The following is a 228,412-nucleotide window of genomic DNA, read 5'->3' as shown; positions in this document are numbered from 1 at the left end:
CTGTAAGAATTAATAAATGTTGAAGCTGGATATGGTTACATATGAGGTCCTGACAATTCACTCTAATTAATATGTATATGTAGAATACTTTTATGACCAAGAGTTTAAAAGATTCCTCTACTGGAGCCGAGTCTATTGCCATTAGGTAAGTATAATTAGCATCTTTTTATATGGCAAATCTGCAGAGACTGAGATAGGAACTTGGCCTGTGATAATTTCCCTCTAATTGGATAAAATGCCCTTCACTGAAAGAAAGCAAACCTGAAGAGTAGCTTTCTCTGAAGTAGCAATGAGTCTTTACCATGTGTAATTAAAATTCAGATACAACAAGCTCTCCCCACTGCTGCCCATCTGCCAGCCAGCACATTGTATTTGGGGCTATGCGATACAGCACTTGGGGGTATTTGGAGGAAACCAGAACAGTCTGCTTCCCTCTCTCCAATCCCGCCACTGAAGGAAGGGGGAACACACACCCACGCCAAAGGGGAGAGAGCAGTGAGGACATTCCAGAGAGGCTCGCGTTCCCTCAGGGGCACTGGAACGAAATGAAAGTGTTTCAAAGGGAAGCCGGACAGCTTCCCTCCCACAGGCAGCACTTTATCTCATCTTAAGCACTGGAGTTCTGAAAGCTACTCTCAGGGCACCTGGAAGACAAGTTGGGAAAAACAAGCCCAGAGAATAAATAATGAAAAATGACTGCCACCGCCCTAAAGACTTCCAAAGACTTCGAAGGGAAAGGAAAAGAGCAGTACTGAGTACTGGTGGCTGCAGAGTGGAGAGGGGCTCCTTCTCTCCTAAGTGTCTTATTTTTCAGTTAACTTCTGTTCGCTGAAAAAAGGACCTTTTTTGCCAGGACTTCATATCACTTCATGGGTTGCATCATTTAAATCTTCTCAAACTAATGACTTTCTCATTCAATTTTATTTTGTTTCTCTTACACTTTAAATAGATGTGTCATTCCCAATAATAATGTACACATGGCTTTAATTCCATGCCAGTTTGGAAAACTTTCTATAGCATTTACTGTGGGACAGGAACTAAGCGCTGGAGGTCAGGCCTTTTTAGGACTTCAAGAGACAGATGCGTGAACAGATTATTAACACAAAGCTTAGACTGTGTTGAGAGCTAGAACAGAAGTATAAAGAAAAAGTATCATAATAGCTTTAAGGAGTAAAAAAAGTAATTCCGCTTAGAGGCCTGACAGATGTTTGAATTAGAAACTGAAGGATAAGCAGACTAGAGTGTAAAAGAAAAAAGACATTCCAGCATAGGAAATAATATGATCAAAGCCATGGAGGCATGAAATTACACAGTAGGATCAAAAATGAAAAGGTATAGCTTTGGAGGAAGGTTCAGTTCATGAGTCACGAGAAGTGGCAAATGAAGAGTTCAGTAATTGTGGAGAGTGAGGAGAAGAAATTAGAATGTTGATTTACAGATAAAAGAGAGAAACTGAATATTTTTGAATCAGGTTGCAATGTGATAAAAATCTGTGCTGCAGGGATGCAGATCCTTTAGATGGCAGAGACATAGGAGTTAGAAGGCTTGAAGGTCTGTACTAAAACAGCTACAGAACAGACGAGAGAAGGGGGTACCATGAGAGGGGATTTGAAGTATAGTGGATAGAACTTACTAAACTTACCAAACCATCAGATTATAGGGAAAGGAATAGAAAGCATTGAAAATGCATCAATTTATTTAATTGAGAAATATTTGTTGACCACTGGTATAAGAATTATGCTTAGTATTAGAATAGGACTAAAATTTTAAATTTAGATGATTACATAGACAGTAAGACTATTGAGGGATGGATTTAAGGGGGGCATTAGGCTTGATGGGTAGATAATTTGTTTAATTTTAGATTTGCTGAGGTAACTCAGAGAAATTCCTTAGAATGTGTTTGAAGTTAAAAATTTAGAATAATATTGGCATATTTGAAGGTCATCAGTAAATAAGTGGTAAATGAATCCCTGGAAGTAGAAGAGCTCAATGGAGAATTTACCAAGCACATTTTAAGTACTGAATAAAACTGATAATGAAATAATGCTGAATCACTTGACTAATCTACATTTATTTCTAGTTACGTGGGAAAATTATTTCTCAGGGAGAAAAAAAAACCCAAACATTCTCCTCCATTTCATTGACATTTGCTCTCCTCAAGTTTAAACTTGTTCTCTGTTTGGCTTCTTAAGAACATGTAATATTTGCAAAGTGAGACCTACCACAGGCCACGCCGCATTTACTTGTTAAAACACGCATCTGCATGTTCCTGCACCTTGTTTTCCATTAATTGATGTCACTAACCACAGAAAGAACAGACAATCGCAGTCAAGACACCCACAAAAGTTAACTGCAGAAATTCATCTGGATGGCTTTAACATTTGATTCACATCTTCATTGTTGCTACAAGTTATTATGACTCCTTTTACTCTTTTACTTTCTTATTGAGAATTCAGTGCTTCCATTGACGTTTGTATGCAGTCTTGAATTCATACCATTATGTGATCAAGAAGACAACAGTTTTTCTTAACATTAAAAATATCTAAGTGGATTGGAGATAAAATTCAAATAGTAGGATAGTTCCTTGTTTACTACCTAAAAAAATAAAATATGCAATAGATTGGACAGGCTATAATGCCAAACAGGATGTCAAGACCATAAAGTTTTGAAGTGTAACGAAGAGTGCTATTTTTCATGGCATTTATACTGGGTAGTGGTGGGTAGGTCAGATGTAAGCAAAAGAGTTATGTATGCCTGAAGTATTATGAGTCAATGTTATTAGTTCTATCATGTGATTTTATTTTCATTGAATTTCTGTAGTTGCCTAAGTCAGAGACTTTGGCACATATAGTCCAGAGTAATTTTCCCCTTTTGAAAATTCATATTGAAGGTCTGGTCATCTTTTATCTGTTTAAGATAACCTCATACATTTAGATGATGAGTGGAAGGAGAAGGAAAATAAATTGTTTTTTTTAGTAACTTATTGCACTAGAAAACTATAAATTATACATTAGAATTTTTAATGTGCTTATCAATTTAAAAATGTTTTCAAAGAGCAAGTGGTCAAAATCAAAGCTAGCACTTCTGATTAAACAAAGTAGATTAGATATATATTCCATCTGTGATTTCTACTGAAAAGGATAAAATACGGAGGCCGAGGTGGGCAGATCATGAGGTCAGGAGATCGAGACTAACATCCTGGCTAACATGGTGAAACCATGGAAGGCAGAGGTTGCAGTGAGCTAAGATTGCGCCACTGCACTCCAGCCTGGACAACAGAGTGAGACTTGGTCTTAAAAAAAAAAAAAAGGATAAAAGTGTAAAACAATATATAAATCCCAAAAGTCAAAGAGAATTCATGATAAGATGATAGACAAATGATGTCAACAAACTTCTGGAAGGCTAAAAGCAGATGGACAAGTAGTAAATAATCGAAGAGAGCTGAAGCCTAAGCACTCAGACAGTGGAAAATAGGTGAGTTCCTGCCACAGAATCTCAGAAATTCCCAGAATTAGAGACACTTAGGACCTCTGAAAGTAAAAGTAAACTTAGGGTTGTAAATAAATGTTTTTGTTGAAACTGTTTGGAGCACAGGTAGATTCCTAGATTCCTCTCTTCTGCCCCAAAGAGCCAAAGAGCGAGGCAACAATCTCACTCCCACCCATCAGAAGCTAGAGACTTTCTCTGAATAAATGGTGGCAGCAAAGCTGAGCAGAACAGAGAACTGGAGGGATGCCATGCTGACCATGAGGGTTAAGTGAATTTCTACAAGGTTAAATTATGAGGTGCTACTCTATTCTTCTGCTCAACTCCGAGAACATGGGCTGGGAAGCATAACCTCCCAGGCAGAAAATGAGAAGTTTCCTCCGTGGAGTAACTGAACACTCCATCAGAAAACCTACTGATAGGTTTTCAGTGCCCCCTCCCTATTTCCTACCCCCAAAGCCTGCTCTGTCCCCCCAGATCATCCACAGTGAAGCCCTGCATCATATAAAGCTTCCAAACTAGCTCTTCGGACTTCACTTTAAGTGGAATAAGAACCAAGCAAGTTGGGATTTGAAAAAGCCTCTAATATAAAGCCAGAGAATAAAGTAAACAAACGCAAATAAAGAACTTGGAAAAAAAAAAAAACAGAACAAACACAGGGAAGAGAAAATATCAGATGAATCTATAATTAGCATGTCCAGAGTCTAGGATAAGAAAAAATAATGCACTCATAAGACAAGAAAATATTTTCTTTCAAAGGGCAGCAATGAGAAAACTCACTGAAATTAAATTATGATAATAGAATTTTCTTAATATGGGAAAGAAAAAGCAGTTGAATAAATTCCCCAAAACATCAAACAAAAGACAAAGAGATGGACAATAGGGAGAAAACGGAGGTTAAGAAAATTAAAGGTTAAATCCAAGTGGTCCCACTAATATGAGTTCCAGAAAGAGAATACAGAATGAATGAAATTATCAAAAAAATATGGAAATCTTTCTCAGAATTAAGGCATGTGATATTCTAGACAGAAAGAGCCCAGAACAATATATGCAAAAAATTATCATAACCAGTCATATCAAATTCACACCAAGGACAAACATTTCAATTGCCTCCAAAGAGGGGAAAAACTGTCACATTTATATCAAAAGGCATTGAACTTCTCAACAGCAACACTAAGACCTAGCAATTAATAAGCTGTGATTTCACTATTCTGAGGGAAACCTCTTTCCAATTCAGGATTCTATTTCTGCCAAAGTATCATTCAAGTGTGCAGAGAAAGAAAGGGCATGTTCGGGTATACAAATGTCAAACTATTTATCTCCTGTGTACACATTTTTGGGAAGCTACTCACAGATGAACTCGATCACAAGCAACAGAATGACACAAGAAAAAAGATTCTGGCATCAGAAAATGGAAAATCCAGCAAAAGAGAGAGAGCTAAATCAAGTGCTTTAAGTGAAGTCCCAGGGCGACGGCAATGCTGTGACCCTAGAACACTCCCATTCCAGACTGCAGCCGTCATCTGAGTAGTTCAGAAGTCTGTCTACAAGCAGAAAAAAAATGGAATTGAAAAATTATCTGATGTTTTAAACATTTTAAGAGAAGTTTTACAATTCTATTAGAGACTTGAGGAAAAGAATTGTTGATAATTTAGCAACAGAAATAAAAGAGAAATATTAAAACCTGGAAAAACTAAATTTGAAAGAAAAGAATATATAATTATAGTGTATTATATAGTTCTGTTACAAATAATATTTACATAGCTACAATAATAAATGTCTATAATTACTTTAAAATAAAAATTGTGATATAAGTGAATTATTAAGATGGGTATAGGAGTAATGTATACAGAGAATGTATATAGTAGGGTGGATACAAGAGAGAAAAATGTGTTATTTCTATAGCAGGAAGTCAAATATTTAAAAATAAATCATATATTTAAAAACAAAGAAAAACTGTTAGGAGTCTAGAAGTAAGTGCCAGAAGAAACTGCTAAAAAGTTTAATGTGATTGCCTTTGGGGAAAGACACAGGCAAGAACAAAGCAACCTCTGACTTCCAGGAGCTAACCTGGCACTACCAGCAAAGCCTGGGATTGCTACCAGCTGTCCTGGCACTCATACCTAGGTGTTGGCATTCTGTTAAACATTAAAAAAAAATCACAGGCCATCATCACTATGATGGATCAAAACAAACTGAAGATCACACTAGAATCATATCTAAACACATGAGCATTGTTCAAGCCACAAAATACTAAACATTCACCTCTCTCAGCTAATATGAGTGAGCATTGTTTCCTAACAATTTCATCTTTAGCATTTCTCTAGTCCGCCCTCTCTAGAGATAAGACTTATTGAGATACCCAATCACAGATCATATCCACTTTTAGACTGCATCCAATTCAGAGCAGGAGACTTCCCTCGAGTCACCAACTCAAAGCCCAAATCCTTTTATAAGTCCCTTTTAACATACTTTACCTGAGACACCCCAGGGTTCTCTGTGGTGTGAGTTTTCCCTCACTGAAATGGGTAATGAGTCCTGCTTATTCAGTGACAGGTGTGCTCCTGATGGTCTTATGCTGGGGGCCAAGACAGATGCTCTGGTACTTGAGGTGGAAGAGGGGCAAGGTGCCAGGATCTGTTGCTTTTTTTCCAAGTTGTCATACTATATGATTTTTTTAAACTATGTGTATTATATTGCTTTGATATAAATTAAATATGCATGTTAAAATGAAATAAGCCCAATGTTGCACTCTCTAGGGATCCTTTAATAATGGTATTAGAGTTGACCTAATGCATCACTTCAAGTGAGTTACTTCAGATCAGCTAACATATACTCCATTGAGTTTTTAAGGAGTAATTCATCATTTAAAAATGCTTGGAATTTGGTGGCACGTGCTCAAGAATGACCTCAAATTTAAATCAATCAAAGGGGCCAGATGTGAACTTCAAACAGAGGTAGCCTAACTACCACCTGGTAATGGCCTAATATTGAATCCATCACCTGGATCACAGAGAACTAGATACAGCAGAAGGTCAACAGATATTTGATGATTAAGACAATGTTGAAATTTATTAAGCAATTCACACATTCTTTTAAGAAAATCATCATGCCATTCTCCCATCTAGAAAATACTTAACAAAATTCCATAATATCATAAAGTATGTAGTCAGGTTCAAATTTCCAATTGTCTCTTAAAAACCATAATTATTTTTAGATAATTTTTAAAAAGTGGGCTCCAAATAAGGTCATCAAAGGCAACTAACTCTCTTTTAATAATTCTCATATGAATTATGACAACTGAAAAATGAATTTTTTTTAAAAAAATTATATACCAACAATGGAGCAATTTAATTATAGGTTTGAAACGTATCTTTCATTTTTGTCATTTTTATGTGGATGAGGAACAGAGGTAAAGGAATTAATTAGAAAGAAGTCCCCAAATTTGAAAAGTTAATAGACATGTTTGCAGAGATACTTTCCTTTCTTTGTGTTTAAATTCTTTATTATTCCATTAAAGTAGTTACTGATTTTGAGATGTTTTGTTTTACATAGAAGTTTAGTATTGGAAGGTCTTATTGGCAAGTTCTGCATTCACTATGTAAAGAAAATGGTCCCTTTTGGTGTCAAGAACTGAATTAGAACTGAAAAGTAACTATGAGTGTTCAATTATTTGGTTAAAAAAAGCTCCTTCTTAACACCATTAATGGCCTCTGAAATTAACATCAGTGTTTTGGATTATAGCTTTGCAACATGTCTCTGTGAGTCACTGTTGTGTTTGTAAAGATTATGACTCTTTATACAGTCATGGGCCTGTGACATGAAACCAATGAAATAAATTTTCATGTGAAATTAAAATGAGACCGCTTTCCCTTCTGTCAAAATCTTCTGAGACAGATGTTCAAACGAGGGTGTGCCAGACGCACTGCTACAGTATACTTTATGGAATCATAGTATTTGGAATGTGTTTCTATGCCATCTTCATTGCTTGACTTCTACCAGAATGTGACTAGATTTGAGAAGTAGTTCTGAAAAAGACAAAAAAGAAACACATGAATGAAAAAGAGTTTTTTAAAAAAGAAGACAAAGAAAAGGTCTCATATGTTTTGACATCAACATATTCCTCCCAAGTCACTTTAAGTTTTCTATTTTACTTATAGACCATCATAACAAGATTCACCAATTAAATACGACTGTCCTATTCTAGATCCTACCTCCATAAAAAGTCCCTTCTACCTGTACTTTATGATACCTCTTGGAGATGTCATACACTCATCCTTTGAATGTTGAATTGTCAGCAGACAATTGTCCTCTCACTGTAAAAATAAATTTGCAAGAATCAAATTCTTCAGCATAAACTCAACCCTCAACATCAAGAAAACTCTGTCTTCAAGTAGGGAAATGATGCAAAGGAATGCCTAATATGTTGTTTTTTAGAAATATTTTAGCTCTCCCAACTAAATTTTCGTGAGCTGAGAATACCTCAGGACCCCATAGTGTTCATCATTACTAGGAGGATGACATGTACACAATGAGCTTCAAGAGTTTTTATCAGAAAAAAAAATTATATATAAATAAAATATAATAAAAATATTATAGTTTATATATATATATTTATATAAAATACATGGACAATATTAAACTCTTTAGAAGTATAACTCTTTCCCTCTTAGAGTGTTGCGATCTTGACACACTTGATCTTATGCTATCAACTATCTTACATTATTTATATCCACTATAGATATTAACCATGTCCAATATCAGAAGAGAAAATGTGATCAATTTTCTTTTTTGCTTTACTTTCCCTCATCATTGTTCTTATCACCAGGTTTAGGGACATTCTAGAACCTCGGTGAGTGGCAATAGGTGGGAGGAATAGCCATGTCTGGCCTTAGCTAGCATGTTCATTATGAAATTATCACTGGCATCTCCTTTCTGGCCATGTTTCCCATCCATCTACCCCTTTCAGCATACCTTCCAAGTTACTCTTTATCTCTTGCTACCCTGCATCATCTGTCAAAATCACCTGAATAAACCCACTTGCACTAGAGTCTTGGCAGGTGCTGAGTCACCTCATCAGAATTATTTGATTTGTGTGTGTGTGTGTTTGTGTGTGTGTGTGTGTGTGTGTGAGACAGAGTCTTACTCTGTTGCCTGGGTTGGAGTGCAGTGGCACAATTCTTAGCTCACTGCAACTTCCGCCTCCTGGGTTCAAGCAATTCTCATGCCTCAGCCACCATAGTAGCCGGGACTACAGGTGTGCACCACCACAGATAGCTAATTTTTGTATCTTTAGTTAAAAGGGGGTTTCATCATGTTGGCCAGGCCGATCTGAACTCCTGGCCTCAAATTATCCAACTGCCTCGGCATCCCAAAATGCTGGGTTAACAGGTGAGAGCCACTGTGCCAGGCCCTATCTGAATTTTTAAAGAATGAATCTGTAATGATAAAATCTGAAGTTTCTATGGGATGCCTTTCCAGTTGTATCTCAGCCTATGTGTTAGGTCTGTATGTGAAATGATATCATTAGGAGCATGTTGTTGTTTTCAGTGCTGTCAGAAATACATAACTACTAACTGGTTCATTTCTTAATTCAGCATTAGCTGCAACATTCCACGGAAGCTGCATTTCATATTTAAAAATTTGTTTTTAATTCCTTGTCATAAAAATGAGAACAAGGATGAATTAATTTCTATCCTGGTGGAGAAGTCATTTTTGTTAGGACAGGGACTATCCAAGATTGTGCTACTGTTTAAAGATGTTATTGCAATTGCTGATAGACCCAGATAACAGCGCCGATGTAATCCCAGATTCCCATATTGAATTAAATCTGATTTGGGTTATTTAGGTCACATACTGAAGAAATGCCCTCTCTGTGTCATTTCTCTGTAAATAGTGGGTGCCCTTTGATTTTCTTTATAATATACATTTATTTTTGGAGCTCATTAAACAGGTTAGGCAATTTAAATAGGTCTAGTCAGTAGATGGGAGTTAAAGCTGAGGATAGAGAAACTCTCTGTGGTATTATCTAACACACAAGATGAGGGTTGTTCTTAATTCTTGGCTCTTACCTACAAAAGCACTGAGAGAGCCATTTGAAAATAAGGTCTTAAAATCAGATCCATACTGAAATGGAAAAAAAAAAACTTATCAACTTTTATATTTGCATTTTTCAGGAATATTAATTTTGTTTTAAAAGCAAAAACTCTAATAGATAGTGGATGTTATAAGAACCAGTTTGTCCAGGTATGGGTGAGAATAAGGAAATTCTAGCTTAAATAGTACAGTACAATTTGTTTTACACACCTTTCCTCTCATAACTACTTTTGCTGCAAATACATCATTGCAATCGCTTCTAAATCTTAAATCAGTCTGTATTTTTTGAAAGTCTAAAATAAACTAGGTGCTTAGGAGTTAATTATTTCATTGTACTTCAGTAACGGTGTCATATGAATTCATGTGGATTATACAGGATAGTACAATAAAGTCAGAACCTCTGTATGCAAAGTGGTTTCCTTGTGTCTTGAAGGAGTTAATTTCTCAGCGTCTCATTTATGTCCTAAGAGGGACCCATGGTACTAGGAAATGTATGCCAGAATGTTCAGTACTAGAGGACTTCTCTTATTTCAAATGTACAAGAGTAATAATGTATTCGCTCATGGGAGAAACTGGTGCCTCTGTTTGAGTTCTTTTAAAAAACACAATTTCATTCATTAAATTTTCAAAATGTTAAAGATAGCTTAGAACAGTAAAAATGAGTAATTTCTAAAGAATTGATGATTACTAATTCAATATCTGGAAGTACAAGAAGCCCTCAGATTGTATTTGATGAAATAAGCTGTAAGACCTTAAGATAAGCAATGTTAACACATTCAACATAATCTTATTTTAAAAATCTAGACATTTTTTTAAAAAACAGACTTTCAAATATTTTACTGTACTTCACTTCGTCTCATTTCAGCAATAAGATCTAAAGTCAATACCTGGAGAATAATCTCAACATACTTAAGGACCCAGAAAGTAGAGTAATTCAAAGATAGCAGGGTACATGCCTTAAATTAAACAAACCAACCAACCACTCATGAAAATATCTTCAGTATGCTCTTTGAGAAGAGGTCATTCATATGAGGACTATTTATGAGTAAATAAGGGTGTTATGATGTTTTTTTAAGTGAAAGTTGGAATTCTTGTTCTGGCCCAAAGAGATAGTCGTGTATTTGAATGACCTTGAAGATTGTTATTTTGAGCCATTACGTAATCCAGCAGCTGCGGCAATGCCCTTTTCTAAGATACACAAACAAAAACACAAAATAGAATAGACAAGTGGATTCTTAAGAAACTTTGCACATTGCCATGTAGCTAATATGTGTAGAGCTTCAGCCTCCTTACAATGTTAACTCTTTCCAAGTGATTGTGGTGATGCCCAGCCACAGTTTAGCTGTGAGGTTTAGGCCAGTAATTGATGTTTCAGCCTATCTAGGGATGACTTTAATTATCACCTGTGAGCCATGAATAGGGTAAACAGTAAGTCAAGATAAACAGTCATCTGCTACAGGGAAACCAAATGTATTACCAAATCTCTGCTGGCTAAAAATGAGGACTACTGACCTGTATAACTATACATTACAGATAATAAGAGCCCTGAAGTGTGTCATTCTTCCATCAGCTAGTATTTATTGTGTTTATTGTATACTAAGCATTGTTCTAATCTTGTAGGTGGCTTAAATAATTATATCTTTTCTCTGTGGATCTTAAAAATCTATCTGGAGTAACTACACTTGCATTTGATAAAGATCAAAGAAAACTAAAAATGTATATTCAAAATAGCAAATTTGCAAGTTTTTTGAAGAATGCAAAAAATAGACTAGAAAGCAATAGAAAGAAACACAACAAATAGATGTCAATATTAAAAACTTCAGACATCTTCAAATGCAAATTCAAACTGTTGCATAGTCCTTGATTTGCGGAAAGAACAAGGGAATCACAGATGAACTAAGAGTGCAGCAGTCAGGAGAACTTCACAGCGAAAGCAACCCCAGGGAGGTAGCCACAACCACCAAGCTGTTTCCCTCTGTCATCTGGTTATACCAAGCACATCCTGTTTCCATGGGGACAAGAACTGGGAAGGAGCCATAAAAGAAAGAAAGAAGAGTCTTCTGGATTATATACCAACTTATTATTAACAATGACATTCTTCTGCTCAGTCCTTGAATTTCTCATGCTGGTGGATTTAGTTTAATTTGGCTAACCCAGAGAAGACGTTGTGGATGTGAGTTTGAACGAAAATGTAAGTATTTTTTTTTCTGGCCTACAATGTGTAAGACATGAAAGAAGCAGTTTTACTCATGCCTGCTCCTTCTCTAGGGGTTCCTGGGATTTCAACCTCTGCTGTATGTTACTTGCTAATGCAAATTTTTCACTATGTTTATTCTCAAATTACTTTCTGGGATACAAAAGGAGAAAACAATGGAAGTATATCTTATCAGATAATTACTTCTAGCCCCTGTCAGCCAAATCTTGAGATTTGAAGTTTGGATCCCTTACAAGTCTTCAGAAAAGTGTTTTATGCTGTGACTGATTGCATTATCTACACAAAATACAGTTTCCTTTGAGGTTTTGAGGGATACATCTTTTGGAGAGCCTCAATACCAAGATAAAATATAGCTTATAGCACTTCATAAGGTCAGACTCAAAGGACTTTTTACAAGTAGACAGTTCTATTTAAATATTTCTGAAGAAAACAACACCAACCACCATAAACGGCTAAAAAAACCCAGAAATATAACTAATGTCAGGGAATCTATATATACACATAGAGTTACACATACGTTCTATCATAAATTCCATGTGTTATGGAGAAATAAAATTCATCCATTCTGGTGAATGCTAATAACTCCTACTTTAGACACTAAACTCATCACGATAACATAAAAATATGTTTATTTAACAAATGTTTACTAAGCATCTACTATGTGCTTTTATCTCTGTGTGCCTCACTTTGTAGACAATGAGAAGAAAAGTTTCGTTTCTCAGGTAGCTGAAATTAAAGTATTCATCTTATATCCTGTTTGCGTAGGTTAGCTTATGTGGAGCAGCTAACTAACTATGTAAGTTGGACTTAAATAAACACATTTCTAATGCTATGTTATCTGCTCATATCATATAATTTTGTTTGGAGATCAAATTAATGCTACAGGTAAATAAGTTCTCAACCTGTTGCGGCATGTAAAGACTATCTGACATTTCACAACAAAGTTAATGCCAAGGTCTTTCAGATAGTATTGTTTTATCGTGACTGCTAGAATAAGGTAATCGGTAACAGTTATGCTTGAAACAAAGCAAAGTGCTGTATTTCTAAATAGTTCCGAGTCTATTCTTTGTTGTTGTCAAGCTTAGAATTCTTTTGCACAATAGATACCAAAACAGTATGTTTTTAAGCTGGTTATATAATAGTTTCACAGAGCTACCATAATGACTAAGAAATTGTGGATGCTTTTGTTTCATTTTTTTCCCCAAAATGAATTAGCTCTTTTGACTAAAGATCCATTTTCATGATGTCAGACCATGGAATGGAATCTGAGTTCTTAGAACTTCAAAAGCTTCATTATCTGATGTAACATTCAAATCAAATTTGAAAGCAAATGCTTCCTTGCAGTCTATGTCCTGAGCATGTCTTTGTACAGAGAAAAGAGTTAGGAAACTTCCTCTTGCATAGTCACCTCTTATTATCATTCTTGAACGTGTTCTCCTATGATAATTAAATGTTTAAATGTTGAACTAGAATAAGTTTAAACTTAGAAGAAATCATGCAATTCCAGAGCTGAAAATGATCCCTTAGGTCTTCTTAGTTCAACCCTCATATTTTATGAATGGAGATACCAGGGGAAGAGCTAGCTGACTCTCATGAGATCTTACTACAGAGCTGGGTCTGTATCCAATCAGCTTTATGTTCCAGTTCTAGTACCTGACACAGGTTAAATTAAAAGATTCGTTCCTTTAAATAAAAAGTTATGAGATGTAAATTCACATGCTTGCTTGAAATGAAACTATTAAATTTTTCACAGCTCTCTTCAGTATTCTTTCTTTTCTTTTTTATTTTTTTTAGAAATGAGGGTCTTGCTTTCTTGCCCAGGCTGGAGTGCAGTGACATAATCATAGCTCACTGCTGCCTCAAATTCCTAGGCTTCAGTGATCTATCCACCTCTGTCTCTTAAAATTCTGTGATTACATTCTTGAGCCAATGTCCCAGGCCCGTTTATTTCTAAAACTTTGTCAGTGATTTGTAATCATGGTTTGTGCATAGTAAACATTGAAATATATGTACATGTGTAATTTATTTAAAATTTTGTAGCCTACTTATTTCCATCCCCTCTAAAAATCCAACTATTTAAGCTTACCTAAAATAAACTCACAAACAATATGAGTACTACGAATAAAATTTTAAAAATCAGAAATTATACAGGGAAAAGAGAAAAAGAATGACTAGGAAAGACGAAATATCATTCTTAAGCATTGAACTGCACACTGAGTTTCCTGGCCATCAGGGCAATGGCAGAATAAAGTCTTAGTCCCACTTTTAGATGAAAGGAGGTTTAAAACATTTCTGCCAGGGAGAGAAAAGGGGAAGTAGCTGGGAAAGGCTTGGTCTGACCTTGGTTGAAGAAGAAAAAGAGGGAAGGAAGAAATGAAGAAAAAGGAAAGAAGGAAGGAAGGAAGAAAGGAAGGAAATTTGAATGAAAATATTTTAGACGGGCCCTGCTGTTTTAAAGAATGATCAACATAGCCATCCAGGAGGTCTAAGGTACTGAATTACAGATGATCTTAGCATCTAGATCTTTATGTAAAGGAAATTAATACAACAAAAAGTGTCCAAAAGAGACTTTAAAAAATATCAAAATTTCTTAATGATTCTTGTGTTGAATCCAGTGAATGCATTTAAACATTAAACTGTCTTCCTGGGAGATAAGTTTCTTTTAGGCAATAGAGTACTAACTTAGCATATACTTGATCATCTCAATGGAAGCTGAAATAGAAGATAAAGTAATGAAAGAAACGAAGATTGACTTATCCTTTATAGTCTTATTCAAATATTAGATCAACTATGCTTTGGGCCAGAATAAGTGTCAGTCCAATCAATGTTGCATTACATACAGTGAGGTGAAGTGTATCTTCACCTACTTGGATTTCCTGGTACTTGGGAGAGGTTAACTTCATTCTAAACAAAAGACTAGTGGAAGAGGTGGTACTTGGGAGACAATAACTTCACTCTAAACAAAAGACTAGTGGAAGTGAGCAAGAAGGTAGACATGGAACAGGAAAATTTCCGTGGATGTTCATCCGTGTGGTCTCAGGACAACTTCATTCTTCCATTCTGAGTACAGAACTTTCCAGACATCACCTGGCTTCTGTTAGGGAAAGCAGGGTATGTGAACTATGAGTGTAAACTCTATATAAATAAACTCTTATCTTGAAACTCTATGTAGCGAAAAAAAGTCTAGAATTAACACCCAGGCAATTTTTGTTGATCGTAGTCTAATCAAATTATAGAGGTCAATTTTTCTAAATAAACTATTTGTTTATTAACCTTCCCTTTTTCTCCTCTTTGGTGCTGGATCTTATTTTCTTTGTATGCTAACATTTTTCTTTCACAGTTGTGTTCATTCACGTCATCCAAGAAGCAAATAGCTGTTCATATTAAACGTGTGGGAAATTTATTAAGGGAACTGCCAAGGAGAGAAAAGGAGAAGGAGCTAGGAAAGGCTTGGTATGACCTTCTTTGAAGAAGAAAAAGAGGAAAGGAAGGAATAAAGGAAAGAAGGAAGGAAGTTAATTTGGGTGGAATCATTTTATATGGGCCTTGCAGTTTTAAGGAAAGATCAACATAGCCATCTGGGAGGTCTCAAGCCAAAATCTCTGCTCTCAAAGGACTTCTAGGTTTCCCCAGCAACACACCTGCCTTAGCGTCACTGCCACACCCAGACATTGGCTGACAGCCAAGGAGAAAGTGTGGTCCTAAAGCAACTGAGGAAATGAGTTCCAGAGCTTAGCAGCCAGAGCCATTTGTTAGTTACACTCTCAGCAATTACGAGTCCAAGATGCACATTCTCATGGCAACCACAGCAATCACACATTATGGCTTTAATTCACCTTGAGCAAGTTAATCATATTACTTCCCACTTTTGTCTATTGGTTTAATACATAGTAATTAAAAGCATTTTTTGAATATGCACCAAGTGACAGACAATGTTAAAAGCTTTTCATGCATTATGTGATTTCATCTTCTCAAATACCCTGTTATGATTCCCATTTTACAGATTACTTAGTTCATTTTCTTACATGAGCAGGCTATGATACATTATTACATTAACTTGGTAAAACTAAGAACTATGTTTCCCAGAATCCCCTCACCTGTATAATCCCTTACCAATATAGAGTTAGCGAACAGAAAAACTTGCAAAAGATTTGAAAATTGGAAGTGATGCAGCAGACACAGCTGTTTTACAGTCTGAGGAGGTAACAGACAGATTAGTGTTGCTCAGTAGGGTCCCATATGTCTTCATTCTCTGCTCTGCTACTCGGTCTTCCTCCAGCCTACTGGCCCTAAAGATCAATGCTGGCCTCAAGACATACTTCCAGACATTTGGCTGTAGACCATTAGAGTTGTAGAGTTGGTCTCTGCAGAGAGCACTTCCCATGGGCTCCTTTTTGTGGCTCAAATTTAGCAACTGAATATACTTGGCTTCCCAGATTAGCTCCTTGCTAACTTCTTTTCTGATTCTTTAACCCCTCCTTCCACACCTTCTAGTTCCTTCCACACCTTCTAGTTCCTTCCACCATTGTATAAAGTCTAATTCCTATAGTAAGTCATTTTTCCTAGAACACATAGGGACTTTTCTCCTCTGCCTGAACCTTGATTGATAGAGCACCAGTGCAATAAACATCTGTTGAAGGAAAAGGCAATTTAGGCCTAGGCCAGGGATTGAGCTTTATCCAGTTTGGATTCAGAGTCTAACACACTCTATTTTGGATTAGAGCAAGCAGAATTCATGTGTTTCAAATACCAAATGTGAGGATGAAATTTGACCAGAAGTTACTGAAATTGAAGTGCCTCACTTGTAATATGAAATACTTCATTTGTAGTTTCTCAATATAATAATTCATTCTACTGTTTCACAATGTGTGATGTTTAGAGCCAAAATTTTGCTAAACAATTAAAAGAGCATGAGCACCTCCAAATGTGCCTGGTTGAGACTTGTGACTTTTGCATCATAGAAAGCAGAGGACAGAAACAGGGATTATCAGTCAAGATGCTTATATTAAATAATGTCTACTCTGTCTAAAATTGCCTGTAAAACATATCTTCAAGATGCTCAATTAAATTATTCAATATTATTATGTAATTTAAAGAAATCCACCCCATTCCTGCTCTACTTCAACCAGATCTATATCCATTTCATCTGTTTTATTTTATTTTCATTTCCTCTGAAGATTTAATTTGAACATAGGAGTCTTCTTTTTTCTTTTCATTTTTTTAAAAGATGGGATCTCACTCTATTGCCCAGGCTGGAGTGCAGTGGCATGATCTTGGCTCATTGCAACTTCTACCTCCTGGGTTCAAGTGATTCTCCCACCTCAGTCTCTCGTGTAGCAGGAATTACAGGTGTTAGCTACCATTCCTGGCTAATTTTTGCATTTTTTTTTTTTTTTTTAGTAGAGATGGTGTTTCACCATGTTAGCCAGGCTGATCTCAAACTCGTGACCTCACATGATCCACCCGCCTTGGCCTCCCAAAGTGCTGGGATTACAGTCATGAGCCACCAGGACTGTCTGAACAAAGGAGTCTTCTAATATGAAATATTTTCAAAACCACTAGAATTGATCCTCCAGATGTGCTCAGATTTATCTATGTCCAAAAATGAAAATACCTAAATTTCTAGCCAAGACCACCACTACAAATGTAAAATATACTCATGTAGCCCATAATGCTTACAATTCTGTATAAAAATTCCTGTATTAAAATTGTCTAAAAATCCAAGTTTTTATAACATTTAGAAAAGAACAAATTTCCTATTTATTTGTTGAAGAGTGTCAATGTGTTTACATGATCTCCTAAGACATCTAAACCTACATTTTTGAAATTGTATTGCTAGGTCCAGTGAATTTGTTAGTTACATTCAGTGCTTCTCAACGTCTCCAGAATGCAGGAGAATGCTCCTCAATTAAAAATATTATAAATCAGAACTTCTGGACTTTATAAAACAGGAGAAAATTAAGAAACATTGAACTTCGGAGATTCTAAAACATTGTATTTTATATTAATAAGCATTAGTAAGTAAATCAAAGTTCCTAATACAAGAAGTAAATGAAAATTACATACAAAGGGATTTGAAAACTCTGCAGTATTAAACAAGAGAGCTGTGGCTATTTACAGTGCTCTTTCCAAAGTGAATGCATGGAAAAGTATTTGACAAGGTAAAAAAAATAATAATAAAAGAAAGAGAGATGAAAATACAGAAAATGAAATTAGAACTCTATATATGTGGAAGCCATATAAAGGGGCTCTTTTTAATTGACTCATTTCTCTCTTAAAGTGGTAAATTCCCTATAAGTTAGTGTTTATTGCTTAAAGCAAAATGTGGAAAAACATTAGTTATCAACACTGGGCCATTTGCTTTTAGTATTACAATTTTGCATGTATATCTTGAAAAGAAAATGACTTTTGGAGAGAGATCCAAGATGGCTGATCACTAGCAGTTCGGGATTGTAGCTCCCAGTGAAAGCGCAGAGAACGAGAGGATGCCACACTTTCAGACGAATTTTTGTTGCTCAATGACCAAGAGATTCCCAGCGAAGGAGCCCCACGGGTTGCCAGGGTGACTCTTGTGGCCGGTGTGGCGGTTTTGCTGGCACCTCGGTGCGGCAGTTCTTGGTGCAGAGTGAGCGGGACTGGGTCCCCTTTTGGCCAATGTTGTTTGGAGCTCTGGGAAGGCAGAGTCACCTATTTAGCTGATTGAAGGACGGACTCAAGAAGGGAGCCAGACCAGAGATTCTCAGGCAGAAAAGCACCATCAATCTTAACACTGCTGTTTTGGCCGGCACAGTGGATTGCTCAGATTTCAGCACTGGAAATCAACAAGTTGGATGTCCACTCAGAGACCTAATTAGAAAGTCGGTAATTACAAAGACAACAGATGGATAAATATATAATGAAGGGAAGAAACCAGCCTAAAAAGACAGAGAATACTCAAAATCAGAACGCCTCTCCCTCTACAAGGGATCACAGTTCCTCATCAGCAATGGAACAAGGCATGATGGAGAATGAGTGCATTCCATTAACAGAAGTAGGTTTCAAAAGGTGGATGATAAGAAACTTCTGTGAATTAAAAGAACTTGTTCTAACCCAATGCAAAGAAACTAAGAACTTTGAAAAAAGGCTTGACAAAATGCTAACGAGAATAGACAATTTAGAGAAGAATATAAGTGAATTAATGGAGCTGAAAAACACAACACAAGAACTTCGCAAAGTATGCACAAGTTTTAACAGTCGAATTGATCAAGCAGAAGAAAGGATATCAGAGGTTGAAGACCAACTTAATGAAATGAAACGAGAAGACAAGATTAGAGAAAAAAGGATACAAAGGAATGAGCAAAGTCTCCAAGAAATATGGGACTATGTCAAAAGACCTAATCTACGTTTGATAGGTGTACCTGAATGTGACGAAGAGAATGAATCCAAGTTGTAAAATGCTCTTCAGGATATCATTCAGGAAAACTTTCCCAACCTGGTAAGGCAGAGTAATATTCAACTCCAGGTAATACAGAGAACACCACAAAGATATTCCTCAAGAAGACCAACTCCAAGGCACATAATCATCAGATATATTAGGGTTGAAATGAAGGAGAAAATACTAAGGGCAGCCAGAGAGAAAGGTCAGGTTACCCACAAAGGGAAGCCTATTAGACTTACAGCAGATCTCTCAGCAGAAACCCTACAAGCCAGAAAAGAGTGGGGGCCAATATTCAACATCCTTGAAGAAAAGGACTTTCAACCCAGCATTTCATATCCAGCCAAACTAAGCTTTACAAGTGAAGGAAAAATTAAATCTTTTGCAAACAAGCAAGTACTTAGAGATTTCACCACCACCAGGCCTGCTTTACAAGAGCTTCTGAAAGAAGCACTACACATATAAAGGAACAACCAGTATCAGCCTTTCCAAAAATATATCAAAAAATAAAGAGCATCAACATAATGAAAAATTTACACCAACTAATGGGCAAAACAGCCAGCTAGCATCAAATGGCAGTATTAAACTCATATATATTATTATTTAAATTGGATAAAAAGCCAAAACCCATCAGTATGCTGCATCCAGACCCATCTCACATGCAACGATACACAAAGACTCAAAACAAAGGGATGGAGGAAGATTTACCAACCAAACAGAGAGCAAAAATAAACAAATAACTAGAAAGCAGGAGTCGCAATTCTCGCCTCTGATAAAATAGACTTCAAAGCAACAAAGATCAAAAGAGGCAAAGAAGGACATTACATAATGGTAAAAGGATCAATGCAACAAGAAGAGCTAACGATTCTAAATATACACACACCCAATACAGGAGCACCCAGATACATAAGACAAGTTACTTATAAAGAGACTTAGACTCCCACACAATAATAGTGGGAGACTGTAACATCACATTGTCAACATTAGACAGATCAATGAGACAGAAAATTAACAAGGACATCCAGGACTTGAACTCAGACCCGGAACAAGTAAACTTAATAAACATTTATAGAACTCTCCACTTCAAATACACAAAACATACATTCTTATCAGTACCACATCACACCTATTCCAAAAGTGACTACATAATTGGAAGTAAATAACTCCTTAGTAATTGCATAGCATTTCATAGGTTTAAATGAAATATTTGTTGGCTGCTTGTTTGTTATTTTCTTCCCTTATTCCTTCCTGTCTCCATCATTAAGCATAATTATTGGCATAAAAGAGGTTTTCAATACCCATTTCCAGACTGCATTCTAGCCTGGGCAATAAAGCAATACTCCCATTCTCTCTCCCTCTTTCTCTTCCTTTTTCTTTCTCTCCTTCATTCTTTTTTTTTTCTTTCTCTCTTTCTTTCTTCCAAAAAAAAAAAAAAAAAAAAAAAAGAAATAGAGCATCTGTTTTCCAGTAGGACAAATGGCACTCCTCATCCATAGTATAAAAACTATACTTTCCAGAAAAAAAAAAAATGACTTTTAATAGAAATTTCTATAGAATGTTTTGATGTATTCTATCTTCACGGATTTTGGAATGGGTTGTTCTTATGTTGATTTTTCTCTCACATGTAGTCCATGTTAATCTCATAGATAATCTCATAGTTTGATGGTTTTCACATGTGCATTTATATATTCAGTTAGAATAACTATATTGCCTGCAATGTGACTGCTTTAAATTAGTGAATGACATATTATTTATATTGTTTTATTTTTGATTCATTTAATTCATTAATTCATTGATTGTCAACAGTGATCATGACTACTCCTTGACCCTTGTAGACATATTCATCAACTCATCTGCATGGGCTCAGTGTAGATCTTTTAGGCTCTAACACAATCTACATTTTTAAAAATTATTGTTATTTTTATTTTTTTGTTTTCTACATTTTATTTTTTCTCTTTGCAACACAACACGTTTTTTTAAAATTTAACAAGTTAATTTTAAGTTCTGGGATATATGTGCAGGATGTGGAGGTTTGTTACATAGGTAAACATGGGACATGGTGGTTTGCTGCCCCTATCAACCCGTCACCTAGGTATTAAGCTCCACATGCATTAGCTATTTATCCTGATGCTCTCCCTCCCCCTGGTCCCCTGCAGGCCCTAGTAACCACAATCTATATCATGATAGCACCAGAGAGATATGATGGGTATTTGTTAGCTCTAGATGGAATGGACTAGTTTCCAATGACTTTATAATACTTTTGAAAAAGTTGGATACACTTTCCATCATGATTACAGAAAAATCAACACTCTCTTATTCTTGTTAAAAAATAATTTTTTATTGGCTCAAGCTTTGTGCCATCCCAGGCAAAAGGCCTTACTATTCAATTTTTAGCAGTAAGGATGGCCTAGTATTAACTTCTTTAAAGCTAAATCAAAATATTTGATAGAATATTCATGTTTAGCATAGAAATGGATGGTTCTATGACAAAAACTACTGGTTGGGATTCTGTATAAAAAAAGAAAATTCCCAAATAGATATCCTTCTTTTATTCTGTTAGTAATGGAACCCTGGAATTTAACAGAGCACATGAACGCCCAGAATAAGGATTTCATTTTTCTGCCTCCTTTGAAGTTGGATGTAGCCATTTGATTAACTTGTAGTCTTTAGAACATGTGTAATAGTAATTGACAACTCCTAGTTCTGGTCTATATAAGTGTATACTGTGTCCTTTCTTCTTTCCTTCCCACCTACTGAAAAGTGGATGTAATGGTAAGAACTCGAGTTGACGTCTTTGGCCATGGGATGTATGCTGCACGTTGATAGGCTTGGTGGCCAGCTGGCAAGTGGGCTGACTTAGAGTCTGTCCAGCAGGTAGGCTGAGAGGCTGGCAAGAAGGCAGGTTGAGAGGCTGCATGGCTGGCTGAGATTCTGTCTGGATTGCTGGCAGGCCAAAAGTTTGGCTGGGAGGCAGGCAGAGAAGCAGGGTAGCAAACTGGCTGAGAGGCAGGATGGCAAGCTGGCTGAGAAGCAGGATGGCAAGCTGGCTGAGAGGCTGTCTGGGAGGCTGGCCTAGGGACTGGATGTGAGGCCAGCAAAGAGGCTGGCTTGGTAGTGGCCACCAAGTTAGCTAGCTTAGAGGCTGTCTGGCAGGTAGGCCGAGAAGTTGGCCTGGAGGCAGGCTGAGAGGATGGCTGGCAGGCTGAGAGTCTGCCTGGATGGCTGGCAGAGCAAAAGGCTGATTAGGAGTCTGGCTGAGAGCATGGATGTTAGGCTGGTGGAGAGGCTGGCTGGGTGGCTATGTTGTCAGCCTGCTAAAACAAAGTACCATAGACTGGGTAGCTTAAACAACAAAGATTTATGTCTCACAGTTCTGGAGGCTGGAAGTCTAGAATCAGGATGCCAGCATGATTGGGTATTGGTGAGGGCCATCTTCCTGGCTGCAGACTGCTGATTTCACCTTTTGTCCTCATATGGAAGAAAGAGGGCCTAAGAGTTCTCTGGGCTCTCTTTTATAGGGGCACTAATCTCATTCATGAAGGCTCTATCTCATGGCCTAATCACCTCCCTATACCTAATATCATAACATTGGGTATAAGGACTCCAACTTTGAATTGCGGGAAACACATTCAGTCCCAAACAGATAGAAAGAGCTGGATCTAGTCCTAGACTACTTATACGAACTAAGAGAGCAATAAACTTCTATCTTATTTAGGTGACTGTTGTATTGACCTTTGTTGCTGCATCCAAACAAATTTTTCAACTTATAAAACCCATATGTATAAAAATCCTATACTGGACTATTGAATAGAGTGGTTAATTCTGGCCTAACTACCTACTCGCCTTTTGAATTTGAGCAAATTACTTAAGGTCTTTTAGCCTAAGGTTCCTAACCCTTCTATAAAATGTGGGTTGCAGCTGGGCATGGTAGCTCATGCCTATAATCCCATCACTTTGGGAGGCCTAGGCGTGAGGTCAGGAGTTCAAGGGTGTGGAGGCTGCAATGAACTGAGATTGTACCATTGCACTCCAGCCTGGGAAACAGAGTGAGACCCTGTCTGACATAAAAAGGAATTAAGAAAAAGCCGAGTTTCAGTTTTAAATTAAGAAAAAGTTTGGCTTTTTTCAGAAAAAGCCAAATTACAAATTTCAGTTTCAGATACAATAAAATAATTTTTTTAAAAATGGAAAAAATGTGGGATTTCTATGATGGTTAAGACAGTTAATCCACTTAAGTGTGTGACTCTATGCTTGACACAAAATGAACCTTCTCAAATAAGAAGTATTATTATTAAAGCAGTATTTAAACCCATTGAGTTATACAGATTATTTTTGACAAATAACTATCTCAAAAGTTTCTTTGGAAGTTATGTTTTTCAAGACTGCGTGTCCTAAGGATACTTACAGTGGTATCTTTGAGGACTTGTTTGACATTTGATACCATCCACTGACAAATTTTCTAGGTTAAATTTTTCCATAGAATAAAACTTCGTGATTGTAATCACTAACTGGCTGTGAGTAGATTGCATTCAGAATTTAACTTTTATGTAAATATTTTAGCTTTATCCTTAGGGACTTTCTTGTTTAATTTCTGTGAAGAGTTGGATTGACCAATAGAAGTCCATATCCTAGGGGCTCTATAATTTTCAAATGAGCTTGTTAGCCCTACTTCCAGCTTGAAGTCTATGGACCTTGAACAGACAGAATATCTGCCTGATGGCAACATTTTAAAGATCATTTACTTTTAATTCATGCCCAGCAGATAATTCACAATAGTTTTGCTACAAGAAGTAATATTCAATAATCTTCTATGAGTGCTACCTGTAGCATATGAGATTCTCTAACTACACTGGACCAGATTTTTTCAAAATGTGTTTCAGTAAACTAAATGCATTGTACAAAAAGATGGTTTCCTGATCATATACATTTAGGAAATGCTAAACTAAAAAAGATTAAACAGGTTTCTTTCCAGTAGGAATCCTTTGAAGACTTTAATATAGTAAAGATAAGCCACAGATCTCCAGAAGAGAGTATTAATTGAAGGATTTTCTAGGATTACATGATCAAATAGCTCTTGTTTTTCCTAAAGCATTACGTAGACCTAATATAAAATCATAGTTTGCAAATGCTTATTGTTTGATTAGCTTAAGGAAGGTCATTGGAAAGCCTCATGGGTCTCTGCTGATATAACTGTCCCAACAGATTAACCATTAGTCAAATGTTTTCTAGGATCTATTTCTTGCTCCTTAATCCCCTTAGACACTATGCATTAAAATAATGATCATTGCAAGGGCCTGCCCTCAGGCCCAATTCTGGCTTTTTTCCTTTGAACCTTGCAACTGAGGTCCCTATAGTCCTAATAGCCAAGAACCTTAACTTTTTCAAGGCTTTGACATGTTATCCTGCCTAGCAAGCAAATCCATTTGCTTTGAATTCTGCATGATATTATTGTGGTTTGCAGATGACCTGCCTGGTAATGTTACTGACTGAACCCGTTTTTGTTCTCATGAGCAGTTATGAGTCACAAAATTATTTTCAATGCTCAGTGATGCTACAAGGAACCCAGCTGGAAATTAGAATTCAAAATGCATAGCTAGACTCTGAGAAATCATAACTAAATTACAAATTCGACAGCAGAAATTTGAATCAGGACATTATTGACTGTATTATTGATACGTGAGAAGATATGTCAGGGAGTGGATAGAATACTTTGAAGACTTGGCTCTTGTTATTGTTTCACATTGTTTATTAAGAAAATTATGGTCATATGAAGCCTACACCCAGGACACACCTTACTCAGTGAAAGATTTCTATCAATAACACAGATGAAAGCTGCTATTGAAGTCTATTATCTGGGCTAACTTTTGGCTATGGATGCAAGAAGTCATTTTAATAGCCTAGCTCCATTCACTACTTAAACTATTAACACTCCAGTCCCATAGGGAAGTGGTCTGATATAGTAATTACAGAGAGCTAAGCTATGCATCTGACAGTGATACTAAGCTTGAGTTCCAGCTCTTCTATTTACGAAGTAGGTGACCTTGGGCAAGTTACCTAAACTCTTAAACCGCCTAAATACCCTTATCTATAAAATGAAGCTAGTAATAGAATCTAATTTATGGAGTTACTGTGAGAATTGAAAAAGATAGTTTATGTACTGGGCTCCCATATGGGTAGTATTCAATAAATATAACCCTAGTATTAGTTATTGATTAGTATTAGTTAATAATAATAACAAAGAGATTATGTACTGGACTTGAATATGGGTAGTATTTAATAAATATAACCTGGCTGGGTACAGTGGCTCATGCCTGTAATCCCAGCACTCTGGGAGGCTGAGGTGGGCAGATCGCAAGGTAGAGACGGAGACCATCTTGGCCAACATGTAGCAGTCCCAGCTACTCAAGAGACTGATGCAGGAGAATCCACTTGAACCCAGGAAGCACAGGTTGCAGTGAGATGAAATCACATCACTGACTGCACTTCAGCAGGGTGACAGAGTGAGACTGCATCTCAAAATAAATAAATAAAACCCTACTATGTGCTATTAATTAGAATTAATATTAATTTTTATTGATAATAATAAAGAGATTGTTTATGTAATGGGCTTGCATATGGGTAGCATTTAATAAATATGTCCACCCACACATACATGCATGCACACACCCCTTTAATGATAAAAGACTCCAGCCTTGTTGATGTAGTGGCTTTTCTTTTTTTTTTGAGATGGAGTCTCACCCCGTTGCCAAGCTGGGACCACAGGCGTGCACCACCACACCCAGCTAATTTTTTAATATTTTTAGTAGAGACAGGGTTTCACCATGTTGACCAGGATGGTCTCAATCTCCTGACCTCATGATCCACCCACCTCGGGCCTCCCAAAGAGCTGGGACTACAGGCGTGAGCCACCTCGCTCTTTACTACGGAATGATGTACTTGGCCAAAGGCTCTTACCTCTTATTCTTAGTTTATGTCAGATATAATGTGTAAAGCACGTCTTAAGTTCAGCACTGAAGAAGGTAGGATATCAGTTCATACATCAGAAGCAAATGCCAGCAGTGTATTTTGAACTTTGCTACAGGCTGTAGGGAGTATTAGAGAAGTTTGAAGTAGGCCTCTGGGGACACTTAATTTATTAAATAAACTTCATGTACCAAAAAGAAACCCAAGAGGGATGTCAAAAGCTGCTGCTTGAGAGGAAATATTCACAGCATCTTAGGAGCAGCTGGCAGACTCCAGACACTAGCAGTGGTTGGCTGGTGGGTGGTGAGTAGGGGATGGAGTAGAAAAGAGAACTAGGAAAGAAAGAGCCAGAAAATTACAATTGCACTCACCAATTCACAGACTGCCCTTCCTTTCAATTTCCTTTTCCCCCTGACTTGACTCTTAAGGGGTCAGAGGCAGCAACTAGCTAACAAGTGAGGAGGTGAGCAGGTAGGAAGAAAAAGTTTAGCTTTCTCCATTTCACTCACCATTCCGAGACAGGTGAGACAGTCTTTCAGATTTAAAGCAGGCTTGTGAGAGAGGGGTGATATCTGAGCACAGTAGGCTTTATAATGAATTAACTATACTAGAATTATACTTCATAATAAATGAACTATACTATAGTCTTGCATACTAGATTATACCAGACACCTTTCTGATATAAATTACTATTCTTGTCATTGACACAGATGAGAATATCTAGAAGACCCACCCTATGTTTCATTTGGGGGCAGGAGAATTATAAGTTCAAAAACACGGCTTGGAAGGGGCAACGAAAGAAAAACTTCAATTCTTTACATTTCATTGTTCCCTGCTGAATTCTGCTGTTTCAATAAAACATTTACCCATCTAATAATTATTCAAATGTTTTGCTTTTCATTTAGAAGTTCGCTCTGTAGGTTATAAAGATAATCTAATAAATTAAGTTGCTTTCTTTTACAAAAAAAATTTACTTTGTAAAATCTGTCTTCACCCAGAGCATAAAAGGAGTATTTACAGTGCTGTTTCATTTTCTTTTCTTTTCTTTTCTTTTTTTTTTGGAGATGAATAAAAAACAAAAACAAAAATCTCCTTTTTTTAGTGTCCTAGAAACTGTTTTGAAAAAGCCAAGCATTCATGGTTGAATGAAGGCATGAGCAGTAGTTCCTTTATAAGTGAAAGAAAGAACAGTTCAATCAAGCATGACTACCACGGTTTCCTTAAAACGTTTGCAAAATGTACTGAGCAGACACCATGTTTTCTGATTGCTAAACTAGATTGAAGTATTGTGGGTATGAGAGTTTCCACAGGAAAGAATACAAAACATTACACAGGATGCCACAGAAGCCGTGTGGAGTGAAGGAAATGCAAACCTGTGAGTTAGGTCTTTGAAGGTCTGTGCACCTGCTGTTCAGCATAACTGAGATGGTATGTCATATTTCACATAAAGAAAAATGATCAAATGGCAGATAGCTATCTTTTCTAAAAAAAAATGTGTTTTAGAGAAACTGAGAAACTACCTTTTCAGAAACTACCTTTTCAGACAGAAAAACAGAATATACTGATTTTCGTTTTCTAAAGTAAGAACAACAGATTTCATTGGCATACAAGTTACTCGTAACTGATTTACACACTGTATATTAAGTCAACGGTTAATGTCTTTTTAAATCATGCATCAATTTCTGGAACTTCTAGCTACAGGGAAAGTAATTAGGTTAGCATCTTTACTGTCCAATCTACCAAAAACTTTTCATGAAGCACTGACACATTCGTATCCTCTGTTCCCCTTCCTCCAATCTATTTTTAGTTACTTGGTTTAGGGACGATTATTGAATTTGTTTATATAATACAAAAGGGGCATCTCACATTAACACAAATTAAATCTTCCCTAATTGCTTAGAATTCCACCGTTGAAAGGAAGGATGAATTTACTGGATGTCCCTTTTAGTTCTCTAAACACAGAAGTATTGAATTATAAATACAAAATAATTTTATAAAGACCTCAAGAAGATTAATTATTCCTATGTATTATTTGTACTTCATGATCAATAAATGCTCATATGCCATGACAAAATATAGATTAGACTGTGGACCTCTTTACACACATGGCATAGTAAAGTGGGTAAAAAGATGGCCCTGATATCATATATAAGCTACCAAATGCTGTATTTGAAATTTAGTCTCTCCGTATCTCCATTTGTTCAGCTGAAATATAGGCATAATAATAATATCTTTCATTAAAGGTTATTTTGAGGATTATGTAAGGTAAGAAAATAAAGTAAATTATGTTCTCCCCTATTAAACACATTCAGTGAATTTCTATTGCCCTTTTGATAAAATCTCCACCCCTGAACATGGCCTTGAAGGCCCTACATGATGTAGCTACCTGTACATCCAACTTCACCTTATCTACTCTATTCACATCTAGCTGAAAGTCTTTTTTTCTTTTTCAGTTCCTCCAAAGTTCCTGCTTTTTGCTGCCTCCAAGGTTTCACAAATTCTCTTCTTTGCCTGGAACGCATCTCCACCCTCCTCACATGCACAGCACACGTAGCTCCCTCCCACCAGCCTTCACATCTCAGTTTAAATGTCACTTGCTCTAAAAGGACTTTTCAGATTTACCAATCAAAAATCATTCCTTCTCCTTATTTTTCTGTAGCATAGAATGTTGTTTTTAATATTTACCATAAATGTTTGTGGTACCTGGTTTGAAGTGAATGGACAGACAGACAAGAATCACGCAGAAGAATAGTTCAATGCTGCTTTTGTTAATTTTAGATGTGTCAGGCTCTGGAAGCTATGGTTAGATCCAGACTTCCCATGGTCTTAGAGCTTGGAAGAGCAACACAGAATTCTGGCTTTCTGAGGGCAGTCCACACAAAAAGAAAGAGGAGATGAAGGAGAAGGGATCATTGGGTCAGTGCCTCCTTCCAAACACACCAAAAAATAAGTTACTCGACTATCACAGGCTGAAGGTGTGGAGTGGAATGCAGAGAGAGCAGAAAAGGTTAGGAGGGTTAGAAACTCCCTCCACCTGAACTAAAGACTGAGAGTAAGAAAAAAGTATTTCCTCCATCTCAACTAAAATTTATGAACTTGAACCACATGCACTGACAGTTTTTGAGGTTAAATATAGATAAATATAAACACATTCACATGGTTTAAGCATAATTATACATGGAAATGTTGTATACACATGGAAATACATATGTATGCATGCATAACTATCCTATGGAGTCTATGTAACATATATTTATATATCTATACTATACATATAGCATGTGATATCTAGTATTTGTTTGTGTTCATAATACATGTATATGCCATACACACACATATATATACATTTGTGTGATTGTTTGGGTAATATCTGCTCTGCAATCATACTGTAAGCTCTAAAATGAGAGTGAGGTAGTTCTACTTTGCTTACCCCTGTATCTTTGTGCTTCACCGCAGAATGTCTATAAAAATTAGTTGAATAATAGCTGTAAAGCACTTAACATGTAATTTGACTTATTTTAAGAACTCAGTAGATGGTACCTATTATGATTGCACTGATGCTGCTTGTGCTATTAAAATAGTCTTAATATGTTGGGTATCAAATTTTGATCTGGATTGTATATTTGTAAGACTTCCATTTCAGAAATTCATAAGCTTGCCTCAAAGGTTGCTCATACAGTTTGTCTTTAACTGATTATAATTTCAGGTAACATCTCATCAACCTCGACAGCTCTGGAGTCATAACCTCAAGGAGAAATAGGATGAGGAGGGACTATAGCAAACTAAACAATGTATGTACTGCCCAAAAAGGCCAGCCAGTTTTCCAATTCTTTTTTTTTTTTTTTTTTTTTTTTTTGAGATGGAGTCTCATCTATTGTCCAGGCTGGAGTGCAATGGCACAATTTTGGCTCACTGCAAGACTTTAACTGCCTCCAGGGTTCAAGCGATTCTCCTACCTCAGCCTCTCAAGTAGCTGGGATTAGAGGCATGCACCACCACACCAGACTATTTTTGTATTTTTTGTAGAGACAAGGTTTCACCTTGTTGGTCAGGCTGGTCTCAAACTCCTGACCTCAGGTGATCCACCAGCCTCGGCCTCCCGAAGTGCTGAGATAACAGGCATCAGCCTCCAATCCATTTAGACTTGCTTTCACAAGTATAAATGCAGTACTATCAGGCCTTCAGACTTTTCTTCAAGAGAAGCTAAAATTAATATTTTGAAATAAAAATATAAAATTTGAAAACTAATTAAAAATGTCTGGACTCTGTGGTCTGTATCATACTGTGAACTTTTTGCGTTCCTGCTACTTACAAGCAGTTAGTTTGTGAGCTTTGCTTTTAGGAAAGTTGTCTTGTGGTCTGAGGTTTTATTAATACTTTTCTTGTATTTCACTTGCCTTTTACGTTGATATTGTTCTGTGGTTTTCAAATAAGTGTTAACAGCTTAATTTCATTGCTTTATAAGAAATCTATTTCTAGTTGTTGCTTTTGTATTTCTACCTCTCTATTTTTTGTTTCTCCAAATCCCTCTCCCATTTTTTTCTTGATGTCAGAAGAGATTTTAAAGCTAATTATCTATTATAAGTCTAGGATTTTTCACAAATAGGAAAAAAACATGGAACTACACAGTATTTTCAAGCAACAACACAATAAATCATTTAAAAAATCTGTTTAGTAAACTCAACTACAGAGAAGAACTGACACATTAAAGTGGAAGCGATGAATTTATATGCAGTGAATGTATCTGGTCTATAAACACACTAGGCAAAAGTTAGCTTTTCTTTAATATCTTTTAGTAATAATTTTTCTTTTTCTTTTTTTTTTTTTTACCATTTCAACTTTTCTTTCAGATTCAAGTGGTATATGTGCACGTCTGTTACATGGGTATATTGCTTGACTCTGAAGCCTGGGGTATGAATGATTCTATCACCAAGTGGTGAGTATAATACCCAATAAGTCATTTTGTAGCCCTTCCCCCCTACTCCTTTCTTCCTGCCTAGAAGTCTCCAGTGACTACTGCTGTCATCTCTCTGTCCTGTGAGTACCCAATGTTTAGCTTCCACTTGGGAGAACATGCAATATTTGGTTTTCTGTTTCTGAGTTAATTCTCTTAGAGTAACGGCCTCTAACAGTATCCATGCTGCTGCAAAAGACATAATTTTGTTCTTTTTTATTGTGGCATAGTATTCCATATTGCACATGTGCCACATTTTCTTTATCCAGTCCACTCTTGATGAGCATCTAAGTCGATACCACATCTTTGCTATTGTGAATAGTGCTGAGATGAATACACAAGTGTGTGCATCTTTTTGGTAGAATAATATATTTTCCTTTGGGTATATACCCATTAAAGGGATTGGTGGTTTGAATGGTAGTTCAACTTAGTTCTTTGTGAAACTTCCAAACTGCTCTCCACAGTGGCCGAATGAATTTATGCTCCCACTAACATATCACTGCATATAAATTCACTGTTGCCACTTTAATGTGTCAGTTCTTCTCATGTATGTCTGTAGTTGAGTTTACTAAACAGATAAAAAAATTGATTTGTGCTGTTGCTTGAAAACACTGTGTAGTTCCATTTTTTTTCCTTTTTGTCAAAAATGCTATACTTATATAATTAGCTTTAAAAGTTCTTCTGACATCAATAACCATTCCCTTTTCTCTCAGCCTCATCAACATAGTCTGTATTTTGACATATTAATAATAGCCACTCTGACTTGTGTGAGGTAGTATCTCATGGTTTTCATTTGCATTTCTGGTTTTCATTTGCATTTCATTTTTGATGATTAGTGATGTTGAGCATGTTTTTTCTTTTATTTTTTATTTATTTTTTTACATATATATTTTATTGTACTTTAGGTTCTGGGGTACATGTGTAGAACATGCAGGATTGTTGCATACATACATACATGGCAATGTGGTTTGCTGCCTCCATCCCCTCATCACCTATATCTGGCATTTCTCCCTATGTTATCCCTCACTGACCTCCTTATTCCCTGCTGTCCATCCCCCACTCCCCCCAACAGACCTCAGTGTGTGATGTTCCCTTCCCTGTGTCCATGTGTTCTCATTGTTCAACACCCGCCTATGAGTGAGAACATGCAGTGTTTGATTTTCTGTTCTTGTGTCAGTTTGCTGAGAATAGTGGTTTCCAGATTCATCCATGTCCCTACAAAGGACGCGAACTCATCGTTTTTCATGGCTGCATAGTATTCTATGGTGTATATGTGCCACATTTTCCCTGTCCAGTCTATCGTCATTTTGTAGTCCTTGCCCCCTACTCCTTTCTTCCTGCCTAGAAGTCTCCAGTGACTACTGCTGTCATCTCTCTGTCCCATGGGTACCCAATGTTTAGCATCCACTTGGGAGAACATGCAATATTTGGTTTTCAGGTTGGTTCCAGGTCTTTGCTATTGTAAACAGTGTCCCAATAAACACATGTGTGCATGTGTCTTTATAACAGAATGATTTATGATTCTTTGGATATATACCCAGTAATGGGATTGCTGGGTCAAATTGAATTTCTATTTCTAGGTCCTTGAGGAATCACGACATTGTCTTCCACAATGGTTGAACTAATTTACACTCCCACCAAGAGTGTAAAAGTGTTCCTATTTCTCCACATCCTCTCCAGCATCTGTCTCCAGATTTTTTAATGATTGTCATTCTAACAGGCGTGAGATGGTATCTAAATGTGGTTTTGATTGTTTTTTCATATTTTTGTTAGCTACTTGTATGTCTTCTTTTGAGAAGTGTATATTCATGTCCTTTGCCCACTTTTTAACAGTGTTATTTTTTGCTTGTTAAATTGTTTAAGTTCTTTATAGATTCTGGATATGAGACCTTTGTCAGATACATAATTTGCAAATATTTTTTCCCATGCAATGATTTTTCTTAGGAAACATTTTTCCATAGAAAAATAAAACTAGATTTTTATGTTAGCAGTGGCAGAAACTACTGGATGTCAACAAATTTAAAATGCAAAATTTAAAATCAATATTAAAATAATTACTTAGAATTTTTATGTACTGTATATCTACAAAAATGTTGAGTTTTTTAGATACAGACTTTTTATCAACTATCACACGAAATCACATTGCTCTGTTTCCTTGCCTTTCTGCAGAAACCCAGTGTGATTTTGTGAAGATATTTTGAATCATGGACACAACATATGCAGTACTGTCAATGCAAGTAACTCAAATGAAGTGATGACAATATAAAACACTGTGATCAAGTTCAGGAGTGTGTAGGCAGTGACAATTATGTTGTGACTGTCACCTGGCCAACAGTAATTCATTTTAAGTTGAATCTCTGTTTCAGAAGTAGCCAAGTATAAAAATATGCATATTACTATTAATGAAATACTTTCAACTATAGTGCTTAAATGAGTTTCTGAAATATTAATTTTATAGGAAAACATGTTTTTCTTTAAACCTTAAAAATTTTAAAAACCATATATTTAAAAATAAATTACTTTCACAATAGAATCAATCTGTGGTCAATGATTGAATTGACTGAGTGTTTTATGCTCCTTTTTTGCCTAGGGTAACCTACAGTGCCATCCACTAAACTGCTGCTCTCTTGCTTCCAGAAAGAATGAATAAAACTTTCAAAGTAACTCAAAACTTTTTACAAAGAACTGAAAGAAGTCAACATAATGAATATAAATATTTCAAACTTGATAAAAACAAACATTTAATTACCTAAAGCTCTAGGTTGGGTACTTCAGGGAATACAAACAGTAATAAGAATATTCCAGGCTGGGAAAAAAAAATATTCCAGGCTGGGCACGGTGGCTCACTCCTGTAATCCCAGCACTTTGGGAGGCCGAGGCAGGCAGATCACTTGAGGCCAGGAGTTTCAGACCATCCTTGCCAACATGGTGAAAGATTTGGAAAGTCTTGAGAAGGAGGTGGGATTTGAATAAAGTCTGGAAGAATAATTTGAGAGTATATACTAGAAATAAATGCATCGAGGGTTTACTATTTTAGGTGCTACAGATACATAATCACATTAAATTCTAATAGGTATTATTATTCTCAGTTTACATATGGGGAAACTGAGGCCAGATAAGTTAATGAATTTGCTCAAAATGCCACAACCTATGCTGGTTCCATTTTCAGTGCAGCCTTTTCCAAGCCTTCTGCTTTCCCCAAGAGACAATAAAGTGCAGAATGGATCCTGGACAAGACTGCGTTGGAATTCTCCCTCCCTTACAGTCCTGATTTGTGTAAAGCACTCAACTTCTCCGTTTCTTAAGTTTTCTTATCAAGGAAATAACAACACTATTTTTCCAAGGAACTGTTGAGATACTTAAATGAGCTCTTGCAAGTAAAACGCCTGGAATAGCAATTGGCACACAGCGCTCAATGGGTATTAGCCATTATGTTGTAAGAAAAAGGAAGTAGGGAAGAGGGAGAGAGTAGAGAGTGAGGAGGAGGAGGAGATGAGGAAGATTTTCACCCACTCAAATTGTCTCCTTGACAAGTAGAGTGCATTCCGGAACAAGGGATCAGAATAGCAAATACGTAGATAGGCAAAGACACATCTTTATCTGCTTTCTTACTAAAAATCTAGGAAATATGGGCAGGAGCTGGTCATGCTGGTATCATTCCAGCCTAGATGAAAATTACTGGGAATATATGTTCCAATGGTCTTGACAGTAAACAGATTTTCATACTTTTAACTTTTCTTTAGTTTTTTTTTTTTTTTTTTTTTTTTTTTTGAGACGGAGGTTTGATCCTCTCCCCCAGGCTGGAGTGCAGTGGCACGGTCTCAGCTCACTGCAACTTCCACCTCCTGGGTTCAAGGGATTCTCTGGCCTCAGCCTCCCGAGTAGCTGGGATTATAGACGCCCACCACCACGCCTGGATAATTTTTTGTATTTTTAGTAGAGACCTGGTTTTTCCATGTTGGCCAGACTAGTCCTGAACTCCTGACCCCAGGTGATCTGCCTGCCTCTGCCTCCCAAAGTGCTCGGATCCTCCCAAAGGTACTGGATATTTGATATCTCTAGCAAGACAGAGCTGCTTCAGAGTCTCCCCAGGGAAGGATGGTGCTTTTGGGCAGGTAGTTAGTTTGGTGAAGGTGATGACTGAAGAATCCTAAGGGGCCAGGCTCCTGGGAAGCCTCCCTCTTTCCGCACTTTACCAATTATCTCACTTTCATAATAAGGTCTGTGCTTTCCCTAATTGCTTCACTTCCACCAACAGGTGCAGGGGAAAGATAAATACATTTCACCTTTTAATGAAGAGATTGTCAGGTAGTCTGTGGGAGACGTTTATATATTAAAATAATAATTTTTAAAAGCTGGTAGGGGGCGGTGTCTCACACCCGTAATTCCAGCACTTTGGGAGGCCAAGGCAAGTGGATCGCTTGAGGTCAGGAGTTTGAGACCAGCCTGGGCAACATGGCGAAATCCAGTGTACACCAAAAATACAAAAATTAGCCTGGCTGATAGTGCGCGCCTGTAATCCCAGCTACTTGGTAGGCTGATGTGGGAGGACAGCTTGGACCCAGAGGCGGAGGTCTCAATGAGCTGGGATCGCGCCACTGCACTCCAGCCTGACAAAAAAAAAAAAAAAAAAAAAAAAGTAGCTGGTCTGTGAACTCACTTGCAAACAACTGGATTTTACGGACGCTTAGATATTTGGAGGTCCACGAGGTTTCTTTAGATCACCTATTTTCCTTCGCTGCCTCCTTTGTCAGAGTCCAGCTCAAAGGGGAAATGCCCCTCCGGGATCTAACCACCACAGGTGCAAGAAGGAGCACATTTACATAGAAGCAGCCTGGGGAAATTAGTGCCCTAGATGAGTCTTCAGTTTGGGAAACGCTGAGCTAACACTGAAAGTACTTGGAAGAGTAACAGTAATAACCAGTCGGGGCGAGGTTCCGCCCATTTGACATTTAACCCTCATGAGCGCGCACAGACAAACCCACTGGCCAGGAGGAGCCAAGACAGGGTCCCAGGCATCTCCGCCCCGGGAAGGTGGGTAATGCCCTTGTCGCTCTGGGCTCCAGGGCGCGCCCTCGCAGCTTCCCCGGCGGGGCCCGGCATCTCCGGGCCGAGGTGCGCCAGGTGGCGAGGGTGCCAGGCGCGGCCAACTCGAGGCGGACTGAGTCAGTCGCCCAACTATGCTGCGGAACCAGGACGGCCGGCTGGGCCGCCCCCGCTGTTGAGCTCCGGCTGCCCCCGCGTGGGTTGCCGGCTCCCCGCCCCCGCGGGCTGAGAGGAAGCGGCGGCCCAGGCGAGGCGCGGGAGCACCTGAGTAAGGCGCGGGCGCCGGCTCGGCGTTTCCGGAGCTGCGCGCGGGTTCGCGGCCCGCGCTCTCCGCGCTCCCCGCCTCCAGGTGCGGCGGTCGCGGAGCGCCGGCCCCACTAACAGCGCCGCCCGCAGCAGAGGCGGCCGTGGGCAGCCGGCGGGGACCGGGAAAGAGGAGGCCTGGCGCCTCGGGGAGAGGGGCGAGGACGGAGCGCCCAGGGCCGGGAGAGACGCCGGCGCTGGGCTTTCCAGCCCCGCCTCACCTCGCTTTTCGAACTCCGCGGCCCGCGCGCAAGGCGAGTACCCCGGGTCTCGGGAGGGCTGGGCCAGGGTGGGAGGACCCTGTCTGTCGGGGCTGGGGCTTTTCGCCACTTCACAGGGTAAATTTCCAGAGCGCAAAGTGCTCAGCTCTGGTGTCCGCCCCTTGGATTTCGCTCCCGCGTGTGGGCGTCTGAAAGGAAACCAGAAGCCGGTAAGTGATACAGGAACTCCACTTCTGGGATTTGACCCGGGAGGATGACGATCCGGATAGACAGCTAGACACTCCCTCCATTCCTCTCCCCCACCTTCCAATAAGAAGGGACTGTAGTGAGTTTCAGGCACCAAGTTATTTACTCTATAGAGATCGTGACTTTGCCTGGTTCTCTGTGCTGCTCCGCACCCTGCTTGCTATCCACGTTAAGACTACTGGCCTGTTAATTAACTTTAATTAACGATCATTTGGCCTCCACCTGCCTGAACCCGATACCTTACAGGGGAACCTATCGGCAGTGAATTTACCAGATCTTGTTTTCTTTTGGAGACAGTTCTCTTGGGAGAAATGGTGTCCATCCTATTTGATAAAGTAAGTTTTATTTTATCTAATTCTGGCTTGTTTTCTTAAACACTTCTCCCACCTTGAGGTGATCTGGAGTTATTTTGATTTGGGGAAAGCCTTCGCGAAATGATATAACCTTTGATAGAGAAAAAAAATACAAGAAAATAAGCTAGTTTGTGTGGAATAATGACATCTTAGGCTTTTGTAAATTAGATATCCTGATAGCAAATTCTTCTTTCTTTTTTTTTTTTTTTTTTTGGCTTGTCCTCTACTCAGTGGGATACAGCCTTCGGTTAAAAAAAAAAAGTACAAGTGTATTGGAAATAAGCTATTTTTAAAATTACATTTAATAGGATGTCATTACCCATATGTTATTACCCATAATAGTGTTGTACTTACAAGCTCAGTATTGATTTCTCTGCACTTAAGCACTCTACACCCCCACGGGCTTATGGAACCTTGCCCATAAGTAATTGGAAGATGAAGTTATGGGTGTTTTTAAAAGGAAGCTAACTTTTTTTAAGCAAAAAAAAAAAAAGAGAGAGAGAGAAATGCCTTTAAACTCCTATTCGTGATTTCCATACTCTTACAGGAAAAATATTTAGAGAAAATAATCATGACATTGTCCAACAAAGTTTAAAGAAGGAAAAAAAGAAAAAGTAGGTCATGGAACTAGGCTAGGGTCTAAAGTACAAATATCTTCCTGGCGTCGTTCCAAACATATTTAACACGTACACATTTAAGGTGGTTCCTAACATTAAGAGGATTTTATATAGATTTGTCATTACTCAAAGATTTATTTAAACTATAATGTACCTAGAGGGTTAAGTGAGAGAGCTTGTTAAAACTTACATGGGTGTGCATGGGTTTGTATTTTTGCCTTCCTCTGTAAACTTGTCAGATTTTATGTGGCTTGTCTGTAAAAGGAGAAGCGGATGGTACATTAAAAACAAATTATTGTTTTTCTCATATCACAGCAAGCTCCTTGCAGTGTATGGCTCATGGGCATTCGATAGTAATTATCAGATCTAACTCTTCTTAGATACTGTGGATAAGTATAGAACTCAGATTATAATGAATTACAGTGTTCTTAAGAACTTTTACATTAATGCATTGAAACTATGAAGTTTTTAAAGCCTACTTAGGATTCTGGGTTATAGATGTCATGATATATGAGTTTGTTTGTTTGTTTGTTTGTTTTGTTTAGTTTCTTTCTAACCCATCTCCCTGCAACTATGAGAAAGTTTGGTGAAAGTGACTATAAAAATGTTGAGTATAAATGATAGTCATTGTTTTAATAGTTTTCTTTTAGCACGCAATTCCACCTGCCCCATTTATTTATTGACACATTTCTTGGATACATCTTTGCATATGCTACACTGTAAGACTTTTGGGAATTATTTGTGAAACATTAATTAGGTAGCGAGCTTCTTAATAATCTGGGAAATACGTCATAGCTTTGACCAAATATGGTGGATATAAGAGTAGAAGCTATGAGACACTGTCATAATCTTTTCTGTAAAGTTCTGGACCTTGTAATTTATCATTTTAGCTTTTATTTCTAAAGTATTGGCCAGATTAAATATATAATGGGAGTTAGACCATTTTGCTCATTTGTTTCTGTCTTGAACTGAGACAGTACTCAGTGGTATTCTCTTCATGTGATCCTTTCTAGTTAGAAAGTTGTCCTGTGAAATTTTGTTTCAGTTTCTATTCAGCACAAGCTTACTTATTTACCCATGTTGCAGAGAAAACAAAGGAGGCCTGATTTGGTTGAAGTAGTCATTTTGGGGAGCAGATTTGAGATTTTTTTTTAAGAGTTCCTGAGAACTCATGAAGGATGATGCGGCCACTTCTCTATATAATTAAAAATAAAACTGTACTAAAATATAAAACAATGTGAAAATTAGGCAATGAAATTGAGTTTTTCTCACCATTACAATTTAAGTGCTTTTTTTTGGAATATATGAAATTCTTTGCAAAAAGTTGCTATTGTTTGTGTTTTTTTGGTATTCTTTATTGGCAGTTACTGAGTAATAAGCTGATTGTTCATATTCATGCCATTTTCCTTTTCTTACAGTCATGTCTAATGTACCCTTTTAGATTTTAAAGTCTTGGAGGGAAGACTGTATCTTCACTTTCTTTCTAGTCCTTAGCACTCTTGTCAAATGAGATAGTAGGTACTGTTATCTTGAACTCCAAATATCTCCCTCTCTTATCTTGGAGCTAGTAGTGTTGCTTAAATATTTATTAAATGAATACATGTAAAAACAATGGACCAATAAATTGGATGTTTTCTGAAATATCCTCTTTTTATAAGAAAAAGAAACTTTGACAGTTACTAAACCCATAGGAATAAACCCTGAAATTCAGTTGGAAAAGAGGTCAGAGTACTATTTATAAATGCAGAGAGAGGAAACACTGACAGTAGGCTATCTGAAACATCTGGTTGCTAGTTTAAAAATATGATTTACAGGCCGAGCATGGTGGCTCACGCCTGTGATCCCAGCACTTTGGGAGGCCAAGGCAGGCGAATCACGAGGACAGGAGATCGAGACCATCCTGGCCAACATGGTGAAACCCTATCTCTACTAAAAATACAAAAATTAGCCGGGTGTGGTGGCGCATGCCTATAATCTCGGCTACTTGGGAGGCTGAGGCAGGAGAATCACTTGAACCCGGGAGGCGGAGATTGCAGTGAATGGGATGGTGCCACTGCACTCCAGCCTGGTGACAGAATGAAACTCCGTCTCAAAAAAAAAAACAAAAACAAAAACAAATATGATTTACATTCAGATAAATGGTGGAGTATAAATTTGTACAAAAGTTTTTAAATTCTGCTTTTGTAGAAACTCTAAAAGAATACATCACTCTCTGGTATCCCTAGAATTACAGCTCTACCTTAGGGATCCATTAGAATTTTTAAAAATTCTCAAATCTTACTGAATTAAAGTCTGGACAGACAGCTTTAAAGAAAAAATACTTAGAGAAGCTAAGGAGATTATCAAGCATTTAACTATTTTTGTGATATTATCCAGAACACCGAAACCTAGGTATCTCCTATGCTACTAATAAGTTCTTATACTAAGTAAAGGAATCAGCACTTGTGGCCTTCACTGGATGGAAATTGACATTAAGTTCTAGCTTTTTTAATTGTGTTTTTCAGATTGCACTATAAATAAAATAATCAAAACATAGCTTAGACAATCCCAACTCCTTGATCCAAGCTATGAAATGATTTTGCCCAGAGCCTACTTGTTTTCAGCTAAAATTTCCATTATTCTGCATCTAGAAGACACTAATTAAATGGTTGTTGCTTAACAGCCACTGTTCTAAGATCTTAATGCATATGCACTCATTTCATCCTCAAAATAACCCCGTGAGGTGGGCACTAGTATCGTCCCTGCTTACAAATGACAACAGTGAAGGCTCAGGAGAAGAGAGGAATTCTCTCAAGGCCATGCAGGTAGCACATGGCAGAGTTGGAATCCCTGGTAAATCACTGTGCTTTGTGTCTCTGGTATTAAGTCTTCAGGTGAAATTGTCATCATGCTAAAAACCTCTAACTACATCTGTACATTACTACATTAATAAAACTATGTTAACTGCTGTTAGGTGGGTTGCAGGTTTATTAGAAGAATGATTTACAGTGATAATTTAAAATAATGTTATATTACTATGGAGACAGAAGAATTCCACTCAAACCAAGTGCAATATAGTGGTATGAATATGATTAAAGGCAATATTGTATACAATCCATAACATTTATGGTACAGTTGTAACTCATGTCAGGTATTCTTACATATCTTAAATATTTTTACTTAATTCTGATAGAAATGCTACACGATATAGGTTATATTGCCCTCCTTTTACAAATGAGATAAACAAGACTCAGGGAGGTTAAATAACTTATGAAATTACAGAGTTAAAAAATGGGGAAGCCTGGATTGGATTTCAGGCATTGTGCTATCTATACTACTGCCTGAGTGGAACTAATAAGGGATTGAGGAGGAATGGGTTAGGCAGGGAAGCCTCATGAATGTGGGGTTACTGTACTTGTAAGACTAGAATTGGCTCCCAAAGGAGAGAAAATAGTCCAGGTATGTACACGGAGATCAGTTTGAATAAGAGCTGAGAGGCTGGCCCCAATCTTCTAGTCTGTCTTCTGATCTCCTGTTTTACTGGGTTAAAAAAAAAAAAAAAAAAAACACCATAAAATTTACCATCTTAATCATTTATAAGTGTATAGTTCAGTAATGCTAAGTATATTTACATTACTGTGAAACAGATCTCCAGACTATTTCCAGCTGGTAGAACTGAGACTCTATGCTCCTTAAACAACTCCTTATCTCTTTTCCCCTCTCGGATAACCACAGTTCTATTTTCTATGAATTTGACAACGGTAGATACCTTATGTAAGTAGAATCATGTATTTGTCTGTTTTATGGCTAATTTGTCACTTAGCATAATGACCCTCAAGGTTCATCTGTATTGTTACATGTGACAGGATTTCATTTCTTTTTAAGACTTCTTAGTATTTCATTTTGTGTATATATCATACTTTCTTTATCCATTCATAGACATCTGGGTTGCTTCCACTCGTTATCTACTTTTGTACTACATTTAAAGTTAAACCTTTAAGACCATAGCCAGATATCTTATTTTGTATTAATACTTTCTTTCTGTCTCTTTCTGTTTTTTTTTTTTTTTTTTTTTTTTTTTTTTTTTTTTTTGAGACAGCATCTTGCCCTGTCCCTGCAGTGGTGTGATATTTGCTTGCTGCGACCTGTGCCTCCTGGGTTCAAGAGATTCTCATGCCTCAGCCTCCTATGTAGCTGGGATTACAGGCGTGTGCCACCATGCCCCGCTGATTTTTATATTTTTAGTAGAAACTGGATTTTACCTAGTTGGCCAGGTTGGTCTTGAACTCCCGACCTCAGGTGATCCACCGGCCTTGGCCTCCTAAAGTGTGCTGGGACTACAGGCGTGTGCCATTATGCCTGGCCTTAATACTTTATTATATCAGCAAGCAGGTGTTTGTTTGTTTGTTTGTTTGTTTTTGTTTTCTTACCATAACTATTGACTTCATGTGGGCAGTGAATACTTATTTTGGTCATATTTGATTATTTGATTTTGGCTTCATGTTGTTGCATTATATCAGTTGTATTATAGTCCTGCATTAGCTGTCTTTCTGTGGAGATAGTTGCAAAATAAATTTAAATAGACTAAATTCTACATTACCATTGCTTTATATAGCAATTACAAAGATGTTCTCCCTTAATTTGTCATTGGCTCTCAACTCTCAGGCAATTAAATGTAGCTGAATGTAGGCTTCCAGGTTTAGCCATATACATGGACACATATCAAACTTAAATGGTGTATAAAACTTGAATTTGCAAGATATGGTATATTTAAACAGCATTTTTCTAGTGCGAATATAAGTGCTTATGCACAGCTAGGCAAAGGAGAGGGAGACTATTAAGTTTTTGATACCTCTTCAGTATTAAATCAATTTTATATCTATTATCAGACATTACAGTTTACAGCACAGGTTGTGAAGTCTGCCTTGCAGAATTCTGTTTCTACTGTTTATCTATTGCGTGACATGGGGCATGGGATTTTCCTCCCCTGAAGCTGTGAGGAGTAAATGAGATCCTACACAAATGGTTTGCAAACACTCCACAACTATTAGCTATTATTATTAGCAACGTAATTCTGAGGGAGAATGAAAGAAGATGGATGTGTTTGGGTGGGTGGGAAAGGAATAGTGGTTAAGGTAGAGAACACGGGGCAGAGGAGGTCAGAGCCAATAGGTGACCACAATTAAAAGAGATGACCATGTTGAGGGACTGGGCTTCCTTTGTAAGGGGTTTAATGGGGCTGATGTTGCCACACATTAAGGTAGGTGAATGGATGGTGGAGGAGAGAGATGCCAAAGGACCAAATTAATACTTTTCTGGGGGTAAGCACTCAGACTAGAAAAATAAGTTAGTAGGTCTGACCTTCATCCTTTTGCAGTCTGCTCTATACTGTGGGATGGAGGAATACAACCACGAGCATATTTTCTCTAGAACAGTTCCTCTTGTACATGGCTGTGGGGAGGAGTCAAGTTGAATGTATCTTTATCAATACTTCTAGTTAACATCTTGATATTACTTTGCTCACTGTGCAATTAACATGGTATCTGTTTCTGTATTTTATACTGAAGCGTAAAGGTGGTTCTTTGCTATAAAGGAATACCTGAGACTGGGTAATTTATAAAGAAAACTGATTTATTTGGCTCATAGTCCTGCAGGCTATATAAGCATGGTACTGGCATCCGCTCAGCTTCTGATGAGGCCTCAGGAAGCTTACAATCTTCACAGAAGGCAAAGGGGAAGCTAGCATATCACGTGGCAGGAAGGAGCAAGAGAGGGAGGAGGCACCAGGCTCTTTTGAACAAGCAGATCTTGCATGAACTCATAGAGAACTCATTCCCACAAGGACAGCACAAACCATTTATCAGGGATCCACCCCCATGACCTCCCACGAGGAGGTGCCCTCGTACTAGACCCACCTCCAACATCAGAGGTCACATTTCTACATAAAATCTGGAGGGAAAAAACATCCATATCATATCAGGTGGACTTCTATAAGACCTGTACCCTGAACTAGTTATAGTTAGTTCAGCGTGTTGTCCATATGGAGACCTCCAGTTTTCCGAGGAATTAGTGATTTCTCCACAATAAGTGTATTAGCAAATAATATTTGGTTATTTGATTTTGGCTTTATGTTGTTGAATTATATCAGCTGTACTGTAGTCCTGCATGAGCTGTCTTTCTGCAATGATAGATAAACAATGAATTTTAATAAACTAAATTCTATATTACCAGTGGTTTATATAGCAATTACAAGGATGTTCTCCCTTAATTTATCATTGCCTCTTAACACTTGGGCAGTAAAATACAAATGTATGTAGACTTCTGGGTTTAGCCACGTTCATGGACACACATCAAACTGAAGTGGTGTATTGCAGGGACACTTGAAGGTGGGGACACTTTTCTCTTTTATCATCTATAGTGTTGGGTACCATATGGGAAGCTGATGAATTGTAGAGAGTTGAAGAAGTAAAAATCGTACCTGAATTTTCTACCTGGGTACTACTGCAGAATGTCATAGTCGCTTTTTCTGTCTGCTGGTGTCAGTTATTAAGACCAGCAAAAGCATTTTCTCATATATCTCTGAATCTAATCAAGGGATATATTTCCAGTCCATTGGGAACCACTGTTGTGGAATACAGCCAGCTCTCATTGTTGTTGGAATCTGTAAGGCTTGTATTGATAATGTTGCAAAGTTTCATTATTCATTTAGCAACCTAATTTATAAATCTGTATTTTTAAGCTTTTTTCTTTCAGTTGTGTGATTCTCTGTGACTACTATTAAGCCTATTTTCTCACAAAGTTTCTGATTGTGCTAAGAATATGTTTCTGAGTTTTTAGTGGTATGTTCTCTTTTTGTTTTAATGAATTGATCATAGGACTGATTTGATTGTACTATGCTGTTTTCCCTCCTGTAACATATAGCCAGGCGAAGGTGGTTCTAGGAGTTGTCAGTACTGAATATTGAATGACATCGTGGTTTAATGAAGTAACCCATGGTTTTCAGTTGTTTGCTTTCCTTGTTTAACTAGGGGAATGATGACAAAGCTCCACTAGTAATGGGAGGTGGTGAGGGGGTCTGAGGGGCTTACTGTAGTGGTTTTCCTTATTCGAGACATTAGGAGGGAGAAGCTTGTCCAACCTATGAGGTTGTTTTTGTTTCATTTTGTTTTTGAGACAGAATCTGGCTCTGTCTGTTGCCCAGACTGGAATTCAGTGGTGCAATCTCAGCTCACTGAAACCTCCTCCTGAGCCCAAACCATCCTCTAAATTCAGCATTCTGAGTAGCTGGGACTACAGGTGTGCACCACCACACCCAGGTAATTTTTGTATTTTTTTTTTGTTAGAGACAGGGTTTCATAATGTCACCCAGGCTTTTCTGGAAATCCTGGGCTCAAGCAGTCCATCCACCTTGGCCTCCCAAAGTGCTGCAATTACAGGCATGAGCCACTGCACCCAGCCTGGCCCAACCCATGCATTTTTAAAAGTCCCACAGATGGTTTAGAATGTTTTAGCTGATACCTCCTGCCTCACTCCTCACACTCACCTCCTGATTTGAGGACCTCCATTAGTGATTAGATGAATTGGAGAAATCTGTGCTTGAAATCAATCTGCTCCATGCTAGCTTGGTAACTTAAATAGACAAAATTTTAAAATAATGTGTACTTTTTACTTCTTGTCACAAAGCCAGGAAGAAGTTATTCAGCAAACATTTATTGGGCTGAGCAGTGAACAGTTGACAAGATCCCTGCCCTCTTGGAGCAGTCAACAGATATCAGCAGTAGTAGATGCCATGGAGACAGATTAAGCAAGGAAAAGGGATGCTGAGTCGTAAGGCATGCTTCTATAGCGTAGATTAGGAATCACCTCTCTGAAGAGGACGCATTTGAGCAGAGACATACCAAAGTGATGGAGTGAGCATTGAGACATGGGTATACATTGAAGAAGAAGGTTGGAAAGATACAAGATCAAGAGGTAAGGTCTGAGGAAGGAACAGAAAGGAGACTGGCCCTGAGGTTGTCAAGTGATAGAAGGGGAAAGTCAGGGAAGATTACATTTGGAAGTCATAGGGAGTGATATGGTGTGACTTTTCTTATGACATTAATTATTCTAGCCCCTGTAGTGAGACTCTACTGTGTGGGGGAGAGGGGGCCAGGACAGAATCAGGAGTATCAGTCTAGAAGGCTATTGCAGTGGTCTAAGAGAGATATGTTGGTGGCTTAGACTAGCATGTAAGCAGGGGAGATAGATAGTGAGAGTTATTGAATTCAGGATATAGTTTAAAGGCATAGCACAATAAAGTAACAAGGTAGTGTTTATTGAGTGATACAGCAAGCTGGGCATGAAGCAGATGTTCCTAAAATAACATTTAAAAACTGATTTATTTGGCTCATAGTCCTGCAGGCTATATAAGCATGGTACTGGCATCTGCTCAGCTTCTGATGAGGCCTCAGGAAGCTTACAATCATCACAGAAGGCAAAGGAGAAGCTAGCATATCACGTGGCAGGAAGGAGCAAGAGAGGGAGGAGGCACCAGGCTCTTTTGAACAAGCAGATCTTGCATGAACTCATAGAGAACTCATTCCCACAAGGACAGCACAAACCATTTATCAGGGATCCACCCCCATGACCTCCCACGAGGAGGTGCCCTCGTACTAGACCCACCTCCAACATCAGAGGTCACATTTCTACATAAAATCTGGAGGGAAAAAACATCCAAATCATATCAGGTGGACTTCTGTAAGACCTGTACCCTGAACTAGTTATAGTTAGTTGTTGCCTCACAGAAATAGGTCAGGATATCATGGGCAAATGCACAGCCATGCTGTAACTCCAACTGTCTACACATTCTCTAAATATGTACTGCATATACATGATGTACCATGTTAATAAGCAAGTAATTGGCATTTATTGTACAGCTTCCCTGGGTTTATCCTTTTGGCAGAGATTATGATAAAATAATAGTGATAGTAGCAATACTTACTTAGAATTTGTAATGTCCGGTTGTTGTTATAAGTGCGGTGCATGTATTAACTCATATAATTCTCACAGTAGCCCTATGAGGTAGGTACTAATATTACTCCCATTATTTTTGACTAAGAAACTAAAGCCTAGAGAAGTTAAATACTCACATGAGATAATAAAGCTAGTAAGTGGAGGAATTGGAATTCAACACAAGTTGTCTGGATTCAGAGTCTTGGCATTTATATTACACTATCTGTGGAGCAGCAGAACATAGTTAAACACTTGCTGTGATCTGAATGTATGTGTCCCCTGACTCCCTATTTGTATGTTGAAAACTGACTGCCCAAGGGAATGGTATTAAGAGGTGGGTTTTGGGAGAGGTTATTAGGTCATGAGAGCAGAGCTCTTGTGAATGGAATTAGTCTTCTCATAAAAGAGGCCTGAGGGAGCTGGTTTGTTTGCCCCTTGCCCTTCTTTCACATGAGGAAACATAGAAGGCATTATCTGTGGTGTCTGCAGGTGCCTTGACCTTGGACATTTCATCCTTCAGAACTGTGAGCAGTGTATTTCTGTTGTTTATTAATTGTCCAGTCTAAGGTACAGATGATCCTCAACTTATGATGGTTTGACTTGTGACTTTTCGACGTTATGACGGAGTGAATGTGATATGCATTTGGGAGAAACCACACTTCTCTAGTGATGCTGGATGGTGACAGCAAGTCCTGGCTCCCAGTCAGACACATGTTTTCAGTTTATAATATTTGCAGTATACAGTGGGTTTATTGCGACATGACTTCATTGTAAGTCTAAGAGCCTTCATATTTTGTTAAATCAGTCTGAACGGACTAGGACAACTCTCTATGAAATAAATAGTGTAGGAATACAGAGAAGAGAGTGCATTTCTTGTTCACTAGAGCTCTTGTGAAGGAATGTGTTTCAGACCTCGAAGAATAAAAAATTTAACTGTGGGAACATAATAACTATAGTAGTAAAAATAATTATAGTGACGGAAGTCAATGTTTACTAAGCATCAGTATGTGCTAGGTGCTATGTGCAAGTCACTTATGATGGATTATCTCATTTAATCTTCACCAGTGCTAGGTACCGTGGAGTGTTTCCATTTTATGGGAAAGGAAATGGAGACATTGACATGGATACGGGTCTATGCTTACACTGCTGGAAAGTAGAGGAAGTGGGATTTTAATTTAGTCTGACTACAAACTTGTGTGCAACGTGTTAGGTGGGGGATTTTATCCAAGAGGAGAACAGTGATGAACTTAGGCTCGGGGGGCTGGTATAAAGCATGTTTGGGAAGCCTCAAGACCTTAGAACTTTATCACTTTTTGTCACATTTCCCAGTTATATTTGGAGGGCGTTGCAAGTGTAGACTGCTAGGACCTACAGCAGTTGTTGCTGTACAGAAAATCCACAGATCAGTATCTGGAGGGTCACTGACCTAGAGTGTGGCATACCTGCCATAGACTACAATTGAAGGTCAAAACATGGAGGGCTTCAATTTCATATTAAAGAGCTTTCACATGCTGGAATTTTATAGTTAGGTGTGCTCATCTCCATGTATCTGATGATGTTCTTGGGGCTAGAATGTCTAAGGAAAGAACTGGATCTGTGTACGGTCTTGGGTGTTCAGACAATTAAAATGTCAGGTAATTGGAGGACAGAGTTGACATTAAAGTGCAGGGAGGATTGTAGGGCTGTGGGAGGGAGGCTTTTCCATGGCATGAGAGGGAAAGAGGTTCATTAACCATATTTGTCATGTTGAGTGATAGCAGAGATAAGATGGTTTTGGGTAGAGCTTTTGGTATATCTTTCTTTGATTTGACCACCTAGGAAGTATATATGCATATGCCAAAGGAAGGAAAGGGCTATGTGTATGAAAACAAATGTACATACACACATACCAAAAAACTAATACAATGAGCCTCTCAGTCACTTCTGCCATTTTTATCAGCCTCTCTCTCATCTCTTAAACATGTTCCAAGTGTTTTGCAAAGCTCTAGTATAGTAGTTATAGATGTATGTAGAGAAAGGAGTGATTCATTCATTCTATTTTGAGGAGTTGATAGAAAGTCTTCACAGAGGAGGTAATACCTGCCTATTGATAATTTTAAATGGTGCTTAGGAAAGCAGATAGACCATATGCAAAAATATATGGAGCTGTTAAACAGCTTGTTGGCTCAGGGAAATAATTGACAAGAATGGACTAAAGTGAATGAAGGATTTTGGTAGAAGGTTTGGCAAGGGTTGAATATGAGCTTGTAGTTGGTACATAGGAATGCCTGCATCATAGGAAATATGAGTATGGTGTATGACACATAATTGCTGTTTACATCAGTAGCACCTGCTGCTATTCTTGTTAGAGACAAAAATGTGATTCGGCACTATAAACAATATTAGCATAAACTTTATCTTGTTGAGCATGTGGAGTGATACGCCAAATTTGTATATTTGATAGTTCACTGGTTGACCACATGGAGTCTGGGCTGAGAGATTTGTTCAGAGACCATTGCAGTAATCCAGGCAAAAGATGTCATGAGATTTGGAACTATGGCAAAAGCAGTGCAGATGGAGAATAGTATTAACTGAGCTGCTATGACGAAATACCCCAGGCCATCTAGCTTAAACCACAAAAATTTATTTTCTCACAGTTCTAGACGTTTGGAAGTCCAAGATCCATTTGCCAGCTGATAAAGTTCCTAGTGAGAGTCCTCTTCCTAGCTTGCAGATGGCTGACTTTTCCCTATGTCCTTATGCAGAGGGCTCTGGGGGTTGGGGGAAAGAAATCTTTCTCGTGTCTCTTGTAAGAAACTGATCTTGTCTTGTCAGGGTCCATCCTGATGACCTCATTTGACCTTAATTACCTCCTTGGAGGCCTAGTCTCGAAATACAGTCACATTAAAGGTTAGGGTTTCAAGATACAAATTTTGGGAGGACATAATTCCGTTAGTAGCAAGGAGTAAATACGGTAGCTCACCTGCTTCCTTGAATGTGGTGGATTATACAAGGGTGTACTTGGGAGTGCATTCTAGGCTTTAGATTTGGGGTAGGGAAAGATCAGGAGGTTTCTTGGTTTGTGTGTGTATATATATTTTATTAAAATTGTTTTTGTTCTATTAAGGTTTTTGTGGAGAATGGTAGGCAAAACTATGACTTTTATAGTTTTCTCTACTCCAGAAGGAAAGTGTTTCTAATCCTCTTAAGTTATTGGCCAACTTACCATGTTTATAAATTTTAAAGTGGGTGAATACATTGTGTCCACCTATTGCTCCATTGGCAGTAATTATTTCCATCCTGTGATAATGCTAGAAAAAATAGACAGTACCTTTGTTTGCAAATAATTGTGTAGAATAAGAGTGGATTATCTGAGAACTGAGTTTGTATGTGGTGTTGAGGTGTAACTTTTCCTTATGTGTGACATTTTAGCATTTTAGATGTCACCCTGGGATGCCTTATTGACAAAGACATTTCCTGCCTTCTATCATTTCTTTGTAATTTCATTTCTCTGCTTCTGCAATGTGTTCTGAAGAAGATGCACACTTTCCCTCTTATCCTATACCTGATTGTTACTGCTTGCTGATATTTTAAAATAGTTGAAGCAGTAGCTTATGGGCAGTTGGCATGTAGCATATGCAGAGTCCAAGTAGTGCCTTTTGTAGAGCTAGCTCAAGGAGGTTTTTCAGCACTGCATCAAAGCTTGCTCAGGGAAATTTTCCTTGTTTGGGTGTGTCTCATTTTATTACTTCAGTATATATGTGTCATGCCTATTCTGTACTTTTTTATTGAAGCACAATGTACAGAAATTTGCACATATGCATTTTCATAAACTGAACACACCTGTATAATTGGCATCTGGGAAAATGGACTTTTTAAAAAAGTTTAATTATGTAGTTTGGGAGAAGAATAAACCTTTATGAATCTGCTGTGTACATTGGAGGACATGTGATCTTTAAACCTTTACCTTGTCCTTTTATATTAGCACATTTTCTGTTATCTAATGTATTTAAGACTTAGCTGATTATTCAGTGTTGTATCTTGTATATCACTGTTGTTTACTTATAATTCTTCCTGCTTTTATGAAAAGAAAATTATTGGACTGAGAAATATATTCTAACTGCTTTATAAGAAAGTGCAGTGAAAGGGAAAGTTGTTTATATTCAGCTACTGTTAAGAAAATTGCGTAAAACTTCAATGTCAAAAGAGCATTCTTTCAGTACCTTTGTGGGAATATTGTTTAACAGGACCACTGTAGAGATATTTTAATCCCCATTTTAATTCTTGTGCTTGACTTGGCTATTTATTATTCGAGTAGCACGTAGACACTGAGAAGTTACCTTATGCTTACAGATTTTTGTCCAGTAGAAAAGGTAACCCCAAATATTATGGCTTATTGTCCTGTAGGACATTAAACAGTTTTCAATCTAACCTAGCTGTCCTTTTCTAATATTTTAACAAAAGCCTTTTCTGATCGACTATATAAATCTCTTCCACATATGCTCTTGGATCCAATCTTACTGACTTACTGGCTCCCCTATTTTTAATTAAGAAGTTGAATAAAATTTTTGATATATGTTCATTCTGTATGTATCTCAGCATCATTTTTTTTTACCTTTTTGAAAGTCATAGTTTGATACTGCTGTAGCATTTCTGTCTTGTACCTTCACATACTGAGAAACTGGTTTTCTAGGGCATGCAAAGCAATGCACAAATATTCCAAATGCAGAGTGAAAGTTAGTGTCCTAATTTCTGTTGTTTCTTCAGAGAAAGTATGTAATATGAAAGTAGATTTTAATAATTAAAATATCTTAATTATTTTTTATTTTTTTCTAGGCTTAATCACATTAAGCAGTCACTGTGAAGAAAATAACATTTTAAGAAACTTTTCTGTCACAATTGTCAAAGGAAAAGGCCGTAGAGAAGTGCATCTTCTTGTGTGTATATCTCATTGTGCCACATTTTATAACTCAACTTAGTAATGAAGCCACCATTATGTCCTCAGTCAGTGAAGTAAATGTTGATATAAAAGATTTCCTAATGAGCATTAATTTGGAGCAGTATCTCTTATGTTTCCATGAGTCTGGTTTTACTACTGTGAAGGACTGTGCAGCGATAAATGACAGCCTGCTACAGAAAATTGGAATATCACCTACAGGTCACCGTAGGAGGATACTTAAACAGTTACAGATACTCTTGTCAAAAATGCAAGATATTCCAATATATGCAAATGTTCATAAAACAAAGAAAAATAATGACCCTTCAAAGGATCACCATGTTCCATCTTCTGATCAGAATATCTGCATTGAAATTTCTGATTCTAGTAGTGTTCAGACACCTAGCCCATCACAGTTGGGGACTGTTACAAAAAATCTTGAAGAAAATGATGCAAATGTGGAAAGAAGCCAGTATCCTCCATCAGATGATAAGCTATCTCTTCCTAAACATGACTTCCCCACTTCAGAAGAACCACACCTGAATTTGGGTTCTTTGAATGATTATTTATTTGGTAGTGAAAATATTAAAATAGAATCTTTGATTACAAAGAAGACTGTGGATCACACAAATGAAGAACAACGAACAGAAAAAGTTAATTTAATCTCAGAAAATCTCAGTAAGCTCCCTAATGCAGACTCTGAATGCCTCTCTTCTGTTGGCTGTTCAACATCAGAAACAAATTCTGGAAATGGAACAAATGGATTATTAGGAGGATCACCACCATCCCCATTCTTTCAGTTTCAAGGTGAAATGATTGTAAATGACTTGTATGTTCCATCATCACCAATCCTAGCACCTATGAGAAGTCGTAGCAAGTTGGTTTCAAGACCCTCTCGATCTTTTCTGCTAAGACATCGGCCTGTACCAGAGATTCCAGGGTCAACAAAAGGAATTTCTGGGAGGTAAGAATCTTTACAGTAAGCTATAAGTATTCAATCTGAGGGAATTTAGTGATTTTTAACAATTATATTTTCAGTGTTCCTTTTTAAATTTGATTATATTCATTTACCTATTCGACCTACCCTTTTGCTAAAACATTTTCCTCATTCCATTGTACGTAATATCCCAGAGTCTGCAGCTTATAATGCCTGGGACTATTTACCTTTTCCCTGTTTAATTGGTGGAACATCCCTTCCCTTAATTCTACCTGGATATTCCTTTCCATACCAATTCTCCACACCTAGTATTGTAGTCTTTCTATTATTGCAGTTCTCATATTTGAAATGTTGACTCTGTCTCCCCATTAGATGATTTGTTCTTTGACAAGGAACATATTCTTAATGTTTGTATCTCTGCTGCCTGGTACAATGCTTGGCACCAAGTTATAATTCAACATATGTCTGTTGAACTTGGTACTGGTCACTGTGCTCAGTGGGAAGGATGCAAAGAGGAATACGGTGACTCATGTAGAAGTCACATGTGAAAAGATGGTGACAGACAGCTCAGTATGAAGCTAGGCTCACTAGAGACCAGCTCTCTGGGACCCGAAAGAGGGGCTCTACCAGTATAGGTTCTTATACCAAGTTAAAAAGTCATTGGTATCCCGAGGTAACAGGATGATTACCTGAACAGTTAGGGAGGAGGTAATTCATAGCAAAAGAGGTCATCAGCTTTAACTTTCAGAATTTATGAATCTCAAAGTTACACCTAAAATAGTTGTGGTTTTCTCCAGGGTTGGAATAGGATATTGCTTTTCCCATTAAAAGTTAACACTTGTCTTTCTGCTGAGAGACACGAGGCTGTTCAAGTTTGACTGTCACTGTAGTGGCACTAAATGCTTTACACACTTTCTGCACAGGCTCCAGGCTGGAGTTCAGCAGGATTCCTTTTCCCCACGCCCCATATGGCTGCTGTTCCCCCTCCTCCCTTTGAATCTGTGCTTTGGCCTTAGGTACCTTTGGTAATTGTAGTGCAAATAGTGTCTGCCAGAGAAAAGGTGGCAATTTAGTGTTTGTGAGAGAAAACTTGACCATTTACAAGGCTCTGTTAATATATGTATCTCCTATCAGAGCATAAACTTTTGATGGCAGAGGTGCTAATTAATTTGTCTTTATCTTGACATCCCTAGTACCAATAGCAAAGTCTGGTGTTTACTAGGAAATCAATAGTTACAGTGTCAGGTATTAAACACATTTATTAAACAACTAATACCATCTATTAAATGATAGTTTGGTTTATAATTTTACAGGGGTTATCTAATGTTCTAATTAGTGACCCTATTAGGTCACTAATCTAATTATTCTTATGAGGTAAATGAGCCTTGAGTTAATTTCCCTAAGATCACATGGGTAGTGAACTAGGATTTCCTACCAGTGCATCTGACTCGAGATCCCACTTTCTTAACCACTCATTGAGTAAATATTGTCAAAAATGTTAATTGCCTATATAAGAATTAGATTATTTATTGGGATTGTAAAAAAACACTCATTTTTGTATGACACTTTAGCTTTAAAATAGTTTGCTAATTTTGAATAATTAAAAGAAAGTGAATGAAAAATGACAAATCAAGATGGCAGACTCTTTTGACATGCCAGACTCATTTTTCCATGTGTACAGGTTAAAACTGCATCTTTGCCAGGACTGAATCCCTTTGGGAGCTAGAAAGGATCACCTCACATCAGAAGGATTTGGTTTAAGTTTCAAACAGTCTGTGCTAATTTTCATGAATTTTACAGAGAATCTTTTGATACTCATTTAGTTGTATAGGTGCAGCAAAATTCCACCTCTTTCTTCCAGCTGGGTCTAAAAATTAAATTAATATAAATTGATCACTAACATATTAACAGGAGAAAAGCATACAAATTTATTTCATACAAGTCATATGAGTTTTATGTGGCAGGAGAATCCTCATAACCTGATAAAGACCCAAATAAGCAGTTAAAGTGAAGCAATTAAATAATGAATTGCAAAAAGAGTAGTAAGTTGTGAAAAACCAGCTCAATTATGTGGGGAGGCTAAAAAGATAAGTTATTTTAACAAGGCCTGTTCAGAATTCTTTGGCTTCAACATCTTGTCCTTGAGGACAAGATGTTAATTTCTTTTAGGGAAATTTCATCTTCTGCTTTTAAGGAGGTTAGAAGATCAGCTCTTTTTATACTTGTTGTTTTCCAACATTTGAATGAAATGCCTTTTATTCAAAATAGTCAATATGCCAGAGTGGTATATTTTCTACTCCTTTATTATAAATGTAAGCTTTGTATTATATGAAAAGCTTGTTATTCAGTTTGTAACTGGGTCTTTGAGAGTGGAAACATTAAAATTAGTAGCAAATAATTTAGTGCTAGTTATATCATAGCACTGTTTTTTTGTATGTGACTTTTAGGCCAGATTACCTATTCTAATCTTTCTTTTCTTTGATTATGGTAGTTAATAGCAACAGTGCTTTTGTGGTGCTCAGATCCTAACATGAGCAAATAAATTATTTTCAGACTTCACTGTCTGTTTTTCCTTGTGCTCCTTCCCTATGTTGCAAATAGTAATTGCATGATTTTAAAGTGTTTTAATATGACTTTTTAAATAAAATTGTGGGTTACGTAATGTGAGTTTCTCTTTGGTCAAGTAATAACACCTATAGATGATATTTAGTGCATTCCTTCATATACCAAATAAAAATATTTCTTTATGGCCTGTGTTTTAATGTAATTACTAAAGATTTCATAGTTATACAAAGGAATATGGATGCTGACTTTGAAGTGTTTTCCTGACATAGGGCTCTTTGTTTTTCTCTCCTGGACATGTGTCCTCCCTGCCTCCTTCCTCTCAACAAAATTGATAGAATTGATGTTCTATCAAATTTATTCTTTGTTGTAGACTTGGTTCTTCCCTGAATTCCTGCCTGCTCCTTTTCTCTGGAGGGCTGTCCTGGACAATAACTTCAGGTTATCTTTTGAACTCTCTTAAGAGCCAGATCAGGACTAGACTGCAAGCACCAGCTCCTTCCTTATTACCTTCACTTGGAGGCTCTGCTAGTCCCTGGGAGCCCTCCGAGCAGAAAGCAGATCCCACACTGCCATGGGAGTTGTAGGTGGGTCCTGTGATCCTATGCAGAGTCATCTTAGTACCCCAGGCAGGAAGGAATCTCACAGCTACTGAAAGAAGTACCTTTTTCCTCCTCGGTTTAATGATTTTTATGCATCTTTCATGCAACTGTGTTATCCTTGGGAGAGGTCTCAAAGCCTTCTTTTTAAGGTGCAGTGCCTCTGAATGTTTTGGGGGAAGGGCAAATGAAGAAGCAGAAGTAGTGGGAAAGGGATGATGTGCAAAGCTGCACTATTGTGGAGGTACAACTGTTAGAAAACTGAGGTGCTGTGTTGACTCCTTGAGGGCTTTTCAAAAGTTGGAAATCTACACCTGAAGTCTCCAGTGTTCTTCGAAATTTTTATTAAAGATAAAAATCTTGGATTTTTTCCCTCTGTGTATACATAGACATTCAAAGTGGATGACACTGTTTTATAGATTGTAATGCCAAAAATATATATGGGCAAAAAGTACAGAAAAGTAATAAGCAATTGTTTACTGCACTGAATAAGAAATATACAGAAGGATATCACGTCTTTTTCATCTCCAAGAAAATTTTACATTTCACATTACAGTAGAAAAATACTTAGCAATCCTAACATTTTGATTTCTTTCTCTTAAAGTGCTTTTTAAATTCTATGAGAACAGGCTTAATATTTGCTAAATTTTGACTTGAATATCTGAATAATTAAATGTAAAGAGTAGTTAGATTTATTGGTAGATTTCAATAATCTCTCTAAGTTAAAAAGTCATTACATTTATATTTTATTTTTGTAAATAAAATCCATCTTGTTTGAAAAAAGTATAAAATTGAATTTTTTTCTAGTAGATTAAAAAAATTGATGGTGTTGTAAACTTATGTGTTGCAATAGTTCTGTAATGATCATTTATTCGTATCCTAAGGATGCTTTTTAAAACTTCTCAGACTGAGGCTTAATTATTTGTATTGTAAGTTTCACATTATTGGTCTATGCTGTAATTAACCCACTTTCATGCTTTCTGAATTCAAATTTGTCTGTTTTAGTTAGAGATTATAACCTCAGGGCAGTGTTAAATTGCTGACTAATGATTGTGTGTTAAATTCCACTCTAGAATGACCTATAGTCTGTTATCAATTGTGAGAACTGCATTTTTTCTTTTTTAATATTTTGTGAAATGATGGTCCACATATGCCATGTAATTATTTTTTGGTTTGGCTGCCTTGTCTAAGTATAGTTCATAAAGGGATACCTTTGATATTAACCTTTATGTCACTGCTTTTCTGGGCAACTTTAGTGATTAAAAATATTTTTAAAAATAAAACCTGTAGGTATGCAGAACATTCTCTTTGATAATCAGAATTACTCATTACTTTCTCTTCTTTTATATTCAGGTTCTTTAAACAAACCATTTTAACTCTGATACCAGGGATAATTGTCTTTGTCTCTCCACCTACCATGACGAAATACCGTAGACTGGACAGCTTAACCAACAGAAATTTTTCTTACAGTTCTGGATGCTAAAAGTCTGAAATCAAAGTGTTAGCATCCTTTGGTTTTGGTGAGGGCTCTCTACTATCATATGGTGGCCTTATTGATGTCTGTTTATGTGGTCTTTCCTCAGTTCCTGGAATGAGAGAGAGAGCCATCTCTGGTTTCTGTTTTTAGAAGGCTACCAGTTCTATTGGAGTAGGGCCTCACCCTTATGATTGTATTTAACTTAAATTACTTACCTAATTTAAATACAGTCATGTTGTGGGTTAGAGTTTCAACACATGAATTTTATGGGATGGGGACACAATTTTATTCACAACGATAGTTTTTCTTTACTTGCATAGAAATTTGTTAATACTGTATATAAGTAATAGAATGTAGGTATTTTCAAAGGCCTTACAAACACATTACCATACTACAGGCAAAGACTGTTTATAGTGGGTCAGCCCATCAGAATTGAACATCTGCAGAAAATCCCCTCTATTTTCAAAGGAAATAGATTTAGGGTTTCAAAAATAATATAATCGACATGGAGAAAATAATAACGAAGCATTTACGAAGTTAACATGAATCAGAATCATTGATATTTTTGATTTGCATTTTATTTTTTAGATTTTATTATTTGGGGTTTTAAAACATTATTTCTACTCAAACATAAGTTTTAACTTACTAAAATAAAGCTTTATTTTAAAATTTTCCTTTTTTGAAACTCCACAAATCAAGCTGCATATATACATGCTTTATTTCCCAAGCTCATTTACATATGAGATGATTTCTGAACTCATCAACAATGACATATGTACCTGGATATGTTTATGATGCTTGGGGCATTTTTTCAATAAGGGTTAGTTTGTTGGTCCAAAGCACTGAGGGGAAGGGAAAAAGGGGTGCAATGCAAAGATGAAGGCGAGGTTATGACTGTCAGGGAATTTAGGAGTAAGAAGGAGGTACCTTGTCAGTGTTTGGAGTTAAGCCAGTAATTCTGGCTTCCCGGTCAGAAATTACAGTATGAGTCATATTTAAAAAATTGTTTGAATACCACAACACAAATATTAAGACAAAATTATTTATAATTTGGAAAATTTCAAACATACATAAGAATATGCAAAATATCCTGGGCGTGGTGGCTCATGCCTGTAATTCCAGCACTTTGGAAGGCCAAGGCAATTTTGGATCACATGGTTAGGAGTTCAATACCAGCCTGGCCAAGATGGTGAAACCTCCTCTCTACTACAAATACAAAATTAGCCAGGCGTGGTCCCGGGTGCTTGCAATCCCAGCTATTTGGGAGGCCGAGGCAGAGAATTGCTTAAACCTTGGAGGTAGAAGTTGCAGTGAGCCGAGATCGCGCCACTGCACTCCAGCCTGGGCAACAGAGTGAGACGCTGTCTCAAAAAAACTAAAACAGAGTATGGAAAATAACATGTTACCATGTAATCCCATCTAGATTAAAAAATGAAAATAAAAAACTTGCCATAGTGGACCCAGACTTTAGTTTATTGAGAAATAATAAATTCACCTAACTTTTCTGCCTCCTTCCTTTGTGCCCAGAAGTAACCAATGTTCTGAAATTGGTGTTTATCCTTCTCATGCATGCTTTTGTCCATTTACTACAGATGCAATAGCATTGTTGTAGATGTTTTTGATTAATGGAAATGATATTCTATTGTAGTTTGGTGTTTCACTGAATATTATTTTTGTGATGTGTTCACATCAATATATGTATTTTATATAATAACTGCTGTATTTTATTTTAAAAAAATTATTCTTGGCTGTTGACAGTTTTCACTATTACAAATATAGAGTGTTTATTTTGAGGACTTGAAGAAACAAATGCACACATTAGGTTTACCAAGCGGACCAACAATTTTTTTCTGTAATAAAAGTAACATTGTTTGCTAAGTTTTTATTACTATGTAGGTCACTGCCTTATGCTCTGTAAAAGCATCATCTCATTAATCATAATATTCCTAGGCAGCAGGCCCTGGGGTTTTTCTCTTTTAATAAATGTGGAAAGCAAGTTCAGAGCTTTTAGGTAATTTGGCTAACATCATAAAAGTATAACAACAAGAGAGAATGATGATTACTGGTCGGTTTTTAATACGTCTTATCAACATGCTTTAGATTTCAACTTTAAAAGCAGTTTTCAGGATAACTGGTGGTAAAATAGTAAAAGAGAAAGACAAAACTAATCTTGAATCCTGGCTTTCCTCTTCTTAGCTGTGGGACTTGGGCTGGGAGAACTTCCTGCCTTTATTGGTAGGATTAGGACACCAAGTCCTACCTCATAGGGCTGATACAAGGAATTAATATGAGCTGTTAGGTATATTTGCTTTTTGCTTTGGGTGTTAGGAATAAGAAATATAATAGATATTAGGATATAAGAAAGTTGGGATAATTTATTAGTAGATAAATAAAAAATGTAAGTTGCTATTTAAGAATTTTCAAAACAACTTGCTGCCTATATTTGTGCTAATTTTTCATCCACAGCAGTTCAACTGAACTTGGGTTGATAGATTTGGTAATCCCTTGTAGGTAGATATTAAACAAGGAAATCAATGCAAATTATCACAAACTTTTTTCTTCATGTTTTTTTAATTGGTAAAACCCACAAAATATTGCTTAAAAATACCACTAATGGGTATACTTAAAATATTCAAAATCTTTTTTTTTTTTTTTTTTTTAAGTTAAGCATTGTAGCTTAGGTCATGGGTAAGGAACAAGACTGCCTGAGTGTAGATCTCAGATTAGTTACTTAGGAGCTGTTTGAACTTGAGTAAGTGATCTAACCCTTTTCTATGCCAATTTTACCTTTTTTCAAAATTGCAGATAATAATCTTATTTCTTGTTAGTATTTTTTAACATATATACTATATGTGTGTGTATACACATGCATGAGTCCTTTGACGATGGCTACACATTCTGAGAAATATGCCATTAGGTGATTTTGTCCTTAGTCGGACATCACAGGATGTACTTACACAAACCCAGATGGTATAATTACACACCTAGGCTATATGATATTTCCTATTGTTCCTAAGCTACAAACCTGTACAGCATGTTACTGTACTGCATACTGTAGGAAGTTGTAAAGCAGTAGTAGATATTTGTGAATTTAAATAAATCTAAACATAGAAAAGGTACAGTAAAAATATGGTGTAAAGATAAAAATATTACACTTGTATAGGGCACTTACTGTGGGTAAGTGAGTGGTGAGTGAAGGTGAAGGCCTAGGACATTACACCACTGTAGACTTTATAGATACTATACACTTAGGCTACACTCTATTTATAAAAATATTTTTATTTCAATAATAAATTAACCTTAGCTTATTATAGCTTTTTAATTTTATTTAATTTTTTAAGCTTTCTACTCTCTTTTAATGACACTTTGCTAAAACACACATTATACAGTTGTATAAAAATATTCTTCATATCCTTATTCTCTAAGCATTTTTCTATTTTAATTTTTTAATTAATTTTTAAAAACTTACAAATTTTCAACTCTTCCATGTTCTCATCTTCTGGAAGGTCTTCCGCATGGAACTGTCATTTATGATAACAGTGCCTTCTCCTGGAATACCACTTGAAAGACCTGACTGAGTCTATTTTACAGTTACCTTTAAAAAAAAAATGTGGAAGGAGTACACTCTAAAATAAGGTAAAAAGTATAGTAAATATGTGAACCAGAAAAATGGTCATTTATCATTATCAAGTATTATGTTCTCTACATAATTGTATGCACTATTCTGTACTGGCAGTGCAGTAGGTTTGCTTGCAACAGGATCACCGTAAACATGAATAACCTGTTGTACTGTGATGTTGCAATGGCTACAACGTCACTAGGCAATAGGAATTTTTCATTCTCATTCTGATCTTACTGGATCACTGTCATATGTGCAGTCTGTCATTGATCAAAACATTGCGTAGGGGATGACTATGAGTATTTGTATACATATATATGTATGTATGTATATATAGAGAGTCATTTATATATATACACATATATATGTGTGTGTGTATATATATAGAGTTATATATATACACATGTGCCTATATGTAAAAGAAATTAATGTGAGCTGTAGATATATAAAGCCATTTGCTTTTTGCTTTGGGCATAATAGGTGTTAGAATATAAGAAAGATTGTGATAATTTATTAGTACATAAATGAAAATGTAAGTTGCTACTCAAGAATTTTCAAAACAACTTGCTGCCTGTATTTGTGCTAATTTTTCATCTGCAGCAGTTCAACTGAACTTAGTTGATAGATTGATAGATTTGGCAATCCCTTGTTGTAGATATATATACACAGAGAGAGAGAGAGAGAGAGACTTTATATATACACACGTGTGCCTATATGTAAAAATCTGAGCCCTATCTGGCATATTGTAAATGCTCACCAAGAATTAGCAATATAAATTACTAATTCAAGTTACCAAAGATGTGCAAAATTTGATTACTGTTCCACTCAAGGGTTCAAATCAGTAGTATGTACTTGTGTTAGTAGTATACAAATGTAAGGAAACAATTACAATTTTATAAAATATCAAGAATCTGGAGATAATGAACAAATAAAGGATGGCTTATTTTTTAACCCTTTGGTAAAATTCTGTGCCTCTCCTTGTCAAAGAGAACTTCTGTCCTGACTTTTAGTGGTAATCATTTTCTTGCTTTTAAAAAAGGTTTTACCTTTTAGGTATGGACCCAAACAGTATAGGTTTGTCCATTTTGTGATCTTAAAAAAATTGCAGTCTTATAGTGAGTATATTTTTAGTCGAGTTCATTTTGCTTAACCTTGAGGATCATTCGTGTTTGTGCCTGTGGTTATAGTTTGTTCATTTTTACTGCTGTATAGTATTTAATTGTATGAATATGTCATAATATCCATTCTTAATTTCATATTTTCTATATTATCTAATATTTTATGTATATATTTGTGTGTATATATATACACATGCTTATGATATAGATATATGTTTATATACATATAAATCAACTTTGACATAATTTACATGTAAAATAGGCTAATTTTCAGTATATATACATGCTTATGTGACCACCATAACAATCAAGATTTAGAACATTACCATCACTTATCCCCTTTTCCCAAAATTCTTTTGTGACCATTTGCAGTAAATTCCCCTACTTCCTGCATCAGGCAACTGTTGATTTCACTATGAGTTGGTTTTGCCTATAGAGAATTTTGTATAAATGGAATTACACAGCAGTTAATCCTTTGCATCTGACATCTTTATTCAGTATGATGTTTTTTAGATGTATCTGTGTTGTTGCATGTCAGATTGTTCTTACTGTTGAATAGTGTTTCTTTGTGTGAATCTCCAATTTGTTTATCCATTTGCCCATTGACATACATTTGGGTGGTTATTCTTGAGGCATGTTTGTATGCATGTCTGTTGAGTACAGACCTAGGAGCAGGATTGCTGTGTCATAAGGTGTGTATATTTTCCATTTTTGTAGATAATGCAAAATGGTTCTTAAGAAGTAGTTGTATGAATTTGCATTACCATCAACAGTGTATGTGCATTGCTCTTGTTTCGTATCCTCAACATCTGTGTGTGTGAGTGTGTTTAGCCATGTAGATACATGTGTAGTGTTACTGTAGTTTACGTTTGCATTCTGTGATAACTAGTGAGGTCGAATACCTTATGTGCTTGTTTATTGACCTTTTGCTACATTTATATCTTCTTTGGTGTGGTACCTTTTCAGATTTTTCACCCATTTTGGTTTTGGTTGTTTTAAATTGCATTTTTTTGGTGTGTTTCTTAAGTGTTATTCGTTCTTAAGAGTTACTGATAAACTATGGGTATAAACCCCTTGTAAATAAATAAATAAATAAATAAACCCCTTGTACAATATATCTTCTTCCTCTGCATGTTGCTCTTATGTTCCTTAATTGTGACTTTTTAATGAATAAGAGTTCTTCATTTTAATTTAGTCAAATTTACCAGTAATTTCCTTTAGAGTTAAAACTTTTATGTCTTAGGACACATGAAAATCTTCTATTTTTATCTTCTAGCTTTATTGTTTGGCCTGTTACACTGGGATTTATGATCCACCCTGAACTAATTGTGTATTGTCTCAGTAGTAAATCGTTATTTTCTTCAGTGTAGATGTACAGATGATCTAGTCTTTAAAATGACCATACTTTCCTCATTGCTATAGATTGTCTTTGGTTGAAATGACAATTGAATCTCCCTTTTAAAAAAAATCATTTTAGGTTTGGGGTACATGTTCAGGGTTGTTATATAAGTAAACTTGTGTCACAGGTGTTAAGCCTAGTATCTAAAGGTTACTTTTCTCTGATCCTCTCCTCCTTCCCACCTTCCCCCTTCTAGTAGGCCACAGTGTCTGTTCCCTCTTTTGCTCTCATTTATGTTCTCATCACTTAGCTCTTACTTACCAGGGAGAACATGTGGTATTTGGTTTTCTGTTCCTGCATTAGTTTGCTAAGGAAAATGACCTCCAGCTCCATCCATATAACTGTGTCTTTTTAAGTGGGTTCTCAATTCTAGTTCAATAGTCTGTTACCCTTTTTATCAGTAATATAGTGTCTTAATTACCATAGCTATATGATAACTCATGAAACCTGGTAGCATGTGTCTTCTCACTGTATTCTTAAAAAATTTGTCATTATTGGTCCTTTGTTTTTCACATGTATTTTAGAATCAGTTTGTTAAATTTCACACACACACCCTTCCCAGTAACTCTTTTGATTAGGGTTGCATTGACTCTACAAATTAATATAGAGGGTATTGTCCTCTTTGCAATATCTTGTTTTTCATATATTTTTTAATTTAATTAGATTTTTCTATATTTTTTTCAGTAATGTTTTCTAATTGAGTTCTTGCAGATCTTTTGCTAGATTTAATTCTAGGCTTTGGTAGTTTTTTTATTTTTCGCACTATATGGCACCATTTTAATGTTTTGTTTTGTTTACTGATATTTGGGGATGGAGTTGATATTTATATGTCAACTCTGTTAATAGTAAGTTTGCTAAATTCATTTTTATTTTTGTATTTTATTTATTTATTTATTTATGAGATGGTGTCTCACTCTGCCACCCAGGCTGGAGTGAAGAGGCATGATCTTGGCTCACTGCAACCTCTGCCTCCTAGGTTCAAGCGATTCTCCTGCCTCGGTCACCAAAGTAGCTGGGATTATAGGCATGCACCACCACACTTGGCTAATTTTTGTATTTTTAGTAGAGATGGAGTTTCTCCATGTTGACCAGGCTGGTCTTACTGGGATTACAGGTGTGAGCCACTGTACCCAGCCCTGAATTCATTCTTAAACAACTCCTTTTGAGGTAACATATATATGTAATAAATTACAATCCTTTAAAGCATATAATTTGGTAAGTTGTGAAAGATGTGTAAACCTATGAAATTTTTACCACAATCAAGAAACAGAGAAATTCTGTTACTTCTAAGAGTTTCTTAGTTTCCTTATACAGTCCATCCCTCTTTCACATGCTCATGTAGAATCTGGTAGAATGTGCAGTCATGTACCAGGCAATGATGTTTTTGTCAGTGATAGACCACATATATGACATTGGTCCCTTAAGAATATAATGGCTACACCATATAACCTATGTGTGAAGTAGTTTGTACCATCTGGGTTTGTGTAAGTACACTCTATGATGTTTGCAAAATGATGAAATTGCCTAACAACCCATTTCTTAGAATATATCCCTGTCATGAAACCATACATGATGGTATTTCTTATTTCTTGTTTCTTTTACTCAGCATGATGATTTTTGAGATTTATTTAGATTATTAGGTTTTTTTTAGTAGTCTTTTTCTTTAAGCTGGGTACCAGTCTCTTGGATCCATATGCCACTATTTGTTATCATTTACTTCTTAATGTCTATTTGAGTTTTTTCAAGGTTTTGGTTATTGAGAATAAAGCTGCAGTGACCATATGTATACAGGTCCTTCTGTGAATGTCTGTTTTCAGTATTTTTGATAGAATTGGAATAGCTGGGCTTTGAAGTTTGGTGAATGTTTATTTTTATAAGAAAATGTAAGCAATTTTCCAAAGCGGATGTACCCTTTTATATTCCTTCCAGCAGTATTTATTTATTATTTATTTATTTGCTGCCAGCAGTATTTAAATATTCTAATTATTCCACATATTCTCTAACAGTTGATACCGACAGCCTTAATTTTAGCCATTCTAATATGTGTTTGGTGGTATCACATTCATATATTTTGTGATGTATATATTTACATTTAAAAATTATTTTTTTTAATTTAATTTTTTGAGACAGGGTCTCACTTAGTTGACCAGGCCAGAGTGCAGTGGTGCAACATGAATCACTGCAGTCTCAACCTCCTGGTTTGAAGTAATCATCCCACCTCAGCCTCCCATGTAGCTGGGTCTACAGGCATGCACCACCACACCCAGCTAATTTTTGCTTTTTTTTTTTTTTAATAGAGATGAGGTTTCATTATGTTGCCCAACTGGTCTCAAACTCCTGAGCTTGAGAAATCTGCCTTCATTGGCATCCCAAAATGTGATAATAGGTATGAACCACTGTGCCCAGGCTTTAAAAAAAATTATTATTATTTATTTTTCGTAGAGGCAGAGTCACTCTATGTTACCCATGCTGGTTCTTCTTTGTTGTTGTTGTTTTGTGTGTGTGTTTGAGACAAGGTCTTGTGCTGTTGCCATGGCTGGAATGCATGGCATGATCATTACTCACAGCAGCCTCAACTTCCTGGGCTCAAGCAGTCCTCCCCTTTCAGCCTCCTGAGTTGCTGAGACCAGAGGTGAATACCACCATGGCAGGTTAATCCATTTTAAAATTGAATTGTATTTCTTAATACTGGATTGTAAGAGTTTTTTTGGTTTGGACAAATCATTTGTCACTAGTATGTGCCATTGTAAGTTTTAACTTTTGGTAAAGAGTAATTTTCAATGTTTTTTAGGGTTTCAGTTTTTCTATTTAGAAAATCTTTGCCCACTCACATGTTGCAGTGATTTTTCTCTCATATTTTTCAGGATTTCTAGAGTTGTAGAATTAACATTTGGGTCTCAATTCCACTTTGAGTTAATTTTTGTGCATAATATGAAGTAAAAGTTGACATTCAATTCTTTTAATCACTGAGACATCCAGTTCCATCAGCATTTGTTGAAAGGGCTATTCTTTTTCCACTGCGTTTCTTCAGAACCTTTTTCTTAAATCAATGGACCAAAGATGTGTAGAACTGTATATGTGGACTTTCTATTCAAGTCCATTGATTGATATGTCTGTACTTTCAGCAGTGGCATGCTGATTTGATTACCATAGTTTTATATAAAATATTGTAATTGTATAAGTCTGCCAGTTTTGTTCTTCTTTTTAAAAGTTATTTTTACCACTTTAGGTCATTTGTATTTGTATGTAAATTTTAGTGTCAGCTAGTTAATTTCTATTTTAAAAGTTGACTGTAATCTTATTTGGGATATATGGGGATAATTGACAACAATAATGTGCCTTTCAATCCATGAACATGGTATATATATGGTATATATGTCCATTTATTTATAGTTTCTCAGTAATTCTTTATAGTTTTCACATCTTGTTCGTATTTTGATAAATTTACCACTTAGTGCTTTATGTCTTTGTATGCCATTGTAAAAATAATTGTATTTTCAAATTATTTTTTGCCAGTTGGTCATTGCTAGTATATAGAAGTACTATAGAATTTATTCATGTTTACTCTTTATCCTGGGACCTTGACAGATTTGCTTATTAGTTTAAGGATTTTGGTAAATTCTTTAGGATGTTCTACTTGCAACATACTTTAGGCTTCCAAGGTACCTTTCTCTATAAACTGCTAGCCTTTTGTTTCTTTCACTTGTTTTATTGCCTAGGCTAGGATGTCTGAAATAATGTGAACATGAGTGGTGAGAGCAGATCTTGCTTTGCTCCCAATCTTAGTGAAATTATTAAATATTTAATTATTAATTGTAATGTAGATTTTTCATGAATGCCTTTTACTAGATTAGAGAAGATTCCTTCATTCTTAGTTTGCTTAGAATCTTTGTTGTGAATGGATGTAGAAATTTGTTCATTGGCTTTTTTTGGGATCTGTTGTCATGAGCATGTTATTTTTCTCCTTTATTTTGTTAATATGATGAATTATGTTGATTTTTCCAATGTTAAACCAACTTTCACTTTCCTGGGGTGTATCTCACCTGGTAATAATTTATTATCCTTTTTACATATTATTGGATTACATATGCAAAATAAAATTTTGATTTTATTTGTTAGATTTAATATTTTGTTAATGATTTTTACATCTGTGTCATAAGGAATATTTAACTGTAGTAATTGCTGTCAGTCAATTAGCCCTATAGAATGAATTGGGAAATATTCCCTCCTCCCATTTTCCGAAAACATTTGTATAAGATTGATAGTATTTCTTTAAATCTTTGTGAAGTATCTGGGCCTGGAGTTTTTTGTAGATAGATGACTACTAAATTTAATTTGTCTAACAGATAATAAGGCTATTAAGATTTTCTATTTAATCTTGTCAGTTTTGACCATTTGTGACTCTTAAAGGATTGTTCCATTTCATTTAAGTTGTTGAATTTATGGGCATAACTTTTTTTTAATAATCTGTAATTATTCCTTTAGTACTGTTAGAATTTGTAGTGATGTCCTCTCATTTCTGATATTGGTAATTTGTGTCTTCTCTCTTTTTATTTAACTAAATTGATGTTTGCCAGTTTTATTGATCTTTTCAAATAACAAGCTTCTAGTTAGGATTATTTTTAAATTTTGTTCATATCTTATTTTGTTGATTTCTCCTCTTTATTTTATTGCTTCTAGTAACTTGGACAGATGCGTATCTAAGAGGAATTAAGAGTGTCTTTATCCTTAAGTTTAGATGGAAAATATAACTCTTTCAGATGATAGAAGGCCTTCATCACCCTCTGCTTCTACAATGTTTACCTCTGTCATTGCTGTTACCATGTTGTATTCTAAGTAATTACCCCATATATCCTCCTCCTGAGACTTTGGATATTTGAAAGAAGACCTTGTGTGTATATTCATATTGTGTCTACAGAGACAGACACATTTTTGATTCTATATTATAAAGCTAAAGACAAGAAGCTACACAAATACTGACATCTAGTTAGTAAACCTGTTTCTCTCAGATATATGACTTGCAGTTTTGAAATTACTTTATGTGCATGCTAGCATTGGACAAAAATGTTTATTTACTTTTGTAAATTTTAGATGTGAGTAGCAAACACTTGTAAAAAATTTCCTTTGCAGAGAAAATCTCTTCCTTTAAGGCTAGATAGAAAAATACATTTGTGGAATGTATTGTGGAATTTGACCTCATCGTTTTTCAAGTCAGAATTAATTTTTGGATGTTGGCTTTTCTACCCAAAAGAATATATATCTCTCTAATAAATCCTTCACTTAAGATAGTAACTCATAAATATTTTCTTTTTAAGCTATTTCCGTGAAAGAAGAAATGTTGCTACGTCAACTGAAAAATCTGCGGCATGGCAAAGTGAGTCTATGTGTTTAAAGTCTCCTTAAATTAGCACTCATTTTAGTCTTAAATGTGTTAAAATCATGATTGAGAAGGCAGCCCACCTGTAGTATAGGGAATAATGGGAGTAACTGTTGGCCAGTGTTCTTAGTACTTCAGACGCTTTTAAAGTGGGCTAAATAAAAGGCAATAACATATACTCTGACTCCTGGAAATTTGTACATGCTAATATAAAAAGTTTTCTTTTTATACAAGCCTCATTTCTCATTAGCCACAGTTGAAGGCATTTAACTAAATTAAATGGCTTCTGGCAGTCTGAGCTACAGAACAAAGATACATATATATGGAAAGTGATTTTGCCATGGTAACTGAAAAGGGCTGTCATTGTTGCTCTGGCAAATTGAACAGTGACAGAGGCTTTTCTTTCTTTTTGAAAATTCTGCTTATACAAGTTTGGGAACATTCTTTTTGACAATAAGATGTCAAACACTTGACTACTGAATCTTTAAAAAAATTTCCATAGTAGAAATGCAAATATTGAAAATTCTCTTTTTGTAGATTAGTATAATTCAAGGATGTTGGAACTTCTCTTGAAATAATTTATTTACAGATGTGTTAGTAACTATGATATTAGAGGAATTACGTTAAATGCATTCTGAGATTTTAAGTGATATCTAGCTGTTATGTTAGTGACCTTTTTATAATTATTTTTTGTAACTTAGAATGAAGCTTAAATTTTCTGCCATTTAGAATATTTCCTTATTTAGGAATTAGCATTATAAATGGCACCATGACAATTTCTTTTCTATGTGGGCAATGTATTTGGTTATACTAATGTGGATCCTAGAGGTTGGCAAGAACATATGTGACAGGTTGCACTTTAAGGAATAGTAAGTTGTGCTATGTTTGTGAAGTGAGAGGTAGATACAGTGTGTTATATCAAGAAGACGATGGCGAGAATTGATTTGGGGCTAACACTTGGCATAATTTGGACTCTTAGAGAATAAAGCTTACATCATGATAGTGCTATAAAAACTCATGCTTTTAATCTTTTTTTAAAAAACAGCATTTCACATTATTCACATCTTTTCATTCTCATCCTATAATCCCCCTAAAAGATTCAAATGAGGAGAATTCATCTTCCATCTTTCCTTATGGAGAGACCTTTCTCTTCCAGAGACTAGAAAATTCCAAGGTTAGTCCCATAAATTTTAATTGTTTTCCATAATCAGTTATTTGCTTTTCTGCATATAAGTACTTCTTCATTTTCCTCTAAGCTATTTGAAGAATGGCATTACATTGAAGATTGAAATTGCCTTTCAGCAAAATTTTTATTCAGTAAAATTATGGTAAAATCTGTATCTTTCAATATGTATTATAGAAACACACTTTTATTTTGACTCCAGGAATCCAGCATAGTGAGTTTTGGAAATTTGCCACAGATAGGGTTAATTAAATAAAACAAAAGACAAACTCTATAAAACATAAAAACTCTCTAGATTTTTGCTTTGCCTTGTAGCCAAGTGCAGATTTCCAATGCGTATAGACTTCCAATTATGTATATATTTTAATTATTTAGTTTATTACTCATTCTTTTCTCTCTATTGCTTGTGCTCTTTTGCTGTATTATTTGTTGGTCTTGATAAAAGAGAAGTTGAAAGACAAAAACGAATCAAGAAGTAAAAGTACATAAACTTTAGTTTTGGTTACCATCTTTTATTCTTCCTTGAATTGATGAGTTAATGATTTGAATAAAATAGTGAAAAAACATCAAAAGTCTGTTAATGTAGTCTCTCTAATTATCCTTTTTTCTGAAAATTGATTTAAGCAATTAGGCTTATTTAAAAAAATAAACTCAGTTATTATGGATCTTTGTAGAATATTGCTACACACACAAACAGATTTCCAAACCAAAAAGCAAAAACAGTTTGTGATTTTTGTTTGTTTGCTTTTTTAATAGAAGCGATCTATAGAGAATGAATTTTGGACCCAGAAAGAAAGACTCAAAGGGGAAGCAACTACTGCAACAAACTCTTTTATTATCAAGTCAAGGTAGGAGATCACAATTAATGATGATTAGACAATGTTGACTTCTCCTTCATAGTATAATATTGTGTGTCTAAGAAAATAGTTTATGTTGGTTAAGTTCAAATTTTTCCTCTTTAAATACAAGCCTAACATCACACATTTTATTAATTCAATTGTGCTCTGTAAATCAAGTAAATAGTTGCATTCTGTGGCAGATTATTTTTGACTTTTTCTAGTGGAAACCACACCCTTCCCTAAAGTAGCAAATACAGGTGACTGTGATTGCACATTAAAGATGAGAGGTTATGTTAATGAAAAGGAGAAAAGGGCAGTGCAGAACATCACTCTGCAAGCTGCAGACTTTTACAAGTGTAATGTATTCTTTTTATTGGAGTTTTAGCACTGGCAAGAAGCATGGCAGCTATCCAGTTATTTGGATCACACATGGATTTAGAATTTGTAGACACCAACTTCAATTCTGTTTTTCTCTCAGCTTTATGGAACTTGGCATACTGGATCATTATCTGACATTTCATTTTCTTTTTCTGAATTTTTAATTTTTGAGATAACATAGTAGATGTATATATTTCTGGGGTACGTGACATATTTTGATACAAGCATAATAATCATATCATGGAAAGTGGAGTATTCATCCCCTCAAGCATTTCTCTTTTGTCTTACCAGCAGTTCAATTATGCTCTTTTGGTGGGACATTCATTTTTGGTTTGTCTTTCATTTTCTAAGGCTAACACTGTTATAGGATTCCCTCAGTTAAAGCTAAATAATTAAACATCTTCAGTAAACATTTGATATAATCTAATATAATGCAAAATATGAAAGGGCCAGGCAAAATTATTCTTTAAGGCAGTAATGATTTTAGAATGCTATCTCCAGAAAGATGTAATTTGAGCCCAGGCGTATCTGTTTCATTGATTAGCAAAAAAAGTCCTTTTGCATTAATGAATGAGTGAATCTATTGTGTCCTTCCTTAAATCTATAGGACTATGCTTAGTTATTATGAGTGCATTCCAATAAATATTATGCATTACATAGCTTTTACTTCTGAATGTACACTGACCCTTTCTTGTTTTCCAGCTATAAATGTGCTGCAGTATTTTTCCTCATCAGCATTGCAAAATAATACTGATGCTCTCTGCAGTCAGACATACTCTGTTTTATTGCATTATGGTGAAACATGGGGTCCTTGGAATTGATTAGAGCATAGTAGAGAGGGGTAAACAAGTTGGAAATAAGATCTCCACATGAATGAGTTAATGGTACATGATGTTGCACAGAGATATTGGGCTGATGACTTAATTGGGCTATTAAAGATATTCAAATTGTGATGCAAAGAATACCAATCTCTATCCGTATCGCCTGCACCTAATTGTCCACAATAAAAGGGATAAAATTAAATTAGACCTAAGAAAAAACTTGCAGTAGTATTCAAATATGTTATAGATTAATGAAATAATTCACTTAGTTTTTCTGGAAGAGTTTTACATATTACCAATAGGGTTAATTGAAACTCTAGGATTTTCCTGGCCTAATGTGTCTGTTATTCATTATTTATAAATTTTCAAAACGTCACTGATGTCTTAAATCACATATAGTACTTTGAAATGTTAATGTCATTTTTTCCTTTAGCATATATGATAACAGAAAGGAGAAAATAAGCGAGGACAAGGTGGAAGATATTTGGATACCTCGTGAGGACAAAAACAATTTCTTGATAGACACTCCTTCTGAATCAGAATACTCAACAGTAGAAGAATGCTTTCAGAGTTTAAGAAGAAAAAATTCAAAGGCATCTAAATCTAGACCTCAAAAAGCATTGACTTTGGACTCTGTTAATAGGCACAGTTATCCATTAAGTTCAACAAGTGGAAATGCTGATTCATCAGCCATTTCTTCACAGGCAATATCTCCCTACGCCTGCTTTTATGGAGCATCTGCAAAGAAGGTTAAATCGGGATGGCTGGACAAACTCTCTCCTCAAGGGTATGTACGTATTCATTTATTTCATAAGTGACATATTTTTAAAATTTCAAGTTTATTCATTTCTAGACCTCCTGGGTTGCTGCTTCCCCACTCCACCTCCACATGCACACATACACAGGAATACCATTTTTAGGGACGTTCAGTATACTTTTGCCAGTGCTACTCTTTAGACATAAGGAGAATTATGTGCAATGCAGTGCTACATTAATGTCCAGAATCGCAAATTAAAATAGAAAGTTATGACCTCACATCTAATCTCTGAATGTTCTAATTTCACATCAAAATGGGCTAATCTGTGCCCCAGTATGTAGCAAAGAAAAACAAGGCAGACTGAGTTAGTATTACTCAGCCTACACTGTTTGGCTTTTGCTCATATCATAACAGTGTTCTGTTTGAGAATACAAGGCTTATTGTAGTCAGGGAAAAGTACATCATTGTTAGGTTTAGGTCTTCACTGTTATTGATATATTGTTTTGATTTTTGTATGTTACACAGAAGGTCAGAGTTCCATGAATATTATACTTTTCAATAGATTTATCCACAGATGGTTACAAAGAAACTTTTGTCCCTTAAGCATTTTACAATACTGAGAAATCTTTGGGGAGGGATTATGTTTAATTAGAATTGTTTTCTGGCATCCTGATTTTTGGATGTCTTTTTGAAATATTTACTTGAAATGTTTCTCATGAAATATTTAATTATTTTGAGATGAAAGCTTTCATGTTTGAGTAGCTAATGTGGTGAGTTCCTACAGTGTGCTGGTTTTCTCTACTATTCTCCTGAAGTGTGTGTCATTTCTAGAAAGGCTTGATTTGATCTAAAATAATTTTAATTGCTAAAAAATCTACCAGAAGCGGCATCAGATGACCAGTAGAAGCAGGAATTACATTCCTAAAGAAAGCAAAAGCACCCCAGAATTACGTGGTTAGTAATTACATGTTAATACCTTATATATTTTCATCCTTTTAGGAAATTTGATTTCGAATAAACCAAAGCAGAGTACTTCTTACTGTCAGCTATTTTGTGTCACTTCTTTCTGGTTACATTATGATGACAAAACCATCTGCTGTGTTGTTTTTTTAGTCCTAAGTGTTATTAGTAAATGCATATTCAGATGTCAAAGGTGTGAATCAGTGCTCAGGTCTACACACTAGTGGAATGAATCAGTGAGCTTGAATATTCTTGAATCTTTCATTTCTGTACAATCCAAGTATTTAGAGAGATCTAAGTGCTCTCTTAAAGTATCACGGGAAGAAAGAACAGACTTCGAGTACAGAGCCCCCAGCGGCTGTACTTTCCTGCGTGTCCTGGGTGAGATATTGCCCTTTGCAGGGTTGGCTGTTTATGCTCCAGGCACATTGAGAAAGCTTCTCCATTGTTGGCCACCTCTGGGACAGTCAGGGCATATTCCAACTCTCTTTTTCAGAACTTTGACTTTCCATTCTTTCTATTCTGAACCTGCCTCAGGTTAGACGCTGTAAGTTTTCTGGATTTATATTTTTCCATTTTAGGGGAAATAATTGCATTTTGTGTCCTCAAGTTCCCCCCAACCCCAAATAACAGGATGAATGGATATAGGAAAGTAAACCAAGGAGCTCATTATATCACCAAGAAATTTTAAAATGCTTCTACATAATTATATTTCTATGACTTGAAAGAAATATGTGTGGCTGGCCAAAAGACAAGCATTCATTAAATCAGAAGTAGAATTCAGAATTTTTCCTTTCCTAATTAGTCTCTGTAGGCTATTGTGAGGGTGTTTAAGATGTTCATTAAGGTAGACAAAGTGATGCCTACTCCTTCCTTATGCAGTGGTTGCTGAGCTTTGTTTAACTTAAGATCACATGTCTCTTTGGTGCAGATACACTGATTGAAATGGCATTCTGAACTCCACATAGCAGGTGTCAGCAAACTTTTTCTGCAAAGGGTCATGTAGTAAATATTTTAAACTTTATATCCAATGGTCTTTGTTGAATTATTTAACTCAGCATTTATAGCATGAAAGCAGACGTAGCCAATACGTAAACCAATGAATTAAGCTGTGGTCCAATAAACTACAAAGGTAATAAAAAACAGGGGTCCTCCTTAAGGGCCTCTGCATTCATCACTTCTATCTGCCTGAAATGCTCTTCCCCCAAGAGTAACGTGGCTTGAACCTCTCTCATGTTTATGTTATAATGTCTCCTATGCATTTAGGTCCTGGCCACTAAATTTAAAACTACAACTATTGCTCTCCCCTGCCACCCATCATTCCCTTAATTACTTTCGTCTACAGGGCTTGCAGGCCAGATGGTTTATTTATCTCATATAAGCTCTGTGGGAACAGTTATCTCCATTGCTTTTCTTGTGCTGTGATAGCCTTAGTAGAACATTGCCTAGCACTTGGTAGATGCTTAATATAGTATTTGTTGTAGAAAGAATCTGTGAAAAACCTAGCATTAGACGTATTTCTTTTAATTTTTCTAAAACAGCAGTTTATAAGAACTTTGTAATACAAATTGCTGAACTCAGCAACATATCAGTAGATGAAAATCTTCAGGTACCATTGATAATACTGGTCTGCATTAACAGGGTAGTGAACTCTTGGTGGTTTTTTTTCACAATTGTTTCCCCCTTAAAGACATGCACACAAATTACCAAAATACAATTGTCGAAATATAATTTAAAAACTAACAGACACATTCTAGTTTATATTTTTTCAAATAGTGTTTGAAACTGTCTTTTGTTTAATAAGTGACATTAAAATAATCATATTCACAATCAGAACTTATTTTCATGGTTGTCTATTTACCTTTGAAATGGAAATGCCAATTCTGAATCAATGCCTAATATGTGAACATTGCCCAATATTTGGTTAAAAATATAATTGTGTAACACAATACAACAAAAGAAATACTGAAACATTTCCAGTTTAAAATATGAAAAGTTGTTTAAATATTTGAATGACCTAAATATAACCTGCCTAAAACTAGTGGTTTAAAAATTGTATGAAAGAAACAATAAAATGTTGAATTTGGGGGCTATATTTCGAACAGGTCAAAGCAGATGAAAAACGTAATAAGTGATACTTGCTTTTAAAAACATCTCACTGGGTTTTGAGGATTAAAATAAATCTTCTTCACTTTTTCTCAGCTGTAAATAATAAACTTAAGCTTTTCAGCAGATTTGTATAGATGGAAATATGAAAGACTGAATATAATTTATTTCAGCATTTCCCAAATATGCATCTCAGAAGAGAAACGTTTGAAGCTGTTGTAAAGAAAAGAAACATGGTTGGATGTTCTGTGCCTCTTCTAGGAGATGCATAAATTAACATCTCCAAGAATATTTGCAATAAGAAAACCCTTTTGAATTTTTACATTACTATTTTCTCAAGATGTTTGTGTATTCAGCATAACACACAGAACATCTTTGTAAAAACTGCAGTGTATATTAAAGAATTCCTCTTTTACTTGAAATGTTTTAGGACTTTATTTCTTGCTTGGGGAAATCCTTCTTTTTAAAATTTAACCTTTTTTTGACCATGTGGAGGCCTGATGTGGCAATGTGAGCCTGAGACAGCTAAAGTTGATCATGTGAGGTGAAGTCAGCACTCTGAGGGGGAGGAGGACACAGATGAGCAAGATGTGTTCCTTGTCTTTTTGTAGCTCCCATTTAGGGCAGAAAAGAAATATATACGGGAATAGCAATAAAACCCAAAGACGAAAGTACAATAATTGGTACAGAAAGATCTACAGAGTAGAGTCCTGAGGTTACCAAGGGTTGAGAAAGCATTTCTTCAAAGACCTTCCAGGAAAGAGAGGGTAGCAGTTGGTACTTTGGAAAATGAATAAAATTTTAACTGGCATTTTTAGGTAAAATGCTTTTCTGTCTAGAGGGAAAAGCACTGATAGAGGTGATACTAGATGTACCTGAGGCATGAGATAGTGAGCAGGGGCTAAGATCAAGGTGGAGGTTGGAGTTATTTTATTGAAGATGGAGAGTTGGGCTCTAGGACCAGGAGAGAGAAACTGCTGGTGAAAAGCATATTCAGATAACAGGTAACTAGGAAAGTGAAAAAGCCAATGGTCAAATGCCAAGAAAAGGTCAAATCTCAGGCAATGACTGGGAGTCAGAGCTCCAAGAAACCAATAGCCCAAAACTTGGGAGGAGTTCAGAGATTATGCTGTTTGTGCCTTTGTCAGTGACTGGTTTCCCTGTCATCATCCGGTCTCCAAGGCTCCATTACTGGAACAGTCCCCCACCTGGCTACACAAGTGTTTGAGCGCCTCGGGTCTCTTGGTAGTGCTTTCTTGTGGCTTCAGTGAAAGGCAGATGTTGTGGAAAGTTGGCAAGTCTGTCTGACTAGGGTGTTATGTATCAGTCACCTTGGTGAACTTAAAAGTGAATCTGAAATCCTTGATAAAAAATTATGTTTTCTTTTTTAACCTGCAAATTAGTTGGCCATTTCTCAAAGCACTTGCTACTTGTAAACATTTTGTCAAGGAAATAAAAAGCTTTCATATTTTTGTAGTTTGAGGGGAAAAAAAGTTAGTTTCAGTCTCCATAAAATTCCTGGTTAATTCCTTTCAGCCAGTCTAGCTGTAGATAAATAAATAGGATTTGGAATCAGACAGACATCATTCATTTGCTGTGTTACTCAGTTTCTTAGAATCTCCATATTTCACATAAATGTGTAAGGTCAAAACTACCTCTGTGTAATCATTTCTAAAAGTAGGTACCTTTGGGCCTCCCTCTTAATTGATGCTCATTAAACCTTGATTTTCTTTCTTTTCAGAACACCATTTTATTGCAGAGGACCTTAAATAATGTTACTGTGAGTCCTAGTCAGTTCGCACTTTGATAAATATAAGATAAAAAAATCGTGTGTTCACATTGAACTTTTAGAATTTAGTTTTTTGATTGTTATGAAAGGGCATAGTTTAAGTGTCAGAAAGTAGTACATAGCTTATTTAAAAAAAACAGTGAAATTTCTTCCCTCCAACCTCTTCATAAGAGGCAACCCCTTTTCAACTCTGTGATAGTTACTTTTAGCATTTGTTTTGTATGTCTTATTACTTTTATACTGATTTTTATTTATTTTTATGTTTTTACTTTTCAGTATTAGGGATTAACTATTGATGAACCACCATGGAAGATCGTATTTATTCATTTTCACCATTGTTTCCTCCTCCTCTTCTAGACACAATTCCTATTATCCTTTTAAAATAGTTAGATAAAATATTTACATATATGTATTTTTTTAATATTATAACTGAAAAGCCTACTCATTTTTGAGCAATGTAGCATAGTATGATTAATTTTTTCATTTACAATGTTTAGTTTTTGTGTAATTAATAATTGTTGATTTTTTTGTTTGCTTAATTTTTAATAGGCATATTCATTTATCTGGAAATTCTTCCTCAAAATACAAATCTCTGAAGTAACCAGAGTAAATAGACCTATCAGTTTCATCATCCTACAGTCCACTAAGCAAATGTTAGTTTGAGCTGGTTGTTCCCCAGGCTGAGTGCACAGTAATATCTCAGGGTCCCCTTGTTATCATCTTTGGGATTCTCTATGCCTCTCTCTAGTGTTTTGGTGCTTCCATCTTTTCTTTGGATAAAGCACAACTCTTTGAAGCTTCCTGAGAAAAGGTGGATAGGGAGTCAATATTTTGAGACTTTCCATGTTTGAAAATCTCTCCCCCCCCCGCCTGAAACATTGTTATTGATGATTTATTATGTTTTGGAAATGTTAATTGGAAGTAGTACTTCTCCAGATCAGTAATTTGTATTCTTCTAGATTCCTAGTATTCTAGAGCTAGTATTAAGAAATCTGATTTTTGATTCTTTATACATAGCCTATTTTTCAGTTCTTGGAGGTTTTATTGTTTTATTCTTCAATAACTGTTCTATTTTTTCTTTCTAGAATTCCTAGTAGTTTTGGTGTTGGACTTCTTTCCTTGAAACACTGTTACAAATGTAGCTTTTCTGTTTTTCCTTTCTGCTAACTAGGAAGTTTCTTTAGTTGTGTTTCTTAACCCACTTTTGTTTTTTTGTTATACTGTATTTAACATACAAAGCATTTTCTTTTGAGTATTCTTTTTATGGCATAGTGTTACTTTTTCACAAATAAATCCTTTTACTTCTCTGAAGAGATTAAAAAAAATTATTTTTTTTGAAGCTTTCCAGTAGAGTCTATGTCTTTTAACTTTTTGGAGGGGTGGTTATGTATCTATCAATCATTTACCTTAGTGGTATTTTTCTCAAATGTTATGTTAATCTTGAGCTGTCACTTTAGAGTGAAATACTGCAAAACTGATTGGAAGCACTGTAGGCTCTGTTAGGCCATGCTATTAGTTTCTTGTAAGATGATCATGGTAGGTTTTTAGTAAAGTATTTCCATACAGATGCCTCATGCTAGTACCTTTTAAATGAATCTTCTTCCTGAGGGTTATAAGTCTGATAACCAGCTTTTTTTTCTTTTCTTTTTTTTGAGACAGAATATTGGTCTGTTGCCCAGAATGGAGTGCAGTGGTATGATCTCGGCTCACTGCAACCTCCACCTCCCAGGTTCAAGCAATTCTCCTGCCTCAGCCTCCCAACTAGCTGGGATTACAGGCATATACCACCATCCCCAGCTGTTTTGTATTTTTAGTAGAGATGGGGTTTCTCCATGTTGGCCAAACTGGTCTCAAACTCCTGACCTCAGGTAATCCACCTACCTCGGCCTCCCAAAATGCTGGGATTACAGGCATGAGCCACTGCACCTGGCCTGGTAACCAGTGTTGGTGGCTCATTAGGGAAAGTGGACTTTGAGTATTGATAGTTATGATTTAGACTTTTGATTCTGCTGCTTTAATACAGCCATGCCTGAGTCTCCCAGTCCCCAAACCTCCTGTTTTATTCTCTCCACTGAATAAAACTAGACTATTATGTTAAGTGGAGGTGGAGGGACAGTTTTCCAGCAGTGTGAAGTAGGGAAGAAGGATTCTGTGATGTTGGAGTGCAAGTCTACATCTTAAACTGCCTTTCAGTATATCTGTTATTAGCACCTCACCCTCACCTTCATGGTCACTTCCAGAGTTACCTGGTACCTCTATTTCCTGAAATGTTCAGAGATTTGCAAGAGTAAATGTGTTTTTCTCTTAATTTAATCTAATACTGGCTTAGCAATCAGTTCTTATCTCTCCTTCTGCTTTTTGGATTTCTAGATATTGTTACTGTCCTCAACTTCTCTAGTAAATGTTGGCTTGCAGGTATTTATTTATTTTTATTTATTTCTTAATCCTTTGATGTCTTTTAGTGAGGTTTGGGGAAGAGTAGAAGTAAATGCAAGCTTTTAACTGATATTTTAACTGGAAGCTGGTTCATGTTGGATTTTGTATGATATGATTCCATAAAATAAAGAAGTGTGTGTCTTTTAACATAGCTTTTTATACACCACTTCATGAAAGCACTAAGCTCTTTGTAGATATTTTTAAAATTGGTAGTTGTACAATAAAATTCAGGCTTTATCATTGACTTCCAAGAGTCTTTTTAGCCCCTGGAATTTTGTGTCGAGTACCTGTTTTTTTTCTTCTCATTTTAAGATGTAGATATAACAGAGTGTAGCAGAGATGGAAGCTGAGATTGAAGATGCTTTTTTTTGTTTGTTTTATTTTTGTTTTTTGGCCCCAGCTCATTTGGTTCATGTAATCTTGGAAATTGTTAGTTCGGTTTGCTTAAAAGTGAGAAAATGCTCTTTAGAATAGAGAAGTGCTGGCATTTTGTAGAGATATTTTAGTAATTCTTTGCATCTCTCTCTCTAAAATACTTCGTTACTGCATCATTTAAAAGTTTCCTGCTTAAAAGAGCTATTGGATAAATAAATAGCTAAATAAAAATGAACAATTAGGTAAATAAAAATATATACTTTTGGAGATTGTGGGTTCTAGAAAATATTGGGTCTCATTAGGGTTAGAGGAGGGAGTAACATAAATTATGCTGTGATACTTTAGTGCTGTGTAAGCAAGGCAGATGAATCTGGAACAGCATGGTGGTAATATTTTTTTCCTTTGCAATGTTGAGAATACTTGAGAAGTGTGTTTTTCATTACCTTAAATGTCAGGATTAATAAAAGCCATAAATTTGACTTAATGCCTTTGATGTTCTTTCCAATTGTGTGATTTTTAAAGGTGACAATTTGGTAGCCTCTCACACCTTAGATTGGTATCATTGGTTAGTTAGCATGCTTGTTAGATATCAGGATTTATTTTTTAAGTTTAAAGATGTAATGTTGAAAAAAAACTGCTGACACTTAGGAATGAAATTAAACAGGAGTGCCTCTGTGTGAGTACTTTATAAATAGAGACTTAATTGTGTCTGTATACAGTGTTGTTAAAAAATAATTCTTAAGAAACACATTTTGAGACAACAAAAACTGACACCAGATGGTGAAGCTGTTTTTATGAAAGCAGTTGAAACTTTACACCACCTGCCTTAACCAGAGCTCAAGGGAAGAGTTTATAGAAATCTGTTCAATAATACTGCGCAAGCCTTATAAATTATTCGAAAAAAGCTTCTTAAGGAAATGTTTCCCTTCAGAACCCTAAAAACGAAATAAGATAAAACTCAGGCTAATGTGTTTCATGTCTGCTTTGCCTTTTTTCCTGAAGGAATTCTGAAGCATTTTGCAAGATTGAACTTACATATAAAATACAGAGGTTAAATGTTACTGCTACCTTAAGGGATGTCCTGGGTACTTTGCTAATAAAATGTATTAATGTCTGTTTTGTGTAGTGGTTAAGAGCACTCTTGGAGAAGACGCTCCCAGATAGTATTTTTTATTAGTTGAATGAGTTGGACAAATTATTTAACTAACCACTGTCCCTGTGCCTTCATCTCTAAAATGGGTATAATAATGTTACACATGGTTGCCTGGAGGATTAAATGAGTTAATATTTGTATGTGGCTCTACACAGTGCCTGGAACAAACGACTATATGTTTGCTATTTTTATTGCCAAATATAGTACCAAATAACTTCTCTGTTCTTTAAATCTATTTTCTGTGCAATAATGCATTATTATTTCAGATTTAATTTATATTGTGTGGTAGTCAGAACACAGGCTAAGATGGCATTGTCTTGTATACATTTTCTTTTTTGGTTTTTTAAAATTTATGAAGCAAATTGAGCTAGTGATATTTAAATATATAACTTCAGAGAAAACTTTGAAAGTACTTTAGCAACTTTTTATCTTGTGTATATAAAGTATATGTAATTACAATGGAATTACTTGCTGGATAGAGAGTATATGTTTAGAAACACATAAGAAGTATTGAACTCTTGCACAGAAATGATAATTCTTAAACATTTAGTAATCTTTGATATTTATTAATCTAACTTTACATTGGCAGAAGCACAGGATTTCTCAAGCTAAATTTTAATTAATTTGTAGGGTTTATCAATATGTATTAATCTGTTTATATTTGCTAGAAAAGGGAACAGCACTGAGAAAAGATCTAATTGTAAGGTTTCATCTTTAAATAATTAATTATTAGAAGTCAGTATTGAAGTTTGTATGTGGAAAACAGCTAATTGATGTTGATACTTTTAATGAGGAAAATAGAGGATTCAATGTTTATATGAAGTTAGTTTTAAAAATGAATTAGTTATTTTACATTTTTTAAATAGGAAAGTATCAAATGCATACATTTGAATAAATTTTTCTTCTCGTTTCCAGCTTTTTTAAGATTTAATTGACAATGGTCATATATATTAAGGTGTACAATGTGATGATTTGATATCCCTGTATATTGTGAAATGATTAACACAAACGAGCTAATAACATAACTGTCACCTAACAGAGTTTTGTGTGTGTGTGTGTTTATGTGTGTGTGTGGTGAGAACACTTAAGATATATTCTCTTAGCAAATTTTAAGTGTGCAATACATTATTATTAGCTATATTCACCATGCTACCTATTAGATTTCCAGAATTTATTCTTCTTATAACTGAAAGTTTGTACCCTTTATGTGGGACATAGGTATATGTGGAATCTAAAAAAAATAAATAAACATAGAAATAGAGTAGAATGGTGATTAACAGGGACTGGGAGGTAGGGATAATGATTAGATGTTGGTTAAAAAAGTTTTAATTTGGCTGGATGTGGTGGCTCATGCCTATAATCCCAGCACTTTGGGAGGCTGAGGTGGGCGGATTACAATGTCAGGAGTTCGAGAGCAGCCTGGCCAATATGGTGAAACCACATCTCTACTAAAAATACAAAAACTGGCTGTGCATGTTGGCAGGCACCTGTAGTCCCAGGTACTTGGGAGGCTGAAGCAGAAGACTCACTTGAACCCGGTAGGCAGAGGTTGCAGTGAGCCAAGATTGTGCCACTGCCCTCCAGCTTGGGCAACAGTGTGAGACTTTGTTTAAAAAAAATATATATTTTGAAAATTACATGGAAATTAATGGTGAACCTTTCAAGCTTTCTGTAGGCTCTTATTTTTTTTTTAATAGCAAGGTAGTGATGGCAGCAGCGACCCATCTGGAGCTGCAGCAGCAACCCATCTGGAGCTGCAGCAGCAACCCATCTGGAGCTGCAGCTGCCATCACACTGGCTGCCGCCAGGGCTGCATACTCCACAGAGATGGCGTGAGTCAAGGACAAATGGGAGCCCCACCCCTTCCAAGTTGGTAGGGTGGAGCTCCTTGGGTGCTGCTGCAGCTGCCAAGTTATGGCTGTGCGACCCAGGCCTCCCTGTGCTCTTGGTAGGGCTGGGAGCAGGCAGGAGCCCTGAGTTCCCAGGTGCAGCAGCCTCTGCCCAAGCCAGGGCTGCAGAGTCAGGCATCTCTGCACTCTTGGGGACCAGAAGGCCCCCCTCTACCCCTGCAAGTTCAGAAGTGTCTGCTCCTGTTACTGACTTCTTCCCTGCTCCCGGCATCTACTCCAATCTCAAAGCGAGGTTGGGGCTGAGTCCAGGTGCTGTCACAGCTCATCTAGATGTGTGAATGCTTGGGGCAGTGCTGATGTGCCAGCTCCCTGCTGCCTTTGCCCCCCGCTAGACTTTGGGTCCTGATGAGCATGGGAGGGAGAAAAGCCAAAAGAGTGCTGAGGGCAACTCAGCACTGGCCTGCAGACACCTCTTGGCATGAACGGCCTAGGTGCCATGAACAGCAGCCGGAGGTGAGGCTGGGCCATGGGCAGAAGGGGACAGGTCCTTCATGAGGCCCCACTTTAAGGACAGGGAAGGCCTGAAGGGTGGGGGCTGGGCTGCCAGTCCTGCCAACCACAGTAGCAATTTGTGGTGCCCTTTCTGGGCCTGCCCATGGCCACCCATGGACCAATTGGTGGACACTTCCTCTCCTGAGGTTTATAAAAGCCCCGTGATCAGTCAGAGCTAAACAGACATCAGGATGACCAGCTGCAGAGAGGAGCTACCCACTCCAGGGCCTACTCTCTGCTATAGCTGCAGACATCAGATGAGCTGCCTGCAGAGAGGAGCTACCCACCCCAGGATCTCCTCTGAGCTATTCTGTCACTCAATAAAGCTCCTCTTCACCTTGCTCATCCTCCACTTGTCTGTGTACCTTATTCTTCCTGGACACAGGACAAGAAGTTGGAACCTGTCGGATGCCAGGGCTGAAAGAGCTGTAACAAACAGGGCTGAAACACCTCCCTTTCTCACCATGTTGAAAAGAATGAGAAAAGATCTGTAGCCCTTTGGGGAGCCGAGACCTAGGAGCTCCCTAAGGCAGGGCTGTGACCCCCTCTTTGGACCTCTGAGGTTCCTGGAGTCTCAAGCTTCCAGGTGCCATCATATTTCCTGGTGGCAGCTGTGGAAGCTGCTTGTGGTGTACCTGGTCCAGATGCAGCCTCACAGAGAGCTGGCACCTGTGCCGACACCTGGTGCTGCCTCCCCCGCTGCAGCAGCTGGCATGCCTCACTGTGTGCAGTGGCCGGACCCCAGGCTCTCCTGCTCACACAAACCCTCACTGCTCCACACCTGGCTTGCTGTCAGCAGTCATAGGATCCAGGTCAGTAGTGTGAGCTGAGCACAGCCTGCCAGACTGAGTGGGCAGAACAAGCCCAATGGACCCCCCAAAACTCAGGCAAAGATGCCACCAGCCACAGAGGCTTCTGGCCACAAAAGCAACACCCCAAGGATCCTGCAACAATAGTTTTACAAAATGTTTATTTTGTCACATAAAAATCTGATTTTTAATACTTGAAAAATAAAATTAAGGATGAAGTTTTTCAGTAGTGTTTATATATTTATACAGTGCAAATTCAAGTAAACGTCTTTCTGTGAAAAATATATCCCTTTTTTTCTTCACTAAATATTAGGTATATTTTACATGTGAGGAACTATGATAGTCACTGGTTTTATATTGATGAACAAAACAAATAGATTCTGTACTCAAGGATCTCAAAATCTGTTTGATGTGATAGATATCATATTTACCCTGATTGATCATTACACATTGTATGCATATATCAAAATATCACATTTACCCCCTAAATATGTACAATTAATATGTATCAATAAAATGCATATTTTACAAAAAGATAAGGAAAGGAAGGCTCAGGAAAAAGAAATCTAGTATGGGTGTTATGTGAAGCAAAACAAATACATGATTACACATTCTGCTTAGTGTCATTTCAAGAAATGGAGCAAGAGAACAAACAGACCTGAACGATCTATGTATAGTCAGGAATGGTCTCTGGGTGGGAATGACATTAAAGCTGAAATCTCAAAAATAAGAAGGAGCCAGCCATGTCAGGAGTAGGGAGGCAGCATTCCAAGTAGAAACAATGGCATATAGGAAGGCCATGAGGCAAGAAAGAGTGGAGAAAAGAGGCAGTGTGGCCAGAGACTGGTGTCCACAGAGTAGGTACCCACCAATTTTGACAGCTGCTGGATGAATGGATGACTGCAGAAGCCAACTTTCGGTGATAAGAGTGCTGAATAGCTTTCTCCACCTGCGGGGCAGTTGTTCTTTCATCGGCTACACCCTGTGGCTTCTCACTCCATTTCACTGTGGGCCAGGATTTGTCTTATTTACCTGTCCCTTCATAGAATGTTAAAGGGATTTAATAACCTTTAAAAATATTAAGTTAAAATAGATGAACACATCAAATAGTCCCCTGGCAGTTGAGAAAAATTAAAATAATTGGTAGAATGTCTTAGGAGCTTATTCTCTCAGAGGCTGAGATTTTTGTGGATTTTCCTCAGAGATCCAGGGGTAGAGAGTGTCCTTTGCATTATGAGTGCCTGAGAGGGGAGGTGTAGCTAGTCAGATGGTAAATCTTCGACAGATCCTGAAGCCTAACAAATGCTAAGCTATCTGCCCTCCTTCCCCTCCTCCTTTTTCTGTGGACACAAATATTAAGTTCCTGGATGTTGCCTCAGGTCACAAACTGTCTATCAAGATGGTGATGGAATTCTAAGAAAGTTTTATGAGTTGGAGTGGCTGCAGTTAATCTTAAGTAAGACATGTTAAAATAGGTTGTACCCCTTTTTTTCACTTGATGTTTTGGCAGGTTTTGAAACTTTGAATTTAATTCTGAGTGTTCTAAAATTTTCTTGCATGTTTCTTTTAAAGATGCTGATTATATGACTGCTGATTATTTGAGTTTTTACTTGTCATCCCGCCCATGGTGCCAGAAGGATTGTGCTTTTAATCACATCACTCATTCCTTCAGCAAATTAGTTTTCCGTGCCATATTCCTCCCTGTGTTACTTGCTGATCATAGACAAGGAAATATTCTTAAACATTGTCCTTGTAAAGCATAAGAGCTGGTGTGGGAGAAAAACATTAAGCAAATAAACAAATATATAAAATTAGAGGTTGTGTTAAGTGCTATGAGGAAAAGTAGAGGGTGCTGTGAGAGAGAGTAACTTTGTTATCTGCTTTGGATCTGGTCATCAGGGAAGGGATTTCTTTGTAGTATGTTTAGGTGTAACTGAAAGATAAGGAGTCAGCAAAGGGAATAGAGGGGTAATGGAAGGCCCTAAGGCCTCTGTCTCTCACAGATGTTAATTATTTTTATCTTAAAATGGAAGATTATATGCACTATTGAGCTCTAGCTCATCATTCACAATGTGAAGTGGGTTGTGCCCCAATACAAAATCTTGATTTACCAAATTACTGTTTGGATTGTGCGGGAAAGTATGTGTTTCCTTGCCTTTAAGTGTGGAAAAGATAAACCTGAAATAAGTGAACAATTACTAATTTATTCAGTGTATAATTACTGTGTGTTTGTTTAATATTTGTTTACCTTTTAACTTTTAATGCTGAAAATTTAAGGAACCCTGTGTTGCCGGAAAAAGTAAAATCCAGATGGCTCTAACACTGTTGGATGTGGCAAAGTGAGGAAAACCCGTGGCAGACAGGCCAAGAAAAGTTAAAAAGAAGCTGGAAAGATGAGAAATAAGATGGAAAGAGGGCTGGGTGGTCAGTTGTGGTAATATGCTTTTAAAGCAATTTTTTTGAGACGGGAGTCTCACTGGGTAGCCCAGGCTGGAGTACAGTGGTGCAGTCATAACTCACTCATAACTCACTGCAGCCTCAACCTCCTGGGCTCAACTGATCCTTTCACCTCAGCCTCCCAAATAGCTTGGACTACAGGTGTGTGCCACTATGCCTGGCTATTTTTTTTTTTTTGGTATATTTTGTAGAGACAGGATTTTGCCATGTTGCCCAGTGATCCACCCACCTCAGCTTCTCAAAGTGTTAGGATTATAAGCATGAGCCACCATGCCTGGCCAAAATTAAAAAAAAAAAAATTTCTATAATCAGTTAAATATGAAATGGTTATATGCTTTTAAGATCTTTTTACTTGTTCTTATTACTTCATAATTCAGTGCTTATATGTGAAAATGTTGTCTGCACTGAAGAATCTCCAAATTTTTTTAGATTTGATCAGATTTTGGTATAATTTTATCTTACGCAGAACGTATTTGCTAACGATTAATTTGGGAGGCTTGCTGTGTTTCACTTGCATAATAGATGTGTGACTGGGGAACCAGCCCAGAGACAAGCTCTCCACACTTCCTGAAGTTCTTTTTCTATTAAGTCTTCTAGAGCCAAGGAAAGTTATGCCAACTACTTGTTTTAAACATTTTAGAAAATTGCAAAAGCACAAGGTAGATAGAGATGATGTTTGTTCAGAAATAATATTTTTTAAGAATAGGAAGTTTTTGTACATTATCTGTGTTAAAGACTAAAAGTACCTACGATTGTTTGACTCCAGGGAAGGAGAATATAAAATAAAAACTGAAAGCAAGCCTCAGTGAAAGCAGTTCTTCCCTTCTTCCTTATATAGTCAGAAAAATAGTTTCTTTTTTCTTTTAAGCCTAAGTAGAAACATGTGATTATATTATTTTGCTTTTGTTTTTCATGTCAGTAGCCATTTTAAACTGCATTTGCCTTTCATATATGATCATTTAAAAATATATATTAATATTTCACTGAGTTTTGAATGCTTATAAATGATTCTGTGTATTTGTTCAGGTCTTTTTCAGCTTATTTAGTCAAAATTAAATATTTTTTCCATGTAAATCCAATTGACTAAGCCTTGTTATTTAATTAAGATATTTGTACCCTAAAACAAAAATTAAAAAAAAATAAAATAGATATATAAGCTTAATGAAGGATGGAAGCTTATATTATCTTCATTAAAAGATTGTCTTTATTATTATAAATGGGTTGAATGATAGTGTTTCTGACCACATTTTGTTTTGGACTAAGCCTTACAAATGTGTGTGTCAATACTGTTAATAATGTCATTTTAAAAATGTCCTAGGTCAACTGATTAGAAAGTACTATTATGCTGTTTTTTTCTATGTGCCATGACCAAAACTGTGTATATTATCATAGCCTATTGTTTTCTACACTGTTTAACAATAAATGAGAATATATTTACATGGTTACATTACAAATGGATTTAACAATCAAAGTTCATGGTACTTGAACGTAAAATAACAATTTCACATGTTTTGCAGAAAACGAATGTTTCAGAAGAGATGGGTGAAATTTGATGGACTTAGCATTTCTTACTACAATAATGAGAAGGTAAATACATTTTACGGTTTTCAAAAATTGCTTTATGCATACTCTGTACTTAAGTAAACTGAGCAAGCTGTTTGGTTTTTAAGAATAGGAGGTGGATTCTCAACATGAAAGAATTTAAAGTTGGAACTAATAAATATAATACCATATGCTTAGTTAATTAAATACAGATGATTTTTGTCTTAAGCATGTACTTTCTGTTAACACACTAATTTTAAGATTTAACCACATGCTCTTATTTGTAGCTCATAATCTAACATTATTTTTTCATTATTTAGAGATTTCTATCCCCTAATATTGGCAATACCTGTGGCTCTAATAGAGATTTAGGTGGCTTCTTGTATATTGCTTCTTTAATGCTGCAGGATGGAAGAATATATGCTTTTAGACAGATAGTAACACATACTGCAACATAACACACACTGTATGCTCTATTGCTGAGAATAATGGAAGGTTTAGAGAGGTGTTAATTGTTTGGTTTCACTTTGCAGTAACCCACATAGAACATCAAATGGGAATAAACGCACTTCTTTGAGGTTTGCAAGATGGTTGGATGAATATTTTTGAAAAGCAGTTTTTTTGTTTGTTTGTTTGAGACAGAGTCTTACTCTATTGTACAGACTGTGGCACGATCCTGACTCACTGCAGCTTCTGCCTCCTGGGTTCCAGCAATTCTTCTGCCTTAGCTTCCTGAGTAGCTGGGATTACAGGCGCATACCACTATGCCTGTCTAATTTTGTAATTTTACTAGAGACAGGGTTTCACCGTGTTGGCCAGGCTGGTCTCGAACTTCTGATCTCAGGTGATCTGCTGCCTTGGCCTCCCAAAGTGCTGGGATTGCAGGTGTGAGCCACCACGACTGGCCTTAAAAGCCGTTTTCTGTTTTAGTTTTTTTTTTTTTTCCTAGTTCACTTGTACATTTGAATGTTAAGACAATTCTATGCCTAGGATGAGTACAAAGTAGTCTGTATATCTGTTGGAATCTCACTGCTGGTTTTCTTCAGCACCTGTAATCTTTTCTGGTTTGATAGAAATGAGGAGGAAATCTACTCAGGAGTGAGACAGGCTTATATGCTCTAAGATTCGGTTGCTGGTGGTACCATTATTTTCATTTGAGATAATTTCTAGTAACTGTGTCAAAGTGGACTGTTTATCTCTCTTTCTGTCTGTTTGTTCTTTTAAAGCTCATCTCAACTTCAGTGAAGAGATGAGGACCTCTCATGCTGTTAGTTATTGATGCAATGAAAATGGTGCAGCTTGGTTTGAAATTGAGATTTAAAAGTTTATATACAAATGAGATATTGCAAATCATTTAGCTTAATATTAAAAATTTTTAAATTGTTATTTCCTATGACATTTCATCCCTTTATTGTCTAGATTGTTAGTTTCATTATGGCAAAAATAGAAACACTGGAGTGGGTGTTTCCTAAAAGGAGGCATAGTTTCTGTTGTGACTCTTCTAGCTAAAGGGATGCACAGGTGTGGCCATAGCTACTATCTTGACTGGGTGACCCAGTGTTAACAGCTATGCAGTTGGGCCTTTTAATGTTTAAATGTGCACTTGAGGAGCATGTGCTTGGGCATTTGGGAGGCAGTGTGCAGAGTTGCATATTCCCTAGGTTTCTTCCACTTTCCTCGAGGTCTCCCAATCATGTCTCTGTAAGGACTTCTTCATTGTGTCACAGCAAATGGCATGATCCACACAGCCCTGATATTTTATCCCCTGCTAAGAAATCTAACTCACCCCCACTTTCACTCAGTTGTGGGCAGAATTGCTCTGTGATTGTTTCATTGTCTCAAAGTGGTAGATAGATGACAAACTTGACCTAGATATCTGTGTGTTACAGACTCTAGAGATGCTTTAAAATTTCTTTCCTTAAGGAAAATTTTATACTCTGAAAAACACAGGCATTTGAGCATATTGTCATTTGAGCATTTTTTTTCTGTATTGTCTGTATCTTGTACTGTTGCGAGACAAATATAAGATCAGCTCTACAGTGTTAAAAATTACAAGGTTTTTCTTGGGATCTCATAATAGATGATAAATGAGCCGTTAGATAAACTACAACTTTCTGAGGTTATAGTGACATAGTCTTTTGCTTGTTAAGTATATTTTGATCACCTCTGGGGATTTTTTTTCTATTATTCTACCAGAAATATTTACTTGTTAAATGTATATCATTGTTATAGGTGTATAGATTATTTTTTTAAGGAATTGTTTTCTCTTTAAAGGAACTATTGGAAAGATAATCTTTTATTAATCCCTTTTTATTTCAGTACAGTGCTACTTGACTTATTTCTACTGACAAAATGAGTTAATGGTAACATTTCACTCAACAAATAGTTAATTGTCTCACTAGAGGGGTATTGTTACAAGCTCCTTTAATTCTTATACAAACTAAAATTCGGGAACAGATCACCCAGATCACCTAGTGGAGAAACTAAATGTTTTTAGGCATTCTAAATTTCCTGCTGTCTGGTCTTAGCCACTGCAGACTTAGAGGAGAGGGGCCTTTACACTGTCCTCAAAGATGCTGTGCCCTTTCCCACCTCCTTAGGTTGCCTGACAATAGAAAGATATTATCTTTGTCTGAATTTCTAGAGCACTTATTGGTCTAGTTTTGGCCTTGTCTTTCCATTTTAACCTACTTGCATTTATAGGGTTTTCTTTGTTAAGCCAGTCATGTCATGTGTTTCTTCATAGTGATCTTTATAAACTATGACTGAGTATACACTGTGGGAAACTTGAGCGTGTCTTTTCCTACATGTTCCCCTTGTGTTTTTGTTCTTCCTTCTGAACCTCCCTAGCCATTGCCATCCATCAAAATTCTGTGCAAACATCAAGACCCATCTTTTTATTCACCTGCATGTGCCTCTTCTTTATTTTCTCCAACTGTATGACATTTGAAAAATAATATGCAGAAAAATTCAGAAGGAAAACAAACTGGAAGTAGGGAGGCAAATCACGAGACTGTTGCCCTAAGCCAGGCGTTAATTTATTAGCATGTAGACTAATGTATAGGCTCAGTGGAGGCTCAGTGGAAGTGATAAGAAATAAATTTCAAGAAATATTAAAAATGAGCCATCAGAGTTTATTATAATTGTGATTGATTAGACATAGGATTCATTCATTCAGAAAATATTTCTATAGTTTTAACTACGTGAAAGGTGGTAAGGAACACAGATAAATGACCTGAAGCCTATTTGGAGAGACCATATTAATCAAATGATCACACAGGTAAATATAAAGTCACCATTGAAATTCCAATGAAGAATTGCCATAAAGGAAAAATCCAGGTTCTTGTTAGCTTGAATTAGGGTTATCTGTGAGGATGAAGAGCCTGAGAGAAGGTGCTGGTCAGAAAGTCTTTCTTCAGGAGGATATATTTATGCTTAAATATGAAGCATGAGAAGGCAGGTAGGTTTGTGCAGATGGATGTGAAGACAATTCCTTGCAGAGCAAACAGTGTATGAAAAGGCACTGGTTTGGGTAGAAATGTGATATATTCAGGAAACCTCAAGAAAACCCACGTGACTGTAATTCAGAGTTGGTGAGTGGTGGGGAGGAAGTTGATTCTAGATGTGGGTAGAAGGCAAGTTATGTGGGTACAAAGGAATCAGCAAAGGTCAAAGATGATTTCATCCTATTTCAGGTTCAGGTGAACTAGACGAGTTGATATGTTAATGAACAGGCATACAGGGAGAGTAAGTCTTCAGGGGAAAATAAATTCAGTTTTAAAGTTTGTGGTGCTTAAGAGACAGTTACATAGACTATTGATGACTTGAAATATGGCAGTGAAATTGAGTGAAATGGACAGATAAGAAAGGAAGAAAGAAATTTCAGGTTACTCTGTATAAAGTTGGTGGTACTGGAGGACATTATATTAAGTGAACTAAGCCAGGAACAGAAAGTTAAGCAGTGCATATCCTCACTCATGAGGAAGCTTTTCTCAAAGTGAATCTCACCAAAGTAAAAAGTAGTACAGAGGACACTAGAGGCTGTGAAAGGTAGGGAGAAGGGATGGCATAGGGAGAGATTTGTTAAAGGGCACGAACTTAAAGCTAGAGAGGAAGAATAAGCCCTAGTGTTCTATAACACTGTAGGATGACAATAGTTAACACTAATTTCATATAGTTTCAAATAGCCGGAAGGAGGATATTGAATGTTCCCAACACAGAGAAATGATAAATATTTGAGATGATGGATATGCTCATTACCTATCTGATCATTATACTTTATATGTATCACAACATCACTATGTATTCCATAAATATGAACAATTATGTGTTAATTTTAAAAATTAAGTGGTGGAAAGGGATTTTTATAGGGAGAGAAGATAAAGTAAAAAGGAGAAGACGTAAGTTGTTTACTAAGTGCTTATTCCTTGACATCCTTCTCTTCTTTTCTGTATAAAGTTGCCCATTCATCTTCCTGAATCACAGTTCAGTTTTGGCTGCATGAGAGGACGTAGGAGAGCCTTCAAGGCGTTGATATTTCAGATTACATTGAAGAATGGATAGGATTTCGATGGATACATAAAGTCAGGGATGGGAGATTGGAACAGAGCTAGTGAAGAAGAAGAAACTTAAAAAAATACTCAGAGATAATGCCATGATGATATAGTGTATCTCCTTAAATAGCAGAAGAGAATATCCTTCTGGGAGAATGCCATGACACCACCGATGACTGTCCCTTACCAATTGCGAAGGCAGGAGTTTATGGCTAGGAGAAATATAAACTCAGTACTTGCTCCCTGTATGGAATGGTTTAGTGCCTTTTTTCCTAATCAGTTATTTCAGGTGTCTGGGACCTGCTCAAAAGTATGGGTTCCCAGGATAATGCTGTAGAAGGGAAGAGAATAAGAAATCCCTTAAGGATGTATCCAAATTCTTCTAATATTTCAGACCTTCTGTAACGTGGCCTTGGTATGCGTTATCAGCCTCCTGTCTTTTGACTTTACATTGTTGTCCTCTTATTTCTTTGTTTTACACATCCATTATTCAGTCTTTGTGACCAGAATGCCCACCCCCCCAACACACCGCCCCCACACACACTTGTCTATCTGGTTAAAATTAAGGTTTTTTAAAAGTCAGGTTCAAATACCACCATGTTTGTAAAAATACCCACACGGCCTCTAAGAAGAATTGAGATTTTCCATCTTTGTACTCCTATATCCCTTAGTTTTTATTCAGTTTTAAACTCGTCTCTCATTGCATTAGCTGGTTTTTCATTTTGAGGCTGCTTGAAAGTATAAGCACTCTGAATTTTCTTTCCAATACGGGGCCCAGAAAATATTACACCTTTAGTAAAGAGTTGAAATCGTGCAGTAGTATCATGACATGAATTGAGAGAGTCCAAGAAGATGAAGATGGATAAAAAGTTATCAAAGTCCTAAGAATGACCTTTCTTTATACAAAATTGTAATATTTATATGTTATTTGGAAACAGATCTTTTTCATTCTTTATTTGTTGGAGAGTAGAAGTTAAAATGACAGTGTGAGGTTGGAATGTTCATCATCAGTACATTGAGTATCGTGGTTAATTTAGAAAACCCAACATAGTTTTTAAGGTACATTTTGGTTCCGAATATGTAACAGACTTGTTTTAAGATGGTTCAGTTACAGTACCTGTTGTGGCCAGCAGATGCCTGCAAACACCATAAAATCATTTAGAGCAGATAGTTTTAAGGAACATGCTGCTGGTTTTTGGAATTCTGTATTGCTAGTCTAGTAGGACTGTTTGTATTTGATTCTTTCCCTTTTAATTCCAGATGAAGAGAAAGTTGAAAAGACATCTTACTTCAAAGAAGGGGACATTTAATAGTTTCTTTTCTAGGGTATTACATTAGCATGTGAGTGGACATATTACTTGTATCTCATTTAAAAAAATTGGACTGAAATTATAAAAGAGAAGGTGTTATAAATACTGTGCCATTCCTTTTTGATAAGATCAAGAGAATTTCATTTTCATGTGTCTTCTCTTTTTTTTCTAACCAATACAGGAGATGTATTCGAAAGGAATAATTCCCCTTTCTGCTGTATCAACAGTACGAGTTCAAGGAGACAACAAATTTGAAGTTGTTACAACACAAAGAACTTTTGTTTTTAGAGTAGAAAAAGAAGGTAAGATTATTTCTTTATCCCTATGAAATACAGACTAATCATATCAATAAACTGGTTATACTAAGAATGTCAAGAAACCTTTAATATATTACTTTTTAATAATTTACATTTTAAAATTAATTTTTCAAATGCATAATGTTAAAACATAAATAAGTTGACAAGTTATTTGTTTATTCTTTCATGCAACAAATATTTAGGGAGAAGCTATTGTGTGCTAAGGACTCGTAAATTCTGGGTATTCAGTTGTGAAAAGAAGTGGACAAAATTCTCTGCTTTCATGGAGCTAACCTTTGAGATGTTGTTTTGATAGTGCAAATTAGTTATTTAATATGAAAAAACAATTTTTCTAACTATTAAGTTAGTTTTATGGACATTTATGGCAGACTTTAGCTCACTGGTTCCCAATCTTTTTTGCATCAGGGACTGGTTTCGTGGAAGACAATTTTTCCATGAACTGGTGGTAAGGAGATGGTTTCTGGATGATTGAAACACATTACATTTATTATGTGCTTTAGTTCTATTGTTATTACGTTGTAATACATAATGAAATAATTATACAACTCACCATAATGTAGAATCACTGGGATTTCTGAGCTTATTTTCTTGCAACTAGTTGGCCCCATCTGGGAATGATGAGAGACAGTGATAGATCATCAGGCATTAGAGTTTCATAAGAAGCATGCAACCTAGACTCCTCGCATGCACATTCTACAGTAGAGTTTGTGCACCTGTGAGAATCTAATGCCACCTGTGATCCTACAGGAGATGGAGCTCAGGCAATAGTGCCAGTGATGGGGAATGGGTGTAGATACAGATGAAGCTTCGCTGCTGCTTACCTCCTTCTGAATGGCCTTGTTTCTAATAGACCATGTAATGGTACCAGTCCATGGCCTGGGGTCCTGGGGTTTGCGGACCCCAGCTTTAGCTGACTGCACAGGCACAATACTCATTCTATTGCATATTTTGGAGTGTCTTTTTATATTTCTTGAATTCTTTTCACCTACATCATCTATGGGACACTTGATAGCAAAAGTTGATCCAAAGATGTCACATGTTTTCTGGATTGAGTTTAAATGTGTACAGAAAAATCTTTTCTGAATTTTGTTTGAATAAGGGTGGGGAGGAGCCAGAGAAGTTAAAAGTTACCTGTTGTGTATTTTATTTGACTATCATAATATGTCATTACTGTAAATTTACTGGTTTTAGTAATTTAGGTAATAGTATCTCATTAAGATTAGTATTTTAACTTATTTTGTGGACAGCTTTTATTTAAGAATAGATACATAATTCAATTTGATTTTTAGAAGTACTTCTTGGTGCTTTAATTATTTGATTAATAATAGTATGAAAAATTGACTGAATACCTGATATGTGCCAGACACTTTGCTAATTCTTCATTTCACAACAGTCTTATAAGGTAGGTAGTATTAAAATTATTAACCTATTTTTACTGATAAGAATGTTGACCACCATTTTACCAAGTGGAAATACAGTGTTAACTATTATGGGGCAGTATTTTCTCTTTTTTAAACTGCTAGATTCCTGGCACATATGTCTTTGCATAGCACATAAAAATCAGTCAATAAATATTGTATACTATTAAAACGTTTCCATTGTTTCTTGGGGTAATCAACAAATGGAATCATTCCAGCAGGCCTTCACACTGGTGCAGCTTTGTTCAAACTATGGATTACTGAGATCAACTTTGTAGTTTATGATGTCACCAAAAACATCCTCCCTCGATTAAAAACAGACTCCAAACATAAAATAATAAATATCAAAGTGCATTTCTTACAGTGGGTGTTATATTGTAAAACATATTTATATACACAGTGTATAGATGTAACTATAAAAGAGTTTCTTACTTGGTATTTAGAAATAATGTTGAACGAAAGCTAGAGTCCCGGAGCAGGAGTCAGCAAACTGATCTGCAGCCTAAATCTGACCCAGTGCCTGTTTTTGAAAATAAAGTCTTGTTAGGCAACAGCCACTGTCATTCATTCATTTCTCATTCATTCTCATTCAGTGGTATCACTGAGTAGTTGTGGTAGAGACTGTGGCCAGTAAACCTAAACTGTTTACTATCTGATTTTTCAAAGAAAAAATTTACAAACCCTTGCCCTTGAGCATTTTACCTAGAATTACCTATGTGAGGAGCCACTTTTTGTGAATTGTTGCCTGAAACTCAGAAAATTGTCCACAGTTGTGATACTTGATATAAGACTTCTATTTGAAATCACAGTTTTTCTCTTACTGTATTTCTTTTTTTTCTTTATATATATATTTTATTGCACTTTAGGTTCTGGGTTACATGTGCAGAACATGCAGGATTGTTGCATAGGTACTTATATGGCAATGTGGTTTGCTGCCTCCATCCCCCTGTCACCTATATATGGAATTTCTCCCTATGTTATCCCTCCCCAACCTCCCTACCCCTGCTGTCCCTCCCCTATTCCCCGCAACAGACCCCAGTGTGTGATGCTCCCCTCCCTGTGTCCATGTGTCTGAAGCACATGGCATTGCTTCTCTTGACTATCATGGCAGTCTTTCCTTATGCTTTGGTTTCCACCACCCTGAAAGGTGACTGCCTGTTTCTTTGAGGTGCTTGTCACCTTCCTCTTGGCCTTTCCAAGTGAATTTCACATTGCTACATAGCCTGCATTTTAAGATAGACATACTAAATAAAGCTTCCAACTTGTATGAAAATCTGTTTAGCCATATTTACTTGGCACATTAAAAGTTAAACAGACACATTTTATTTAAGTAGGCTGTGCCAACCCACACATGTTTAAAAGTTGCATGTTCACAATTGACAGATAAATCCTTCTGTGGTGTATAGTTCATCTTTGTGATATAAACTTAGGACAGTATAAAAATTTCAATAACTTCAATGTAAATGTATTGTTTTTAAAATAAGTTGTAGGTCATTAATTTTTGAAACCATAGACATATTGCTTCAGTAAAAATGGACGGTATACCCATGGAATTACTGGATTAGTTATTTCGAGTATACATATGGAATTATTTACACAATAGCTATTCTTTGTCTTTCCTGACCAATGTCATTATTTCTAAACTGCTGCATCACCCACTGATGTTACTAAGACAGAATTACAGTTTGGCATCTTTTCCTCACAGGTTTTCTAAGGCTTCTATTTCCTCAAATTTCCTAATGAAATATTGTTTTTCTCTTAGTTGCAAGTGAATTTTATACACTTGGAATACACATGGAGTTATTTCATGTATATACATAGAATCACTAATGAGTTATTACTATTTACATAGTAACAACTAATGATTTTAAAGATAACTGTGTGTAGAGGTGTGTGTACGTGTGTGTGTGTGTGCACACGTGCTTGTGTATTTATATGTTTAGTATGGAACTTTCAACAGGATACTAAATATGTTTTATTGAGTGATCTTTTTTCTTTCCATGTATACAAATGGATGATTGTCTTTTATTTTGTGGGAACTGGTAGATGAACTATAGTGGCTTAAAGACTTTGACTTAATGAACTTTAAGCTAAATTAAAGTCTATTTTGATTAAGTGAAGAAGCAAAATCAAAGTTCAGAACAAAAAGGGGAAAGTTTTGGCATCTTAGCAGATACAAATTTTTTATTATTTTTGGTGAAAAGGCTTTGAGTGACTTATATACAATGGCTATTCTTTGTCTTTCCTGACCAATGTCATTATTTCTAAACTGCTGCATCACCCACTGGTGTTAGTTACTAAGACAGAATTATAGTTTGGCATCTATCCTCACAAGTTTTCTAAGGCTTCTGTTTCCCCAAATTTCCTAATGAAATACTGTTCTTCTCTTAGTTGCAGGTTAATTTTATTAAAATAATAACATTTAAAAAATGTACTTCCCCAATTAAAAAATTTGGTCTGACTCCTGTTCTCAAGCAGAGTCACTGGAATTGGTATGTGGGTCATAACAGCTATTGATCTTTCCAGTCAGTCTGTATTCCTTTGTACCTGTGATCACACATGGAGATGTGATACTTCAAAACACTGGTGATGTTCTGAGTGGGGAGTTCTCATGGTTAGAAGAGAGGTTAAGAATTCTGAGTGGGCATTCCCTTTCCAAGGCCATTGTCAGAACTGGTGCTCATCTGCAGGTCCTGTGTTTCTGTCCACCTTAACAGATGCTAGACTCCGTGAGAAACATGCATGTGTGTTATTCTCTCAATTCTGTTTTTAGACAACATATAGCCATTCAGTGGCAACTCTGATACTGACATGGAAAAGTGTTTTTTTAAATTAAAAAATGTTTTTAAAAGAACATATAAATGTCCCTTGGTTGTTTTGGGCAATCAGACTCTTACCTCTTTTGAAACTTTCAATGTTTTTAGAAGCAAGGCATGAAACATTTACTATCCCTTTACTTACTCACCCTCCTTAATCTCATTAATGATGATTTGCTAAGCGTTTCCTTTGAAGACTTCATCATGATATTCTGGAAGTTTCTGACATAATGTATTTTAGGAACTTGCCAGGACTCCAAATTCTATTTAAAATATTCGATTGTGGGGCCCCAAGTCTGGTTTTGAAGGAGATCTCTTGGTTTTAGGGTGACTGATCCCAAATGTGTGTCTCCATCTCTGTCCTCTTCCTGTACTCTACAGTCATATATTCAGCGGCCTACTTGACATCTCAACATGGGTGCCTAGTAGCACCTCACGCTTAATGTATCAAAATTCCCATTTGTACCCTCTCCACCAAATTTTGTCCCTTGTAATCTTCCTCATCTTAGCAAATAGAAGTCTCAGGTACTTAGGCCCCAAAGTGTGGTGTTATTCTTGAATATTTTTCTTCTCTCACCCCACATCTAGTCCATCAGCAAATCTTGTTAGTTTGACTTTGAAAATATGTTTAGATGCTGACCAATTCTCAATAATTCCACTGCCATCAGGATTATGTTAATCATATCTCATGATTGACTGCCGTCATATTTTTCCTATACTTGTCAAAGCAGTTATTCAATAAGAAGTCAAATCATGTCAGTTCACTTTACATGCTCCATGGCATCTGCATCTTACTGAGAGTAAAATGTACTTGTGATGTCCAAAAGCCCCTGCATGATCTGGTCTTGGTCTTTCTGTCCTTATCTTTTTCTGTTACCTTTCTTCTATACTATGGTTGGTTTACCTACAGGGACCTTTTGTTCCTTGAATATACCAAATCTGCATGTTCGTTCACCTTATCCTGGAATGCTCTTCCTCCAGCCTGCTCCTCAGCTTGGACCTGCTTCTTTACTTCCTCTTCCTTCAGGCTTGGTTAACCATCCCCTTCCTCTGAGGCTTTTTATGTATCCCGTACAAAATAACACTTCCTGGGCCCCTCATCTTGTATTTATGTTACCCAATTGCTCTTGCCACTGCATAATGTAAGTTTTTATGGCCTTCCTCCTTTCACTAGAGTGTAAACTCAGGAGAGTAGGGTCACTGTCAGCCTTGTTCACTGCTCCATTCCTGCTATTCAGAATAGGTTTTGGAACATAGTAGGCTTAGTAAAGATTTGTATGAGTGAGTGGTTATCAGTTTGAAGAACAACCCTTATGTGCACTACTTCCTTCTCTGATATTGATCATGAATTACACTGAGGGAATTTTAGTTAGATCATATTATCATATTAAAAGTAAAGTCCAGCTAAACTTTGTTAGATAAGGTTGTTGATGTTTTGCGTGGCCCTTCTGTAGTAATCTCTAGTATAACCAATCCCTTGTTACTACTAAGTATGCCTGCTGCTAAACCCAGTATATAGTTCAGAGAATATTGTCTTGATTTTTCTTAAACCTCCTTTATTTTTTATTTTTTTATTCTTATACTCTAAGCTAGCATTCCTGAAAACATCAAGAACTAGTTTGAGATTTTAGGAATTTGCTATTCTTTTCTTTACATTCTAGCATAATCATAAGAAAATGGCAATTTCAACACTTATTCTTTGTTTTACCCACTCCCTTTCTTTTTGTCCTGCCTGGAATGCTATTCTTAGAGCCAAGCCGTAACTATATCAGAGCTTGTTACAAGAAGAAACTGTGTTTAGTACAGTGCTAAGATGAAGATAGACACTCAATAGATATTTGTTATCAGAAAGAATAAAAAGTATCTTGGTTTGAAAAACAGGCAAATGCTAGCACAGTATCTGTCTAACTTTGCCCTAGACTCTTGTCCAACAGGAAATCATTATTTGGTTTGGAATATTGTGAGTTATCAAAGCATATTCCCCCATATCTCAGGATGCACACATTGCGTGGCCAAATACGGATGACACTTGTAATCTATTTTTTTTGTGTTTGGATTATCTGTTCCATTGTTTCTTTCCATTGGCATGAGTAATTCAGAATAAACTGAATGTTACTGTTAATTCCTTTTCTTCAGACTGTTTGCTTCCTATTAGTAACTGAGGCCCTCAGGAGCTAGATAATTCTTCTAGGCTATGTGTTGAGATGCAGCCAAAGTAAGCTTAATTCCAACAGATGCAATTGCCAGTTTTAAATTAATTCCTGAGAAACTGAAATATATGCTAGCAGTAATCTAAAAGCCATAGCCACTTAGGCCCAACTCATTAAATTATGACCTATATTTCAAACACAGTGATTTATATGGATTAGCACAAATAAACAAAAACCATTATGTACTATTTACTTGGCAGGAATATCTTGTGTGAAACTAATGATCACAAGTAATAACCAAGTTAAGTGGAAGGTCTGTTGCTATAACTGAAAATGTAATAAATTATTGTAGTGCAGTCTGGATCTGTTTATGTAGATGCAAAAATGTAGAATAGCTGCTGCATATTGACGTTGACTTCACTACCTGAATATTTGAATGTCTTTTAGTTTATGATGTATAACAATGCTGGGGACATTTGATAAATATTTCATCCTGATATATTGCAACAAGCACCAATTCTTCTTCTTTTTTTTTCTTTCCTTTTCTTTTTTTTTTTTTTTTTGAGATGAAGTTTCACTCTTTTTGCCCAGGCTGGAGTGCTGTGGTGTGGTCTTGGCTCACTGCAACCTTAGCCTCCCAGGTTCAAGCGATTCTAATGCCTCAGTCTCCTGAGTAGCTCGGTTACAGGCACTTCCCACCATGCCCAGCTAATTTTTGTGTGTGTGTGTGTTTTTAGTATAGACAGGGTTTCACCATGTTGGCCAGGCTGATCTTGATCTCCTATTCCTGACCTCAAATGATCCTCCCATTTTGGCCTCTCAGGGTGCTGGGATTACAGGTGTGGGATACCACACCCCGCCAACAAACATCAATTCCTGGAAGATTATGTAACACCTGCAATAAAGCACTAATGAATGAGGTTTTTTGTTTTTGTTTTTGTTTTTGTTTTTTTGAGACAGAGTCTCTCTCTGTCACTCAGGCTGGAGTGCAATGGCACAACAATCTGGGCTCACTGCAACCTCTGCCTCCCAGGTTCAAGTGATTCTTCTGCCTCAGCCTCCTGAGTATCTGGGACTACAGTCATGTGCCACCACACCTGGCTAACTTTTTGTATTTTTAGTAGAGATGGGGTTTCACTATATTGGCCAGGTTTGTCTCAAACTCCTGAGCTTGTGATCTGCCCACCTTCGCCTTCTAAAGTGCTGGGATTACAGGCGTGAGCCACCACGCCTGGCCTTGAAGGAGTTTCTAATAAACTTTTGACTTTGGTCATTAAAGGCACTATCAACTTCTTTTAGTAGTTTTGAAGGAGAACAACAGCAATGATAATTGAAAAAGTAAGACTCGTTATGAAATAACTTTGGATTCATGTTTTTGAATATGAGTAAATTTACTATGGAGACTTACTTCAATCCACAATGAAGTCATTGGGCACACCTCTCTGAGAAGGATCTGAGAAACTGTCCCTTTTCTCCAACTGGGCTGTTTTCTCTTCTCCCTTCATTCTGTGAAAGTTTTTACTACCTGTGATTCAGTATGTTTTGTTTTGTTTCCTTTTGCTTTGACAACTACTTCTCCGTATGTTCTGATAGCCCATTTTGCAGCCTTATAGATAGAGTTGTACTTTAAGGTTTACCTGTTTCTCCTCCTTTTACACTTCACATTTATCCACTTCCATGTGCCTTCTCATGTACAGGCCACTGTTACTCACATACTGCTGTCAGTCTGCCTGGATGCTCATGCCAGGGCACTGAAAACCTGAAGTGGTTCTGTTAATTAATTGGATTCTCCTTCTTTGCCTGGCCAATTTCTGATGCCATGTTAACTTTTATTCTGAGTAATTTGTTTTTCTTATCAATACCCATCATAATATATTCAACTATATTTTTTTACTATCTTAAATGCCTTAACTCCTCATGTATTATTTTGCTTCCATTTTCACAGTATTTTAAGTCTTCTGTTGCCTTGTTCTTGATCTTCAGGCTTCCAGTGTGGTCTACCTGTCATTGTCTGTATTATCATAATCATGTCTTTTTATTGCTAAGAATACCAAGATGGTTTTCTTTTGCTTCAGTAATAAAGACAACATTCCTAAACAGGGAGCATGAATTCTCTGGTCCTATTTCCCAATATTTCCATGTGAGTTCAGAATTATACTTTTATTCATTGATAAGTTAGTCCCTGAATGGATGTTGGTTCTTCTGCCTTTGTTCTTAAGTTATCCTCTGCTCAGAATCCTGTTCTGCTCTTCCCTCTTCCAAATTCCAGTTTTGTCTTTTGAATTGCTCTTCATCCTCAAGATCTATCACATATACCTCTTTTTCCCTCATGGTTCCAAGAAAAGTTGTTGGAGAGTTGAAACATTTGATTCTCCTCATTTTAATGCTAACTTGCTATATGACCTTCAGCAAATCACTTATCTCAAGTGACGCATATATTATTTGATACCATTTATGTGACATTTATACTACTGTGTTCCATTATGTGTTCAAATCTTGCTTAACTTATAGCTTTAATTGCTCGTTGGGGACTAGATCGAATTCCTATGCCTGTAACACAATGCATTGTTCATAATTGAAGGTCAGTTAGATTTTGTGGAAGGAGTAGGAGAACCAAATTTTAATTTTCCAGGTGAAATGCTATTGTTAATTGCTGTGGTGAGAGTGGAATGGAAAGTGACATTGAAGCAGGCATACTCCAGAGTAGAGTAGGTTCCAAGTCATTATTGAAAGTAGGGTTTCCGGGGTCTTTGAGTAACTGACTTGCCACATAAAATCTGTTAATTGTTGGGTATCAATATCACATTCTTCTGTTAAAAGAGAAAATCTATTCTTATGAATCTAAAAGAGGGCTTCTCAGATATTAACAGGGATACAGAGCATCTGTAGTTCTTTTTAAAATATAGCCTATGATTCCTCAGGTCTGGAGTAGGGCCTGAGATTTTACACTTCTGATAAACTCAGGAGAAGCCAATGAAACTGATTTCAGGACAACTGCATAGTGTCACTCCTTTTTCCTCAAAGAATTGGGTCATTGGCCCTGTGTACAGTAGCATTTAGGTTGTAGTTGTGGGAAAGAATCTGTCATTTATGTGTTGCAAAGAGCATAGATTTCTTGTTGATATTTCTGTATCTATGTAACTTATATATGGATTTATGTATTTTCTCCTGTCTTTATTTTTCAGAGGAGAGAAATGACTGGATCAGCATACTGTTAAATGCATTGAAATCACAATCCCTTACCTCGCAGTCTCAAGCAGTTGTTACACCTGAGAAATGTGGATATCTTGAATTGAGAGGGTATAAGGCCAAAATTTTTACTGTGTTAAGTGGAAACAGTGTGTGGCTTTGCAAAAACGAACAGGTAAGCTCTGTTACAGCCATTGCAAATTGTTGCTATTTTATTATAGTAACAACTGTGTTTTGTTTGGAAGAATTATTAGTGACTTTACTTACAGAGTCTTATTTTGGCATTGAGGACTTGTAAAGTCTTGTTTTTTGCATTGAAAATAATTTTTGAAAAGTATTTAGTTGAAACATTATACAACTACATGAGAGAACAATTAAGGACCAATGAACATTACAGCTGCTCATGAAATAGGCCCAGTTCTGCACCTGCTGTGTTTCTTTTATTTTTGCAATAGAAAATTACAGAGCAAGCACAAGTAACATATTTGCTTGAGTTTACAGATATTATTCGTCTGTTTTATTTTGAGCATATGTATGTGAGGTATATATGTGTTTATACATGTCTATACAGGTACAAATCCAAGTGTACATCCATACACACATCTACCTATACACAGATCACTCTACATAAATAAAATCGATTTGAATCATTGGTTTACTAAATTTGATTAATATCAAAGGACTCAATAGAGAATTTAAATGTTTTGAGGAGTCTGATGGTAAACTAAAATTTTAACAAATCCTGTTAGCTTCATTTGATTCTTTAGACTTTGGTTTTTCTAACATTCTAGTTTTTAATATTTATAAGAAAATTCTGTACCCCTTTTTTTTGGAAGAACTCCTTTTAAAAATTTTCAGCCTAGAATATATTAGATGCTTAATAATTGTGGAATTGAATTGTGCGCTTTCATTTTATGAAATGATACATTATTATGGAATATGGTAAGGTAAAATATAAATGCTGACTTTTTTAATAACAAAAATAGGAATATCAACTCAAAACAAATAGTAGTTTCATAACAATTAACGATACGCATCCTCTGAACTTTAGTGTGAACTTATACATTACATATTTTTGAGGTTAAGATTTCTTAGCCAATTAACTGTTGAAGGCATCATCGAGCACTCTTGGGCTATTAGTAATGTGGGTAGTTAGCATATTCCTCAAGAAGAATACTGATTTACAACTTAATAATGTTTACAAGTTGAATATGAACATTTCAGTTTTCAAAATATGATGATTACAACTTTTCTTATTAGAATAGAGGTCAAAAATGCATAGGATGAATGTAACAGTATGGAAGTTACTCAAATTAATTGAGGTATTCAGTTTGTATTTGCATAGACCTGATGGCAAGACTTGATAGACTTGCATAGACTTCAAATGATTAGTTTGATTGCTCAGATTAAACTGTCTGAGTTTCTGTTATTCTCTAGGAATAACAAAGATATTTTAAAAGTTTTGTTAGCACTTTCTGACTAGTGAAAATGTACATGAAATTATTGCTTTAGTATTAGTAATTGAGTGTGAAAAGCATAATTACCATTTGCTGAGTACCAGGTGCAATGGTAATTAATTTGTAAACTTTTCCTTTTAATCTTCCCCACAAATATAGGAGGAAGACATTTTTGTCTATGTTTTGTAGATGAGGAAAAGAGGTAATAGATCTAAGAATTAGTTTATAATGCAGAGTTTAATTTAAAACCAGAACTGTATAACTCTAAGTCTAGCTTCTTAACCACTCTACAAACTGTCTTTTTAAAGTCTAGGCTGAAAAGAAATGTTCTGACTTGTGAACTCTTTGAAATAGCCTAAGGATTCTTTCGTTGAATAATTTAGTTGTCTAGGTTTCAGGGTATTCATTCAATAAACATTGTATACCATGTCAGACATGCTGAAAATGTTGAGTTTAAGTTTACTGAGAAGAAGGACACAAGTCTTGTCTTCCAAGAGGAAAAGTCAAACGAGACCAGAATATATGATGGATGGTGAGGTCAGTGCAATAATAGATTGTACAGGAGTTACAGAGAGTGCAAAAAAAGGGCATCTGATGAAGTCAGTGAATTAGAAACACTTCCATGTACATGAGTAATGAGTATATTCTCCTTAAAAATTAAAACATTAAGGCTGAACCCCCTCCATCTTTTGATAAGTAAACATATTTTTGTGCATGTATACAAGTTCTTTTTCTATGAATTAACATGCCTATGTATGTACCTTTAAAATGTATACTATTGTCTGTGTATATGTGTGTGTGTTTTTAAATTGCATTATGTCATATGGATTCAGGTCTTAAGGGATTTGGTTTTTAGTCAGTCTTAAAGAACTAGTTGGTTCAACAATGAGCTGATAAGGAAGACCGTCCATGTTCAGGCCCTGGCATACCATTCTAGTTTCATCTATTTCCACATCCTGGTATATGTCTTTTTCTCCAGAGGAAAGTTGCCCATTGGTTTTCTCCCATGATGGAGCACATATGAAAAACCTGGTGACATGCTGAGTATAGGGTCTTCCTCCTCAATGCAGAGGGCTTTGGGCCAGTGGGTGCATCAACCTGTGTTTTGGGGAAAGCACTAAACAACAGTAAGATGGTTTGATGCAACTTTGAAGAGGTTTATACAAACATACGTAAACACACACAATAATCTTGTGTATTTTTTTAAAGTTGATAAAAACACCAATCAAAAATGTAAGCAATATTAGATTTGAACCTCTGTATCTTAATTTGTGTTGGATTTAATTTAGTGACGTGCAACAAGGCTTAATTATTTTTATTTTAAAATGGGATTTATTGCCCACATATCTTAATAGCATGAATAGAATAAAAAATAACGAAATTGACCTATACCACTCTAACATAGGAACTATTTTTATTTTTCTTGCCTCTAATTTATATATAGTTTTACTAATTTACTTTGTCAGCTACTCCAGAGAGAGTAAACAGTGGATAGAGGTGGAAGGGTAGCTATTACAGCAAATGTTGAAGAGTTATTAAAGAGGAATCTCATTTATGTCAAAGAAGATTGGACTGGGAGGTTGCAGTTATAGGTTTTTATTCTTGTTCTACTATTAATTGGCTCAGGTAATTAAGTTAGTCTCTTTAGGTTTAAATGACATGTGAAGAAAGGAGATGGATTACTATCTCTAAGGCCATTACTTAAGTTGCATGTTAAAATTTCAGATTTCTGAGCTTGTTTCAGATTTGTCAATTCAGAATTTCTGGCAATGGGTTATAGACTCTGAATTCACAAAAACACACCCCAGGTGATTCTGTGATGGATGAGCCAAAAAATGCACATGATAAAACACTGCTCCAAGTTGTTTTCTTCCTCAAAAATGATGAACATCTACGTAAAGGAGCAAGATATTTCTGGAGTTGGAAAATATGTAAAAATAATCTTCAATATTAATTATATCAATGCTTCTTTAGTTAATCTCTCAACTTGGGGTTACTATACTTATTTTTGTTATTTAATTTGAAACTACATATTTTTTCTGATTTGAAACATTTACGGGCAAACATACATGTAAGTGGAAAGTCAAGGAAATAATTATTTTTAGTAATACATTTTTAATATTTGAAGAACTATTACTAGAAAATTGTGTATAATTATTAACCTATAGCTTTTGAAATTTTTTGTTGCTGAAAGTCTCGATATTTTTATGTAAGATTTAAAATTTTAAATTCTGTCTTCACTAGTTTTTCTCTTAAAATAGACTTTTATTACCAGAGTAAACCCTATTAAAGGAATCTTTAAAAAGTTCCTTTGCAAACTCAGTATAAAGGCAAAAGGTGTAACATCCAGTAGAGATTTTTTTTCTTGTTATCTCCCATTGGTTCCTTGAACTGTATATGTTTGTAGCTTAAAATTTACTGTAATTTTGCAGGTTATTGTTTATTTTTTCTAGAGCTTTTTTTCTACTTTCAATAGATGTCCTTCAGATTCGATGTCAAAAATCCGTATACATATATTTTCAGTAATTGTTTTCCTTTTTTTTCTTGACTCTCTCTTCTACCAAATTAGGAAATTAGATTTTATAAATTAAAATAGCTATTAAAACACTATTATAATGAATGCCTTTACTCTTTTTGAAATACCATCTTCTTTTTTAAGAACAGTGTCATGACGCCAAGGGCTCACCAGTCTACACGTTCTCATTGGCAGTCACAGGTCTCAACTCCATGAGTAATAGCCTTCAACATGGAATTCACATAGACTTGTTTTTCCCAATTGCTTAGTTCAGAGATTGATTGTTTTCCTCTCTTTCTGAACCTTTTATTTGTTAGCAGATTGTGGGAACTAAAACTTGAAGTAGCTTTTGACTATATTAGGAAAGACCTTAGGGAATGGCAGGTTATTTTTATTTTTATTTTTCCAGATAAGCTTTAAGAAGTAGATAAAACTATGAAAATATATGTAAAAACATTTGTTAGAGTGGAAAATGACATAGCAGAAACTGACACCCAGATTCTTTACCTAATTGCCATGCTGCAAAACAGTGGGGTGCTAATATCACATAAATTACATGTCATCCCTTAAATGGTGAGCACCATTTTACAACTGCATCCTGCTTTAATTTTTGCACATTTTCTCCCATTCCTTATCTTGGCTTATGTTTCAGATGCCTGTGATGTGTTATAATATGACAGTTTTTTCATGTTATTACTTGAGGATTGTATAAAATGAGCTGTGTAATTGGGTTTGTATAGGTAACACTCTAGTGTCCATGTTTCTGGATTCATTCATCCAGGTGACACATGTAGGGGGCATCTTCTTATTTCTGGGCACTGCTCTAGACACCCACAAGATCTCTGCTTTTTGAGACCTTACTGATGGGGTAACATATAGTGTTAGATAAATAAATGAGGTTTCTGGTAACCTTCTATATGTAGCCTTGCCTTCCTTTCTGATGCTGCTGATGATGATTATTGGAAAGCATTCCTTTGACCCCTTTCTCAAGAGTAGTTTACATTTAAAATGCTACCAGCTATGTGACATATATTCAGTTACATTATAACTTTAAAAGTGTTAGATTTATCATTTTTATATTCCCAAATTGACAGTGTGAATATTTACTTTATTCACTCCTATGTCCTTAGGCAATAAGCTAGTACTCAGTAAACATAGGTAGGGTGAACTTGTTGCATTAATGATCATTTATAGCTGTTTCTTTTGACAGGACGGTTTATCTTTTTTTCCTCCAATTCTCTTTTAAAATTATTTTTTCTCAAATTGTCTCTTCATCTTCTTTGTCCATTTACTTATTGAAATTTTATTGGCTTTCTTGCTAATGACTTTATACTCGTTATATAAAAAACACATGAATCTTCTTATTTTCTACGTTTTTTTCTGAACTATTTGTTGCTTTCATTTTTCAGTTACTTTTTGTTTTGTAAAAATTTTGTTTGTGGAAGTAAACTGTTTTTTAATCAGCTCAAAGCTGATAAAGTTTCTGTATTCTTGAACAAAAATTATTTTGTAACTTATTTATCTTGAAATGATATGGGTATTGTGTGTGAGTCAGAATTTTTAAAAGTTTAAGGTAATCAAATATGGACATATATAGGTGAATTGTTATATAAGTGGTATTGCTAGTTGAAAGGAATTTCTGCAAGTGGAGATGAGGAAGATTTAAGAAAATTGCTATTGGTTTCCATTTGTTCTATTGTCCTGACAGTCAGTCTCCCACCTTCTCTTGATATTTTTAATATCGTGTTAATATTAATGAATTTGTCACAGCCAGATATCTTGCTTGGTGAGTTTGGATATCCATTTGATGATAATTGTGGCATTGAGGTTTAACTATATCAACTCACATGATTGAATGTTCTTGAATCAGGGTATAACAAGAGACTCATTTCTCCTCATTCCCCCCAGCATAATGTTCCCTGGTGTTCTGGCATGGGAGTGCAATTCTAATAGAATTTAAATAGACCTTATAGGGCGATGGGTTGTGTAGCACAGAAAGGAGCAGCAGGATGGAGGTGGTGGCCTCAAATTCTCTGGGTTCTGTATCTGGCCAAACTCTGCATCTGGTGTTTCCCAGGAAATCTGGTGCCAATGTCATACAATGCCACATCTGTTTTCAACAAATGTTTAAGCACCGAGTTCTTAAATTCCTGGCATGGAAACCTGGCATCCAGTAATTCCAAAAATAAGTTTGAGATTTCAGCAGATTTGGGGTTAACAAACCCTTCCTTATTTTTTTCCGTTTAGGAGTCAGACCTGTATTTTGCTCTTTCACTGTGTAGTTTTAAAATGTAGTTTTCGCCAGGTTCTGTTGCTGCACATTCATATGAATAACCCATTTCAGTATCTTGGTAAATATTTATTATTAATTTTACCTGAATGTTTCATATGGAATCATTGGTATGAATACTTTCTGTAATTATTAAAAAATGGAAATATTTAAATTCTGCTTTTAGAACCCTCAAATGAAAGAATTATGTAGATGTATCAGGCCCTTAATTTATATTGCTTTATTTAATCTTTATAATAATACCATGTAAGGCAGACTTGACTATTTTCATGAATAAGGAAACTGAGGTCTACATAAACTAACTAGCCAATGATGAAACAGTCAGTAAGTGGCTCAGCTTCGACTCTCCCCCATATCTGACCTGCAGTGCCCACATGGTCATTGTACCACCCTTGCAGTAGCCAAATCTGCTAAGCCAAGCATAGGCACTATTATTTTAGTATTAGTGGTTCTTATTTAGTATTTAGTATTTAGGATTATTTAGTATTATAGGATTTAGTATATTTATATATATACACACACACACACACACACACACACACACACACAAAATACACTGTTATTTAGTATTTAGGATTCATGATTCTTGACATCCTACATTCTATCACAGAAAATTAAATTTAAAATATTGCTTACTTCAGAATCTATTTTCAGCTTTTTACTTTCTATAATACTATAACTCTACCCACTGAATTTTTCTGCTGCTGCTTTTTTCAATCCAGTGTATAGCATTTTAAAGGTTGACAGTTCAGCTTGTCCCTGGCTCATGCCTATTTTTCATTATAAGAATAAAGCTCACAATGAGATTGTAGTTAATGGGTAATTGATTTTTAATTTAGTTGAACATTTAACATTCACATTGCATTCTATTTTAAAACATTTATGCCTGCTAGTTATTTTTGGACAGGACATGTATTTTTTTTTTGTAATTAAGTTTTAAATAGATACTATGTTCAGTTGGCTTCAAATTCAAAAGGTATAAAATAAAAATAATAGTAACAAGAGTTAGCTAGTCCTGTGTAGCACTTACTGTGTGCCAGGCATTCTTTTAAGCATTTTTATTCCATTAATTGCATCACAAAAGTGATGCTGTAGGTACTACTATTATTCCTACTTTGCAAATAGGTGAACAAGCGAGAGAGGGATACCTGAATATGAAACTGGTCTGGGTTCGTCCTTTGGCCAGTCAAGCATCACAACCTTTGGAAAGCCTGTTAGGAACACAAGTCTCTCTTGTGGGATCGATTCAGTACCCCTACCACCAGGCCTTTTTTTTTTTTTTTTTCATTACACTACTGCATTTTTCTGTTACCTTTTTTAGACCAAAAGCTTCCCCAAGGCAGATACCCAGTGTTATGCTTTTGTGTAGCCCAAGGACTTAGCAAAATTTCTGGCACAACTAGGTACTTACTAAGCACTGCTTTGCTTTGCCAGGACTAATTTTCCCATTAAAAATGGCCGTATCTGTTCTGCTTACTTCAAAGAACTATTTAGAAAATCAAACGAGAGTTCATAGCTGTTTGTAAACTTCATAGCGTGACACAAATAGATATTAAACCAATTACAGAATACACTCTATATGCGTAATGAAGACAGATGCTTTTAGCACCTCTGGACATTAACACAGGAATTGGCACCCAGGACAAATAGGATCTCAACAATCCAATGTGTCGCCCTGTTCTGGTCTGCTTATTTGAAATCGATAGTCTTAATTATTTCACGTGGTTTTTATATATTCTGATTGCATGCATTCTACAGAAGCAGATAAAGTTGAGTCTTTTTGGTTTTTGTTTGTAGAGACAGGATCTGACTATGTTGCTCAGGCTGGTCTTGAACTCCTGGCCTCAAGCAATCCTCCCACCTTGGCCTCCCAAAGTATTGGATTATAGGCCACAGTGCCTGGTTAAAGAGAGAAGTATTTATGTCTTGATAGTTAAATATTACATACTTATACCATCTAAATGATGCAACTGGTTCTGCTATCTAAATCAGCGATTCTGGCATTGACCACATATGAAAGCCATGAGATTTTACTTTTGTTTTTGGAAATTAGCAATTCTTAGGTTCTGCCCCCAGATTCATGGACTCAGAGTCTCTGGGTGGGCGGGAGAGATCACCATAAATAATTTTTATTAGTATCTAGGGATGATAAATATTCTAAAGATGTTCTAAATACTGTCTAAATACTGTGAAAATGATGGCTTACTGTCCACAACTTTTTAGTAGAAAATGCAGTTGTTTCATATATGATAGCTCTCAAGAATACCGACATTTATTTTGTTACTTTGATGTGTATTTTACAGTTAATTTATGCTGGCCAGTTCTGTAGATACTCAAATTACTTAAAACCATATGGCCATGGTAAGCGGCTGATAAGTGGGTTACAATTTTCCAGACTAAAAAAAATCATCTTTGCCTTGCTTGGGAGAAATTTGGGGTGTTAACCAGCACTCACTTATTTTAACAGAAATTACAGTTTTACATGTAGACATTTTATGACTTACTGTGGAGATGAACAGCCATCTATTCATGCCGGAGCCTTGATGAGGCTCATCAGTTTCCATAAAAGGTTGTCATTCTTACCATCTGCTAGTATGATGGTCAGAGTATTATGTGTGCCCTCAGTAATATACAGGACTTGCAGGCCAGGCCCCCATCAGAGAATATAACCTGGAGTGATCTGATATCTAGCTTTTGTCAAATGTCTCATTATGGAGAATTGTTTGAAGGACATGCAGTCCAAGTATATAGTCTAGAGTTTATTTATTTGTTTTTTCTAGAGTTTATTTCTGTATCAAGGTGAGCCATCAAAAAGCTGTTTAAAAAATATCTTATCTTGCTACTCCTACCTTACTTCCTCACTTGTGAAAGAGAACTTGAGTTCCCAATCACATGCATTGGGAGTTTATCTATCAGGTATGTGATCTAGCAGGAGCATAGCTATGGATAATTGGGGAATTTAAAACATTAATAACCAAGTATAACTCTGTGCCAATAGGCTGAAACTTAATAAAGTGTGGTAGATTGGAAAAGCTTGATTTTCTTCCTTCGGTAGAGATCATGTTAAGTACTACTTTTCATTAAGTGGGCTTACTATGCAAACTGGAAGTATGGCACTCCCTTACAGCACTCGGCATTTCTCTGCACCTTTTCTGTCACAGATTCTCAGTTTCTGGCTAGTTTCTCCTAGTAAAGTGAGCTATTAGTTCTTTCTTTCTTCTTTTTTTTTCTTTTCCTTCTTTTTTTTCCTTTTTTTTTTTTCAGGTCGTTATGGGTAATGTGCCGATGTTGTGACAAGTTTCAAGGGTGGCACATCTCACACAAGCATGTGAACACCCGACCATCGTGCTCGTCAACTACAAAAGGATCTTCTTTCATCAGAAAAAAAAATTCAATTGATGATTTGTTTTCTAAATGAATCATTTCCTTATTCTAACTAAAAATCTTATATATTAAAAAAGTAATAGAGGCTTTTCCACAATTTGGCTCTGGAAACTCTGGATACTCTTACAAGTTGGGGGACATTTGTTATAAAATAATTTTTTTCCCGCTTATTTATCAGTCGGAACACATAGTACTAAATGACAAAAACCTGAAGAACAGCTTAACTAGATGGAGATTTGTTTTTAACAGATCCTTTGGTGTAGGCAGGAAGATTTGGTACTACCAGGGAGCAGGGTTTTCGCTATTTTTGTCCTCACTTTGGTATCATTAGAACCTAAGAATTTGTCCTCAGACTTCCCTTTTCTAGGATTGTAAAGTTCTAAAATGGCTTCTGTGCTTCCAGCAGTTACTGCCCCAGAAGATGGAAAGGCAAGGGGTAAAAGGCTTTCTTCTTCTAAGGCTTTCCAGCCCCTCCCCCTCCATCCTCCCAGGAGTTGTTTATATTTTACTGATGGAAACTACAACACATGGCCACTTCTAAGTATAGGGTAGAGGAGAATATACTACTTTTACTTTTGGCCTAGATAGCAGGAGAGACAAAGAAGAGGCATATGAATGGCTTCTTTCACAGTCTCTAACTAGTGTCCTTACTGAAAATGGGCCAATATATTTTTTTTTATTTATATTTTGCCTTTACTGTTGCTACTTTTCTTTAGTCATAATTTAGAAATTCAGAGCACTTTTAATCTGAATTTATTCACATAGGCCATTCATTTTTTGATGTACGTATTCTCTTTTGTAAAGTGTAGAGATTATTTGATAAGTCAGATTCTGAAATCCATATGGGTAGATGATACATTGCAAACCTTAATGCTTTTAGAATGCAGTCTGTTGTAGCCTTTTAAACAATTTTGAATTTTCATGAGACAAGCTGAGCATAGTAACTATAGATTTTGAACAAATGGCAGTTTCTATACCAAAATAGCATTAGAGGAGTTTTTAGGAATCTGATTGAAGGGTGATGAAAGCAATAAAATACTGGAAATGAGGTAAAACTGTATACCTCGTAAAACAAGTAATGCTTTTGTTTGAGAGTAGATGCGGAGAAAAATAATGTTACACAGCAGAAAGAATCTGAGATGGTAAAATAAGGAAAGAGCAATCAAACAGATTGGGCTCCAGATCTTTTCTACCACGTACAACTGGCTGCACTTTCCATGCAACCTTATTTCTTTGTGCCTCAGTTTCCCCATCTTTTTACATAAATAGTAATAATGCTCACCTCCTAGTGTCATTTGGTTCTTCCACCTAGGAAACTGCTTGACACATAAGAGGTAGTTAATATTTAGCTTCCTTTAATGAATGGATAAAGGTGATGGATGTCATGCCCACTTTCAAAAGCAAAGCATGTATAGTTTAGTGTCTGTGGCCTTGTCAGTGTATCTTTCACGTGGAAGAAACCCACATGCTATCAACAGTCTGACTGTCAAGCTTAAGATGGCCCAGTGCTGTTATGCATTGAGAGTGGCTACCTAAAGTAAGACAGATTTTGTAGTAAAATCTGGTAGAATTTATTGGAATTTAGAAAATATCATTATACTTTCAAAATCTGTTTTGTTGTTTCTTTATAGTTTTTTTATGTTTTTCTCCAAACTAGGATTTTAAGAGTGGACTTGGTATTACCGTAATTCCTATGAATGTAGCAAATGTAAAGCAAGTGGACCGAACTGCGAAACAATCTTTTGAAATAATCACTCCCTATAGGAGTTTCAGGTAAGCTATTTTTAAACATTTTGTGTTCATACTATTATAGGAAAGCTTGAGTGATCCACCTTTATGTTGGTGGTGATTTTATCTCTTGTAGGCCACTTAAAATTATCTTCCTACTTTTCCATATCATCTAATTTATTAGCCACTATATAAAAACACCTTGTGAAAGTGACCTGAATAATCACAAAACTTGCAAAAATATTTATTTCATGAAATTTGAGTAATTTTTTAATACTTATTTTTGTTACTAGGCATAGTGCATGTTAATTTTTTGAAAACAAATATGATAAATTCCTTCTCAGAAGGAATAAAAGAAAAACATATTACATTATCTTTAAGTTGTATTGTTATTTATCTTCTTTTAGCCTGATCAAATACAATCCCTCATTTAAAATCAATTCCTAATTACATTTGCCCCGTATTATTTTCTCCAGGGACTCCAGCTTAAAAATGATACTGAATTTAATGAATCTCATAGCACCTATTGATCAAAATATTTTAGCATTTTCATATATCTTATATTATGTTATTCTGTTAGTTGCATCATTATGACAATGAAACAGATAATTTAAAGTACTTAATGTGGTTTAATAAACTAAAATGACTCCATAGCTTTAGTATAGAGAATAGGCATAAGTCAACATCTTTTGAGTTCATCCATATTAATTTGTTTGTCATAAATAATCAACACATCACAGGGTAGTATAGAAGTCAGAGGCAATTGCTCTAGGCCTTTAAAGGACTAACGATTAGGAATTTCAAAGTTACTGTCAAGTGTGGTTACTCATTTTGCCTGTTAAAATATATTCATTGGCTCAAATTTTGAGAAAGAAATGATGACATAAAATAACAAGCTTTATTTTTACTTTTGCAGATTCTAGCCAAAACTAAAAATGTAGATTTTAATAAATTAGCTGCGACAAATTTCTAGTAGAACCAGAGACCACTAAGAATGTTATCAACATTAGAGTGATGGAATCCCAAAGAACTTCAAAAAGTATAATTCATGTAGGCCATTTATTTTTGTAAATTATTTAGAATATGTTAGCTGTGATTTTCATTATATTTCAAAGCATTTTCTTCTTTACAACAGAAAATTTTAATATGAATCACTTTTCTGGGTCATTCACCAAGTACGTAGCACTGTAGCACGTTCCTTGGCACATGTAGGGACTCAGTAAATACTTCTTGAAGGAATGAACTGCTGTTTAATGTTTGTATTCATTCCCTCGAGCACCCGGTAAACATTAAGATTCAGAATAAATCAGAACGTGGCTAAAAATGTGTTAGAAAACTGTTAGAATAGTAACCACTTAAAACTTTTTTTGATTTCCCAGTTACTTAGAACCATCTGGACATTCTTCTAATTAAAAAAAAAAGAATCTATTCTTAAGTCTGAAAAAAAGTCACAATTTCTGGTGGGTGTTTTTGATAATGTGGCTTCAGACTATCATGGCATACTTGCTTGGCAAAATATTCCAGTAGCTCTGAAACTCTGCCAGTAATCTCTTATTGATGATTATATAACCATTGCTTGGGGAAACATGGCCTCTTGTTTAGGCTTGTGACCTAACAAGGCAGATTTTATGTTTTCCTTAGAAAAGGTGTATGTTAATTTTGGTTCAAGATACATAAACAAAGACATAAGCAATGTGGATAATTAAAAGGAAAAAGTATGATTTGTTAAGTTAAATGATTTTTAACAGAAAAGACAACCCAGAACTGCCTAGCAGGCATATTTTTCAGCTGTTTGATTTGTGAGTGAAATGAATATGCAAACTGAACATACTGCTTAATTGGCCTTTACAAGGGAGATCGATAACACAGGAACATTCATTGTTTCAGCTTTACAGCTGAGACTGAAAAAGAGAAACAAGACTGGATTGAAGCTGTGCAGCAATCAATAGCAGAAACTCTCTCTGATTATGAAGTAGCTGAGAAGATTTGGTTCAATGAATCCAACAGGAGCTGTGCAGATTGTAAAGCCCCGGATCCTGACTGGGCATCCATCAATCTCTGTGTTGTCATCTGTAAGAAGTGTGCAGGTAATTAGTAATAAATTATGTTCATCACTGCTTTGTGGCAGATTGGCACTGAATGCTTTTCATTGTTGTATATTATATATCTCAGTTAATGGTTATGAAAAGTAAAACCAGAGAAAGCTTACTACATTTAAATCAAATTAAGAAATGTCTTATGAGTCTAAACTTCTCTTATGTATGACTCAGACATAAAAATTGATTTTTAAGCATGTAATCATATTTTGTGCCTAGTGGTCTATGTATATATTTTAAAAAGGCAATGTTGAAATGTCTAGATTTTAGATGAGTATGTTTTCGTATGCATCCAGAACAAGCTTGCATCTTTAACTTGAAGATTTGTCCACCTTTCCCCAGTCATTTTTTGTAAGACATATGTTTCATCCCAATGTTGTTTTGAGCACTAAACTTCATATACCAGATCCGGTATCTCTTATAATAAGAATTTTATGTAGAAGCATTTCACAAGAGTATTGATATTTATGAAAATACACTGGTATTGTGACTGGGTTTTTTCTTGTGACCTCACACCTAACTACCTGACATCACACTGTATTTGAGAGCTCAGAGAGTTTACCAAGTGAATGGAAGGAAGTGGACACCAGCTTAGGTGTGTATTTATGGAAGTTTTGGAGAAAATTAACCACAGTCTAAATCTCAGTTCTCCAGGACTACCTGTCTCCCACCACCTTCTTCCCCACTGTGTGCGCGCACACACATACTCTCACACATACACAAACAGAATTCAACTCAAATACTACTCAAATACTAGCTACTGTGCAGGTCTAGGAAATTAAAAAGGGTGCAAAACACGACATTTCCTCCACAATAATGAGACAAATGCAAGACTACAGTTGAGTACAGGTTTCAATGAGAACGCTGGAGAGGAGCATCAAACTCAGCTAGAGTGCAGATGGTGAGTAGTGCAGCCACAGGAGTTGCTTCAATTCCTGCATGCTTTCCTAGAGCACTCTGCTACTGCATTTCTCATCAAACCAAGATAGATTTTCTCACCATCTAATTAATAATATCAATCACAACAAAAAACACCAATGAATCACCTTCTACTTTGTATTTTATCCCATCATTTTCTTCTTTCCAGTTTCCCTGGAAGAGATGGCCTTTGTGCTGTTCACAACTGTTTTTTCTACCTTTGCTTGCTTTCTTTCCTTCCTCCTTAGGATACCCCTTCATCACTTACTCACTTTCTTATGTAAGTATTCAGCCATGGTTTCTTTTGTTTCATTGAATAAACTTGCGCAAGTTTGTCTCATTAACACCATCAGGATTTCTGAAAGCTATCTATTTCCTCCTCTGTGTCATTCTCTGTCCCCTTTTTCTTTCATAGACAAGATGTTATTAAGAGTCGTAGTCTGCATAGGTTTTCTTCATTCCTTTAACTTCCTAAGTTTTCTTCTGCATTCTGTAATCAGCTACCTTTTCTCTCAACTGCAACAAAAATCTTTTCACCACATTTACCAATGTATTTTACCTCTCAATTTCCGTGTAGTCACTTACTATCTTTATTATTGTCTCTTTATTTGAGACTCTTGACATCTTGTCTCATGACATCCATCCTCACTCAGCTTCCAAGATACCATTCTCTTTGTTTGTTTTTATTGCCAGCCTTTTTTTTTCCTGGTTACTTTTCATGCTTTTGAAATACATGTGTTTCCTTGGGTTACATTCTTCCTTCTCTTTTACTGCATTGCTTCTGACTGATGTTATTTATCACTTTAATTCCACCCTCATTTTTAAGCAGATGATTCTCACACTGTTGGACACCAAACTCTTACGATAATATGCCTACCAGAATCTCTACTTAGATTTGCCAAATACACCTCAAATATAACATGTCAAAAATGTAGCCATCCTTGTTCCCCTCAGCCCATTTCATAAAACTACACATTTTCATGTATTCTCAATCTTGGTCAGAAGCAATAGTGTCTGTGCTGCCTTCAAAGCCAAAAATCTAAGACACCTTCCTGACCCTTCCTCTTTCCTTCAAACCCACCAAGTTTCATTCATTTTATCTTATCAGCATCTCTCAATCTGTCTGCTCCATTTTGTTCTCCTGCTGCCTCAACTCAGATTCTGTCATGCCTAGGTTGCTCCAGCAGTCCCTTTCATCTGTTCCTACAGGCTTGTAAGTTTTTGCTGTCTGGATACTGTATTGCCTGTATAGGTAGTCTTTATAAGTGCAAACCTTTGCAGATTTCTTTCTTCCATGGGAATTTAGGGCTTTGTGCTTTGAGCAGTTTCTACATTAAAAAAAAAAAAAAAAAAAGAACCTCTTACTTATTGTAGGGAAAGTAATGAACTTTCACTGGTCATTAGGCAAAGAATCCTTAAGATCAAGGACAGTGGCCTGTTTACTTTGTTTCCTTCTCAGTTTATAAATCATTTGAAGTAGCCTGGTTGCTCAGTGATGACTGAATGATGATTTATACAGCATAATTGAATTGACGGTAATAGAATTCTGAGCTCTTACTCTCTTCCAGACATACTTGTTGAATAAAGTATTCATGTCAGATTTTTAAGCACATACTTACTAGACATGTAACTAGTTTCACAATAGTAGTCTAGTTTTTGTAACAGTAAAGAAATATCTGTATTTTTATACATGGAGTTTTAACAAGCCTTACAAAAGGTTTTCAGTGGCCTACTATTTCTAGCTGATTACCAAATGTAGATATATTTACACATATGTTTGTACATATGCACACGTGCACATACATGCACATATATATATTTTTTTAAGTGTAGTTTTTTTTTTTAATCAGTGCAGATGCTGATGGTGATTGTTGCTGTTTTCACTGTAGTCAGCTGTGGTTTCTAATTCCCACCACTACTGTTAGTGTGCTTGTCATCTTGTCATCCAGAAAAGCAGGAATTGACGTGTTTTCAGTTGAGAAGATACGCAAAATCATACACAGACTTATACACTTTTAGTCAAAAAAGGTAAATTTATATACAAATTAAAATAGAATGCAATTTTATTCTGACTCTAGGACAGCATAGATCTTTGGGACCAAAGGATTCCAAGGTTAGAAGTCTAAAAATGGATGCTAGCATTTGGAGCAATGAACTCATTGAGGTGAGTCCTATTTAACCGGGATGGGGTTGGGATAGGGCTCAGTTTGCAGAGACTGGGAGGAGGTATGCTGCGGGGTCAGGTGGCAGGAATTTTTCTCATGGTTCTTTGATAAACTCCTCACCGCATTATGAAAATGGCGTATAGTCTTTTTGTTAGTAGTAACTCTTTGAGAATGCTTATTAAATGAGATCGTTTTTTAAAAAATCAAAGTATAAAAGAGTCTTAATAGTAATAAGTACTTAGAAAGGCTTGTCAGCTCTTTTTTTGTTTATTTTTTAATGCTAGAACTCTGTGTGTGTCTGTGTGCTTGTGTGTGTGTGTCTGTGCGTTTAAACCCAGCATGGGTAAAATAATAGGAGAGTGAATGAAAACATTTGGAAAAATGTAATGTTCTTTACTTTGGCCATACTCTGTCATTAACTGTGACCGAGGCTACTTTGCGGTGTCCTGTCTCCATTTTCAGCTCCTGTCCCACCACTGAGCACTTTAGACAGCATTAGCCCACCTACTCTGCCATTTAAAGTGAATCTGTCTCAATATGAGTGTCAAAGAATGAAAATACTTTTGCTACAATTACTGTTGTTTGCAATTCTTCCCAAGCTAATTTCTGTCCATTATTTAGAGTGGCTAGGCTATATTAAAAACTGATAATAGTGTCTGCTTTCATACTTCCTTTTTCTGGAATAGTTGAGTTTTTCATGTGTTTTCCTGTATTTCATACTAAGTTATGCTTTAAGTTGTAGTATAATTCAGTTTCCTACAGATTCAAATACATTTTATAAATTGATATATTTTGGCATTTTTTGACAATTCAGCTTTTTATTGTCATTGGAAACAAAAGAGCAAATGACTTTTGGGCTGGTAATCTTCAAAAGGATGAAGAATTACATATGGACTCACCAGTAGAAAAGAGAAAAAACTTCATTACTCAGAAATATAAAGAAGGAAAATTCAGAAAAACACTTTTGGCATCTCTCACCAAAGAAGAATTAAATAAGGTATTCAGTTAAACATAACAACAGACATGCATTTTAATGCCTTTTTAATCATGTACCAAGATTCTTGAGAAAAAGTAAAAAATCTTATACTATCTGACAAAATTATTAATTTTATTTTATTTCTTTTTGTGAGATTATTTCAATGGTTTCCCGCTTGTTTCACTTAAGGATTTATTGTCAAAACAGCATAAATTCTTCCTCCATAACCAAAGTTCCTGCTAACTCAGGGTGCCACAATCTGAGGATTTGGAAGTACATGGGGATCCAGCAGAGTGAAGTCTTAGGACTGATATAATGTGGGAAGAAAGGATGAGAAGTGATGGCGAGGCAGCTTATTATTCCAAAGCAAACGAAAAAAAAAGAATCTAGCAGTTCCTATTGTGTGCACAAAAATGATATATAGCATAAGTCAATAATATTTTTTTATTGTCTGTCTCTCACTGTTCTTCCTCCACTCGGTCCCTGAGGGAAAGATCCTGAATTTGCTTTGCACTCATCTTTCAATTTCCCATAGCACTTAATAATTCAAATATTCTGCAGCTCCTGATTAGATTGGAAAAATATATTAACATTCATATGAAAAACACTTAATGGGTACTTCATTATTATATTGAAATGTTTTGATTCTTTGAGTATCAGCCATCATCATAGTATGTAAGCATAAAAATGTCTTCCAAAGCAAGCATGATGGATTTGGTTTAGAAGGAACATCATAGCAACCAAACAAGGAATTGAGACCTGGAGGTCTTGGGTTGTAATTAAAATTCACATAAACCGAGCCTTTTGTGCCTATTGCCTAATTCATGGCATAATTACTATTAGTCTGCCTTAGGAAAAAAGGAATACAGACTTTATCCCATACATGAATTGTCAGACTTTTACTCATTTAAATAGCTACAATCTTATTTTCTTTCCTTAAAATGTATATTTTCTCTTAATGACCAGGCTCTGTGTGCTGCTGTAGTAAAACCGGATGTTCTAGAAACAATGGCTTTGCTATTCAGTGGAGCAGATGTCATGTGTGCCACTGGAGACCCTGTCCATAGCACCCCCTATCTGCTAGCCAAGAAGGCTGGGCAAAGTCTGCAAATGGAATTTCTCTACCATAACAAATTTTCAGGTTTGTCACTGTCTCTTCATTAGCCTGGTCTCTTCTGATATATTTGTTAAAGGACTGAAGCATAAATCTAGTTATTTCTCAAATAAGAGAAACCATCAGAATGAAGAAAAATGTAATTACCAAAAATATGGAAGATGCCTAAGACTATTTTTTGTATGATTTCAATAAAAGTTTAGGAAATGAATCTTTTATATTCCCTTAATCTTATAAATGGAAGATTAAAATAGCTAATCCCACATAATCATTTCCACCAACAGTAAATCCGATTTTCATATATGAATAATAAACATGATTTAAGTGCTTATTTGCAAATTTTATGCAAAGTAAAATAAATATCTCTCTCTAATTATTCTTTGGTAAATTTGAAGTAGTTTTTCTTCTAGCCCAAAACTTATGTACATATTCATAAACAAAAGGAAAATGTTTACATTTTAGATTTCATGTGCCTTATTTTTTTTTATTTTTCTAGATTTCCCTAAACATGATATTCATTCCGAGGGTGTATTAAGTCAAGAGTCTTCCCAGTCCACATTCCTTTGTGACTTTTTGTATCAAGCTGCTTCTGCTGCTTCTAAACTCTCTTCAGAGAAAAAACTGCTTGAAGGTATCTTTTCTGTTCCTTTTAGATATGCTCTGACAAAAACTTTATTCCATTATGAAAACAATTAGGTTTAAACTTTGATTTTTTTAAGATGATAGATGTGATCTCCAAGTAGAGATATTTTTGAGAATTTATAAATGCTTCTAGGCACAAATACTATTTCATGAACTGCAGCAGGGATTTACACTGGGTTGGAATGCTGAGTGAATTCTCAACAGAATTCACTGATGTCTACCTTAAGGCTAACCAATTCTGTTTCAGGGTCAATTCTTATAAGGGTTATTCTGGAAAAAAAAAAAAAAAAAAAAAGTTTAACTCAGCCCCTTTCCTTAGGGATAGACACTCCTACTGGTGAGATAATATAGATAAATGTGAACACATGGGAAGACATCACAAGTTTTTAGTACATATTCAATTAGAGTACTAAGTGGTATCAAATAGTTCAGTTTTTTTCTGATGGGAAGTATATGTGTGTATGTATTTAAAAAAATAAAACCTAAGCTTGGTTTAAAAAATGATGGGAATCTGATTTAACAACGTATTCTAGGTTTGGGGAATTATCTGAGCAGAGTGACAATGGGGTATTTATTCATTTATCTTTCCAACTCTTTGTGTCAGGCTGGTGTTAGGCATTGAGATTTAATTTAAAAGTGATTAAGACACAGTCCTTATGTTCATGTATATACATTTGAACAAATCTGAGAAATATAGGCAGGAAAATATAATGTGATCTGCCTTACTGGAACAAAGGGTGTGAAGGGAGAGATTAAGCTGTTCATGCCAATTGATGATGGGCATTGATCAACTCAGGAGCCTAGCATTAATTCACTGGATCATATAATTCAGCTGTATTCAATCAAAAGAACAATAGGATGATAAACTCACTGTAGAGTGTTAATCCTCATATATGAGCATTTGAAGTTCTTGTTTCAATATAAAAGCTTTATTTCCAAATATATGTATATTATTTATATATAATTTGTGTATTATATAAATATAATAATCCAAAGTAGAATTATATTGGGATTAACTATGCATTATTAGATTTTCCTAGAACAAATAGCTGTCCTGTAGTGAGCATGTACTATGTGTAAGGCATGGCTTTAGATACTTTACATACATTAATTGTAATCCTTACGAAAGTCTACAAAATCGTTGATGTTATGTCGATTTTCACATGAATAGTGAAGCTTAGCATGAAGCAGAACTTTACACCTGATTTGTGTTATCTTTGTTACAGTGGCACCTTGGCCTTGGTCAAAGTGAGGTGACAGCCAGATGACAGTAGAATGGGAGAGCATTTTTGTCCTTTGAATTAGATGTTTTTGATTCTTTCGACAATTGGTTTTTGTCATCCTTTAGTCAGCCTATCCAATAATAAATGTCAGATTTTACTCAGTTTTTTTTTTTTTTTTTTGTCTTCTATTCCTACTGTCAGTATTAACCCTACGTAGTCAAAAGATAAGTGATAAGAAGATAAAAGTTCTTGGACAGTCTGTGAGTTGAGTATATAAATTGTCAAAATAATTAAGATACTTAAAAATAAGTTTACTAGAATGTTTCTTCTAAATACTCGAATATCACAGACTCACTCTTCAAACCACGTAACTTTTATAAACATCAAATGGGGATTGAAACACAAGATTTTCTTCCGAAGGCTTTTCAATATATTGTAAGAATTCTGCAGGTTAAAAATAAGCTTTTTTGGCTGAGCGCGGTGGCTCACGCCTGTAATCCCAGCACTTTGGGAGGCCGAGGCGGGTGGATCACAAGGTCAGGAGATCGAGACCATTCTGGTCAACATGGTGAAACCCCGTCTCTACTAAAAATACAAAAAATTAGCAGGGCATAGTGGCGCGTGCCTGTAATCCCAGCTACTCGGGAGGCTGAGGCAGGAGAATTGCCTGAACCCAGGAGGCGGAGGTTGCAGTGAGCCGAGATTACGCCATTGCACTCCAGCCTGGGTAACAAGAGCGAAACTGTCTCAAAAAAAAAAAAAAAAAGCTTTTTTTTTTTATTTTTGACAATTTTGGTTATATTGTTTGTGGACTTAACAGCCTTCTTTAATATTATCTTGAAACTGATTGATTTTAAAATTTACTTGAGTACTGCAGTGATGTAATAAAAAATTGTAACTAAATGATTCCTTTTATGTATTAACTATGGATTTTTGGTTAAAATTTATTTTAAAGAAAGGCTTTATCTGTATATATAATTTAACTAGGGGTATTTTTCGATTTTTAAAACATTGCATTTTAGGTAATGTGAAAGTGAGCTTTTATATTTTGTCTATATAGTATAATAGCAGTGATTTTAGTGAAAATAATCTGGCAGGGTATTATTTGATTGTCTTAGTATCTTCCATCCAATTTACCAGCAAGTTCTGTCATTTTAAACTCAAAATAGATCTTGAAGCAGTTGGCTGTTTTTCATCTGCACTGACCTCCTCCCAGCCAGGATCACGGTCATGTCCTGCCTACGTTACGGTTCCTTCCTTAATTGTCTGTCTTTCTAGCTTGGCTTCAAAACTGCCTCCAAAAGAGAGACTTATCTTCTTTCTTTCTTTCTCTTTCTCTGTCTCTGTCTCTCTCTCTCTCTCTTTCTCTCCCTCCCTCCCCCCTCCCTCCCCTTTCCTTCCTTCCTTCCTTCCTTCCTTCAGATGGAGTCTTGCTCTGTCACTCATGATGGAGTGCAGTAGCACAGTCTTGGCTCACTGCAACCTTTACCTCCTGGGTTCAAGTGATTCTCCTGTCTCAGCATCCTGAGTAGCTGGGATTACAGGCACCTGCCACCACACCCAGCTAACTTTTGCATTTTTAGTAGAGACGAGGTTTCACCATGTTAGCCAGGCTGATCTCGAACTCCTGACTTCAATTAATCCACCTGTCTCAGCCTCCCAGTGTGCTAGAATTACAGGTATGAGCCACTGCTCCCAGCCAGTTATCTTTAAAAATGGAAATCACCTAGGTAGTAGGGAGGCAGAGATGGGGAGATTGCTTGAACACAGCTTGGGCTACATAGGAAGACCATTTCTTCTAAAGGAAAACAACAACAACAAGCAGACAGGAAAACTGATCATGTAATTCCATTGCTCAAGTACCTTTAGTGGCTCCTTATTCCACAATATAACCCTATTCTTTATTGTGACCTAAAAGACCTTCTTGTACCTCCTTCCCTTCATCTCCTGTCATTCCTCTCCATGGTCACATGGTCCTCTCCCTGGTTACCTGCCTGGCTGCACTGGTTTCCTCCTTATGTCTGGAACATGCCGAGTTCTTTTCTGCCACCTCTGGACCGTTGCAACTGCTGTTTCATCTGCAAAGAGGGCACTTCCCCCAGTCTGGTTTCTCCTTATTTGGGAATCGATTCAGTACTCCCTGGTTAGTGAGGCCTTTCTGGCACCCTACTAATGTGTGAGCCCACTGCCAGCCTTTCTCTTTCATAGAGTGCTGTGTATATCTGCCCTACCACTGATCACATGGAGATGATCCTGTTTCCATTTATTTGTTTCTCTTTACCCCTGAAGTGAAAGCTCAATGAGGCATCAGTGTTTTCTGGCTCGTCAAGGATTATCAAATCTTTGATACCTAAAACAGTGTCAGCATATGGTAGCACATGATAAATATTTGTGGAATGGATGATCATTTTTTTTTAGGCAAGTTACTACTAGTGTAAATGGGTGACTCATGTCAGTATCTTGATTTTGATCTGTGGATAAAAAGATATAATTGCTGGCACAAAGCATATTTAGGGCAGAAAGACCCTACTTACAAATGAACAGGAAAAGTTGAACTATCCAGAAAAACTTCTGAATTTGTTTCTTTTTCCCCCTTGAAGATTGTGCAATACTGTTGTTTCTACTGAACATCAGATTTATGAAAAAAATGAATTATTTGGAAAGACTTAGAGATTAAAGTGTGGTTGTCACCTTTGCCTCTGAAAGCAAGCACCTGGATGCCACCACTCCATCAGCACTTGTCAGGGCAGCCACAGAGCAAAATGATTAAAAACAAAGACAAAAGTGTGGGAATGAAATGCATGCAGTCCTTCAGAGTTGCAGAGGCTTCACATTGTCAGTTCAGGCTTTCAAGATTTAAAGTTTTTTAGCCTCTGGTTATGAAGACTGATCTGTATTTTTCTTTTTTTTTTTTCTTTTCAATTTAATGTTCATGAAAAGAAAGATGGATTGCTCTTGTTGAACCTAAGTACAGAGTTGAATAATAGCATCCTGGTTTTGTTTTCCTTTTTCCCACCTCAACCATATTTTTTCCCTTGATATCTTACCTTGATTTGTTTACACAGTATTCGATTTTTAAAAAGCCAGTGGTTGATTTGGATTACTTGAAATTCTATTTCTGTCTGTTTATATTTAAGTTTGTAGATTAACATTGAGGAATTTTAAAGATCTTTTATTCTGTGAAAGCCTAGATTGTATAGATTAAACATGTTTTTCCAAGGCTAAAACACATGTGTTTTAAATAAAAAGGATTGCTAACCTATATTACCATTTTTAGTGGATGCGGAATACTATCAATTTAGGAAATTCTTCATGAGGAAACAAATTCATAGTTTCAAAAAATGATAGTTTTACCTTAACTACCTCAGACATGTTGTACACATATGTATTAGATGGTATGCCTTCTTTACCCTAGTACATTTTTGAGATGAACGTAGGTAGTTCAAGCATATAACAGATATAGTGAGTTACTATGTGCCAGTATTAAGAGGGCAGCTTCCAGAACCCTCCTTCCTGTTAGATTAGAACAGCAACTTTTGAACGCAACTGCATGGGGTTTCATCCCCAGATCTGATGCCAGCACTTAGTGTGACCTCAGGAATGTTGATTAACTGTTATATGCCTGTGAAAAGGGTACAAGTAAGGTGCATGATATAACTGACATAATTGCGTTGTCCTGAGGATTCAATGAGTTAAAGCATATAAAATGTGTAGAACAGTACATGGCACGTAAATCCGATGATGATGAGGAGGGGGAGCAGTGAAGGGCTTATGTTTAAACACAGTTGCCCCTGGCTTCCAGTCAGCTTTTGAGTTTAGGTATGTAGCTGACAACCAAGGTATCCAACTATATCATGTGTTTCATTCCATAGTAGCATTTCAGTGGGTTGCCTCTGAGGAGTTCTTTACCTGTGCTTGGGTAAATCGTGTAGTAATGTTTTTCTTCACTGATCTCAACATGACTAACTTTACTGACATCTTACACACAAGCTCCTGTCTATGGAACAGCTGAGGCCTGAAAGTCACTTATTCCATGACCCCAATTTTTTCTTGGTAGACATCTTCCTTTAACAATTAAAGTGACTTGTGTAGCAGAGAGGTTTTCATGGAGGGCACCGACATTTCTCAAAGTCAAATTTAGGAATGAATACCTAAATTGGCCCAAGCAGACCCATATCATACGACTTAATCTTGCTAAACCTTTTTATTTCTTCCTATATCAATGAGAACGTCACAATTTCCTATCACAGCTTTGTTGTTATAAATCCTCAAAGACGACATGTGCACCTGTCTTGTGTGACTTCTGGCCCGTTTTACTTACAAAAATAAAGCTAAGAAATGGCTATATAAATGAGAATGCCACAGGACTAATTCTCCTCGAGCTTATAATTCTAACTTAAAATGAGTCTCTACCTACCCTTTTAAAGAGATCTGTCATTTGTTTCCCATTAGAATTTACATAATGAGATTCTGCAGTCACATTTATGTTATGCTTAATTCGTTTGGCACTGTTTGTTTAAGACTTTCAAATGAGTCCCACTTGTCTAAGTGAGAGAGGCACAAACTTCTGAACACCTGTCAAGTGAGACTCTTGGGGTCTGGCCTCTGCCATGAACCTGCAGTCTTGTTTCCCATTTCCCAGCTTCACGTATAATCTGATTCTCTGGCCAAATAGGGTTTCTTCATTTCACCTTTCTATGACTTTCCTCATACTGTTCTTTCCTGATATTATGGAAAGATTGTAGCTCTGAATGCAGTTTTTGCTACTTTAGAAACATGCCTCCTAACTCATAAAGGATTATTTTATAGAAACTTTTTTCTTTGCAGTTTATTTTTTTGTCATTTCAGTATGAAGGGCAGCTTACTGTAGGGTCCAGCCCTACAAGGTTCTGTGAGCCCCTCCCAGCTGGTGCAGAGATGAGAAATTGTAGAAATAAAAGGCAGAATTGTAGGGAAAAAAAACAAGACACAGAGATAGAGAAAAGAGAGTTTGAACCCAGGGGTTCACTGCTACCCAAATCGCGGAGACCAGCAGTGGCCCCAATGCCGGGACTCTCTCACTTTTATTGAGTTGCAAATCTGGGGGCAGGGTAGGTAGGGCATGGTCTTGGTGATTGGAGACTGGAGGCAGGGTAGATAGGGCATGGCAGTGATAAGGTCAAGTACATCACATGTCATTCAGGTAGGGGCTCAGGAATTTCTGGCACCCGAATTAAGGTAAGGAGCATAATGCATCAGCACTTTTTCCATACTTACCAAGAAAGAACTAAAACATTAAGATTTATATTACTATTACTGATTATCTTTTCTAAGATAAAAGGAACCAGGTGCAGAAGCAGAACATGAGAGTAGACATGGAATGCGACCACTGAAGCACAGCATCACATAGAGACAGTTAAGCCCCTGGATGTCTGCTGGTCTCCCTGACAGCCATCAGGCCTTACCACAAGAGCTTGGAGAAGCAGAGTTTTCTCCAAACTTCGCCAGGAAGGAGATGTCTCGGCCACTTTGGACATCTCCTTCCCTAGCTGGCTAAACAGCGGGCGCTTTCATAGCGCTGGCGCTGCCGCACAGCTGAGGCGCCCTCCAGCAGCCCTTATGCGGGCGTGACAGAGGGCTTACACTATCTTACCTTAGTGTGATTCATTTCACAGTGTCACCCCAGGTTCACACTTCTGACCTGAGAGGCATTAGTAAAAGAATTAAGATCGCCTATGAATAACTAAGATCACATATGAATAACTAATAACTACTACGGTTATATTTTTAATTACTTTCTTCTTCATTATTTATATGGAAATAGGCGGAGGCCTTTTGCTCCTGCCTGGGCGCTTACGGGATCTCCCCCTACAGCTTACCTCCTTGAATGCTTCTAATCCACGAAAGAGACAACCTGATAGTTATCATATTGAACACATCTCCCCTTTCACTGGATTGCAAGCTGCCTGGAAACGGTTGGAACTCCTAATCTGTACCATTGATTATCTGTGTACTGAATAATTGTACATTTTTTTCTTTATTCTCTTATGAAGATTATTCTAGTTGTCTGAGTGCATTGTTTTGAAATTACTTCCGAACTTCCTTTGATTAATATTTTGACTTTGCCTTTCTTATATTTTAGAAACTTGCGATGAATGTTCATTTAAAAATTGTGGCTTTTCGTGACTTTTATCTAACTGTGCAGGACATACCCTGTGACTCAGGATTTGAAGGCCCTGGAATAATATATCACTTTTCACAAGAAATTGCTTTGGTCTCTGCTAACTTTCTTTTCCAGTGCCCATAGGATTTGTTTATGCTATTTGCTTTTGCCGGTTATGATTGGACTTCTCATTTGGTAATTTGTTTTCAGAATACTTTGGTCCTATGGCTCCCTAGACATCACCCTTTTGATTGTTACTCCTCATGATTGTTTTCTGAAGCCAAATACATTGTCTTGTTTTCTTTCATCTCACCCCCACACCCACCTAAGATTCTAATGATATGATAAAGGAAAAATTAGAAAGTAGTTTAATATATTCTTAAACTTTTAAATTATTTGACTAATAATACGAGACTTACAGAAATGTTCTAAGAATCATGCAAATAATTCCCATATGGAATTTACCAAGGTTTAATTGATAAACCTTTTATCAAGATTTATCAATTAACATTTTTACATTTACTTTATTTTTATTCTATGTATGCATATATATATGCATATGTATAATACACAGACATAGGTATCATGTATGTATGTATATATGGGTATATATTTCTTTCTCTCTCTCTCATTCTTTATATGCACACTTAAAAGTAAATTGTAGACATAATACCTCTTTACCTCTAGTACTTCAGTATGTATTTCTTAAAAAGAAGGGCGTTTATAAATAATGCTCTAAAATAACCACAGAACAGTAATCCAGCTTTAGAAATTATCTATAGACTTTATTATATCTAGTATATAGACCTTATTAGTCTTGATTTCTGTAGCTCTAATCTGTATTTTAGATGATGATCTGATTTAGCCTGCAGGTGGTAGTTTGCTGACTTCAGTATAAGATGAATTTGAAATCTTCTGAATAAGTGTTAAGGGCCCTGCAGATTCTGACCCTACCTTCCTTTTTATACCTACCATAAGCTGCAGTCTCACTTTTCATCCTACATTTTTTTCCTTTTACTACTCTATGCATACATATGATTCTTTGCAGCTTCAGAGTTGTTTCTCAGCAACCTCTTTATGGCTCTGCCTTCTCTGGTCATCAATGTCACAGTCACTTTTGTTTTATACATTCCTTGCTACTAGAGTATAAATTCTTTTGAGAGTGGAAAATGTGACAGCTTTATATCCCACACAGCAATAACATATACTTTATGTGAAATAGGAAATTCATAATTTTATTTATTTAGACCCAGTCATTATTTAAAGGCATGCATGTATTTGTTTTTAAAATTAGATTTGTGATTAGCTCAATTTGTTATTTGTTTTGTTTTAAATTCTTAGAGACAAATAAAAAATGGTGTGTTTTGGAAGGAGGCTTCTTGAGTTACTATGAAAATGATAAGTCTACCACACCTAATGGCACCATTAGTATCAATGAAGTTATCTGCCTGGCTATACACAAAGAGGACTTCTATTTAAATACGGGGTAGGTCTATCATTACACAATTAGGAGGTAAAGGATATTTTCAGATAAATACACCAGGTAATGAGAGTTTTGTTATTTTGTTTCTTTATTTGCTTCTAATAGAAGGATTTGATGGTTTTTTGAAGACTACTTACCTTGTACCTTCTGAAACTTCTTTTGGGAATTCACTACAAAGTAGGAAAACTAAAGTATTTATAATAGATAATATGAAGTACTAGAGTGTTCAAATCAAATCTGATGTAAATTTTTTTTTTTTTTTTGAGATGGAGTCTCGTTCTGTCACCCAGACTGGAGTGTAGTAGCGTGATCTCAGCTCACTGCAGCTTCCACTTCCTGGGTTCAAGTGATTCTCCTGCCTCAGCCTCCCAAGTAGTTGGGATTACAGGCACATGCACCAGCTAATTTTTGTGTTTTTTAGTAGAGATGGGAGTTCACCATGTTGGCCAGGCTGGTCTCGAACTCCTGACTTCAAGTGATCCACCCTCCTTGACCTCCCAAAGTGCTGGGATTACAGGCATGAGCCATTGTGCCTGGCCAAATCTTATGTAAATTTATAGTATGTCATTTATGACCATTGTAGTCATTTAATTTTTGTTACTTATTATTTAAAATAGTGGACTAGTGGTAAAATTTATTTATTCATTTAGTATCATAATTAAAACAGGTAATAAAGGAGAATCTTCTATAATTATCTGTTCACATTAAAATAAACAGAATATTTAATAGCATATTAAAATTCTAAATTTCCTAAAGATCTATTTGTTATTTTAATGGTCAGAAAAAAGTCACAATGAATAGATTAAGCATTACTTATGTAATATATTTGACTCACATATACTATAGTTTAAATAAATCTGCATGAGGATTTTAAAAGCAGGCCACCTAAGATCTTTGGTGTGAAAGTGTCTTAATCATGTTTTTTGATGTAATTAATGAAAAATATTGATACTAAAATCTGAAAAAAATCAGTTTTGTAGGAGCATAGATTTTACGTAAGATTTTTATATGAGAAAGGGAAGAGATTTGCAAAGCTGTTATTTATATAAAACTATATTGACCATATTACCTTTATTATATAATGACTAGTTGAGATGACTTCTTTTCTAGTAAATCTGATTTGAGTTTTGATGTGAACAGTCCTGATTATTAGTTGACTTGTTTTTGTTTTAATCTTAATGGTGCCTTTACTCTAAATGACTATTCTATGTAATATGACTTATGGAATGTTAAAATAAGTGGATTCTGTATATTAAGTTACTAACTAGTAAATGAAATATAACTCAAAATTAACACTAGTTTATGTCAGTATGTCAATATGTTAAAAATAAAATATTCTTGACAAAATATTACTGATACAAGTGGATATGCAAAGAGAAAGTGTCTACAATGAGATGATGTTGAAAAAAAATTTTGCCATAAAATTCTTGCTGAATTGCCTCAAATAGCACTTTGGAGAGCATGAACTCAATAATGTAGGCACTGAAGAGTTATGCAGGCTTTTATTTTAGTAAGGGAGCTGGAAAAAGTGGTAAGGAGGAGACGAGGAGGAGAGACTGTAATTGTTGAGACTTTAACTAGAGGAAGAGAGTGAGCTGATAATACTAACAGACTGACTGGACGAAGAGTTGGTGTTAAGGGGAAGAATTAGTTACATTCCAGGGTTTTGAGCTTGTTGATGAGGTTGATTGTGATGCTTATAATTAGGACAAAAAGGGGATACAACAGGATTGGGACATAAAAGGGGAAAAAGGAAGATGACTTTGGCATAAGGTATTTTGAGATTTTTAGGTAACAGTAGCACACATACATAGTGTGTTCTAAGAATAATTGGAGTTGTGAGTGAGGAACTCAGGAAAGAATTCAGAGCATGGGATGTTCCTCTAATTTTATCTATAGTAAGGATAAGAAATTTGGGGGTAAGTTGAGATGATGAAAGGAAAATTTGTTTTTCTTAGGGAGACTGTAACAGAGTGTTATGCTTGATGTGTTTGTGTTTTGCAAGGAACCTGCTGTGTGACAGGGACCATTTGAAGTTAGGAAGAGGGTTAAAAATTGTTTGTACAATGTTTGAATGTTGGTCAGGGTAAATCGAGAAGCAGTGGTCAGAGAGGGAAGAGGAAACTGATGAGAGCCCTTTGCTACATCAGTCAACTGGTGAGTGTCCAGGCATAAACAAAGTTATACAATAGAATGATCAAGTGAGTATACAAAATATTTCTTTTGTCTTATCCAGTGTGTTCCATTTACCTCATTTGAATAATTGCAAGCCATTAACGAAACAATCTGATAGGTTGATTTCACAGCATTATTTCATTTTAAAAGGAATTTAATTAAAAATTTGACCTATGTGTTATTTGTTTTCTTAAGAGCCAGACGTAACTGGTAGTATCTTTTTATTTGTGCATTTTGTAGGCCCATCTTTATCTTTGAGATCTACTTACCTTCAGAACGTGTGTTTTTATTTGGAGCTGAAACATGTCAAGCTCAAAGGAAATGGACAGAGGCAATAGCCAAGGTATTTAAATATTACATTATTGCCCTAAATCCAGAGAAGATTCTGAACCGGTAGTCCGTGTTTGAACTTCAGGGGTCCATGAATGTTTTATATAAGATTATAGAAATAAAGTTCATACTTCATTAGGTTTTCAAAGATAGTAGTCAAAAGAGGTAAAGAGCTACCTTCCAGAAGCCTTAAGCCGGGAAGAAATTAAAGTAAGACTTGGAGAATCATTCTTCAAATTAAGGCCATGTTTTTGGTGGTTAGAATATTCTCAATCTTGTAAAGTCATTTCTGTGTATTTCTTTTTATAGGTAGATGTTTTATTCAAGGTGTACACAAAGGAGAAAGGGACAGATTCAGTAAAATATGTAAATGGAGAAAAATACTGAAGGTTGACATTTTGAAAAGTTCCACAAATCAATTAAGAGAATGTCTTGCCATTTCAACTCTATATATAGCAAGGAAAGTGGTTTCAGATGCTGCCCTTTGAAAACGCATTATAGTTGTTGTTTTAAGACTGATAGCAAGTTTAATTGTTTTGAATTTTGTGTTATGTTTGAATCTTTAAAATAGAAAAAACTAAGATAATTTGTCTACCTTCTCTCATATCTGTAGATAGGAAAGGATTTCTTATTTTCACTGTCTTTATTACTTTTTTGTATTTGTTTTAACAGCATTTTGTTCCCTTATTTGCTGAAAACTTGACAGAAGCTGACTATGATTTGATTGGTCAACTCTTCTACAAAGACTGCCATGCCCTGGATCAGTGGAGAAAAGGCTGGTTTGCTATGGACAAATCCAGTTTGCATTTTTGCCTTCAAATGCAAGAAGCTCAGGAAGATAGAATGCACTTAAGAAGACTGCAAGAGCTAAGTAAGAATTTTCCCTTCCCTTATCTTTGGAACACATTTCTTTATTGCATCCAATAATGGTAGCCTTTAGTAAAATGTTGATGGTTCACTCTCAAACTTATGACTAAGTAGTATTAATATTTGTGTCTTCATAGGTATTTAGTGTAGTGTATTTATTAAAAAATAAGTTTACGCTTTTCTTTCTCCCTTCAGCAATCAGCACAATGGTTCAAAATGGGGAAAAATTGGATGTCTTACTCTTGGTAGAAAAAGGGAGGTAAGTGCCTTTTTGCTTTTTATTCTTTATCTTGACAACTCTGGGGAGTGATTTTGTTGTTGTTGTTGTTATTCTCTTGAGGGAGAAAACAATATCTTAAAACCTGTTGAAAATTTTCTGAATCATATATATAGTATATGCTTTCTTTTAACAGAGTATACCAATGAAATTTACATGTTTTTATATTATTTATGATGACCATATTGTGATTAATTATTATAGTTTTCTGTAGACCTAGATTTCTCTGTGACATTTACATGTATTTCAAAAGCAGTTTGATAATTATAAATATATCTTTGTTGTAAAACTATTATGACTATAAATTATATTCTGAATTATCTGTGCATGTGGTCATGCATAGCTAAAACTTGATTTCTTGAATTTAGTTTTTCAGTAACTGTTTATTAAGCATCTACTGTGCATCAGGAACTATTAAAAGTATTGGTGATATCATGATGAATAAACAAAGTCCCTACCATCATGCAACATATACATTATTAGGGAAAACAGTGTTAGCAGACAAAATTATATGCTTTTCTGCCCATCAATGTTAAATTTTACACAGAAAAATAAGCAATATAAATATAGTCTGATGGAATAGTATCTGTGTTTACTAGCTAAGAGAAGACATCTTGGATGAAAGATCTTCATAAAGTGAAAAAGTAAACTTTGCAATAATCCAGATAGAGTATTTCAGGTGTAGGGTCGAGGATACTGAAGACCCTAAGAGCGTGTTGTACTTGGCATGTCCAAATTCGGCAAGGAAGCTGTGGTGGCTGGGAATATTTGAATGAAAGAGAGAGTGGGAAGAAATGATTTCAGAGATACGCACAAACTGATCATGTAGGGCCATATTGGTCATGATGTGTGAAGATTTGAAATGAAATGGGAATATGGTGAGAAGCTACTCAGTTTGAGAGCTGGGAAGTGGAATAGTCTGATTTATGTTTTTACATGATTACGCTGACTCCAGATGAATAAGCTTCTGTGGGACAAAAGCGAAAGCAGGTGTCTAGTTAGGATGTGGCTGCAAAGGCCAGGCAAGTAATGGCTTACCTGAGAATAGGAGTGGTTGGATATATCATGAAGGTAGAGGTGTTAGGATCTATTGATGGATCAGATTACTGTAAGAGTGAAAGATGATCCAGAATTTTTGACCTGATCAGTTACTGAATTATGGTGCTGTGTTTTGAGAGAACAAATACTTGGAGAATAGAAGTAGGATGTTAGTAAGTTTAGGACAGTAGATCAAGAATTTGGTTTTGGGAATGGTAACTCGGAGATGTCTCTTTGGTGGCAAAGTGGAGCTGATGAGTAGGCAGTTGGATATGCAAGTCTGGAATTAATTGAAGAGGTTATATCTGGAGATATAAATTTGGGAGTCATCACTATATTGATGCTATTTTGCCTAGGAACTGGACAGGTTCACCTAGTAGAGAGTGTAGATAGAAAGGAGAGTTGAAGACCTAGCCCGAGGTCCCCCAGTGTGTAAAGGTCTAGAAAAGGCAGATGATCAAGCAAAGAAGCCTGGGAAGAAGCAACCAGGGACATATCAGAACAATTAGGAAGACATTTTCTTTTACTTTTAATTTTGGATTCAAGGGGTCCATACCTATATATGTGCAGGTTTGTTACAGGGTTATATCATGTAGTGCTAGGGTTTGGGCTTCTATTGAGCTCATTACTCAAATAGTGAACATAGTACCCAATGGGTAGTTTTCAGCCCTTGCCCCCTTCTGTCCCTGCTTTTGGAGTCTTCACTGTCTTATTTCCATCTCTATTTCTATTTATACACATTGTTTAGCCCCCACTTATAAGTGAGTACATGCAGTATTTGATTTTCTGTTTCTGTATTAATTCACTTAGGATAAGGACCTTCAGCTGTGTTCGTGTTGCTGCAAAGGACATGACTTCATTGTTTTTTTATGGCTGTGTAGTATTCCATAGTATATATGACCACACTTTGCTCATTCAGTCAACCACTGAGGGGCACTTGAGTTGATTACATGTCTTTACTATTGTAAATAGTGCTGTGATAAACATATGAGTTCAGGTGTCTTTTTGGTGGAACCATTTCTTTTCCTTTGGATAGAATGAAGTAGTGGGATTGCTGGATCGAATGGTAGTTCTATCCAGAGTTCTTTGGGAAATCTTCAAACTGCTTTTCTTCTTCAACAAATTGGTTTGTTTTCCTTGGCTTCTTGTAATTTACTTAAAAATACTCTGAATTACACTGGTTCAGTATGGTTTGCTCTATAATAGTGCAAGATTATTTGCACAACATACGTATACACACACACATATGTAAATACAGTTAACCTTTCAACAATGCAGGGGTTAGAGGCACTGACACCCATACACTCAAAAAATCTACATGAAACTTCTTTTTAACTTTTATTTTAAGTTCAGGGGTACGTGTGCAGGTTTGTTACATCAGTAGACTTGGGTCATTGGGGTTGGTTGTACAGATTACTTCATCACCCAAGTATTAAGCCTAGTACCCATTAGTTATTTTCCCTTATCCTCTCTGTCCTACCAGTCTCCACCCTCTGAACGGCCCCATGAGTCTTGTTCTCCTCTATGTGTACATGTGTTCTCATCATTTACTTCCAAATTACGAGAACATGCAGAATTTGTTTTTTTGCTCCTGTGTTAGTTTGCTAAGGATAATGGCCTTCAGCTCTATCCATGTCCCTGCAAAGGACATAATCTCATACTTTTTATGACTGCCTAGTATTCCATTGTGTTGAATCCTCCAAAATTTAATAATAGCCTACTGATGACCGGAAGCCTTATTGATAACATAAGTAATCACTTAGCACATATTTTGTACATTATGTATATTATATACTGTATTCTTACAACAAAGTAAGTAAAGAAAATGCTATTAAAATCGTAAGAGAAAACATATTTACTATTCATTAAGTGGAAGTAGACCATCATCAAGGTCTTCATCTGCATTGTCTTTATATGTGTAGGCTGAAGAGGGAGAGGGATTGATCATACTGTCTTGGGGGTGCCAGAGGCAAAAGAAAAATTGTGTGAAGGGATCTGTGCAGTTCAATCTTATGTTGTTCAAAGGTCAACTGCAATATAAAAATATAGCTAAATAATTCTTCATTTGGCTATTTTATTGCTGTGACAAGGATAATACTTTCAATGGTTATATGAACCTGCTTTTCCTTCAACCTCATGGGATGACATCAAGAGCTTTATACAGCAAGCATATTGCTGATTAGATATTTATGCCAGATTGTGTTTTTTAACTTCTAGGCATAATCAGGACTTTGCATTTTTACTTACTTATTTCTTTGAATATTATGGTTAATGATACTTTAGATTCTTATTTTTGGTACCAGATGATGATTTCACTATACTGTGGGAGTATTGTTAATTATATGTCCAGAAATAATGAGGAATTATTAGGTATAGATAGAATTTGGCATTAAAGTCCTAGCATAAATACAGTTTTACAGTTGTTAATATATGCCCACTGACTGCTAATTCCATGGCAGGAAGATATAAAAGGTAAACAATATAGACATGGTGTCTGACCTCTCAGAGCTTATGGTCTTAAACAAATAGACAAGCATCAGCTTAACACATGTGTTCATCCTTTTTATTTTTCAGGTTATTATAGCTAAGATATTTTTGTACTCTTTTGTTTAATCTATGAAGAATTTGATGAGTGGTATATAGGTTTTAATTAAAATGGAGCAAACATGGATTAGAATGATTCAGTTTGATAAAATTCTATTTAGTGCTTACTGCATGCAGTCCACCCCCTCATGAATGCAAGATATGGAAGCCAGAACACCAAATATTTTGGTATTTTGTATGTTTTGATTTTACTCCTGGACTCCAGAAATCAGGAGATGAAATCTATTTGTAATATTATGTTTTGTGTTCATGGATAAGTAGAAAACTAATGAAATTCCAAAGTAATGGTCACAGACACTTAATAACATTTTTAGTAACTGAAAGTTTTTTTCTATATGTTACTAACAAGTTACGTTGAAAGTATTTTTATGAAAGTGAAGAATAATAATAGGAGTTGGAGAAATGTGAGGATAAATATAACCAAGTTATTTTCCTTAAATCTCTTTGCATAGCTAATGTACCATATCCACCATTTAAAAGCAACTATATTATCACATGCTTTTATCTTTGGTTTACTTGCTTTTTCTTTTTCCTCCAAATCAACAATCATCTGATAATAACAATGATACGGTGATGACAATGGGGCAGTTACCGCCAAGCCCCATTTTACACACCTAAACGGTTTTCTCGTGCTTATATGATATTGAAGAGAATAATTCATTTTGAAGTTAAAGTAAGGTTAATTTATAAATTAAATATTTTTTTAAAATGTTCAGTATTTACCAATATCTTTGAAGAGATCTTTCTCAGGATTTAAGTCGACAAATGTACCAGGAGTCTGGATAGACACTGTAAGTTACTAGACTTCAAAATTTAAGCATTTATTAGAAAATAAAAATGTTTATTAGAGAACATTTTTATAAAAGTATTAGAAAACAACATATCCATATAATTCCTACCTAATTAAAAATGGAGTAGAGAGAAGGGAGGTCAACAGTGTCCATAAGAGTATAGAATCTTCCCAGCAGATAACGAGAACATGAGGTTATGAACGCTGACAGAACAAAGACGATACATAATGGCAGACACAGCACCCTATATGCTGCAAAATATTTACGTATCTGCTTATTTTCATGCACATATACACATATATGTGTGTATTCTGTGACTACACAGACATCATATAGGGAATAGTGGGAAAAGCAGCAGGTTTGGGAGAGAGCCTGGGAGATAATGAGTTTAAGACATGTTGAGCATGAAGTTCTTAGAAGACTTCTGAGAAGAAATTGATGGGAGAAAGTTATTTTTATTAGATACTCATGAAAAGATTAACAGGTTGGAGATACAGATTTTGGACTTACTAGTGTAAAGAAGGAAGAAGATGAAGTTACTTAGGGTGATTATATGGAAGGAGAAAGGAAGAAGTACTATGTTGGAGCTTTGATGACTGTACATCATTTTAGGGTTAGGGGAATTTGTCAGGGAGAAGTAGCTGCTTGTTCACTCAAGAGAGTGAGCCCAAAAACTAAGAGAGATTACAAAGTGTTACAAAGCTTAGGAAGAGAGTGTCTCAAAAAGGAAGGATCAGTTAAAAATGTCAAGTGCTGACACAAGGACATGCCCAGTGAGATAAGTGGTTTGGAGTCCTTCTGGTGGCTTAGGGGAGAGCAGAAGTGAACAGGCAGGTACTAGATCAGATTAAGAATGGGAACTGAATAAATCGAGACAGGTGGTGAGGTCACTTTTTCAAAGATATCTGGAGGTTCATAGGATTAACTAGGTAAGGGATTTGACCCGGAAGGGCATATATGTGCAGTTTGTTTTTGGATGGCTTAAACTTGCAAGTTTAAATTTTGATGGAAAAGAAACATGAAACGGGAGAGATTGAAGGTCTAAGAGAGAGTACAAGCAAGAGAGCAAGGTCCCTCAACTGCAACAGTAAGAAAAGAAGAATTGGTGGGTGTTTTTGTATGTCGATAGTTTTCTCCATGTGGTAGTGGGATGTTGAGAGAGATACCAGTCAATTTTCAATTGCTTTGTGAACTGGGAGATAAGAGTGATGGCCCCTGAGCTTCTGGCCTGGGTGATGCTATGAATGATAGTATCATTTGCCAAGATAGAAAATATGCACTTCTCTCCCAGTACTCAAACCTATCTAGTTAATTATAGCTGTGATTATCAAAGCTGTTTGAGTATCATGCCAAAACGAGAAAATTTCATTGTATCACCCTTGTTTTCATCTCCCTTTTGATCTGTTAGCCCTTTGGGAAATAATGACTGTCAGCAAAAGTAGATTCTGTTAGACTTGTCAGTGACAGATAAAATTGTGGCTTTTGGAAATAAAACAACTTCCAATTATTTATATTGATGGCCTACAGCGGTAGTATGAATAACTGAAAGAGAGAGAAACTGACCAGCTATAAGCTTGAACCTTTAATTTTTGCTAGTAACAGCTTGAGCCAGAAATGTAAATTATACATAAATTTAATGAATTAATTTCACATATATTTTCCTGTTTTTATCTACCTTTGATTAAAATGCTAAAATATATCAATGTTTCTTAAAGGCAAGGAGGAGAAAGAACCCCCTGAACTGGAAATGTTCATAAATTGATAATTATCCCCGGTTTATAGTCACTATTTAGTTTAATATTTTAATCTTCATGGTCATTTTCTCTATATGCATAGCATGAGTGTCTTTAGACAGAAAAATATTGCAGTAATATTTTCTACACACATTTTTGCTCTAAAACGCTCTAAACAGAAGGTGTTCCAGATGGTGTCTTTTGAATGTGTATTCTTTGTATACTTTAAAATTATTTTGGAAAATAAAGCTTTCTTGATTACACTTAAGGGTTTCTGGCATGGTATTTGATGCTGTTATTGGGACTTAGATTCTGTGCTTTTCTTTTAGGCTTTAGTACTGTTTGTGCAAAAAAAAAAAATCTTGTTGTCAAATATCTCTTGTTAGTGAATATTCTAGGTCAGGAAGGCAGAAGGCATTTTCCTGGACAATAAGAAATTGCATATTAACTTTGACTGAAATGTTCAAAAAAATTACATCTTTTTCTCGAAATCTGAGAACTATTTTTGCACTTTAACCCACATCATCTGCACATTTTTTTAAAAGAAACAAGTTACTGTGTTTACCACTTTCACATTCCATAGCTGCATGCCCATTGCCAGAGACACTTATCATTATGCTTTTGCTGAAAGGTTGTTGATTATAATAAACACAGTGTGAATAAGTAAACTCTGTTATCAGAAACAGAAAAGACGGGTGTGTTTTTTTGTTTTAGATTCCTTGGTTGACATATAGTAAAGCACAATGCACTTGATGGCTCCCAAGCCTGACTGCATTTCAGTTTTAATTGCAAATTCTTCACGTAAAGAAGCTAACACTGGGGAATAAACACTTTATCAATGTTTCACACTTATGGAACAGATTACTTTTCTCAGTTTGGGAGATTAACATCCTAAGTTTAATATTCCTTATTTCCTGTCACCTTATTCCATATGATCTTTTCTTCCCCCCTTGCATGTGTTTTATAGCAACTAATATGTTAGCAATACTCTGGAGGCTGAATTATCTTAAAGTGGTTTCTAAATTGTGCATGTAATTGCAAATTAAACAGTAGCCTATTGCCCACAATATAGGCTTGACTGCTTTTGTAACTTTATGATGATTTAATTCTTAGAGATGGCTTAATGTCACTATTGCCAAGGCAAACAAGAGATTCTCTTCTCTCACCACCCCCACAGGTTTTAAAAAAAGAAAGGGACTCTTTAAGCCAACATTAAGTGATTTTATGTTAAAGAAAATTGTAGTAAAGAGAATGTATGGCTATTAACAAAAGGTAGATTTTAAAGCATATATTATTTGCTTCAGAAATTTTGTTTCATTTAGTTCAAATTACCTCTGTGTACCAGGAGATAAGCTTATGAAGAAATAAGTATGATATGATGGAGAAATAGTGGACAAAAGAATGAGCAGATCCCTCCAAGATGTGTGTGTGTGTGTGTGTGTGTGTGTGTGTGTATTTGTTTTTGTTTTTGTTTTTTTTTTTAAAGAAAAGTATGTTTAACTGGATCTATAATCCTATGAGAGACTTCAGTAGGAAATAATGAAGGGGGCCAAAGACACTGTGGTATTCCAAGAGGTGGAAATGATAGGTTCAGAGAAATAGGATGGGCTAGAAACAACTTCAGTGTAGGTTGGCCTTAGCCTTGAGTGCTTGAGGAGGAAGCATGAGACGTTGGTCCTGAAAAGATAGATTGATACTCTATTAGTAATTTCAATTAAATTTAATTCATAACTTGTCTTATTCTGGAAAGGATTAAAGGCCCTTTACAAGGATACAAGAGACATTTTTAAACATATATCTATTTATAAAATTGTTAAAAGTGAGGCTTTTGATTGATTCTGTAGTCAGTGGAACACCATTAAAGGCTTGAGCAGACTGGTAACAGGACCGTCTCTCACATTTCACCTACTGGTGGTGGTTGTGTAGAGATGAGATTCAAAAATTAGAGGCCTTGCCTTTCTTGGGGTATCCAGTTTCTTAAGTCTGTTCACTGAACTGTTGGCTTCAAAAGAAACAAGCTAAAATAATATTTCCTACTGCATTATTCTTGTGACACAGTTTCTGCATCTGAATATTTTCTCAATAATTGGTATTTGCCTGTTTCTAACTAAAATACTGTCTCTATGCTCCAGTTTCTTATTTGAAGGCATGCAAAAGTATTTTCCATTCCTCAAAACCAAAATGAAGATAATTTATGGGAATAATAGCTAAATAAATTGTGCCAGACTCCTCTTTCTGACCAAGGAAGAATAACTTGCATGGAACATGCCTTTCTACCTTAAACAACTGTAAAACTGGATAACACATATGAAACAGCTTTTTTCAGACCTTGGAACAATAAGCATTTCAGGACTATGGTTACAGAGAAAAGAGAAAAAATATGAAGTAAACCTTAAAATCACTCTGACTTTCTTTTCTATCTGCAGACAATCTGAACCCATGTTACAGAGAAGGGAGAAACCCAGGCAGAATGTGACAGTATTGTAGGACTAGGAATTCAGTGTCTGCAGTAGCTAGAATTTGCATTGGAGAGTACAGAGCAGAGGGAGATACATAAAGAGTTTCAGAAATCTTCATACGTGTTCCTTTGTATCTTTGGCTCAGTATTATCTGTATATTTGTAGGGTGAAACTCCAAGAGGCTACAGAGAAACAATTCCCGGAGTACTAAGGGTTAAAAATTCCCACAGCTTAGACAGCATAGGGATTTGATTAACTTCCATCCAGCCAAGTTAGACCTCATTAAAAACTTGGGGTATTTAGTACAGACCCAAGAAAAATAACAGTATAAACGTTACATCAGATCAGGCTTAGAGTAAAGGTTGCTCTATTTTTATCTTACTATGCTTAAAAACAGATTTTCAAAGGATCTGCTGCTCTGCAAGTAATTTAGCTGTCTTGGGTCAAACAGGCAAATGATGTGAAAACAGTCATCAATAATCTCTCTAAAGAAGACAACACAATCCTGACACTCAACACCTTAACATTCATGATGTTTAGGAGATCCTTAAAATTACTAGTAATGCCGGGCGCGGTGGCTCAAGCCTGTAATCCCAGCACTTTGGGAGGCCGAGGCGGGTGGATCACGAGGTCGAGAGATCGAGACCATCCTGGTCAACATTGTGAAACCCTGTCTCTACTAATACAAAAAAATTAGCTGGGCACTGTGGTGCGTGCCTGTAATCCCAGCTACTCAGGAGGCTGAGGCAGGAGAATTGCCTGAACCCAGGAGGCGGAGGTTGCGGTGAGCCGAGATCGCGCCATTGCACTCCAGCCTGGGTAACGAGAGCAAAACTCCGTCTAAAAAAAAAAAAAAAAAAAAATTACTAGTAATGTGAAAAAAACACAAACCAGATAGGCACAGATCCAGAAATGAGAAAGGTAATGGAATTAGCAAAGACTTTAAAATGTAGTTTTAAATATTATAAATATATTCAAAGATCTAAAGGAAAATATAAGCATAATGAGAAAAAATATAATTTTTAAAATATGAAATATAACTTTTAAAGCTGAAAAATATAATATCTGAAAAGGAAATTTCACTAGATAGGCTTAATGTCAGAGTAGATTCTAAAGAATAGAAATCATTGAACTTGAAGGCATGACAATAGAAACTATCAAAACGTAAGCACAGCGGAAAAGAGACTAAGTAAAATCAGCAGAACTCAGTGTCTTACAAGATTATGTCAAGCAATTTCATGTAAATGTGATTAAAATCACAAAATGAGATAAAAGAAAGATGGAAACAGAAAAAAAATCTTTGAAGAAACGTGGCTATTTTCTGAATTAGATGAAAACTATAAATCTATACATCTGCTAATATTGACGTACCTTCAAAATTCCTAAAAACCAGTGTGAGAAAAAATAAAATATTAGAGGATAAAAATACATTCAATATCACGGACAAAGAAGAGGATATTTAATCAGAAACAGTGCAAGCCGAAAGACATTGTAATCTATAAAGTGCTTGCGGGGAAATACTACACACACAAACACACACACACACACAAAAGCAGTTGTCAATTTAAATTCCCTATTTAGCAAAAATATCTACCAGAATTGAGAGCAAAATAAAGTATATCTTGACTGAACTAATGTGAGAGAATTCTGATGTATGCCATGAGAAACATTAAAATTTTCCTAGTTGAAAGAAAATAATACCTGTTGTAATCCTAGATCTGTAAGGAAGAATTAGGAACACAGGAAAGCACATGTAGCACACTCAGTAACACATATGGAGTTAGGATACATTGTAAACGCCAAGAAGGGAAAACTTTAAACACATTTTAAGACTATTATATATAAACTAGTATAATATTCTCTAAAAGTAGGTTCTGCAAATACATGTTAAAACTCTGGAGCAACCACTAAAAAATAGATTGAGGCATAGCTATTAAGCCAGTAGCAGAGGTGAAATAGATTCAGAAAAAATAATTCAAAAGAAGTCAAAAAAAGAAAGAGATGGACAATAGAAAACAAATGGTGGGAGAGTAGGCTTACTTACTTACATGAAAGTTAGTGGTCTAAAGCTGTAGTCAAAAGGTAGAGATTGCCTGAATAGATTTTTAAAAAGTAAGACACAGCATATACCTGCTATAGGAAACACACTTTAAATATAAAGACAAATTTGTTAACAGTAGAAATAGAAAGCTATACCATGTAAATCATACATGGGAAAGCTGGAGCAACCATGTTAATATCAGAGTGGATTCCAGGACAAGGAATGTTATCAGGGAAAACGAGACATCTTCCAGTGATTAAAGTGGCAATTTATCAAAAAGCCATACCATTCTTAAGTATGTAGGTACCTGATAACTGAGCTTCAGATTACAGAAATTAAAAAGTAACAACAAAAGGAGCAATAAGTAAGCCCATGATTATGCATAGATATTTCAGCTTTTGGCTATTACTAACTGATGGGACAAGAAGACAGCAAGTGAGTAAACTGTCCATAGAAGACTCAGAACTACTTGAGCTAATTGATATGTGCATGTTTGTGCATATGTATGTATGTATTTATAACACTATACCCACAACTGTGGGATACGTGTTATTTTCCAAGTGCATATGGAACATTCACAAAGATAAACTAAATGATAGGCCATTAAATAAGTTTCTGTAAATTTAAGAGAGTAACATTAGAGTATTTTCTCTAACCAAAAAGCAATTAAATTTAATTCGGTAATAAAATTTGGAAGTTAAACATGTTTCCAAATAACCCATACTTCACAGTAGAGATCACAGGAAAAATTAAGAAATATTTGATCAATAATAATAAAATTATAACAGCAAAATTGTGTGATGGAGCTATTACGCTATTTAGAAGGAAGGTTAAAGCTTTAAATGCTTACATTAAATCAAAAGATATCAAATCCGTCCTCTAAACTTTTACCTTAAAAATCCAAAAACGAGCAAAGTAGACCCAAAGTGGTTCAGTGAATGAATTGATACAGACAGTAGAAAGAATCAATGAATGGAATATATTTTTTAAAAAAAGAAAATTGCAATCACCAATAGCTCTTTTTAATAATTAAGTTAGTAAATTTCTGATGTTTTTTGGAAAAGTTAAGAAAATTGATAAAACTCTTAACTAGAAGAAAGGATAGAAGATACAAATTACCAGTGTCAGAAATGAAAAGGGAAACTTTATTGGGAATCCTTTTAATATTTAAAATAGAAAATATTATGACCAATATAATCAAACAAATTATTGCAAATACAGGAATTAGGCAAATATATTTATTCCCACCACTTCTATTTAACAATTTATTGCTGGTTCAGTGTGATAAAGCAAGGAGATTATAGAAAATCACAAATACTGGAACTGTAAGTGAAAAACTCAACTGTAATTTGTTCTTCAAGCAACATGTTTAATAAAATGAAAAGAAATCATACACTGATACTATTCAAATGTGACTCATATCCAGAATATGGACAGAATATATATAACTCAATTAGAAGACAAAAACCCAGTAAAATAGCAAAAAATAATGAATAGAGATGTCTAAAAGAGTATATATCAATAACAAGCACATGTAAAGTTAAGTATCAGAGAAATACAAATGAAAACCACAATAATATCACACTGAGAAAACTAAATTTTTAAAAATGTGACAGTACAAAGTGTTGGCAAGTATGGTGGGATTGTAAAATAGTACACTCATTTTGGGAAGCAGTTTAGCAGGTTTTTGTTTTTTTAAAAAAAGCCAGTTTACAAATAACTGTACATCCCAACAAATGAGCTCCTAAGTATTTACCAAAAACAAATCACAATATATGTCCACAAAATGACTCCTATACAAATATTCAAATCAGCTTTATTTATAATAAAGAGTGAGTGAGGAGACCCCAAATGTTTTTCAGTCAGTGAATTGTAAACAGAGTACAGTATATTCATATAAAAAATACTGATTATCGTTATAAATGGATCTATATTAACAAGAACGTGAATGTATCTTTAAAACATTGTGCTGAGTAAAAGAAGCCAGGCATAAAATAGTAATACTGTGTAATTCCATTACTATGAAGTCTTAGACTGGTAAACTAACGAATGGTGACAGAAAGCAGATCAGTTCTTGCCTAAGATTGTGGGTGGGGTTCAGATGCAATGCAGAGTTATGAGGGAACGTCGTGAGTGATGGAAATGGTCTACTTGTTAATCCTGGTGGTGGTTACACAAGTGTAAACATTTGTAAAAATGTTTCAAACCATACACTTAAAATAAGTGCTTTAAAAGTTCTAATGACCACACATCACTCAGCAATAACAAAATTCATACTTTTCCAGAAGAAAACAAAACCAAAAGCCTACTTGGATGAGAAGCAGGTCCTGCTTTGAGAGTTTGCTTAGGAAGTACAAATGCTCATCATTGGTCATTTAGAGAAATTCAAATCAAAACCACATTGAGGTACCTACCATCAGTTAGAATGACGATCATTAAAAAATCTGGGGGCCGGGCGCGGTGGCTCACGCCTATAATCCTAGCACTTTGGGAGGCCTAGGTGGGTGGATCACTAGGTCAAGAGATGAAGACCATCCTGGTCAACATGGTGAAACCCCGTCTCTACTAAAAATACAAAAAAATTAGCTGGACATGGTGCTGCAGCCTGTAGTCCCAGCTACTCAGGAGGCTGAGGTAGGAGAATTGCTTGAACCCAGGAGGCGGAGGTTGCAGTGAGCTGAGATTGCGCTATTGCACTCCAGCCTGGGTAATAAGAGCAAAACTCTTTCTAAAAAAAAAAAAAAAAAAAAAAAAAAATCTGGAGACAACAGATGCTGGAGAAGATGGGGAGACATAGGAAAACTTTTACACTGTTGGTAGGAGTGTAAATTAGTTAAACCATTGTGGAAGACAGTGTGGTGATTCCTCAGGGATCTAGAAATAGAAATACCATTTGACCCAGCAATTCCATTACTGGGTATATATCCAAATAATTATAAATCAATCTGTTATAAAGACACATGCACATGTATGTTCATTGTGGCACTGTTTACATTAGCAAAGACTTAGAACCAACCCAAACGCCCATCCAGGATAGACTGGATAAAGAAAATGTGTCACATATACACCACGGAATTTTTATGCAGCCATAAAAAAGGATGAGTTCATGTCCTTTGCAGGGATGTGGATGAAACTGGAAACCATCATCCTCAGCAAACTGACACAAGAACAGAAAACCAAACACTGCGTGTTCTCACTCATAAGTAGGTGTTGAACAATGAGAACACATAGACACAAGGAGGGGAACATCACACACTGAGGTCTGTCTGGGGGTGGGGGTCTAGGGGAGGGATAGCAGGGGGTGGGGAGATTGGGGAGGGACATTAGGAGAAATACCTAATGTAGGTGACGGGGGGATGGATGCAGCAAACCACCATGGCATGTGTATACCTATGTAACAAGCCTGCAAGATCTGAACACGTACCCCATAACATAAAATAAAAATATATATAATAATAATAATACATTATTGAAAACCCTTTTAAAAAAACGAAAAAATGCACAGCACATGCTTCTGAAGCTATACTCCAAAGTTCTATCTATTCCGTTTCCAACATGCCTAGGATGCTTTTCAAGGCAGAATGTAAGAGTGCAGTCTTGAAGAAGGGAAATAGATCTTCTGTTAGGAGTGGCTTTAGTAGATCATCTTTCATGTCCATTTTAATAGTGTGACTGTGTAATAAGTTGTTCAGGAAATTCCGTCTTGTGAATCTTAGGTGTGATAGGACTAAGAAGAAAGGCCACAAAAAGACGCATATCAGCATTTCACTTCTTGAGCATTTTTGGACCTGAGGACCAGAGTTTTAAATTATAAAGATCTAATTCCTCAGGTAAAGGAAGGCTCATGAACTAGATTAGTACTGAGTAGCTCAAATTTCCAGTTCCTACCTAGTTCTAAGGCCTCAGACGCATTCTTTCTGGCTCTTAGTTTCCTAGTCATATATGGAAAAAAAGCTTGACAGAGATATTTCCAGTTATCTGGCTCAAAAGCTCAATGACAGTCTAAGATGGCATGGTTTAAAGGCTTTAAATATCTTTTCCTTCAAGGGATCAGTCAAAACTTCGACTTACGTGATTTGTTTCTAATTGCATTTTTAAAAACATGGGCATGTATAAAGAAGGAAACAAAATGTCCATGAGTTTTCTACCAGAGTTAATTTAACATTTTAGGAAATGCAATTGAATTTATACATATGTGCAATTATGTATTTTCTGCTCATTATACTAAGTTTGTCATATGTATCTCTGGATGTAGTTAAACCACTTACCGTTTATCATATATATCTCTGGATGTAGTTAAATCACTAACCCTTTCCCTAGTTTTTGGGATTTCAATTTATTTCCATTTTTAAATGCTTGGCTAAATGCATGTGTTGGTGTGCATGTGCACATGTGCATGAGAAAGGAACAGAAATATATTAGAAGAAACAGATATTGTGTCTTCATTTAAAATCATACACTTATGAAAGAGTCCTATGGTTGGAATTGTCAAAAGTAATGCATACATATTTTAAGATTCTTAGAACATATTTTCAAATCTCTTTTTAGAGTATCTAGTCAATTTTTAAAATACTGCGTTCATCTTGTTATACTTTAGTAATGAACATTATATGTTAGGTCTTTGATAAATCCCCTTTGACACATCATTGATTTTACATATATATGTGTACATGTGTGTAGGGGTGTGTGTGTGTGTGTCTCGAATAGTGTGACTTTTTCAAATTTCATTTTTAAAAACAAGACTTTGTAATAAGTTGTTCAGGAAATTCTGTTTTATGAATCTTAGATGTGATATGACTAATATATAGATAGATATCACACATATATCCACAAAAGGATTCACCCTTTGACAAGATATATATAGATAGATAGATATATAAAGCTATAGATATATCGATATATATGTATCTGTATACATATAGATATATTTGATCATCAGACTGGTTTGTGGTTACATTGGTTAATTCTTTCTGTGACTTATCTTTCCATAGCTGATGACCATATTTCTGTGGAGTACTTACTATTTTATTTTTGTGTAAATAGTTAGGGTATTATCTTTTCCAGCCATCTATGTGGAGTCTTTTATTTGCTTTTCACTTTTGTTTAAAATGTTGTTTATATGAGCAAATTTATTTTTTTTTGTGGTCCAATTATTGATCTATTATTTGTGAAGACACTTCTAGTTCTTGTCATAGACTAGGCTCAAATATGACTGTTTATGCTTTATGGTTATTATATTGCAATTTTAAGATAATTATATTTGTTCGTCCTAGGACTTGGTTTCTAGGTCTTATTGAACTGCCTTGATTCATTATAGCAAATAAGAATATTTCTTTATATGGCTTTGAAGTGCCCTTTGAAATTTATGTTTAGAAAATGGACAATTAGATTAACTAAGTTCTCTGTAATTAGAGTTCATCAACATTACTTTTCAGATTGTCAGGATGTAAATAAATGTTTCCTTGGAATTCTTATCCAGAAATGTGAAAATTATTGTTTGATAACACTTGAAATCACTAAGTCGACCAGCATTTGTGTTGAAAATATCTTTTGATGCTTTATTCAGTGTGCACAAAGTTTAGATAAGCGTTAGAGAGGAAAGTTAGTACACTGATGCTGTTAAATGTCAAACCTCTATTGCACTACATATATATTTTGGGATTTGCCCTTTGACAAGTTGACTCAGGAGTTCTACTCTTCACTAATTCACAAGGAGACAGCTAAACTCATCATCTTAGGATATTTTTTCTGACTAGAAAGAAAATTTGAAATTCGAAAATGTCACAGTTTATGGCAGAATTATACTCATACTGTAGGAGGGCCATTGCATTTTGGATTTCTTTCACTGCTTGCTGAAACACCCATTGTAGTTACTTATAAGCAAATAGTTACAAAGATTTTATATCATACTTAAAGCCCAATTATTAGATAAATTATGTAAAAAGTTTTTCTCTTTACCTAAACTTGTGAATATAGCAAGACGTAATTTTGACTACGTTCACATAATCTAGAGGCTTGATATTTCTCAAAAAAATTACCTGAGTTATATAATACCATTTAGACAAACACACCCAGCAATAATGCTTTTGAGCTAAAAATGATATAAAATAAATGAAAAGGCTATAGCATATCAGGAGTATTAGAGCAAGTTTCAGGATTCTTCAAAAAGAAAATTACAAAACCTAGAGGTCAGGACTGCTGTGGTGTTGTGGAAAATAAAAGCAATAGATAGAGATGTCAAAAAGCAAGAGATGAGGATTACAAGCACCAGTATTAGTAAAATAGTGGTAGTTGTAGCAAGTTCAGATGTTAGAAATGAGTGTGATAAGGAGCAGGTATCTGTGTCTTCTTACAGGAGCATTTCAAGAAAGAAAACCAAGGAAAGTTTTTTGTTTCTTTTTTAAATTAGGTACAGTGATTATCAGAAATGTAAAAGATTGCATACCTTATTACCCACCCCTGGCCCCCAAAGCCCCAGAATTCATGAAGTTTATTCATGTCTCTTTGGGTTGAATATAAACTAGCCCTATCACAGTCTGTGATCAACATTATATAGTTTACTTTGGTGTAAATATACTTAAAATACATCAATAATTAGTTTAAGTTTCAAAGCAAACTTTGTATCTAGTGATAGGTCTTTAAAACTGTTATGTATCCACTAAATGCCAGACACTTTGATAATGACTGGAGATACTGAAATACTTTCTTTGCTTGCTTGTGCAAATGTTGGGGTTTAGTGGCTAAAAATTTCACATAGCTACAGCAGGTGACACGATGCAGGGCAAAGCCACCATCGAGAGATTGAGAAGGAGTATCTGTGACATGCTAAGCATAAGAGGAAGATCAAGAACATTCTCAAGGAGTCTTACCTGGAGTATAATTTAGGGAGAAGATTTGGAGTAGCCAGCCAAAGAACAGGCAATATGTACTACAAAATCCATGAAGGGGTGTGTGTGTGTGCGCGCGCGCACGCACGCGCGCATGTGTGTGTGGTTTCCTGAGTGTCCTAAGGGGTGTGTATGTGTGTTTATGTTTATTGAGTGTCCTAAAGGGTATATGTGTGTGTGTGCATTTGTGTGTGTGTTTGTGTTTCCTGAGTGTCTTAAGTATAAGAGAATAGGAGATAAAGTTGCAGGCAAAAATATAGGCTAGATAATGAAGATTTTTTCATCTTGAAAACTCAAGAACAGTAAGACAGTGATCTGGAAGTGATGTCATTAGTTTTGCATTTTAGAAAGATCATTCTGGCAGTAGTGAGGAGTAGAGATTACAGGTGTTGAGAATTGGGAAAGGAATTCTGTAAGGAGGGTCTGCAGGGACTTCAAGGAACAACATGAAGATCTGAAATAAGGCAGTCTTGGAAAAGAGAGGAGACAGAGTGAATATGCTGGAAAACTGTAGTCAGCAGAATTTGGTTACTGGTGGGGTACATGGACAATTTTTGGTGCCAGAGCTTGGTATGGGCGAGCAAAAGCATTGATATGCTTATTGCACATTAAGGTGAAGGTGCCCAAATATAAATATTCTTTAGTATTATGGCCTATACATTAGTCATTAATGTTATGTCTGTTGAGTGTTGTCCTAGGTGCTATTATTATCTTTATTTTGCCAGTGATGAAACTGAAGCAAAAATAAGGTTGACTTGTCTAAAGTTACAAAGGAAATAAATGGCAGAGATAAAATTGAAGTTCAGAAAGTCTGATTGTCATTCCCACTCTCAGATGCTCTATTCTCCTGCTATGCAGTCTCATGGAGATCTGATTTGTGAAAGTTATAGCCTGGAAATAGGGATTTGGAAGTAAACTAATTTATATGGAGTGATGAAACCACTGGCCTGAATGATATGCCCCTGGAGAGTCCATGGAGCTTTTGTGTGTGCTGAGGTTATGACTTTGTCATTCAGAAAGAGGAAGTGAGATTGGGAAAGACTGACCAGAATGATAGGAGGAAAATCCAGAAAGAATTGTGCTATAAAATTCAAATTGAATGCTAGTTTTTCTCTTTTGAAGGGATAAAATCAGCAATTCTAAAGCCTTGAAAAACATACCCAGAAATTTCCATTAGAAGTCACAGGTGCACAATGGTTTTAGTTTAGTTATTCAGAAACAGAATAAAAGAGGCTGGGAAATGAAAAAAGTGAGACCATAAATTTAGAGAGTTTCCTCAATGCTATGGAGTGGTGTAACTATACAGGCAAAAAAGGGATTGAGTGGAAGCTCATGGTGGATGGAGGTAAAAGAAAAGCTTCCATTACAATAGGTAAGACAGGATCACGATTGTGTGGATTTTAGGATAATCTATCTTAAAGTAAGATTAAAAAAAAAAACAAAATTATAATTTGAAATGCTTTTTAAACTTTACAGAACATTGTACATCCATGGGCATACCAAGTTGGATTTCACAGTCTGGCATACTGCAATTGAAAAAGCAGCAGGTACAGATGGTAATGCTTTACAAGATCAGCAGCTCAGCAAAAATGACGTTCCCATTATAGTGAACAGCTGTATAGCATTTGTTACACAGTATGGTAAGTATCACTGAGTTTTTATTCAACCCCTAGAACTGATGGTATCATTCTTACAGTTTTTAAGTGGTACCTCTATTGGACTGAATTAAAGCCCTTTATATTTGAAAGTACACCAGTGAAAAATAAAGGCAGATTTACTGTTCAGCTAATTACCATTCCTTCTTCCAATAAGACTCATTGAAACTATACATTTTTACCATTTCCTCCTCCCTTTATATGCATAAAATGTTAAAAAACATATTGAAATAATCTAAATTATAATATGTACAGTAAACAGTAGATTATATGTTTTATTCAAGTAAGAAAAAATAGTAGATTGAAGACTATATCTTTCAGGAATTAAAAGGCTAGATTAAAGCCTACAGTGACACAACACGTCTAAGCATGTTTTTAGAAGTGGTAAACTGTGGAACAGTATGTAAAATAATTTGCTTCCTTTGGCATATATAAAGTGTGTGTAATTTATATTAAGAGGCACAGTTATTTTAACAGTTTTTGTTCATTTTCAACAGATATTTCAATGAATAGTTTGCAAATAAAAAATTGATCTATACCATGGTTCAGCTTATTTTAGTTTTATATACTATAATAGTATTTTACATGTGCCTGAAAGATATCATCTCTTCTTCATATTTATTTTCAAGTGGTTATAGATTCTTCAAATTCTTTTTTGCATATATATTTTATACTGTAAATTTCTTGACCATATTTTAAATGTTAAAATGTTACCATGAACCCTTTTAACTTGTAGATAAATGCCATTTATTTAGATTACAAATGTGAAAAAGAGTAAAATGATTGATTTGATATTTTGGATTGTATTAAAATTTTTGTTCTCCTAATGTTAGAGGTGTCTGGATGTTTTTAATTTGAAAAGAAGGTGTAAGTAGTGAGAGGGCTGCAGTAAAGCATTGTGTTATTAGTTCATTGCTTCTTTATTGAGTGCTTATTGAATGCCAGTCACTGGTCTCACTCTTAGAAACACAGTAATGGGAGTAAAAAGTTCAAGACAAAGCTATGAATCATATCTTCTAGTATAGAAAACTGACAATACACTGATATGTAACAAAATATCAGAACTAAAGATGAGTATAAAAAAATACTTTTCAGAAATTAGACTTCTAGTAAGCATATTTTAATCTCTTATGTAATCCAAGTGCAGTTATTAATGTCCAGATTCATTGTGTTTTTATTATATATCTACTGAAAATATATATATATGCACATATTTGGGCATTACTATAAGAAGTTTTCTGCTATGATAGTGTGTTTATACTTTTCTTATTAGTTATAATCATCTGTTTACTTAAAAATGGAGGAAGGAGAATGTTACCTTCATTTGTTACAGTCTGTAAATATTAGTGTACATTTTGCAGATGCACATGAATCATATATATGTTATGTTTTAGCAGGAGCATAACCTCATTGGGAATCTTCATGTTTCAAAATGGCATAAGGGCCTTTTTAAGCAAGAAATAATTAAAATACTTTGTCTAGCTCTGATGTAGCCTATTTAATGTTTTTCTAGGGTAATCAGAATTTTCCTTGTGTTGATTTGGATTTAAAATAATTCAGCATTAGACTTTTTTCAACTAAATCTCATATAACAATTTTATAACTCTATTACAAGATGCATTCACTTGCATATTAGAGTAATAAAGCAATGAAAGATTGTTTGTATAAATATATATACACATATCTGTATATAAAGAAAAATATAAACATTCTATCATAGCAGGAAACTTCTTATAGTAATGTCCAATATGTGATTATGTATATATTTTGAGTAGATATATAATAAAACACAATTATATATAATTCCAAATATATATGATATATACATATTTTTATATATAATACTATACATCATATATATTATATAGGACTATATATATATGCATGTATGTATATACATATATGTGTATGTATATATGTACACACATGTATACCCAGTAATGGGATTGCTAGGTCAAATGGAATTTCTAAGCAGTCATTTATTAAATACCTACTGAGTAGTTCTAGGCACTGTGTAACTGCCGGATATACACAGAGATATATCACAGAAAATAAGACATAATTTTTGCCTTCTAGGTGTTTGCATATTTATGAATACGAGGCAAATACATGAGCGGTTACAAGTCAGTGTAACTGACTAGTGTATATAAAAATTTTTTTTAACGTTTGCTTCATTTATCCTAGATTCCGTATAAGATTCTCTAGTAAAGAGGTTCAGGGGGTGCTACTGGTGTCCATGGCATAGGGGTGAATTTCACCCCAAGCAGGCGTGACAGAGAGCTTCATGGGTAAAGCACAGTGCTTACGATGAGCCCTAAGGGAAATGGGAGCTAGTTAGGAGAAGAGGTTGGGATTCCAGGAGGAGAATAGTGTGCTAAGGTATAGAGTCACACAGTTTGTGCTGGGAGCTTTGGTGTGTTAAATGTGGCCAGAGCTTAGTGTGAGAAGAAGGAGTCAATCAATATAAAAGCCAAGAGGTTAGGTCAATTCAGGTAAGGTTTTATATAGCAAACTGAAATCCTCAAACTTTGCCTCATAGGCAGCAGGAGGGCAGTATTGAGGTTTTTAAGCTTGTTGGTAACACACAGACCTGAATTTTAGATCATGCTGTTACCATTGTTGAGACACACAGAGGGCTGCATAAGAATAGGAGCAAGGAGTTATGACAATGTAGTAAGAACTCAGTGCTCAAATGACAGCATATGGGTTGGAAAGGAGAGGATAGTTCTGAGAGGGAGATCATGATGAAGAATCTGTGATGCAGCACTGCATTTTTTGTTTTTAATGTGTTAATTGAGAAATACTCTAACCTGTAAAGGGCTGGGGAGAAGGCAATGCCATATATTCAGGTAGAGAGGAACAAGACAAAGAGCATGGTGGGGGTGGAAGGTGAGGTAGTAAACCGGGCAGAAGAATTAATTTCTTCAGGTTATTTTGATTTGCCACAAGATAAGTGTGTGGGTGTCGGTGTGTGTTGCATGTATATGTAATGGGGTGTGTGTGTGTGTGTGTGTGTGTGTGTGTGTGAGAGAGAGAGAGAGAGAGAGAAATCAGGGAAATTAAAACCAGAGTGAAAATATTTATGTAGAAGTGATGAGGTTGGATGGGTCTCACTCAGTGGTCAGGAAAAGAAGTGAATTGAGGAGGGATTCCTGGGATGGCCAATAAGTATTAGATGAGCAGAAAAAAAAAGATGACTGAGAGAGTAATCACAAAGGGAAGGGAGAAAATAGAGGTATGAAATCATGATGTCATAGAAGTTCTGCGGTTAAATGAATTTACCAGGATTCGTGCAGAATGTCAGATGCTGCAAGGAGTTCTCCCTAGATTAAAAACTGAAAAGCATCTAGAAAAAAAGAAGGTTATTAATATTCTTGATGAAGGTGACCCCAACAAAATGGAGATTGGGCACAGAAGCAAGATTGTGTGGTCAAAGGATTAACAGGCAGGTGAAAGAGTAGAAAGAATAAATGTAGGAAACTTAGCCTGGTTGTGAAAGGAAGAGGGAGAAGAAGCCTGGGAGGAAGCAAGGGAGGCTTTTGGAGTTTGAATTATTGTCATCACCATCATCACTCTTCCTCCTAACCACTACTTTTATTTGGTATGGGGCACTTCATCAGTCAGTAACTATAAAAAAGAGGTAACCCAACTTGCCATTGCAAATAAGGTGAAGATGGGAGCAGACAGAAATTAATATACAATATGCAGATAGGAGGTTGGTGACATTTATACCAGGGAGCCTCACGTTTGTCAGTGAGAAACGGAGACAAGTTGTTTGATGGGAGACCAAGTGAAGATAGGGCACTTTAGGTAAAAGAAAATTTGGAAAAGATACTATGGAGAGTTGGAAGAAGGACTGATCAGGGGTTTGCCCTGAGCTGAGGCTGTAATGATTTGCTCATTAGGTTTACATTTTAAATACTAAAATGGGGGGTAAAAGGCCTTTCCTGCTCATGCATGTTCGTATGTCTCTTGCATAATAACTTCATCATCTTACTCATCATCTCAACACAAACATTTGTTTTTTTCTGAAATACCAAACTGGCTTTTACATTTAAACCTTCAAAATATAACTTATTTTTTTTAAACAAAGGTTTAGGATGCAAATATATCTATCAAAAGAATGGTGATCCTTTGCATATAAGTGAACTCCTGGAGAGTTTCAAAAAGGATGCAAGAAGCTTTAAATTGAGGGCTGGAAAACATCAGCTTGAAGATGTGACGGGGGTGTTGAAAAGTTTTCTCTCTGACATTGACGATGCACTGCTTACTAAGGAGCTCTACCCATATTGGATCTCTGCTTTAGGTAATATTTATATAGATATATGTAGATATATACATATATATGTATGTATATAAAATATAGACCATAATATATGCTTACCTTTTAATACTTCGATTTAAAAATCTTTGATAAGCTGAAAAATTGAAAGAAACAATGTATATAATGACTTAGAACAGAAATTGTATAGATATCAATAGCTGTTTCTGTCTACCTAAAGAGACATTCAAAATAGTTGCTAAATTGTTAGGTATATAGTTAGTTTTCAGTGGATTTCTTAGTGCTTAATTTGCTTTAACTTTGGAATGTTAAACTCAATTCCATGTGTTTTAAATTTCTCATTAAAAACAAAATGAAGCATTTACTACAGGATTCATTTTGCAAGATTTTCACCTATGACTCTTTTGTGTTTCTTCTGTTACTTATTCTACATCTCTAGTGTATATAACATTTTTTTTTTAACTTTTGCTTCATTTATCCTAGATTCCATCTAATGAAATAAAGGAGTTTTGTTACATACTGTAAGAAAAGATAATTAAGAGATGACCCTAGAAAAGGAGTTTATTAAATCACTCATGGGTCAAATTAATTTCAGTAAAACCTGTTTTTAACCTTCCATTATTTAAAACAAGTCCTTTCATTGAAGCATTACAATAATAAAGACATAAATATAAACATTGAATGAAGCTGCTTTTATTTTTCCATATTTTAGTCCTTTTTTCCACTTTTGTAATTTATGTATATAGCATTTTAATTTTTATTAATAAACTAAAAACATTTCTCATATCTATAATATTTTCCAAATGATGATTTTCAGTCCTCCTTTGTTCTAGTTTTTAAAATCTACTTTTGAATTATTCCATAATTATAATGTGTTTGTCTCTTATACATTTAATCTGTTTCAATATTTGGAAAATGGCTTTTGAATTTGATCACATAGCATTCCTCTACTGAGAAGTAATTTTTCTTTCTTGCAAGTGTTTAATCTAAAACAAGTGATATACTAAAGAGATTAATTTTAAAATGATGTCACAAACATGCACAGTTTGAAAATTATCTGAAGAATGACCCTAGTTAGTGTCAGCAAGAGTAGCATTATAATTAAAATAAAGCACCTCAAGATAGTACTACCTTTCAGAAGTTTTTCATTTGCCTTCTAATGTTTCTCAAATTAGTAGGGTTCACTGTAATCACAAGAAGAATTGATTGTATAATTTTCTAACATTTAAAATACAGAGATAAATACATTGCTTTAAGTTCAGTTACCTTGCAACCGTCATTTTTAAGAAAATTTTATTGAAATAAATTAAGCCATTTAGAGTATCTCTACTTTATGAAGACTTATAATTTGTCTTTATTATAAAATTGGTTATCAGTAGCATGTGGTAAGCCTGGGCACGGTAGCTCATGCCTATAATCCTAGCATTTTGGGAGGCCAAGGCAGGAGGATAGCTTGAGGCCAGGAGTTCTAGACCAGCCTGGGCAACATAATGAGACCTTGTCTATATAAAAAAATAAAAGCATTAACTCAGGCATGGTGGTATGCTCCTATAGTCTCAGCTATTCTGAAGACTGAGGTGGGACGATCACTTGAGCCCAGGAATTCCGGGCTTCAGTGAGTTGTGATGGTGCCACTGTATTCCAGCCTGGATGACAGAGCTGAGACCCTGCCTCTTAAAAAAACAACAAAAAAGTGACAAATATATATTTGCTAAAGTTGTCAAATTCAGTGACAAACAAGTCTTCACTGTTGTCAGTCTACCAGAACAAGGTAATCAGCAGGGGTAGGAGTGTGTCAGAAATGAAGGTGTTCACCTTTCATTTGCGTGTGAATTCTTTGAGAATTTATTTGGAGAAAGCTTTGAATACTGGGTCAAGTAATCTTTAAGTCTTTTGCTTTTGCATCCAATATAGTTCGGCAAGACCCTTCAAAGTAGCCCTGTTGGACCTGAACAGAATAAACCAGGATTCTCTGAGTTAATTCATAAAACTCTTTTGACATACTATATACCCAAGGTAGAGAATGCCTTATGGTGGTACACCACCTACATTTATATGACATAGGATCTGTTCTTCAAGGAACACTGTTAAATTGTCTGAATTCTATGTCTAGTTGAATTGCTCATTGTATTTTCTATATGGCCTGAAATCTTTCCTGAGTTTTACTTTCAGTTTGTTTAGCTTTATTTTGAAAATATCGTCTATTTTATAATGTGTGTAAAAATATGCATACTGGCATGACTGCTTAAGTATAGTAGTATTATGGAATAAATGCAATTACTCCTACAGTTAGAAACTGGACAACATGAGGGTAAATGTTTGGATTGTTCTGGGAATTATACTTAATTAATTTCCAGTAAAGTCTTTGAATGTAATTTGGGTGTTTTTCCCTCTTTCTTACAGAGAGTCATCTACTAGTGCATTTAATTCCATATACTCATGTGTATGGCTATTGATCTCAGGTACAGGCTAAATCAGTACAAAAGAGATACCACTTGCAATTTTGAATAGGAGTGCACTTGAAAGCTATGTCATAAAGTTTCTTACCTTGCCAGGGATCCTAGTGTCCTTTACAAGCGACTTTGTACTTCTAAGACATCATTAGTTTGCTTCTGATTTTCTGTGACTAGAAGAGGTAAGACTAGGCAGGAAGTAAAATAATCTTGCTGCGAAAGGTAGTGCAAATTGAGAGGAAATAGTAAGTGCAGTCTCCTTGATTTACCAAGTCAGCACAAGTGATTTATTTGAATAATCTATTTCCCCTATCAGGTAGTATAGGCCAAACTGTCACTGCACACACCCTACAGAGAGTCTAGATCTTTAGGGGTTCCTGTCTCTAGTTTCTCCAGATATTTGCCTTCTTGCAGCTAGGTGAGTGGAGAGTAATTCCTTCTCATTCTCCTTTACATGAACCAAGAAATTTCTGTTCATGACAAAAGCAGGAGGTCTATCGTCCTCTAAATCCAAATTGCAGTTATTGAGACCTAGACTTAACTTCCATTGCATTCTCACCTTTTCAGAAGATTTGAAAATATTCTTAACCTGGATCAAAAGGGTACTATACAGTTCATAGATCCAGGATGGTTCATAGCTTTGGGAGGATTTTTATAATTTTATAAGAAAAATATCAGAAATGTAATTTTAAAGTACAAATGATACAACATTTCCATAGCCAGAGTTAAAATACTTTCGGATTAACTCTTCAGTTTGTACTCCAGTTTGAGTAATTAATTGAATGTATTCTTGTTAAGTTAAATTTCAGTATTCCATAAAGTAGAAGATAAAAAAATACAATCCCTCTTAACCTTCCATTTTGAAAATCCTTTGTTTTACATTACAAATTATAAGAACTAGAGCATATAGTGCTGGAATATTATGTAAATAAATGCTTTCCCAGATTTATAGGCAAATACTTTAGAACTTTGAACGACTGTCTACTGAAACCTGATTGTATCACTTATTAAAGTGCACTTGTGACTATTTTACAGTACGCTGAAAGACAAATTCATAACATAGCCAATTAGTTTAGGCCTTAAGATTGTTTTTTTTTTCCTCCAGATACACAAGATGACAAGGAAAGAATTAAAAAATACGGAGCATTTATACGTACTCTTCCAGGGGTCAACCGAGCAACATTAGCAGCTATCATTGAACACCTCTATAGGTGGGTTGATTAATGAACTTTTCTAGATATTTCAAACACAGCACTCATTAAGTCATTATTTCTTAGGTGATTGTGAATCTTTCAACATATTGTAAGAACTCACCTTGGCCTCTGTTTCTGTAATTAAGTCACACTTACAGGTAAATAGCACTAGGAATTTCTTAGTCAGAAATAATTGTATATAGTATCCTCAAATGCATCTGTTTCATAAGCAAGAATTTTAAAACTCACCTGAGTTAGAAGCTGGAAAATGAAGGATGTACAGGGACAATAATTCTGTAACAAGAATCTGTCTGTGAGGACAGTGTTTTCTCATGGTGGACATTTCTTTGTTACCAGTTTATATCTTACCTGACCTTTATATTTGGTACCAGGCTATTGATCCAATGAGGAAATTTTAAAAATCAAAAACAATTTTTTATGTCAAGGCATGAAAGTCTCCTTGCATTTTGGAAATATATGAGTAATATAATGGTAACTTTAAAAATGAGGTCTGAAGGTTGACATTTGAAAATAACCTTTTAAGTTAAAACTAGTTTTTGTTTTAATCTCAGCAAGAATTATTAGAAAAACTTTAATAAATATAAATTTTGATTAAGGAATATATTGTAGCTCCCTGAATGGATGACATCCTCTCTGAATCAATTTCTATAAAGTGGAATTTTGCTAAAAGTACCTTATTTGCAGCCTCGATTTAGAAATCTTTCACAGTTTATAGTCTTTCCTCTTGTTATTTTCTTTCCCAACCACTACTTCTCATTTATGTCCACTCCATTATTGTAAAACTGATCTTATTGTACCATACAAATATAGTCTATATTATATAGTCCTATCTCTATGTCTATAAGATGTTGAGGCAAACTTTAATATAGAGAAGTTTAGCATGCAGCATGGAATTTATAATGGATAAATTGAATCATTCATTATGTGCTGTGGTCCAGAGGATGCTTCTGTGCTTTAGATTTAAAGAGACATATGAACTGGGCATGAAATAAAAGTATGAGAAATGAGTGAAGACAATGTCTGGGACATAGGAGTACTAGGAGATGGGAGGATTATAGTTGGCTGGCAGGAAGTTGTGGAAGGCTTTCTAGGTCATGCAAAAACATTTGGATTTTATCCTTTAAGTGGTAAGAAGTAACTGATCAAATGTTTTAGAATAAAAATCCCTATAATGGGAGTGGTGAGGAAGATACAGCATAGAGACAAAGAAACTAACTAGGAAACAATGTCGTTGAATTTCCGATGAGAAGACCTGGGGGAGAAGGGACTGGGCAGGCTGAATATGGAACATTTGGCAATATTAACACCTTGGAGCAGAAAAGTAAAGGAAGAAAAGGAAGTACTATATTGTACCTAATTTGTCCCAGAAACTAAGGCAGCCATTTAAACCAAAGACAAGAGAGGTGAAAAGTACCAAAGCAGAAGGTATTGCAGAAGGAAGTCTCAAGAGAGGCAGGAATGTCCTTAAAGATAATGCCCTTAAAAGACTGAGAGGTAAATTTGGATGAGGACAGGTTGACTTAACATTTAATTCAATCCCTACCCTAGCTAAAAGACCATTTCCTCCATCAGTAATAGCCACTTAATTCCATTCACCAGGTGTTTATCATGCACCACAGCGTGATTAAAGAGTTTCTGACTGTGAGATGCCTAGATTCTAGTAACAGAGACAGACGTGCAGACCGTTTTCCCAGATGTTTACAATTAAGTGTAGTGTAAAAGCATAGACATGGTTTTGAGAGGGGTGTTCACAATTATTACGTCCTCTTCTATTAAATTCCAGTTCCATTTTCATCTTGTAAATCATGTATGATGATTGCACTTGCTTCATCTCTGCTATGCAATTTGGTATTTTATTGTGAATTTCCTACATTATCATATATATTGCTGTCATGTTTATTCACTTTTTCTTGTAGCTACTGAATCTGTGTTCTTCAGAGACGGGAATGTCTAGCTTAGTTTTACTATATTCATTTGATGGAGTTACTATATTTATTTGATGAAGTGTGCCACTTTTAGTTCTCATCTGTTACATGTTACATTTTTGTCAATGTAACTTTCCTTTTCTTGGGAATGATGCTTCAGGGAGTTGTTTTTTTTTTTTTTTTTTTTTTTTTTTTGCTTGTTTGTTTTGTAAACTTTTAAGTTCAGGGGTATGTGTGTAGGTTTGTTACATAGGTAAACTTGTGTCACAGGAGTTTGTCGCACAGAATCTTTCTTCATCCAGGTATTAAGCCTAGTACCCATTAGTTATTTTTTCTGTTCACTCTTCTTACTCTTCACCCTGCATTAGGCCCCAGTGTATGTTGTTCCTCTCTATGTGTCCATGTATTCTCATCATTTAGCTCCCACTTATTTCTGAGAATATGCAGTATTTGGTTTTCTGTTCCTACGTTAGTTTGCTAAGGATAATGGCCTCCAGCTCCATCCATGTTCCTACAAAGGACAGGATCTCATTCTGTTTTATGGCTGCATGGTATTCCATGGTGTATATGTACCACATTTTCTTTAGTCTACCATCTACGGGCATTTAGGTTTGGTTTCATGTCTTCACTTTTGTGAACAGTGCTGCAATGAATATATGTGTGTCCCTGTCTTTGTAATAGAATGATTTATATTCCTTTTGGTATATCCCTAGTAATAGGATTGCTGGGTCAAATGATATTTCTATCTTTTGCTCTTTGAGGAATCACAACTCTATCTTCTATGATAGTTGTACTAGTTTAAACTCTCACCAACAGTTTAAAAGCATTCCTTTTTCTCCATAACCTCTTAAGTATCTGTTATTTATTTTTTTTTTTACTTTTGACTTTTTAGTAATAGCCATTCTGACTGGTGTGAGATGACACCTCATTGTGGGTTTTATATATATTTTTAAAAATTACTTTGTACTTACTTGTAAACAATTTAACATCTCTTTTAAGCCCCTGGTGTTATAGTCTACTGATTGGAAGAGTTGACTCCTCCGTTCATTTCTGTTCATTATTTAAAAAAAAAAAAAAAACATTCTTAGTTATATCCAAGGAAAATGTAATTGCATTTTAAAATAGTCTACTTTGTGGTAATATTTTATTTTGAATAACTGTATGGACCCATGTGCCCAGATATTCTTTCTCACTTGATTTGCACTTTCTGGAAACTTTAGCCCAGTTTGCACCTGGAATTTGGAACTGTCAATTACATGCCTAACGACCTACCTTTTTTGCCTGTTTTCTATCTCCTGCCCCATTTCCTCCTCCTCGTGCTGCAGCCCCCCAAGTCATTTTACAGCATTCTGCAAGCATACTTCCATGCTTTGGCCACAGGTTGTTTTATAGTCTGCAATTATTTGGATATGGTCAGCCCTTTCTCTAAATCAATAATTAAGTACTGCTTTGTTACTTTTACTTACCTGTTTAACAGTATTTTTTATCATGTTCTTAACTAGATTATAAGCTACTTGGAAGAAAGAACCATGTGTTTTTAAGTCACCGCTCTATCTTTTATATCAAAGAATTCCAATATTGATGTGTTTAAAAAATTGATAAACTGGCTTTCTGTTCTATGAAATTTCCAAATAGAAGTGTATCATAATAAACTGTGCTTTTCTCTAACAGGGTTCAGAAGTGCTCAGAAATCAATCATATGAATGCCCATAATTTGGCCTTGGTCTTTTCATCCTGTTTGTTTCAAACAAAGGGACAAACTAGTGAAGAAGTGAATGTAATTGAGGACCTAATTAATAATTATGTAGAAATATTTGAGGTAAATATTTTGTATCCTGCCCTTGTTACGATGATTATAATGTCACTCTTTGCAAACAAATATCTATGTTTTAGGATATTATTTAGATCTTTATTAATATTTAGAAATACAGAAGATAAAGAATAGCTATTTTTTTAAAATAATAGATATAGGTAGCTTTTAAGCTATAGTCATTATTTAAATTTGGTTGCATTTAAAAGTTTTTATCATCTGATGTCTGTTGGACAGAATATTTCTATTTATAGGAATTTTGTGTATGTTTTCTTTTTGTTTATATATTTTTATGAATTGTATCTACTTAGAGATGCAAAGTTATAAATATAACAGATCAGTAATAAATATCAGCCTCTTAAATTCTGCAGTTGAAAGCACTTTAGTTTTTTCTTTTAATTGTGTCCCCAATTGGAAAAAAAATAATATTCTAAAATATTTATTCTATGGCTTTTTACTAAGTCATCTCTGTTTTAATTGACTTTTTAATTTTCTGTTTTATAAAGTTAATATTTTCATGTTTCATCAGAAAACTGTTGGAATAGGGATGATTTCTTTGTTCAAAGAAGTAAAAATAGAGAAACTAAGCCCAGGATTCATATATGTTGGATTTGGGGGAAAGACCAGTTTTAGAATATAACTAGATCTAGCATCTCAATTTTGTCATTTAACCTTTTTGAACATTTCCTTAAATGGTGTTTATGAGTCCAGTTGTTTTCCAGGAGTATGGGTATACCAGATAAAGTCATTAGGGTTAGTGTAATCGGTTACCATTGTAAAGTTCTTACATTCTCATTATAATCACTTATCATAAAACAAAAAAGGAACTCTTTTAATAAAACAAAATATCACAGTTACGTCTATATCTTAATTCATATAGGAATGGACACTAGATTGTGGGATTTTCTTTGCTCTTTGATCTCTTCTTTACTTCTTTCTATATGTGTCCACTGTTTTTGATCAATAGCAACTTCTTTGCAATAATCTGATGCTGAGAAAATAAAGATTCAGAAAAAAATGATGTGTGGCTTTACATGCTCTATTCTGTATTTGTAGCTTCCATTAATAAAATAGTTATCTTCATAGTTACGTTAAACTTAACTTTACCTAAATGATGGAAATTTAATAAGCACTTAGTGAACATTTTAGTTTGAGAAATGAGCTTTGTTCCTCAACCTACATAAACTTAAACCAGTCATCAGTTCCTTTACTTAAGTTTGCTAAGCAATAGGGCTTCCATCAATGCAATTGGAGCCTGAAGTAGTGTCATCATAAAATATTTTGAACTTTAGGATACTCTATCTTGTTGGCTTTATTTCTGACCTAGCTGTGTGGGCTCATACTGATTCCAATGGCCATTCTCATTTATTTTTAAGTTGTTGGTATTAAGTTCCTGAAGAGTTACATGAGGATGACTGTCATCACTCTTCTTATTCTACATTATTAGAATGTCCCAAATTATATTTTAAACAGGTTAAAGAAGATCAAGTCAAACAAATGGACATAGAAAATAGCTTTATTACCAAGTGGAAAGACACCCAAGTGAGTAGAAATAGTTAGAGCTCTAAAGAATTAAACAAAACAAATGTAAAGACATTTGCTGTGTGTATTTTCAAGTTCCTATTTGAAGCAAAGTAAAAGTAATGGGTGAAAAAAAGACCTAAGTAAATTGGTTGTATAATTCTACAACCTGATACATACACGCAAAATATGTTAATGTAAATATTTTAAATTGAAGGGAAAATCAGTATTAATTTACCTTTCAAGATTTTCTTTATAAAATCAACATTTATATATAAAAGCATGACTGAAAATGCTAATGGATTTCAAAGGAAGCATTTAAAGCCAAAGAAATACTCAGAGTAAATTGACTATTCAGACAGCCTAGTGATTCTTTCTATTGTTATTTTGAAACTATAAATTATTTCTTACAAGCTTTTGCTTTGCATGCTTTCAGATGATTGTATTAATGGAATGCGTCTAATGTGATCTTTGCAACACATTCTAATTTTTGTCTTCACTTGACTTTTCTATATCCTGTCCTGCTTTCCTCAGTCACATTATACTGGATTTTTTGTGTTCAGGTTGCACTATGCTTGTTTGGTGAATATTCAACAGTTGATCATTAATCATCTTCTAGTAACTAGGAGTGGATTCAGGGTACCGATATAAATGGTAGAAATGGGTTAAATGTATTCTGTTTACAGATATACTCAGATAATGAGGCAAATGCTTTTTTGTTAGATACTAAATTTTCCTCAGTCCTGAAACATCCACAATAACTAGAGAAGTCATTGAAGCTGTTGTCATTCCATATGAAGAAAATGGGAGAAGGCTTGGATTAGTACTAAAACTACAATATTACTTAATGAATTATTTTCTCCATTTTAATCCAGAGTAATTATGCAGCTTCCAAAGGAGTTCGCTTTCACCCTAAAAAAAAATGTAGCTCATTATCAATTATCTCAAATTCTCACTTTTTTTGGGAGCGGGGAGGAGGGCTTTAATCATGAAATAAAGGATTGTGTGAGACTGAAAGGTAATCTTTAACCACATTATCTACATTGTTATTAAAAAGTTTGAGTATCCTTTTGCATTTATATCTTTTATATTCATATTACAGTAAACCAGTTTTGAATTCTTTCAGTTCTGTCCCTATAAGTAAGTAAAAATAAGAACTAAATACAGTAATTGGAAAAGATAAGTAAAAGAGTCTGGGAAAATCTGTTCTTTTACTTAAATTTTTCTCTAATCCATTCAAAACTGTCCTCTGGAGTATTTTTTTCTGACATTCAGTGTCTTTGTCTTACCCCTGTTTGAATTTCTTACCTATTCTTCTTTTTATTTCACTTGTGAGTTCTTTGAATTTACTTTTTAAGTCTTAAAATGTGTCCTTCCTGGAGAGCTGTTTATGCACAGTGAAAAGCAAAAGTGTCAACTGCATCCTTTCCTTACTGGAATTTATCTGTAGCATTGAAAGTGAGGAGGAAAAACTGGAAATAAACTTTTCTGAGCCTGTAATGCCAGAAAAATCAAGGAACTTCTTCAAAGTATATCTTTAATGTTTTCCCCACAAGTTTACTCATTAGATTTTATGCTGAGGCAAATTTAATTTGAGAATTTCTTGATTATGAACTTTTTATTTTTTAAATCAGGTGATATGGTTTCTAATTGGTTATGTAACTTAAGGGAACTTCCAGAAAAAGTTATTCAAAGTATTTTTCATAGATTCATTTGGTTCTTTGTTAACCTTCTATACTGTCAATCTATATGGTGATATCTTAATGCCTTTTACTTTCGGGCTTGCATCTTCTTCACTTAGTCTGTCTTCTGGAATATAATAATGACCTCAATTAATACTTAATTCTTGGCCAAAGATAATTAAAAACTTCTTTTTATTGTCTGACATATTCCATGAATGACCTCACTTCTTCTTTGAAAACGTAGCAAGCCATATTTTGCCTTTTAAATATAGATATCATGCACACATTGTAGCTTAAAGCAAAATTACATATGCTTCATTTTCACCCTCATTTTTTTATCCTGTTAATGTACATGCTGGTGGCTCCTACCATTTCTGTTGTCACAGCCAGCATATTTTCATCATAGCTAGAGTCATTTTAGGAAGAAGGTAAGCCTATTTGAGAGCACTAAGCTCTTGGGTAAGAAATTAAAAAAACATTTGGATTGTTGTTGCTGTTTATAACGTTTGTGTAAATTCCTTGTCCTTAACCATATCTGGAAATGGTCACTTCATGCTTGTGAACAGGGGAATTGAGCTCGTTTCATTGTTATAAAATATTCAGAAATATGACTAGGGCTTTATAATTGTCTTTAGTTTCAAATGTGTGTTTTTATAACATATTTATTGTGTTGTTTTCACCTCTGCTCTTTCTAGGTTTCCCAGGCTGGAGATTTGTTAATTGAAGTATATGTAGAAAGGAAGGAACCTGACTGTAGTATTATAATTCGGGTAAGTTCCAAAGGTGGATGTAAAGAGGATTGTCAGAAGTCGCAAATGTTAGCATTATTTTACATATTTTAAATTTTCCATTATTATATATTATGTTACCTCTCCAGTTCAAACAACAGCTGACAACATAGACTTTTTATACTGATATCCTTCAGGAAGTCTGTATTTTAATAATTTGGAAAGAGAACATCTTATGTGCTTTGGATTACATGATAAGATTTTCTTCAGGTTCTGGAAAATAACCCGCACTCAAATACTTGCTCCACCCTTCCTAGCTTCCTAACGTTAGACAAGTTATTTGCCCTGACCAAGCCTCAGTATTCTTACTAGTAAAATGAGGAAAAATCACAGTATTACATCATAGCATTGATGTGAGGACTCAATAAGATAATGCATGTAAAACCCTTAGTATATTACTCAGCACGTAAGTGTTTAATAAATATTACTACCAGTGCTGTTACTATTAATAATCTCCCACCCTTGTTTTCTATGTTTTAACATCCAATCTTGCAATTTGCTTGAATGTAACTCTGGAATATTTGCTTGAATAACTCTTTTCTCCCTTGAGAGTATTGATCATTTGTGATTAATTAAAAATAGATCTTTCTCATGCTACTATATTCAGTAATCTGTCTGCCTTACAGATAGTAACTGATATTTCAGGTTGCTATTTGGTAAGACTGCTTTATTTGTATGGACAATAGACATTCTGCCATGTAACAGAAATTTCGCTTTAGCTACTTATCTTTTTAAAGTCCAGAATTAAACAGAGTCACAACTTAGATATATTTGGACTTAAATATACCTTGATTTTAAGTTATGTGTTTCTAATGATTAAGTATTGTAACTATACACCATTAACTACATTACTATAGTACAGGAAGCTGAAATATAAATATTATAATCGTAGGCTTTTTCTTTATGAGACATTTGCCTTGCCATACCTTGACCATGTTATATTTCTTATACTGAATGCATAGTGATGATCATAAGAGATATGAGGAACTAGTACAGATCAATCAGCACAAGTTCATCACTAATGTTAGAGGAGGTATTCAAAGCACATGACTTAAATCTATACACAAGCTCTTTACTAACACATTTTAATTTTATTTTCTAAAGTCATAACATAAGTTATAATTGAGACAAGTTCTTATGTTAAACACATAAGACTAAAGGACTTTAGTAAGGTAAAGGACTTTCCAGTTTCACCTCTAGTAACTCCAAATGCTCTTTAGAAAATAACAAAAACTAATCAAAAACAATTACATTGGTTTTAGTGCTTATGATTCTACAAAACCCTTTAGTTACATTTATCTCAGCTAATTATTACCTCAATCAGTGGAGGTAGATGAAGCAGGTGGTATTCCAAGTTGATAGGAATGGAAACTGGGAAGTAAGAATATTAAGGCCAGAATACAAATCTGGGTCATTGTAATCCTGACTTGATGTTCAGTAGGCTGATCTGCATATTCTGTAGAGAAATAATTTCCCAAGTGTGGAGTTTTAGTTGTTCTAAAGGGGAGCTTTTGGTCTCTCTTGATGCAAGGGATAGAGTTCTGGTCTTTCTATTTTCAAACCAAGGTGCTTCTTGCTACCTATTTCACAAGTTGATTTCTCAATAATTTATTGTTATTTTAAAGAAAGGGCTAGCCTTAACAATATTGTATGTTCGAGCAGATCAACAGCATCCCTGAAACGATTCATCTACTCCATACTGCTAGATGTTCTCTCCTATTCCTAGACACTATAATAAGTTTTTTTTTTCTTTTAAGTTTATATTTTTGGGGTTTTTCTAAATAGAAAAAGTGGACTTCATTGCAAATTATTATATTCCAAAAAGCGCCAAATTTCATAAAAATACAAAAGATCGACTTTGTGCATTACCTGCTGTGAAATAGGTTTTTGTTATTTATGTATGTGCAGTATGCTTATGAGCAACTATTGGCAGGAGAAATGGAAACAAATACATTCCTAAGGAATTTTTCAATAGAGACATCCTTTTACTGAAAATGTACAAACCAAGTTGCAAGTGCAATATTATAATGCCTTATAACTGAATTCTAATTTAAGAAAGCCATCTTGCTTTTGGCCAGCATGCACTTAAGATTGACAAAAACAAAAACAAGAAGAAGCAAATAAAAAATTCCAGAAGTCCCCGAAGAGGTGATGTGCTTATACAGTGGCCTCGGGCTTTGGGAGTTTTGTGGAGCCAGCCCCCAGGCTGGCACTGCAGACTCTGCCATATGCCCTGGAATCCTGGTTTCAGCATACTTTAGTATCCCACCATCTGTCACTTGGCATGGCAGGGCATACCACAGACTACCAAGACCCTAGAGTTTTTTGGCATGACTGATAGACATCAATTGTGTATAATTTAGAATCCAGGCTGAATAAACCAAGCTACTCTAAATTCTTAATTATAGAACTGGTGAGTAAAAAGTTTTACACTTTGAGGACTGTTGGATTCATTGTCTGGCAAAGGTCATACTGCATGTGACTAGGTACATTCTTTCCTTCTGAGTGGTCTAATTGCTCATTAAGTGATAAAAAAATATGTCTATATTGTAATCCTTTTTTGTACATACGTACATTTTAAGTAAAGGATCTGAACACGCTGTTTTCTGTATGGGATTAGGGAAGCTGGTTTTAAGCATGCTCAAAATAAATTCGGGATATCATTAAATGGTGAATGGGGAATATTATTAACCTATCATAAGGCTACTTCTCTTTCTAACACATTATTTGAAGAAATATTGCTTCCCTTACAGATATCTCCTGTGATGGAAGCAGAAGAATTCACTAATGATATATTAGCAATAAAAAATATCATTCCTACAAAAGGTGATATTTGGGCCACCTTTGAAGTCATTGAAAATGAAGAGCTAGGTAAGTGACTTTTATGCTAGGATTCTTAAATTCCTTATACTATTAAAAAAATACTCTTTATGACAAGACTTTACAAACATTTTATGTCTTGAAATCTTGTTTTTTTTTTTTTACATTAGTGCATATGTTAATATATGTTATCACTATTTGAGGTTGCCTTTTTATGATTTTACTCATCAAAATAATTATATTACCTTATTGACTATAAAAGTACAGTGCAAGACTTTAGGAATCTCTTTTGCTACCTCAGGAAAGAAGACCTTTGTTTATAAGGACAAGCAATTTTATTTGGAACAATATTCTGAGTGGTGTGAATTACTATTATTTAACAAGAACACTACTGTTATTTAACAAGAACAAAGAATGTTGATTTAAAATATTGTTTATTCTATAAAATAATTTTAAGAGCGGCAGAAACTTCATTTTTGTCTTTTTCTTTTTTCTATCTTTAGTGGATCAAATATTTAGTTGTCTTTCATTTCCAAGATGCCTTGGGTTAAAGGGAGCATTTAAACCACCTTGACTACCCCAACAGTCAAGCGCTGAATAAGTTTAACGTTTCAGTAACACCATGCAGTTTCAAAGACCTCCAGAAAAAAAAAAAGAAGATACAGAATGTCTTTGTACCTTCACCATCTGTCTAGCTGCTACCTACTAAAGTCTTGGGACACTTCAGAGTAGAGCTGCCAAACTGCCACAAGGAAAATCTTGCCACCCTCAAGCTCAGGATAAAAATTAAAATTCAATGTTTAAATACCCCATAGTGTGTTATTGGGAGTGTTGAAATCAGCGTTGAAATGGGATTGTCAGAACTTTGTCTTTCATTATTCTGTCTTTATGTTTTTATTCCTGCATTATGACTGTGCACAATTCTTTAGAATTTAAAACGTGTCAAAGTTATTTTTAAATATACATTGCCGAGATCTAATGACTATGGTACTTTGATGTCAGTTCGCAGTGTCTCCCTTAGTCAGTCTCAGTCCTCCTCGTGCACAGAAATACTCTGGCTCCCATGACCCCCAACTGTCAAGTCCCCAGGTTCACATCTGGGTTCACTTTATCCACCCTTCTATGGCATTTATTGTTAATGACTATTCCCTTTTTATTTGATGATCTTCACTCGTGTTTTCCATACTACCTGGATTCTCTTCATGATTTTCTGGTCATTTTACCTCTTTTGTAGTTTCTCCTTATTCTATCTTCTAAACATTGGATTTTCCTTGCTGCAGTCTCCTTTGCCATCTTTTCTCATGTTACCTGTTTTGTTTTGTTTTTTTTTTAATAGATAATCTCTTCCATTTTTTGTGCTTGGCTAACATGTATGAACTGGTGTTTCCCAAATATACCTTTGTTCTTCCTCCATCTGGCCCACGTTATGACCTCTTTTAAAACCTAGACTAAAAGTTTCACTACACTTTGTGTCATTTCTCTTTGTAGTACTTATCACCTTGATTTGTTCTTGTCTCTATTGACGGGGCTCCTTGGAAAGTAGGAGCAATTATGTTGTTGTTTTTTTTTAATCTTTAATATCTAGCATAGTGCTTAGTAAATAGTAGCTATAAAATCTGTTGAGTAAATGAAGCATGATTTTGTATGACTGTGGTACAAGAGTGACAAAGTTTTTATTTTTCGTCTGTTTACTTTTAAAGAATGGGTCACTCAGTGACCAGCTTTATTATATTTGTGCATATAAAGGTCACTGTCAGCATTATTGCCAGAAATACCTTTCCACATTACAAATTGGTTTACATTGTTCCGCCATGTAAAATCCTTTTATTATTTTCTCATCTCTCATTCCATCCTTCACAGTCTAGGTTAAATATCCCTTCCTTCATGATGTTCCCACTGATTTCTTTCTGATCATTTGTTTAAAAATCTGTAATATTATGTATTACATGACTTATAGAATAGTAATGTGTATATACCCTGCCCTAGACTCTAGTTTTTTTAGGCCATTTACCATATATTTTAGACCTTTATATTTTTGACTACTTCTCATAGGGCAGTTGATGTGGATCACATTCAACAAAAGTCTTTTCAACTGAAGTGGGGCAAAAAAGTAGATGCATTCTGCTCTGAGTGATATAGACTGTGGCTCCTGGTATAGATGCATCCAAATGTGGGAGGCATATAGAGAGAGATCTCTGCCTGAAGATTAGGAACAATGAAGGGATCTCAAGCCTCTGTTTAGTGCTTAGACAGATGATTGTCTCCTACATGCTTCTATTCCTGTTGCTTTTAAAAGTTTGATAGCAGAATACTGAGTTGTGGATTTAGGGGTAGGTATCCTCTCCCTACCTCCCTTGCCATCTCAAGGGTTGAGTACATTAAAGCATATCCTTGTGTCATTGGAGGTCTGTATCTCTGGCTACTGGTCATCCTCAGAGGAGCAAGCAGATGGATGAGGATGGGAAGCAATTATATATAGCTAGAAGAGGGGCTGCATTAAACCCAGAAACGTTGTTTTGAAATTTTATCTGGCAATCAAGGGATGTTTACCCTCAGGATGACTAATTATAAACTTGAATGTGATAATTAGTATAGAAAATGCTAAGACTGAATTGGATTTTTTTTTTATTTTTACTTCTAATTTTAAAATGTTGTCTTTATGAAGATATCTAAAAAACTAGGAGACGTCAAGTTTTGATTGTGAATGTCTCAATGTATAAACAAAGAAATGTATCGTGTGCACCTAGAAAGAATACACTTAGAGTTAAGAATTCAAATTTGTCATGGTCTTAATGTTTGGTCAACTGTACAAGTAGAACTGCAGGAAGAGAAAAACTTCCAGAAGAATAATGGTAGGAGAGCAAAAAAAGGGCCTGTGGTTATGTTGGTTTACTGAAGCCAGTGGAACATGTGGTACCACCTGACCTGAAATGTTGAAGGCTTTATTTCTGGTAACAAGCAGGGGAGATAAAGTGAAATATAAGGAGGAGATAAAAAGTAAAGGCCTAGGTAGTAAGAAGGTTGTAGTTGCTAAGAGTGTCAGCCAGGCAATTGATGTGTTTTCTAATGTAAACATAAATTCTGCAAGTAACAAAGTAACAAAAACGAATGAATATATAGATTTATAAATGAGTAAACCAGAGTGCTGGATTTTAAGTCTCTTTAGATTTTAAAGCAGGAGTTCTCTATGCTCTCATATCCAGTGTTTCCTTTGTATAATGTTGGGTAATCTTCCCTTTACTGTCCTGAGATCATCTATTGTACTCCTTAAAAATTAATACCCTAATTAAAATATAAAAATAAAAGGAACCTGTGCATTATAGCATGTAAATGCTGAGAAACTCCTATATGGCTGAAGATGATTAAAATAGATTCTTAAACCTGTAAATGGAATCACCATGGATGTAGCAGCTACTAATTCAGATCGCTATAATCATGTACATTTTTTTCACTCAAATGATATTCTAGCATTATTGTCATTGGTGAGATGGTGCACAACTTTTAAGGAAGTTCTGACTAAAACAGTACAATCATTTTTTTGTTTATATGGTAGTCAGATTCATGGCAAAATATGTTATAACCATTTAAAACATTTTGATATTTTTGACATTTTGATTTTGGTATGGAATATACATTAAGCTGAGTTAGATTCTAGGCTCAGTTTAATTATAATTAAGTTTTTCCTCTAAATGAATGCTTCATGAAATTTGTGTTGGAAAGATAACAAATATTTCTTGTCTCACTTTTTGAAGAACGTCAGACATCCTGGAACCACAGCTACCAATCATTAGGATAAGTTGAAATCCACACTAGGAGAGGGTATCCCTTCCATAAGAGCCAGTCATCCAAAGTATGCTATTATTTTAATGCTTTACCTTAAAACCAAACCCATCCTCTCCCAGTGTAGACCCCTTTACCCTCTAGGTTTGTCACATCTTGAAAAAAGTTAAATGCTGAAAGGGACTCATTTAAATGGGCTCCACTGAGAGATCCAAGTTTGTCAAGCAGTTACTTTTTATGCAGTAATATCAGAAGAAAAAAAAAGATGGGCTCATTTTATCCTCATAGCTATTATGATGTGGAAGATCTGTTTATTTTTTCATTAGGATTATTTCTAGCTCTTCTGATTGACACATAAACTGCTGTTATCTTCTGATTATGTGGTTAGAGCACATTGTTTTTCACTTTGCATATGTTACCTCGTTCAGTCCTCAAGAAAATCTTTGCAAATTGAAATTGTTTTTCCTCAAATTACATGTGAGAAAACCATCATGGGAAGGCTTACATACGTGTCCAAAATAAAACTAAGTATGATAGTTAAGATTTGGGGCTTTAAAGTCAGATAGGTTTGGGACGCACATCTCTCTTCCTCACCTTAACCAGCCATGTGACTTGAGGCAAGGAGCTAAACCTTTGTGATCCTTAGCTTTCCTTATATGTAAAACATGAATAATAATCTCTAGTGAAGAGTGTTATTGTGAGGATTGAAAGTGATAACTGATTTAAAGCATCCAGTATATAATAATGCCTGATACGTAATTGTTATTCCATAAATGGCAACTGTTACTGCGATTGGTAGTATCTCAAAGCTTGCAAGTAGTAGGCGGAAAAATTATTTAAAGCCAGAAATAAAGGGAGTGCTTATTCTATAATTAGTTTTACCTTCAAATACATATAACTTCAATTTGAAGGCAACTAATTTATGAGTTGTTAACAATTGAATTATAACTTTGGCAAATTGTGGGCAGTTATGATCTTTGCCCAATCTTTTAGAAAATTATTTGAAGAAAAGTAATACTGATACAGCACAAAAGATTTTGTCTGGCTTTATGATGCTTATATTTTGTCTTTCTGTTAATATGTTTATTTATGGGCCACCAAAGAAAGCAATGAGATAGTTTATTTGTCAAATATTTATTGAGTATTTATTATATACTCAGTGCTATTCTGTGTATAGGGGATATATAATAGTAAACAAGATGTATATTTGTACTCAAGATGTACGGCCTAGTGATTTTTTTCTTTTCTTCTTTATTTTTGCCATTGTTATAGTAGGTTAGCTTACTCCAGTAAGCACAGAATGCAGAACAGGATTTCACTTTACTGAGTAGGAAGCAAGCATCTGGTAATTTACCTTGGAAGCAGACAATTTATTTTTCTTTTCTGGAACTAGGAATTGTTGATGACTTCTAATATAATATGGTCATAGCAGGGGAAACCAGTATTAGGGAGGATGCGATATATTTATTTAAACTTGTGATTTTATTATCTATTACATTATGATAGATCATAAATATGATGCTTTTGATATGCTTTTTCTTGTTTGTCATTTGCCTCATTACTTTAACCAAAAACAAAAGGCTCAAGTGCTATATGTGCTTTATGTTTTGAATGATATGAAAGAGTTAAATTGACTTTTACATGGCTACATCACTAAGAAAGCAGCATTGACATCTTCATGTCAGAGTTTCTGTTATTATTTCAGTTATGCTATTTTCAGTGTACTGAGAAAAGGTTTGAATTTCTTTTATTCCAGCATATGCTTCTGTTGCTACATTTTATTAACTGATTGACATATTTTGATCAGCAGAAACTTTGCTATGAAGCTTCAATTGTAATTCTAAAACTTGTTCTTTTTAACTCTATGCTAAGAATATATTCTGCACTTAAAATTATGATTGCCTAAATCAAAATGTATATGGATGAATATTCTTCAGAGAGAGATATTAAAGCTGTCATATAACTTGCTAGTTGGTCTATTATGTCAATAATTAATATATAACGTTGACACATAATGTTTTTCATATTTCCTCTAACAGTTAAATATAGACTAATCGGCACTATTTTGTAAATGATTTTAATGTTTTGTATAGAAGTTACATTTTATAATTTTATATTAATAGAGTGTGAAAATATTAGCTATGAGGTATTCACTAGTATTGATCCAAAATTATGAGTCCAATCTTTTGGGATGAACAAAGGATTATGATTAATTTATGATTACTATTTAGTAACAGGCAATATTAAGTTTGTTAGCCCTTTTAAAATTATTTAATTGCATATAAAAATAGGAAGGTTTCCCTAAACAAATCAATATGTTATCTAAAAAAGGGGATAGAGGATGGGAATGCCTGTTCACCCTAGCACTTTGGGAGACCAAGGCAGGTAGGCAGCCTGAGCCCAGAAGTTGGAGGCTACAGTGAGCTATGATTGCACCACTGCACTCCAGCCTAGGTGACAGGGTGAGAACCTGTCTCAAAAAAAAAAAAAAAAGTATTTTACAAGGAGTAGAATTTATTGTACAAAGGGTAGAATTCTGAGATTTTTATCAAAAGAAAAGTACTTCTAATTTTTAAAAATAGTTGAGTAACAAATAGATATTCCTGCATAGATTAATTTATATAGTAAATGTTACATGCTTAATAATTTTCTAGGTCTTAGGGTATCTTTTATGTAGTCATAGTGCTATTACTGTATAATGTAAGATATGATTGTATATAATGTTGCATACAGACCTTTTCAAAGGGATCTTTTAAATGTATAGTTACAAAATTAAAAAATGTTATCTTCATATATTTTCCATTTGATTTGGAATTTATTTTTTACAGAACGTCCTCTTCACTACAAAGAAAATGTACTGGAGCAGGTGCTTCGGTGGAGTTCATTAGCTGAACCTGGCTCTGCTTATCTGGTGGTGAAGAGATTCTTAACTGCTGACACAATTAAACACTGCAGTGGTAGGTGTCATTACTTCACATTGCAGCTGTGATTGAAAGTTCAAGTGGTTAAAGGGTAACTAATATGGCACAAGTAATATTTGAAAATGTGAAAAATGAGTAGCTAGATACAGAATGAACTGACATAGTACATAGATAAGAAAGAAGAATATATGGACAGGAAGAAATCTTCCCAATGTGTAGCAGTTAGCTAATTTGATTGTACCAAGTTCAGGTTTTTGGAAATAATAGTATGTTTTTAAAGGTTGTTTACCATGCTTGTGCTTATGTATTTTCCTAATTTTTAGATTGAGGACAAGTCATCTCCTTGAATTACATTTGCATCGGAAAGCTTTCTGGGCATTAAGGGAATGCTAATTATATAGGCTTTGAGACAGAGCGCCTGCTATCCATCTCACATTTTTGTGATGATATTGGAAAATACATACATACAGAACAAAACACTTCCAGTTAGAATACTTCCCATCCAATTGGAAGGAGACAGTGCAGATATAAGGTTAATTAAGTAAGTTAGCTAGCACAAGTGAACTATATAAGATAATTTCTGAACCTGTATGAGGTCTCAGAAAATTTTTGTTTTGAAAATTAATTATTCTTCTGTTTCATTATTACCAACTGACAGATCCAAAAAGAATGTCAGCCAGGATTATATGCAATCCAACTCAAAAAGCTAAGGATTCAAGTTTTGTAAGAGGAAATTTGCCATTACTTTTATGATTAATATTATAATAACCATTATTGTGTTTAATCGCATATCAGCAGAGCTCAATACACACCAAAGCTCATTTGAAGTTTTTTTAACTTCCTTTTAAGTTATATTACCCGTCAAATTTTACAAATGAAAAGAAGAGAAACTCAGAGGACTTAAGTAATTTGCCTTGTATTATTCAGTTATTAAGTATTAGAATGAAGAACTGATTTGTCTTCCTTCTAATTTTAATCATGTGAATAAAGGTGGAGAGGATAGTAGAGCCCTTCAGTGCTGTAAACCTACTCAGTATGATTGCGTATTCTCTAGTTAATCAATAGTTAAGAGCTCTTAATTGTACCAAAGCTTGTCGTATAAACCTCTGATTTAATGACACTGTCTTTTATATCTTACATACTTTTACTTACATGAAAGTACTTTTATAAAATGCAAGTAGTATAACAACTTTTATGTCATTGTGTTCTTACAAGCATCTAAAATAACCCAGATATTAACTCTTTCTACTGTTGAAATTTAGCCTTTCAGAGACCTTTATCCTGTTTTAAATTTTTTCAGGCTCCTATGTATGATTTTGACCATATCCTGCCTGTGCCTTCTTAAGGATTGCAATAGGATTTCTCTGTACTTGTATGAATGCACATGTCATAATGTAGTGGTTCTCAGCTAGAAATGGTTCCCCTCCCTTCTCTCCTCACCCACAAGTCATGGAAAATACTCATCTTGAGACATTTCTGACTGTCACAACTTGGAGATTGGGTAGGGAGGCAGGTTTTCTTGTATTTAGTGGGTACAGACCAGGGATACCTCTAAATATTTTATAATACACAGGAAACTCTACAACAAAGAACCGTCAGGCTCAAAATGTCAGTGCTGATGTTGAGAAATCCTAATTTAGATAATCTGTAATATCTGTCCCAATTCTGGAATTCAGATATTCTTTCATTATCTTTCTGTTGAAATTTTTCTTTGTTTCTTTTTTTTTGTGATATTCCTCTGAAATAGCTCTAATTCTCCATGTTGTGAAATGTTTAAAAACTACACCTAGACATAATGCCTTTGCTGTTTTGTGAATGCTAGTAGGCTTCTATGTGAATAAAAATAGATAACAATTTGATACTAAAAGGCCGTGTTATAAGGGAAGGTTTTGTATGTCTGAGGGTGAGGGTAATGTAACCCAAAACAAGTTCACCATTAAATGCTATTAATCTTCAGGGTGTGACTTGCCGGGGAGGGAACAAACAACCTAACAAAGTATAGATTGCGCTGATTTCGAGCAATCATATATGAGTAAAATCTTTGTTGTGTAAGAGCAAGAAGAAATGGTGCAGTGACAGCCTGTACATTGGCCGTATCCACAAACTGGGTAGGAAGATTAGGTGATCTGGTGATATTCCACCTATCCCATTGCATCTTCTAGCTGGAGATATTAGTGTGACCTGTGATAAAAGCATCAAGCCTCTATAAGATCTGGACAAAGCATCTTGTATTTGAAAAACTGGAGAAGAACTAGAGAAGCCAAGCAGAAGAAAGAAAGCTGGAGGCTTAAGCAAAGTTCAGAGATTTGGATGAAATATTCTTTGTTTTTTGTTGGTGGTGTTGTAGTTTGTTTGTTTTGAGATAGACTCTTGCTGTGTCACCTAGACTGGAGTGCAGTGGTGTGATCTCAGCTCACTGCAACCTCTGCCTCCCAGGTACAAGTGATTTCCTACCTAAGCCTCTTGAGTAGCTGGGATTACATGCACTCATCACAACGCCTTGCTAATTTTTGTATTTTTATTAGAGACCAGCTTTCACCATGTTAGCCAGTCTGGTCCCGTTGCTAACCTCAAGTGAGCCACCTGCCTTGGCCTCCCAAGGATGAAATATTCTTTGGAGTAAAATGTCTGTGAACTTCTGTGTCACTTTCTTACCCATTTCATGTGTCTAACAGGGCAGGAACCATAAAATCCACCTTTGCCCTGAACTATCCCTACTACCTCATTTTATCAAACCAATATGCATCTTTCTTACCCAGAAAGAACAGAAATTCTAAATGTATGACAACTGTTGAAATATTAGAGTACAAACAGCATGAAATAATGGACTACTCTAGGTCAGGATGTTTATGAAGCACTTTCAATCACAGCAAAGTTGTTCAGCTAGATGATTGTAGACATCTCTCCTTATACTGAATGTGTCTTATTCAAGGAAATCTTTCTTGGTTAGTTTTTCTTGTACATGCTATCTTCCTGTAACAAGGCTATATTTTACTCTATTACTCACTAAAAGTACATGTTTAGTAAAGTTTAAAAATATATAAATATATGAAACATTTATAACTGAGCAAGTGCTGACAAAATTTTAGAGGACTGCCAGCTTACTTTTATCTAGGTAGTTAGGGAATACTTTCCAGAGGATATATCAACAGATCATTATCGTGAAAATTGTGTGTAGTTCTTGATATTATAGTTTAGATAACTCCTGGGATATTAAGATAGGGACATTAGAGGAGCTTGCTGGTTGGGAGTGATGGATGGAGCCACAGAATTCAGTTTTGGATGTGCTGAGCTTTAGGTGTCTGACATGTGTTTGAGGATATATACCTAGAAGGGAACTAAATACCTAAACCCAAGTAGCTCATTGTGTGGAAAGTGGTTTTAGCCTTGGCAGAATACTAAGTCATTCAATTTTAGTGTTAGAGTAAGAATATCAGAGAGCTAAACACAACACCAGCATTTAAAGAATAGATGTAGCAAAAGAGGCCCCGTCAAGGAACAGTCAGAAAAATTGCAAGAAAGAAAGAGAGAAACGACACATAAATTGTCAAAGGAGTAATTTTTTTTAAAAAAAGAGTGCTTAACATTGTAAAATGATGCATGAAACTAAGAAAGGCACCTGGACATATATTGTTATTGTGGTTGATAGTGATGGTGATCATGATAATCATGACCATTATTTAGAAGTATCCCAGGATGTTAGATATTACGAGACCTGAATTATCATTCTAGTATAGTTGCTTTCTAATCTTGTTACATGATTGTAAGCCACAATTTTCACGTTTGTCCATAAGATGATATAACCTGTCTTTTCTACTTTGCAAAGTTGTATGGGAATCACATGAAAGAAAATATATGAACACTGAAAACTCCAGTGCTCTCTCTGTATTTATTAAGAGTGTGCTGAAAATTATACATTCATTTAATATAAAAGAACCATATAACACTAAATTATATTTTAGAAATGTTCATTATAATTCAATGTAATAATGAAAACAGTATAGGAAAATAATTTTCTGCTTTATGCTATTTGCTGCATTAGTAGTAAAATGGCAGAAATTCTCTGGTAGTTTTTTAGTCAATCCTGTTCCAGTAGTAACTGTATTTATAATTTATTTAGAAATAATTTAATTATAGAAGGATGTCAACAGGTTACTTGTTCTGTTAGCCACTGCTACTTCAATACAGTCTTCCATAAGTATCCGTGGGGAAGTTGGTTCCAGGACACTGCCATGCCCTCCCCACCTACCTGCTTGTCATGGATACCAAAGTCTGCAAATGCTCAAGTGCCTTATATCAAATGGCGGAGTATTTGCATGTAACCTATGCACATCCTTCCAGTACTCTCAGCCATCTCAGATGAGTTATAATACCTAATGCAATGGAAGTGCTATGTAAATAGCTGTGCTGTGATTTTTCTATTTGTATTTTAAATAGATATTTTTTGTTTTTTGAATATTTTTTGACATGTTGGTTGAATCAGCAGATGCATCATCCATGGATACAAAAGACCAACTGTACAAAAAGCATAAAGGAGAATAGACTGGAGTGAAGGGAGTATATTTTGCTTATCCTTAGAAATAGATTACTTTATTGAAGTGTCACAATGTGTCTATATCTATTAGCATTAAAAAAGTTCCCCCCATAGTGTTCTAAAAATAAATCTTCAGGTGTTAATTAAAAAAAGAAAGAAGGAAAGACAGAAGTGATGTACTTTCAAGCAGCTATTATGTCCATTTTAGTTTCTTCTCAGTTATAGAACTAAATTTCATCAAAATGTATTTTGAGTGAATATCATACAATGATTGAAATAGATCAGTAATTCTACCTCCTCAAAATTATAAAAAATGCATCTATACAGTCAATTCTGAAGAAAAGTAAATATGCATAATTTTGAATTTGGAAGGACTTTTCAGATGTTATCTTGTAAATATTGCAGAATTACTTGATGTTGGCATAATTTCAAGGGAGTTGCTTGTCATGGAAACTGCTCATTTGGACTCTTCATCACTTAGAGTACATGGTGACAGGTAGAACTTGGAACAAGGAATTTTTTTAAGATACGGTACAGCTCTGAAGAAATAGTCTTTACCAGCAAGAGAAGAAGAGAGACACATGCAGACCATGAAAAATAGATCAACTTGTGTATTTCCTTGTCACTGATCAGATAATATATGAGAGGTAACAATAGTTCATAGTTACTGTGAATTTACTATGTGCACTGGGCTAAATGCTTTACTTACATTATTTTGCATCATCTTCCTACTAATCTTAGGGTCCTTTAATACTACTTACAAATGGAGAAACTGGGATATAGAGGTATTACGTAACTCTTTTAAGGTGACCTGCTGGTAAGTGGAGAAGCAGACATTATAGTCAAGATCTCTCCAAATCCAGCTTATATATTCTGTCCTAAACCCCTTACTATCCTGATATCAAGGATAAATTAGGTTTTTAGACTCTTAGAAACTCAAACTATAAGTCATCAGACTTTTGGAAGGAAGGGCAGTTATTTCTGTGGTGTTTACCATAGACTTTACAACACAGAGAAAAATTATGTCTGCCCTCCATTAATTAAACAAGGGCTTACATTCTTCTTGCTCTGTGCCAAGCACTCTTCTGAGCAATTTATATGCCACATCCACTGGGTGAGTACTGTATGTATTCTCATTTTGCAGATAGGAGAATTGCAGTTTAGAGATTACTACGTGAGATCTAGCTGAGAATGTGGTTGTCATTCAAGCCCAGGCAGTCTAGCTCCAAAATGTGCTCTTAGTCATTGTATCATGTCAGCTCTTACCTAGATTGGAGAGGAAAAACCAAAGTAGACATTTTTTTAAACAGGAAATAGAAAATGAATATGGGCTTAAGAGTTAAATGATGAGGCAAATATGACTTTTCCTATTTGCAAGGGTGATAGTAGATCTTGGAGTTTAGTGGCATGAGTGAAAAAATATGGACTGGAGTACTTGGAAGAATCTTCATGGGTGAGTTACTTCCAGAAGTAGGAATCCAGTTTATACAGAATCAAGGAAAACAGAATTTCTCTCAAGATCACTCAAGTGATCAATTTGGGTCAGACCACAGAGACAAGGATTGGTTTTCCAAACAGTGTATTATCAATTGAACTTAAACATTATGTTTTAGTTTAATAATTTACAGAGATGGTTAGGAGGAGTCCATTTATTTCACATTTTAAAAGTCAGGAAGGCGAGTGTAGGCTTTTGACTTTAGGAAGGTAAGACTTTCATCATTAGAAAAGTAAAGCTCTTTTGGACAGGGGCTTGTATAAAATAATGAAGACTGTGTTTTCATAACAAGAATCTGCAATTGTCTGTTGGAACCATTAGAAAGGTAGGATATGGAGTTATAGAATTCTGAAATCCAGGTATTAGATAGAAAAGGAAGAGTGTAGAGTGATAACAATGGAAGGGAAGTGGAATTGAATCCCAGAGAGAATTGCTGAAAGGATAATAGTTGATTGCTGGCTGCCTGGACATGGAGTATAAAGGGGGAATATATATCTGAGAAATGCCATTCCTGAATGTATGTATCTCTTCTCTCTCCACTTCCCCTCAACCCCAGCCTCCTCCACCTATCAATTATTTAATTGGGAGGTGGGGCCTGTGGCTAGGAGGTAACTGTCTTTGTATTTAAAAATTGAGGTTGTCAAGTGGCTTAGAAAAATCTTTTTTTGGAGGAGGGAGCTTATTAGTTTCATTGCCTGTTACCTATGTCTGTTCTGCTTAAATGAGTCTGACCATTCTGCTTTGTTTCATACATGTGACTTCTAAGAGCTTTTCTAAATAGATAACAAATTGATAGCTCAATATAGCTTACATGTTTGTTTTCTTACTCATAGTGTTAATTCTAAAGACGTTTCAATATACTCCAACCTACCCTTCCTCATCCTAGCAACTACCAAGAATAGGGGAGGGTTTTCTGATTCAGTAGAGGTAACAGTCTGCTGTAATTTGATTGGAATAAAATATCAAAATGTAGTAAATGAGATAGTACCTATTAAGTTGCATCCCAGGATTTATCTTTCGGAGAATTTAGTGCTTTGAGGAGTGCATTAAACTTTCAAACCTGTTATACTCACACAAAAAAATTAGATGGTTTTCCCTAGTAGATTACTTAACGGCTTCCTTTAGCACTTTAATTATGTACATAGCTGTTTTCTTCTTCAGTTAAAAGCAAATATACATGCCATGTCCCTCCTTTATTTCTTTTGTTTTTAAATCATATTACTAAGTTTTCTATGCTTAGTAACTTGTACATAACATCATGGCTAGCGTTTCTATTATGAACCATATTATATGAAGTCAGTTTCTTTGATTAGCTCAGAGGGAGCCAGTGGACATTGAGTGACTATATAGCAAAAGTATGGCAAAAAGCATTGTTTATGTGGCATTAGAAATATTAGTGCTCAGAAGTTAGAAACTAGGAAAATTTGACATCTAGGAACATGAGTGTGCAGTGTAGAAGTGTGAGGATTGCAGGATTCCAGAGAATGGAGAAGCCAAAAGCATAGGACCTAGACAGGAGTTCTTACTAGAATCTCAAGAAATATTAAGGAAGGATCCTACTGCAGAGGTCCTGCTGCAAAGTCTTGCATACCAGGACTTTTAACTCTGCTCAAAAGAGACACATGGGACATGAAACTTTCACATTTACAAATTAGAGTTTGAACCCACACCTGATGAGGTCTGGAGAGCAGATGTGATGGACACAGCTGGCATGAGCTTTGTACTGAACCAAATTCCTCTGGAGCAAGGGAGCTTTCTGCCTAGCATGAGGTCAAGGGAGCATGAGTAAAGTACCCCAAAGTTAAGGGTCCAACCGGTACCTGAACAGTTTGGAAGAATGAATTACTGGAAGCCATTCAATTCATGACCTTGATTTTGTTACATACAGAGTTACACGAAATGTATCCCAAAGTGTTTAGCTTTATTTTGGCCTTTAATTGGTGGATTTCTACTTTAACTTCTTGGCAACAGATAGGAATTTAGTTGTGAGAGCTTTAAAAAATTCTTTTAAATCATAATATTTATCATAGATCTTTATATTTCAAAGTATTCTTTGTTCTTGCCTCAACCCTAACATATATTCCTTTCAAAACGTTCATCCTGAGTCCCTTAATACTGTGCACACTGAGGTTTATGCTCAGTATACTCAATCACATGTAATGATTTTTAAAGTAAATGTTAATATTTAAACGGTATTTAAAATTTGAACAATATTTTCCCCTAAGTCTGTTTTCTCTATGAGTTGTTTACTTTAATATTAGACATAGGCTTATTTCTTATTGTTAAAAATTGCAAGATGTATTAATTTGAACAAAAATGTAAATGAAAAGTACTGTCAGAAAGTTGAATGGATTTTACTGACTTAAGCCATATAAATATCTGTATTTCACAACTTGATTATAACTTGCTTTTAAAAATACCTATGTCCAAACCAACAAGGCATTATAAATGACTCTCTCATTCTAAATCAGCTATATGACCAAGTCTATACAATCTTTAACATATTTCTTACTGTACTTCTTAGCTATAAAAATCCTTTAAAATAGTGCTCTGTGGAATTGAATATTAAGGCATTGTACCAGAACACAAATTTAGGCACTGTGTTTTTCAGTAGTTATTTAAAAGTCACAACATACCTCAAAAGAACCTATTAGTATGACAACGTGATTAATAAAATACTGTCTGAAGTCAGTATGTGTATCATGAAAACTACTGAGGTTTGTTATATGTGTTTATTGTGTTTATTCGTGGTTAGGATCAGTCATGTGATTCGTATAGGAACATGGAATGACTACCATTCCATTAGGATGGAATGAGTTGTAAGAAACTATTTGTATTTTTAACTTTTGTTTTCTTATGCTAATTTTAAGTATGAAAATTTGTATGTTATTTGCTGGATTAGTAAATGTTTTCCCCAAACATATTAAGGGTTGTTGGATTTAAGACTTTCTCTCTTTTTTTTTTTTTTTTTGAGACGGAGTCTCCCTGTGCCACCCAGACTGGAGTGCAGTGGTATGATCTTGGCTCGCTTCAACCTCCACCTCCAGGATTCAAACAATTTTCATGCCTCAGCCTCCTGAGTAGCTGGAACTATAGGTGCACACCATGACACCTGGCTAATTTTTTGTATTTTTAGTATAGATGGGGTTTCACCTTGTAGGCCAGGCTGGTCTCAAACTTCTGACCTCAGGTGATCCACCCACCTCAGCCTCCCAAAGTGCTGGGATACCAGGCATGAGCCACCATGCCCAAAAAGGATTTGTGTGTGTATGTTTTGAGACAGAGTCTTGCTGGGACATCCAAGCTGCAGTGCAATGGGGGTGATCTCACCTCACTGCAAATCCCAACTCCCAACTCCCAAATTCAAGTGATTCTCCTGCCTCAGCCTCCCAAGTAGCTGGAATTATGGCACGCACCATCATGCCCTGCTGATTTTTGTATTTTTAGTAGTGACAGGGTTTCACAAGTTGGCCAGGCTGATCTCGAACTCTTGACCTTGGGTGATCTGCCTGCCTCGGCCTACCAAAGTGCTGGGATTACAGGAGTGAGCCACTGTGCCCGGCTAAATTTTTTTCTAAAGTTTTCTTTTGTCAATTTTGGAAATGATGCATGGATATTTAAAATTCTATCACTTTAATACCAGGAAGGTATTAGGCTGATAGACCTGATACAGTATTCTACCATACACTTTGGTGTATCTTATCCTATGTAAGACCCACAACAATCCTTCAGGATAGGTGTTGTTACTGTTATTTTACAGGAAAAGCAGAAGCTGACACCTTAATGACCATATCATGGCTATTTGATTTGAGATTTCTCTTTCTTTTTATTGTTCTTCAGTTCTCAAGTAAGCAGTTGAATATGTATTTGGATTTCAGGGGAAAGTTTTAGACTGGAGATATATGGACAAATTTATGCATCATAAAATACAAATACAAATTTGATGTTCTCACAAAAAAGTGTTTTTGTGTTACAAAAGTTCTAAGTGTGGCACATTGTCAGTTTGGCACATGAAATATGATTACTGGTATAGACTTTAATCTCTTTTATGCACACAGCACCTTTTATTCATCAACTACAACAAATACAGGACACGAGAGTACAAGGTGTATTGTGGTTTTGGTTTTGCTCTGTATTTATTTATTTCTGCTAAACCAGACCTAGTCTTCAATCTCTTTTTTTATCATTTACTAATTTTTGTGTCTTTGGGCAGGTCATTTTAATTCCCTGAGTCTCATTTTCTGGCTTGTAAAACCAGAACAAAAATTATCTAACTTGAATGTCACAGAATACGAATTCCAGAAACACATTTAGCCATCTTTAGAATATGCTAAAAATAAAATGTAAAAATAATGAGAAAAAGATGAATCATTATAAAAATTTAAGTGGAAAATTTAGGGCATACATTCAAACTATAGAACAACATCTATTGCTTGTGGCCCTGCCTCCTCTTCTCCCACCCTACAAGGCCTGGGCATGGGCAGAAAATTGTGGGACAAAGGAGGGGAGCTTTTCTGACCTAAGCCAAAGTTTTCTTGGGAAGGAAAGAACCATCTCAGTGCCCAATGCCCCTGCCAATACAAATTAATCCAAAAATAGGTTCATCTGACATGTCTTTATACATCACACATCATCAAAATTGATTTTAATAACAGACATTTTGTTAGGTATCTGTGATATTTTAATACCTGTAAAAGCACCTTCCCAGTCTAGCTAAGTGGACCTGACTTTGAATTCTTATTACAGCACTCTTTAGCTATGTGCCTTGAATAAGTTTCATGATTATTTCAAACCTGTTTCTACATCTATAAAATTATATTAAGTGTAGTTAATCTACCTGAAAGTGTAGTTCTAAGCCTTTAATGAGACAGTCATGGAAAGAGCTTGCACCGTGCTTGCCTCATGCTCCACATACACTAGGAGTGATTATACAAGTTGTTCACTAAAGAGTGGTCAGATTATTACCATTATGTTATCGCTTCATGCCTTCACATATTCTGTCTTTCTGAATATTCATATATTCTGTCTTTCCCTTTTCCATTTCCATTGTGTTCCTGGGAATTCTATAATTTTATTTGTCCCCCACCACAGTGCCTAGCACAAAGCTTGATAGTATGAAAAAGTACATTTTTGATGGAAGAATGAATGAATGAAGAAACTGGTGAAATAATGGCAAAGAAATTGAACAGGTTCTTTGGTGGAGAGGAATTTCCTCTTATGCCTGTTCTTGAGAAGTGAGAGTCAGTAAGCTTTTTTCCCTTAAAGGTCAAGAGTTAATGTTTTATAAGTCTCAAGGTCTCTAAAACAACCACTCAACTCTGCCCCTGTAGCATGTACGCAGCCATAGATAGTACATAAGTTAATGTGAGGCTGCATTCCAATAAAACTATTTTTACATGAAATTTGAATTTCATGTAATTTTCATGTGTCATCAAACTTTTGTGAAATTTTGTTCAACCATTTAAAAATATAAAGATTATTCTTAGCTCATGGGCCATATAAAAATAAGCAGAGGGTTGGATTTGGCCTCCGGCCGTAATTTGCCAATCTCCGAGCTAGAAAAATAATGTATAACCTAAACTAGGGGAAATTCTGGCTTATTAGTCAATGTCCATTAGACCTATCATAATAGTAGGAAAATAATATCATGGAAATGTGAGAAGCCCTCTCTAGTGATATGTTACATTTAAACTTAGACTCAATTCTTGTAAAATTCCTCAGTTTCTTCTCTGAGGCAGCAATAGCTAGAAAAGAACATGCATTTAAAATTGGAGTTTTACCAAATATCTTATGTTCTGACTTACAGGTGAGAGTTAAACCTTGGGTATACATAGATATGGATATGAAACAGTAGATACTGTGGACTCCAAAAGGAAGGAAGAGGATAAGGGCTGAAAAAACTTTGTTAGGTGCTAGATTTACTATCTGGGTGACTTGATCAATGGAAGCCCAGACCTTAGCATCACACACCCTTGTAACAAACATGCACATGTACCCCTGAATCCAAAATACAACATTTTTAAAAAGTTGAGTTTTAATCTCCTTCAGTGAGCTCTGCAGCCTTGGGGAAGCTGCTTAACCTTCCTAAGTCTTAGTTTTACCATGTGAAAAATGAACATAATCATCACAACTTTTTAGTGTTATTAGAGATATATATAAAGTCTGGGTATCTAATAGGTACTCAGTAAGTTGTACCTATTAGCAAAACAAGCAATTATTGTTTAGATTTAGTTTTTCAAATCTGTTGTTTCTCAAATCAGTTCTGTTTTCTCCTGCTATTTCTTTTCTCTAATTCAGAGGTGCATGTGCAGGTTTGTTACATAAGTAAACTTGGGTCATGGGGGTTTGTTGTGCAGATTATTTCATCACCCAGATATTAAGCCTAGTATCTATCAGTTACTTTTCCTTATTCTCTCCTTCCTGCCACCCTCCACCCTCCAATAGGCCCCAGTGTGTGTTTTTCCCTCTATGTGTCCATGTGTTCTCATCATTTAACTCTCCCTTATAAGTGAAAACATGTGGCACTTGGTTTTCTGTTCCTGTGTTAGTTCGCTAAGGATAATGGCCTCCAGCTCTGTCATGTCTCTGCAAAGGACATGATCGTGTTCCTTTTTCTGGCTGCATAATACTCCATGTTGTACCGTATTTTCTTTATTCAGTCTATCGTTTATGAGCGAATTGCTACCTTAGCAATTTTGCCTTTCTTACCCTTGCCTATTACACATTTATAAAAATTTCTTTAATCCCTCAAGAATTTATGGATTTTGGGTCAGAATTCTTAAAGATGTTTCCTTTTTCATCTGTGTATTTGCATTTTTTATACCAATGGGGTTCAAAAGAAATAGAATACAAGCCATATATAATTATAAGTTGTCTAGTAGCCACATAAGAAAAAGGTAAAATGAAACAGATAACATTACCAGTATATTTTATTTAATATCACATATCCAAAATACATTTCGACATGTAATTAATATTTTACAATTGTAATATTTTACTTTTTTCATAGAAAATCTTTAAAATTTGGTACATACTTTACACTTATTGCACCTCTCAACTCAGAGTAACCACATTTTGTGTAATTTCTAGCCTGTGGCTAATTGAACAGACCAGGCAGGCCCATATGTGATAAACGGCAATATGTCAGGCACCTGGTTTTCCCAGTTCACCTTAGACTTTAGTAGTAGTAAGCAAATTCTTATTTTACATTATTAAAACTGACAGTGTAGAAATGTTTTGTATTAGATTTCAAATAAGTAAAAATGTACCCAACTCACAAAAGTAATGCTGTACTTTACAGACCGGAGTGCCCTGGGAAGCATCAAAGAAGGAATCTTGAAAATCAAAGAAGAACCATCCAAAATACTATCTGGAAATAAGTTTCAAGACCGGTATTTTGTTTTACGAGATGGATTTCTCTTTCTTTACAAGGATGCGAAGGTATAGTATTTGAACATACATACGTTTTTATTTATATGGGTATTAACATTATATTTTATACTGCTCTCAGCCATCTCTCTTGGAAGTCACTGCCTGTAGTATATAAAATGCATGGTAAGCTGATGATTTCCTTCAGCCTCTGGGCTATAATATTAATGCACTCAGTAACACAGTGAAGAATTTTATAAGACCTTTCTAGGCACCTCAGATTTTGTAGGGCAGCGAATGACTTAAGCCCTGAAGAAAAGTCTAATATGTGTTATAAATCAGCATCTCAGACAATAAAACTAATAGAGAATATGTGATACCCTAAAATAAAAAGCTTCAGATTAGCTACTGGAAATTAATAAAAGGTACAATAAAATGGTAAAACCCAAGTTAAAATAAATCTCATTAGTATCTTTTCTATACATTTGAATACATTAGCTCATTTAATTTTATATATATTAATGTAATCTTATTGACATATTCCCTGTAATTTAATGCCCTAAAAGTTCTTATTAAATAATGTGGAATGGATAAGAGAACTAAAGATATAAAAGTGGGAGTAGATAATGGCATAGCTATACAAATATTGAACTTAAGTTGGGTGTAGTGGTTCACATCTGTACACTTGACCTTGGGAGGTCAAGGTGGGCAGATCACAAGGTCAAGAGTTGGAGACCAGCCTGGCCAATATGCCGAAACTCCATCTCTACTAAAAATAAAAAATTAGCCGGGCATGGTGTCAGGTGCCTGAAGAACCAGCTACTTGGGAGGCTGAGGCAGGAGAACCACTTGGGAGGCGGAGGTTGCAGTGAGCCAAGATAGCGCCACTGCACTCCAATCTGGATGGCAGAGCAAGACTCCATCTCAAATAAATAAATAAATAAATAAATAAATAAATAAATAAATAAATAAATAAAAATATTGAACTTAACATCAGAAAATCTCATTTCTGTGAAGAGCTACCTGCATGAATAAGTAACTCAACCTCTCAACCTCAATATCCACATCTGTAATTTAAGATAGTATGAGTTCTGCATGTCAGGTTGTTTTAATGCTTTAAAAAATATATATGTATTTTTAAAATATTCTCTGGGTGCAGTTTGTATAAGTTTGTTCACTGTATTAAAATTCATTGAGCTAAATATGATTTATATACTTTTATATATGTATTATATATATACTACAATTTTAAAAATAATGCATTAGGATAAGAAAAGCAAAACAAAGATGTGCACAGGCCCCACCCCCAGGGATCTGGTTTTTATAAGACTGTTACTGGTGCTGTTAACAGCATTTTTATTTAATTTTTTGAATTTTTTTTTTAGCTTTTAATTTCAAAAGTACAAGTGCAGATTTGCTAGATAGGTAAACTTGAGTCATGGGGATTGGTTGTACACATTATTTCATCACCTAGGTATTAAGCCTAGTACTTATTAGTTGTTTGTTCTGATCCTCTAACTCTTCCCACCCTCCACCCACCAAAAGGCTCCAGTGTCTGTTATTCCCCTCTGTGTGTATCCATGTGTTCTCATCATTTAGCTCCCACTTATAAGTGAGAACATGCAGTATTTGTTTTTCTGTTCTGTGTTAGTTTGCCAATGATAATGGTGTCCAGTTCTATCCATGACCTTGCAAAAGGATATGATCTCATTCTTTTTTATGGATGTATACTATTCCATGATCGTGGTGGATAAGTTTTTGATGTGCTGCTGGATTCAATTTGCCAGTATTTTGTTGAGGATTTTTGCATCGATGTTCATCAAGGATATTGGCCTGAAGTTTTCTTTTTCGTTGTATCTCTGCCAGGTTTTGGTATCAGAATGATGCTGACTTCATAGAATGAGTTAGGAAGGAGTCCTCACTTCTTAATTTTTTGAAATAGTTTCAGTAGGAATGATACCAACTCTTATTTGTACATCTGGTAGAATTCAGCTGTAAATCCATCCAGTCCTGGCCTGTTTGTGGTTGGTAGACTTTTTGTTACTGCTTAAATTTCTGAACTGTTTATTGGCCTGTTCAGGGATTCAGTTTTTTCTTGTTTAGTCTGGGAGGCTATATGTGTCCAGGAATATACCCATTTCTAGTTTTTCTGGTTTATGTGCATGGAGGTATTTATAGTATTCTCTAATGGTTGTTTATATTTTTGTGGGGTCACTGGTACTATCCCCCTTATTGTTTCTGATTGTGTTTATTGAATGTTCTCTGTTTTCTTCTTTATTAGTCTAGCTAGTGGTCTAATACTGTTTGTGAAAGTTCTTTTTAAAGTTTGAAACAGTTTTAAATACAATAATAATAGCATGCTCATCCAAAGATACCACTAAGAATATGAATAGGCAAGTCCCAGATTGAGAAAATTCTGTTAATAGATGTACTAATAGTCCCAGATTGGGAAAATGTATTGATTAACATATATCAGAAGAAGGACCCGTATCAGGAATATAAAGAGCTCTTCTAAATCAACAATAAGAAAAATAGTTCAATAAAAAATCCTGGCAAAGTATAGAACAGACATTACATGAAGGAAGATGTAGAAATGGCCAATAACCCATTGAACCAAAAGTGTTCAACATCATTAGTAATCAGGAAATTAAAATTAGAACCACAAACACTATTTTACATTCATTGGTATGACTAAAATCTTAACAGTGATAACACCCAATATTAAAAATGATGTAGAGTAATTAGAACTCCCACATAAATTGTTGGTGGAAGGGTAAAATCACACGATTACTCTGTAAAACTATTGGTCAGTTTTTAAATGAAGTTACTAACATAATCTACCCCATGATCCATCAGTTCTACTCAAAGGTAATTATAGTCACAAATGCACTTGTACAAGAATGTTCATAGGCAGATTTATTCATAAAAGCTGATACCTGGAAACATTCCAAATGTCCACCAATAGGAAAATATTCTATTCATATAATAGAATACTACTCTGCAACAAAATGATTATTAACACAAGTGAATTTTTAAAACCTTTGGAAACAAAAGAAGCTTGACACAAAATGGTATCATATAAATCTGATCATAACAAGTCTAAGAACAGGCAAAAACCCTTCTATGGTGATAAAAGTCAGAAAGTGTTTCCTTAGGTTGGGAGCAGAGTTTGCTGCAGAATTGCCAAGGCAAAGGGTCACTTTGTAGATTGAAATTTTCTTGATCCTGTTTTGGATGGTGGTCACGTGGGGGTATGCAGCAACAATTCTGTTTCTTTGAGATTCAGGTAGTACCAAGGCAATTACTTTAAATGTAGAATGGAAGTCAGCAGGACCTGGAAAATACTTTTTATATTGAATTATAAAATTCACTTGGGTAAACATTGCTTGCACACTTTCAGTGAATGGTACTTCACTGTGTTCTGTTGTGGAGATGCACAAAGAAAGACCACAGTGTAACATCTGTTAATACGTTATGAAGAAAGAATTTTTGGCAGCTTTCCAAAGCTGCGGGTGTATTTTGTGGCTTCTGTTTAGCACTCCCTGTGCTTTAATTACTTTCCCTGTATATTCCTCCAGCAGAGAAGCCTCCATGTGGGCATGAATAAATCATAGTAGCATCCAATTCTGTGTATGCATTCTATGTTTCCTTTCCTCAAGGACAATGGAATGTCCAGGCAGGAGACTAATAAAACAGCCTGAATTCTGCAGCCCTTATCACAGGTTCATATTATATATGCACTTGAACCGCCACTTGATATCCAGAAGGGAGTCTGGATATATCAAGTGGTGACTGTCATTTATTATCATTCTTCAATTTTACCCATAGAGGAATAGTATATTTTATAGAATTATGGGGTTATGTGATGGAACACATCAGATTTTAAGGTTCATGAACTTTAGATTTATGCTTGTGAAAATACAGGCTGGACTTCACAGCTTATTATTCTTGTCAACTAGAACTGAATCTTGATAGAATTTTGTTTGGTTTTGTGCAGTGGGCCACCCACCTTGATCTTCAAAAGACTGATTTCTTTCATCACAGTCCTTGCATATACATAATATGTTGGTTAAGGATCACTCTTGCAGTTGGATATCTGCCTGGGGTATTTAGAAATCAACCTAAACTTTTTCGTCCCATCAAGAACTGACACTTTTCATTGTGTAGCAACAGAAGGTTGCTAAAAACAAATGGAGTAGTTTGTGGTAGTAGTAATGACAGGGAAGTCATAATGGCAGCAGCTAACATTGAAGTTGCCATTAATATATGTGTGCTTTTCTTTTTTTTTTTTTTTTTTTTTTAATTGCATTTTAGGTTTTGGGGTACATGTGAAAAACATGCAAGGTTGTTGCATAGGTGCATACGTGGCAGTGTGATTTGCTGCCTTCCTCCCCTTCACCCATATCTGGCATTTCTCCCCATGCTATCCCTCCCCAATTCCCCACCCCCCCGCTGTCCCCCCCACTCCCCCACAACAGACCCCCATGTATAGTGCTCCCCTCCCTGTGTCCATGTGTTCTCCTTGTTCAACACCCGCCTATGAGTGAGAACATGTGGTGTTTGATTTTGTGTTCTTGTGTCAGTTTGCTGAGAATGATGGTTTCCAGGTTCATCCATGTCCCTACAAAGGACGCGAACTCCTCATTTTTAATGGCTGCATAATATTCCATGGTGTATATGTGCCACATTTTTCCTGTCCAGTCTATCATCGATGGGCATTTGGTGGGAGTGTAAACTAGTTCAACCATTGTGGAAAACAGTGTGGCGATTCCTCAAGGACCTAGAAATAGAAATTCCATTTGACCCAGCAATCCCATTACTGGGCATATATCCAAAGGATTATAAATCGTTCTACTATAAGGACACATGCACACGAATGTTCATAGCAGCACAGTTTACAATAGCAAAGACCTGGAACCAACCCAAATATATGTGTGCTTTTCTATGCAAAACAGAGTTCTATATATTTTATTTGGATTATTTCATTTTATCTATACAGTTACACCATGAGATTGCTACTCTTTTTATTCCCACTATGCAAATGAGAAATAGACTCTCAAAGACATTACATAACTTGTCCAAAATCACATACACAGTAAGTGATGGGGTCAGAATTATTCCCAGGCATTGTACTTCAAAGGCTTTATGCAGAAACTTACAAAGGAAATTTAACATTTGTATTACCTTAGTGTTTTTGCTGAAAGAATTTTATGTGTGTAGAGAGTAAATTGTTTTCATTAAATAGTATCAAATATTTTAAAATATGGAAATGCAAACAATTCAGTTTGTACGGTATTTTCTCTCAAGTGGATGTACAGTTTAGTATCTGCCACAGGGAAGGCTGTTCATGCAGTGACTTTTACAGATGAATTGTTTTTGTAAGTGAGATGAGGAGTCTCATACCCCTTAACGGAAAAAGTTTTGCTTTAAGAATTTGTATCTGTTTGAAAGAGTTATCTTGCTAAATCTGAGCTACCTTGCATGAACTGGGAGGCAGTGATGGTCCCAAGCACTTGTCTAAAGACAGTGCTCTTTAAGGACACTGAACACATTTTTTAATAACAGTGACCTAAAGTTATGGAATTATTGTCTAATTATTAAGTGTTTGAAAGTTATATTTGCATATTTGTCAGAATAAATTAATGTAACTGATACTTTGATTTGTACATTTTGAAAAGCAGATGAAAGATTTATGCTTTTCCTTTAAACTCAAACTCTGATTATTTTCAACACATGACTTCATTTCATTACTTTTTCATGTTACCAGTCTATCCCTATTAATATCGATGGTGAATTCATTGGCAATGTTAACTTTTCAACTGATTTTACAGTAAATTATCAACAGTAAAATCTCCCAACTTATTTGAGTAAAGAGTTATCATTTGTTTTCGTGGTTGGCATTAATATATGTGTGCTTGTATATATTTTTAAAATGATTTAGTTAAAAGAGAGGAAAAATTACAAATTGAGAAGTGTATTTAAGGAGACTTTGTGTTAATTAGAGATAATTTATGAATGCTCATTAAGAACAAATCACAGTAATACACAGGGGAAGATACCTTTTGTTCTGCAAGTTTTCCCTGTGCAGAAAATGTTAATTATTTTCAGACTTAATTTACATAAAAGGTGAGAGGTTTCAGAGAATATAGCCATTATACTGTTAATGGTGTGAAGAAAGCAAATGGGTAAAGGGGGTCATTAAAAGTTGCATACACTTTAATAAGCAAATTCTTTTTAGCCACAGGAATACTTTTTAAGCATACTCATTTAATTGGCTTAGTTAAAAACTTTACTTTGAAATATAGTGGCTGAAGCAACACATTTCAGACTTCATAATAGTCTAGTATATTGAACTTTTTAGAGAAATTCTCTATAAATTACACATACCAAAAGAGAAAGTTGTAATAAGCCAACAGTAAAGTGATCTTGCCAAACGACATTTCCTTTTATAGAACTTTCCATTAAGATCTATATAGCTCCACTTTATGAATATTCAGTTTCAAAATGGAAATGGAAAAGAATGTGTTTCTACGATTGCTAATCTCAAATTATATCATTTGTGTGGTTTTTTTTTTTTTTTTTTTTTTTTTTTTTTTGGACAGGCTATGGTATAAAGTAATGAGCTTGAATGCCAGGATTGACTTTGGGCAATCAATTAAATTACTTCAGAGTCTCAATCTACTTATTACCAAAAGTTTTCCAAAATGTAGGCAATCCTGAAACGTCAATGTCCTGTGTAAATGAAGACTGTCTGGTTCAGCCACAGTGTTTCTCATTCTCAAATATGCAAGTCCTGTCTTCCCCATACTGCTAGAGTTGTAGCCTACCCTGCAGCCTCTGCTGGGACTGTGTCTGAGGGAAGAGCAATCTAAATTATTAAAGGGAACACAAACCTTGGTTGTAATTTGATTTAACCTCTGACACAGGTGGCTAGGAGTCACCTGTACTGCATACATTCCTAATAGCTCTCCTCTCCTTGAATATATCCTATTGTGGGCACTGACTACCTTACAAAGCTACCTCACTGTTTCATAATCGACAGTTCAAATTGTTAAAATGCTGTTTTTTAAAATTCAGCAAATTAGCAGGCTACGAAATCAATACCCAAAGATCAGTCTCCAGTTGGATTTAAAAGAGAAAATGCATAAACTACTTGAAAACAACCTTAAAAGAAGTAGAGGTTTATGTGAGGGAAACTATAGAACTTCTCTGATAGAAGTAAAATTAATGTTAAATCTACTAATATTGATTTATAGAGTTAATGCAATTATTTTAAAGTTTGCCAAGGAAATTACTTTTAAAATATTCAAAAATACTTGATAATTCACTTCAAAGGATAGTTAAGAATAATTTGAAGACTTTTTGGGAGATAAGAAGTAAAATAGTTTTGAATTATTTTCCCATCCAACTATTAAGGTATACAGTGAAACTAAAATACCTTAAATATTATAATCCTTGTATAAAAGTGAACAACGAACAATGGTACCATAAATTTAGGTAAAATATCATATGTTAGGATTTAATTTTTCATAAATATGCCACAAAAAAGTACATGTCTGAAGGAATGTTTGTTCAATAAATTGGGGTAGAATAATCGTCAACAACAAAAATATTTTATCTAAATTATCATTTATACTGTATATTAAAAAACATATTCCAGATTGACAAAAGATTTAAATCCTGAAAAATACCGACCCTTAAAGCTACAAGATCATAAAACTGAATATTTATCAGCTACATGGGAACACTTTAAACTTAAGCAAATGTTAAGAAAGTACTCTCAAAAGACCAATATGTTTGACTTATTAAAAAGAAGGTAAACAATGAGCTAGGTTAAGGCAAAGAGAAGTTTGGACAGAATATTTTATTTAAAAAGACAAGGCAATTTCATATTAAATACATAAAGAACTAGTACAAACAAAGGCATGGATAAACTGTTTACCACATCAAAACTGCCAATGGCTAGCAAATACATAAATACACACTTAACATTTGTTTTACCTTAGTGTTTTTGGTAGGGTAAGTAAATGTACCCTATCAGTTTAGCCAAGATTTTTTTCTTAATCATATTCCTAGCCTGTGACTCAGTGGTTACATTTCTAGAAATCTAGCCATAGGGGAAAAAATTCAAAATATGTTTTTTAAAACATTATCTACAATGATAGTAATAGTGAAGTTAGTGATAATAGAGGTTAGGAATAAATTCATCATGTAAATTCCAGGCCTTTGGTCACCACAGCATTATTTCTGATCATCTTCCTGGTTACTTTTCCCTCTATTTCTTTTACATCCTCCTAACCTATTTGCTCTATGAAACTAATTTTTAATTTTATGAGCCTATGTTCCTCTCTTTTCCAATGTGACTGCTTTCTGAATATTGGGAGTGGTGTGAAGAATTGATCTAGGGCCAACTGTAAATTTTTAATAGTCTATTTTAATTATTAGGATAATTTTTATTAATTTGGATATTTGAGATTGCTCAATATATGTTCATATATATTCACAAGTCTGTTTTCCATAATTCCGAAATCCAAAAAGTACAGAAAATCACAACTCATTTGGTGGCAAAATCTAACCCAAAACAACATGAAGATATATATATCCTTTATCTTGAAAATATGAATATTTTTGAATACAGGGTACTGCCCAGTCAACACTGGTGATGTGGAGTTACAAACATATAGCATATTTTTTAAAATATGAGAAAGCACTTCTGATATGTATTAGGGTCCTCTAGAGGGACAGAACTAATAGGATAGATGTATATGTGAAGGGGAATTTAAGGAGTATGGACTCCTACAGTCACTAGGTGAAGTCCCACAATAGGCCGTCTGCAAGCTGAGGAGCAAGGAAGCCAGTAGTGGCTCAGCCTTAGTCCCAAAACCTCAAAAGTAAGGAAGCCAACAGTGCAGCCTTCAGTCTGTGACTGAAGGCTGAGAGCCCTGGCAAGCTGCTGGTGTAAGTCCAAGAGTCCAAAAGCTGAAGAACTGGGAGTCCGATGTTCAAGGGCAGGAAGCATTCAGCACAGAAAAAGGTGAAGGCCAGAAGACTTAGCACGTCTGCTTTTTCATCTTCTCCTGCCTGCTTCATTCTAAGCACACTAGCAGCTGATTAGATAGTGCCCACCCAGATTGAGGATGGGTCTGCCTCTCCCAGTCCACTGACTCGACTGGCAGTTTCCTTTGGCAATACCCTCACAGACGCACCCAGGAACCGTACTTGCCATCCTGCAATCCAGTCAAGTTGACACTGAGTATTACCCATGACATGATGCACATCATCTGACCACAAGTGTTTTTGAATCAGTAATTATAGAGCCATGTGTGGGTTTGTATATACCTGTGTACACATGTATAACATTAATATATCCGAAGTTATCTACTAATATGTATTTGATTGTATTGTAAATTGAAAGACTCTTCATTTACTAAACTCCTGAAATGTTTGTTTTATGAAACATTGATAAACTAAACAATTCTAAACCCAATCATTAATGCTCAAGGAAAATGTAAGGAAATGTGTAAATCCATTTAATTACGAATTACTTTGTTTTCCTTACAGAGTAGTAAACATGAAAAAATGTTTTCTCTGAGTTCAGTGAAGTTTTACCGTGGAGTGAAAAAGAAAATGAAGCCTCCAACAAGGTAAAGTTTGAAAGGGAAGTGCTGAAAGAAAAAAAAATTATGGGAAAATATGTCTGTTTAAGGATTTAGGGATCAGTGGCATTAGTCTAACTTTTTATAGAGTAAGTTTTAGGCAAATTTTTTAAGTTGTTTCCCTGTCACGAGGTTCTTATGGCAGATCAAGGAACTCGTGTGAGTAGATAAGGAGGGATGATGTTCCCACTGAAACTGAGACTGAGCTCCTTGGTCATTGCAATCTCTCTATGTGAAGCAAGAAATCAAGGGAGGTCCTGTCTACTGGGAAGTTCATGGCTTCCTCTGTATCTCATTCCTTGAGCTGTCACATGACAATCTGAGGGTGTCTCAGACAAGTCTGTACACAGGAAAGCAAATGCTGCCCTCCAGCTTCCTGATGCTTGGCTTCTACAGTGTTTTGGTTCTGGTTCTGTAATTTTCCCTTTTTACTATGCTGACTTTGGTACTGGAAACACATAGCATATGAGTGGTAGAGAGGAGGTGGATGCCTCCTACAGATCGTGTGCCTCTTTAACACTTCACAGACCCCAGAGTTGGTTTATACCACAATTTCTTATGAGATTACTTCGATTAGCTAATAAATGTTTGCACTAATACTTAGTATCATGAACATCATTTTAATGAACTATATGTGCTTGCTTCTGAAATTTTGTTGCTGGTAATTTCTTTACTTTTGCCTTCATACTCAGTTTCAAAGCCTAGCACATATACCTGTGTTTTAATAGGCGTGTTCTTTAATTCCCCCGGTATCAGTACTCTCTATGTATCATCTTACTTCAGTCATTTTCGTAGATATTTGGCCTTATTCAGTTGGCCTTATTCAGTTAAGAATATCTTCTCAGACACAGCTCTTCTCTGCTCCATAACATTACAAGCCTCCTTCCCTATATATAAAGGTGTAGCTAGATCCCTTAGCATTTAGCATTCACCTCTAGCTAAGTCAAACACATTGAATTATCACTTGTGGAAATCTATGCATTCCCACCATTAAAGCTCATCTCCTTAACATCTAATCCTGTTTTCTGCCTTGTAAAATGTATCATTTTAAATTTATGTGCCTGTGTGTGTTTTTTTCTATGTGATGCAGTTGGGGATTGACCGCATATTCAGAAAAACATCACTGGTAAGTTAACAGCTGACAACTTTTGGAAGTAATATATATTGGTGACAACTTCAGGAAAAGAATAACTTCAGAATTTCAGATAGAACTGCAGACGGAAAGTGTTTCACTAAGAGAAATTAGGGTTGTTTATAAAGACTTTGAGTCTAAGAAGAGGAAAACAGAGGCCAGGCGCGGTGGCTGACACCTATAATCCCAGCACTTTGGGAGGCTGAGGTGGATGGATCACGAGGTAAAGAGATCGAGACCATCCTGCTCAACATGGTGAAACCCCGTCTCTACTAAAAATACAAAAATTAGCTGGGCATGGTGGCGCGTGCCTGTAGTTCCAGCTACTCGGGAGGCTGAGGCAGGAGAATTGCTTGAACCCAGGAGGCGGATGTTGCGGTGAGCTGAGATGGCGCCATTGCACTCCAGTCTGGGTAACAAGCAAAACTCCATCTCAAAAAAAAAAAAAAAGAAGAGGAAAACAGATTTTTATCAGGGTTCAAGTCTCATGTATCCTATTTGGCAATGACTCTGAAGAGAGACTACCTCTAATTTCTTCCATAGTTATTATGAGTATGGAATTCAGCTTTTTTATGAGATAAGTAGGTGATAATTTTAAAAAGATTAAGAGCTAGCTAAAATCAGATTTTAAAAAGACATATATCCTGCTCTCAAACCTGTTCTTTCTATATATGTACTTTTTGTTTTATACTGTTACCAGTAACCACCAATATTTCTAGAGAGTATACTGTTTCCTGTGTCTAATCAGTCACCGAGCCATATGAGATCTGCCTCTTCACTGTGCCCCTCATCCACCTACACCTCTCTATTCTCAGGGCCAGGCCTTCACTGATCTGCCTGGATTATTCCAGGAGTACTAAGTGCTCTTCATGCCTATGCTTTGCTTTTGTTCTGGCGAAATTCTCCACCTCTCCAATGAGGAGTGTTTTCTACACTGTACCATGTTTCTCTCCTGCTTTTAAACTTCTGTGAACTCTTTCACCTATCGGATCAAGCACAGAATTGTTGCATGGCATGCAAGGCTGAATATGACTCCATCAACTTTATCTCCCACAGCTTTTCCTTTCTCATTTAAGGACAAAACAGGCATCTGTCTTTATTCACCACGCATTCCTTGCTGTTTCAGATCTGCATGTGTGATGTATATAGCCCCTCTACTGAGCTTTCGTTCATACTTTTTGCTTCTCCTTCCTCTCATTACTTTCAGTATCTCTTTGTTGATCCAAGCAACTCAACTGTCACTGTTCTTTGAAACCATAGTTCAAATGCCCCAAAGCCTTCTCTAATAGCTCTTACCTCTGATCATTATTTATTTATTGTTTGCACTTACAGTAATTTTATAAACAAGGGTATGTAATTAAAATGATTTGTGGTAGGAATGGTTTTCTTGGACATGGTAATAGGGAAGGACAATATTTTCATGAGGTTCTAATGAAGAAAACACATTTTTTAAGAAATTTCATTTTCAACACTTTTCAGGTAAATTATTTTGATAATACAGGAATGTAAAAAATACAATTACTTTGAAATGCCCATTAGGTCTTTCCAATATCAATTATAAAAATTTCCTCTTATAAGAAACAACCCTCTCTTCATCTCCAAGTCTGTGGTTTCTATGTTTGTGCTCAGTTTTAGTTTTGCTTTTTCTCACTGTGTTGTAATTTATTTGTCTATGTGCTTAGGTCCCCTAATAGACTACAGGAGCCTTGAGGACAAGGCCTCTGTTTTATTTAGGCTTTAAATAAAAGGTTACTGAATCACTGTTGTTGGATATGCAGTGGTTTTTCATGTAGTTTTATTTTTTATAAATCCGTGGGTATTATTGTTTATAATTACAATGGTGGAGACTGTGTCTCAGCCTTTTTAAAAGCAACATCTGCTCTTAAGAGAATGTGCACATATTTTTCTTCTCAGGCTCGGATTTTCTGTGGAAAACAGTGTTTTACCATCATGTACTTGAAAAGGCAAAATGAAACTGACCTTTCTGCCTTTCCAAAAATATTGTTGATCACTTTGCAGCATTTACCAAAGCCTTCAGCTGTATTTTGTTTAAACCCACATATTTACATTCTAACTTTGCATTGTATATGTAGCAAAAGACCAAAACAACTTGTACTGGAATGTTCCACTTTTGCAATTGCATTATGTTATTAATCAGGGAAACCCAAAGAGATTTTTGATCACCAAATCACCAAGCAGATACAGTAGAGAATAGTCAATTGTCTTTTTGAATGACATAGTTTATAAACCTTGTTTTGCAGGCACCTGTGTTGTGATAGTTCACAAACTCAGATGGAGTGGATGACCAGTATCTTTGTTGCCCAGGTATGATATTTGTTTGAATTATCCAATAAAGTATAATAACCTAGTTTACAGGAAATGTTAGTGTGATGGTGATTTTTAAAGAATTTTTAATAAGCGTTTGAAATGTATATAGGATTAGCATAAACTTTGATTCTCTCATTCTTAGTTTTCAAAATAGTGTATTAAAGTTCAAATGTATTCATTACCTTTTGAAAGAGAGTTTATTCCATTAAAGCTTCTTTTCTGCCAGCCCCACAGCCTCCTTGGCTTAGGTGAGGTGTGTTGCTTCAAAATGGTCCTGTGAGAAAGAGGGATTTTTCTAAGCTGTCATCCTACCAGAGTCCCACATAGACCTTCATTTAGAAAAGTGTTCTATTTCCCTTCTTCTTCTCCCACTCTCTCCACCCCTGCCTTTCCAGAAACAAGGACAGGAACCTACTTTTCTTTAATAACTGTTGTGTGCTGGATACTTCATAAGAGAAACTCATGTATTCCTTACAGCAGACCATACAAGATGTTGTTTGACTTTATAAAACAAAGATTTTGTTGTTTGCTCAGGACCATATATTTAATTAGTAGTTTAAACCCAGGGGTGTCTGAGGCCAATCCTTATACTCAGTTCTGCATTTGTTTTCCTCCCTAGAGCAGAACTTACCCTTTTGAGGAACGATGGTTAAATAGTCCCATTAATTGGACTGGTTTGCTTCCCAACCTTGTCTAGCTAAATTCCCAACAATGCTTCTTGTGGAGCATTGAATTTCATTGGTAACGATTAAGTTGCCATTCTTTATTACTGAGGAGGTATTTTCCTGTTTCCCTTACAAGGAGAAGTTAGCTCAGTCCAAAATCTAGTTCTTATTCATTCTGAAAATAGTTTGCTCTGTTCATTTAATTTATTAACCTTACCAGTGGGTAATAAACACAGCTCTTCTCAGCCTGTCTCTGCCATTACTACCTGGAAAAACATGTGCAGAAGAGACTGGCTGCTAACTTTTTAGAGGCTTTTCTTCTTCTCCTTCTTCTTCTTTTTTTGTAACTTGTTAAAATCCACATACTCAGGTTTTTTTTTGTTTTTGTTTTTGAGACAGTCTCGCTCTGTTGCCCAGACTGGAGTACAGTGGCACGATCTCAGCTCACTGCAATCTCTGCCTCTCTGGGTTCAAGTGATTCTTCTGCTTCAGCCTCCTAAGTATCTGGGAATACAGGCATGCACCACCACACCTGGCTAATTTTTGTATTTTTAGTAGAGATGGGGTTTTGCCATGTTGGCCAGTCTGGTCTTGAACTACTCCTGACCTCAGGTGATCTGCCTGCCTTGGCCTTTCAGAGTGCTAGGATTACAGGAATGAGCCACTGCACCAGACCACAGATACTCGAGTTCTACTTTAGGAAAAACAAAAAACTGGATTTGAATTCTCTTAGTAAAGATGGGACTATAGAGTGTAAAGCTGTTACAGTGTCATTTGTGGGACAACTAAATTGATATTTTTGTTTTTATAATTGGAGTCAGTAGACTGAAGTTGAAAGTTAAGGAATGAATACAGGAAGCAAAGCCTACTCTCATGACCGGGTTATTTCTCGCTGTCTCATGTTTTAATCCTTGTCCTCGGTTTCAAAGATTTAGCCTAATTATCTTTCCTCTGTCATTTTACTTCTTGGAATTATTTAGGTCCTCCCTTAAGATAAACACAGAAGCCTTCTTGGATTTAAGGATTTATGGTTCATCTCTGTAGGGAAACAGCAAAATAGCAAATATTAGTGTATTTTTAAAGTGTAGACATACACACAAACACATATGAGAATTAACAGTAAACACCCCTTATAATGAGCTCTTTTTGGTATTCAGCGTACTTCTGTAATCTCCATCCCTTCCTACACCCCTGCCTCAAAACTCCTCTAGACTTTAGCTTCAGTATTCTATTAATTAGAGAAACTTTTCCTGACTTAAGGCAAATGAGACCTTCAGGCTATCACCTTAGCATCCTGTACTTCTCCACTGTGACACTAACTTAAAACAAAAAGTGTTATTAGCTATTTCATGTCTGCCTCTCTTACTAAAATGTAAACTCCATGAGGACTCTATTCATTGTATTTGACTTGAATGTTAAGTACATGTTCAGTTAGTATTTCTAAAATAGGGAATAGGGTAAGGAAATCAGTAATCAGATAAAATTTCAAATGGATATCAGTGTGATTAAAAAAAAAGAGAATCAATAAAATATGTCAGGTAAGGAGAGAGTGTGATTGACATAAGGAAGGCTCTAATTGAACGAGGTTCTCAGGGAATGGCTTTCTGAGTAGGTGGCAGGTGAGCTGAGACCAATCTAAAATGAGAAGAGAATCATCCAGGCTTCCAGGAAGGATCATTCAGGGTTGGGAACAGCAGAACTAGGTCCCGAGATGTCATCACTGTTTTGCTGTATTCTATAAATATCATGAAGGGAAGATATAAGAGATGTAGTTTCTGCTTAATAGTTTGAAACAAGGGGAGGATATAATCTTGACTAATTTTAAATGAAAAAATAATTTTGTTCACTTTGTTGAGGCTGCAGTGTAGAGGGTCAAAGATGCAAGCAGGATGAACAGCTACAGGAAAGAAGATGTCAGCTCAGACTAGGATGGTAACAATGAATGTGGTAAGACAAATTCAGGTTCAGGAATGTTTTGAAGGTAGAGCCAGTAAGGCTTTTGGAATTATTATAAAGTGACAGTGTTGTCTGGGGTATATACCCTGGGGTTCATTGTCACACACCAGGACAATTTAGGACATGGACACACATGAGGAGTTTAGGAGCAGGATGTGTAATAGATAGAAGAGAAGAGAGAGAGAAACAGCTTCCTCCATACAGGAAGGAGTCTCCAAGCAGAAAGGACCAGCTGGCAGGGAATGCACAGTTTTATAGTCCAGTTTGAGGAAGTGGTTTCTGATTTACGTAGGGCTCACAGATTGGTTCAATCACGTATGGCGTTTACATAGTATGTGGGGAAGGCTGGTCACCCCCATCCCCACCCTAATCTTTTTATGCAAATTGGCTTTCCAGTTGATTGGCACCATTTTGTCTGTTCCTTACAATACATGTGGCTGACAGAGAAGGGAAGATGGAGCCACCATCTTGAAAATGTCTAGTCCTTAGTTCCTGTTGGCATTCACCCAAGCAAGCTCCCAGCTTGCAGGCTACTCTTTGTTAGAAAATGATTTGGGTCTGCTTTTCATTAAAAAGAAAAGCCTTACAAGGACTCCCATTCCTTCGCTATCTGCTAAGTAATTCCTTCTTAACTCCTTTATCAATTGGCTGTAGCAGTTTGAGAGGAAGAGTAGAAATCAAGAAAACTTCTAGCTTTTTGGCAACTGTCAGATTTAAGTGCGATCCTCAGAGATTTACAAGGAAATAAAGAGTTCTGTTTTGGCCACATAAACTTTGAGACACCTATTAGATACACAGATATGTATGCTGGGCAGTAGGTTGGATGTGTGGATCAAAAACTCAGGCACAGGTTTGGGGCTAAAATGTAAAGTTTGGGGAAGTCAGCACTTAGATTATATTCAAAGCTATAGGATTAGATGAGATGCCTTGGGGAGAAGGTTTGAAGTGAAGAGGAAAGCATGGAGGAGGGAGGGGGAGAGAGAGAGAGAGCAGAGGAATAAGTGCTTGGACGTTTCAAAATTTAAAACAGACAAAAGAAAAAGAAACAGCAAAAGCAATGATAAGGAGTAAGAAAGGAGAAAAACCAGGTGATGGCTACAGAAAATTCTGTCAAGTAATTTGCTTATATAAATGAGCTTGTGACTAGATAGAAGTCAAGGTAGGTTTGGGGGTTTTGATTCATCTGTAAGGTGGGTGAGTGTGTACTTGCATACATTATATGAAGACAATCCAGTAATTGGAGGAAGAAATAGAGGAGGAGGAAGAAATGGAGAGAAGAAGAGAGACGTTATTAAACCAGCAGAGGCACTGAACAGACATGAAATGATATGATCAAGTGCATGTTTAAAAATTCATTATTAAGTTCATTATTAAAAATCATTGTACAACATAGAGTGTGGCACATTTCTTCTCAAATTACTGATCACCTCAATTTTTGGCATACTGACAGATTATAGATGTGACTGGAGAAAAGTTATTTGCAATCAGAAAATACTGATTGCAAGAAATAAAACTCGTTTATGTGACTATAGATGCAAGGAGATTGGTACATTTCATGGTGGGAGAAGAATTTTCTTAAGTGATTAGTAATAATTGTTGGATTGAATCAGTGAGTTCACCACATGTGAGGCAGGCAGGGATTTTAGAAGTGTAAGGGCAGAGACAAAGGGGAGAAGTAATCTTGAGAGAGTGAGGAAGCCAGTTGTCCCTCGGTAGAACTTCAAAGCAGTGCTGGATTCCCTCTTAAAATTTAAGGCTAAATTTAAAGTGTGATGGGTTTACACAGTAATTTATTTTTGTCCTTCATCAACTGGCAGGTACTCATGAAATAAGCTGAATTGTGTTTAATTAGGTTTGGGGCTTTGTCAGGCAAGTATGATAGAGGAAGAAGAAGGAAGAAAATAAGTAATCAGATAAAATTTGGACTTGAAGATATTTACAAGGAGCTGAGTTTACTGATTGACCATGAAATCTAAGCCAGGCAATGGGGGAAGTGGTAAAAAAATGTAGTGAGAAGAATGGTGGTAGGTTAGAGGTCTCAAGGAGTGAAAAGAATAAAGTGAATGAAACCAAATATAGTTAGCTGGAAAGGTAGGCAAAAGTTAGAAAGTGGAAGACAGAGGCCAGGCGTGGTGGCTCACGCCTATAATCCCAGCGCTTTGGGAGGCCCAAGTGGGCAAATCATGAGGTCAGGAATTCGAGACCAGCCTTGTCAACATGGTGAAACCTTGTCTCTACTAAAAATACAAAAATTAGCTGGGTGTGGTGGTGGGCACCTGTAATCCCAGCTATTGAGGAGGATGTGCAGAATTGTTTGAACCCGGGAGGTGGAATTTGCAGTGAGCCAAAAGAGTGCCATTGCACAACAGGGTGAAATAGGAATGCTTTTACACTGTTGATGTGAGTGTAAATTAGTTCAACCATTGTGGAAGACACTGTGGCGATTCCTCAAGGATCTAGAACCAGAAATACCATTTGATCCAGCAATCCCATTGCTGGGTATATACCCAAAGGATTATACCTCATTCTACCATAAAGACACATGCACATGTATGTTTATTGAAGCAGGGTTCACAATAGCAAAGACTTCGAACTAGTTCAGATGCCCATCAATGATAGACTGGATAAAGAAAATATGGCACATGTATACACCATGGAATACAATGCAGTCATAAAAAAGGATGAGTTCATGTCCTTTGCAGAGATGTGGATAAAGCTGGAACCATCATTCTCAGCAAACTAGCACAAGAACAGAAAGCCAAACATGGCATGTTCTCACTCATAAGTGGGAGTTGAACAATGAGAACACATGTACATAGGAAGGGGAACATCACACACTGGGGCCTGTCAGGGGAGTGGAGGGGCTAGGGAAGGGATAGCTTTAGGAGAAATACCTAATGTAAATGATGGGTTAATGGGTGCAGCAAACCACCATGGCACTTGTATACCTATGTAACAAACCTGCACTTTCTGCACATGTATCTCAAAACTTAAAGTATAATAATAATAAAAGAAAACAAAAGAATCCCTCAAAAAAAAAATGTGGAACACAGACATGGAGATGTTTGGGTGTGGCCTTTGGAAAATGAAAGTTTGATTCTCACCTATTTGATCCACACTGTATGATTTTTGAAATCATTTACAAATAACTGTAAGTGTTAAATCAGAACACATCACTTGAATCTAAAGTGGAAAAAATACCTCTTAGTTCAATCCAAACAGAGTTAGCTGATATTCACAGTTGTATATTACTTCAGAAAAGAGAAATATGAATTTGGGAACTACATTTGCTCTTAGATAGTTCAAAATATATTTTAGCATATGCACTACACGTAAGTGATTTGAAAGTGTAAGTGTAATTCACAAAATTGCCTAATTCCTTCTCAGTCAGTTTTCTCCCAGGTTTATGTGTTGGGAACATCGCAATGATATAATATCTCCTTTTTTTTTTTTTTTACCATGTTTGGTACCATGTCATAAAAATAATAATATGAAACTATAACTTTCAGATTGAAATATTATATTATCCATCATTATAGATTTGCTGAACTAAGGTAAATGCTTCACTAACATTCAAGGGTAGATATGATGAACATACACTAAGTCTAATAATAAAAGGATCTGCACTGTAAGATCATTGAGGAATAAATGAAAATTATAATATATATACATTAATAAACATACAACTTGGCAGTTTGCCCTTTAGTATAAATTAGCTGTTCTTATATAGTATAAATTCACTGTTAATATTATTATATTTTACATATTATATTATAGACAGTAAATATCTGTTTAAATGAGTTCTTTGCCATAAAGCAACACATTGAGAACTGCAACATAAGAACAAGAATCTGTTGCTTAAGAATTGAGGGAAGTAAAGAGTAGGCATTTAGCTAGATAGTTACCAAATGGTTTTCATTTCATTACAATATTTTCATTTTATACTTGGTATTTTGTGTTTCCTTCATAGATTATTGTTTGAAAATCAACATAGTTTTTCCAAATTCTGGAAAGTTAATCTACTCTGGGGAGTACAAAATTCTTTAAAGATTTTTTTCTATGTACATCTCAAAGATTAATCACTCTGGAACTTATATTTTTACCTGTGAACATTTATCCCCATTCCAGATTAACCTTTCTCCAGTCATATGTATAATTGTTTAGAGGGCAAGAATATATAGTTAATGATTTGACAACAAATGTGCCACAGTCTCTGTTGTACAGTGATTTTCAGTATAAATGTTTAAATGTCTGAGTAAAAAGATTACATTCCTTTGGAATTCAGTTAGATAAAATAGTAACATTTTTCAAGAGGTCATGAAGTTAGGCTAATTTTTCTGATAATCATGCCATAGGTTGATTTGGAATATATAAGATGAAATTATTTTACACTAAAATTATATTTGGTGTGGAGAGAGAATAAATGTATATAGTTACTTAGATTACAGTGCCTAGAAATGTAGACAAGTGTACTATTTTTCTTCCACAAAGAGATTTGCCAGTTTCCTCAAATATCTTTCCCCTATTGGTTTGATAAGTAGTACAGAAGGCATGTATTTGAAACTTAGAAATTGAGTTGAGACCTCAAAGCTCAGTTCAGTTAAGAGTTTCATGTCCTGGAGCGATGCTGCCACCAGAGTCAACATCATAATCACAAATGGCATTCTCATGGAAATCAGATCACTTGATGTGGATATATGGAAAAGAAACGAAGCGACTGTATAACATAGTACACCACATAATAAAATCACACAGCAACAACAAGAAATTGTGTTTCCACAGCACGAAAATGATATATGGCCACCAGCTGGAAAGGAACGAAAACGTTCAATAACCAAAAATCCCAAAATTGGAGGTTTGCCTCTGATTCCTATACAGCATGAGACAAATGCAACCCTGGCCCGGAGAAATATCGAGGTAGGTTGAGATTTTGTTTGTTTTATATTCAATTATAGAATGTATTTTCCTATGTCATAATGCGATTAGGTCATTAATTCATTCACTTCAAAAGCACAACAATAATCACTTTGAAAAGCATAGTAATAATCACATACAGCAAGAAAACAGTATGAATAACTCTATACCTTTTATTTTAATGTCATTGACCACCCAATCACATACGCACAATACTACTTATTGTCTTACCTCTAAAGTAGCCAGTTTTAAAAATACGCCTATAGAAATTCTGGTGGTAAAATCACAATCTCAAATTCATCTTACAAACTTACTTACAACACCCTCAGAGTAAACCCATGGTAGACTATGTCTGGAGCCATGGTAACTAAACTTTCTAGTAATATAATCACATTCCAGTGCTTTGGGAACTGATAGGGTGTCTCAGTTAATTTAGACCTGCAAGATGACCCCTGAGAATCAAGAAAGAAGATTTGGCATCTTTCAGGAAAGCTACTGTTTGTTTCCCTTCTCACCTTGAGGTGTGGGAGAACATAAACAGCATTGATCTTGATGTGAAATTTGGCCTCTTCAGCAAAGAACATAGGCTGTTTACTCTCAAAACTCGTTAGCCACTTTGGGACCAACACGTATTTCAGTGTCTTAATTGAGTCCCTGAAAGCAAAAGAAAAGCATTTAGAAGGTGTTGTTTTGGGATTAAGCTGTTTGAATTTTTTGCTTTTCAAGCCTAGTTATTCTGCCCTGATATAATCAAAGTAAAGAATAAGTCTCCAAGAAATCATGACCTTGTCATTTCTTCCATTCTGTACCGTCAGTTTTTCTCAGTAATAAACTGCACTGCAGAGTTCCTTATCTAATCAAGAATCTTAAAAATTCTAAGAGTTACATTTCCCAGGAACCAGGACAGGGGACGCAGGCTGAACAGATGAAACTAACATAGGGGAGAGATATGCTCTACAGAACTCCAGCTTCTTTTGACATTGCCTTCGGATCAATTATTGAGCAAAGCAAAATAAATTATTAGGATCAAAATACATAACCAGTATCCACTATAGATAATGATTGACTGTATAATAGTTTCTTAGCCTTATCCTAAATCCACAATTTCAGAGACAATTTTTTAACATATTTAAGATAGGAAAATTGATGAACTGAAGCTATGAAGAAAGTGTCACAAACTGTTAATTACATGCATTATCAATTGCTGGAAAATTTATATGAGTCTTTAAAATAAAACAAGCTCTTTTGTAGGATTAGTAAATATAAGGTAGTTTGGTGATTTGATAAATTTGGCAAAGACATTTTTAAAATGCTCTAATGTTGGAAAAACAATGAAAGTTACTTGATAAGGTAATAAAATAAATTTAAATAAATTCATATAAACCATTAAAATATTTGCTATAGAATTAGAGGAACTCACATATAAAGAGACAAACAGAATGCTTAAGAATGCACAAACTAGATACTAGATACTGCCTGTGGTCCTCCTACTGAGTCCCTATAAAATCATGGATATCTTACTTTAACTCCATTGTTCTAAGCTGCTTTATCTGTAAGTATACAGGTGGGTTTAATAAAAGCCCCAACCTTATTATAGTGCTGTTGTGATGATTAAATGACATTATACGTGAGAATTTATTAGAATAAAGACTAGCATATAGTTAACATATATTGAAACAAAATATTAAGGAACTTGGAAGATGATATGGAATAATTCATTAGCTTTTTTCAAAATTGCTATTTTAAGAGCAATAGCTGTAAAACAAAAATAATGAGCAAAGAACGATGATTCCGTGAAGCAGAAAATAGTGGCATAGAATCTCACCTATAAACCCCTCTCTTTGCTGTTAATATCCTGAGCACAGTTTGATGTGGTAGGAAGAAGAACATTGGTTTCAGAAATGCCAACCTGGGGTCCCGTTGCAAGCTCTCACTTATGCGACCTTGGGCAAATTGTTTTCTTTGAGTTTCTATTTCTACGTCTTAAGATATAGACAATTTAAACTATGAATAATACAAAGTTTAAAGCATTAAAAGTGTAGTGATGATTAAATTTATTGATATAATTTTATATTTTATAACATGAAGATTATCAAGTAATACAGTGAGTTTGGTAATGAAAGCCAATTAAGAGAGTTTCTAGTATGAGAGTATACTAGAAACTCTCCTAATATTGGTCATATTACTTTTTGGTGTCCTGAGACCTCCATAACCACTGGCTTGCCTCTTTGGATTTAATGGAAAATATGAAGGCACAGGCTAAACCCATGTGAGTGATTTGCTTTGAGAACCCATTCATTATACCTTTCTCTAGCTATGATAAGTAAAAACTGCTTTCTCTGCCACTGGGAGAGACCGATTGTTTTAGATTGTTATTTCCATTCAAACAACTGGTTTTCCCTAAGCACCCTGTGACATAAACTGGCATTGCCTGTAGCAAGCCATCTCTTTTCCACTTTCAGACCTTATCTTTCTCTCTTTTCAAATTATTAATGCCTAATCTCTTAAGGATGGTACAGTATATAAACTATAACCTTCTTTCCCCATTATCTATGCAATTGGCTTGCTTTCTGTGCAACATTCAAGGCAATCTATATTTATTTTTCAATCAAAGTTTTTCCTCACTCTCCCATCCCCTAACTCTTCACAGTTCACATTTATTACATCTCCCCACCTTCATTTAAGGTTATATTATTTAGGTTAATGTTATAGTTACATTAGTCTGTTCTCTCATTGCTATAAAGAAATGTCTGAGATTGGGTAATTTATAGAGAAAAGATGTTTATTTAGCCCATGGTTCCACAGGAAGCGTGGTGGCATCTGCATGGCTTCTGGGGAAGCCTTAGGAAACTTAGAATCATAGCAGAAGGCAAAGGGAAGCAGGAACATCTTACACGGGTGGAGCAGAAGCAAGAGAGAGAGAGGAAAGGTACTATACACTTTTAAACAATCAGATCTCAAGATAACTCAGGAGAACAGCACAGAGGGGTTGGTACTAAACCACTCATGAAATCCACCCCCATGATTCAGTCACCTCCTACCAGGCCCCACTTCCAACACTGGATTACATTTGAACATGAGATTTGGGTGGGGATACAGATCCAATCCGTATCAGTACTGTACTTGAAATTTCAGTATTATGTCTGTTATTACTTGGCCCCTAAATTCTGTATCTAAGAGAGCCCGAAGTCTTTATGCTGATGGTTGAAAGATAGTGAGAACTGTTACTCCGATATATGTAAAACTACTCTTTATTTAGCCTTAATTTTTCCCAAGTAATAAATGCCAAGTGAAACTTTTTAACAAGATTAATGTTTGTTTATAAACCCTGTCTTGCTTTTTTTACTTCGTTTGTGATAAAATACATATATCATGAAATTTTCCATGTTATTTAAAAATACAGTTCAGTAGCATTGGTTGTATTTACATTGTTGTTCAACCACCGCTATTCATTTTCTTAGTATTTTAATATATTCTAATGAAACTTTGGAATTAAACTAGATATTAAATATTTCTTCCTATAAATGACAGAGTAGGAGAAATATATTTAGCTTAAGATGTGTAATCATAATCTTATGCGAAAATTCCAAATTTCAAAATTATTTGTATATTATATTCATGAAAATATTTTTATTCCACTTGAAATTTCTGCTATAATTTTATATTTGGATCTACTGGAATTAAGTAAAATAGAACAGTGTTGTATACTTGAAACTGTTTAAACTTTTCTTCATTTAGTCAATCAAAAAATATTTATTGATCATTTCCTATGTGTGTACAATGTTCCCACTAAAGTGAACTAATTAAAAGGAAAAAACAAAAACCTTTCTCGATACATCTAAGCAGGAGTGAGTTAGAAAAGGCAAGTTTGAAGTGAGATTCAATTTGAATAACCTGAAAGACATCTTTGAGGTGGTATGTTGAATACATGTTAAAATGAATTTCTATGGATTGCATTTCACAGAAGTTCCTCAACTTATGATGGGGTTACATATCAGTAAACCCACCATAAGGTGAAAATACCTAAAATCAAAAATGTGCTAAAAACACCTCACCTATGAAATGTCATAGTTTAGCCAGCCTTCCTTAAAAGTGCTCAGAATACTTACATTAGCCTCCAGCTGAGCAGAAGCATCTGGCAGCACAGCATGCCATATCAGTTATTCACCCTCATGAGTGCATGCCTGACTGGCAGGTGCAGCTCGCTGCCACTGGCCAGCATCACAAGTGAGTGTCTACTGTATATCTCTAACCAGGGAAAAGATCAAACTTCATAATTTGAAGTATGGTTTCTATTTAGTGCGTATTTATTTTGCACCATTGTAAAGTCAAAAAATCGTCTCGAAGCATTGTAAGCCAGGGACTGTCTGTAGTTGATTTTGTTAGCTCTAAGATTAGTATATAAATTCGGACATGCCACTTGTATCTAAGTCAAGTTAGGACCTAAGTCATAGAAATGAGCTCTTTTATAGGAAGCATCAACTTTTATTTGGATTGTACTTTCTAAACCTAAATTCTGCCAAATCTTGCTTCCCTGTGAGACATTTTATTTTATTTTTAGAGTGCAAGAGCAGAACTTGAAAGGCTGCGGCTCAGTGAAAAGCGTGATAAAGAGGCCGTGGACTCGAGCTTAAAGGAGAGAGCTTCCATCGTGGCCCACTGCCTGGAGCACAAGGATGATAAACTTCGAAGTCGAACCCGAAAACATCGGAGTTTCAACTGCCTGGAGGACACAGAGCCTGAAGCCCCACTTGGACAACAGAAAGGCCATAAAGGCCTGAAGACACTGAGGAAGGCTGACGACAGGAACAGCAAAGCTACTTTGGACTCTGATCATAAGTTACCATCAAGGGTAATTGAAGAACTTAGTGTAGTTTTACAGAGGTCAAGAACCCTTCCAAAAGAATTACAGGATGAGCAGATTTTGCCGTAAGAAATAAAATGAACTGGCTCCCCAGATTATTTTTTTAATAATGTATGCAATCTTTGTGTGTAAATCCAAGACCGAACTGTAAGATAATTCATGAGAATTTGCCTATTGATAGGCAAATTTGTCTATGTATACTTAGGCATTTAAGGAGCATTTAAAAATATGTATATATGTGATTAAGTGTAAGATTAACTTTATTTTGGTCTGAACAAAGCTTGTAAAGATAAATTGTATTAACTTTGTGTAAGAAGACATTGGGTTACTTAGGTGGTCAGCCCTTTTAAAGTAGTTATCTGTTAAGTGGTATAATTTATGAGCAGAAATCTCCAACTGTACTGTATTGTATAAAATGCTGTGTTTAAATGAAGCCTAAGAAACTATCTGTAACATATTTTGCACTTTGAGAAACCTTGTGTATTAAATTACCATATGTTTTTAGGTTTACAGAGGGTATACCTTAGGGAAAAGAAAGGGAAGTAAATTGAAAAGAGGGGAAGAATTTGTTGTAGTGGCTGCCTAAAATACACTGGGATTTTAAAAGAAACAAAGAGTTAAATGTCCTACAAAACAAGGAAGTGAGTAAGATTCATTCTAGTTCACTAATGACCAGAACTTGTCAATGAGAACCCACTTGTTAAGAAAAAAGTCCAGTGTTTATTTCCCCAGAGTAATATTCGGCCAGCAGATGTGAATAATAGCACTAACCACTCTTACTTATATTTATGGTGTTAGAGAACCAGTCACGATATAGATTCACTACATTTGAGCTCACTGTTGGTGGCTGCTAAGAGGAAACTTACACTGCATTGGAGAGGTTGTGGACCCAGGACCTGGCCTGGATGCTGATTTGATTGCACTGTCATTATATGCAAGCATTTTTTTATTTTTTTAAATTTCTGACTATACTTTTGGTACGAACAAAATTCATCACCACAGGGTCCTGTTGTTTTATTTGATTTTTAGAAATTGTTTTTTTCATTATTAAGTAAGGTTGTAATATTTTTCTCTGAATTGTCAGAATTAACTGGAAGAATACAATATATGGCCATTATGGAGCCAGGGGTAGTTGGTAGTTTACTATACCTTTGGGAGATACCTGTTCACATTTAATCTAGTTTTTTTTTTTTTTTTTTTTTTTTTTTTTTTTTTAAGTATAGGAGTGGTCTCCTACCTGTACTTATGAGTAAGGACAAAGTCCTCTCTATTTTTGTTTCCACATAAAGACCAGCTACTGAATTGATGATTCTCCTGACAGACAATACTATCTAATCATATTAGGGGAAGCATTTTTCATGAGTTTCTTTCAAATTGGAATACATTCATGTTGGGGGAAGCATTTTTCCGGAGTTTCTTTCAAATTGGAATACATTTGGTGAGTTTTGATGTTAAAAATTATGTAGCTAAGCTTTTTTTTAGCATGTCTTCATTTTTTCATCTGTATTCAAAGGCCCATACTTCAGTCAGTCCAGTCGTAGTACAGTGATGTGGTGGTAGATGCTATGAATTTCTTCATTGTAAAATACAGAGCGTTTGCATTTTGGAGTGATAAAATAGTTCACCATGGGTATGAGATATTTATTCTTTAAATCAAAATAAATTAGAATTTTAAAGAAGCCCAAAACTGCAGGACAGTTTATGAAATAGGTGGCACTATTAGGGAATCTTCCTTTAAAGCAAGATATTATGTTATTTAGAAAGAAAAACTAAACATGCTATTTCTAATAAATATTTATATTTTTATGAAATAAAGAGGTATGTGGAAATTAATATTTGGTGATGTTGGACAATGGAAAAATATCTAGAGTTTTCACTTGCCTTATCTGAATTTTTTCTTGAAACTTGAGCTTAAAATCTGATAGCTGTTTCCCTTCCTATTCTGAACAATTGTCTCCATTTTTCAAGTGTAAGATAAGGGCTAATGATGACATCTCATACATTTTGAGTAAAAGTTACAATTGTTTTACAAGTCTACTTGAATGTGACTTTATTTTCAGAAGTTGAAGGTTGTTATGAAATAGGTCAAATAGATTTTCTTTCCTTTTTTTTAAAAAAAATTTGAATTTAATATGTACTTGAAACTGGCTGTATTGTTTTTACGAACACATCAATATAAGTGGTTTCATTGATTTAAAGGCTCACTTGCTGAGAGCTCGGAACATTACAGTCTCTTTGGCGTGTATTGATGAGGCTGCTGACCAGCCGCATCCCTACAAGATGCATAGTACAAACCCTGGTTTATGGGCATTTCTGCCAGCCTTTCTACACCAGGAGAATGCCAAGGGCCTGGAGTAGTGCCTGGATACCTCAGCAGTGCCACCTGGTCATTCATGAGCAGCCCCTCATGTTCAGGAACAGTCCTGCCACCCAGGCCACTTCAGCTGCATCCACTGTAGGAAGGAGCTGACGGTGAGGCCCATGAGCTGAGGGTGAATGTTACTGCCTGCCCTGCCATGACAAGATGCTGTCTCCATTTTTAGGGACTGCAACCAGCCCATCAAGGGCCACATAGTGAATACACTGGGCAAGGAGTAGTGGCATGTGGAGCGTTTCACCCTGAGTGTGAGAAGCCATTCCTGGCTCTGGTGCTATGAGAAGAAGGACCTGGCCTACTTTGCGATCCACTACAGCCAGCTCTGGGAACATCTGCTACAGCTACAGCCATGAGGTCACAGGCGACATGGTGCTGGCCCTCAACAAGGCCTGATGCGTGTGAACCTCTTCTCCTGCTCCACCTGCAAGAGCAAGTTCACTCTGAAGAAGTTTGTGGAGTCTGACACGAAGCCCACATGTAAAAGGTGCTAGGAGAACTTCCTACTGGAGCCGAAGAAGTTATTGGAGCTGATGTCTTGCCAGCCGCAACCCAAATCTGGGAACTACAACTCTGCCTGAAGGCTCTGTTGCCTGGCCCTTCTCTCCCTCCCGTCCTTCTCCCAGAGGACCTCTGCCTTCTTCCTCTCAGTTCGCTGCCTTCTCCCAGCCACCTTCCACTTCTGTTGTCTGCCCCTGGAATCCTCATCGCCCTTTACCTGCTTCTTTTCCTCCCCTTCTTTTCCTCCCCCTGTCTCCTTCCTCATCATCTATACTCTTTGTATTCTCTTATCTCTGCCTTCCCCAGTGTCTTTTCTCTCCTTTGCGTGGCTTCTCTTTCCTTCTGTGCAGAGGCAGGGATTCAAGTGCTGTGCTCGGGAGTCTTTGAAGAACCTTGCTCCATGCCCTATAGCTGCATCTACCTGTGCCCACTGGCTTCAGCCTGCAGAACTCCAGGGATAGCAAATCAGGGCCTGGGGTCACCAGAACTCCCATCCTGGCCTATCCTGACCTGTCCCTCCCTACAGGGGACTAGGTTGCACACACTCCTGTGGGACCCTTCACCCCAGAGTGACCACACTGGGTGCATGTGGCATTTGGGGTACCCACAGCCAGAGCAGCCCACCTGAGCTACAGGACCAGGGTCCCCTCTCAGTATTCACCATTCATTCAACTAATATCCCTGTGCCCAAACTGGGCCAGCAAGTCCAGCCACCCCATTCACTACCTGGAGGGACAGGAGCCCACTTCCATCAGGAGGATTTGCTGAAACCCAATCTTGTCCCCTGCCTATGGCCAAGCCACTGTGATTCTCCCCTCCCCCAGCCCAGAACCTGTGTTGAGATTTTGGGTGTGGCTGGGAACCGGGAGGTAGTAGGGTCAGAGGTGGCTTATTCCACTTCCAAGAAAAAGAAGTCCTACACAACCAATGTAGACCTGGTGTTGGGATTCAGGCTTGCATTAATGAAGGCTTAGTCACACACAGAAAAACAACACACACATACAGATCAAAAGCCCTACAACTAATTATTAAACATAGTTTTAAATATTTGATTTCTAAACAAATCATTATCTGATGATTCATCAAAGTGTCAGAACTCCAAACCAAACAAAAATAATTGAAGCAAAAATATGACTTTTGTACATAACTATGTTAGATGCTGGATTACATTATTTTTAATTCAAAAATTACAATGCAAAAGAAAATTTAATACATCAAATTTCTTTGAACAGGTTGTAGCATCCAGATATTTGTATTTTTTTTAAGTTTTAATCACTTTAGGAAGAAGATTAAAACTTTCACCATCTCGGGCCGGGCGCGGTGGCTCAAGCCTGTAATCCCAGCACTTTGGGAGGCTGAGGCGGGTGGATCATGAGGTCAAGAGATCGAGACCATCCTGGTCAACATGGTGAAACCCCGTCTCTACTAAAAATACAAAAAATTAGCTGGGCATGGTGGCGCGTGCCTGTAATCCCAGCTACTCAGGAGGCTGAGGCAGGAGAATTGCCTGAACCCAGGAGGTAGAGGTTGCAGTGAGCCGAGATCGTGCCATTGCACTCCAGCCTGGGTAACAAGAGCGAAACTCCGTCTCAAAAAAAAGAAAAAGAAAAACTTTCACCATCTCAACAAAAGTTGCACAAAGACTTACATATTATCCCTTACTCAAATGAACTTGTAACCACCGCAAACTCATTTTGCTTGCCCCACCACCACCAGTAAGTTAAGAAATGAGGTGGAACAAGGAAGGCAACTTTGTTTTGGAAAGACTGCAAACCAAGAAGATGGTCGACTGGTGTTCTAAAGTGCCGTTTTAAGACAGTACAAATTTCAAGCTCTTCTTAGGTTTAGGGTAGCAGGAAAAGGTAGGGGTTAGGATCAAGAGGTGAGCCCCAACCACAGACATTTGGGTACTAGTAAGAGTTTGAGGAGGTGGGGAGCTGCTTTGTCCATGGTCAGCTCACAATGCTGCTGCAAATCTTAAAAAAAACCTAGTTGTTTACATACTTCCCGCTTAATCACAGTGTTAGTTAGAAAACTACATGACTGTTGTCTTTGAATTTTATCTCATGCCCTAAAATTAGCCTATGAGCAGGAATGGGTAAAGACCCCTTAACCAAGAGTGGAGTTAGTTAATATTCCTCTACTGTTTCACTGTTACCAATTAGTTAAGACAGTATTAATTGTAAAATGTGACCATTTTTCTGTCATGTGTACAATCATCACATTTATTTCTAATGATCAGGGAATATAAAGCACAGAAATGAATCAGGTAACTAAAGTTTATGTTTCTACGTTGTATAATTATTTTAACACTTTTTAAAAATATAGATTATATTGTATTCTCTCTTCTCTGCAACAGCCACTATATGTTGAATGTAAAGGTTTTAATAATTGAGATACCTCTGGAGAGTTAATCCTTTTTATAAGTTTAAAACTCAGAACCCAAAATGTCCTCATCTGAGAACTAGGAATGTTGACTTCATTCAACAACTATTTTATACACACACATAGATTATGAGCAAGGTATATGAAATAGATACATATATAGCAGCATAGTAGAGGTGCAGTAAATGTTAGTTATTAATGTATTAGTCCTCTTAGCTCTCATTTGATCTCAGTTGACCCTAATGGTTTTCAAAGCCACTTCTAGCAGGCAGCTCAAGATGGTGGAATAGAAGGCTCTTCCAATTGTCCTTCCCTAAAGGACACCAACCTAATAACAGCTATCTACACAGAAAACAAACTCCATATGAACCAAAAATCAGATGAGCACTCACAGTACCTGGTTTTGACTTCATATCATGGAAAGAGGCACTGAAGGAGTAGGAAAAACTGTCTTGAATCAACACCATTCCTCCCCAGCCCCTAGCAGCAGCAGCGTGTTGCATTGAGGAAACTTTTTAGGACAGTGGCCTGGGCAAAAATTTCTTGAGTAATATCCCCACAAGCACAGGCAACCAAAGCAAAAATGACCAAATGGGATCACATGAGGTTGAAAATTTCCGCATCACAAAGAGAACAACCCACAAAGTGAAGAGACAATCCACAGAATTGGAAAATGTATTTGCAAACTATCCATCTGTCAAGGGATTAATAACCAGGATAAATAAGAAACTCAACAACTCCATAGGAAAAAAATCTAATAATCTGATTAAAAATTGGCAATAGATTTGAATAGACACTTCTTAAAAGAAGACATACAAATGGCAAACAGGAAGATGAAAATGTGCTCAATATAAATTGTCATAAAATTGCAAATCAAAACTACAATCAGAAATCATCTCAGCTACATTAAAATTGTTTATATTACCAAAACAGGCTAATAAATGCTAGTGAGAATGTAGAGAAAAGGGGACTTTCTTGGTGGGAATGTAAGTACATCTGCTGTGGAGAACAATTGGAGGTTCCTCAAGAAACTAAAAATAGAGCTACTGGATAAAGAAAATGTGGCACATATACACCATGGAATACTATGCAGCCATAAAAAAGGATGAGTTCATGTCCTTTGCAGGGACGTGGATGAGGCTGGAAATCATCATTCTCAGCAAACTAACACAAGAACAGAAAACCAAACACTGCATGTTCTCACTCATAAGTGGGAGTTGAACCATGAGAACACATGGACACAGGGAGGGGAACATCACACACTGGGGCCTGTCAGGGGTATGGGGCTAGGGGAGGGATGGCATGAGGAGAAATACCTAATGGAGATGACGGGTTGGTGGGTGGAGCAAACCACCATGGCACGTGTATACCTCTGTAACAAACACCATGGCACGTGTATACCTCTGTAACAAACACCATGGCACGTGTATACCTCTGTAACAAACACCATGGCACGTGTATACCTATGTAACAAACCTGCATGTGCTGCACACATACCCCAGAGCTTAAAGTATAATAAAAAATAATAATAATTAAAAAAAGAAACATCTTGCCTGAAAAAAAATAGAGCTACTACATGATCCAGCAATCCCACTGCTGGATATATACCCCAAAGAAAGGTAATCAGTCTATTGAAGAGATAGCAGCACTCCAATGTTTGTTGCTGCACCATTCACAACAGCCAAAATATGGAAGCAACCTCAGTGTCCAACAGATGAATCAGTAAAGAAAATACGGCACTTAGACACAATGGAGTGCAATTCATTCATAAAAAAGAATGAGATTCTGTTATTTGCAACAACGTGTAGAACTGGAGGTCAGTACTGGAAGTGAACTGAGCCAGGCACAGAAAGACAGACACCACTTATTCTCATGTATTTGTGGGATCTAAAAATCAAAACGATTAAATTCATTGAGATAAAGTGGGGAAGGATGGCAACGAGGGGCTGGGAAGGGTAGTGTGAGGGCGGATGGGGTGAGGTAAGAATGGTTAATGGATACAAAAGAATAAAAAGAATCAATAAGACCTAGCATTTGATAGCACAAGGGGGTGCCTATGGTCAGTTTAATTGTACATTTTAAAACGACTGAAAAGAGTGTAACTGGATTGTTTAACACAGAAGATAAACACTTGAGGGGATGGATAAACCATTTTTCCTGAAGTGATTAGCAAACATTACATGCCTATATCAAAACATCTCATCTACCCCATAAGTGTATACACCTACTATGTACCCTTAAAAAGTAAACATTTTTTAAAAATTTAAAAACTGCTTTTAGCAGTTTTTTTCTTCATCCTTTAAAAAGTATGCACTAATAAAGCAGATTACTGCAAGTCATGGGCTGAACTGTCTTCTCCCAAAAATCATTATGTTGAAATCCTAACTCCTAGTGCCTTAGAATGTGACTATATTTGGAGGTAGGGCCCTCACAGGTGATTGAGTTAAAATGAAGTTATTATGGCAGGCCCTAATCCACTCTGGTGTCAGAAGAGGAAATTAGACCATACAAAGAGACACTGGGGATGCCCAGCCACAGATGAAAGGCCATGTGAGGACACAAGGAAAACACAGCCGTCGGCAAACAAGAGGAAAGCCTTGGCGTGGGAGGCGGTGTGGCAGGGGGGACCAGCTGACATCTTGGTGTTGGACTTCCAGCTTCTAGAACTTTAAGAAAATTAATTTCCGTTGTTTAAGCCACCCAGCGTGAGGTATTTTGTTATGGTAAACTTGGTAAAGTAATACATCACATTTTTGTGTTAATTTGTTAAAATTGATACACGATGAGCAGAATACCACACGGCACTTGCAGAAATTAGTCCTTGTGTTCTTGTTGCTCCAAATCTCAGACTTTCTGGCATCACATCAAAGTTACAGTAACCATAATGACTAATGGAGGATAAGCACATGTTGCCATGTAACTGCTTAGAAGTCACCTAGCTAAATAACATGAACACTAAAATAATATAGCATAAAAATTCAAAATTGTGGTGCAGCAAAGTTATTGTTGGGGTCTGCTTGTAAAGACTCAAGTCCTCATATCAAGAGCCAGTCTTCCAGCGGAGTAAAGATGCCCAATCTTTCACAACATCTGATAAAGAATATTGCTTAACCTTTCAAAGAAAGACCAAGAGTGTTTCTCAGTTAAATTACTGAGCAATCAGCCAATACACTAGACAATGGAGACACAAAAACTCACTTCAATCAACCCAGCTGACCCACACCATGATTTTACAGCCTGATGATTGGCTTAGCAACAACCTTCATCAGATAGAAGTAGCATTTATATCTCACTGGGGAGGATCTCCTCTTCCCGTCTACTGTTGCCTCATTTGTCTGCTCCTGTTTGCAGCAAGACTCTTCATTACATTTGTCTAACTTGCTGCCTTCTCTTTTTAACCTCCCATT

At 35.7% G+C, this 228,412-nt stretch overlaps 1 protein-coding gene and 1 pseudogene across 8 annotated transcripts; one reads left to right on the top strand and one right to left on the bottom strand.

The window, feature by feature from the left end:
- The first annotated feature begins 11,603 nt into the window (after window positions 1-11,603).
- On the top strand, window positions 11,604-221,782 carry ARAP2 (ArfGAP with RhoGAP domain, ankyrin repeat and PH domain 2). 8 transcript variants are annotated; one of them, XM_012474965.2, is made up of 35 exons: window positions 11,604-11,773; window positions 29,881-29,965; window positions 31,025-31,110; window positions 51,700-52,763; window positions 68,826-68,884; window positions 69,985-70,061; window positions 70,827-70,918; window positions 72,542-72,895; window positions 88,870-88,939; window positions 94,939-95,059; window positions 104,644-104,822; window positions 115,951-116,066; window positions 117,909-118,108; window positions 121,114-121,199; window positions 122,015-122,197; window positions 123,143-123,317; window positions 123,787-123,921; window positions 132,639-132,783; window positions 135,196-135,298; window positions 135,958-136,156; window positions 136,348-136,411; window positions 155,459-155,622; window positions 159,731-159,943; window positions 163,478-163,583; window positions 167,183-167,330; window positions 168,795-168,863; window positions 171,220-171,294; window positions 174,066-174,183; window positions 180,741-180,869; window positions 194,163-194,302; window positions 203,792-203,874; window positions 204,977-205,012; window positions 207,280-207,343; window positions 214,750-214,884; window positions 219,443-221,782. In XM_012474965.2, the coding sequence occupies exons 4-35, from the start codon at window positions 51,859-51,861 to the stop codon at window positions 219,812-219,814; spliced, it is 5,115 nt and encodes a 1,704-aa protein (XP_012330388.2). In that variant the 5' UTR covers window positions 11,604-11,773; window positions 29,881-29,965; window positions 31,025-31,110; window positions 51,700-51,858; the 3' UTR covers window positions 219,815-221,782. The 8 variants fall into 8 exon arrangements, with proteins under 8 accessions (XP_012330388.2, XP_012330392.2, XP_012330393.2 ...); XM_012474966.3 differs by lacking the exon at window positions 11,604-11,773 and adding an exon at window positions 27,584-27,602; XM_012474969.2 differs by lacking the exon at window positions 29,881-29,965.
- Window positions 114,168-114,277, bottom strand: LOC135272173 (small nucleolar RNA U13; annotated as a pseudogene).
- Window positions 221,783-228,412: the final 6,630 nt, after the last annotated feature.

Source organism: Aotus nancymaae, unplaced genomic scaffold, assembly GCF_030222135.1.
Source record: "Aotus nancymaae isolate 86718 unplaced genomic scaffold, 86718_ANA_hifiasm-v0.15.2.pri h1tg000006l, whole genome shotgun sequence".
Taxonomy (NCBI): Eukaryota; Metazoa; Chordata; class Mammalia; order Primates; family Aotidae; genus Aotus; species Aotus nancymaae.
The sequence above is the reverse complement of the archived record's forward strand: the minus strand, read 5'-3'. Positions and strand labels throughout refer to the sequence as shown.

Coding starts and splice junctions, on each gene's coding strand:
- ARAP2 (XM_012474969.2), top strand. CDS start 51,859: ATGTCCTCAGTCAGTGAAGTAAATGTTGATATAAAAGATTTCCTAATG. Junction 168,864..171,219: donor CCAAGTGGAAAGACACCCAA/GTGAGTAGAAAT, acceptor TGCTCTTTCTAG/GTTTCCCAGGCTGGAGATTT. Junction 214,885..219,442: donor TGGCCCGGAGAAATATCGAG/GTAGGTTGAGAT, acceptor TTTTATTTTTAG/AGTGCAAGAGCAGAACTTGA.